General features: G+C 41.7%; 4 protein-coding genes and 1 long non-coding RNA gene across 21 annotated transcripts in view; 1 reads left to right on the forward strand and 4 right to left on the reverse strand.

The window, feature by feature from the left end:
- Positions 1 to 1,080: 1,080 nt before the first annotated feature.
- GPR155 (G protein-coupled receptor 155) lies at positions 1,081 to 45,792 on the reverse strand. Of its 4 annotated transcripts, none has more exons than XM_048869963.2 (16): positions 45,296 to 45,790; positions 36,093 to 36,604; positions 24,712 to 25,111; positions 21,569 to 21,734; positions 19,450 to 19,605; positions 17,530 to 17,613; positions 15,520 to 15,640; positions 13,239 to 13,323; positions 13,062 to 13,152; positions 11,092 to 11,305; positions 10,131 to 10,238; positions 8,419 to 8,552; positions 6,431 to 6,526; positions 5,751 to 5,815; positions 4,840 to 4,977; positions 1,081 to 1,527 (listed from the first exon to the last, which is right to left on the reverse strand). In XM_048869963.2, exons 2-16 carry the CDS (start codon positions 36,556 to 36,558, stop codon positions 1,305 to 1,307), a joined length of 2,547 nt encoding a protein of 848 aa, XP_048725920.1. In that variant the 5' UTR covers positions 36,559 to 36,604; positions 45,296 to 45,790; the 3' UTR covers positions 1,081 to 1,304. The 4 variants fall into 4 exon arrangements, with proteins under 4 accessions (XP_048725920.1, XP_048725921.1, XP_048725922.1 ...); XM_048869964.2 differs by lacking the exon at positions 45,296 to 45,790 and adding an exon at positions 45,031 to 45,282; XM_048869965.2 differs by having other exon boundaries at positions 1,388 to 1,580; positions 45,296 to 45,791.
- On the forward strand, positions 33,071 to 36,639 carry LOC142068548 (uncharacterized). Of its 2 annotated transcripts, XR_012664383.1 has the most exons (3): positions 33,071 to 33,271; positions 33,370 to 33,426; positions 33,712 to 36,639. It is a non-coding gene; the product is annotated as an uncharacterized LOC142068548 (long non-coding RNA). The 2 variants fall into 2 exon arrangements; XR_012664382.1 differs by having other exon boundaries at positions 33,071 to 33,426.
- Positions 45,793 to 47,692: 1,900 nt separating the features above from the next.
- WIPF1 (WAS/WASL interacting protein family member 1) lies at positions 47,693 to 147,158 on the reverse strand. Of its 5 annotated transcripts, none has more exons than XM_048869968.2 (10): positions 146,874 to 147,155; positions 102,770 to 102,885; positions 90,699 to 90,787; positions 89,058 to 89,187; positions 84,735 to 84,890; positions 81,405 to 82,172; positions 78,174 to 78,392; positions 75,730 to 75,843; positions 74,275 to 74,326; positions 47,693 to 48,376 (listed from the first exon to the last, which is right to left on the reverse strand). In XM_048869968.2, the coding sequence occupies exons 3-10, from the start codon at positions 90,747 to 90,749 to the stop codon at positions 48,367 to 48,369; spliced, it is 1,500 nt and encodes a 499-aa protein (XP_048725925.1). In that variant the 5' UTR covers positions 90,750 to 90,787; positions 102,770 to 102,885; positions 146,874 to 147,155; the 3' UTR covers positions 47,693 to 48,366. The 5 variants fall into 5 exon arrangements, with proteins under 5 accessions (XP_048725925.1, XP_048725926.1, XP_074974068.1 ...); XM_048869969.2 differs by lacking the exon at positions 146,874 to 147,155 and adding an exon at positions 123,208 to 123,289; XM_075117967.1 differs by lacking the exon at positions 146,874 to 147,155 and adding an exon at positions 106,262 to 106,369.
- A 17,585-nt stretch (positions 147,159 to 164,743) lies between these two features.
- On the reverse strand, positions 164,744 to 186,726 carry CHRNA1 (cholinergic receptor nicotinic alpha 1 subunit). Of its 3 annotated transcripts, XM_048869309.2 has the most exons (10): positions 186,613 to 186,726; positions 175,662 to 175,840; positions 172,960 to 173,105; positions 172,821 to 172,865; positions 172,227 to 172,336; positions 171,515 to 171,710; positions 170,734 to 170,971; positions 169,229 to 169,452; positions 167,634 to 167,873; positions 164,744 to 165,307 (listed from the first exon to the last, which is right to left on the reverse strand). In XM_048869309.2, the coding sequence occupies exons 2-10, from the start codon at positions 175,699 to 175,701 to the stop codon at positions 165,176 to 165,178; spliced, it is 1,371 nt and encodes a 456-aa protein (XP_048725266.2). In that variant the 5' UTR covers positions 175,702 to 175,840; positions 186,613 to 186,726; the 3' UTR covers positions 164,744 to 165,175. The 3 variants fall into 3 exon arrangements, with proteins under 3 accessions (XP_048725266.2, XP_074974070.1, XP_048725267.1); XM_075117969.1 differs by lacking the exons at positions 175,662 to 175,840; positions 186,613 to 186,726 and adding an exon at positions 180,089 to 180,210; XM_048869310.2 differs by lacking the exons at positions 175,662 to 175,840; positions 186,613 to 186,726 and adding an exon at positions 173,412 to 173,466.
- Positions 186,727 to 201,505: 14,779 nt separating this feature from the next.
- Positions 201,506 to 288,358, reverse strand: part of CHN1 (chimerin 1) — a 158,773-nt gene continuing 71,920 nt past the window's right edge. For 5 of the 7 annotated variants that reach the window (XM_048869584.2, XM_048869585.2, XM_048869586.2 and 2 more), the window contains 8 exons: positions 273,062 to 273,350; positions 237,018 to 237,095; positions 221,464 to 221,548; positions 208,022 to 208,195; positions 207,080 to 207,157; positions 205,775 to 205,912; positions 204,762 to 204,867; positions 201,506 to 202,430 (listed from right to left, as the gene is read on the reverse strand). In XM_048869584.2, coding sequence (XP_048725541.1) covers positions 202,259 to 202,430; positions 204,762 to 204,867; positions 205,775 to 205,912; positions 207,080 to 207,157; positions 208,022 to 208,195; positions 221,464 to 221,548; positions 237,018 to 237,095; positions 273,062 to 273,350 — 1,120 coding nt within the window. In that variant the 3' untranslated portion in view covers positions 201,506 to 202,258. Of the gene's footprint in view, positions 202,431 to 204,761; positions 204,868 to 205,774; positions 205,913 to 207,079; positions 207,158 to 208,021; positions 208,196 to 221,463; positions 221,549 to 237,017; positions 237,096 to 273,061; positions 273,351 to 282,276; positions 282,499 to 288,358 lie in introns of those variants that run through there. The other 2 variants (XM_048869588.2, XM_048869587.2) reach the window with 2 other exon arrangements.

Consider the following 288,358-nt stretch of genomic DNA (forward strand, 5'->3'; position numbering starts at 1 on the left):
GTGAGGGCAGCGCACAGAGGGAGACTGCCCTGGCCCCAGTGCATGCCACTGCCCCCCTGGAGCTGCTCCAGGTAAGCGGTGCTGGGCCGGAGCCCAAACCCCGAACCCCTCCTGCACCCCAAACCCCTGTCCTGATCCCCCTGCTGCACCTCGCACCCTTCCTGCACCCCAACCCCCTGCCCTGAGCCCCCTGCTGCACCTCAACCCCCTGCCCTGAGCCCCCTGCTGCACCTCAACCCCCTGCCCCCTGCCCTGAGCCCCCTCCCGCACTCCTCCCTGCACCCATGCCCTGGGCCCCCTCCCACAGGCCGCATCCCAGCCCTGAGCCCCCTCCCGCAGGGCACATCCCAACCTCACCCCAACCCTCTTCCCTGAGCCCCCTCATACACCCTGCACCCCTCCTCTGCCCCAACCCCTTGCCCTGAGCCCCTTCCTGCGCACTGCACTCCCTCCTGCACTCCAACCCCCTACATTCATGGTCCTGCATGCAATTTCCCCACCCAGATGTGGCCCTCGGGTCAGAAAGTTTGCCCACCCCTGTACTAACACCTAAGAGAAAATCTTTGGAAAACAAACTACTTAAAATTCATTATATTCTGTGATGTTTCTCGGGTTTTGTTTGGTTTGGTTGTTTTTTTAAAAAACATCTCTTTAAGACTTGGTAAACTTGTATAAAACCAGGATCTTTGTTAATTGTTCATCTGCTCATGCCTGAGTTCTAATCCCTTGACATCATGATCATCTTCACAGCAATTAACGTCATTACAAACAGAGGATTTTCTCTTCAAGGGAGGAGTAAGCAGCATAAACTGAGAAGTTAAAATTTGAACACAGAGTTCCTGGTTTTATGCAAGGGTCCTAAGTAACAGGGGCGAATCCTGCTCCCATTAAGTCAAAGGAAAAAACTCCCATTAACTTAAATGGGAGCTCAGGATTTCACCAGGAGAAGGAAATATTCTTAACATAGAATGCTTTAAAGTTTTGTATGCGTCATCAGCAGCTAAGTGCAGTTTTATTGGGGGTGGGGAATCATTTTATATTGCTTATGCTCAAACTGGAAAAATAACTGAACTGTGAGCGTCCTACTTCAGAGATTTTTTCATTAGTGAGCATTCAAAGCAGGCCATTTGCTACACATTTTCTTTTGGTGGAACAAGAACCACCAAATTTCATCAGCATTACAAGTGAGAACACCCAATTCGATAAGTGTCATAAGAAAGAAAATGCTTTAGATTTCAGTGGTGAGGGCAGGTGAGAAGGACAAACTTGCCCTTTGTTGCCTACGCTCTGAATACATGCCCAGTTCAGTGGCTTTCAGTCACTGTGGATCTCTTATGAATAAAACGGTAGTACAAGTACTCATCCTGAAATTCAAATTCATTGGTAATATGCTGGATGACTCCTCCTTTTGCCAGTTTGTCTCCGTACATCAGAGCTTCACCACGGTCAGAAGCAAGGCCAACTTGGATAAGCCAGTTCACCAGCTCACAGCCAAAGAAGATGCCAGTCGAGGTCTTTGCACCACACCTGTATGTCAAAGGAATGATTCACCCATATGTTCTGTAAATCTGCTATCACCACTGCATGATGGGGGAAGGCAAGGAAAAATACAGGGAAAACAAGGAAAGACAGCATGAAAGTTAAAAGTATGTTAGAAGAGAACCTATTAATTCTGTATGTTAAGGGCATGCACATTTCATTACCTTTTCCTAAACGTCTGGATGAAAAGCAAAATGCATGCAAAGTTCTGTTATGCCTGTAAAATAAACTTTATAGAACCTACACAGCAATCCGACTACAACACACGTACACATACAAATTATTGGGTACTTACTTCAAATGTATTCATTAGCATGACCACTTCTGTAACAAAATACCTGATTTAATGAAAGGTAAAATGCCAGAAGCATTAGGTACTTGGGCTGCACTTTAATGCTCACCTTTTCTTCAAGTTTGAATAGTTGTGTATATTGTAGATAAGTCATTTAATGTGCTTATCTTACTGAATCTTTATTTACTAGAGGGAACAACTGAGAACAATATGACACTGATGCAAGATGGAAGTGTTTTGTTTTGTTTGTTTTGACTTAGTGATGAGGCAATACTACTACCTTCTAGTCAGTGTTAGGAAACTATCACTCAGAAATGTATTTGTGGTAATGAATATTTCTGGTTATCTAAAATCTGCTCTATGGAACCTAACTGCAGGATTTCTGAAGTTTGAGCAAACAAAGATGATTAACAGCTACACAAGACAGCAATCACCAAGGAACTTCTTTATATTTTAATTAAAACAAGCAGTAAAAATGAGAGCAAATGTTAGCTTATATTAGTGGAGCAACAAAACAAAGAACCAAAATCATATCAGACACAGTATTATTAAATTAAGGAGAAATTAGATGAATATTTAAATAAGGGATAAAGGGATTGCACACATTTTCTCACAAATGGAAATAAGGTGGGAAAGAAATGCTGCACAGTACATAATATTCAAATATAAAATACAAATATTTGAGATCAGAAATTGATATTTTTTAAATACAGAGACCCAAAATATATGTACAAGCTTATGTTTCACTCTAAGTCTGATTAATTCTCAAAGGAAACAGAAACAATAAAAGCAAAGAAACAGTAGGGGGAATAAAATGCCATGCATCACAAGCCCCGACTTTCCATTGTGCCGGGGGTGCTCAACCCCTGGCTCTGCCCCAGGCCCCACCCCCACTCCACTCCTTCCCTCAAGGCCACCCCTGCTTTCCGCCCCTGCCCTGCATCTTCCAGCCCTGTTCCACCCCCTCCCCTGAGTGTGCTGCGTCCTTGCTCCTCTTCTCTCCCCCCAGAGCCTCCTGCACAATGCAAAACAGCTGATCGCAATGGGCGGGAGGCATGGGCGCTGATCGGCAGGGCCCGCTGGTGGGCAGAAGGCACCGGGGGGAGGGGGAAAACGCTGATGGAGGCTGCCAGTGAGTGCTCAGTACCCACCATTTTTTCCCCATGGGTGCTCCAGCCCCGGAGCACCCACAGAGTCGGTGCCTATACCATGCACCATGTAGGTACAAAGTGCACCCGTCTACTTCGTAAAAATACTTCCTGATGTGCCATGCTTGCTTATGTGGTAGGAAGCCTGCTATGTGAACTGTGTGATGTCTGTACCCTATGTTCACCCCTTTTGCAAGATTATGATAAATTTTGTACAAAATATGCCTTGTGAGGTATCATTTGAAAACTCAATTTGCTGACATTGTCCTGGTAAAATGTGTGTGGCAATATTGTGTGTAAAGTTCTAAGATTCTACTATATGATATTATTAAAACATGTTCCAAATCTGGGGAGCAGTCACAAACCAGTTTCCCAGAGACAAAAAGCTAGCCAATGCCTCAACCAGGTGTCTTTGGCAGGAAAAAAGGTGAGAGTGAAAAGTCTACATCTTGACAAAGAAACAGCCTGGGGTTCCCATACACACAGACTTTCTGTCTCCTGAACCTCATCTGGAAATGATTCTCGAAGAAGAGAAAAAACTACAAGAAGGGAGAGCAGACACCCCAAATGATCTCTCCTTTCTCTTTATCCACAGCATCAACACCACCTGAAGAACAAAGAAAGCAGCACTGGACTGGGGGAGGGATCCTGACTGAAGGGAATTCAGCCAGTAAGACTGCTGAACCATGTAGTGAGACAGACCTTTGCTTTGAATTTACTTTAGCTTAAGGTAAGCATTAGTTGCATTGTACTTTTATTTTCTTGTAACCAATTCTGACACTTATGCCTCATTACTTGTAGTCACTGAAAATCAATCTAATCTAGCTAGCTATAGTTAATAAATTTGTTTCACCTAAACCAGTGTGTTTGGATTGAGTTATTTGGGAAACTCCATTTGGGATAACAGGATTTGTGCATATCATTTTCTATTAATAAAATAACGAACTTTCTATGAGCTTGTATTGTCCAGCAGAGAGCTGGGCAGTACAAGACGTACATTTCTGGGAAACTTTGGGACTGGGAATTTGCTGGTGTTGCTCTGCAGTGTAATTCACAAATGGCTGGCTATAGCACTCATACAATATAGTTGATAATAAGTTACATGCTGGAGGTTGTGTGGGAGCAGACCAGGAGTGACAGCTCTTACAGCAAAGCTGTGTAAAAACCACTCCACATTGGAGAACTGAGGGGACAGAGCTGTTCCTTAGTCCAGATTATACCCTGTGTAATGTCACAGATTGCCTTACTTCATCCTTCTTTAAAGAATTACTGAATCTGAAGCATTCTGATTATAAAGAAAAGGCAGCAATGATTTTTCTACCATGGGTATTTGCAAAACAAGCAGAAGGTTTTTTAAGTTATTCTGCTCCTGCTGCTCTTTCTCCCCCACCTCCCACCTCAAACACAAACTTGAAACCATAATCTTCAGTTTAGGGCATCGATTTGTTTCTGAAAGCTTGTGTGACATCACAAGATGATTATAACTTCAAATGAAAAATCAGCAACAAGAATGAACTTGTAAGGGACAAGGACCTACAAATCCAGAATCACATGAGCAGTCTTTACAGATGTAGCCATAGCAAATGCATGTAAGTACAAGATGCAGGATTAGGCCCCCAAAACTTTTCTCATGCAAATACTTTTAGTCACAAAAAAATGAGGTTTGATGTTTCCACTGAAGACAAGTTACCTGAACAAGCTGCTAAATACTCATCTTTCACACTAATGTATACTGCAATTAGAAGACATTTGCCATGGCTGTAAACACTAATGGAAGTGCTATATTTTTATTCCCAGCTTGTGATCTCTGAACAGCTTACTGCAATTTAAATGAACCTCTGTAAAGGAACAGAGCCCCACCTTCTGTCTTTGACAATGCTTCTGACACAGGCATCTCTGTGATAATGAACAAATTGTTGACATGTCATCCTGATTTCCTCAGGTACAGAAGACTCTGCACGTTCTGCTGCTTCTCTACTACCCCAGAGGAATTCAAACCTGAAAAATAATTAATCAAGAAATCAACAAAGAAACTGGCAATTTAAAAGGAAAGCTGGAAAAATATTACCGAACTCGGGGGAAAATTCTGCATCATTTCTGTCACCAATTCTGTTATAATATAGTGCATACACCAGCTACTCATGATAGAACTTCCTAGCCCATATACTGTTTGCCTTTGAACACTCAAAAGCTTGATTCTAGCTAACACAGAGAGGAGGCAAGGAACTAGGTGTGCCTCCTTGATTCAGAACTGCCTGGACCCTGTGCAATTTAAGGTTGACCGTGGGTGGCAGTCCTCTCCCAAGCTCCAGCCACAACTTAAGTTCTTCCCACAGCTTGGGGCAGTGTGGGACTTAGGAGTCCCAACTCCCCCACGTAAGTGACATATTCAGCTTCCCTGGGTTTGGGGAAGCAGCAGTAGCTTTGGCAGTTTCACTTGTACCAACAGCAATTGCTCATTTGCAAGCTAAGGTTTAAATGCAGTTTCAGCTGAACTTTTACGTCCCACCAGATTTTCAGTTTGGCACCCACTGACTCTGATTAGCCAGCAGCGGTGACATTAAGGCATGGCCAAAAGGGTGCAGCTCACTGCATGTGTCCGTACCAATCTAATACCAAAGAGGCATTCAGGAGCGGCACCTGGAAGGAGCATAGGCAGGAGAGGAGGTAGGAGCAGCGATGGAAGTAGAGGTTTAAAAGACCAATAACATTATTAATAGCTATCCTTAGCATTAAACCTTCCTAGGTAAGTGTTGAAAGATTAGATTTACCTTCTTTTGAATGGCAGAATGATTAAATGTTTATCCAAACCAAATATACCAAAGGATATGAAGCCCTGGGAAAAAAAACCCACAACACAGAAATATCAGTATTATAAACCTAGAAAAGACATTATTTCAGACCCAGGAAAGAAAAGAAAATTAAAATAATCCACTGAATTTAGTGCCATCAGGACTGAATTTTGTGGCCTGGACACTATTTCAAAGAATAAATAGGATTAAGGATCTTTTAAATTTTGGACCCTAAAGAGACAGACAGACACAGGTATGCAATAGGCTGTCAAATAACTTCTCCAGAAAGGGGTTTGGTAAATTTATTCATGTAGAGATCGACATCTCATCTGATATTACAAACACAATGACATCTTTCCAGAGCTATTTGCATGGTAAGACCAGCTAAAATAAAGAGAAGAATAAGCTGATAGCAATTTACTTCTGGAACACTTGCCCATCATACAAAACTTGCAAAAACAGGAGGCAGAGCATGAACAACCTGTGAAGCAGAAAATGGATGAGCGACCTGTTTAAATGAATCACTGCCCCTTTCTAGAAAACTTGATACACCTCACATTTTATCAGCCCTCCACTGAAAGTCTCAGCATGTTCTTTCCTATCACTGCTGATTACCAGCGTCAGCACCCAAGAGAAATACGCAATTTCAAAGGAAATACCTGACCAAAATTAAATACAGCACAAAAGAACTGCAATTCCACGTAGAGCCTTCCAGGTTCTTGGTTGAACAACCACCACAAACAGCTGGACAGATTCTGTTAAAAATATAAATTGTGTTAGAAAATTCTCTCTTCTTCACAGAAGATAACAAAAAACTCATTTATTCTCTTTATGCAATAAGTCACCTAGAACAAAAACAGTCACTGAAAAGTAACCTGCTACATTCCTTGTGAGGTTCAGTAGCTGTAAATGGGACCCACATAGTGTGATCGATTTTAAGGGTAAATGTACCATCAGTGCTGAGGGCCTGATCCTTTAATACCCTAAACAAAGAAGGACCTTGTTCTTCTATGTTAAACTCTATGCATACTTAGGTAATCAATAAGTAGCAAACCTGTCTGAGCCAATATTTCACAAGGCAAACAGCAAACATTCCTACTGAGCTCCACACCAGCATTTTCTACATGGTTTCTTGCTTTTATGGAAGCTCAGCAGCAGCTGAAATGGTGCTGGTATGCACTTCAGCGGAACATAATCTGGAAAAAAATGCTAGCTCATGTGGGCATAAAGGTGAAATCATTTTTGAGTAGCAAGGGGTTCATAGTTCACTTAATAGTTTCTGCAACTAAAAATCTGATAACTGACTTATAGATAAAACTGGGGCCAAAATTTCAGGTACCTTTTTATCTTGCGGGCCACCACAAAAATGTATTTATAATTATTTGAAATGTCTGATATATGATATTTAGAAAAAAAGGAAAACTTGCTTCCAATGACCTAGTTCAGCGGTTCTCAAACTGTGGGTCAGGACCCCAAAGTGGGTTGCGACCCCATTTTAATGGGGTGCCAGGGCTGGTGTTAGACTTGCTGAGGCTCGGGGCTGAAGCCTGAGCCCCACTGCCCAGGGCCAAAGCCAAAGCATAAGCCCCATTGCCCGGGGCAGTGGGGCTCAGGTTATAGGCCCCCCTGAAGCCCAGGGCAGCGGGGTTTGGGCCGGCTCAGGCTTTGGTCCCTCCCTCCTGGGATCGTGCAGTAATTTTTGTTGTCAGAAGGGAGTCACGGTGCAATGAAGTTTGAGAACCACTGATCTAGTTAAAAAGCAGTTTTGCTCTGACTAATAATGGCACTGTGGGGTTCACTGCGTCCTCTTGGTTTCTATATCAATTATACATTTTTTACATGTAAAAATGTATGTTTTTTTGTCAGCCTGACAAACTCTACTTGGGCTCTGAAAGTCAGACTGGGTTGTTTCCTTCTTCTGTATCACCACCAGCAATAGAGTTTCTGCAGGTCAAATCTTGACTTAGTTACACTCCAGCAAGCAGACTGGAGTCTTCAATAGTATCTCACTGGAGTCACTGATTAGCTCTAACTGGAAAGTAGTAAATAAATCTGTTAATGATGCAGCAAAGGAATAGAATCCAGCCCACTGCATGGCTGTGTGGAGTCCACAGTGCTAATATAAATAGCACAAATAGATTTGTCTGTTTTATTTATATAGGTTCTTATACCATGCTCATCACTATTGTATTTGTCATCGCTAAAGGAACTTGGATTCTGAATCCACACAGAGCTGTTCGATAAGAAGGAGCCATTTTTAGGTAGTCCCTCTTCAAAGAACTACTGCACTTTTTAAAAGCTGACTATCGTGTAGTGAAGAAAAATATCCCTGAAAAAAGTCTGATGAACCGGCAGACCAATGAGAATTCAAATTTTGGCCCTCCCCATACTGTTGTCAGCCCTGACTTGTTCCTTGCCATCAGCAGTGTTAACGGTACAGTTAGCACATTTAATTTTGTGACTGTACTCTTCTAACGAGGGACAGAACTGAGATACACACAATTCATTTAATATAGCGCAGACTGAACTGACACTGACCCAGAAAAATGGGGAACTACAAGATTTTTACTGGTCTGCCAATACAGATTTCCTGAAAAAAAGTGTCAAACCACTGATCTAATCAATGTCAGAAATAGGAAATATTTACAGCAAACAGGCCCACAATGAGAAGTAAACACAGCAACACATGTCTAGCCAGTTGTTTGTCTCCACTCTGCAGACGTTGTTCTTCCTGTGCCAATATGCAGTTTTCAGAACTGCAATGACTCTCACACTGATTTGCTGCAAAACATTAACCAGAATTTATAATTAGGCTTTTTAACTTACAGAGTCTGATGATTCTGACCCTGCTAGACAGCTTGTACAACACCCAGTCAAAAGCCACAATCTTACAACAATCCTTTAGAAGCAGTGAGGAAGAGGAAGTATTGGGGAGAGATGGGAGGAGGAAGTGAACAACAGGAATGTCCACACACACAGCTTTCTTCATGTTTGGGATCTACACAGTGCAGTGTCTCTTCCCCATTATTCAGTGCTGAAATGACTGATTTAATCAGTGCTGACACACACTGCAGTCTTGAACAACTCAGGAGTTCCTGGCTCCAAGTCCATGCACGAACTACCCTATTACTACTTCTGAAATTTGCATGTATAATATCAATTTTAATTTCTGTGCTGAGGATGTATGCACAAAAAGGGAAATTCTAATGTTAGCTTTAACTATAAATTTTTCAGACATCTGTCCCAAAGCGGACTGGTTGATTTCTGGTGGAGATGGTTGCGCTCTCTCTAACCAGGAAAACTTTACACAACAAAACCTTTTGCTGCCTAAATTACAGCTCTATACTAGCGCAAAGTTTAGTAGTGGTTATTTAAAAGTTCTCCATACCTGCCACTAGATGGCAAGAAAAGAACTGCACGAAGTAATACGTACTAGACACAAAACAGGGTATGTGTCACTGCAGTTCGGTGTAACAGTGGGAAGCACGATCAACTGCTAAAGTAAAGGTTACATGAGCTTCCATTGTAACCCCATTTTCAATTGCTTATAACTTCCTGTGTGGAAATAGCCCTCACTGAGGAGACCTGCTTAAGTGTTGCAGTGAGAAATGGCTTAGGTTCCAAAGAGTCCGGACCTGTTGAAAGTTACATGTTGTGCATGCAGTACATATGGAATGGAGCTGCCTGTGAAGTGTGCAGCTAAGGAAGGCTGCAGTGTGCACTATCACTTTGCTGGCTACTGAGAAGTAAACATCTGCATGGGCTGGACCAAGGGTTCTTGCAGGGTGCACAAAGTTCATTGTGAACTATTCTTCAACTTCCATGGCTCTTTGGGCCCCCTCAAAACAAATACACTTGGAAGGGAACGTTCCATACGAGGGCAAAATACAATCTACAGGGTTAGATCCAGAGCCCACTGAAATCAATAGAAAGACTTCTATAGACCTTGGATCAGGCCCTTGATGCAAACTCCAACAGTTTAGGACCAGGAATTTATGAACAGATAGAGGTGCCCTATACCTTGAAAGTCCCATCCCCTGTGTGAAGACTAGTGCTGAAAGTTCTGAGGACAAATCCCCTTAAAAGGGTTGCATTCTGTGCAGCTTTCTAAATGGTCTGTTACAAATTAATAGTTCTGGACAATAAGACAGTTGTAGTATTTTTTCTGATGGCAGAGTGTAAACTATAAGAAGTTACATGATGGCAAAAGCTTTCTATTTTAATTAGAAGTTCAGGATGTCCAAGGAGAACAGTTAAATTGATGACATCTCCCAATTTAATTTTTACTGCTATTGTAGCAAAACTAAATTAGTCAGTGCAATAGATGGAATATTATATGGGAATACATTATTCTCGTACCTGTCTCGGTGGGAGGAGTACAGCTATCATTAGAGGTGGCATTTGACACTGGCTCTCCCTCTCCAGAGCAGCATAACTCACCATTTATTGTTTGACATGAACAGCAACCTATTAAAAATATTAAGTATTAAAGGGATAGTTATAGTTTCCCTGATTTACAGTAATGTGATGGGAAAACAAAATTATTCTATAATATTCTAAAAGAAGAACATTTACTGTACATCTGAAAATATACAAATTAGTGTCAAGAAATTAGTGCCAAGTATCAGGGGGTAGCCATGTTAGTCTGTATCCACAAAAACAACAAGGAGTCTGGTGGCACCTTAAAGGCTAACAGATTTATTTGGGCATAAGCTTTCGTGGGCAAAACACCACTTCAGATGCACCAGACTCCTTGTTGTTTTTATACGAATTACTGACTGCCTAAAGGAGAAGGGTGTGACAACTCTCTTCCAGCTTCCATTCAGAGAGGGTCTTTTTCAGACACCTAATATACTAAAAAGTTTTCAAAACACAGCATTACACTATGGGAGCAATGTAGGTGCTCTTGGCTACATAAACAACGTAAGGGAGCACTGGCATAACTAAGCACACTAAATCCAAATGAGGAGGACAAGGAATAGTTTGACTGTTCTGAAAGAGCTGGGTTAGTGGGCAGGGTGCAGATGAAACAGTCAGAGATGCCTGATTAATGAGATCTTTCACATACGCCCACAGTACTAGATATAGTGATAACTAAGAAACCTCCCTTAAATCATCATATTAAAATAACTGAGAGAAAGTGCGCTATTAAGGTTATATTTTCACGCATCACCATAGCAGCTTAGCATTTCGCAAGAACTGACAAAGACAAGCTTTTCCCCTCCTCCCGCTCCCCTTTCCAGCAAGTAGAGGTTAAACTCATGCACAGAATTATGGTTTATCCCCAGCTCCCAGTTTTTTGCACAGCCAGGCACTGTACCTCTTTCTGCAGTGGATTCTGCGAAAGGTGGAGAGCCACTGCTTGACGTCGGATTCTCCTCATTCCCTTCCCTTTCAGAGTTCTCCCTCTGGCCATTATGTGAATATGGGTTCAATATCTCATAGTCAGTCTCCTGTTCATTTCTGTTCATACACAGAAGTGAGATACCTGATATCAGAATGCTGATGAATAGAGTCACTGCTGTGGTAACCATCTGTCAGAGGAAAATCAAGAGAAAAAAATATGCCACCTCAACATAAGAAAATGTAAAAGCTTGTTTTCTGACACATTGAATACCAGTACTTTCTAGAATCCAACCCTCGAGGAGCACCTAAATCTGAACAAACCAAAATGTATTTCTATATGTATGCCACAAGACATAACAGCAGCTAAAAGTCCACTCAGCATGCTTGGCTGAGCTGATCTTCCCAGCCTGGATAACTCACAGAGGGTTCTTTTTCTTTGGCTTTTGTTCTGTAGGAACCCTTCTCTCCAGGCAATGAGAGCTCTCAGCTACTTCCTGTCCTTTCCCCCCATTTCTCCTTCTTCTGTGATTCTTATTCCACGGACAAGTGCACTCTCTTTTCCTCCTTTTGCAGGGCTCCATTTTCCACCCCCTCTCCTTCTGCAAGTCCAATTAGCCTGTCTGACAGATCTGCCATCAACACACAGTATCAATTTGGAGATTGTTAGTACTTGTGACAGGTACCAGATTGACAACCCTGCATACTCACGTCCTCTAGATCCACTGGGAAAGTAAAACCACAAGGGGAGCTCACATTGCCCCAGCTGTGTATGTCATGCCAGAGATGAATGAACAATTTATCAGTAAGAGTGTAGTTCAGACTCCAGGCGCTTTCAGTCCTTCGTTTCTCTGCCAAGACTCCCAACGAGGATGCTAGTTATTGCCACTTGGTGTACTGTTCTAGTAGCGTGGACACCTGTCTATAGGACCTTGATCAAGACCACTGATCAGCCATTAGATGGTAACAACTTTAGCTAACTACCAAGCTAAGCTGGATTCAAACTGGTAACCTAGAACAGTGTTTCCCAAGTGGTGGCTCGCAACCCATCAGAGGGTTGCAGGAAAACTGTAGATGGGTTGCAGACCCAATGCGGAGGGGAAGCCTCAGGATCAGGGGTTTAGAAAGCAAACCTGCCCTGCACCCACTGTGCAGCGGCAGCTCCTGTCCCTTGAGTCAGAGCCCAGTTCCCCCACGCCAAGCATTGAGACGTGACACATGGGGCACGCACTCAAATTTGGCTCGGCCGCCTTTCCCTCATGAAAGAAGGATGGCTGGGCCAAACTTGAGGGACGCTGCAACCCTGTGCAACAGGCAGCAATGCCTGAAGTGGGGAGCCAAGTCCAGTCTCATGGGACAGGAGCCATTGCTACAGGGGGACTATAAGGTGAGCGTGGCTCATTCTATAACTTTACCCCCCTTCTGCATCGGGCTAGAATTAGGGTTGCAGCATTGGGGCAGAGGGTGCCACTGCCCCTTGGCAGGGCAAGGCAGCAGGGGAGGAGAAAGAAGGATGCTGGCCTATGATTTTGTGCCGCCAACGAATTTGGACTCCAGGTGGGTTAAAAAGTAAACAAATCAAAATGCAGTTGGTGGGTTGCCTTAGTAAAAAGTTTGGGAACCACTGACCTAGAGGATGAGGGATTTACTGCCCATCATCACTCCCAGGCTATTCAGTCCCTGCTTTCTTTTTGTCAGTGTTGCCAAAAAGGCTCCCTGTTCAAACAGTCTTTCATAACTGTTTGTTACAGAAAAACATTTTAATACCACAGCCTCCAAGCTGAGTAGTGGCTATTTGATCCCTAGTATTTGCATTGCCAGTACTGTAAACTGTACTTGGAAGAAAGCTCTTTAGTTATATGTAAAGCAAAGAGTGAAAACAAACAGTTTCTCAGTAACATACTGTGAAAGGCAAGTGTCAAAAGGGGTGAAGAGAAACATTCATACCTGATATTTTCCATAAAAAAAAGCTGAGTCAATGCTGTCAGGGTTACGTTCACCAGTTATTAGTAAGATTCCCACTAGAAGTGTTGGGATGCTGCAACAGCAAAATACAAAGTGTGTCAAGAAAATAATTATTTTGCATTTTCCCACTTATTCTGCAGGAAACTTCTGCCGACTTACCCCCATCCAGCTACGATGATAAAGCCAACAGGTATCTTTATTACGTCTCTTTTCTTTAACAGCAGCAAAGTCAGAGAGAGGAAACCTAAGAAAACAATAGAAATGTCTGCTTTATTACTTTTCATTAAAAAAAAAGGCAACAATTGAAGAGTCTAGATACACTACAACTGGTATCCAATATCACACAGCTGGTAAGACTTTCTTTCTAGTGCCTCAATATATTAAGTCAAAAGCTACAAGCTACCATGTTTTTTTCCTAGTTCTTCTATGACAAAATTATACAAAAACTATTACCTTCAAAAGTTACATTCTAAATAGGTATTTAAAATGTTAAATAAACTTGGGCTCACTGTACAGTAAGGTTCCATTTACAAATGGTTTCTAATGGATTAATAAACATTTAGTAGATGTCATATAAGGATGTTAGACATGAGCAGTTTGTTTTTATAGTTGCTCATTAGTAGCAGGTTTTATATCAACGTATTGACCAGTTGAACACTATAACAATTATAGATTCATTATTGATCTATTTTAGATAGCTAAATATGAACATAATCAGAAACTCTGCACTTTTTTACATACGCACAACAGTGTCTTTGAGCTGGACTTCCAAATTCTATTATCAGTCCCTCACAACTCAGGAAGTTAGCAAACTACATACTTCCATATTTATGAAAAAAACTGGATAAGATTTTTAAAAATGGTCAACCAAAGCTGGGGTCCTAAGTCCATAATTAGGTGTCTAAATAAGGGGCCTGATTTTCAACCAGCTACTCCCATTGGGAAATGCCTTGCCTTTATGGGGCTAACTGTATGTGGGTATGAGTGAATGAAATGCAAGTGCAAAGAGGCTGCCCACTTAAAACTGGTCCTGAGACACGTGTGACTGAGTAGTACAGGAGGGGCGAGAGGCCTTTTCAAGCCGGGCTAAAGTTTCCTCACAAGAAACCTTGTCTGTGCCTGTTCATGTTTCCTCATCAAAGGCCAATAAAAAGCTAAAAACCCATAATCTACATGATGTAGGAAAACTCAAATAACCACATGGTCACCCTCACTGTCACGGGGGATCTTGTGTGTTGAGTGGGGCCGTCCCCATTGACCCAATGTGGGGTTGGTACATCCCATCACATGGTCATTGGGACTCCCTGTGGGATCAGGTAATTACAACAAGGAGGGCTCGGGACCCCTGGCGGGGCCAAGCAGACAACAGACTATGGCCCATGGGCCTCCTGGCTGAGGCAGGTAATAGCAGGCTAACAAACAGTCAGTCTGTAGCACCTGGGCAGGGCAGAGCAAACAAGCAGTAGCCACACCTACTGGCAAGCAGGGGGGTGGGGGAAAGGAAAGGAGGGAACCCAGGCAAATTCCCTGTTAAGAGTTTAAGCATGAGCTTCTATCAACATTCCCTGGGTCCTTTCTCCCGCAAGGTGCATTTCAGGCCTCTCCCCAGCCGGCAGCAGCTCGACATGCCAGTCGGGCTCCGCAGTTGGCTGGTCATCCACAGCGTAGTCCAGGTCCACAGATCCCACCGTTTGGAGAGTCATAGGCGTCTCTGCAGGAGCCTGCAGCACACATCCTTCCTCCTCCTCAGCCAGCCCAGACTGAGCTGGGCTGCTTCCTTTTATCTGTCCCTTCCACCTTGAGCATGCGCAGCAGGGGCAAGGCCTCTTGGACCCTGTTGGCCCCGTGCAGGTTTGGTAAATCCCGTCACACTCACATAAGGCTACCCAAGTTTTCCTTCCACCTCTTTTGGTCTGTTTTGTACACTTCCATGCCCCCTCATATGCCTAGTATAACTTCCCCAAAGCTCTGCTATTATACAGCAATCTACCACTGTCTCCATCCCTAAGAACCTACAGAAACCCCCCCCCACATTTTATGACATGTTAAAAGGCTACACCCCACTGTTCACTCTGTGTTTGCTTTTGCCTTTAAGGCATATTCCTGCAATTTGTTCAGTACAAGCAGGCTGCTGCATCTATGCAGAACTGCACTCAAGTCAATGGAGCTCTGCATAGGCACAGCAGTGTATCCACAAGCTACCAATTGCAGGATCAGGGCCTTAGACTGTAAGCTCCCCAGTGCAGGCAGTGTTTCTGTTTGGCAATGACCTACCACTGTACAGAACTGTGCACATTTATAGTATTAAATAAACGATTAACATACAATGTGAGGAAAGATGACTCTCCAGAGTACAATCAATTACTCTCGAACATTAATTGCACACTACAATACTTATTTTTACCACATGAAAGCAGAAGTTATTCACATTCCAACTTACCTGTCCACAAATAAGTACTATAAAGCGAGCTGTATAACAAGATGAACACCAGAATCTTCAGAGTGATGTTTCTCTCTCTAATAATGAAATTCCACATCACCATTCCAATGCAGGCAACAACCTGTGAAAGGAGAGTGAAGCTGCAATCATTTGAATATTGAAATTAAAATATGAGGGGAAAAATAAATAGTGTAGCACAGATACAACAGTTATCAAAAATCCACGGTCTGCAGCCAGACAACTGAATTTTGTTTGAATTTATGAATTCTCAGATATTTAAAAAGGAGTTTTCACAGCATTAAAGCAGTGCAATAGTGCTCTCAAAGTTAAGGCTACGTCACTGACATAAGCATTTGTTTTTCAGGGATTTTCTATTTTTGACAACAAACATACTCTAGAGTTAGAGAAACCTGAAGTAAGAGGGCTCAGAAAACAAATTTTATAAAATGCATTACATACCCTTTTTGTCTGAAGTGTTTTAGGGGCACTGAAAAAAACCTGAGGCTGATTGAGGTTTGGATATCTGGGAGAATTATCGGGTAAATAATTCACACTTGGGGACACAACCTGTCCAAGGATAATCTTAGTAGTGAAGAGGCCCAGATAAATTACTATAATACAAATTTAAGAAAAATAACCTTTACAGTTGAAGTTAACTTGCAGTTATAAAAAAGAAGTGTCTAATTTAAACAAACCATATTTGAAAAGGATGGACTCCATAATAGTCAACGGACCCTCGCTGGTTTTAATATCATGTACTATATATTTCTATCAATATTATACTTATGAAAAAGGTCTGCTGCATATGCACACAACAGGCACCATCATCCTCCCACTGAACTCCATGGGAGTTTTGCAGTTGACTTCCAGGGAAGAAGGTCTTATATGGTCTTTTCTCCCAATGCTAGGCACATGTAACTCACTCCTACTTGTATCAATGGGAATTACAGATGTGTATTGAGAGAACAGTCCCGCAACTACTGTATGAATTTATGCTGCGTGTTTATGATCCTATCTATATGATAGGAAAGAGTAACATTTGCAAAGCATGGGGAAAAAGAAGCACACACACAGATTCCAGTGAGCAAAGGGTGGTTCAGTCTTTTCTCTCAGTACATGTGGCATTCTCATGCAATTTACTCCATTTACGCAAGTCTTGCAGCAGAGAACTTATAAATCCAAATCTTTTCTGTCAAGTCTGGACCTTAAAGCTTCCATGGCTCTTTTCTCAAATACAGGGTTTTGCTCCGGTGTCCTTAGCCAACATTTCCCTCTCACTGTTGCGCCATCTGCTGTGTACCAGATGTCCTCAAGTGGCTGACAGCAACCAAATGAAGATGGCTTCATGTATATGTATATGTGCTTACTGTATATGTAGATTGGGAAGCATTTTGGGATGAAAAGATATATGCTATTTTTAGAGATATGATTATCACCACTTAGAATTACACATATAAAATTGAGAAAAGAATGTATTCCAAATCTGAGCTTTCCCTCTGAATTTCCTCTATTTCTCAGCTTGAGACACAGTTTTATCAGAAAGAAAAGGAGTACTTGTGGCACCTTAGAGACTAACAAATTTATTTGAGCATATACTTTCGTGAGCTACAGCTCACTTCATCGGATGCATTCTGATGAAGTGAGCTGTAGCTCACGAAAGCTTATGCTCAAATAAATTGGTTAGTCTCTAAGGTGCCACAAGTACTCCTTTTCTTTTTGTGACTACAGACTAACCCGGCTGCTACTCTAAAAACAGTTCTATCAGAGAGACTTTAATGTTATAATCATTTATTCCAACAGAATCACAAATGATTGTTCTGTACAGTAAATACTATACAGTCTACTACACAAAATCTGAGGCACAGTAATACTGAAGCTATTTAGAAAGTAATGTGTTAGATCTTTTTTTCCCTTCATCATATATCTATAAAGTAAGCTTTCCACACAGCGATTTCTCAGAAAAAAAAAAAGTTTGTATCTAAAGATTTTTATATTCTACATGGTACTGACCTGAGCAATAAGTAAGTTTGTCGTCAGCATATGAGGAAGCTGTTTATATTTCTTACTCAAAAGAATAACAGTAAGAGACCAGATCTGAAATACACAAAAGAAATAAGAGTTCAATTTAGGACTTTTAAAAATTAAGATGAGCACTCAGGCTTAACATACAGGAATTAAACATCCAACAAGCCACTTCCTTTTGTTTTTAGATAACAAAGCTGGAAGCATCAACTCTATGCCACCAGCTCCCAGTCCCCTTGCCATAGGAGGCATAGCCACAGTGCAGTTCTTCTGTGTGCTTGGGATGGTGTGACTTCTAGGGGACTGCTGTTGCTGGGGCAAGTTAAAGCTGCTCTATCATGTCATATCAAGCTGGAGGCTGCTTGCCCCTCACAAACAAAGGGGTGGAAAAAATGCTGAAGAGCCACCCATGCCTCCTTAGGGGTGCTCAGGCTAGGTGGATCTGGTGCACGCCCTCTCTCACTCTCTCTCTCTCTCTTTTTTTAGTTTAAGACACAGCTTCTACCCATTCCTCTCTTACAATCCCCACAAAGGCTTGTTGATTGCCAAGATGCAAGTCCTAGTTGTGGCTGTCCTTCCATTTCTCCTCAATGTCACAGTCAGTGCCCCACTCTATATTCTTCTGTTTTGTCAACTCTTTCAAGGTTTTGTTGAGATATTTAATGATCCAGGTTAACAATATTCACACTTCTTCAAAAAGGTACCCATGAGCTACATTGAGAAGTTTATCTTCCTACACAAAATTGATAATAAGTAAGGAGAAAAATTTTGCTTATTATGAAGGACTAATTTACATGCATTTTATTTTTAATTCTATTTTTAAACTGCGTGACATTTATCCTTTCCTTTAAATTAATAAAACTTTAGGGAGTATTCAACTGCTTACAACACAAGAATTTAACCAGTTAATCACACCAGTTTCTTTACATTTATCATCACATATTTCATATCTCAACATAAAACTTTCCCGCCTTTTATTAGAAATATCAAAAAGAAGCACTCTGACAAAAGGCATAAAATGCAAATGTAAGTCTGAGATAGCTTCTGGAAAGATGAACTCCAAAGCTAAAAATGGAGTGAAACTCGGAAACTGTGCTGAATGGCCCAGCTTATAAGGCTGTGGGAACCATTCAGCATGGATATTTTAACTTACGTTAAAAAAAACAAACAAACCTATCCATGGCATTGTAATGATGGCAAATGATGCATTCTGGGATGTCACAACCTATTTTATGAACCAGGCAACCAGAGGTTGTTGCCAGGAAAATAATTTCCCAAACATTTTAATGCTAAATAACTTCCATGCTAACTGCTCTCACTAGCCAAGACTGTGGAGGCATTCAGCTCAGAGAAATGCCTCAGCTTTAACTTCTATCTTTGCTACTGCAGTAGCCCCTGCCAGCACCTTTTTTGGATGTAAGAGTGGGGGCCAGTGGGCAAAAATATCCACAGAGATGTGTATAGGCCTAGTATTTAAGCATCTCACAATTTGTAATGTATTTGTCCTCAAAACCCCCCGTCAGAAAGGGAAGTGCAATTATCCTCATTTTTTACTGATAGGAACTCAAGCACAGAGCACCCAAATGGCTTGTCCCAAGTCAACACAGGCAGTTTGTGCAAGAGCAGGGAACTGAACCTGGATCTCCAAAGTCCTTTGCTTAATACCCTTACCACCGGACCATTCCTTTTTTTACAACTACTTCGTTCATGTTAGCTTTACGGTGGACCATTTACCCTACATTGGAGAGCCTCTCTCTCTCTTCTCTCCTCCCCTCTCCTACAAGAGGGAAAGAGTGATGAAATGACAATTTTGTCTTTCAATTACCTGGCTTGCTGTTTGTCACTACCTTACTGCCATTTAATGTGGTTTGGGTATTTCCTTCACCTTACTGTATTATCAATACTTACCAGGGAGACGAGACTGACAATACTTATATCAAAGCTAACATTTTGGATTGCAGATGCCAATGGGTTTGGATCCATAGATGGAATGGTCAATAGCCAAGCAGAAACATACAAGATAGGAGCAGACACAAATGTGCTTATCACCATTCCTGAGGTAATCTGCAAACAGAAATCAAGAGGAGAAAGCGGAGAAGATATCACATTTCTAGTTAAATTATCTGTTTTTAGGAAATATACTATGGGCAAAATTCTACCCTGGTCTTAAATACCATATGGAATTCTACTGAAGTCAATGTATTGCATGGTTAGAAGATCAACCAGAATTTGGGCTATGAATTGTAGGAAATACATCCATTTTTTGCAGACAGTTAAGAAGAAGATGAACATCTTGTAACAAGCGTAATCAAAAACAACATCCGTTTGGGAGCCCTCTCTGCAAATTCTCTACATTAACAGTGCTTTCTCACATGAGTAATCCCAATGACTCCAGTACAGGACTGGGCGAACATACTACAATGCGGAATGTCACAGCTTAGTCTCTCCCTCCAATGCACAGCTTTATATTTTACATTAAACAAATAAAATTTGTTTGTGCAGATGTGCATTTTCTGTCATACAAATTCAAGGATGAAAAGAAGCCTGGATGTGTTTACGTGTTACTTATATTTTGGTTTTCCCTGGCTTCCTCGCTTTTGGAATTCAACAGCAGCGGAGATTCTACACACACCAGCCCTCTGACTAATAAAGGGACATTGCCAAGGTTGGTTAGACACAAAATTAAGCTACAATGCTTTGTTATTGTATCTTTCTTGTATATTTTTGCAAAAAAATCTGTGTAATTCTTCTAAAAAATTATGACAAATGTTTTATTATTTTGCCTAGAAGGAATATTGAAAGAAAATCAAACAGTTACAGATGCACATGTATATAGGGCCAGATTCTGGAACTACGTGAAATGCCACTCCAAAATGCTGCTAAAAAAACAGCATCAATGTGTGCCCATATTCAAGGCAGCAGCAGCTCCACATATTGTCTATTCCCCAGAGTCTCTTTCTCGCAGCATCTCGAATAATTTATATGGGAAGCTGTGGATAGGAGCCACTTGCTGGGTCCGGTAATAAACCTGATGCACCCTGGATACTTGGACTTTCCACCCTGAAGTGTATGCAGAATGCCTGTAAGAATTTGGCTCACTTCATAAAACATCTCTTCTGTTTAAGAGTTATTTGTAATAAATCCAATAGTGAAGTTGGAGCAGTGTCCTCTGGATAAGAAACAAGAACTACATGGTTTTTTATCATAAGGTTTAACCGAAGGGGAGCATAGGCGCCGACTCTGTGGGTGCTCAGGGGCTGGAGCACCCACGGGGAAAAATTAGTGGGTGCTCTGCACCCACCGATAGTCAAGCTCCCAGCCCCGCCTCACCTCCTCCTCTGCCTCCTCCCCTGAGCGCGCTGTGTCCCCACTCCTTTGCCTATCTCCCAGCGCTTGCTGCCACCAAACAGCTGTAGCAAGCTCCGAGAGGGAGCGGGGAGAAGCGGGAACATGGCGCCCTCAAGGGAGGAGGCGAGGAAGAGGTGGGGCTGGGGCAGGGATTTGAGGAAGGGGTTGGAATGGGGGCAGGACAGGGGTGGAGTCGGGATGGGGCCAGGGGTAGAGGGGGGTCAAGCACCCACTTGAGCCAGAAGAAGTCGGCACCTGTAAAGGGGAGAGAGTCACTCAAGGTGGGATTTTCAAAAGTTCATAGCAGTGACCTAATTCAGCTCCCACTGAAGCAAGTGATAAAACTTTCATTGGCTTCAACAGGAACATATAGAATTTTCCTTCTGCTTTAAGTTATTTGAGTCCACATATTTTTCTTAATCTAGGCTCTAGGAATAGGATCTTAGGTTAAAAAAAATCTGTATTATGTGAACACTTGAAACAGAAAGCAGAAAAAAAACTGCATGGTTTAATTGTTAATTTGAATTGTAATTCATATTTTGATCCCTAGAGAGCATAAGAGACCCAGATGTGTCTATATTATGAAAAGCTAACTTTCTCAAAAGTTTGTATTAAAAATATTTTATCAATAAAATTAAAATCAAAATTAGTGCTGAGTTTGCTAATGTCAGGCACATACAATCTCTACTTCCATATTGAACTGGTTTGCAAAGATAGCCACGCCAGGTGCTGCTGGAAAGACTCCATAGAGAAATGCATAGTTTGATAAACTGGTGTGGTTGACTAAGCTGTCATTCTTGTCCAACAATTCCACCATCTCTCTACAGAAAAGTGGCATCATCAGTCTGAAAAGGAAAGAAAAAATGAATACATACTTACTCTCTTAAGTGACATTTCCCTGCATTGCTTTCAGCTTAAAAGGCAAAATTTCAGGCTTCTCTGAACAACAGTATTAAATATACAAAGAAAAGAGGGACCTCACTTTCAGTAACTGCTTCCCTAGGTACAGTGGTATGTATACACAAAATCATGTTCAAATAAATATATAACAGAACTCCAACAGTAAGTTTAGATACCTGCTAACTACTGCAACATGAACTAATACAGACAGAAATAGATTCCAATCACCATATAAATCCTTTAAAACAATTTACTCTGGTTTTCAGGCCAGTCAATTCAAGTTTTATACCAGCACAACCGAGATCAGAATCTGGTCCAGAATCTTGTTTGAGATAACTAATTCAGGAAAAAACAACAAAAAAAAAAACAAACAAAAAAAAAAAAAACTTTCCACATGTCAGGCAGCCAGATGGAGCATCTGAAAAACAATCTAGCTCCTGGCATGATTTTGGAGATACTGTGTCACAGAGGCAAGATATAGTGGGAGTTCTGCTATTTTTAGCATCTTTGTCATCTTCCAAACAGTCCATAGATCAGCAAAATTGCAGTAGGCTCTGAGAAAGCCTACATATACTTTGCTCTGCTATCTGAAGGAAAGATACCATATCGTGACAGCTGCTCCTGGGGGCAATCTGTATTAGAACTGGGGAAACTCCACAGGCTACAGAATAAAGAAGTGGGCAATCACGCATGTTTGAACAGCTTGCTGTAAGAGTCCAGTGGCGAACAAAACAAAGCTACAAATATTCAAGTTAAACAATTCGGGGTATCCTGTCCCTTCTTAAAAAGAACAAGCCAAACAGCAAGCATCTACTGTAAGTGGGAAAATCTTTTGAGTTCTTCTTGCAAAACTGAAACAGCATTCATGGACTACACAGTAAACCTTCCTACTTAGTCACCAAACATCAGAGACAATTTAAAACTGACAAACTCTCAAATAATTTTTTTTATAAGTTGCACTGAGAACTAGAACCTCTTTAGGACAGTGACTCTTTAGGACAATCGCGATCGACTGGTTGACCCTCGAGGATCTCCCAGTCGATCGTGATCTCCAGCAGCAGTGCAATGTGGCTGCAGCTAAGGCAGACTCTCTGCCTACCCCAGCCTCACACCGCTCCCGGAAGTGGCCAATGCAGCCCCGCAGGCGGGGCAGGGGTCTCCCTCTGCTCACTGCTCCTGCCTGCAAGCACCGCCCACACAGCTCCCATTGGCCGGGAGAGCTGTGGGGATGGTGCTTGCAGATAGGGGCAGCATGCAGAGCCATGTGCCCCCTCCCCTCCCCCCGCCCCAGGGACTGCAGGGGCACATTGGCCCCTTCCAGGAGCAGCATGGGGCTGGGGTAGGCAGGGAGCCTGCCATAGCCTTGCTGTACCCACGGCCAACCGAAAGCCACCACACGTAAGTGCACCCCAAACCCCCTCCGACACCTGAACCCCCTCCCAGAGCCGGAACACTGTACCCCCTCCTGCACCCCAACACTGTGCCTCAGCCCAGAGCCTCCTCCTGCACCCAAACTCCCTCTCAGTCTGCACCCTGCACCCCCTCCTGCACACCAACACTCTGACCCAACCCGGAGCCTGCTCCTGCACTCCAAACCCTGCCCCAGGCTCAGCCCAGAGTCCCCTCTCAGACTGCGAACCCCTCTGCCCCAGCCCAGAGCCCGCACGCCCTCCTGAACCCCAACCTCCTGCCCCAGCCCAGTAACAGTGAGTGAGGGTGGGGGAGGGGTGGAGCCCTCGGCGAAGGGGCGGGGTAGATCCTGAATTGCCCTTAGATTCAAAAAGTGATTTGGCCATAAAAAGTTTGGAGACCACTGATTTAGGATATAGGCCTATTTTGTCATAATATGCTGAGCTGCTTTTTGTGCTAAGTCAAAGACCAAAGGTGGTTGCCTCAAGTTAGTCTCCTAACTCCTTGTTAATGTATGTAAATAAAATTTACTTGATTTTCAGAGGTGATGAGCATCCACAAATGCCACCTGAAGTCATTGGTAGTTGCAGGTGCTCACTCACCACCTTTGAAAGTTAGGCAAGTCCCTATCTTTAGGCATCTAGGTTGGGAAATATTAGACACAATTTCCAAGCAAGGGAAAAAAAAAAAAAAAAGGTTTCCCTATTAATGCTGTGTCAAGACAGCATCATTTTTGGATGGGGGGGGGGGGTGAGGGAAGGGAATGGGAGCAAAAAGTCCACACAGATGTATATAGGCCTAGTATTCAACAAAAAATAGCATGAACAATCAATTAGTTTTCTTTCATATTCTTTTCATGTGTCCAATTCACAACTTCACCATCACTGATCTGGGTTATGCATGTTAATTATTTTTACTCTGCCAACATCTAAGCTCTTCTTCATATAAGGTTTATATTTCTTTGACTATATCAGAGCAGTAATACTGTGATGTGAATTGTAGCTTCACAGCAAGAAAGAGTGCACAGTTCATCAATAAGAACATTTATCTTTATTTAGTCCAAGCAATGCGATGGCAGAAGTTAATTCACTGGCAAATTGGCTGAACTTTAAAGGGAAACTATCATCTACTGATACTCAAAATTTAGATTTAAATAAATCATTTTACAGTCTAATGTGAACAGAAGTGGGTTTTAAAAATAATCCAAAATTATTTGGGGAATTTAAACATTGCAGCACAAGAAGTTAAAATGACTCAAAAGCAAATAGGAACAAATAAAACTCACCAGTTTAGTTTCATTGTCTAAGCTAAGCAAAATGCAAAAACTAACCAAGCAGTTTGGAATGAAAAGTAAACTTGTTAAAAATGAGATCTGTTTTAATAATACATTAGTTGTGAGAGATATGGATAAGTATTAGTAATACTGACTGTCCATTTAATGCTTTTCTAAATGTTGCAATATACAAAAAATACTGAAACATGTAAATACAAAAGTAAACACATCAAACTTACAGTTTAGCTGTGATGAGAAGAATCAGTGCAACAAACGCATTCTTCGTCAGTTTTTTTATTTGTCCCACCATGCTGAGTCCAAGGTAAAAGAGTGCTGAGCCAGAAAATGAACTGGCTAGTCCATCAAGGAAGTTTTCAAGATACACTGGTATCTTCTGTCCAAGAATAAAATTTGAGGCAATTCCTATGAAGACCATGAATACTATTGGGTTCTGCAACACTCGAAGAAGCCCGAGTCCCACTATTTTCATTTTGTTGTGCGACATACTGCGATTATCTCGCCCTTTCTGGATTTCACAGAAGATAAACCCAAGAGGGTTTAGCATCATAAGAGATATTGGAGCCACTAAGTAAATGTACTGGAGATATTCTGGGTAAGTGGTTTGATATAAAGCTTCAACTAGAAAACAGGAAATGGAAAGTGATTATTGACAATACTTTAACAAAAATATATGATTTAATATTAAAATGAATGATTGTCTCTCAAATATACAAAAAGATGTTCTTCATACTAACCATATCAGCCTAATTAACAGTTGAATACTTACAACTAGCGCAAGATGACAGTGAAAATATAAAGAAATGCATGGTTAATTGTCATTAGACCATAGATATGCACTGAAAATAATAAAAATGATAGAAGATTAACTAACCCATGTTGCTTTACTATACTATGAATACCCCAAGGGCCAGCTGATAGAACCCTGTTTCAAAATGAATCATTCTAATATTGCTGTACAACAACAAAATAATAATACCATATGCCCTCTATTGTAGATTGTTCAGCATTTCAGATAAAGGAAATTGTTTTTGCAGCACATTCCACAATCATGGGAGAGTCACTGCACATTAATAGCACAGTTTGTGTAAGAGTCCAATTTGCAAATTGTTTTTCTTCTTACAAGTCTTTTAGATCTCTCTGAAATATAACCAGTGTGTATGACAGGTGTAATTCATCATCCTGTATTTATGATCCCTTTATGGCACTCTATATAATAAATTAAAAGAAAAATTAGTGCAGAATAAATAAGCAGTGTTCATGTTCTGGGACTACTCAGGTCAGGAGATGGGATTTAGGCATTTTAGGTTGTTTCCACTGACAACAATTTGGTTTTGTGACCTTGAGTAAACCACTTAGGGCTTCCACTTCAAAGGTACTGAGCACACATAGCTGTCATTGAATTCTAAAGATCAGGCCATTAGCCACTTTGTGACTCACTTTACACATCAATAAAAAGGGTATATGATATATATCCTCACAGGACTGCTGCTAAATTAGTTAAAGGTTCACAAACCCTGTAGCTTTAATAATCCTTCCCACCCCTTTTATTATGTCACGTCTTCAGGGCAGCGTCTGTAGCTTCTATATGCTCTGCAGATGCCTAGCGCACTTCTGGGCACAGTAAAATAACCAGTAAAATACTTTCAGAACCTTGGATGAAAGTAGCGAAATAAGTGCAAGTTATTGGGATATACTGCGCTACCACTGTAGCCATAGTGTAGACACTTCCTACATCGATGTAAGGGTTGTTTCCATCTATGTAGTTACTCCACCTTCCAAAAGGTGGTAGCTACACTGACAGAAGAATTCTTCTGCCAACCTAGCTCTGTCTACAACGGGGGTTAAGTGAACCTAATTTTGACACACAGGGTGTGAAATTTTTCACATCCCTGAGCAATGCAGGTAGGTCAAACTAATTAAGTGTAGACCAGGCCTTAGTAAGCCAAAGCAGGGATAAATTAGAGGTTGGTGCAAACTGACACTTAACTAGGGCCAGGTCTACCCTACAAACTTTTTGCTGGCATAGCTATGTCAGCCACAATGTGATGGGCTATGATTTGTGATGAACACAGCTGTGCCAGTCAAAGTCTATAGTATAGCATAGCAGTATAGCTATCGCAGCAAAGCGCTCCTAATATAGACCTGGCCTAGGACTTGAAAAACCTTTTAGACATCTGCTAATGGAAGGATTAGACCTGCTAGCCAGAAGGAGGGTTGGGAGCTCCAAAAATGAGATCCAGGGACACATCCCCAGTGAGAAGCCCAACCCTGCAATAAGTGGGAGAGGGCTGTCTTTGGCGCCATCTTGTACACCAGCTGCATCATATTTGAAATGCCAGCACCTCCCTGCAGTAGCCAGAAGCTTGCTCTCTCTCTCCCCTCCCTGCAGCGTGTCAGAACTTCTTAGCTGCTGTGAAAGGCAAGAGAGGAGAGGCTCCACTACTTTACATTTCCACCCACCTCCTGCCTGGTTCAAAGGCTGTGAGAAAAAAAATGCCAGCTACTCTTATCTGCCCTCCCCCCTCAGCCTCCCTTGTGAATAGCTCCCTGAGAGTGCCTCCACTGCTGTTCATAAATTTTACGAAGAAGCAGCTGCATAAATTGACAACTCTTGACAATTTCACTACTACCTGCAGCAGCAATGAAAACAATTAGAGGTTTTCTTAATTTGTTCTACTTCTATTTTGCAAACCTATAAGTTACGGGAGCTCTCGGAACAAAGACATTATGTCCTTTTAATCCATTCACATTTGGGAAGTTACCGGCACAACTCTAGCCCTTATATATTTTAAGTAAATTACAATTCCACTTTGCAGACATTAAAGGAATTGGCCCCTCAACTTGCTTGGTAAAGCTTCCCATTTCTAAGAAGCAAGTGGATTTTTTTTTTTTTTTTTGTTTAAAAAGGCCTGTACTACACTCCACAGTTGACAACAGCCATACCAGCAACATTTTGTTTCCCAAGTTATAAAACCATGATGATCCAGTGGTCAGTAATGAACATTCACGGATACTGTGATATAACTTATTCTTATATCTTACCCCTTTCCTAGTGCCTCCCAACAAGTCCAGGAAAGTTACACCTTCTGAAATAAACATTAATCCTTGTTTCTGTTGGCAGCCTTTTTACCTGTGTCCCACCTGAAAAGGCCAACAAAAGACACCCAGCAATTAGCTAGTACTATTTAATGTGCTAGCCAGAAAGGAGTGCTGAGAGAAGCTGAATTAGTACCAAATATGATAGATTAAAATCTATTTGCACATTTCATATTTGATATAAAGTAGAATTAGTTTTGCAAGAAATCTACAAATTACATGAACCCCATCTCTTTAGCCTCAAGGGCACAGCAGACAACTAGCTGTTTGCTAGGCTATCCCTTTGGTTAGGGAAAGCAAATATTATAATATAGGTCAATTAGTATCTCTAAAAGGGACCTCTTCTAATATCAAGAACCAATCCAGAAGGCAGGGGATTGCAAATGTAGGCTGAAAGCTCCCACTTGTGTGGATCTACCTTCAAAGTAGTATTTGGAGAAATTAAGGTACAGAGGAGGGAAGAGTGGGAGCCCCAACCTGACTGCTCAACAGTATTGATTATAATAGTAAAAGACTTTAAAATATGCAAAGGGAATTTCATAAGGGATAGTGACAACCTCCTGTTCAGAGAGGCTAAGTCAGGGGAGGGAGATGTCTGATTTTTATGGACAGACTAGCACCTTCAAGGTCAAAGGATCAGACTATTGCTGAGGAGGGGGGTGAGGCAATATAAAAAAAATAGGATTTTCTGGCTCTAAATGAACACACACCTATAAGACTCATTGTTCAGTCACTGGTAAAACACTTAATTTCTGTTTACAGCTTATTAACTCAGCATACTTAGCATTACTCACAGTACTTATGTAATCAGTAGTGTTAAAAGGGCAAGTTATAAGGACTCCGTTATGCCCTATTTCTATATTTTAATAATGGAAGCCAGAAACCATCTGGATTTGCTAAGTCAACATATTATTAGACTGCAACACCTTTAGAGATTCTTAGTTTTCCTGTCCCAGTTGAATACTGAAAATACCAAAGGCCAGTCTAACAAGGATTTGCTTTCCTGCATCTGCAGTAGAGGGTGCCAATATCACTGCATCAAAGAACATATTCTTACTTGAAAAACGGAGTACTAGTGGCATCCGATGAAGTGAGCTGTAGCTCACGAAAGCTTATGCTCAAATAAATTGGTTAGTCTAATGTGCCACAAGTACTCCTTTTCTTTTTCCGAATACAGACTAACACGGCTGCTACTCTGAAACCTGTCATATTCTTACTTGATTTGCAAGCATTTTAATTGTACGTTCTATTATTAATTCTTCCATATTCATGCAACTTGAAGTTTTAAGGTTTGGTGAAGAGGGAAGCGAGAAATAGGTTCACTAAGACTGTGTGTATGTACTCATTTTGTATGTGTGTGAGTGAATGAATGAATGAATATGAGATGGAGATTCCACAATCTCCCTTGGAAGCCTATTCCTGAGTTAACTACCCTTATAGTTAGAAATGTTTTCCTAATATCTAACCTAAATCTTCCCGGCTGAAGATTAAGCCCATTACTTCTTGTTATACCTGCTGTGGACATAAAGTGATCAATTGTTCTCCATAACAGACAGCCCTTAACATATTTGAAGACTTACCAGGTTCCCCCTCAATCTTTTCTCATGAACATGCCCAGTTTTTTTAGCCTTTCCTCACAGGTCAGATTTTCTTAACCTTTTCTCATTTTTGTTGCTCTGCTCTGGACTCTCCAATTGGTTCAGCCCTAAAATGTAGTGTCTAGAATTGGACATAGCACTCCAGCTGAGGCCTTACAGTACCAAGTAGAGTGGGACAATTACCTTTCATGTCTTACATATGACACTCTTGTTAATATACCCCAGAGATATTAGCCTTTTTAGCAAATACATCACATTGTCATATTCAATTTGTGATCCACTAAAACCCACAGATGCTTTTCAGCAGTACTACCACCTAGCCACTTATTCCCCATTTTTAGTGGTGCATTTGATTTTTCCTTCCTAAGTGAATTACTTTGCACTTGACCTTTATCGAATTTCATTTTGTTGATTTCAGATCAATTCTCCAATTTGTCAAAGTCGTTTGTCCATTTGTCAAATTCTAATACTGTCATCCAAAGTGCTTGCAACTCCTCTCAGCTAGGTGTCATCCACAAATTTCATAAGCACTCACACTACTCCATTATCAAAGTTACTAATGACAATATTGAATAGTTCCAGACCCAGGACTGACTCTGAGAGACCCCACTAGATATGTTCTCCCAATTTGACAGCAAACCATTGATCGCTATTCTTTGAGTATGGTCTTTCAACCAGTTGTGCACCCACCTTACAGTAATTTCATCTAGCCCACATTTCCCTAATTTGCTCATGAGAATGTCATGTGGGACTATGCCAAAAGCCTCACTAAAAATCAAGATTTTTTATATATATACAGACACACACACACACCCAACACATTACTTGCTCTAGATGCCCAAGTCTGACATTCTGTCAGACAGATTCTCCAATTGTGTGCATGCTTGCAAACTGCTCTGTTGTACTCTTGAACCTACTGATATGAAGAATATCTTTTCCTGTGCAAGGAACGTAGACATTTGGTATCTTTGGCTTCTAAGTAAAGAGTGGCAAGACGGATTTCATTTTTAATTTCAAGCTTATTGTAGAGCACCGCAAGGTATCATAAAAAGGCTCTATGAAAATGTAAGTAGTTACCATTAACTTAAAAACATACATTACACTTGTTGCTTTCTTTTAACAGTAAGTTTAAAAAAAAAATCAAACATCTACCATATTATAAATGAGAGTTTAGGTGGCAAAAATAAGTATGTTTGCATAGTGCATTTTGAAAGGACTTTGTATCTAGTCAGCTTCACTGTTTCTTCTGTACAGTCTGTCACTTTTTCCTGTCTGTGTGTGTCTTTCGTACAAAAGCAAGGGAGAAAAAAAACATTTACAAAATAGGAAAATGTGAATTTCCACATTTTTTTTAATTTTTATAACCACAGGTAGCTTTTGATTCATTTTTAAAACTGACCAGAGCTCATGTTGAATGGGTTCTTTTAAGTAGTTGCTATTGGAAAGTGCAGGCATACCAACTCCTTAAAAAAAAACAAAAAAACAACTTCAGCTGTAAGTGCATGGTTTTTAAATTGTGCTTTTTACCTTTTAAGTAAGTGCTGTTTAAATGGCCACAGTTTTTCCTGTTAATTTTAACACCACATTGCAGGTCACTAATTAAACACACACCACACACATAGTATTATTTGTACAATCCAGTTTTCCAGATATGTTTGGGCTGCGATACACAGTAAATAGTTTTGTAAGTGACTAAATGCACATTAGCAAACCAACAACGAAAACAATTATAAAAAGCCTGTCTACCAAAAATTAAGGAGAAGGAGTGGGCTACGTTTTTATATTGTTTGAAATTAAAAATAGGGATGCAATAACAAAAAAGTTGACAGAATAAAAGTTTTATTCTTCAAGGAAATAGGATTTTTTTTTTTAGATCCCTATCAGAAAAGGGATTTCTTGTTACACTCTATGCTGAAGGCATAGAAAAAGTCCCAAGAAGCTCAGATTTGAAATATATGGTCACACACTACCATGGGCTATGCAAAATCCTGTGTACATACAAAGCGACATTTCCCCCACAGAACATATGACAATGCATGCTTGATGATCACATATTAGAACTGAGTCCAAAAGATGCAACTTTCCTCCATCACCTGCTACAGAAATTAAGATGCCAGCATGCCAACAAATAGATAGTTAAATTCTGTTTTGAGCACTTTTAAATCTTCTTGAACAAACTCCCCAATAGATGGAAACATGCACATTAGATGGTTTCCTTATGTTAGGTCAAGAGCTAAAGCCAAGAAGGTACAAGGCAACTCATCCATTGCAGCTCCTGAAATGTTATGAAAATGTACAATTAAGCTGCAACCTCAGAATTTTAAAGTTTGGGGAGACTCGGGTAGCCCGGATTGGAAATCAGCATGTTTTCCAGGCGAGCAGTAAACCCCTAATTAGACACTCATAGTAAGAATTTTATTCCGACTGCAATTTCTGGAAGCATTAAACCGTTCTGAAACAAAAAGAAAACTAACATTATAAATGATGAGTTTCGCAGTCACGCATAACTCTGTGACAGCAGTGCAACAAGCAACACAACTACAGGACAGCAACATCTTATTTTAGTCAAGTCTTCTAGAATTCAGAGTAGCAGCTGTATTAGTCTGTATCCGCAAAAAGAAAAGGAATACCTGTGGCACCTTAGAGACTAACAAATTTATTTGAGCCTAAGTTTTGTGAGCTACAGCGCACTTCATCTAGAATTGTGTGTGAAGTCTGTTGGTTTTCGGGACAGGGGAGGGATGTCAGATCTCTGTAGGAGTTCTGTACTGCAATGTATACTGCTTTACAAATCTTCCACACAGTAAATATTTCTAGTTTTAGGACAGTTTTGCAAGTTTTCCACACAAAGCTAAAAATTTTGACTATTTAAAAAAAAATATTTTAGGGGCGTTTATTGCTCACAACTGTCGTCAGATTGATACCTCTGGAGAATTAAGTACTCTCTTTATGTACAGAAGGAGTACAGCACAAGCAGCAGCAGCAACAAAAAATTCCTCTGACTAACGTGCCTCAACACAGACTTAGCGGACTCGCTCATGTGCGTGACATGGTAGTCCAGTCTATTTATTTCTTGGTTTCTCTGCAGACACTGCCACCATGGATGTGGACATCAGTCCACTGAAAACCAAACTAAGCTCATTATATGTAGACCTCTGAATAGCTAACAGATGGTAGCAACTTCTTGTCCCCATATATCTGGTGTAGATGCACAGTGACAAATTGCAGCTGAAAGACTCTGTATCCTATTCTCTGCTCCCAGCAGGGTGGATAAAAATAATGCTTTAAAAAAAATATATCAGATTTTTTAAATTTAAATCAGATTTTTTTGATAAAATGCTTTTTGAGAAAAAAAACTATCTAAAGATAGTTTTAATTAAGATACATTATAGCTCAAAGAGATCTCATCATGGAATAGGGATTATAAATTCAAATTCTATAGTATGAGACAATGAATTCACATAATGTTTAAGAAAAGTTTTGTAAATGAGTTCCAATAATTCATGGATTATGGACTCAATCTTATGGGGTTCCAGGGTCTTCTGTATAGATTTAGGTTAATCTTTCTATCTACCCAATGTGACTCAGTGCTCAGTCTAAAAGATGCCATCAGGGATGCTTAGTTTTGCGAGTCTCAAACTGTGGATTTGTGTCATCCGAGATAACATGCTTGTTAACAGCAAAAATGTTTTAAATAAATAAATATATAGCGGTGATAAATAACAGACTTCAACCCTATTGTCCCTCTGCAAATTTGTGTAAACGAAGTCAATCCCTTACCTCTCTCTAAAAGCACAAAGTTTCAAAAAGTTCAATGAATAGAAGATTGTTGGGGGAGGAATAGATCTGGACAAGAAGAAGAAGTCTGGAGATAAATGTGAGAAGGGAGGGACAGGCAGTAGAAACAAAAGTGAAACTGTTTGAGCAGCATATTCCAGAAGTCTTGAGGTCTTTCTGAGTGCAGCCTTCGTAGATTTGAGATCTACCAGACCATTCTCTCACTAGAAGGGAAAACCTATAATGGCAGCAGGCCATAAAAGAGACCCAGTTTGGGAATATTTTAATGAAGTTCCTCTACCTGTGGGTAAGACAGGCATGCGTGCAAAATGCAACAGTGCAACAAATAAATGCAAGGCCCGGTTGCCCAAATGAAACAACATTGTGAAAAGTGTTCCTTTTCAGGAGGAAGCTGCATTGAAGATGATGAAAGGAACATATTTGAACATGCAGGATCTTCAGGTTGGTAAACTTTTTTATTTCATACTTCTTTCTTAAGGACTGCCTGTCTTCCTTCTGGACTATTCTTGAATTCTCATGTTTGAGCAAAAAATATAGTTGTTACTCTGTGGTACTATCATTTTCGATGCAGTTGTGATAAAAAAATAAATAGCTGAAATAGGCAGATCTTCCTTTTACAATTTCACCTTTTAAAGTAGTACTGAGTGTCAGTGAATGCAATGAGAAAAACTAAATGAGCAGTATGGTAATAATAATTAAATAACTGCATTGACTTATTTTGTTTAGGAGAATCCATCCCATCATCCAGAAACAATCATATATAAGTTTGTGATAAGAACCAGCAGATTACAAAAAGAGGTAATTGATGGAAAAATTGCCCCGTTTGTTTATGCAACAAACTCCTTTCCATATGATTGAGAACCCACACTTCATTAACATGGTTCAGTCATTAAGACCAGGATACAGTCCACCCAACAAAGCAGATGTCATAGGCAAATTGTTGGATAAACTGTATGAAAGAGAAATTGAGCACTGTGCAAAAAGTCTAGAGGGTAAAATTGTTAACCTGAGTCTTGATGGGTGGAGCAATGTTCACAATGATCCTATTGTATGTGCTTGTGACACAACAGAAGAAGAGAATGTCTTCAGAAACAACTGATATACATCAGGAAATGCACACACAACAGAATACTTACAAGACGTAGCAGTAAAAGCTATAACAAACTGTGAAAAAAAATTAAAATGTCTAGTACGCAGCTTGGTCACAGACACTGCTGCAAATGTACCCAAGATGAGAAGAAATTTAGAAGCGAGTCCCAAGCTAATACCATAAGGTTGCAGTGCTTATTTGATGCACCTCCTAGCCGAAGACTTCAGTGTTCCAGAAATAAAGACTAATGTTGTTGAAATTGCAAGATACTTCTGTAACAACCATTCTGCAGCAGCTGCTCTGAAAAAAGTGGGAGGAACCAAGCTAACTCTCCCACAAGACATGCGATGGAACTCAGTAGTGGACTATTTTCAGCACAATTATCAAGAACTGGCCTAATCTGATGACAGTTTGTGAACAAAATTGTGAAAAAATAGATGGCCCTGTCACAGCCAAAGTTCTCACCATTGGGCTTCAGAGAAACGTTGAACACACCCCAAGTCCCCTGAAGCCTATTTCTGTAGCCTTGAATAAAATGCAGAGAAAAGAGCTGTTTTATTACTGATGCTGTTGAAATTTGGAAGGAACTGAGTGAGGTCTTAAAAAAAGAACTATGCAATGACAGAGTTAAATTACAAGAATTAAAAAAACAAATGGGACAAGCACTATCTCCAGCTCATTTTTTTGCAAATATTCTCAATACTCGTTACCAGGGTCAAACCTTAACTATTGAAGAAGAGGAGTTGGCTATGACATGGACATCCAGCAATCATCCCTCCATAAAGCCAACTATAATAAAGTTCAGAGCTAAGGGTGAAATCATTCAAGAAATATATGTTTGCTGATGATGTTTTAAAGAAAGTCACACCAGTGACCTAGTGGAAGTCACTTAAGCACTTGGATTCGGAGACTGTTGAAGTGATAATCTCACTTTTAACAGCAGTAGCTTCTTCTGATGGTGCAGAAAGAATAGTTTCTTCCTTTGGACTAATTCATTCCAAATTGAGAAATTATTTGGGACCTGAAAAAGCAGGAAAGCTTGTTTTTCTTTTCAGATTACGAACAAACAGGAAAATGAAGGTGAAGACGACTGAGTTAGCTGCAGAAGCTATATTTTAAGTTTTTCATGTTGACCTGGCTGACACAGTCGATTTAATTTTTGTTTTTTTTATAAAAAGTATTTCATTTAACCATTTTAGTTAAAAACAATTTTAACAAAAACAAACCCGATTTTAAAAAGTTGAATGTTTAAATTCAAAAATTCATGCTTGTTTTGTTAAAATATCATATGTTTGCTGTTGAAGAAAAAAATCCAGAATACATAATGTCGGTGTTTTAGTTAAATAAAACAATTTAAAATGTCTGTCTGGTGATGCGCTCCTCCTAATACAGCATGGCAAGAAAATCCTCTAAATATTAATGATTAACCTGTTGAATTGGAGATAGTTCGCCTCCCAATGACCTCATAAATATCTGCTTTGATTACCTTTGGTAAATGAAATAACCAAACAATCATTCATTTTTTGATATAGCTGTAAAACTAATCGGAAAAGTTTTCAAAACAAATTACTTAAAAATGTATAGTGTGAACCTTCTAAAAATGAAACCTACATCTATTTCTGAATTGTGAAGAATATGTATTAAGGTTGTAACAACCAACAAGAATGCACTTTTATGTACAAATCCATGATTAAATTGAGTCTTCCTGACTAGTGATTTATATTACAATTTCAATCAATTTGATTTAAATCAAATCCACCCTGATTCCCAGAGCCATCCAGTCAACACATTTGAAGTCATAAACATGTCTCTGTACAAGTAAACGTATGTTTGTTTGTTGACAACTGTTTTATACAGCCTAAGATTTCAATTCAGCAGAATGTAAAACAGTTCTAATTTAGAAGCACAAGAACACAAGACTGTACAATCACAGCATACACTAAATGCCTAGGACAAGGAAAAATAATGTTAAAAAAATAAAGTTAACAAAAACAAGAGAGCATAAGTGGTTTCTTACCTATAGGATATCCCAGTGCAAAGTCATTGCTTTGTGTAGCAAAAATAGGGAACAGTCCTGCTTTGCCAAATCGACTTTCAGGACTGGCTACCAATAATGTTAAAATGCAGACTAAGAAAAATACAGAAGCTTTGGCAACCAGGATGCTGCAAAGGAAGGACCAGTTCACATTGGAAAAATTAAGTACCACCATGTTTTTGAATAGCAAAGCTGGAAGCGCAAAACAGGAGACAAAATTTCCCAGTCCTTTGGCCTGAGTTGATGTGATGATGTTGGCTCTTCCAGCTATATATCCACAGAGGATGATGCCAAAGCATTGTAGCAGTGCTGGGAAAAGCCTGCTTATTGACATGGAAGGAGAACGGCTGGTAACATTGAATTGGTAGTCCAACTTGCTGGGCAGGGAATGCGACATATTGGCTGAAGAGGAGAGGTTCTTTGCGATAAAGTCTGAGAAAGTATCCATCTTTTCTCACTGCTCGTTTTAAAAACGGAGCATGTGATGTTCTGATCTGTAAAAATAAAAGAATGAAACAGTGTTATTCAACTTCTGAGTGGGAGTGTGTCTCTCTGATTATTTTAAAATGCAGTTCCAAATCCCTCCCACAAGCACTTCTGTCCATCACCCAGCCAGATAATGGCAGCTACTGAGAGGGGGAGAGAGAAAGAAACAAAACTGATAAAATAGAAAACTGTAAAATCATTTGGGTGGATCCCAAATACACATTCTTCCCTCCTTAGCTATTTCTCTCTTCTGCTGATAGTGGCAAGTGCACACAATTCACCAATAGCACAGCTTTACAATTAGTACAAATACTAAAATCCACTTGGGTTTCAACTTTAATTCTAGCATATATGTCAAGTGAAAATTAAATCTAAATGTAACTCAAGAGCTGAAACAATGAAATCTGCTGGCATGGAAAGTGACATGACTTGAGGATTTTCTACTGTAGACTCTGGAATCTAAACATTTATTTAAAATAAATAAAGGCACTTTCAGCTCTTCTGATTTAATGAAAAATAAATCAATCACAAAAGTAAAGCTAAGGCATTTGTCTTGTTGGGCCAGGTCTGAAAACTGGTTTCACTTAACAGGGCCATATCCATAGCCAGTGTACACAACATTGTTTTTAAAAACAAACTTTTAAGTAAGTTATGTTTCATGTACACCAACTGGCAGCATCATTTTAGCTGAAATCATATTTAAGAGCTTTCTTTAAGAAACTGTTTCCTAACGTCATGAAAAGTGAATGTGAGCAGGGCCAGAAAGATGGAAGTTCCATACATACTAAAACTCTAATCAAGTCAGGAGATCCCGTTACAACACCATTAGAAGCTGTAGAGTAAAAAAGAAGCTCACTGTTACAATCCATGCAGTTAGGTCCTATATACGTTACAACTTGTAATGGTGCTGTAACGAGGCTTGGGGAAAAAGGTGCCGTATTTGGGTATGTCACAGGTGGGACTGTTTGGGTGGTACTCCAGGCACCCCTGGCTTAGTCCACAAGTTTTGGCTACCTGCTTGCAGGAGGGTAGTCTGTGCCACAAGCTTGACTTCAGTATCTAAACAGTTAAATAAAAATAAACTCAGAATTTGGCTGTCTGCACCTTTAAATAAATGAACCTCAAAGACAAGCACTTAGTTGCAATGCTTGAAAGCAAGACCCTGAGGTTCTGGGCAAGCAGAGCTCCTGATCTGTCCCACTCTCATCCAGAAGCGCTGCCCTGAGAAAAAGGGGACAAGCCTTTTTAACTGGCGTGCTGGGTCCTGATTGGTCAAAGTCTCCTCCTAGCCATTCTAGGCCACTGGAGGACTAAGTCTTTTTTGTAGCCTGGTCTGGTCATTGAACAGGGGATGTCAGGGCTCCAATGCCTCCAGCAACGAACAGAGAAGGACTGATAGATACTGTCACATGGTCTCATTACTAAATTACAGTTGTAATGTAGATGGGGGAGGGAGTCTGCTTAAAAAAAACCCGTGAGCTTTACCCATGCATGATACCCTCCTGTCAAATCTGAAATCTAAACTATTTCAAACGAGGAGTTACAAGCAGTTTCAGATCCCATGCCTGCTCCGAAGTTCCTCAGTCAATTTTTATTGTTATACAACCATATTTATATAATTTTAAAAGATTCCCCTCCCCCCCATCTCTGATGCTGCTGCATAAGACACCAATCCAAATGGGCAAATGACTGATTCTGCTGAGGAAGCAGTTTAACTGACTCAACACAGAATGCTGTCAAATGCAGAGTGAACAATCTGATTCAGTCTAATCTTATTTGGTTACACCGTTGCTTCTGAATGGTGCGGAGTAACATTGTCAGACAAAATTGTGATTTTTAAGTTGATGTGCTTCTTTCATAATGCCCCCTCTGTGAACCATCTGATTGCTGACTGCATGACCAGAAAAACATGTGGGTGTATGTACCCGTCACACACCTTGATGTTCTGTTCATTTGAAAGAACAAATGACATCATTTGATAAGAAGAATGCAAGTTCTGAATGTAAAAAGAGGGGAAATATTCTTTCAGTTATTCAGATAGTTAAAATGTTTTCCACAACCTTTAAAAATTGGCTAATGGTAACGTGGCTTTTAATGCTATCAAGTGCTGGGCCTCCTGTCCAAGAGCAGGGAAAGCACACTTCAGTTTAATACATATTTTGGAGTGAACTGCTTTCTTTCGTACATTTATGGCATTAAAATGAAGAGTAGTGCCAAGCAGACTAGAAAATAAGAAACTAGCCTCCTCCCTTTTCCCACTGGCTCTATTCTCTGCCTGACCTCTGGGATATTTTGGAGTGGACGGGGCATCTTACCAACTTGCTAATTTAAAACTAAATAAAGAGAGCTCTCTGTATTTCATCACCATTGCCTAAGGATACTCAATAAGATGCTACAATAGAAGAGAGGATGCTACAATAGAGGAGAATTCCTATTCTAATTAAGAATAAATTCCAGTGGCCACAGAAGAAATCATGTCCACTGCTACCACACCAAGCAAAAAAAAAAAGATCAGATCACCATTCTAAGCCAATTATCCTTTCTAACCAACCAGACTTTCTGCATCATTCATCTGGTTAAGAACTTAAGACAAAGTCTTATTTTTATGCTGAGAGGTGATGGTGGCTGCAGGGATCACAGATCTGGTAAGTACCTATGAGGGAGCCATTAGAAAAATGGAACTTTGTTTAGTACTAAAAAACAATGGAAACCACCATTCAAGGAATAGACCAGCCTGGTAAGCCTGGGCCACACTGGCCAAGGGGTTTCCCTGAAGAGTGATAATCACAGAGGCTGGCCAGGAACTGGGGAAGGGCAGCTGGGTGTGAGAGAGAGACAGAATGGAAGCACCAGAACAGAGACCAAAGTAGCCAAGAACATAGCCTAAGCAAACCCTGGGACCATGGCCCTGGGGGAAAAATAACAACCCAGAGAGGGAACATTCTGGGCTGAGTGGTGGCCGAAAGGGGCGTGGAACTCTGAGCAAAGAAACACTCTCTTGTTGTTTGATTCCTCCTATGTTCAAGGAAACAGGACTTTGTACATTCTTGGAAAGCAAACAGGTTTGTATGAAAGACATGCCTGCCTTGATCATCAATTTCTCCTTCCAACTGAAATCACCCGTAGGACTCTGAATTTCATCTAAAGGAGCGGGTAAAAGAGGGTAACATCCCCCCCGTCCCGCCACGATAGAAAAACCGCAGCAGAAAGTGCATTGACACAACACAGGCATTCTTTAATTTAGGTACACAACACAGTGGTAAAGATACCAATTGGTGGTCTACACTAACATTCCCACTGTTACAAGCAATAGTGATGCTGCATTGATGCTGGATTAAGAGTTGGAGATTTTAAGAAAAATGCTAATGTAGACATGGCCACAGAGATTCTGCTTTTTTCCTGTGCCCCATTTCAGACTGAGATGGAGATGACCTTTCTAATTTCTGCAGTTGCTATGGAAACATGGACAACAGAAAGTCACAAATGTGTTACCTACTTTAAAAAAACAAAAAACAATATACAGTTTGTTTCTCCCCTGGTTATAAAGACAGGTTTCAGAGTAGCAGCCATGTTAGTCTGTATTCGCAAAAAAGAAAAGGAGGACTTGTGGCACCTTAGCGACTAACAAGTTTATTTGAGCATAAGCTTTCGTGAGCTACAGCTCACTTCATGGGATGCATTCAGTGGAAAATACAGTGGGGAGATTTATATACATAAAGAACATGAAGACAACCTTCACATCTTGATTACTTTGTGGCAAGTGTGACATATGCACTAGTATCAGTGATAGGAACTCTTCTCCAATTTAACTGCACATTAAAAAGTCAGCCTATTAAATGATTCAAACAAAGCTTTGAAGTTTTTAAAGAAAGTTTTCCTAACCCAATTGAATTATAAAACATTACACCGTTAATCCAGAGCACCAATGTATACGAGTGTTCTTATAGAGAGCTCCTTCCCTGCCCACATTTGTTATATTTTATATCGTACATGCATTTAGAATGCAAGTTCTTTGGGACACAGACTAAATATTTGACAACCTTACCCACCTTGCAGCATTGTGTACATTTACCACATTTGATCAACTGGGATGAAAATAGCCTATTTTAGGTCAACCAGTCCATCCTTATCCCATACAGTACATTTTCCAATGTTGTGTCCACTCTACGCTGTAAATCTCCCAAACAACATGGATTCAGCAGTTCTCTTGAGAGAATGCAACACACTTCACTATCAGTTAGTTTTTCCTGATGATCTAACTAAATTTTACCCCATTACTCCAAGTTATGCCCTTGTAATCAGGTCTACAAACCCCACACTGAGCATAGACAGAGGGGGGGAGAACCACCTCTTCAGCTTGATCACACTCCCACACAGCTGCCAGAGCTACCAATCATGGAGACAGATGCCCACAGCTGCAACTGATAGAGGAAACAAGGCCTCCAGGTAGCCAAGACAGATGGAAGAGGAGGCAAAAAGGCATGGGACAGCAAAGGGCAGACACCAGGCTGCTTTCAGGAAAGTAATCAAGAGAGTGAAGCAGACTGTGAGTCTGCTAGCCTTAATTCGAGGTAAAGGTCCAGGAACTCACATGACTGAAGACAAGCTAAGGAGAGTCAGCCAGGAGAAACTGGGGCCCCTCGAAAGACCACACCAAGAGACTGCTGACACAGGCCTCCATGTATCAACTTCTTGAATTTCTCTTCCTCCCTAGTGTTTTCACCTTTCAACTATTTGGATAGAGAGTACGTCCCCTCTTCAGTTTAACTGATGTTTAGCTCAGCCATACACATTAAGTTCTTAAACTTTCTTCCAGCCCACAGGTTATTTTTCTTGCTCACTCAGAGCTTTCAATATTCTTCTGATGAGAAGGTACCCAGAACTGAACACAATATCTCAGGTATGGTTGCACGAGACCCACATAGAAATTATTACCTCCCTAATACATAGCACAGCTAGTTGTAGCCCAAAGTTACATTGGCTTTTTCACTCCGATATCACATTTCAAACTCAGGTCTAACTTACTGCTCATTCTCACCCCTAAGGCTCTTTCAGCATCGCTGCTTCCCAGTTTTTCCTTTCCAATGAACATCTGTATTTGACTATTTCCCACTAATTTATTAGTGGAGAGCACTTTTCCAAGCTAGTTTTTTAGGTCCCTTTTGCATAGTATAGATTGCAGCACAGAATCAGCGCAATAATAAACTCTCAGCCCTTCCTTCTGCACTCAAACAGTCCCAAGCAGGATACAATTGCATAACCACACCTGAGAAGGGTGTATATTTTGGCTTCTGCAGGTAGTAAACCCTAAATGAACATGAGGCAGAGTTACAGAGGCCAGGCTCTCAGGAGCACTAAAAACTTGGCCTTTTCCCTGGCCTACCCTGGGGCCTTCCTAGCGATAACCTCAGTGTCTGGCTCCTTCACCCAAAGGCTTTGCTCTGATCCACAGCAGCAGCCTGTGTCCCGTGCCTTCCTATATAAGACCCCCATCTACACTAGAACGCTTTCAACAGTAAACCAATTGGTTAAGGGTGCGACTCCTGCCCCTGCCAAAAAAAAAAAAAAACCCAAAAAAACACTTTGATGCCAGCAAAAGCCCTAATGTAGATGTAGTTATACCAGCATAAAAGTGCTCTCGCTGGTGTAGCTTATTTTCCTCAGGGAATTGGTATAAACGATATTGTTGCCAGTATAAGCTGCATCTACAGCTGGGAGGTGGTGGCGGGGGGGTGCCATTATAGTTACACCAGCAAACCTTTTCTAGTGTAGACCTGGCCTAATATACTTATATGGCCCTCTAGTGACATAGATCTGACCGCCTCACAATCTTGAATATATTTATCCTCACAACATCCTTGTGAGGTAGAGAAATATTACTATCCCCATCTTACAGATCAGGAACTGAGGCCAGGCCTATACTTATAAAGCCTTGCTGGCATAGCTATATAGCTACAAGGGTGTATTGTGCTGGCAAACCACTCCTACTGTGGACCCAGCTTATACCAGCAAAACTACGTTTTTGCTCATGTAGCTTAGTCTAGGACCTCCCTCCTCCACTATACCCACTCAAATGACATAAGCTATCTGTGCAAAAGCACAGTTTTACAAGTAGGTAAGTGCAGCTACCCTTTGAGCTTCTCCTAGCACAGCTGTCAGTCACAAATCAAGCCCGACTGGTGTTAACTACACCATCTAAAAAGTTTGTAGTGTAGACCTGGCCTCCCACTTTTTTCCCTTATTCCAGAGAAGGGAGAGGGAGAAGTTAGTCACAGATGCATTTATTCTGGGGGGACTAACGACTAATTCATGACTTTTAGAGACAGTGCTGCCTAGGCTGCCATTTGTGCTAAGGACAGCTGCTAAGCTAGCTCCTCTGCCAGGCAAACATTGTAGCTACTGGTCTCAAGGAGGGATAGCTCAACAACAAGAGGAAGTCTGGTCTAGTAGTAGACTAAAAAGCACCAGAGTATAAGGACCTACTGCATTCTATAACCCCAACTCCAACACTAACTTAGTACCCTATCTGTAAAACTCAGACAATAATACTTACTTAGTTACTTACTTCACATGAGTGGTGGGTGTACTGATTAATATTTGTAAAGCACTAAAACACAAACCAAACTCTCCAGTTGCTAGGAGTTCGAGCAACTCCCAGATCCCTGCTTTGATCAGAGTACTATTTCTTGAACACTCTTCTAAATACTGGCAACTATGCGTAAACCCCAGCACAAGCAGCTGGGTTCCACCTCTCCTGCATGAAGACCCTCTTCACTCTCCCCTCCACTTTTAATGGAAGATAAATTAAGTTTGGAGTTCCACAAAAATTCTTCTTACTGACCCTCCCCAAAATTCTGAGGGGACTTTCTACCAGAAACATGCTGATTTTGTTGAAGAGATTCTGTAAATTGTTAATGGATCCTGAGATCACTTTCACAAAGCAGATCACCTCATTTACAACATGATGCAATATAACAATATCCTGCTGGTGATAAACACATTATAGTTCTGTTGGACAAACTCATTTAAGTGGAAACCTTGACAGAAGGGGCAATATCTCCCATGAAAGAGCTCTGCATCTCAGGTGCTCACATTAGAGGAATAACATACTGAATGGGTTTGTCTGCTTTTAAAATTGTCTAGAGTAATAAAACCACAAAAAGAGGAAGTTAATTGCATCACCTTAGTGCTTTAAATTAACAGATACTGTAGTGGTGAGAAGTGATTGGTACAGATTCCACTCCTGTACACTGCCATTCGGTCTTCTAGCCTCGGGAGAGTAAATGAAGAGTAATGGTGTAACCTTGGGCAAATCACCGAAAAGGGACGCCATTAGTCTGAACTCTAGTCAATTCCAAAAGTAGTTTCAGGTACCAACCCTTCTTCTTTGTTTCCCTCCACACTGTTTAGGGTTTTAAAATATTTCCTATTTTTAATTTTTTCCCCACACTTTTGCTGTGTGAAAGTGCCTAGATTCCACAGAAACAACAACAACTAAGAAAACTGACTACACAAAAGAAGCAGTGAAATGAAGGCCCTGGTCTACATACAAAGTGGCACTGATATAACTAAAAGGCGTGGCTTCCAACTAAGTAAGTTAAATGGGTGTAAATTCGGTGTGTAGAAAAGCCCTAACAATATGAGAAGTGTTGCCAATTGCACAAAGTAAACAAACTGAAAAAGAAAAATATTTCCCCTACTCTCTTTTAGTTATAGTAATGTTATGTTTTATTTGTAGATGTGATCTTTGATGCTACAGTCAGTAAAATATTTTACACACTGAAGTGTGATTTTTAGATTCAACATCCCTTTAAAACAAAAAACCCCTCAGTTTTCCCATTTGTAAAATCAGCTAAGACCTAATCACTCACTCTTATTAAATTCTTTTAAACATACAGTGAAAAGTAAAGCCCTATGATTAGTACTTCATATTTATTTTCTATGAGTGCCTACTATGCTCCTTCTGTGTATGAGTAACCACATTCATGATTGGGAAATGTCTGTGTCTGACAAGTACAAAACGAATTGCAATGTGCTGCGTAACAGAAGACTTGAGGGAAAAGCTGGAAGATGAAAAGGAAGGCTAGGTGGGTTTCCTAATTGTTTAGTTTGGTGGTGTGTTTAAACTAAATCTACTTGAATATATTATAACAGATATACACAGCAGATGCTTCACTTTGTCTACTTTGACAAGTACGAAAATAATTGGTGCAAAAAAAAAAACCCAAACAAACAAACAAGTCAATGCTAAGACTGATGAAAATTGATTTTTTCAGTCAGTGGCAAACTGTACCAGAGGTGTTTACAATCATACTGAAAACACGGTGTAACCAACACTATAGTTTTGGAATGAGCTCATGTTTATCAGTAAGTAAGATGTGTTGTTGGATAGCTTGAAGTGAGTATTAAAGGGTAAATTTACACACACACACACCTGCTAAGCGCCTACTGAAGTCACAGTCGTTAGGGTGTCGCAAACGGTAGGCAGCTAAGCAAAAATTCCCCTTCCCGTGGGCAGGCTGAGCGCCTCCGAGGAGGAGACAGCCCGGGCATCTGCACAGAAGATCTCGCTGCAAACCAGCAGTGAGAGAAGAAACACCCACACCGTGTCCAGCGCAGCCTTACGTAAGGCACAGCCTGGAGCAGGGACCGGCTGACATCCCCCCGGCACACACGCCGTACCGCCCCCAATAACATACAGATTTCAGGAGATCTCCCCGCGACGGTCACAGCCCCAACGCGGGAGCGCACATGCCGGCTCCGGAGCCCCTGAGTGCTGGGGCCCTCTCAGTGCCCGGCCACCGGCCGCTCCCCCAGGCCTTCTCTGCTCTCCGAGGTGCCCTTCGCCGCCTCTGCCTGGCGCAGGACTTGGCCGCCGCAGGCTGGGGCCGGTCTCCAGCTCAGCCCCATGGAGCGGGAGGCGAGGCGCAGCGCTGCCGCCCTGGGTCCCTCGGCAGCTCCCACGCGCGGTAGGGCCCAGCCCCACAGAGGAGGCGCCCGAGTCTAAGTGCCCGCCCTGCGTCGGGTGCAGCCAGGCGCTAGCCCCAGCCGCAGGAGCTGGGCGCGCATCGCCGCTGCTGAGCCGGGAGCGTGGAGGGAGCTAGTCAGTCGCTGACGCGGCGAGGAAGGGCAGGCAGGGGTGGGGAGGCCGGCCCTCAAGATGGCGGCGCTCGGTGGGCTAGTGCCCTTGGGACCCAAGTCTGTGCTAGATGCAGCCGCTTGACCCCGCCCCCTCTCAGGGAGTAGCTTGTGGGGGTGGAGAGCACCGTTCCTTACCCGGGGGCGCACAGCTCCTGTCTCAGATGGGGGTATGTGGCACACTCACCCCTCCAGCTCCTTGGGGTGTGGGTCTATCTCCCCCGTATGCCTGTTGGAGGGAGGGGTTATAGACTTATTCCCCTCTCTCCTTATGAAGGGGCTGCAGAGCTATCCCTTCATCTCCTTACTAATGGGGGGCTTTGGATGTGTCCCCAAGTTTCCTCAGGCTGGGAGTTTATCATGCAGCCCTACTCCTCTTGGAGAGGGAAAGGGAGGCCTCAGACCTTAACCCCGCATTTCCTTGGCGGGGGAGGAGACTATAGATCTGATCCCAAGTCTTGTTCCTGACAAGGGCTATGACAGATCCCCCCACCCCTTCAGAAATCCTGTCTCGAGGAAGGGGAAAGGTGGTCACAGGACCTGCCCTCACCCTCCCCCCCATTCCCTGTGACCTCACAGAGCAGAAAGATGACCTCCCCAAAATGAGCCAGAGTTGCTTTTCATTGTTAGTAGGAACAGAGCTGCTCCCAGCCTCACTCCTTGGGAGGAGAGAAGGGTTGTAGATTCTGGCCCCCTGTTCTCCCTATGCTGAGAAAGACTCCCATCTTTGGGGATTAGTTCTCAACAGCATTTGGAATCTCTTCTTGGGAGCCTGAAAGAGTAGGGCTTGGGCCTTTCTCTGAGAAACTTGCTGTATCACTCCCTTAATATTGTCACTGTTCTGCATGAGCAGGTGAAGCATTTCACATCATGAACCGGATCTCAGGCCCACAAATGTTTGGCTCTGTAAGCCCCCAGATCCTTGTCACAAAGGCTCAGGGGCTATATGCTTATAGAATCTGTGTATATACAGCCATGGATAGGGCCAGTGGGTGCATAAAATTTAGATGCAAGGAGCCTCATCTCTAAAGCTTTAAACACTAACAGCAGGGCATAAAGGTGGAAGCTTTTAATTTGCTATTTTGTTTCTTTTCTAAGTAAACTAGAACTAAAACTAGAAATTAAACATTACCCATGTAATGCTCCACAATAACAGAAAGAGCAAATTATAATAGAATTAAGAGAGAGTAGTCAGGAGGTGATAGTTTTCTATATTTGTTGTAACTTGTTTAGCCTACTAATTTAGTTGGAGGCTGAGTTTCCAAACTGTGTTAATATATAACCTGCAAAGGCTGGCCTTATAATTAACTATGCCTTACTTTATAACTTAAGTTGGGTATTTAGAATCAATAGTCATGATTCTCTTGCTGCTGCAAAGGAGAATCAGACTTTAAGTTGCCTCTTCTTAACCCACTATTGAAGGAAGGAGAAATCAGGTCATGACTTACCCATTTTCCATCAGTCTTGGTGGTGGCTGAGCAGGAAGGAACTAAGTCATGTGTTGCTTCCGCTCTGATCTCACTGCCGTCTGTCTGAAGGGGGGACAACTGTAAAATGCTTTCTTTGTATACCTTCCCTTTCAGTCTCTGTGTGTAGGACCTTCAAAAGCTCAAAGCCCAAAACAGCGTGTTTTCCGTGTTCTGAACACTTGGAGCACACATACCTGTGCCAATAACCCCTCGTAACTGGGACAGTGGAACTTACAGGCAGGGGAATTTTCATAGTTTCTTTAGGAAGTCAATTAAAAAATCAAACCAAACCTGGGGCCTTCAACTAAGTAAACAAGAATCTCACACACAAGAAAAAGACTTAATACAAGCTTTCAGCATGTAGATAAACTGGAAAGAAAAACAACAACAAAAAAAAGAGACTGAGAACCAACAATTGCAGAGGAAAAAGGATGGACAGGTGACAGACAACTTAAAAAGAAACTTTATTTTTTGTCAAACATTCTCTCCCCAAAATGGGTCAATCTTGGCTCTTATACCCCTGAATCTATCAAATCCAAAGGGAAGTTGAAGGGAACAAATAGGATGTTATATTTTAAGAAGGGGTGGGGTGGGGGGAGAAACAACATGAACAGGATACTTAGGGCAAGGATAATGAAAAGGTTTATATAAAAAGAGATATAAAAGCCCTTAACCAAAACAGAAGGGGGCACTGAAGGAACAAAAATGTTTGGAAAAGGGATTGTAGGAAACTTTAAAGGAGCACCGTGTAATCTTTCCCACCTCACTAGTAGCTACTGTAAGGGATTGTCAGAGTGGTGGCGGTAGGGTGACCAGACAGCAAGTGTGAAAAATTGAGACGGGTTGGGGGGTAATAGGAGCCTATATAAGAAAAAGACCCAAAAATCAGGACTGTCCCTATAAAATCGAGACATCTGGTCACCCTAGGTTGGGTGTTCCTGCTTGAGCATGGTAGTCAGATGCACATCCCTAGATCCAGAAAAGTGCTCCTATCCTGATACTTACAATTCTGGTTTTGGGGTATTGTGGGGAACACCATTAAGGGAAGAATGGAGGTAAAAACATTGATAGTAATATAACTTCAATTTTCATATTTTAAAGTTCATTAAGAGATCACAAGTTGGTAAAAAGGTTGAACACAATTCTTCTGTGATGTTCCAGTCTTAAGCACCACTGAAAGAAAAAAGAAAAAAAGATAATCAAGAGAGGAGAAAAGAATAAATGAAATGGGGGGGGAAATCAAATTTCTACTTAGAATACAGAATGTTATGAAAACAAGTATTTTATGATTGTTACCCTTTGAATATCAACTACAGAAAGATAAAGAATAAGGACATACAAGAAATAATTATTTGCACTTATAAAACACCTTTCTTCCTGACTGGACTGAAAACTCTTTACAGACTAAGTGGTATAGTGACAAATGCACCACTTCTAGGATGAAACATGGTAGATATTCTGAGTCAGGAACACCACACAACAGAAAGTGAAAAGTAATTTCTCAATTTGAAACTATAGGAGAGTTTAGGCAGAACATAAACCAGTGGACAGGACACCAGTCTTAGGACCCTTAGTCTTGTGTAAAGTGCTGTGAAATCTCCCATTAAGTACAGTTTGTCCCAGAAGAGCACCTTCAGCAATGTAGGGTTCCATTGCACCATGCTAGGTGACTGGTTCAGTACTGATTTTGAGGACACTGCTTGTCTATCTTTCCTCTGTTCCCAACAGCAGATAATTGTATTGGCCTGTGTCATTGATGCTCCCACACACAGAGCATCTCCAACAGTAGCAGCAGAGTGAAACAGCCTAGGATCACATCAATTTCATTCTGTTCCTTTTTCTAGACTAGTGCTATGTGCATGACCAGCCTGGGGGAGAAAAAACAAAACAGAAAAGGGGAGAAACAGAAATGGAAAGAAGATAAAAAAATGGAGAGGCAGGACAACAAAAAGGAGAAGCTAATGAGAGAACAATAAACTTAGAATAGATGCTCACAAATGGAAAAAAGTGGAAAGGGAATAACAAAACACAAAAAAACCCGCAAAAAAGGTGGCGGGGGGGTGTGTGAGTTAGGTGCACTAGTGGGAACATTGTTTAAGGATCATACTCAAACCCATGCTCCCTAGCCTAGAAACGCCTTGTCTAGACTAGGACTTGAAAGATGTTAGCTAAGCACATGTTAACAACCTCATGTAGACAAGGCAGCATGCCTTTAACATATTAAACTAGTTCTTTAACTCAACTAATTATAGAATACACATTGAGAAAAATAACCACACGGTCCTCAGTACAATACTAATTAAATACTGTACAGATGACCACCGTATCACTGATGTCAATAATGTAGAAGAAAGTACTACGGGACAGAGAATATTGTCATCCCTTTTTTTACTTGAGCTGTTAGCCAAAATTCAGGGTCTAGTGGGTTGCTTCAATCAGGTGGAAAAGTTGATTTGGAGTCAGCTATTTCTCTGATGCATTCCTCTTTATTTACAAAGTCCTGCTTTCCTGAACTCAGTAGGCAAACAGTTTTTTTGCTCACAGTTCCAGGTGCTTTTCCGGTTAGCATTTAGCCCAAAATCTCTCTAGGCTTTTCTCAGGTTCCTAGAGCTTGTTCTGGCTGTCCTTGGCTTTCTGTTGCTTCTTTATTAGTTTCTCCTCCCCCTGACACATGTACACAACTCTATCAATGGATGCCCACACCCATGTGTTTGCTATATCAGGCCCCAGGGGAGCCCGCGTCAGACAACTTTTTATTACAGAAACTGGAGAAGGGGAGAGGCTGTTCTAGATTTAATTGACAAATAGGGCAGAACTAGTTGAGAATTTGAAGGTGGAAGGCACCTTCAGTGAAAGTGATCTTGCAATAATAAGTCCATCATCATGACTTGATCATATTTATAATGTGCAAACAGAATAAAGTCCAGACCAGAAAAATACATTGTATACACACACACAGAGAAATTTAAGAGTACCATATTTCACAAAGGTGAAAACAATTGTGAGCCACATCAGCTCTCAGGAAGAATTTAATCAGGGAAATGTGAATAATTGGGAATTGTTTAAGAACACTTTACTAGATGCTCAAAAATCCACAAACAAGGAATTCTGCTATATTGGTTTAAAAATGAACCTGGTTTAGAGGGGAATTGAACGCATCTATAAAAAATAAACAAATTGAAGAAAGGGGAAGTTGATAGTAATGAATATAAAACAGAAGCTAGGAATTGTAGAAAATTGATAAGGGAAGCAAAGGGAAACAAGGAGGACTCTGTGGCCAACAGAGATAAGGACAATACAAGTTTTTAAAATATATTAGGGACAAAAAAATTTCCTAACAATGGTTTTGTACCAGTACTGGATGAAAATGGTAGAATTATCAATAATAACACAGAAGAGGCAGAAGTATTCAATAAATATTTATGTTCTCTATTTGGGGGGGAAAATAGATGTGGTCATATCATATGATGTGATAGCACTCTCTGTTCCACTACATTGGGACAATATTAAAAAACAGCTACAACACTTAAGCATGTTTAAAATCAGTAGGTCCAGATACCTTTCATCCAAAAGCTTTAGAAGAGCTGGCAAAAGAGCTTGCTGGGCCATTAATGTTGATTTTCAATGTGTCTTGGAACACTTGGGAAGTTCCAGAAAACTGGAAGAAAGGTAATGTGCCCATATTTAAAAAGGGTAAATGAGATGACCTGGGTAACTATAGGTTTGTCAGTAAGACATTGGTCTTAGGCAAGATAATGGAGTAGCTGATACAGGGCTTGATGTGGAAACTAGATGCTGTCAAACTAATATCTTTTTTTAGATGAGATTACAAGTTTAATTGATAAAGATAGTTGTGTTGAGGTAATAGACTTCTGTAAGGCATTTGACATGGTAACAATTTGATTTAAAAACTAGAATGATATAAAATTAACATGGCACACATTAAATGGTTTAAACTCTGGCTAACTGATAGGTCTCAAAATGTAATCATCATTGAATGGGTGTTTCTAGTGGGGTCCAACAGGGATCTGTTCTTGGTCTTACATTAGGCATTGTCATCAATGACCTGGAATAATAATAATAAAAATAAACACTGATAAAGTTTTTGAATGACATAAAAATTGGGTGAGTGGTAAATAATACAGAGGACAGGTCACTACTGGAATTGTTGTGGATACTAATATAGGGTCCTGCCAGACACTGATTTAACCATAAATTCCTTCATTAAATTCAAGTATTTATGTAATTGCTCTAAACATGTTTAAAAGCCTAAATGATAAGCAGTTACTACAGCTATACAACAACAAACGTTTATAAGTAATGATCAAATACTTACAAAGGATGAGACCCAGGGGTGGTCAAACCTATGCTGACTGGCTCCAATTTGGTCAGCCAGGTACTAGTGATGAGCCATTTAAGAGCTCACCCTTTTCTACCCTTTAACAAAAAAGTTATGTGATTGCCAATTACTAACTTTAGCAGTTTAGGGCTAGACCCTGTTCTTAGGCCTGAAGTAGATAAGATTGCTGACTGGGTTCCCTTTTTCCAAGTCTTTTTTTATTTTATTTTTTAAATCTTTACCATACTTCTTCCTAGCTGCTGACCAGTACTTCTTTAGCTGAAGCTTGTGTATAACCAGGTACAGCTCCAAGGTAACATTGGTATGTTAAAGTTACTTCTGACTCAACATGCACAACCCTTCTTTATTGTTCAAACTAGTTGGAACCATCCGGGATAATTAGAGGCCCCTGTTTTCTTATCATCCACATTCTGAGCTCAGCATTTTTACAACTTCTCTCCAGTTAGATTTTTTTTTTTAACTTTAAGCACATTATTTCCAAGGTCTTCCCATGGCTGCTAAAACCCTTTTATTTACCTATCTAATCCTATGGTCACTGTGTGACACAGAGGCCCACTGGTATTTCACTACTCAGCAACTCCTATCAAGCTTGACAAACTCATTACACCTATCACATTGCTGTCATGATATCAATCTATAAAGAATGTTGTATGAGTACCAAATGAAAGCTGGTGACACACTGGCCATTAATATAATTGCAAAATGTATTTATTACACTATATGAGGAATTACTGATATTATGCTTTAAGTCTGTAACCAAACTAAGGGAGAAACAAGTTGTCTTCCAGACAAGAGGGAATATAGTTATCCCCATGTCTCTAATGGGAATTGAGCAAGGTGATGCCAGAGACAGTAGGCAGTTCATTTGCATTGGAGATACACAGGGGCAACAAATTAACATGAGGATGTGAAATCAGCCTGGGAAGACATTGGAGTCTGAATCCCAGGGATTCATCCTGATTCTGGTGTCAGAGACAATAAACTTTGGGGAATATAAGGGGCAGCAAAATGACCTTTGGTTACCCATCACTTAGGGGACAAAGAGGCCAGTGCTCTTTGTATTTTTGCACAGTGGATCCCCTAACATGTGGGTGGGTGACACTGAAAGGCCGATTTAGGTAAGAATCTTATTTTAGCCAAGAATTTTGGTTAGTTAAGTTTTAGTCACTTAGAAGCATGTTATCCTTTAGTTTTATTTTTAACTATTTCTCTCTCTCTGTTACCTTTGCTTAGTATCAGTTGAATTTCTGTTCTTTATTAATAAACTTATGTTTCCTTGCACTGTAAGTTCATCCCAATGCAGTGTGTTGAAATAAAGTGTGAATCCTCAGCTAAGCCAACAGGCGGCTGTGTATCCTGTCTCTTTGGAGACAGCAGACTTGGTCATTTCTGTGGGTGTCCAGTGACAGGGGCTGGATGCTGCAGGGAGATGCTTCTGGAGAGTCTGGGAGCTGAATGCACCAAGGATTAACCTGCAAGGCAAAGTTAGGACTGGTGGAGTCCTGAGGACTCTGTGGGGCTGACTAGCAAACTGGAGTGACAAAGAGTTGTGACTCAGTTTAGCCCCAGCAGTTCCCTTTTATGCTGAGGCAAATGGGTAACAGAGTGACTTTACCACTCTGCACACTGAGAAAGCGTCACACACTGATATAGAGCGATCTGAATTGCTTGGTAAGCTGTGCAAAGCCAACAGTGTATGTTTTAATACTGCTATAAGTAAATATACATCACTAGGAACAAAGAACGTAGGCCATACTTACAGGATGGGGACCTCTATCCTGGGAAGCAGTGACTCTGAAAAAGATCTGGGGGCCGTGGTGGATAATCAGCTGAACATCAGCTCTCAGTACAATGCTGTGGCCAAAAGGACTACTGTGATCCTTGGATGCATAAACAGGGGAAACTCAGTAGGATTAGAGCAGTTATTGTATCTCTGTATTTGGTACTGGCGCAAGGGCTGCTGGAATTGTGTGTCCAGTTCTAGTATCCACGCTTCCAGAAGGATGTTAATAAATTGGAGAGGGTTCACAGAAGAACCAAAAGAATTCTTAGCCAACATGCTTTATAGTAAGATTCAAGGAAATTAATAATTTAGCTTAATAAAGACAACGTTAGTCTGTAAGTACCTACATGGGGAACAAATAGTTGATGATGGGCTCTTCACTCTAGCAGAAAAAGGTATAACACAATCCAATGGCTGGAAGTTGAAGGTATGAAAATTAAGACTGGAAATAAAGTATGTTTTAAAGTGAGAGTAATTAGCGATTTGAACAATCTACCAAAGTTTTTGCTGGATTCTCCATCACTTACAATTTTAAAATCAAGATTGGATGTTTGTCTAAAAAGATCTGCTCCGGGATCTATTTTTGGGAAGTTCTATGGCCTGTGTTACACAGGAGGTTAGACTAGATAATCACAATGGTCCCTTCTGGCCTTGGAATCGATGAACCCACTCTTGTGAGTGCCTCCTGTCAGCTGAGTGTGGTGCTGCAGTTTTCTTTTTCACCTGGTGCCCCCGGTAGGTTGATAACCTCATCAGGTGGATCTTAAGTGGCTCAGCCCTCCGGCTAAGTCACTCAGTCAACAATGGATGAACCCCTTCTAGGCGAACTGTTATAGAGTCCCTGCCCTGTTATAGAGCACTGCCCCCAGGGCTTTCTCCCTTGAAACTCTTTGTTTTCACCAGTTCTCATTGCCCCAGTTCTCCATCCAGGTCACCTCCCAAGTTTAGTGTCCTTTTGGGGTATCAAGGTTCAACACATGGTTGGCCTTCTCTGGGGTCTTCAGTCCTGTCTCTGGGCCCTTTTAAATCTAGCCTTTTTTCTTGGGCTTTTAAATTAGCCATGTCCCCTTTCCAGGGCTTCGGCCTTTCCAGCACTGGTGGCTGGTGGTGGTGGTCTGCCCACTACTCCAGGCCTGCCCACTACTCCAGGCCTGCCCACTACTCCAGGTCTCAACTCAGGGATCCTGCACCAGTGGCCATGTACTGCTTCCCTGAATAGTTGCTGCTGCATTCCCTTCGCTGCTTCCCACTCAGTCCCACCACCTTCACATGTTACCTTAGGCTTATAATCCTTGGGTTGTCTCTGTCCTATCCCTGCTTGAGCACGGTCTCTCCCAGGCTTCCTTGCTTGGAGAGTTTTGCTGTCTCCTAGCCCATCTGGTCCCAGCCAGCAACTGAGCTGCTCAGGCCCTGCAACTCCTTTTATTTGAATCTGCTGCACGCTGATTGGCTGCTTCTCTGCAGTCTTTCTAGGTAGGCCCAGAGGACCCCCCCTTATCTGGGACAGGATAAGGTAGCACCGCAAGGCCTCCAGCAGGGGGCCTCAAAGGGCCAGGTACACCCCTTCATACCACCCCATATAGAAAGAAAAGAAATAATATAACAGGTCATCATCCTGCCCTCTGAGGTATTGCCACACAGGGGCTCTTCCTGTACAGTGGATGAGAAGCTGGATATGAGTCAACAGTGTGCCCTTGTTGCTAAGAAAGCTAATGGCATTTTGGGCTGTATAAGTAGGAGCATTGCCAGCAGATCAAGGGACGTGATCATTCCCCTCTATTCGGCATCAGTGAGGCCACATCTGGGATACTGTGTCCGGTTTTGGGCCCCACACTACAAGAAGGATGTGGAAAAATTAGAAAGAGTCCAGCGGAGGGCAACAAAAATGATTAGGGGGCTGGAGCACATGACTTATGAGGAGAGGCTGAGGGAGCTGGAATTATTTAGTCTGCAGAAGAGAAGAATGAGGGGGGATTTGATAGCTGCTTTCAACTACCTGAAAGGGGGTTCCAAAGAGGATGGATCTAGATTGTTCTCAGTGGTACCATATGACAGAACTAGGAATAATGGTATCAAGTTGCAGTGGGGGAGGTTTAGGTTGGATATTAGGGAAGAACTTTTTCACTAGGAGTGTGGTGAAGTACTGGAATGGGTTACCTAGGGAGGTGGTGGAATCTCCTTCCTAGAGGTTTTTGAGTTCAGGCTTGACAAAGCCCTGGCTGGGATGATTTAGTTGGGTATTGGTCCTGCTTTGAGCAGGGGGTTGGACTAGATAACCTCCTGAGGTCCCTTCTAACCCTGATATTCTATGATTCAATTCCCCCCAAGAAGTCCAGTCACAAATTTAATTAGCTCATTATTTTTTTTAACAAGCATTATCAGCATGGAAACATGTCCTCTGGAATGGTGGTCGAAGCATGAAGAGGCATATGAATGTTTAGCAGATCTGGCACATAAATACCTTGCAACACTGGCTACAAAAGTGCCATGCGAACGCCTGTTCTCACTTTCAGGTGACATTATAATTAAGAAGCAGGCAGCAGTATCTTCTGTAAATGTAAACAAATGTGTTTGTCTTTGCAATTGGCTGAACAAGAAGTAGGACTGAGTGGACTTGTAGGCTCTAAAGTTTTACATTGTTTTGTTTTTGAGTGCAGTTCTGTAATAAAAAAAATCTACATTTGTAAGTTACACTTTCATGATAAAGAGATTGCACTATAGTACTTGTATGAAGTGAACTGAAAAATGCTATTTCTTTTGTTTTTTATAGTGCCAATATTTCTAATAAAAATAATAATATAAAGTAAGCACTGTACACTTTGTATTCTGTGTTGTAATAGAAATCAATATATTTGAAAATGTAGAAAAACTTCCAAAATATTTAATAATTTCAATTGGTGTTCTATTGTTTAACAGTGTGATTAATCGCGATTAATGTTTTTAATTGCGGTTAATTTTTTTGAGTTAATCACATGAGTTAATTGCAATTAATTGACAGCCCTAGTTCTTTCACTTACAATTTTGTGTATGTGGATGGGTGGGTAATATCCCAAGTTTTAAAAAAGCAAAGTGAACTCCCCTCCCCTCCTCAAAATTCTATCATATAGCATCATAGTGAGACCCACCTGGTTCATCAGCAGATCTGAAACCTTTAGATCCACTATACAGACCTCTGCCACTTGAGCCAAAGGAATAACTGATCTGGAGGGGAGTGTGCTGTAATGGTCACAGATATTTCTGCCCATGACACCAAACTTGACTCCCTCTACTTCGTCCCCTCCAATCTGTCCTTGTCCAAATCCTGCTCTTTTCCCCCTCTCCTCCTGGCTCCTTGTCCCAGTCCCCTTCTCTTTGCCTACCGAGTCCCCCAGTCTCCACTACTCAGGCTTCTCATCCCAGATCCAGTCTCCTTACACAACCACTCCTAGTCTCCCTCTCCGGCCCCAAATCCTTTGCCTAGCTGTAAGTCAGGAGTTCCTCCCTCCTGGCTCCTTGTCTGATCTGTCTCTCCCCTTCATCCCACACTGGCTCTCCTACTCCACCTCCCAGGCACACTTCTTCTCTGCACCCTCCTACTCATCCCATTCTCACCAGAAGCCTTGTCCCAATCTTCTCCTTTTCCTCTCCTCACCCCAGGACTGGCTTTTGTCTCCTCTGCATCCAATCAGACAGCTTCCTCCACTCTGCCTGAGCCTGGGGGTAGGGACAAGAGTGTCATCAAGAGCAAAGGAGAGACAAGCTCTTTGTTGTCAGTTCCAGTGCCTGGTCCCACCCCAGCCTGGAGCAGCTATTACAGGGAAGCCCTTTTGAGTCCTGGTAGCTCAGAGCTGGAATGTGTTGAATCATTGTGTGATGAGGACGTAGCATTCATAAGAGAACATCAGAGTTATATTTACCTGCACCCTGTAAAAGTTTGGAGCAATGCTGGAGCGGTCAAAGGCCCTAGAGCTTTTCAAAGAAAGTTTCAAAAACATTTTAATATTGGCAAAACAATGTGTTTTCCCCTAGTCTCATTCTCAGAACTTGCTCAACAGTTTTGGCTGAAATTTAAAAAATAAAAATAAAATTGCAGCCTGAGGCGGACACCCAGCACGGAAAACTCCAGGCAAACAGCTAAAGTTTGAAGTTCTAAGTAGCTGAAAGCAGGGATCTCTAATCACAGGTGAAGGATGAAAATATTGTTTGTGGGGGGGGGTCCGTGCCCAGATCTATCCCAGCCTGGTGCAGAGGGGAGGCCTGGGGTATGGGCCCATCCAGCACTCACCCTGGGCAGTGGCGGCTCTGCTCCTGTCCCCTGGTGCTGGCCTAGGCCTGGCTCCCTGTTCTGGCCCATTGGCTTGCTAGGAGGCAGCTTGAGGAGCCCATCACAGCATCACATAGTGCACATCTGGGTTTCACCAGTGGAGCTGGATTTAGGTTGACTGGAGCCACCTCTAGCCTTAGCTACCTGCTGCCGAATCTGATAGTAGTGTCAGGCAATCTTAATAATAGGCAGTGCAGCTACCCCTGCCTTAAACACCACTGAACATCACAAAATAAGCTCCCAGTAGAATGTGACAATGATTGACCTTTGCAGGAAGACAGGGGTATCACTACTTTTGGAAGGAGATGAGCAGGCAGAGGTAATTATGGTACACACAAATGAATCAGGATGAAATACACCTTGAGTTCTACCAATATAGTAGCAGTGTAATTTCCAGCCAGCTGTTCATTTATTTTAGAACAACATGGAACACTTAGAGACTTATGGATACAACCATTGTTAGCAATTGTAGACACAATTGAAAGAAGAGAATAGCACCTTTTACGTAATCTCCTTTCTCTCTGTTACTTACTCATGAAAAATACTTACTCAAGTGCTTCTTTGTTATTGACAGAACCCCAATGTTCTGTGAAAACTTGTTGAAGTCAATGGGTTTATGCCAGCAGAGAGTTGGGGCTTGTAACTTTAAATCAAAAAGAAGCACTACTATCACGCTGCTTGTTGCTTACAAGAAAAATATAGTGAACAAGACCGGGACCTGTATGCTGTCACTGCTAACTTTACAACGCTGACTGTGGAAATTCCTGTCCAGAAATATTAATGCATGTCACTCTCCAACTGCATGATAGAATAAGCTGGAGTAATTGTAGACAAAATTCTCTTGGATCCATTTTGTAAAAGCAAATGGAATGTAGCAGGGATATGTTTTGATATGAAGTTTCTTTGGTTTCTTCTGTACAGCAACAGATTGATGATGCCACCTGAAATGTCATACCAGGCATTTGTATTAAACATTGAACAACTTCTGGCAAGTGCTTTAAAATGAACAGATTGAAAGACTTCTTGAAATTTCTCTTCATCTCACCAAAATACTACCAATTGCAGGGGGGAATGTGGCAATGGTACACACGTACCAAAAGTAAATGAAGATATTGCATAGGAACTTCTCTATGTGGATGACAATGCTCTTATTGCACATATGCCATATGACATCCAGTTTATCACCTATAGTTTTGCCAAGACAGCTATAAAACTATAGACTTACTACTCAGCTGAAAAAAAACAAAACATAACAGCTAAACTGGAACAACATAACTCATAAGCTTATAAGACCTAGCATCACACCAATGACCTCAAACACAACAAAGTAAATTTGCATCTTCAATTACCTTCTCTTACCTTTGTCAAACATCGTCCTCATTGATCAAGTTACCCATCTGCTTGTCTAGCATTTTACAATAGTACCAGTCATTGTGGTGTCTAAATTGGGTACCAGAACCAAATTGGTATTTTCTGTAGGGAAGATTGGAACATTAAATCTGGAACCATCACAGTATCACACAAAAGCTTGAAGTCCATGTTTACAGCCTATGATAACTTCCACCTTATTTTATATCTGAAACATGGACATATGTTGCTGGATGTAATCGGGTTGTTTGCCCTGGAGAGTCTGAGGCCAAGCCAAGGCTGATTGCAGAATGAGCCGCACCTGAGAGGAATGAAGCACTTTCCTATGAAGAGCAGAAGGAGCCCACAGTAAGGTGGTGGAGGGGCTTTAGTGAGACTACAGAGAGTGATAGAGGCTTCTCAAAGGAATACTCTGAGAGCAGAGAAATTGCTCCAGCAAGGAAGGGGCAAGAGAAGCCTGCTGAGGCAGGAAGGTCTGTCTGAACATGGGAAGTTTGGACTGTACTGGGCGTGGGGGTTGTTTACTTTTGAACTTTAAGGTAATAAATCAGACCCTAAAGAGGGCTGGTAAAACTCTGTGGAGTTTATTTGGGGATCCAAGAAGTGAAACTGAGGTGAGACGCTATGTGCAGGACTACTCTGAGGTCACCAGGGGGTTCTGTGAGGTGGCTGCTTATCAGCACTGGCGTATCAAAGAGAAGAAAAATGTCAAAGTTATAATCTTCAACCTTCCATGTCAAATGATAAGAGACAAATCTTTATGAAATTCTGCAAACCAGAATGGCAGCAATGCTTCTGCAAGGACAGCTTTACTGAAATGGAAACGTCCTCTTCTTGTAAGGCACTAGGCACCAAAAGACAATGTTATACAGGGTGAAATTCACCCCCCTTGCAGAGTATAATGTATAAGGATCCACAGAGAGGTCTCAGTGAAGTCAGTAGCAAAACTCCCAATGATTTCAGTAGGACCAGGATTTGGCCTAAAAGTTTATGAGGGAGACAGACAAAGCGATGCAAAGATATTGTGAAAAAAGCAGCGTGATCATTGGCACAGAGATGACAGCTTCTGGAAAGCTAGCACAGCAAACAAATCAGTCTGACAAGTCAAAGTACAAACCCTAGACTGCCCCTCAATACTGTGTGAACGTGTCAAACTGCAGGGTAAAAAAATGCCAAAAGAAATAGTGGCCCTATCAAGTAGAATTCTAAACTTCACTGTTCTAACATACTGCTTTATGAGTGGTTAATCTAGGGGATTTGTTATTTGAAATTAAAAAGTTTTTGTCTTCCAGTTTTATGTTATGATTTAGAAATAGCTGTATATTTGAGCAGCATTAGTTTATACAGTGTACAGTATATAGACATTGTAGTTATTATACATTGTATATGTTTGCTTTGAATTAGCTGAGGAACCACCACATGATGGAATGAAATGTGAGTTGTGGCTAGTTTCCATGTGAAGCCACTTTCATTCACTTGACTGTATAAAGACAGTTACTGGTATTGTGACTGTCATTTCCTTCCATCACGTCTGCACTCATTTAAGAGTTGTTATCCATAGTCATTGTGAGAAAATTAAATTCATTTTGATTCTATCAAAAGAAAGAAATGGAATGAGATTAGCAGTTGTAACTCCAGTTGTCAAACACTGCTTGCAAGCCCTCTCTGACTTTGCTAAGGAAACTTGCACTCAGATAAGTTGCATAAAATAAACTGTCTTTTTGATAAGAAATCTGCAAGACTTGACTAGCATGCCAGCTGGTGACAAACTGATTCATTTGGAAAACCAAAGCCACTTTTGACACCTACATATCATGAGTTTTTGAATGGTGTATGTTGAAACCTTTTCACTGTTGGTCAGACCTTAATCGAACGATCTCCCCTGCTTATCATGATTCTGTTTGTGAGCACAGTATATCCCTATGGAAACAACAGCAGCTTACAATGTTTCGGAAAGCACGTCTCTCATTTAATGAATTTGTACATGTGCAGTTAAACATTACATTGCAATTACTGTATCTTTTTTTGTGTTGTCTGTTTCGGGTAGAAAACCCCATCAGAGCAGTTCTTTTTGTTGTTCATTTCATCTCCCCCTCCTAATTCCAAATCTTTTGTTCCTCTGTTCCATACACATGCTACCATGTCCCTTGTTCTTCCTGCACTCCTGCGTACATGCTACTGGTACATCCTTCTCCTGTGCTCTTGCACATGCCTTCATGCTTCGTCTTCTCGACTGCTCTGCACATGCTTCACGGTTCCTCTTCCTTCCTCTCCCCCATTGCTTCTCATATTTAATGACTTTGCATTTTATTTTAACCCTTCAAGTTTTTAGAATCATTTGATGTTGTGGGGTAAGTACCCTCATCAGAGGAGTGCTGGTTTGTGGGGGAATTAAAGTAGGGGGTTGGCAGCCCGAGTAACCTAATTGCCCACACCACAGCCCTGACTCCCAGGAGAGCACAGCCTAGTGGCCAGTGTCAGTAAGACTGCCCTCCTCTGTGGGACTGCACGGCCCCATGGCCAGAGTAAAGTGGGCTGCCACTGGGGTGGGTAGCAGTCGGGCCCTCCCTACTCCATCAGGTCCCAACTCAGGGCCCTGTCTGGGGGAGTGGGTGGGGGAAAATCCACCATAGACTCAGCCGGGGTCCTTCCAAAACACACAGAGTATAGCTCTGATTCCATAACCAGATCATTGTCTAGTTCCTCTGGGCTACTTCCTACCCTTTCTTCTGAGACTGGTAGTTTTGAGGCTTCTGTTGTCTCTCCTCTGTTGGTGGTGGTGTGCAGCTGCGGGTTGGCTGGAGACTCGGCTGGCTCCTGTGTCTTGGTGCTCTGGTAGGCTTTTCGCAGGAGACTGCAAACACATGTACTCCCTTCAGCAGCCAGTCCAGAGTGAGCTGAGCTACTCTCTTTTATACCTAGGCCTCCTCACCCACAGAGTGTGGTTTATCCTTGCTGAACCAGTGTGGGTGGGTACACACTGTCACATTTGGGTTGCAAGAGACCTCAAATGGATCACGCGTGCCAGATCTTTGGATCACAGAACTGATTTAATTATTCTTAAAGGTCCTTAAGAGATGGGTATCTGTTTCTAGATCTGAATATTTTCAGTGATGGCAGCCCTCCCTTCTTCCTTTATTCTTTCTGAACAGTGTTTAAATTCTCAACTTCTGTTCTGCTTCTATCAGTTTAGCTATAATAATGGATGTGGGGTTTTTTATTTATATTTTAAAATGCTAATAGTAACCTGCCTTCCCTCTGAATCCGTTCTTGTAACAAAATTATGGAGCTGATTCTCCACTTTGTTACACCAGGTTTAGGTTGGTTGATGGAGTTACACTGACATAAAACTTGTGTGACTGAGTGGAGAATCAGGCCCTGTCTAGATTATACGTGAGTGATTTTACAAGTTGCTGTACCAGCAGGCAAAAGATAGAAAGGTACTGTTGTCACTAACTTTAAATTTTCATAGCTATAGTTCTGCTCAAAGAGGTTAAAAACAAAATATTTTGTGAGTTGGGAATATACCTTAAAATATAAAAATACATTTTGTTCTCACATGAGGTAAAATATTGATCAAAAGTAATTTATAAATGATATAATTTCATAATTTGACTATGACCTTATAGATGTTGTAGGCCCTTATGATTGCAATGCAAAGGTTTATGTGAACAAATCATAAGCGCCACCTAGTGCTCTTTTGGAAAACACCATCTTTGCTTTCTTAAGTAAAGAACATTCTGGGGAAAAAACACAATTTTTGCAGTAATCTGAGATTTAATGCCAAAATTCAGAAAGTCAAGGTGTTGTCAACTGACAACAAGCTAGTAGACACTTTTTTTCTTTGCAAATTGGAATCCAAATTGGTACGGAGCCAACATAATTACAGATCACATTGTAAACCAAGAGGAAACATTCTGAAATGTACCTAAGGAACAAAACCCACAATCCTATTAATGATGCTGGGCGTGCAGACCCCTGAGCCACATGAAGCCTTGTCCCACTGAAGTCCATGGGCATTTTGCCAAGGACTTCAGTGTAGCAAGTATCTCACCAATTTATTTCAATAGGGCTCAGTAAATTGCAGGATTGTAGGGCTTAGAAACTATCTTTTGTTTTTTAAAACTTAAGGGATTCTTAAAAGGTAACTTAATTCCACTGGAGGGAAAATATGAATCCACCTACAAAAAATAAAAAAGATGGAGAAAGAGAAAGGTCTCAAATATATATACTTAAAATAAAAATTGCAATGAGACATAAGCTATCAGTGAAACCAGACTGAGGGAATAGATTTTTTTTTAAATGGGCCAATTTCTGTGCTGAGTTATACCACTGTAAATCTAGAGTAACATTATGGATACAGCAGAATAATTTAATGCAAAAATTGGGCCACTATTTTTTTGAATGTCCTTTTTAGTGACTTACTGCTATAATATGCCATGCTGTTATGCCACTTGCACAATATACTGTGTAAACCTCTTTAATTGCTTGAAACACTGAAATTAGCTGTTTGGTGAATTGTCTCTCCGAGGGCATTTTCAGATGCACACTACTTGTTATCACTACTTGTGATTTCCATCAACTGGAAATTCATATGCAGCATGTACACAGTATGCTCCCAGGAAGGTGGCGGAGAGTATCCAGTCTAGGTAGATATGCTTTTCCTGCTTATTAAACATGAAGCTATACCAGGGGTGGGCAAACTACTGCCTGTGGGCCACATCTGGCCCACCAATTGTTTTACTCCAGCCCTTGAGCTCCTGCTGGAGGATGGGGTCTGGGGCTTGCCCTGCTCTGGCGCTCCAGCTGGGGAGCAGGGTTGGGGCTGCTCCACTTGGCTCCTGGAAGCAGTGGCATGCCCCCCCCCACCATCTCCTGCACATAGGGGCAGCCAGGGGGCTCTCCTCCGCATGCTGCCCCCACTCCAAGCACTGCCCCAGCAGCTCATATTGGCTGGGAATCGCACCCAATGGGAGCTTCAGGGGCGGCACCTGTGGACAGGGCAGCGTGCAGAGCCACCTGGCTGCGCCGCCACGTAGGAGCTGGAGTGGGGACATGCCGCTGCTTCCGGGAGCTGCTTGAGGTAGGCACCATCCGGAGCCTGTACTCCTGAGCCACCTCCCCGTGCTCCCACCCCCTCCTGCCCTCCAAACCCCTCAGTCCGAGCCCAGAGCACCTTCCTGCACCCTAAATACCTCATCCGCAGCCCCACTCCAGAGCCTGCACCCCCAGCCAGAGCCCTCACCCGGTCCCCTGCCCCAATCCCATGCCCTAGCACGGAGCCCCCTCCCACACCCTGAACTCCTCATTTCTGGCCGCCCCTGAGAGCCTACACTCCCAGCCAGAGCCCTCACCCCCCACCCCTGCACCCCAGCCCCAACTTTGTGAGCATTCATGGCCTGCCATACAATTTCTATACCCAGATGTGGCCCTCGGGCCAAAAAGTTTGCTCACCCCTGAGGTGCACATAGGTGTGCACATAGAATATCTGAGTTGGAAGGGACCTCAGGAGGTCATCTAGTCCAACCCCCTGCTCTAAGCAGGACCAATCCCCAATTTTTGCCCCAGATCCCTAAATGGCCCCCTCAAGACTTGAACTCGCAACCCTGGGTTTAGCACGCCAATGCTCAAACCACTGAACTATATACGCAGGCCTCTCATATCGTGTTATATGTACTTGTGTGTCCATACCTGTTCCATCAACTACAGACATTTTAAATAATTTTGAATGTTTTTAATCAATAAAATTATTTTTATAGCCCCCTTTCCCCAAGTTTGTGGGACACTTTGCAGGACAAATAAAAAGAGATGGTCCCTACCCTGAAGAATTTACAGTCTTGTTCAAGATGCACAGGCAGGATGAGGGTCCCAGCAATAAAATGATGTGGTTATTTGGGCACCTGGGCATTATTTTATTTTTAAATATGTAATAATTCACTTGTGGGAGGTAGTAGAGCAAAAATGAGTTTGAAGGAGGAATTTGAATGAAGAAAGGGAGGGGTCAGGCAGGCAGACTCAGGGAAGGTGTTCAATGAAATCAGCCAGAAAGAAGAACAGGGCCACTAGAAAATCTAGGTCATTACAAAACCTAAACCTAATTTCCCCAATACTAATTTCCCCCTCACACCTTCTTGTCAACTGTCTGAAATGGGCCACTCTCATTACCACTTCAAAAGTTATTTTTCCTCCCTTGGTATCCTGCTGTTAAGTAAATTGTCTCATTAGACTGACCTCACACTTGGTAAGACAACTCACATCTTTTCATGTATTTATACCTGCTCCTGTATTTTCCACTCCATACATCCAATGAAGTGGGTTCTAGCCCATGAAAGCTTATGCCCAAATAAATTTGTTTGTCTCTAAGGTGCCACCAGGACTCCTCGGTTTTTTTAGAATCTTATAGATGCACTTGTGTATTCTCAAATAAAACATCTTCCTTGTCTCACTGCTTTCATAGTAATGCAAGTAACTTGCAAGATAGCAGAAGTGAAAGCTTCTATTTTCAGTAAGGCTACAGAAAGATTTCACAAGACTCCAGCAATAAATTGCTGGTTTATAGATTGTATAACAAAACAACACTTTCCACAACCTTTTGACAACTGGCCCAGTGGAAATAAGACTGCACACTAGACACTAATGTGTGCACTGCTTTCACAGCTGCTGTATCTTACATGCAGAGCCACTTCCTTTTACGGAGCTCTTGTCATAGTCTGAACACTTCAGCTACCTCTTCCTCATCCACACATACCCTTCCCTTCTTAGGAAATGGCTTACACATCGATTTTTAATTGCATGTGATGCCTTTGGCCCTCTGCTATCCAAAGAGAAAAACTGCAACACATTAGAAAGTACAAGGAATGCATCATGTTTGACAGATTAATGGTAACTGTTTTTGTGTTTATCAAAAGTTGCACTCTGCAATAAATGGCAAAATATTGGTGCAAACGGGGGTGGGGGGGGGAACTTATCATTTGCACAGTGCTATGTATGTATAAAGGCTCACATTTTCAAATCAGAATGATGCATACAAAACCTTAGATTTCCATAAGAAAATCAGCTTGATAGCTAATTACCTGATGTGTGTATGTATGAGCTGGTATGCTTTGCACACAAATTTGATTTCCGTGCACACACACTTGATTTGACTAATTTCATGCATGAAAACATAGACTGACAGAGTTGCGCTTGTATTATTAGAGGCTGTTTTTGAAAACGGAGTCCCAACAGCTTAAAACATTTGTTCGTAAAAACTACTGCCATCAAATACCAGACGTTCCTATTTTTGAGCACAGGTTAGCCCTGAAAAGCGATGCTCCCTACTTAAAATATAATTCAGTTGCGTGCATGTTGGACCCCTTTCCCAAACCCTGTGTCTGTTTGTTTGTCTTGCTTTAGATTACAGGCTACTTGGGCAGGGATGATGTATTCTTTTCACAGAGCACATTATGAGTGCTAACAGAACTAACTAATACAGGAGAAAGTAACAAGAAATAGTTTAAGATTCAAAATGAGGAAGGCACTCACAGGAACTAGTATCAGCACTTCTGAAATAAAAATGTTACTTGTTTCAGCTGAGGAAGAAAAAAAAAAGAATGATGTAAAGATAGAGAGGGGCATTTAAAGGAAATTAAGTGGTTATAAAAATAAAAGGCAATGATGAAACCAAAACAATATAAGAGCCCAGCAGGCTGAGTTCTGTAGAACTCACTCATGTTATCTTATACTCTGTATACATTATTTAGACAATACTGTGATTACAGGCAATATTTACTATTCTTTATTGTTAAGTTGGCTTCTGCAGAAGAACTTAAAATTAAAAAAAAAATCATTCTCCCACCCTTTGTCTTCTCTCTTTAAATTATCCTCCTTGGGAAAAAGACTATGTTTTAGTTCATCATATTGCACAATGGACCCCATCTCTCAGCTGGGGCCTCTAGGTGCTACTGGAATGCAACTAATATGGTAACCATTATTACAACCTTTCACTGGTTCTCACATTAAGGCTTCCCCTTCTTGTCCTTTTTATGCTCACAGCCAGCCAGGTTACAGCCACACCTCATTCCTGAAGGCTTGCTTCTCAAAATTTGTGAGGAAGCTTCTTCTAGGCTCCAAATCCACTGAATAAACTGCATTAGAAGTTGAAGATTTGACTTCCTTGCTGTCAGAGACATGGTGCAAATGTCATGACTATCCATGTGGTCTGGCAGAGGGTAAATGATAATGTACTGGGAGAAGAGCATTAGTAGGAGTGACTGTGTTACTGTGTGCACTGCTGTTACTGTTACTGTGTTTAGTTTTAGCCCCATCTCACTGACTAAGAAGTTTAGGAGCTGGCAGGCAGATGCTTGGTTGCAGCTGAATAAAGAAAATGGTTGCTGACCTAGTTTTCTGGCCTCTCTTATTTAAAATTCTTACCCAACGACTTTACAGTTGAAAAGTACGAGAGTCAATCAGACTGTGTGCACCATGGATGTAAGCTGTAATATTAACATGAACTCATCTGATCTTAATTAGCTTTTTTCAGTGACAGTGTAGTTTAAGGAACACAAGGCTCCTCTACTTCTCGCCAATCTCCCTTTATAATATTTTATTTAAATTATTCACTTGATTTCCATTTTGAAATCATAATCCCTTCAAGTATTCCAAGTTTCCAAGGAGGGGTTTAACAGCATGTCCTTTGGTCTGGAACTATTTCTTCTATAAATAGTTTGCACCTTGTTTGCACCTTTTTACCAAGGAACTGAGACAAAAGATTTTGATCTAGCACACAAATATTGTTGAAGGTATACAAGTCAAGGAGAGCATTAGCAGCAGCTTCCTATGGGAATGCAATGAAATTTACCGTCTGTATTTTAAACATTTACAAAGTTATCTTTTGTGGCTTCCTTTCCAAGATTATTCTATGCCTGATTTTCTATAGAAGCTGAACTTACACAACTCTTAACTAATTGCAAATAAAAAACCCAGAGAACTGCCCATCATCAAAATGGGTATTTTTAAAGACTATATTCTGCATGTACCCTGAATTTAACAGTTTGGCCATCTCAGAATGCACCATTATACTGATTACATCAATTTCACCATCTGTGGAAAAAATAATAGGTGAGCCCATTGCATTTTTATGATGGTAAATTGAGATGCAGTACTATATGGACTTCTTTCACAAAAGGATCTGATCATCAAAAGAACATTTGTCACAGACATCATCATTGTCAATCATATTTCCTCTCCTTCTCCCTTCTTATAGTGCAAGCTCTTGGGGTCAGGGCTCTCTCGCACTAGGTGTTCGCTACGTAGCACAATGAACCTCCATGTTCAGTTGGGAGCTCTAGGAACTACTGGAATACAAATAATAAACTGTGATAAGGAGACACCATTAACTTGAAATCCAGTCACTTTAAGAACACGGTTAAAATTAGTTTCAGGCATTCAGACACCTGCCAATTTTTGTGGTTCTACTTATTGGCTGCTTTAGGGTTATTGCTGTGAGCTATCCTAACTAGGGTTAAATAATCCTTCTACTTCTGAGGAGAGGTTGAAGGGAGAACGAGACTTGAAGCCCAGCTTGTATTTTCAGACATTGACTAGGGGGTTCTAACCCTATATACTGGCTCCAATTGGACTAAAGTATAGGAAAAGTCTAAAGACCAGGAGTGAGAGCAGAATTGCAAGGAGTGAAAGGACACTTCTTTGGGGAAATGTGGAAGTGCCTGATAGTTTGCATTCCAAAAGGCAAAATATTTGCTTCTCCCTGTTTAGTGGAGACATTTGATGCATAACACTTTCCTCGCGTATACAATTTTGTTTGGCATTACACCTCACTTTAAAATTTGTGTGTGTCTTTCTTAGAACTAAATCCTGAAGTCTTTATTCAGCTATGACTGTAGGATCTGGCCCTAAAATAATACCTACCTATAAGTATAGTATCATAAGATACAATGTAAATTTGTAACATTCATTAACCAAAATTAACAGGCTAATTTAAGTATTAAATTAGTGTATATAAAAATCATTGTAACCAAGCTTGACATCCTTTTAGTCCCACTCTGTGCTGCAAGGAAGTGGCATATACCAATTTGGGAAGAAGTTTTGCAAGTCTTGAGCGAGTGTCCAGGTTAATTATTACACTTCCGCTTCCCTTTAAGATCAGTAGTCAGCTTCCTCTCTCCTGAAGGACCTGATAGTGTTTGTTCCTAAATTAAAGTAAGTCTCCACAATCAATTCATTATCTTAAATAAAAGCAAAAAATTTATTTAACATAGGGCAGAAAATAGAGAAAAAATCACAAACAAAATAAATGTTATTTTTGTTCTGCTCAATGACTAACATTTTATGAAAAGCCCAGTGAGCTTAGCTCCAAGCTCAGCTCTGGATAATTTTGGTTAAGCTTCCCAAAGACTTCACATTTACCAGAATCTTCTCTCAGCACAGCAGGCTGTCAGCTGCACTTGACACATTTCTTTCAGAGAAATGCTTCATTTGTTCTTCAGGAACCATTTTGAGCTCTATTCCTTCCTCTGTTACAGTCTTGTGTGGCTTCGCAAGTCCAGATGTCAAGTGTTGCCTTTAGCACATTTTATATTACTTTACATTACAGGCCTGTCATCAGTGCACCAAGTTAAACAGTATTTCAAACATACTCGATTAGATTCATTATTCTTTTTCTCTGAACACATAGTCTTCATTTCCTCCTCTTTGACTTGCACAGCCATTGCACACACTTGGGAACTAAAAACTTATATAAGCCCGAGCTGCTCCCATTGAACACCTGCAAAACCTCCCCTTTGTCGGCAATTGCTGCAGGTCTAAACACTAATTAAACAGCCTAGAAGATTTCACTTTAGATGCTTTGGAGCCTAAAGGGCTTTCTCACCTCCTCTCTTTTCACTTGAAGAGACATTTTCCTTAGCAGTTTTTCTTTTAATGACTATTTCATGCAAGGTATTCTCATTATTTCCTGGTTGAGTACAGTTTGGAAAACTATACACCCAATGTAATGCCAGAGTAGATTTTGTTCCTACTGGACAGTAAGACATCAACATTCGCCATACTACAATGTGACATTGAAAAAGCACATGTAAGTCTTGTTTTGAACTGTTATAGCAATATTTAGTCCATTTTTTATGTAATCCCATGCACACAAATTCTTCCTTCCTCTTTCTAAGATTCTGTTGCCATAAAGACTATGTCAAGGTTTCTCATTACATAATATTTTGTTTGAATTAAAATTATAAGTTTCCTCATAAGACTCAGAATTCTTGACTCTAAAAGGAGAAAAGTATAGTTTCTAATTGCATTTTTTTGCATAGCAAAATTATAGTACTAAGACACCCAAACCCAAGTGGAAATTAGTTCCCCACACCTTCCTCATAAATAGGATGCAAACTTCACCACAGACATGTAAAACAGTTATTCCTGTGAACAGAAGCTAGTCTAATTTTAGTCCAATTCTTATCTCTAAACAGAGTGGCTAGAATAAAGTCATAAAGCATCAAGAAAGTTACTCCAACAGATATATAGCATGTGGTCTTCATCAAAAAATACTGACTAGAAAATATAAATAAAAATGGCCATCTCACACAGAAAGCTCTGATTTTATTTATCTGGTTGATTTGCATAGAAATGAGTTTCAGTGGTCATCTTTGTCACAATTTGAGTCTCAGGTGATGACATACAGATAGTTTAAGGAGTGCATGTTTAAAATGCCATGCCACCAAAATAAACATACTAAATCCTAAACACTGTCAGTCAGTGGTCCTCTAATACTCTTGCACAGCCCCACTGAAGTTAATTGGATTGTACAAGTATAACAGAAGAGATACATTGGTCCAATGACTGTAAACCTGTGGGGTAAATGCGCTTAATTTCCAAATGCATTAACACCAGAAATTGATTTGGAATTAAGCAAACTTCCATTCATACCCCAATTAAAGGCCTGATCCAGCAGTCTTTTCAAACATTTCACTCCCTTTGAAATTAGTGGATCAAGCATGTTACAAATGCAAACACTTAGCTCAAACATTGTATTATCACTCAATAAGCACTGTTTTGTATTTTACATTAGACATCAAAGCAAAACATCTAAAATGTTTATAAAAAGGCAGTAATTGCTATTTTGACATCAAAAGTTTGTTAAAATATAGTAAGGCACCCTTGGATTAACCAGTTTTGTTTCATGCGTATCTTTTTTAAACATTATGCATAGTGTAATAAATACTGTAATACTGATCTTATTGCAAATATCTACTTGTATACAAAATGATATACTCAATGTTAAAATGATGCACTGTTTTTTGAATATATTTGGTGAATTTTACAATCAAAAGATATACAGTTATTACTATCTGAGGGAAAAATGAATACTTTCATTTCTCAAAGGTGTTTTATGGATGCTTAGCGTATACATATTGAAAAAATTTCTACTCGAAAGTGCTAAGAATCAGACAGTTCCAAACAGATTAGATTTCTTTGCTTCCCTCACTGAAGCCCACATCACAGTTTAAAATTAGATTTACGCTAATTTGTTATGGCTTTGGTTATTATTATAGAGAAATTCTGCTCAGGAAGCGAATTGTGGAGTATTTTGGATGGTGCAGTCAGCTACAGGAATGAAATACAGCATTTTCATTGACACAGCCAAAGTAAAACTGTTTTACTATATGCAGATAAGTTACAAAAATGTATAACATCTGGAGTTGCTCTCAGTTGTTACACTCCATAACTATTCATATTTTATTAAGACTTTGGCAGGGTGATGCATTAAAATATTGTATTCTCAAGTCCATGATGTCATTCCTCAGAAAGCCATAAGTGCTTTAGTTTAAACAGCATGAATACAATCATTTATCCTATAAATATCACTAGGTGTTTTAAATCTTCTTTGGACTTTAGACTCACACAATAGTGAGCCACATACAGACTTTCAATATCCATAGCCCGTATGTTTTTTGTTTTTTTTTAAGTGCCATTCTTACAAGTGATGTTAGTATATTTACTGATCACATGGGCTTGATCCAAAGATACATTTCACAGGGGGAGCTTCTTCTGAAATCTGTGCAAGAAGCTCACATGGCTCTGATCCTGCAGCTCTGCATGTGCGCACGCGCGCTGCTGGGTGGATTTCAGTGTAGGATCAGGTCCGTGGAACACATCTCAGAATTAGGCCCAGAGATATCAAAATGTAAAAATATGTATTTTATCAAATACCATCATAGGTAAAAAAATCCAAACGGGACTTTGTAAACAAACATACTGGAAAGGCAAAGCTGTATTTATCATGTTCAAATCCTACCCTGTTGTCAACAGGATTGCACAGATTGTAAGGCAGGGTGGGCTCTGCCACTGCACAGTCACATAATGGAGAAGGTCCTACTGGACACGTTTCCCTAGGGTTCAATGTTCATTTTGAAGAGTCTCTTCTGCCAACCCACTCCCCTGCAGATATTCAAGTGCTGGGCTCAAAAGTATCATACCGTAACAAAACCTGCAGAGCTGAATCAGGAATCATGTTTTCCACTGCTGGGCGGGGAGAGGCATTTAGCCCAATATATTTCTAACCTGCATGGCTTCTTCCTCTGATTTAATGAGCAACACAGTATGAAACATGTCCATCAGTGAGGACTTCCTGGGGACTCCAATGAGCACATTGAGAGAGTCAGAGATTGGTGGGGAGGTGACAGATAGTTATTCTTCAAAGCTAACTTTCAGAAGTCCAGCTGACAGAGATACATTCATCAGCCACGCTCAAATCCAGAATCAAAGTCCTCCTATGATTTCCAAACGTCTTTTTCCACTTGTTTATATCAGTTTATAAAATGAACTAAACAAACACTCTTTGCTTACGTACAATATTTAAAAGCAGTTCTGCAATTTCACCAATCACCACAATGCCTAAAAAAGGCTTGCTTTCTCCCAATAAGGGAATTTCCTTCAGATCCTCCTGATACCCTCTCAAACAAAAGTTTGGACCCAGGTAGGCCATAGAGCAAGCTCAGAAGGTCAGTACACTCCACCCCTGTTGAACCAGCATGGACAGAAAGTTCCAGAGTTTATGGCTTTCCTAGAAAATGCCCTTCCACTAGATCTCTCCTATTTAAAAGTGAGGGCCATTCACTCAAGCACTCAGTTGATCTCAATTGCCATGCAACACAAGGGAGAAGCACTTTCTCGAGCAGCCAAACCACACAGAGCTTCATTAGTCAAAAACATCTTGAATTATACCCAGAACCAAATGGGAAGCCAATGCAATCTGTGGCACATAGGTGTTAGCAGGCTTCACAGAAGGAGCATATAATTAAGGGGGCTGCTGCATTTTGTACTAGTCGTAGTTTGAGTAGTCTTCAGGTGTAGTCCGACAAAGAGCATTACAGTAATCCAATTTTGAGGGCATGGATAACTGCAGCATGATCCATGTCCAAATGGAAAGGACAAGTAGAGATTAACAACATAAAACTATTACAAAACAAGGCATCAGGGCCATACAGGACACTATTACACTGCTGAATTCTCAATTTTCTCTCTTCTTTTGAGGATTCTCCTTCATGTCATGGCAACCTTTCCCCTGGAGAATGAAGGCAGGAGATAGCCTCTGCTGGAGCCCAGTGCTCGTGGGGTGTCAGAAGATTATGCCATTTAGTTGTCACCCTCAGGGAAGGCTATCTGTAGCATAAACACACGCTTCTGACAGGCTAAACTATGGTCAAAAGAATTTGCGTTGAACTATTAACTTGCAGACTCACATAAAAGTTGGGCAGTAGCATGCAGAAGCGGGATAGGGCGTGGAAGCATGCAAAAAAAGATCCAAGGGAATCTCATCTGTGTGCTGTCCCCATGTGATTAGTTTCCAGACAGACAGCAGTAAATTATTGGAATTTGTAGTTGAAATGTTACAACTACTTCACCCAAAACTAGTCAATGGGCTTATGCCTGCTCTTGTTGAATTCAATGGCAAAACTCCCACCAAGATCACTGGGAACAGGATGGGACACAGTAAGAATATATATATTGTTATATATGGTCCCCAAAATGCCTTTCATGGCAGCCTGCTATATAAGCAAGTAAAATCTACAGTTTTAAGCAACTATGGTTCATAAACTGTACCTTACTTCTCTAACAGATACTCAAATTACCCCTAATCACAAGCCAAAAGTGGAAATAAAGCAGAAGAGGCAACTTTCCAATGACATGGGCATGAGAAGTAATTCAAGAAACATTTAAAAACAGCAGTCACCCTCAGAAGGGCTGGAAACCCACTTCACCTCGGTATAGGCGGGAGCGGTGGGACACCTCTTTCTCTTCGGCCAGAGCCATCTAGAAACAGAAGAAAGAGATGGCTGTGTTCATCATGATATATTCCTTTTACACAGAAACGCATGCCCAAGCTCCTCATGAAACGATATGTGAAGAACTACACATTTTAAGTACCTGTATTATCCATTTTATGAGCAGTTGTGTGTAGTTTATTGGATGATTTATTTACCAAGATAAAAAATATAAATGATGTACAGCATAATTCCTATTAAGTATATATTTAATGCCACAAATGCCTGGAAAGCATGTGGTTTTTCTGCCTTTAGGCTCTTTCCTCCTCTTGAGACACATCTATAACTCTTGTTAGCATTAATAAGAGTTATCACTTCTACAAGGGCATTAAGTCCTACTGTGACTTTAAAACAAATGCAAATTGTAATAAAAAAACTGGTTTCAGAGTAGCAGCCGTGTTAGTCTGTATTCGCAAAAAGAAAAGGAGTACTTGTGGCACCTTAGAGACTAACCAATTTATTTGAGCATAAGCTTTCGTGAGCTACAGCTCACTTCATCGGATGCATTCATGATGAAGTGAGCTGTCGCTCACGAAGGCTTATGCTCAAATAAATTGGTTAGTCTCTAAGGTGCCACAAGTACTCCTTTTCTTTTTAATAAAAACACTGAAGTTCTACAGTTTAAGTGTGATAAAATCTCAAAGCACCATTTCTCTGTAAGAAAATTTTCATCCAAAAACTAAGCAAATTAAATTTGAGAAGGGTATACAGTCCCAGGCCCTCCCCCCATTTAAAAAAAAAGTAACAAGTTTCATAGGACTTGATCCTGAAAACAATCTTTCAGTGTTTCCTGCATGGACAGGGTGCAAGATCAGGCCCTTAGACTTATAAATCTTAAATTATTAAGAGGACATTGGTTTCTCCCATTTTTTTCCCCAGACATTTTACATATTTTCGTGTCTAGAGAGTCTATTCTCAACAACAGAAGAGGGACTTGCACAGGTAACACCTACACTATTTGTATACATGAGAACTCAACCATTAAATTTCTTCAAGTCAACAACAACAAAAATATTGGTAGATCTATTAGGCCCTATTCTGCCCTTCAACACCTTTACAATCCGAATGGGAGTTGTTTTTGCATGTCTGAAGGCAGAATTATGAGTTTTTAGGTTGGATGGTGTGCATAGCCAATAGCTAACAGAAAAGGGATAATGGTAATTAGCAGAGAAATTAGTAAACTCAGTCTACTAAGGGAAAGCAGATACATACAGATGCAAATTGTTCCCAGTTATAAATATACCTATCCTCCACTAATCTGTATAGGTTCTTTCACCAGATCCATCACTAGGCCATCTGAAGGCCTGACTATTATCTTTCAAAATTAACAATATTTGGCAATAAATAAATAAATAAATTAAAAAAAAAAAACCCAACAAAGAAACAACTTACCTCTGCTTTCATTCCTTGCTAGTTTACTGGGGTAACTTTTGTTCATTGGTACATATGGCTCTGGAGGTGGCAGGTCAGATATCGGATGGAAGGAAAATCTGCTTTCCCACTCATCTGGGGAAAAATAAACCATTACAGGAAAATTTAAAAAGTAACAATCCTTAATAGAAGAGTTGCGTAGTACTGATCTTATTACACATTCTGTATTGCAATACCTCCTAGAAGCGCAAGTCATAAACCAGAACCCCACTATGCTAGATGCTATACAAACACAGAACAAAAAGATGGCCCAAATTAGCCCGAATTCAGTTCATCATTCATTGATCGTTTATGTCATTGCACCTGCCTTGTCTTATTGTTTTACAATGCTCCATTAAAAACAAACTAAGAAAAATAATCCAAACAGGAGTCCATTGACGTCCACAGGAATCCTAATACTGTGACTCAGAATGTTGTATGAAGACTCAGTATGTTCCACCCACCTTACGTTCTGTGCAGAAGAACATAGCCCTCAGGGCTGAGATTAGATGCCCCGACCAAGGGGACGGTGGCTTCAAGCCTTGGCATAGATAGGCCTCCAAAGGCTGCCTAAGCTAAATTATGGTATTTACCCCTGGGCTGCCCTACAGGTCATAGCGCTGCCTTGAATCTCTGCAGTGCTGTGTGCTGGGGCCCCTTCTGCCCTTTGCCCCACCCGGGCATGACCCCCATGCTATGGCTTGTAAGGGGTAGTCCTTGAAGGGCAGCCTTATGACTGTCTTTTCACAGTGCCTGTGCTGGGGGGATCCTCCCATAGTCAGCTATGAAGCTTTTAGAGAGAGTCTCTTTACATCACTCTGGCCCTTGTACGCAGTGTAAAGGGCCTGAAGCTGGTGGGAGGATCTCAGTCTAGGTGGTTTCCTGATTCTAGGTCACCTGCTGGTGACATCAATATTGCACCCACTTAGGCATAAAATAAATTTGGCCCTACATATTCTATATTAAATTAATTTTACCTCCTACGATAGAAATGCGTAGTAGGATTCAGGGTGCTGAATTTGCATTACAGGTATTTAGACCTCATTGATGTACAAAGCATCCAAACAACTAGAACCACTACAGCATCCAATAAAATTCAATGTTCAAAGAAAAAAGAAAAATTATCAGACCTGTGAGAAAATGCATAATCAAGGAGAAATGTGCATCTTTTGTAAAAAGTGTGAAGATAAAGCTAAAGGTATCAGTATTTCTTCAACCACTAGAGACCCACGTTTCCCTGTACAACAAAAGAGGGGTCAGATTCCAGTGACATATTAATAGCAAATCAAAATCCTGGAAAAAATAGCCCATGCTCATATTACACTGTCCTGTATCTGAATGCAGATGTTCAAGGGGTAGAATAAGGGCACACAGTCAACTTCGTTTTTTGTCATTTCCAGCACTTTGCAACCGTAACACTCTTGTAATGTAGGTTTTTGTATAATGTCATCCAGCTACGACCTGAGTGAACTTCACCAACAACTGACCACAGGATTGATTATTTTGGGGCCCAGATTTGCATTCCTGAGGCAAGCAAGACGCACCCTGATTTCAATTAGAGTTCTGCTTGTACAGGAACTATGTAGGTTCTGTCCCGTAAAGGCGATTTGCACAGAAAAAAAATGTTTGCATTCAGTTTTGTCTCTTATGATGCATCAAGAAAGCTCAGAAGGATTACTTTATAGTTTTATTTTCTGCTTGCTTTTTATCTTAGAAATATCAGGAATGTCAAGTCTGGTCTTTCCTGATTTTGTTGGGAGACTCAAATGTATATTGTCAGCTCATGCCTTAATTGAAAGGAAAGGACTGATTCATCTTTAATGCACATATATATCCTTTATCCCCACTGTTTAGTGGCCAAAATGGAAAAACTCAAAGTTTTAAGCAGTTTGACTTTGGGTAGAGAGTTTCCTTCTCTACCACTTTTACTTTGTCCCCTGTGATGTCATAATCCCACTACTTCAATCATCCCAAGGGTTTCAGGGCAGAGACGACCTGAATTTTTAACACTGAAAAAAAAAATCCTTCAGGCCTTCTTTATACAGCATAAAGCAGCAAAGAATGGCACACACACATTTCCTCTTTTTAGGTTACCTTTGAATGGTTATTTCTGAGGTCCAGTGCTTGCTAAAGTCCCACTGGCATGCTAGTATGTTCATGTCAGTCCTGTTAACTTTGCACTTCTGTTTTCTGCATTAAAATATTTAGATAACTCCATATGGCAGGCCTTTTTAGACCCAAGTTACACCTGGGACAGTCAGGAATAACTCCGGTGCAAAACTAGGGAGAGCTCAGAATCAGAACCAAAGCATCTGTGAAGTATCTCATTTAACGTTTGTGGGGCCAAACACCGATAGCTTTACTTAAGCAAAGCTTCTGAGTGAGGAGAGAGTAATATGCTGAGTATGTCTGAAAACACAGCTCACCTTCAAATGACGAGTCCTGGAAGCCATTTCTGATTGCTGATGATGGTGCAGGAGGTGGTGGTGGAGGAGCTCCGGAACCAGGTCTGTCAGGAGGAAGTGGAGGCCTTGGTCCACCTCTCTGGTTTTCTAATCCTGCCCTGGAAGGCAGCTGTGGAGTAGCAGGCAATGCCCGTGAAATGCTGCCATTTCTGTTTACAGGAGGAGGAGGTGGAAGGGGTCCTGAATCAAGACGGAAACAAATCAGTAATCTATTGTACCATAAAACCTACCGCTATTCTATCAGCTCTAAGCATTATTGTCTTGCATCGCTCTGAAGGGTGTCAGATAGGACACAAGCTTTGATGGGATCCAAAAGAAATGGGGAGAGTTGTCTGCCTCCTTCAGCCAGAGGGAGGGATAATAGTAATGCAGGGTTTGACACCTCTTTCCTGATCCACCCTCCCCTTGGTGTGGCTGATCTGCACAGAGTGCAGGTTCAAGGGGCATGTTTATACAGAAAAGAGGGTTAAATGTCACCTTTCCACTCCCTTTGCCTCATATATTCTCTGTGCAGGGCTGGTCTCTTCCTTCCATGTTAATGCAGCCCTAAAGATACTCTAACTTATGCTGGCTGCGAATGGTCACAAACAGCTGAAACCACAATGGAGCATCAGGGCAGCACAGAGGGTCCTGGCCATATCCCATTTCCTTCAGCCACACCTTCTTTTAAGGTAAAGGGATGGGAAGTGGTGTAAGAGCTCACTGAACCAAAAGAACATAAGAGCGGCCATACCTGGCCAGACCAATAGTCCACCTAGCCCAGGATCCTGCCTCCAACTGTGGCCAGTACCACAGCTTCAGGGAGAGTGTACTGAACAGGGCAATTTTGGAGTGACCAACCCCTGGCTTCCACTCTTGGCTTCTGAAAATCAGAGCTTTAGGGTCACCCTGATCATCTTGGCTAATAGCCATTGATGGACTTATCCTCCATGAACTTATCTAGTTTTTTCAAATCCAGTTATACATTTGGCCATCACAACATCCCATGGCAATGAGTTTCACAGGTTAATCAAGCATTATGTGAAAAAGTACTTCCTTAAACCAACGGACTATTAATTTCAGTCGGGTGATGCCTGATATTTATATTGTGGGAAAGGGTAAAACACACTTCTCTATTCACTTTTTCCACACCACTCATGATTTTATAAGCCTCTATCGTATCTCCCCTTAGTCATCCCTTTTCTAAGCTGAACAGCCCAAATCTTTTTAGTCTCTCCTCATATGGAAGCCATTCCATACCCTTGATCATCTTTGTTGCCTTTCCCTGAACCTTTTCTAGTTTTACTGTATCCTTTTTGAGATAGGGCAACCAGAACAGGACACTGTATTGAAGGTGTGGGCGCACCATGGCTTTATATAGTAGTATTATAATATTTTTCTGTCATATTTTCTATCTCCTTCCCAATAGCGCCTAACACTCTGTTAGCCTTTTTGACAATCTATGGGGACGCCAAAATCTCTTTCTTGGATGGAAACAGCTAATTTAGAATCTACCATTATATACGTATAGTTGAGATTACTTTTTTCCAATGTGCATTACTTTTCACTTATCAATATTGGGTTTCATCTGCCCCTTTGTTGCTCAGTCATCCAGTTTTGTGAAATCCCTTTGTAGCTCTTCACAGACAGCTTTGGACTGAACTATCCTGAATAATTTTGTATTGTCAGCAAACGTTGGCACTTTACTCTTCACTCCCTTTCCTATACCATGCTGGGTGTTAGGACCAGATTCTGCCAGTGGTATCGTGTAAAGGAGAATTCAGCTCAGTAATGGCAATGTTAAGCAGTGTGGGATCAGTTCTCTCTCTGACACAAGTATTTGCTGCATGCCAGGCTCTGCTGTGGTTGCAGTACATCAATCTGTCTGTAAATTAGAAACAGACCTCACACACAGATTTTAACATTTCCAATGTCGGTATATTTGAGCAACTGTCGCGGTAACATGCCTAGAACCAGCGTGAAATATATTACACATAATGTGGGGCAATTAGGAGAATTTAATTGTGTTGATTAAGTCATTTTTTTATTACAAGTATTCCCTCAGCTCAAAGAAATCTAGTTACATCTATTAAAGATGTATTACAGATACATTTATTAAAAATAAATCAGCAGATATTGTGCCACTATCCAAAAGCAAAAATGTGTCACAAGAAATCCTACGTACTTTGTGGTTTACATTTACTTGCTACTACAGCTTGCAATCCTGGAATGGTGCTCCAGTAGTGAGAGTTTATTCATTTTAGTAACTTTAAGATAATGAGAGAAATTATTCCAACTAAAAACAGCGTAAATATTGGAAGGATATGGATTAAGAAGCAAACACAAGGTCCCCTTCTATTTACTATATTATCAAAGTATATTATGAAATATCACCATGGAAACAATATTATTTTCTGTCTCATTAGAAATCTGCATATGCTAAATGACAAAGTTGATTCATAAATATAATGACACTTGTTATGCTAACGACTGTTGTATACATCTTGTTAAAATAACTTAAATACTACCCTAAGTGTACATGATGTTTAACATGCACAGGGCCTATTTCTGCAAACCTTTACTTGTGAACATTGCCACCGACAAATTGTATTACTCCCGGGAGTAAAGATTACTCATCTAGTTGGACCCACAGATAAAACAAGTTTGTTGCACCAAAGAATATAATGATCAAACATAGTGTTTGTAGTTGCTATTAACTATGATAATAATAATGAATGTGTAAATACTACCTCATAATTACTACTACTACTAAAAATGACTTGAGTGGCACGGTGCTTGAAATCAGCCCAACTGAAGAAAGGTAGTATTACACGAAGTGGCAACTACATGACCCATGTTTCTGCAAAAATAACTTGCAAATCAAACTCAGGTCATGATAGTTAATTCAAGTCTGAATAGCGATTTTTAAAGATGTAACTGATTAAACCAGTCAGTCACACTCTTTCAGTGAAAGGAGGGCTTCAATTTTTAAAACTGATTGGCATTTTGGTCTATAGCTTCAATTTATATGGCAAACAACAGCAAAGCATGTCAATCAATTTAAAGCTACAGCTCATATTACATTCTGAAAAGCATAAAGGAAATTGGTATTGGAGGTAAATTCAGCTATGTCACTGAAACCACGCGAATAACAATTAGTTTAGTCATTACAAGGGGTGGTCTGGAGAGCTGAAAAAATACACACTACCATACCTGATCTGCTAGGTGGATCTCTTACTGGAGGAGGAGGCCGCTCATTTGGAGGGGGAGGAAGAGGGACAGATCGACCTGTCCCAGGCAAGCTGGGAGGTGCAAGAGAACCTAGAGACAGATTCCTTTGTGGAAGACGTGGCATGTCATCATTTCCACTGGAAATGGGTGGAACTGGAGGTGGGCCTGGCCTGCCTGGAGGCAGGGGTGGAGCCTGTGAGACAGTGGATGGCCGAGGCGTGGAAGGAATGGGAGGTTTATTGTTTTGAGGCGGTGGAGGTGGAAAGGAAGGTTCCCGGTTGATGGGTGCCCTGTTTCCTGTTGGAGGTGGTGGCGGCGGCGGCTTGTCATCTGTTGACTTGCCAGGCGCAGGAGGAAGGGGAGGTCTGTTAGAGAAAGAAGGCGAGGAACTTGCAGTCGACTGGCGAATAGATCCTCCGAATCCTGTATTTCTGTTTCCTGGGAAAGATGGAGGGATAGGCCCTGCGTTGGTTTGCCTGTTTACTCCTGGCACAGGAGGGGATACTCTGTTGTGTAAACCTGATGGAATGGGTCTTGGAGTATTTGGCACTGGAGGAGGTCCTGTATCTGGTTTGGAACCAAAATCAGGTCTCGGAGGTGGCATTCGGTTTCTCTGTGGTTCGGGAGCGGTACTTCTTTGCCCCAAAGAAGGCCCTGGAAATCTCCCAGCGGCACTTGGAAGTGAAAAAGGCTTGGCAGATGTTGTTCTTCCTCCTGGTGGCAGCATGGGAGGTCTGTTTCCTCCAGAATCTGGAAACAGAGAAGTAAATACTATTCACATCAGGGTAAAGGGCTAGGCAATAGGCAAGAGAAGGTAAAACACACTGTGAGAATGGGCCAAATTTTCAAGTCGTTACTTGAATGCACTGGGAGTTTTGCACTGGTTGTAAGGACTGACTGAAGTCTTCAGGATTTGTCCAGTGGCGTAGCCAGGCGGAAAAAACAGGGGGAGCTGAGATAAAAAAAGGCACCACCCCCCGGTACTCACCCAGCGGGTCCTTCACGCGCTCCGGTCTTCTGCACTGAAAGACCACCACAATGCTGCTGAAGACTGGAGCGAGTGAAGGACCAGATGCCGAAATGCTGCTGAAGACCTGGAGCGCCGCCGGGTGAGTATCAGGGAGTGGTGCCTTTTTTACCTCCGCTCCCCCTGACCCGCTGCCGAAGATCCGGAGCGCTGCCGAGTGAGTAAAAATTTCAAAGGTGCCGAAGAGTTAAAAAGGTGCCATTTCTGCTCGGGGGGTGGAGCGGCTGCTGCCCCGCCCCCCGCCAGCCACGTGACTGGATTTGTCCCCATAAGGCTACTCAGTAGGTAATTTAAAAGCATTTGTAGCAACAGCCCCAATGTAGCCATTATGTTCTATCACAGCAGGATTGCATAGAAAGGATACTTATGATAGACTAGAGCAGAGGCTCTCATCCTTTCCAAATGACTGTACCCCTTTCAGGAGTCTGATTTGTCTTGCGTACCCTCAAGTTGTACCTCACTTAAAAGCTACTTGCTTACAAAAATCAGACAAAAAATCAGAAAAGTGTCCCAGCACACTGTTACTGAAAAATTGCTTACTTTCTCATTTTTTACCATATAATTATAAAATAAATCAACTGGAATATAAATATTGTACTATACACTGAAATGTAAGTACATACAGCAGTATAAACAAGTCATTATCTGTATGAAATTTTAGTTTGTATTGCCTTCACTAGTGCTTATTATGTAGCCTGTTGTAAAACTAGGCAAAATCTAGATGAGTTGATGTACCCCCTGGAAGACCTCTGCGTACTTCCAGTGGTACACATACCCCTGGTTGAGAACCACTGGACTAGAGCTATTATGGACCATTGCTAATGATATAATAGGATTTATTTTCAGGCTTCCCTGATGCAAACATTAACAGCATAGAGGGAAGAAATTCTCCTTGGAAAAACTGTGAAGAACAATGATTTAGGGTTTTCAACATGTGAGCAGAAGCGTCTTAACTTTCAATCAATATTTGATCACTAGAATTCAGCAAAAGGAAGAGGACTTGAAAGTAATCCAGAAAAAAACTCTCCCATTTCTCCCTTCTTCCAATATCTATTTTTTATGGATTTGCTTGTGTTTCTCTGGAAGAGGAGTTTTGCAATTGAAGAAACACTGGCCTATTATGCCGGGAACCTTTGGATTAAGAAGAGTTCCCAGCACAGGCTAACATAGATAAAACCACCTCTGAAAGTCTGTGTTTGTGTCAACATGTGCTGAAGGATTAAGTTAGATCTATAATGAGCATAGGCCATTAACAGCATCCTAAGTACACATTTAGGTGGAGCCATTATATCCTCTCATGTCAATAATCACTAGGGCCCAACCTTCCTCAACAAGTGGCAAATCCCCAATTTTATAAATCTTGCCCGCCGAAGAATCTGCTTTGTTCCATGGGGCAGCTCCTTTGAAAACCTGTGAAACACAAAAAAGTGTGTATATCCAGCTAATGCATGCATGCTAAACCCAGGGTTGTGAGTTCTATCCTTGAGGGGCCATTTAGGGATCTGGGGCAAAAATTGGGGATTGGTCCTGCTTTGAGCAGGGGGTTGGACTAGATGACCTCCTGAGGTCCCTTCCAACTCTGATATTCTATGATTCTATGCTGCTGCTGACAGCTTGCATTGCAGCCAGATGGGATGTTTGACACATACCTTAACAGGTAAATTATGCCCCCATGGGGTTAAATGGGCTCTCCAGTTTAAGAGGAGGCCAGTTTCTCTAGGGCTTAAGGGAGTTCGAGCTTGGGATCCTCTGGATACTACACTTTGAGGGTGCGCACACACAGAGTAAGGGACTGGATCTGGCCCTTATTACTGTACACCACAGGCGAGGTCTCAATCCCCGAGATTTTTATTTCTCAGTAATACCTTCAGGAGTGGGGGAAGGAAGGAATTTAACTTCTCCCCCACAAATATCCCTATAAAACATAGCACTAAGAATGAAACACACAAAGCCAAATTTAAGTCTGAAACTGTGTTTGTTTTTTTTAACTCCCTTCCTTGTCCCTAGTTACTCAATGGATGACCGTACCTGCTATAGAGACTGAAATACTGAGGCACAAGAGCGAATGCTGGTTTTCCTCAGAGTTTACTGTGTGTGAGAGTTTAAAGTTAACCCCTTAATGATATTTTAGTTGTATTTTGTTTACATATGTTTGGAGGTATTTCCTGAGCCAAAGAACTCTTGCATTATTTTATTACTCTTGTATGAAAGTTTTTGTAAATTTATCGTTTAGAAAGCTTTTAAGATTCTTGACTGAATTCACAGATCTGGGAAATCCTCCTTACCTGTATCTCGATTTGCTGCAGATCTGAGCTTTGGCATTCCTGACTGAAACAGGCCTCCTAAGCCAGGTGGTCCACCTCCGCCATAGCCACCACCGCCACCACCTCCTCCTCCGCCACTTCCTCCACCACTGCCGCCGCCACCAGATCCTTTGGGTTCTGTTGAAACAAAAATCAGAAATTTTAAAACATAGCCAGTATTTTTCATAGCCTCTCCTTCTCCTTGTAGCTGTCTTGGACCACAGGATTATGAAGCAGGCACAAAGCAGAAGTTGGGACTAGAATAGGTTGGGGTGTTGAGAATTCCACGTGGTATTCAGCCACACTTTTAATGTTGGGCTTCCATTTTTCCCCACGCCGTTGGTCCCTAATCCTTCTCCACCTTCCCCAGCTTTATAGGCTTGGTTATAGATGGAAGACCTGTCCTTCCTGGTGGTGGTCTGTCCAATCTGGAGGCTTGGAATTTGCACACACTCAGTCACCAATGGGGTTGCTGCCACAAATACATATTGAACAAAGCCCCTCAAGGGATCAGTGATTTGTTTTTAGATAGTTTTGGGAAGGCCTAGGAATGGATTTTAGCTTGTTTTTCTAACAGGTGGAACAGGTCATAATATAAAAATGCTTCTCTCTACTCTGACCATGACAAATATTGACACAGTAACTGAAATGGCACATGAAAGTATTTTCCTGGTGCTAAATAAAGGCAAGGGACTACTTTAGAGCAGCATGGTGCAATGAGCAGGGCACAGGATGGGGAAATCAGGAGACCTAGGTTCTGTTCCCTGCTCTGTCACTGATACCATGTGAACCTGAGCAAGTCATTTCTCTGCACCTCAGTTTCCACAATTTTTTTAAAAAGGGGAAAATGGTATTTCCCATCTTTTGTAAAGGGTTTTCAGGTCTGTGAATGAGACACACTGTTCAGTAGTCTCTCTCTTAAAGAGAAAAGATGCATTTATGGAGAAATGCTCACTTGCACCCTTCCCCTTTGTTAGGCACACTGGGCCAAATTCAGCTCTGACTCGCTTAGGGTGTAAACCTCTGGAGAGTTCCTGCTATAAGACTAGGAGTACTTGTGGCACCTTAGAGACTAACAAATTTATTTGAGCATAAGCTTTCGTGAGCTACAGCTCACTTCATCGGATGCTATAAGACTTTAATCTTTCATAGTTTACTAACTCATGCAAACAATAAAATAGATCCCATCACCTTTAACATTACTATTTAATCTACCTTTAATCCCCATTGATAGCCTTGCCATGATAGCTCCAATTCAGCAGTGTAGTGAAACATGTGTCTAGCTTTCAGTGGGAATACACACTTGCTTAAAATTAGGCACCCTGCTGAATGCGGCCCTAGATCTGCTTTGCTTGTTTTTTCTGGTTCACTTTTAAGAGATCTCATTCCTTTTAGTGCTTTGGTGTTCTTCAGTCATCTTCCCGTTAAAATCCAGGGTTAAAACATGCTGGGCTAGCTGAGGCTGTATTTCTCTACACCCCACCTTGGAAGTCCGGATTGAGTGCCTGTCAATGTGTTTCCCATCAGCTGATCTGGCTGTGAAATGCCTTCTGTCACCAGACAGTGACCCCATGACCTACTAAAGGGACGGGCTTTTGTTTCCCTTGATCCTCTTTCCTGTTTCTCTCCTACCTTCCCAGAGTCCTTAGGAATGGTGCTTTTCCAGGCTCCTCTGCATCTGCCAAGTGGAGTTCTGATGCATTGCAGCAGCTCAACTGGATGGAGCACCTCTTCCAGCACAGGTAGCCCGTCATGCAACTGAGTTGCTACAGTGCATCAGAACACTATCTAGCAGGTTGAGTCACACAGCATTTCTGTCCCCAGACTGGAAAGAAGTAATGTCTTTTACTGGACCAACTTCTGTCGGTGAGAGAGACAAGCGAACAAGCTACACAGACCTTTCTTCAGATTTGGGACAGATACTCAGAGCATCCCAACAAAATACAAGGTGGAACAGATGCTAACACATATTGTTAGCACATATTTATTCAAGGTGAAGTAGCCTGTTAGCACCTCTGCATGCATAGAACAAAAATGTCTAGCTAGGTAAGTCATAGGAGTCACCTCAGCATGATGCAACTGCACGCATCAGAGCGACACCTCCCAGGTTCGGATTCGGAAGTTTGGCTAAGATTTTGCTTAGAGATACTAAGGTCAATTCATAAATAAGGACTCAACTTGGGCACTATCCCAACACTGCACATATTTTTGTCTTGTTGTGCAGAGACTTTTAGTGCATTACAGAAAGACTGTAATGGGATTTAAAGAGCATTTCCATGCACTTGATCAAAAGTAGAACATTATTAAATAATTCAGGAGATATTTTTAAGATAACTTGTACATAAATATGTAATTGTTTCATATTAAATGTTATCAGACTGATTAGATTTTAAAGCATTGTAACAGGAAGATCAGAGATTCAGGGAAAAGTACATGCTTTTACCAGATATTTTTAGGCAAATTAAATATTTTTCTGGATCTTCTCTTTGGTTTAGTGTTTCCATCCATATAATACAGACACCTAGTCAGAGCCAAAGGGCCAGTGGCACCTGTGGAATGCAGACTGCTTCTACCACCCATCCTGGGTGTATAGAATCATAGAATATCAGGGTTGGAAGGGACCTCAGGAGGTCATCTAGTCCAACCCCCTGCTGAAAGCAGGACCGATCCCCAATTAAATCATCCCAGCCAGGGCTTTGTCAAGCCTGACCTTAAAAACTTCTAAGGAAGGAGATTCCACCACCTCCCTAGGTAACGCATTCCAGTGTTTCACCACCCTCCTAGTGAAAAAGTTTTTCCTAATATCGAAACTAAATCTCCCCCACTGCAACTTGAGACCATTACTCCTTGTTCTGTCATCTGCTATCACTGAGAACAGACTAGAGCCATCCTCTTTGGAACCCCCTTTCAGGTAGTTGAAAGCCGCTATCAAATCCCCCTCATTCTTCTCTTCCGCAGACTAAACATCCCCAGTTCCCTCAGCCTCTCCTCATAACTCACGTGTTCCAGTCCCCTAATCATTTTTGTTGCCCTCCGCTGGACTCTCTCCAATTTTTCCACATTCTTCTTGTAGTGTGGGGCCCAAAACTGGACACTGTACTCCAGATGAGGCCTCACCAATGTCGAAAAGAGGGGGACGATCACGTCCCTCGATCTGCTCACTGTGCCCCTACTTATACATCCCAAAATGCCATTGGCCTTCTTGGCAACAAGGGCACACTGTTGACTCATATCCAGCTTTTCGTCCACTGTAACCCCTAGGTCCTTTTCTGCAGAACTGCTGCCGAGCCATTCGGTCCCTAGTCTGTAGCGGTGCATTGGATTCTTCCGTCCTAAGTGCAGGACTCTGCACTTGTCCTTGTTGAACCTCATCAGATTTCTTTTGGCCCAATCCTCCAATTTGTCTAGGTCCCTCTGTATCCTATCCCTACCCTCCAGCATATCTACCTCTCCTCCCAGTTTAGTGTCATCTGCAAATTTGCTGAGGGTGCAATCCACACCATCCTCCAGATCATTTATGAAGATACTGAACAAAACCAGCCCAAGGACCGACCCTTGGGGCACTCCACTTGATACCGGCTGCCAACTAGACATGGAGCCATTGATCACTACCTGTTGAGCCCGACAATCTAGCCAGCTTTCTATCCACCTTATAGTCCATTCATCTAGCCCATACTTCGTTAACTTGCTGGCAAGGATATTGTGGGAGACTGCGTCAAAAGCTTTGCTAAAGTCAAGGAACAACACGTCCACTGCTTTTCCTTCATCCACAGAGCCAGTTATCTGCATTTATCTGTATACCAGCAGCTCTCATCATCCTGTCCTGACATCAAGATGCAGTTCCTTTTGTAATTATTAAAACAGCCGACCATTTCATATCAGTGGTGGGTGAAGATATTTTTAGATACGGCTTTGAAATTAAGAATATTTTTCTATAGCCATCTAAAGAAGTACTTAAAAAAATCACTGCAGTCTGCCTTTAAAATAAGCATGTACTGCGAAACTCGAAAGGAAGACACTTTTTCCCCCATTCCCCACCACTACACTTAGTTGTGCCAATTACATTTTGCTATAGACTTACCAGACTTAGCACACAAATTAATATACACACTTTATAAACAGTAATGGATATCTCAAGTGATTTAATACATGAATTAATATAGCAAATTATTTGACCATTTTACAATAATTTATTTTGCTTGACCACCCTGCATCTCTTCACCTCTTGATTATAAAAACTACTCTAATTTTGCATATTAACTCATCATTCATTAAATACATTAAAATAAACAGAATTGTACTTACTATCTAGGATAGGGGCACTTCTATCATTAGTAACAGCCTTCTTTAGCTTTTTTCCTTTGCTAATATCAGATAAGAGAGCATTTCGCCCTGCTTGTTCAGACCTGTTTAAGGAAGGCTTTTCGGTATTTGCCTGCAAAATGAAACAATAAATAAAGATATGAAATAAAACTGCAGCAACCTGCTGAAGTAAGGGGAGAAATGGATACCTCTGTTTTTAACCCCAAAGCAGTCAAAATGAGTTTCGTGTCACAGTCTCCTTCTTGCAAACGTGGCACTAAAAGCAGTGAGCCTTGCAAACAAAGATTCTGGTCCCCAAAAATCTACTTCTGTTTCAGCACTCAAGATCCATTGCCACACTACTGGTCTAATTTGAAACAGTCCTCTCTTCCACCCAGCATTCAGAGTCCATGTTTGATACATATGAAGCCAAGATAGATCTGTCTTTTTTAGAAATCTCAATTTAAAAATATAATTGAAAAGATGGAAGAAAATAAAAAGGTTGCTATTTTGGAGAATGAACAAGAGCAAACCATACACACCGCGGACTTGCACAGAAAAATTGAAGTTTTTGAAAAAAAAAATCATACTGAAGTACATCATATCCAAACACTGGATGCCACGGATGGAAATTAAGCATTTGGCTACTGTTTTCTCTTCATTAAAATCTATCTGGAAAATGTTGATCCTCCACTTCAAAAATCACAGGCCTTTCTGATTTCCAGTCAAGGTTTTAAGATTCCCAACCTCAGTTGCATCTGCTTTGTCTTTTCAGAGTGTAACTTTTGCATTACCTCAGCATTCAGAAAGGGTAATGACAAGTTTAGAAAAAGAGAGGAAATGTTTTGTATTGGTATACAAAATAAGAGTTCCAACCTTTCCAGACGTTTCTAAAGCCTCTCATGATTGACGGAAAACACATGTTACTCATTCAGACTCAATTTGTTGCATTAGGTTTCTCCCCTTCTTTGATCCATTTCGTTGCAAAACCGCAGCTGAGAAAAGATCCCAAAACCTAATTTGTTTTGAGATCATTTAATGATCATTGAAATGGTTTCCTGATTTGCCAGCTCAGTAACATGGACGTTTCCCAGGAAGTGGGGACAGCAGAACGCCTCTGCACCCTTTGTGTGGCATAGCTTTCAGCGGCAGCATAAAGGGGAAGTGGGGCAGGGATGGATCAAAGCCACTGGTTCATCGAATAGGACAATCCATTAGCCTAATGGTTCTCAGCCTTCTCCATAGGATGGCCTCATGTTACAACAGAGAAAAAGTCTCACGAACCTCCTCCCATGTAGCTGTAACGATAGAGAAGGTGGTCACAACCTCCTGAAACATGGCCATGATCCCCAGGTTGAGAAACCGTATATTAGACGAACCGACCTGTATGGAGGGAGCAAGGGGATGCAGAGCCAGTGCGGACAGTAATGCAGTCCGTCAGGGGGAAGGAGTAGCAGCACTGATTGTATTCCTGCAAAGCGTACATTCTCCAACCACTGAGGGAATCCCTCACCCGAGTCCGAGATACACGACTGTGCACAAAGGTCCAGAATTTGCCCCTTTAAATATGACCCACATGGTGCACTGTAACAACAAATATTTTACATTTATATTTCATGCGACTACTTCTAAGTTGAAACTTACCAGTGCAAGAGTTGGGGGAGGTGGAGGAGCTGGCGGGGGAGGGACAGGCATGGTCTATCGTGGAACTTTTCCCGATATTGCTATGAAACCTGTCAACAACAATGAGATACAGTAAAGTAACCAATCTATAACCTTTGTATTCACACTTTATCCTGACTGCCGAACCACCTGCTTAGCTAACAGATTTAGCAGCTACATTTTCTGAGCATAAATCAGTGTTAGGAGAATATTTCATATTTTAAACTTTGACAAGAAACAGCTACAAGTATTAGCAGTAGTGACATACATAAACTGGGGGTTCACACAAGAGTTCAGTGGCTTGCAGCTATGATAATTCCAGGTGAGATCAGGTAAAGATGTCTTATTACTGGGCAATACCACCACAATGTATATGCAGTGTGTGAGGATTCAGTTGTGCACTTCCTGTTGATGGCCCTTATTCTGCACTACTCGCTCTGGTGGCAGGCATTTTAGAACGTGCAAGAATAAATAATGCTCAGGCAAAGTTCCCATGGAATCCCATGAGATTTTCTCCTGAGCAAGCACTGCAGGATAAGTCTCAGGGATTGTCACACAGCTAAATCTCCAAGCATCACTTTGAAAAAACACCCATGGCTATTAGAACTTTTAAATTCATACTTAAAAAAGGATGCAGTCCCCTAAGAGCCATTTAAACGATGGAGCTTGCAAGTACTGCTACATCTACAACTTGTATTTTATCAAGGGCTACAGTGAAACACTAGGCTCATGCTCATGCCCATCCCTGACTAAAGGAAACGTTTAGCTTCGCCAGGAAATAGTTGTGCCTCTTCTCTGCTCCCTATTTACCCTACGTGACTGGTATGGGGGAGGGAAAGTATGTTACTTCATTTCTCTTTGGGAGCACCTTACTCCCTGCGGTGTGCCTGGCCAGCTACTCTGGCGGGCCAGTAGTGCCCAGCCACAGCTCCTCTCACTGCCCACCTGCTTCCTCACCGAGGGAGCATCAGGCAAGTAGCCCACTCTCTCCCTCACTCCACTGGAGCTGCAGTCAGTGCTGCCCTTACCTGGCCATGCTGAAGGTGCCTTACTTCCGCACATGGCCGGGTAAGGGGCAGTTTAGCCCAAAGCATTTGGGGATCTGCAAGGATGAAAAGCACCATATTAATGCAAAGTATTATTGTAGCAGAAACCCAGACCTCACAGTACAACGTACTTTAAAAAGAAAAATCTCAGCTTGGTATAGGAACAGACTGAGTGGGTGTGGAAGAGAGCAAGATTTCCTACCAAATACTGTGACAGCAAGTTATCAGCGACAGGCACAAATGACACTTTCATGAATAAACACGGAGGGGGGAAGAGAATTGCACAAAATTGCCCAACTGAGAGAGAATAGACTACCCCTCTGCAGCCTCTCCTAGGCTATGTCTACACTTATGGTGGTGTGCGGAGTATAGGCATTACATGTGTAGCTACATGCTGCAGCGAAAGGCTCCAGAAGCTTCCTCCCTCCTGCCAGAGCCTTTCACTGCAGCGAAGATAGGCTCTCGCAGCAGGCAGGCAGCAGGACACTGCACTGCTAAAAATGGCAGGGCAGAGGTAGGTAGGCACTGCTTGGGTTGTACGAGGTACACACATAGGGGCCCCGGTGTGGAGGGCCCTCTACTCGCCTTAGCTGCGCCTCACCATTTATGCTGATATTTGTACCCTTGCTAGCTGGATGTGCAGTGTCTGTACTCAACACGCCACCGTACGTGTAGATCTACCCCCGAGTGTTTCGGCTTCTGAGGAAAACACACTACAGATTTCCCATCATTCCCGTGATCTGAAATCTCATGCTTGGATAATTCGAAGAGATGGAAGTAAAACGTTCAACCTTGGGTTTTTTGCAGATCTCATTAAGGTGAAAGTATAGGTCAGACTTTAAGAAGCAAAAAAAAAAAGGTTCTGTGCAAGTCCAGTGTTGACAGATGGCATTTTGGAACAGAAGTGCTAGAACTTTTCTATTTGTTTTTTCACAGCTGCATTCAGAAGCATTAGCTTAGAGGTATCCTTAAGATCAATGATTCGCCAACTATGGCTGAAGGTCCCACAGACTGCCAGCAAGTCCTATGGTGCAGAGGGTGGAATGGGAAGACGAAGGGAATTGGTAGTGCAAAGAAAGTGCTACCTCTATAATCAGCTGCTCCTTTCCGGAGAAGCCTAGCCATTGAGTACTAGACAAGGAGGGAGAAGCAGGATGGGGTCAACATGCTGACTGCTGCTGAATGAAGGAAAGACCAAATTCCTGGGCCAGAAGCTGCAGCAGCAGGAAAGAAGAGATCACCACAGATGGGATCATTATACACTTGCCTGCCTCACTGCCATAGGTAAGTGGAGGTAACAAGCACACATTTAAAAGGAAGTGGTTTCTGGAACAGGAAGCTAGTTTGTTATTTAAGATGCCTCCTTTTCCCATATATTTTTCTTTTGCCTGTTCAAATAAACAGGCATTAGAAGAAGGTGCCACTGTCGGTCACTCAAAACATACCTATGCAGAACAGGTAAAAAGTCATGGGAGTGGGCATAAAAGTTACCCTCCAGGCTTCCGAGCTGACAGCAATATTACCCACAGTAGTTATTCAGAGGAATACACAAAGCTTATTTTTTCCACACTTATTTTTGAAGTCTCAAAACAAGACTTGCATAAAACACATTCTACTCACTTCAGCTCTACCTCATGCTAGATAGCATACATGGATTAAAATCAGATTAATGCTAGAAAAGGGAAATTTAATTATCTGAGCTGTTAGTCTGGATTCGAGTCACCACTTTGCAATTCTGTAATATCTCAGAAATGACAAGAAGGTTTAGGTGTGTTAGGAAAAAATCTTGCTTAGAAATAGAGATTTCTATTAGAGAAATAGAGATCTTAAGATGCTAGTGTGTTTCAAAGAGGAAAAACAACTTATTTTCCTAGTTATTTGTAAAGTCATAAAAAGCATTCCAAATACACTTAAAACAAAATCCATGCTACACAGAGGAAAGGAGAGGAGAGGAGAGGAGAGAAGGAATTTACATAGGCTGCAGTTCAAGAAAGCACTTCGGAATGTGCTTAACTTTAAAGATGTGCTTCAGTCCCATTGATGTGTGTAAGTAATTTCATGAAATGGGACCATAATCAATACTGCCTAAAGTCTTCAACAGGGAGAAGAAAGGGGGAGAACACACCACATCTTGAAATCTAACTAACTGGGGGAGAAAATGGAGTTCAAAATGGTTTCAGGCACTACTTTTGCCTTGGAGTCTTTCTCCTAATGTTTGTAGGTTTATATTTTCCTTTAAAAAAAGTTTCTCTCCTGTTGCTCTGTGAGACACAAATGCAAATGAAAGGAGAAGCTGACTAACTTACTGAGTCTACACGCAGCGCTGTCAAACCAAACTGATAGAAATGCTCTTTGATCTTTGTAGTTGTAGGAGTTACCTCTAATATTAGCAGATGAAATATTTCCAGACAGAAGTAGGCGTTAATTGACACTATCCCAGTCAGTTCTGGGCATTTCTTTTCAGAGTTTTGCATATTTCCAACTCTTATGATCATCAAATAAAATTGTGAACAAAATACTATCCATTCCCAATCTTCTTATACTAAAATTCAATATTTAAAATTTGAAATTTAACAGAAGAGCTAATTAAGACATAGGCAGCTTTGTTCTTCAATTTCCTGTTTAAAAAAAAAAAAGTCAACAGGAAAATTAGTTCTGACAGCAAACCACAACCATCCTGTTTCTTAATACAGTCTTTTCATAGCTGCAGTTGCCTGCACAATTACTATGTCATCATACCAAGAGGGGCGGGAGGGAATAGTCATGCTATTCACTTATAAGAAAATCTTAACTCCTTCAACTGAGTTAAATGGGAAATAATTTGTTGTCTTCATGTAAATGCTATGGCAAAAAGCTAACAAAGGCAGTTTGGGTAAGTCATTGCAAATTAATGACACTACATATAAAATGCATGCATCTAGGCAGCTCAAAGATAAAATCAGTGAACATCAGTGGTAAAAGGGAAAGGATAAAATCAGTGATAAAATCAGTGAGAACATCAAGCTGGAACAGAGAGGAAATGATCCCATAGTTGGGACCCTCCTTCCAGATGATGTCATGGTATCCTCTTGAACTGAGGATACCTCTGGGGTGGGGGAAGGAAACCAAGTTAGCAGGAAGACACAGGTAACTGTAATGGGGGATTCAATTATTAGAAAGACAGATAGTTGGGTTTGTGATGACCAGGAGAACCACATGGTGAATTGCCTGCCAGGTGTGGAGGTGGCAGAGCTCTCAAGACATCCAGACAGGTAGATATGCAGAACCGGGGAGGAGCTGGTGGTTGTGGCACATGTGTGTATCAATGACACAGGGAAAGGTAGGAAAGGTGCGCTGAAGACCAAATTTAGGCTGCTAGGTAAGAGATTGAAGTCCAGGACCTCCATTGTAGCATTCTCTAACAGGCTTCCAGTTCCTTGTGCAGAGCCAGTTACACAGGCAGAACTGCTGGGTCTCAATGCGTGAATGAGACGGTGTTCAAAAGGAAGGATTTAGGTTTATTAGGAACAGGGAACCTTTTGGGACAGGAGGAGCCTATAGTGGAAAGATGGGTTCTACCTAAACCAAAATGGAACCAGATTGGTGGCATGTAAAATTAAAAAGGTCATATAGCAGTTTTAAACGAAGGGCTGGGGGAGGCCAACAGGTGCATAGTTTGGACAGACACATCCAATAGGGGACAATTTATTAAAAGGAAAACTCTATATACTAGTAAAGTGAAGAGGATAGAAGTTGACAAAGTACAGGTAGGAGCTGAAGAGAAACTATCAAACAAACGAGTCTCATTCAATCATATAACAAAGGCAAACAACTAAATACTGTCAAATTTTATAAGTGCTTGTTCGCAAATGTAAGAAGTTTAAATACTAAGATGGGTGAGTTTGAGTGCCTGGTATTAAATGAGGATATTGATAAGATAGGTATCATAGAAACTTGGTGGAACAATGGTGATCAATGGGGCATGGTAATACGATGGTACAAAATACATAGGAATGACAGAGTAGGTCATACTGGTGGGGGAGCACACTGTATGTGAAAGAAAGCTTAGAGTCAAATATAATAAAAATCTTAAATGAATCAAACTGTACCGTAGAATCTCTGTGTATAGAAATTCCATGCTTGAATAATAAGAGTATAGCAGTAGGAATATACTACCAATCACCTGACCATGACGTGATAGTGCTCGTGAAATGCTCAGGGAGATTAGAGAGGTCACAAAGGATAGAAAACCCAATAATAATGGGGGATTTCAAATATCCCCATATTGACTGGGCACATGTCACCTCAGGATGGGATGCAGAGATAAACTTTAGAGACATCACTAATGACTGCTTGGAGACGCTAGTCCTGGGACCCACATGCAGAGAGGCAATTCTTAATTTAGTCCTAAGTGGCAACACAGGGTCTGGTCTGAGAGATGAATATAGCTGAACTGCTGAGTAAAAGCGATGACCGTAATTAATTAAATGCAATATCCTTGTAGGGAGGGAAAAATACCAAAAAAACACGCCACAATAGCATTTAACTTCAAAAAGGGGAACTACACAAAAAGGAAGTGGCTAATTAAATGGAAATTAAAAGGAACAGTCCCAAGAGTGAAATGCCTGCAAGCTGCATGGAAACTAATTTAAACCACCATAAAAGAGGTTCAAACTATATGTACACCCCAAACAAAACAAAAACAGCAAGAGGACCAATAAAGTGTCACCATGGCTAAATAACAGAGGAAAAGAGATAGATAGAGACAAAAAGACATCTTTTAAAAATCAGAAGTAAAATCCTACTGAGAACATAAGAACGGCCATACAGGGTTAGACCAAAGGTCCATCTAGTCCAGTAATCCTGTCCTGGAGTGTAGCTAATATAATGCCAATTTTCAAATAAGGCTCCAGAGGTGATCTTGGCAATTACAGCCCAGTAAGCCTAACTTCAATACCAGGCAAACTGGTTGAAACCATAGTAAAGAACAAAATGATCAGACACATATATAAACATGATATTGCAGAAGAGTCAACATGGCTTTTGTAAATGGAGGTCACGCCTCACCATTCTATTACAATTATTTGAGGGTGATGGTAAGCATGTGGATTAGTGTGATGCAGTCGATAAGATGTACTTGGATTTTCAGAAAGCCTTTAACAAGGTCACTCACCAAAGGCTCTCAAGGAATCTAAGCAGTCATGTGATAAGAGGGAAGGTCCTCTTATGGATCAGTAGCTGGTTAAAAAAATAGGATACAAAGGGTAAGAATAAATGGTCATTTCCCCCCACAGTGGAGAGAATAGAGGGGTTCCCCAAGACTGTACTGGGACCAATGCTGTTCAACATATTCATAAATGATCTGGAAAAAGGGATAATCAGTAAGGTGGCAAAGTTTACAGATAATACAAAATTACTCAAGATAGTTATGACCAAAGCAGACTACAAAAAGTTAAAGGGATCTCAAAACTGTGAGATTGGGCAAAAAAATTGAAGATGAAACTCAATGTTGATAAATGCAAAGTACTGCAAATTGGAAAACAGCAGATCCACTATACATACAAAATGATGGGGTCTAAATCAGCTGTTACCACTTAAGAAAGAGATATTGGAGTCCTTGTGGATAGTTCTCAACGTGCAGCAGCTGTCAAAAAACCCCAACAACGTCAGGAACCATTAGGAAAGGGATAGATAATATGACAGAAAATATCATAATGCCAATACATAAATCCATGGTGCGCCTACATGTTGAATACTTTGTCCAGGATATACTGGAACTGGAAAAAGCTCTGAGAAAGGCAACAAAAATGATCAAAGGTATGGAATGGCTTCCAAATGAGGAAAGACTAAAAAGATCAAGGTTGTTCAGCTTAGAAAAAGAGATGACTAAGGGGGATGTACATATGATACAGGTTTTACACCATAAAATCATGAAAGGTGTGGAGAAAGCGAATAAGGAAGTCTTATTTACCCCTTCACTTAACACAAGAACCTGGGACCACCCAATTAAATTAACAGGCTGCGGGTTTAAAACAAACAAAAGAAAGTACATCTTCACAACGCAATATCAACCTGTGGATTGCCAGGGAATGTTGTGAATGCCAAAAGCATAAGTGTGTTCAAAAAAGAATTAGATAAATTCATGAAGGATAGGTCCATCAATGGCTATTAGCCAAGATGGTCAGGAATGCAACCCTATGTTCTGGGTGTCCCTAAACCTCTGACTGCCAGAAGCTGGAACTGGATGATAGAGGATGGATCACTTGATAAATTGCCCTCCTTTATTCATTCTCTCTGAAGCATCTGGCAACGGCCACTGGTAGAAGACAGGATACTGGACTGGACAGACCATTGGTCTGACCCAGCATGGCCCTTCTTATGTTAACTTCTGTTGGTGCAATAATAAATGTACCTACTGTAGTTGCAAACAATGAAGGTGCTTGTAACACTAATGAACAGTGAGACAAAGCACCACATTACAACTCAAAAGGATGAGGGTCTCTGGCTTTGACACTTTAGGACCATAGATCTTTGCAATCCAAGGTTAATTTCTTTGCATTTTATTTCAGGAAAGTACTGTATATTACCGCTATTTTATATATAAAAATTAAAAGGGCCAGTATCTGAGCACACACTGTAATGAATCCTGTGCTGTAGACAAGAGATACAATAACAGGAACCTAATACACACATCTCATCCAAGACTAGAAACCCGGTCCTTAAGCTCCAAAAAAAGGGTCTGTATCTGTGCTAAAAGAAGAATTTTCCATAGCTGACAGGGCAACAGTTGTGAGGCAACCTCACAGATAAATCCAATACATTATGATGACTCCACAATCAATATCATGGGCCATGTGCAAAGTAATAACAGAAATACCCGAGTGCTGTCTCTATGATTGCTGAAAATGTTGCTGGCACCTTTCATCAAGGACTGGAATGATAAGAAGCTACCACAGTATAACTATGCCTTTTAAATATACCTTAGAATATTGATAGACTTTCTCCATTTTCTTTGGGCTTCTCCAACTCTTCCCTTTCTTAAAGCAAAGAAAAACAAAAAAACCCTCCAAACCTGTTGAGGTTTATAATCCATCAGGTTAATGTTACTAATATCAGACAGACCATCCCAGGGATTCCATCACAGATTGGTTTGAGGAATCTGCCTCTGCTGAGACTAAAACTAAAAACTCTCAAATCCAAAAGCATCTACGCTACAAAGTCACCTAGAGGAGGATTAGAACGCAGCATTATATGTTTTCATCCTCTTTCAAGGCATTTATTCCAGTCACTAGGTGGTGATAACAACTAAAAACTGCACTAAAACTCACATATCTTGCACACTAAGGACCAGTGCAGGGAGGCTGTGATCTTAATTTAAGTTATTTTGCAAATTACCAAATGTTACTCCCAAGGGCATTCTGCACCAAAAATTTTAAAATTCTGCACCAAAATCCTTTACAAAAATTCTGAAAATTTTGTTTGTCAAGTAAATGTGGAGGCTCTAGCATGGCATTGGGGAGCACATGCCACTGGCTACACAGAGGTGGGAGATTACTGTGCAGCCCCCTCCTCCCCGCACCCGACACAGACTCAGCAGTGAGGCTGCACCCAACGCCAACACAGCGCAAGGACCTGGCCTGTCCCAGAAACACCCCAGGGCCCTGCTCCTCTGTGTGGGCAGGTAGGCCCAGCAAGGCAGTGTGACATTGCACTCCATATATTTTATGGAAATATGCTAATGAGTGTGAATATAATGTAACTGGAATATGCTTTATGCAAAAGGTCTCTTGTAAGGTATCACTACAAAGCTTATACTCTACTGAATGTGTTCATCCTATTTGTATGAATGTATCATTCTTGTATCTAAAACTAGAAATATGAAGTATTACTCTGAGGTCCTATTGTAATTATGCAAAGTGTGAGCCATTAATGGTGGCTTAGGATCTTGATGGCTCCCATTAACTAGAACAATTGGTTGTAAAAGGCTCTGTTTACTTGTAAGCCTTCCTGTGACTCAGGCCAGAAAGAATGGAGGTTTGGGATCTCACAGGACACGTGACCGTATCACTTGAACTGGAATCCATCTTAAACCTGGTGCTTTTCCATTCAGAAGGAAGGGTGGGAACCCAGAGAGAGAAATTATTCCCGCCATGTGCCAAAGATATAAAAGGGGGTGGAGCAGAACAAAGGGGGCTGCCAGTTATGAGAAATCCCCTAGTTACCACCTGAGCTGGAACTAACAAGAACTGTACCAGGGGAAAGGATCAGGCCCATACTAAGAAGGAGTCTAGTCTGTGAAAGAAGCTTATTGGAACATCTCTGAAGGTGAGATTTACCTCTATTCAGTTTCTTACTGTATTAGGCTTAGACTTGCGTGTTTTGTTCTATTTTCCTTGGTAACTTACTTTGTTCTGTCTGTTATTACTTAAAACCACATAAATCCTACTTTTTATACTTAATAAAATCACTTTTTGTTTATTAATTAACCCAAAGTGATTCATACCTGGGGGAGCAAGCAGCTGTGCATATCTCTCTATCAGTGTTATAGAGGGTGGACAATTTATGAGTTTACACTGTATTTATAGAGAGTAAAATGGATTTATTTGGGGTTTGAATCCCATTGGGAGCTGGGTGTCTGGGTGCTGGAGATAGGTGACTTGCTGAGCAGTTTTTGGTTAAAGTCTGCAGTTTTGGGGGCGTAGACCAAACCTGGGTCTGTGTTGCAGCAGGCTAGCATGTCTGGCTCAACGAGGCAGGGTTCTGGAGTCCCAAGCTGGCAGTGGAAAACGGGCTCAGAGGTAATTCCAGTATGTCAGGTAAGAGTCCCAAGGGGGGGGGGAAGGGGGGGGTCTCTCTGACCAAACCCGTCACAGACAGGATCCAAGTGTGGAGGGGCTTAACATGGGGGGATCCAGGTGTGGGTTGAGAGGGTTCTTTATGGGGCAATCTGGGTACGGGCAACTCAGTGCGGGTCTGGGTGCAGGGGGATCTGGATGCACAGAAGCTTGTTGGAGGTTCTGGGTGCAACAGTAATGGGACTCTTCAAGTGGGTCCAGACGATGGTGGTTGGGGCTCAGCGGGGTCTAGATGCTGGGAGCATGGGGTGGGGATCCAGGTGCAGCTGGTTGGGGCTCGGTAGGGTAGTCCAGGGTGCAGGGGAAGTGGGGCTCATGGGGGGGGGTTTCCTGCATGTGGAAGGGGGTGAAGCTTGGCGGGAGGGTCTGAGTATGAGGGGTCTGGATGCATGGGGTGTGGGTGTATGGGGGAGCAGCTCCCTGTACAGGGATACCTCTCCCTGCAACGGAGGGTGTGTGTGTGTGTGGGGGGGGGGGTTTGCAGAGCTTCCTGCAGCAGGGGGAGAAATCTTGGCATGGGTCTGAACAGGCCCCAGGTGCCATGCAGGGGAAGAGGAAGTCCCATCCTTTCCAGCCCAGCTGTGAATAGCAGCGGAGACAGGCAGAGGGTAGGAGCCACCAGCCGGGTCTTCTCTTCACCAGTCCCGTCCCCTGCCCCACAGTGATTTACCTCTCTGCCGGCTGCCCTGGGAACCTGAAACATACTGCTGAGAAGAGTTGCATGACCACCCTTGTGGCTTCCCTTTGCTTCTCTGTCAGAAAGTCATTTTTTTCTGCGGGGAAGCAAAGAAATTTGCGGGGGACATAAATTCCGCACATGCGCCAAGTTGCAGAATTCCCCCAGGAGTAATTAAATGTGCCTGACTGTTGTGCTAATTAAGTCCACCAGCTATTGGTTAGACAGCCATGATATCATTTCCAACAATAGAATAAAAAACAGTCATGATATGCAGCATGTCATAACAACAACAAAAATCTCATTTAAAAATCTAAAGGTAGAAGTAAGACTTCTCTTATAGACATCACACTCTACAAAGGAAAGCTGCAAGGGAATTAAGTAGAAATGGGCCCGCTGAGACCCTGGATCCCCAAACTTTGGCAATTTCAGATTCTAACTTTGTAGTTCTAAGTTATTTTTAACAAACATCTTATTCTACTAAAACTAAACGGATGACTAGTTGTGTGGGATGGCCAAAGTGAACAACTGGATTGTAAGTCTGTACAAAAGCATGTTGTGTGCATCTAGCCATCCATTTTAACTCACTTTCAGGCCTCTCTCTTAATATGACACATTAAGTCAGAGACAGGCAGACAGAGAGCTAGCTGCGGTTAATCATTTCCTGTATGATTAATTTCCAAACAGAGAAAGAGGAAGGAACAAACAACAAACTGTAGAAAATAATATGGCACTTAAGAGGGGAAAAAAATGAAGTCACCAGTCAAAACCGTTGATTGTCCCTCTCAAGACTTTCCTTATTCTGTGAAAAGGAGCCTAATTTCCAAAGTAGCACTGATTTGGGACTGTTAAAATCCCCAACGGTTTTTGCTAATGACAGAGGAAAGGAACACAAAAAGTGCTGCGTTAGAGGAAAGCGGGTAATATGAGCCACAACTTTGATAATGTCGCTACCTTCAGGCAGAGCAAGCCTCAGAGTTACATCACAATTAAAACACAACTCAGAACTAGAGTGGGTCAGAAAACGGGCTTTCCTCACCATGGATAACGTCCATGCACGTGGGAAAAAAAGATTCATTTTCATCTCAATTTTCCATGGGAAACTGAGATTTGTTCAGCAAAAATTCAACTATAGAAATGCTGCTGTGGTGCTTCATGTCCCCGCTCTCCTCTGTTGACCAGAGACCCTGGTCAAACTCCAGCTCCCACACAATGCATCAGTGACCCTTCCTGGTGAGAGAGCTGCACCATAAAAGTGCATCCTTGAAGATGCAGTCTGGCCAGGGGGCCTGGCATACAGAGGAGAATGGGGACAGCTGCCATGAGGGCAGCATATCCAAATTGAAATATTTCAGCCTTCGGGCCAAAAAAAAAAAAAATTGGTTTGGGGGCAAAATATAAAATAAAATAATCTTCCATGGAAAACATGGCAGCTCAGTAAAGGGAAAGTGATAGTTTACCCTCAATAACTTTGTACTTTTAACAAAGTTTATGTACCTTTAAAAGGAAGGCCTGCGGTCTAGCATTAGTCTGTCCCGCTCCTGCTGCAAGGCATACCAGACTCGTAGTCCGGAAGAACACTGGAGCATTAAAGGCTTTCACAGCAAATTATCCTGGAAAAGAGAGGAGAGGAAAAAAAATATTACTAACCTGCACTACAGGGAAAGCTGGGGAAGGAACAGGAGATGTAGACATTTCGCCTTTAAAAAGGCCTTGTAAAGAACTGGATAGCTACAGAAAGGGAAGTTACCATAGACACAAGAGACACAGGGAAATTCTGGGGAGAAGACAGTTCCAGAAAGGGGAAGTTCATTTATTCTGGGACTTTTGGACTTTATTTGAAAGCAGAGGCAGTTCCCAAAGAGGGGTGGTATTGTCTGGCTGGAGACCTGATCCCAAACACGCCACCGCCTCTGTAAACTTCCAGTATCACTGAAAGGCTAAGGAAGCAGTCTGAGCCAACGAAGTAAGAGAGGGATTGACACTCATACTGAGCATCTGCTTTCATTTCTGGGACCCAACTCAGAGCTCCCCTTCTCTCACCCCTGTGCAGAGAACCAAACAAGGCCTATACATCTATACACTTAAGGCCTCAAAACAGGGCTTAATGTGATTTAAATGGCACACAGGTCTTGTGTAGCCCTTTTGCATGGGAGTGAATTTCACCCTTACAAAACAGAACAATTCAGTACTGACCAGGGTAGCCCATTTCACACAACATTGGAGCTTTTACAGGCATCCAAAAGTAGGGAGTAGGAAAGCAGGCTACTAGAGATCTTTAACAACAGTGTGTGGGGAAGTCTTCGGAAATATGCGAATGCAAAACCAATGTCAGGGTAAGTGTTTTTCCAGACCCAGTCAGACTGCAGAGAGACATGTTCATTTCTTTCAGAGTCACAGCTTAAATTTTGAACATGACAACATTTTAATCCATGTTTTAATCCTTTTCCTCTTGCAAACAGCAGCATGAACTGAGACACTTAGAAACCACAAGTATTTGATGGTTCATGGACAAGCATAAAAAAAGAAAAACAAAACACAATAGGAAATAAAACTCAAAACTTTTGTTCTTGAAAAAAAATGCAAGAATGGGTAGGATGTGTCTACATTCTTATGTGTAGGGCGAGGTAGATTAGATATCTGTTCAAATAATCTAGGCATGCTATGGAGTCCAAACTCACCCTTCCTGGATGTTTATCCTCTAATAAACCCCCTCCCCCCAACAATAAGATAACGTTCAGCTCATACTGGCCCCCGAGCATGATTGCTCTTAAGGCTCCTCTCAGATCTTCTCCTAGAGAATTAGACCCATTTCTTTTATAACTGTTGAGCCAGCAGAACCCAGTGAACTCTTTCTGGTAACACTAACCCTAATTATCCTGCTGAAAAATTCCTTACCCTCTCCAAATCTCTCAAAAATTTCAGTGTACTTAGTAACAAATCACGCACAGGACCCCAGAACAGATCCAATAAAACAAAGTACATTAGTTCAGAAGAAAGTAAAGGCAAAACAAAATTGCATGTAAAGAACCAGTATGAGAGCAGATATGTGCCGAGTGATAGCTGTCATCAACACAGTAACATTTTATTGGTCCACAACAGTTGTTCCCCACCAGCCCGAGGCAACCAAGAATTCCATCGTGGAAATCCAGGAGAGTTGTGTATGTGGAAAATTCCAACTAAGTAAGATTGCCATGGTACCAGAACATTATAATCCAAGTACTTTACAAGTCTGTGATGTGGAAGTCCATATCAATCAATTTTCTGGAGTATGGGGAGACAATGAATTGATATGTAGATAGCTAAAATTGTATTTCATGTTCTAAAGTACAGAGATATACATAGGGCCTGATCCTGCAAAGTGGTAAGCACCCATAACTCCCTGAAAGCAGTGACGTAGGGTCTAATCCAACTCTCAGAGGCAATGGATAGACTCCCATTGACTTTAGTGGCAGTTTGCTCAGGCTCATGGCATGTTTAGGATATTGAAGCTGGGGCTCAAAATGTTTGGGATCAGGTGCGCAAAGATAACTGTGTTGAGTCACTAAATTGTGATTGTGCACACAGATTGTTGATAAGGCATCGAGCTATACATCTGCATGCACAAACACTATACTAAATTAGGGGAATATACTAACCAGCATCCACTACTACTCCTTATTAGTAAAGGTATGTCTTGTGCTCCCTCAGTGCTGGTTGTCTTGCTGGGGAGGAAAGGTGATGGCTGGGGGCCACACTCACAATCTGCTCAAATATAACCTCTGTCCCGTTCAGCACAGCTGGCACCCTGCCTCTTGGGGTTGGGGAGAGCAACCTGCAACACGTGCTGCCAGTTGCATGGAAGGGCTGGGGCCAGATGAAGAACTTCCTGTGACTTTTCCTCTGTGCTCCTGCACACAAGTAGTGATGATTTGGGCTTGTGAACTGATGTCATACTAAGCGAAGACATGTTTTGGGCATATGCCTGCATTTCTCATGCTCCCAGATATCCACAGACTTCAAAAGGCAAAAACTACTAAATATAAATAACTGATAGAAACCAAATACAAGTTTATAAACAATGCAAAATTTCAGTTAAAAATAAAGCTTTACCTATTGAAGTGCAAATTAGTCCAAATTACACTATTAATGTTTGCATGCTGAAAGCTTTTTTTTGTTTGTTTGTTTTTAAATGGCATTTTATCAAGTGCCCTCCTTCCAAAAGAGCCTCTAAAAATAAAGTATGCCCTTGGGTAATTCTCTGGCCCACATTTATTTTTATAGAAGGAGTCAGAGGTCTGTATGTCATAGATGCTTGTGCAAATGTGCATGTAGATTGAATAACTGTATGTGCACAGAGATGAGAGACAATATATCCCTGTGCATGAGCAGTTAAAGTAACTGTGCTTACACATTTTTGCCTGGTTGAACTAAGTCTCTGCCCTCTAAAGTTTAGCCTCATCTGGATTTTACCTTTAATTTTACAGCACATTTTTAAATTTGGAGATGCCACTACAGTTTCAGTAAATATTTTAGAACGTCCAAAAAATTAAACAAATTTTCAGAAGCGGTTTTAAACCTAAAATTAAAGAGAGAGGGAAAAAAGAGGAAGTTCCCACGCAAAAGGCATCTAAAATAAATTGAGGATCTGCTTTAATCAACTAGAGCAGAATTAAGCCTCAAACTGTCCACAGCTGACCCTGCGGTTCTTCGGTACTACGGTTGGAGGTGTGATCACACATACAATGTGAACTGCAATACTAAAAAAACCCCAAACAAACAAGCAAACACCCTGAACAACCCCACAGGGTGACTCAAATGCAAGGGTTTAATCTCAACTCTAAATATCCTGACCTAGATTTTTTGTTTTTGTTTGAAGGGGTTGGTTTTAAAAACTGGACTCTGAACTTTACTAAAATTTAATTTGCTTCGTCACCTAATTCCATAGCAATATCAGCAAATGAGATATAATTTTAAGCCACGAAAAGAAAAAAAAAATCAAGAGTTTACCAGCTATGTTCTTTCACCATCAGCTGGCTTGCCTGACATTTGTCCAGCAGGAACTTCTGCTGTAAGCTTTTTCAGAGAAATGCATGAAGGAAGCAATATGCCGATGATGCTGTTAAAAAAAAATATCCATCAAACAAAAATACAGTTCCAAAATATCAGTAGGTGGCTCTAGCCAAACAAATGGTTCAGCTAACTCCAATTTAAATAGGTCTAGCATCACAACTGTTGTTTTTAAATATTGGTCAAAAATCCATATTACATACATCCAATTTACTTAAAAAAAGTCCAAACAGCTTTTCACTATTAAAATGTAGCTTTTATCCCATGTATTTCATTACCTATATTATCTCATTGTCTTAATAAACATCTGGCAAACAGCTTAATGAATAAAAATAGAAGACCAGATCCTCAGCTGATTTGAATTGGCATAGCTCCATCGAAGTCAATGGACTTACACAGATTTACACTACCTGAGGATCTGGTCCAAAGTCTTCAGTTACAGAAGCTATAATAAAATTACAAGGGCTACCAGTTTAAACTTCAGGGGACAAGTAGATTATTAGCTGGGGTCAGGAGAAATTCTCTCTCCCAGGTATAACACTGAACAGCTGAATGCATTATAGGTTTTTATGCCTTGTTCTGAATATCTGGCACTTGCCACTGTCAGAGGTAGGATTCTGGAGGAGAAAGACTATTCCAGAGTGGCAATATTTTATATGGAGTAATTATATAGGGTGCAATCCCCAAACATACTTAGGTGGCCAAGTCCTGTTTTTAGGCACCACTGTGATCCACAAAATTCCCACTCGGCTGCCATCTTACCCTGTAGGTGCCTAAAGGTGCTCAGTGCCTATATTTTTGCAGTGACATCTCTTTGGTGCCTATGTTTCTGCCCTTAAGCACACGCACTCTGTGTCCCTCTATGACTGAATGCCTGTCTCCTTCCTAAGCTCCACAGTGATTCACAAACCAAGGGAGATGTGTTTGGCCAGCTCGGTTGCATGTGGGGGCGTGTCACAGGCAGGGGCTGCTCTACCAATTTTGCTGCCCCAAGCAGTCACTGCTGAATTGCTGCCGCTGTCGAAAGCCACAGTAGTGGGAAGATCGGCAGAGCTGCTGCCAAATTGCCGCCGTGGGACATGAACTGCTGCCCCAAGCACCTCCTTCGAAAGCTGGTGCCTGGAGCTGACCCTGGTCACAGGGTGTGGCTCCTCTCCCGCTTTCTTCCCCGTGGAAACTGCATGAACTCCAGGAGTTGTGCCTTCACCCTGTCCTTTTTCTTTTAAGTTCCCTCCATCATTTCCACAACAATCCCTGTGCCATAGTCTATTTACAGTGCCAGCAGCACCTTCTGGCCCTTCCCCAGGACCTGAGAGAAACAGAGTTCTCCCTCCCTTGAGCCTCCATGTTACTAAGCTCAACTAGCCCTGTTCCCCTCTTGCTCCCCTCTCGGCACTTCCCTCCTGCCTCTTTATCAACCTGGGGTGGAGGAGGTAATTGGCTCCTTATTCCATCCATCCCTACTGTCTAATTATCCTTGTCAGTTTTCTCAAGGGGAACTGATTAACATCTAAGTGATCAGAGTGCAGGCTCACTGGTTCACTCCCTGCACTGTCAGTCACAGGGTCCACTCTGGCACGTGTGCTCAGAGGATGCCTACTGGATTGGGCCCCCTCAGGTGAGTTCACACAAATGGACAGAGGAGCCAGATAAGCTGCTTTAGTCTAGAGGATAAGGTACTCAGCTAGGACGTGGGAGGCCATTGGTTCAACTCCCCCATCCTTCTGAAGGGAAGAAGAGATTTGAACAGGGATCTGCCATGTCTCAGGTGAGTGCCTTGACCACTGGGCTATTCTAATGTGTGTATCCCTAAATCTCTCCTTCATTTAGATAATTAAATATTAACTGGGCCAGAGAGAGTTAGAATGACTCTATAGCCTAGTGCATGAACACCTAGCTTTCCACCGTTCATGGACTGCAAGCAGAGATAGGCACCTTCCTGCAGCCCCAGTTCAGGCATCTATCTCTGAGTGGGGGCAGGGCTCAGCTCATGCCCCCTCTCCCATTGATTAGCTTAGGTGGCTCCCCAGCTAGCATGCTGGTTTTGTGGATTGCAGTCTAAAGTGCCTCTCTCCCCCCATTCATTGTACAGGAGCCTGAGCACCTAACTCCGGCATTGTCAATCACAGTGTTGTTCCATGATTTTCTAGGCACCTGAAAGTTAGGCTCTGCAAAGCTCAGCATCACAATGGCTAAGTCCCTTTGTGGATCTAGGCCCCAGTCTATAAACCCAGGAAGCATGGGTGTGCCCTCCATGTCTACATGTTGTTCTGCAGACAATGCACGTCAGGTAAAATGAACGGCTTTGTGGGGGCCTGCAGAAGCCCCAGTGGTAGCCCTGTAAAAGCATGCAGTATTGCAGGTGGAATGGCTGAATGGGGGTTCCTCCATACCCTGTGCACTGTGAAGGGTGTGCCACACCAGCCACAAGCCATTGGAACAGATTAGGGATGGGACCACTGGATTTGTGATTACATAGATCCAGTGGCTCTATCCAGAAATTCCTACACAGGAGACTCAGAAGGGTAAGTTTCAGAGTAACAGCCGTGTTAGTCTGTATTCGCAAAAAGAAAAGGAGTACTTGTGGCACCTTAGAGACTAACCAATTTATTTGAGCATAAGCTTTCGTGAGCTACAGCTCACTTCATCGGATGCATACTGTGGAAAGTGTAGAAGATCTTTTTATATACACACAAAGCATGAAAAAATACCTCCAAGTGACTGCTATTCCAGCCTATCTGATGGAATAGCAGCTGGAAGCCCATGGATTCACCTCTAATGCACTGAATAAGGACACTACAGCTTAGGGGCTCTCAACAGTTTTCTTTCTGAGCCCCTCCCACAACATGCTATAAAAACTCCACGGCCCATCTGTGCAACAATAACTGGTTTTCTGCATATAAAAGCCAGGGCTGGCATTAGGGGGTAGCAAACAGGGCAACTGCCTGGGGCCCCATGCCGCAGGTGCCCCCACAAAGCTACATTGCTTAGGCTTTGGCTTCAGCCCTGGGTGGCAGGGCTCAGGGCCCTGGACTTCAGCCTCATGCGCTGGGACTTCAGCTTTGTGCCCGGGGCCCTAGTGAGTCTAATGCTGGCCTTGCTTGGCGGCCCCCCTGAAACCTGTTCGCGGCCCCGCAGAGGACCCCAAACCTCTGGTTTAGCCTTCAGTACTTGCATTTGATATTTTATCCTTATGCAGGTAGTTTAGCCATCAATGCTCGTTTGCTGTTCCCATCACCCAATATTTCCTCCCAGGCCATTCTGGAAAATAACCCTGAGTAATAGAAAACATTCAGTCTTGTATGTAGTATTTCCAGGGCTGCTCTTTGGAAAAAAAGAAATATCACATCATAAGGCACTTGGAAAAGAGAGGTGAACTTTTTAAACACATTTTTCATAAATGTTTTATAAATTGATTCATACAGTAAAGTCTCATTAATGCAAATATACTTTGTTCTTCACTGGCTTAATTTCCACTTAGCTTTTAATAGTGTAAATATGATCAAAATATATTTTATTTCACTCATGGAAGTTCAGATTCAACAAAACTTCAACTTGGCAAGGCTGGGCAAGCCCATAATTATGTATTTTCTGGGTCTTGCTCAAAAATGTAAGTGGGCGGAGCACTGTATTTACTGAATTTGGCCCCAAGAGAGATGAGAGAAGATTAAAATACAGAGACCAGTTTTTAAAATGTGGGCACGTTAATGGGATGGCTGAACTTGGCATTTGGCCAATGAAATTCGCACATAGTTACAGAAATGCTCACTTTAAGTTGACAATTAATGCAGATGCATAAATACCCCAAATTTGGACAGCCTATTAAGCCACCCCCATTTAATCTAACAATTTTACTGTCCCTTTAGAAGTCCCATAATTAAAGTAGGTTTCTAAACACTGCATTTATGAAATAAAAAGACACACCAGAAAGATGTCCCTCCCCTTATTGCTGCAGCAGATAACCAAGTAGAGTCTCTGTTTTCCATCAGTTTTATGCGGTACTTTTAAATTTTTCATTAAACAAGTAATTCCTCTTCAGTTCATAGCAGTGCTAACATTAGGTGGAAGTTAAGTCACACTGTCAACTCGATTTGCCAGATTAAAGCCCCCATTCTGCGTATGGAGAGGAACCGTATTCTATTCCTGCTGTGTGTGTGTGTATATGTGTGTGTGTGTGTCTGAAATCTACAGAATTCCATCATTTTCTTCCAGAAACATTTAGCACATTCACCTATAGATCCACACCAAATTTTTTGAACTTGGGCACCTAAATTTAAACAAACTCATAGTTTTAAGGCACCGCTTTCAAAGGTTTGTCTTGGAGAGAGCTTCAGTACAGTTCTCTTCTGTCACATAATACAGCATTGCTGGCCCAGCAGAGGGATTTATTACAGAACCCAGAACACTTGCAGCATCAGTCAGCCTGCCCATCTGAACCTTTTCACAGCAGATATAAGGTGGTCAGCCAGTTTTAAAATAGATGAGTTGGGTGCCATTGACAAACACATGAGGATAGGCAAGCAGGGGGCCCACATGTTGGGGCATCAAATATACTACTTAAGGCACAGCAAGAACGTCAAGAGAGACTTTCCCATGCTGAGGTTACAGAAGTGCACCTTTACGGCTCCAGTTCATAGCACGGTTCATTTCAGAAATGTTTTATGCAAGCTGCAGAAAACTAAGTATTTGACTAGTGAATGAGGATTGTTGGAAGCTGCAAAGAATGATGAATTATAGACCTCCATGAATTGATAGCCCTACAACATGCTGGGAGGGGATGGTCAACACACAATTCTGCCAGACCAAAGGAGGAAACAAGATCCAGCATCAAGGCTCACCAAGTGTGTAAATTTTGGGTTTATCAGCTTGAGCATCCCACATGATCTCAGCTGCTGGTCTAAAACATGGAAAGAGGTGGTTTCTCAGAAATGCAGGACCCAACTATAAGGATATGTTTATACTGCAGCTGGGGCGAGCATCGTAGCCTAGGCCAATAAACTTGTGCTAACAGGGTTTGAGCTAGCTAGGGTTACCCTATTTGAATATTCAAAAAAGAGGACACTCCATGGGGGGGGGGTATTTGCTCATGCCCCCCAGCCCTGCCCCAACTCCACCCCCTCCCTGCCCCATTGGACCCCACCCGCTGCTGGCTCCCTCACCGCTCGCCTCTTCACCCTCCCCGTCTGCCACTTGCCTCCTTGCCCGCCCGCCCGCCGCCAGCCACTGGCCCCCCCTCGCTCACCTACTCTCCCCCCTCCACCCACTGCTGGCTCACCACTCGCCTCTTCACCCCACCCCAGTCGCCTACTCAGCCATCCTGCCGCAGGTCCCTCTGCCTCCTAGGATCAGGGCAGCCGAGGAACCTCCACGTGCTGCACCCGCCACAAGCACAAGCTCCGTGCCAGAGCTGCGGAGGGGGGCTTGCAGGCGCCGGCAGCGTGCAAAGAGCCCTCCGCCCTGACCCTAAGAGCCAGAGGGACCTGCCAGAGGGCGAGGTGGGGAGTCCCAGTGGTGCTTACCTGGGGCGGCTCCCGGGAAGCATCCGGCAGGTCCCTCTGGTTCCTCCTAGGGTCGGGTTGGGGGGGTGGGGGAGGGCTCTCTACTGGTGCCTGCAAGCTCCACCCCCACAGCTCTGATTGGGCAGGAGGGAGCCGGTGCAGCACACGGAGACCCCCCTCCACCTCTGTGCCTAGGGGCCACCCACACTGCATGCTCCAGCTGGAGGTCGGCACCAGGAGCTGCCCCAGGACTTTGGTGCGCGCGGTGAGGTGAGCGGTCCCAGATATTGGGACAAAAGGCATCCCTGACCGATGTGGCAAAATCCCAGACGTTTTAGATATCTAAAAATTCCTCCCAGACAGTGATTTAAGAACTAAAAAGCCGGACATGTCTAGGAAAATACGGACATATGGTAACCCTAGAGCTAGTACATTAAAAGTAGTGATGTGGTCATTCCAGCTTTGGCTCCTAAGCCTAAGAGGTCAGGTGGACTTCACAGCCCAAGCTTCTGTCTGAGCTGGAACATCCGCATTGCTATTTTTAGCATGCTAGCTTGAGCCCTGCTAGCACAAGTCTGTATACCCAGGCTAAAAGAAAAGGAGTACTCGTGGCACCTTAGAGACTAACAAATTTATTACCCAGGCTAGGAGACTCACTCCCAGCTGCAGCGTAGACACTCTGAAAGGTTCACTAAATCAGTCAATTTCACAAGCTGAGTGAGAAATAAAGTGGAATATATGAAAATTCATTTAGTGCTCCTGAGCACCACTAATTTCTGCATGGTTGAGGAGGCACTTTCATTACAGATTTACTCAGTAATTTTGCACACTCTGAAGGACACAGAATCGCAGCACACATGAATTCACATGTTCTCAGGCATTCAGAATAGCTGAAGGAAGTCCTCCTTTGAGCTAAAGTATCTCAAGTTTGTTCTCAGAGCCCAAAGAGAAGCTCAGTAAAACTTCCAGATGAGAAATTGGGTTTAAAAATAATTGTTCAAGATCAGTGAAATTCATCGGCAGTGGTTGTACAATGGAGAGGGAGCTCCGTCTACTACACATAAGTACAATACACTCTGCTCCAGACAGCAAGCCAGTTAAACTATCTGATGCACACCTTGCTGCAATCCTGAAGGTTTCAACTGCTCAGTCACTGAGGCCAAACATCAACAAACTGACAGAACTGAAGCGATGCCAGGTGTCTGGCAAACACTAAAAACTCTCTGGCAGGTGACGAATTGTATAAAGTTGTATGACAGTTTTATTATTTCTAAGAAATTTGAAATAAAAAATACAATATAAACGTTTTCTTTTCTGAATCTAATCGAATCTTTTCTTTTCTAATCTTCAGTGACATTATTGGCCCGCTGGGAGGATTTGAGGACTGGCCCTAAGGTAACTTGAGTTTGAGCCCCCTAAATTAAGGTCTCTGTCACTTTCGGTGGCATTTCCGGCCACCAGGCACACTGAGCCCTTGTCTCCTGGGGCCTCCTCCAATCATCTATTTATAATTTTGCACATTTTGAAGGAGACAGAACCCTAGCACACATGAAGCCACATGCAAACTCACCTATATATACACACTGTAGTACATTCTATATACCTATATATACACACTGTAGTACATTATATACTCTTAAATGCACATTTCAGTACCTGTGCAAAGTACTTACTATGCTCAAGGAAGAGGTGTTACAAATAGTGAGGGAAACAATTGAATTTCGTGACCAGTGTTTAACATCTCAATCATTACTAACACATTGAAGTTCAACAGCATAAAGAAATATCCCCTCGCAACAAGAGAAAGTGATTTACAGATTGACTGTGGCATGCTTTGTGTTGTAGTCCCTAAACTGGAGGAACTCAAGGAATGGCAGCTAGTCTTCCCTTCAGTTTCCTCTTTATAACGGGAATGGCAAGCAGCAGCGCGGTGTTGGGTCCCAGATTTGCTCAGCACGTTTAAAATGTATAGTTTAAAACCTGTGCAGATTAACTCTGGTTAAACCATGATTGACTGGACAGCATGGACAAAGATAAATTGGGTTTAATTTAAATGGGTTTGGAAATGGAGTTTAGAATATGTGGACTGAAGCCCAGTTCCTCAAATCTCTGAATTAGATACAGGTATAGAAATGAAGATCCACCTCAAACCTGAGCCCCCAAACCTTCAAGTGGGATGGAGGAACCCCAGACCCCCAGACCCATCTCTAGCTTTGTGTCTAGGTCAACTCTATAACTAGCAGGGGGCTTTTGTGGTCCTTTGTTCAGCCATGAAAGCATTATTCTCAAGAGAGCAAATGTTACCCTAACACTGCAGCCCAGGATGGCGATCTTGCAAGAGACAGAAAGACCTTGCAAGATTTGGACTTTGCGATTATTGAATTCGTCAAGGTGCTTTTAATCAACCAGAGTGACTCACAGGCTGTGTCTACATTAGCTTTTCTTTCACCTTCAGATTTCCTGCTATTGCTACCACTAGTGTAGCTTCATTAGTGTAATGTAGGCAAGGTGCTGTTCATCTAATCCTGTTTAGAGCAGCAATGGTGAGAAATTATAGAGGGGAAAAGGACCACAATGGACAAAGCCAGTGGAAGGTGAAAAAGATTCCATCCACTTACACCACAGCACTTCATGCCACCTATGTTCCTCATTAACTTGTTATTCTTTAGGAAGCTCTATTTACAACAAAACAAACTGGTTTTACACAGCCAGAAATTCAGTGTAAATATTAGTTCTTAGTGTCTGGGTCCTGGCTCAGGGCATAGAATTAACTGCTGCCTCTGGCTTGCAATTTCTAGGCCTGCTTTGTTACCTTGCTATGAACATCTGTGTATAGCAGAGACCTAGAGTTAACCCTTTGGGTGCTGGTGATGGATAGTACCTCCATACTCTGTCACAGTGCATAACACAACAAACCCAATGCATCTGATGACTTCAAACTAGGAGAGTCAAATCTTCAGGAGGAACCTAGCAATAACATGTCAGTTACACTTTCTGAAATGTTTTAGCATTGAATATACTATTGTACCATACATTTGAAAGTTCTCATTGCCTTTCTAGTAATATAAAGTTTGCTGTTTCCCCACACTTTAAAAATAAATCCATCAGCTTTCATTAGTAGCTGGAGCAATGTCAAAGTAAGCTGTCAATACAGAGACTCTGAAATTAGCCATACACTGTGAAGTTGGAATAGGACCAGTGTAAGACAATGCATCAGTGTTACTCCTCCCTCAATATAGCACTAAACTTTCCGTTACAGCACACATCGCCACTAATTCGGGAGAAATGCAAGTGTTCTTATAAAAACATTCAGTTTCCTGAACGCACGAGTTTGGACATATTGACAGTATTGACCTGGTATTTCATAATAAATAGCTGCAGCCATACAAACTTACAGATGTGCTCTCTTTTCTAGCTCTTTCCAAGAACTTGTTCATCATCTCTGCCCTTGAGACAGTGACTTTCCTGCCAAGGTAAAGCAGAAAGTCTGCTAAAGGCCTGTGTTCGATGGGTCTTATAAACACAGGCATGCAACATGACCATGGAGAATAAAAATCCCAATCACTGACAAAATCTTAAGTCTTTGCCATTGGATGTTTTTCTAAAAGATCTGCTCTAGGAATTATTTTGGGGATGTTCTCTGGCCTGCGCTACACAGGTGGTCAGACTAGATGATCACAGTGGTACCTTCTGATCTTGGAAACTATGAAGGCATCCCAAATCAAGGGAAAGATGCAGCACTAGAGGGGGGATGGCGCCCTTTTGATAGCAGCGTGGCTCAACAGGGAATCCTACTAAATCCCTGCCACTTTTTCAGCAAAAGGGTGAATTCTGCCACTGATGACACAAAAGGAAGAAATACATAAAATTTCACTTTTGTCCATATTTGTGGATCCCTGGAATAATGCCAAGCTCCCACTAGCACATACTCAAAATGAATTTGAAAACAGACACTTACTGATTGTTGTATTTATTGGTAAAGACCCATGGAAAGAATGCATCACCTTTACATCAAGCTAAGTTAGCCAACCAGCTGTGAATCTGTAGAGAGTTTATAGACACGGCACAATTCGATCATCTAGTCCTCTGACCTCCTGCATATCATAGTCCATTAAACTGCACCTCCATCAAGCCTTCTACCACAGAAGCATTAACTGGAGAAGGTGGTTTTTCTTTGGTAAAAAAGCCCAGTCCAATCTTAAGATTTAGCTTCATAGTACAGCTATAGTTATGGATCCAAATATGCAAACTTGCAAAATAATTGTTTATACAAATTCAGGAGTTAGGACAAGTAGAAATTCATGATGCTTGGTCAAAGCAAGCCCTTCTGTGAGCTCCTGATCTGCTGCTGATACAATCTTACAGCTCTAAGACGCAGTTAACTTTGGAAAAACATACTGTGCATGCCAATTTGCTTGTGGGTCTGGCTCAGGATCTGATACACTTAACCTTGGAACAGCCAGAATTTAAATAATTCCTGTGGCACCAGGAAAGAAAACTGCCACATCAGAAGGATTTCAAACAACCCGCCAACATCGCCATTAATTCTTCCCCAGGAAAATCCTTCCAATTTTTTTTTTTGGTGCAATAAGGAACCTTCTAAAAAGTAATGACTAGTAGGTCACACACACTTTGTTATTTCTGTATCTGAACTTACTGTCACCTTGCACCCCTCTACGCTCCCCCACAAGCTCCCTCTATGCCACCCTACCTAACCCCTCTATCTTTCAAGGACTCGCTGCAACTCTCCCCACCACCTCAGGCTCTATGTACCCCCATGCCACAGATCCCAAGCCTCCCACACATACCAGGGGCTCTGTGTTAAAGAGAATGTTGACATTGCCAAAGTCGAGTGGTTTAACAGGACAAAAGCATGGAACTGGTATCTACAGAGGGCCAAATTATCAGAAGCCCCTGAACTTATACATGCATCTATTTTTGCCACCAGGGAGGAAATGCATTTGCTCACGGCAGTGAGAATTTGTACAGGAAACTCTGGCAGTTGTGCCAAGGGGATGCTCCCCCTTTTCTTTGGGCAAATTGGTGAAGGCACAAAGATGCTGTGTGCGCACCCAGAGGCAATACTTGACTCTAATAAGGAAAGAGCTTGATTTTAGTCCCACATGAATGTAAGTCTGTCAGTGGACTTACACCAGTGTAAAAACCAACATAAGTGAAAGCAGAATCGGACACAACAAGCATGTGCGGGTGGTTATGTTCTGAGGAGACTGAATGGTGCTTCTGCAGTTGCCCCCCTGAAGGAACCAAGACTCAGTGAATAGGTTAATAATAAACAGGCTTTTCTGAAGTTTAATACTATAGAAAAATGCCTGCAAAAGCTGAAACCAACCCCCACGCCCTCCAGCCACCCTGAACAGCCGCTTACAGAAATGATTTGCAGAACTTGAATTCAAACAAGGGGAGGGGACCAAGGCATGTGAGGGAAGTACTGCAAATACCACAACAGGCAAAAGATACTGTTGGCCAACTCAGCAGATGGGGCACATTGCTATAGGCAATGAAACGGCTTTAAAAAAAGATCTGAAAATTGTCTTTTTAAAAATCCAGTGACTCTGGAATAGTGTAGTGAATGCCCTTCCGGGTAGGATAAGGGGATCATTCAGCAGGTTAACAACTTATAAAACTTACCTATATTTTTAGGTCAAACATCCAGACTAACTCCTGCTCCATCTGATGTCCCTGGGTGAACTATACTAATCAAGTGAAATGAACATTGGAAGCTTGCTCTAATCTCGGACTCTAGCCTATTAGGTTCAGATACATATTAGTTACAATGCTATGCATTTTTGTTCACTCATCAGACCCTGTAGGATGGGTCAGCTTCAAGCCATAGCAGTTTGTTCTGTGACAGGTGTGAAGTCACCAGCACAATGCAAGCTGGATTCAGACACAGCAGGAATTGGTGAGTGAATAAGTGTTGTGCTAAACCAAAGGTGGGCAAACTACGGCCCACGGGACCGTCCTGCTTGGTCCTTGAGCTCTCGGCTAGGGAAGCTAGCCCGCGGCACCTCAGCTCACCATGCTGCCAGCACTCTGGGCAGCGGGGCTGCATGCTCCTGCGGGGCAGCAAGGCTGCGAGAGCCATAAGTAGTACACTGTAAGTAGCATATTCCTACGGGGAGCAATTTAATACACTACACCAGCCCTCCACACAGTTTTGGAACCCCGATGTGGCCCTCAGGCCAGAAAGTTTGTCCACCCCTGTGCTAAACACTCCTATTACTCCTTTTTGTGGGGAAAATTCAGCACATTTTTAAATCTGGAATTTCTTAAACATTATTATTACGATTGTCGATTAATCGCAGTTAACTCATACAATTAAAAAAAAAGTAATCACGATTTAAAAAATTATTCACCATTAATCAGTTTTAATTGTATTGTTAAACAATAGAATACCAATTTAAATTTGTTAAATATTTTGTATGTTTTTCTACATTTTCATATATACTGTATTCTGTGTTGTAATTGAAATCAAAGCGTACATTTTTTATTACAAGTATTTGCACTGTAAAAATGATAAAGAAAAGAAATAGTATTTTTCAATTCACCTCATACAAGTACTGTAGTGCAATCTCTTTGTCGTGAAAGTGCAACTTACAAAATGTAGATTTTTTTGTTACATAACTGCACTAAAAACAAAACAAAGTCCACTCAGTTCTACTTCTTGTTCAGCCAATCGCTAAAACAAACAAGTTTGTTTACATTTACAGGAGATAATGCTGCCCTCTTCTTATTTACAATGTCACCAGAAAGTGAGAACAGGCATTCATATGGCACTTTTCTAGCCGGCATTGCAAGGTATTTACATGCCAGATATGCTAAAAGTTTGTATGCCCCTTCTTGCTTCGGCCACCATTCCAGAGGAAATGCTTCCATGCTGATGACGCTTGTTAAAAAAATTAATGTGTTAATTAAATTTGTGACTGAACTACTTGGGGGAGAATTGTATGTCTCCTGCTCTGTTTTACCCACATTCTGCCATATATTTCATGTTATAGCAGTCTTGGATGATGAGCCAGGACATGTCGTTTTAAGAACACTTTCACAGCAGATTTGACAAAATGCAAAGAAGGTACCAATGTGAGATTTCCAAAAATAGCTATAGCACTCGACCCAAGGTTTAAGAATCTGAAGTGCCTTCCAAAATCTGAGAGGGATGAGATGTGGAGCATGTTTTCAGAAGTCTTAAAAGAGCAACACCCCAATGCAGAAACTACAGAACCCGAACCACCAAACAAGAAAATTAACCTTCTGCTGGTGGCTTCTGTCTCAGATAATGAAAATGAACATACGTCGGTCCGCACTACTTTGTTATCGAGCAGAATCCATCATTAGTATGGAAGAATGTCCTCTGGAATGGTGGTTGAAGCATCAGGAACACATGAATCTTTAGCGCATCTGGCACATAAAGATCTTGCAACGCTGGCTAAAACAGTGCCATGAGAACACGTGTTCTCACTTTCAGGTGACATTGTAAACAAGAAGCGGGCAGCATTATCTCCTGAAAATGTAAACAAATTTGTTTGTCTTAGCGATTAGCTGAACAAGAAATAGTACTGAGTGGACTTGCAGGCTCTAAAATTTTACATTGCATTAAAAAATAAAACAGATTTTTGTACATAATTCTACATTTGTAAGTTAAACTTTCATGACAAAGAAATTGCACTATAATACTTGTATTAGGTGAATTGAAAAATACTATTTCTTTTGTTTTTTTTACAGTGCAAATACTTGTAATCAAATATAAATAAAAAGTGAGCACTGTACACTTTGTATTCTGTGTTGTAATTGAAATCAGGATATTTGAAAATGTACAAAACATCCAAAATATTTAAATAAATGGTATTCTATTATTGTTTAATAGTGCGATTAATCACATGATTAATTTTTTTAATCACTTGACAGCCCTAATTATTATTTGCAGGTCACTTCTAAACTACCACAAACTTACAGAGTTGTGTGCTTTCTTCCCTGCAGAATTCAACCAGAACATAGATAGAAACACAAACAAATCAAATTCTCTACTTTACAAGCTAAGGATCAAATAATACCCTTAGACAGATGTAAGAATACCCCTGGCCCCCCTTCATCAACTTCAGTGGAAGATGCATATTTATCTGAGCACAGAATTTGTCCCCATCTGGTTCTATTTTTATATTTTGTTTTAGTTTCTCTCTCCCTCGAGATCCATTTTATATTCTATTCTCTTTTTGCAGCCCTCCTTTTTAATTTGTCTGAAAAATTAATATTCTTTCCCCTTTTCTATATAAGAGACTGACACAGTAGCCTGTTTTATAGAAGAAGTTTCCTGACCCCATTGTTTGCTTTCTGATTGTACTTCTTCTAATTGTTCTGGTCATTTGCCTTCACTCTTGGTGGCAGAATGAAACTTAGGCCTTGACTACATGAGAAAGTTGCAGCTGCTTAACAAAATTCATTTTTAAACTGATTTAAATACCAGCTGCAAACTCCAGTGTGGATCACACTTATTTTGGATTAAGAGTAGCATATTTTGATTTAGTTTACATTAATTCCTAATTGATTTATGCTAAACCACTATTAAACTGAAATAATGTCCAACCAGGGTTTGCACTGTTTTAACTAAATCATTTTAGAGTCACACCTTGAGTTAAACTGGTGCAGCTCTCCATGTAGACAAAACCTAAGCCTCACACTGAGCACAAAAGGAGCATGGCAGCAGCGGTGGGGGGGGGGGGGGGGGACGGACAGGGACACGGACGGACGATGGGGACGGTTGGGAAGACCTCATGATTTAATCACACTCGTATCATATTTAACAAAAAAGCTGCCAGCCACTGATGTGCCCACTACGAAGAACTGCACAGAAATAAGAGTCCCAGCTGATGGAGTCAAGCATACGATCTCTGACTAACAGAACACACACCATGCAAATGTCACTGTTCCTATGGACTGAAAGTTTTATTTTAACATTTTTATTTTAACATTTTCCAGTATTGCCAAGTCCATGCATTCAAAAAGTGAGAGATTGACTTACACACCAGCTTTCTGGGTCTTTTATTTGCCTTTTGATTTTGAGCCTTTAGGCTTCATGTGTCTATCTTTTCTCTGTGACCATGATGGGTAGAATCTTACTTTTTTTTTCTTCTTCCACTGAAAGCTGAAATTCTCAGTATATATATGATTCCAGGAGCTGGGATTTTAACTAAAACAACACAGTCTGAAAATGGAAAATTGGATGGTGTCCCTAGCCTCTGTTTGCCAGAAGCTGGGAATGGACAACAGGGGATGGGTCACTTGATGATTACCTGTTCATTCCCTTTGGGGCACCTGGCACTGGCCACTGTCAGAAGACAGAATCCTGGGCTAGATGGACCTTTGGTCTGACCCATTATGGCCATTCTTATGCTTTACTTTTGTTTACTATTTCCCCTCACAATGTAATATTGGAACAATTAGCTATACGGCAATCCCATGAAACTCATGCATTAGCTATCATGGAGAGATGGTTACTTCTTTATAGTTTATACTGTGACTAAGTTTACATTATATGCCCAATTTTTACCTGTCCTCTTGCTACACCAATCTGCCGTCAATGTCTCTTGTTTAGTCCCCTGTCAGAAGTGGTGATTTTTGAAAGTCTAGTCAGTAACATGACAAGGCATTTGAAAACTAATCAAAGAGTTTTATTTTTTAAAAGAGAGGTTTCCTATCTTTTTGGAGTATGTTATAATTCAAAGAAATTTCATCATTCAGATTATTCTTCCATCCTCAATGAGGAGTAATGCCTTTATTTATTTTTTGCAAGAAGAGGGGTGCTCATTTTAATTTTATTGGTGAACCTCTGAGAAGTACCTGGGTTTTAGAGAGTCCACAGTGTCCTGGTAAAGACTATATACTCCACTGGAGCAGAGATTCTTAATGAGTTTGGGAGCTTGCAAAACTTGAGTTCTGCAGGATCAGGGAAACTCAGCTAGGGCTAAGAGCCTTTTTAACAAAGCGTACAAAACTTCTCAGACCTGAATCGGACAGCTTTTGCTTGCAGCCTCCTGGGTTTATAAACTCTGCAGACCTTGAGAGTTACTCAAGTAAGGATTGACAGAAGCTGGACTTCTGCAGGAGCTTCTGCCTTGCAGAGTTTCAAAGCTCCATGTAGGACCAATGCAAGGAGCTTTCATGTGCTGCTAGGATGAGGAGAGGAGCAGTAGCACAGGAACAGCCATTGTAGGAGGACCTTGTGTTACTATCCAGGGGCAAGTAGGAGGAACAGCCTGGCAAGGGACAGCATGGTCCTCGACATGCTGCTGAATGATTTTATACTCATGGCTAAAACCCGAAAGCTTATGCCCAAATAAATTTGTTAGTCTCTAAGGTGCCACAAGGACTCCTTTTTTTTTTTTTTTTTTTTTTGGTAAGAATGCAGTAACTCAATTAAGAATATGTCTCTATCTTGATTTCAGGATCTCTGCTTAGATTTTTTAGAAGTACTAGTACAACATTCTATTTCCTACCTTTCAGAGGTTTCTTTTATTTTTAACTTTCATGCTGAGTTTTCTGACTTTCAAAGACCTTTTGTTTTTTTAAAATACAATGCTCTAGTAATGTTTAAAATTTTACATATCTTTTGACCGCTTAAAAGAAAAATTTAGTCTGGATTTAAAATTTAGAAAGAAGAAGATCTCATTCTGTCTACTTATTTCCCTGTGTATTCCAGGTGGAACATGAAAGATATTGGTTCAGTTTCATTTTAGACACTTACAGATTTCCAAGCACGGGAAACTCAAAGTAGAGGAAAGATTGAGAAAGAATCTCCATAGGAAATCTAGGGTGGGTGTGGGAAAAGAGCAGAATGGAGAGAAGGGAAAATAAGAATCCTGCACTAAGTGACTAAACAAGAATTTATGTATGTTAAAAGAAAAGGAATTGTAGATTTTCTCCATTTAATATCAAAATTTCTTACACTAGCTGACAATTTGTATCTACCTTTTAAAAAGTACTTTACTGTATTTATTAGCACCTGAACTTTCGTTTTATAAAATCGATTCCTTTGTTCAATATAAAGAATCTAAAAAGACCCCTCCACGACAAAACAAACAAACAAACAAAAACAGATAGTAGGAGTATTTCCACAGTGTAAATCTAATTTAATAAGTTCATATTTTTTTTAAAGAATTCAAGTCTACACCATCCCAATACAGCAAGCCATGCTAAATGCTACTTTTTCATGCTCATAATAGTCTCCATTCCTGTAATAGCTCATGCTTACAAACAGCTACTAACATAAGTTTTCTGCTAAAGCCCTCCTAATCAACTGTTAAAAGGGACCTTTAAAAATGCATATAACACATCTTTAGAGCGGGTAGAAACAGCCATTTCAGAAAGACTAACCTGTTGTTTAATCCGTTGGAAATCACCAAATTCTGAAGTTCCCCTAAATATCTTCTAGCTTGTTTCCTGTAAGAGCTGCATGTGACATCACACTTCCTCACCGCACCTTGTTAAACTTGCCTCAGTTACTTGGCAGAAGCATATGAAGAACTACAAACATACTGTAACCACAATGTCAAGCTGAACAGTTCATACATTTCTGCATAGCCAGAAAGACACCCAGTACATTTCTTTTGGGGGCTGCTTCCAAAGGACTGAATGGATCACTGTATGCTGCTCATTTATATTAATGCTGCACTTAGAATATTATGGTGCTGTTACAATATCATTAGCTGGCTTTTTTTTCCTTAAAGGAAGCATGAATGGCCTCATCAGGCAGTAATTAGGTAGATTTGCTCTAATGCAATAGCACATGGGTATGGGAAATTTCCATCTGAATATATCTGCTCATAGGCTTTTCAGAGTGGTAGTATTTAGGCTTGAAGTATTCATTTCGCATAGAGGCAGTATGTAGTAGAAATTTGTTTTCTGGGAAAATAATTGTCTTCAGTACAGACTAAGACATACACATCATTCCATCAACATAATTTACTTATTTCAAAGGGCTGCTGTAGGAGTAATTATTTAATGCTTATAAAGTGCTTTGAAAATATAGAGCCAAACTCTCCTCTCATTTACAGCAGTCTACATCCAAAGTAACTCCATCTAACGATGGACTTGACAAACAAGCTGGGATAGAACATACAACGGGTACGGGGAGGATGGTGAAAGTCCTGGATATGATTACATGGTTACTCAGTAGTTAGTGTTTTTGAAGTGTGTTTTCAGTCGTGATTTGAAGTCAAGATAGAGACCTAAGAATTGGATTTGAAAGAGCATTTCAGTCCTAAGTGGCACCATGGAAGGAGAGACAGATGTTTTTGAGAGAAAGAGTATCAAAAACTGCCATCACAAAAGGAGCAGAGAAGGCATGGAAAGAGGAGAAACAAAATATTGTTATGCTGGAAGGTGTTAAGAGTGGCCATCAATCACAGACCTGGTAAGAAAAGATAGGTATCCTAAGCATCCTTCATTTAGGCTTAACTAAAGGAATAATTAAGTGTGTCTTTTTTTTTTGTGACAACGGAAACAATAGAAGCCACCACTGAAGGCAAGTTCCAGCATGGCAAGGCCTGAGTAGAAACTAAGCCATGTGGACTAAGGGGTTTCCCTAGAGCCTCACTGCAAATACAGGGGCTAGGGCACTGCTCTGCAGCTGCATGTATCTATGTATGCGAAAGACACCAGAAAGCAAGGAGAAAAAGTGTGCAAACAGAGAGAGAAGCAATGGGAGCATGGCCTAGGAGGAAGTCCAGAGCGTGAGCTTGGGCACAATACTTGCAGAGAAGGCAGACTTGGATTTCTGGATGAGGAAACTGCTTCCTGTTTGTTTCTACTATGTTCAGGGAAACCACACTTTTTGCATTTTTTTGGGGCGGGGGGAGGCTAAATTAACAAGAACTGAAATAGCTGACTCATTGTTTCTGTTAGCAGGAGAAATTGATGCAATCTGACAAGGTCCCAAATATTGGCTAACTGCTCAGGCTAAAAGGGGCAACAATGCAGTGTAGTTTCTTAAAAGATATATTCTGGCTGCCCAAAGAGCTCTGAAACGTGGAAGGAATCATTCATCTAAAAGAGATGATCGACCCCTCCCCAGTTCCACAAAAAGCCATTTCTAGTTCCTTTTGTACGGTCTGTCCTCATGAGGTGGGTGCTATGTCCACATACTTACATAATAAGCCTTTCATCTGAAGACTTCAAAACACTTTACCTCAAATGGGCAAGTATTAAACCCATTTTACTGATGGGAAAAAATTACGTACAGACAACTTGCCTCATGTCGTAAAGTGAGTGACTGGGAAACAGATCTGCCTCCTAACCCTGTGATCTTATCACTAGGAAAATTGCCCAAAACCGGTATCAGTTGTTGTGGTATAAAAGGAGGAGTTCAGAAAGAAACAGATCCATTCTAACTGGGAAAGCAATGCCAATTCAAAACTTAAAAAAATTTGGCCCCTGGATGTTATGTAAACAATCCTCCATGAAAGCGGAGAGAATTATATTTTTCAAGAAGAGGGCACAACTACACCCACAAAAATGTGTGTGCAAGTGTGACTGGAAAATAGGCACCTGTCTGCAAAATGGGTACTTGCGCATGAGATTCCCATTTTAGGTCCACGAGTGCCTGTTTGTGCATGCACCTGCAAGTTCCTGTGGTTGTACTATGCACATGCAGACACCCTTGCTACACCCACAATTGAAAATTTGGGCCCAAATAAAGGGCCTAGTATTACTTATATTGGAAGATGATTTAGCACACTATGAAATGCCTTCATTTAAAATAATCTTTCTCTGTGAGCATGCAGAGACATTCTGCTCTGTATGCTTCAGCACTAGAGGAGTAAGGGGAAATTGAAAAGTTCATGAACTTGCTGTATGTTTGTTCACAACACACTGCTCCATTGTACTCATCTTCAGCTTAAACCGATCCTTTAGAAGTTTTTCAAGAGTAACAGTCACTGCTGACAAGTGGTGATTTTTTTTTAATCACATGAAAAAGGGCTCCATTTATAGTGGCACATTTAACATGGGAACTGCTCGTTAGAGATAGAAAGCTAGATCCTCAGTTGTGCCAGAGCTCTGCTTGGTGCAGCTGGCAGGTGTAGGAGAGGGGACCGCATACATAGCTCTGTACTCCCATCTTCTGGGTAACAGGTTGTCCTCAGCATAACTTAGAGCGGAGGTGGGCAAACGATGGCCCGCGGGTCACATCCGGCCCATGAGCTCCCGGTCGGGGAGGCTAGCCCCTGGCCCCCCCCCCGCTATTCCCCCTTCCCCGCAGCCTCAGCATGCCCTGCCGCCAGCGCTCTGGGCAGTGGGGCTGCGAGCTCCTGCCGGGCAGCATGGGGGTGTGGCTGGTTCTGGCTGGGTGGCACGGCTGCCAGACATGCTGCTCTGAGCGGCATAGTAAGGGGGCAGAGAACGGGGGGGTTGGATAAGGGGCAGGAGGTCCCAGAGGGCAGTCAGGGGATGGGGGCGGTCAGGGGATGGGGGGTTGGATGGGCATGGGATTCCCGGGGGGCCTGTCAGGGGGTGGGGGTGTGGATAGGAGTCGGGGCAGTCAGGGGGCAAGGAACAGTGGGGGTTGGATGGATGGGAGGTTCTGAGGGGGCAGACAGGGGGCGGGGGCCAGGCTGCTTGGGGAGGCACAGCCTTCCCTACCCAGCCCTCCATACAGTTTTGGAACCCCAGTGTGTCCCTCAGGCCAAAAAGTTTGCCCTCCCCTGACCTACAGCAACCTCAGAGCTGCTTTACAATTATGCCTGGCCACAGTTGTTCCCAAGGAGCCATGCCACAGCCACAGATCGGCGTGCAGCAGCACGCCAGCATTACTCTCCCTGTTCTGAGGTGGTGATGGAGCTCTAGCTATGCCACTCCTGTGCCATCAGGGGAATTTACTACACTTCCCATCTAGCTGGATCTGCTGGTTTCTGGGTGCTTTGAGCCACCACTGTAGCCTAAGGATCTATCCTGTTGTCTGTCAGGTCCATCCTCACATCTCCAAAATATGGAAGGAAACATGCATCTGAAGGCCATTAGGCCCATCTCCCACAGACAAACTATTTGTTTCTCCTCTCTCATCATATTGTCCCTCCATGCCAGCAATGTGGAAGCTGTACTCTGGCAGATCTGGGAGTACTGCTGTCCCTCGCAGTGGATTCCCTATGGTTACCCAACACATTATGAGGTGAGCTAATCATTTATAACTAATGCGGTGTGTCCTATGTACACTGTGAAACAAAGTCATCCCTTCCTCTTTTGAGGGCAGGACATAACTAAGTTCCTCGTGGTGCGCACCCATATAACCAAAGAAGGGGTGGTATATGCAGTAACAAGACAGTAAGTTACAGGAAAGGACAGATTTTTACAGTTGGTCCTGATATTTCCCTCACTGATACTACAGTAACTTACAATTGAAAAAGAGACTACCCTTATTAGGAGTGAATCGTGGATGTAGCAAAGAGGACTGTAATACACACCAATGAGAACTGTGGTAGCAATGTCATATTATGATGCTCTGCCACACCAGCACACTTAAGAGGCTGACTGAACCTTTGAGCCAAAGATTTCCGTGCAGCTTATTAGCAAAGGTACCAGTACTGTGTACCATCCATTATAAACACAAGCAGATATGCTACTGTAAGATACTAATACCCGTGGCCGTAGTGACAAGTTATACCAATGTTTCTTGTCCCAGATGGGTTGAGAGTGTAGAATGAAAAATCATAGAATGTTTGAGGTTTCTGACTTGAAAACAAGTGCACCACTAGTTTACGAAAGGACAATGCAATATACACAAAAGGGGAATACTTAGCCCCAGAGTTTACTTGTGGTAAATATGCCAGATCTAGTGCCCGCCTCAGAGAACTGGACCATGCATATTTGTTATGTGGAAATTCACATATACTTAACTAATATGACAGTCTGGATACACACTGATTAGTGAAATATCGTGAGAAATATTTTCTATTTCTAATGTTCCAATCACAGCCATAACTGGTCCTGAACTTTAACAAGCAAGATATAAATGAATGCAGGAACACTACAGTATGTGGAACTGCTAACAGTTAAGTAAAGAACAATATAGAGATATGTGCATAGATATTTCTGAGGAACTTCAGAATATAGTAAGTAGTGTTATATCTTATTTCCACATGATTCATTTCATCCTCTTGTCTGAAGCAATTTGGGATTGAAGTCAGAATTACTGACAGAAAATTGTTTAAATGCTTGCAAAGCCATTTATCTATCTATCTATCTATCTATCTTAAAAGCTATTTCATTTTTAAAATAAAGCATTTTTCCATATAAAAATATTTACAATGATCCTGTGAGGAGGTTCTTAAAAGGACAGCATTTTCATATTGGGGCTAAATAACCTCCTACTTCCATTCTTAATTCAATAGCAACCTTAACAACTTAACATACTGCTTTGCTTTAACACTCAAAGGCCAACATATACACAGATATTTTAAGGACAGGTTCTCTTAACGTTTTTGTGTTTTAATATTCAACAGTAATCTTCCAATATCACAAGAATTGGGACACTAATAGAGAGGTGTTCAAACTTCAAAGCAGGCATATGATAGGCAATATATGCTGAGAGAGTTATGTTCAGGCATGGAAATTGGGACTTCAATAGTTTATAATCCCTGCTGTTTCCATTTCCTCTTGTTCATTATCAGCACAGATGGGGGCTGTAGATTAGTAAACAGTGGGAGTTTGGTATTGGGGTGAACTAGAGCATGTGTGATATAGGGCTAGGTGTCCTGTTGGCATCAATGGTTTGTAGTGAGATTTAAATATTTAATGGATGCCCAAGAGGCTCCTTCACAAATATCAAATGTAAGCACATTTTCCCATTCCTTACATGGTAGAACGATGAGTGAACCGAGTCAAAAAGAACCTGAACTGAACCTTTGAGGGCCAAAAATTTTCAGGTAACTTTCAGGAAAGAAAGTTTTCACTCATCTCTGCTGATATCATTTGGAAGAACTGAAACACCACAAAAACAAAAGACATTGTTCTCATGCCATTTCTGTGAAACTAGGAGTCTTGCATCAAAACCTAATATGGAGAGCTCATAAAAGGTTCAGATAAGCGAATTTTGAATGCTTTTCCAACGTAAACGTCAAGTTCTTTAGAGGTTTGCACCTAAAGTTATAACAGCTAAGAGGCGTATGCAAAGAGGAGACTACATTTTCAAGTTTCCGCCCACTGTTTTAGCTACAGGACGCCCAGTCATATGGCTAAATCTTTGCTTGGTACCATGAAGAGATCGAGAAGCTTGTAAGCTTTCCCACATACTTTAAGTGAGTAATAGTTGCTAAACTGACAAATAGTGCTCTGGAAATGCTACTTGTTTGGCTCGAAAAAAAAGGAAATATCATGAATATCAGTAAACTCCTGAAGAAGTTCTGTACAAGGACCTAGGGGTGACAGTGGACGAGAAGCTGGATATGAGTCAGCAGTGTGCCCTTGTTGCCAAGAAGGCCAATGGCATTCTGGGATGCATAAGTAGGGGCATAGCGAGCAGATCGAGGGACGTGATCGTTCCCCTCTATTCGACATTGGTGAGGCCTCATCTGGAGTACTGTGTCCAGTTTTGGGCCCCACACTTCAAGAAGGATGTGGATAAATTGGAGAGAGTCCAGCGAAGGGCAACAAAAATGATTAGGGGACTGGAACACATGAGTTATGAGGAGAGGCTGAGGGAGCTGGGATTGTTTAGCCTGCAGAAGAGAAGAATGAGGGGGGATTTGGTAGCTGCTTTCAACTACCTGAAAGGGGGTTCCAAAGAGGATGGCTCTAGACTGTTCTCAATGGTAGCAGATGACAGAACGAGGAGTAATGGTCTCAAGTTGCAGTGGGGGAGGTTTAGATTGGATATTAGGAAAAACTTTTTCACTAAGAGGGTGGTGAAACACTGGAATGCGTTACCTAGGGAGGTGGTAGAATCTCCTTCCTTAGAAGTTTTTAAGGTCAGGCTTGACAAAGCCCTGGCTGGGATGATTTAACTGGGATTTGGTCCTGCTTCGAGCAGGGGGTTGGACTAGATGACCTTCTGGGGTCCCTTCCAACCCTTATATTCTATGATTCTATGATTTTTTCGTTATTATGATCCAGTAATCACATTACCTATTGCTGCCAAAAGATCTAGATAGCTGTGGAAATCCTATGTTGGATTAGATGACTCAGAATTTTAGTCTAATCTCAAGAATCAGACAGACAAAGGACTTCTATTATGATTAACTGAATTGGTGGCTGTTCATATCCACATCGTATTTGATTTCTGAGTCTGCAGCATTTCTATAGACAGTACTCCACACCTGAATAGAGAGTTAGTGCTTGGCTACACTTACATGTTATAGCGCTCTAACTTGCTGGCTCAGGGGGGGTGAAAAATCACCCCTGAGTGCAGCAAGTCAGAGTGCTTTAAAGCGCTAGTGTAAACAGGCTCCCAGCACTTAGAGCTAATGCCCTCATGGAGGTGGATTACCAGGAGCGCTGGGAGACCTCTCTCCCAGTGCTCGCGCGCAACCACACTCGCACTTCAAAGCGCTGCTGCTTCCAGTGTAGCCATGCCCTAAGATATGATCCAAAAGACTGGGAGTTAGTGACCCAGCAGCATTTAAAAAAAAATAGTTCTGGTTATTTTTAGTCATTTCCCCCCCCACCCAAAAATTGGCCACTTTTACTACAGACAAATATAGGGCCGTACACTTCTCTCCTTTATTCCAATGCAAATCAGGGGTCTAACTACATTGACTTCATTGTACAGACTAGTATAAAACCCTTGGAAGTGAAATCAGAATTTGTGCCACACTCACCTTCTGGGAAGCATTAGAGTGGAATCCCTCTGACATTTTTCTAGAATATTGGGTTGCTAGTGGCATGTCTGCTAGCTACTTATTCTTCTGCTACATTGCCTTTAGATTGTGGTGATGGTGATGGTAAAAGGAAGAAGTTTAGTACAGCAGCAGCAATTCCTTATTAGCAGACATCATGAGTTCTAAAGATTATTCATACCAGAAACCATATGATGTGATCTCAAGAGTTTCTGTAGCTTGCATACTTGGATGCAGCATTCTTTACAAAATCAGAACTCCCATTGACCTTAGATGAGACCCACCATTCAGCTAGAACAGATTAACATAGTTCTCTTTTCCAAATTCTTGAATCACAAAATATTTTATATTCATTTTAGTCCAGTTTTTTTACTTTAAAAATATGTATTAACAAAGTTATATACATTCTCCCCCATACATGCCCTTAGAATTTGTGCGCTAATGTAACTTTCACAGAGGCAAAGATTTTAAGGCCAGAAGGGATATTACTGATCATCTAGCGCAGTGTTTCCCCAAAAAAAAAAAAAAAAAAGGACTGTGACCCTCTAGTGGGGCAGAAGAAGGTTCTAGGTGGGTCTCAGGCCTGGGGCAAAGGGGAAAGTGGAGAGCAAGCTTACCCCACAGCAGCAGCTTCTCTGCCACTGGGATGGGCCTAGCTGCCCACTCCGGGTGTTGCAACCTGGTTCACAGGGTTGGAGTGCCCCTCAAGAGAAGAAAGAAGATGACAACAGTGGTTGAGGAAGAGAAGGACACTGCCATATGAATTTGTTTCTATCTGAACCCCGCCTGAATTTGGACCCGGGGTGAGTCACACACACACAAATTCCCACTTGTGCTATCACCAGTCGGAACCAGAGAGGACATCTACACTGTAGACACACCCAAACTAGCATGGCTAAAAATTGTAGTGTATGTGCGGCAGTTCAGGCTTCAACAAAATGTGAGTAGGTACCCAGGGTCCCTGGCATGCTTGTACAGCCCGCGCTAAAACCCACACCCGTGTATCTCTCCTAATATCTGCAGCTGTGGATATGCCTACCTGAGCTTCATATCGCACCTCAGATTGCAGCGCGTGTATCGCAGTGTGACCGTCTGCTAACAAAATAGTGACTTGCACCTCTGATGAGTTACGGACAGCATCCTCTGCTCCTTTCTTATGTAAAACTGCTAGCAATTTCACATGAATAGAAGCTTTGGCTGAGTGAGGAATGCAAGATCACAGTCGGTTTCCACTAGCTTTTAAAAAATGATTGCTATTAATTAGCCTTGGAGACTGATGTGATCCATTTTATTCAGAGAGGGCACATACAGAGGGCAGGCTCAAGGCCTATGCATCACTGAAATCCCACTTAAGCCCTAGGGATGTAGCACTGGCTGCATGCATGTAAGTTTCCTCAGATCACCATGCCCAGTGTGCACATGCCCTGTCCTGAAATGGACGTTTGCTTTGGCTGAGGGAGCAGTTTAGACTTATGCAGATTCAGTCGTTGACCACCTCATGCCTTTCAACATGAAAGCTAGCTAGCATCTCTTCTGATGCGGGCACCTGTCCCACTGGAAATAGATGTGAGACAACTCACTCATTCTCTCACCAAAACAGAAGTTGGTCCAACAAGAGATATGAGCTCACCCACCTTGTGTCTCATTTCACGTAGACCATCCAAAAGACATTATATGGCAATGATGTTCAGTTACAATTAACCTGGCTGAGATTCAAACTGCTAATCTAGAAGCAAAAGGCTCACTGCCCATTATCAGTGCTTGGCTCCAAATCCCGCCCCCTTCATCCAATTTTTTAGTGAATTAAACCTGAAAAAGTTTTAGGGGACCACCTCTCTATCTTAACAGAGAAGTGTGTGGAATTTTATCCATTACATAAATAGAAGGAAACAGTTACCAACACTAGACAGGGGCTGTAGTGGGTTGGATAGACTGGGCTCCATACTGAATTTGGCAAGCAGAAGGAGCCCCTTAAAATGCAGCCTAAGAGTGAAAGATAAGGCACTCATCTGGTGTTCTGGCTTCAAGCAATCTGGCACCAATGTCAAGTCAGCAGGAGTTCCGTGGAATAATGCAGCTAAGTGTAAAAGACAGTAAGCATCTGATTATTCAAAGATGAAAAAATAAACAGTAGACGGTTAGGTCCTCAGTGGAGAAAGGAAATATTGAATTTGTGCTTTAGCAGATGGATATATGCTCGAACAATGTTATCTTGGGGTAGTGAGGATCCTTATCACTGTATATTTTGAAAGTAGGCTGTCTGAAGATTTCTGTTAGGTTATTACTTATAGAGTAAAAATATACTACAATCCAATTTCCAAAACTCATCTTAACTAAGATTACTTCCCTCAGGGCTGTACTATACTTGTAAACCTAGAGCATAGAGAATAGAGTATCAGCCAAGGGATAGTGCTAAACATCCCCTCTCCTTTACAAGTTAGGGTGCCCCGGCAGTGGAAAAGGCACTGAGGTGCAAGACTCACAGTTTTTATGGAGGTTCTTTCTATGCCAACCCTCTCTCCCTCATTGTTTGAGTTTTCTAAGGGTCAGATTCCTTAAGGCATAAGAGGCATAGGTACGGTGCTCTTTGGACTGACTGGCAGGTATGCTGTCAGTATTGTGGGCATGCCTCCAATCATTACCACGTGCTACAGGAGATTAGAATGTTACTTCATCCATTTCCCTGTTATTACCAGCAGAGGACTGTGCTAAACCAGCTGTTAGACAGTATGTTTATAGCTACAGGGTTACATATAGGCTTGGCACATTCAATTTAAGTTGGCAATCATCAGTCAATTTTGATTTCACCGGACATACAGAAATATGTGAAAACAATATCCATTCATAGCAGTCCTTGAGTGTAGCCCACGCCCACAAGGATACAGTATCCCAGCTCTGGGGCCACACAGGGAGCCCTTTGCAGTGCTGCTGCCATGGCCCCACTCACTCACAAGCTGTCCCCTGGCAGGAACCATTCAGCAGAAGAATGGCCTCCCCCATGTCCAGCAATTTGTCCTCCTTCAAGTCCTGGCCAGGGGTTTCTGCTCTACCCCACCAGGACCACAGCCTTCCCCATACTTTGAGCTTGCAAAGATCCAGTGCCCCTGGCGCTACAGAGAGTAGTAGGCAGCCCTGGCTGGAAAACTGAAAAAAATTATTAGAATTGATAAAAATCATCAATATTAACAGCTGAATCCACAGAAAAGAAATAAAACTGAATTCTGCCAAGCTTACTTCTGATATGTTAATAACTTAGATTTACATTAACTCTTTGATGCGTTTAGTAATTGTCCAAAGTTATTCTCCCAATTAAGCAAAAGTCCCATGTAGAAGTATTTTTAAAATCAATTGCCATTGTGAATACTAGTTTTGAAGATTCTTGACTGCCTATTTGTGTCTGATGCTCCCAAAGCAAATAGTACCCCCTGTACAACTATGCTTTCAACAACAAAATTCCTCTAATTTTATAGCTTGCATTATGCCATACAGAATCCCTTAGCAACACAAACTTCTGGGAATCAGCACTGAAGGGAGATCTTAGCCAAAAACCAAGTCGTTTCAGTTTAAGAATGGCGTTGTCTTGCACCAATCCAACTGTAAGCAATTCAAATCACCATTGCCTCTCCTAAGAGGAGAATTTATCATCAAGATATTGTGAATTGCCTACAATATTATAGTCTGGGCTCTAACATGCCTTCACACGGACATGCATCAACAGCTTTTTACCCTGCAATGCCCTTGTGAGAGCGCAGATGTTCTACCATGCAATTTCTCATTTTAGATAAATAAAAAAGGAACTTTTCCAGTCATCTTGTGCTGTTTGTCAGTCATGGAACACTTCACATTCTAGTTCCCCATAACAGTGGGGTAGTTTGTCTTCCTCTTCACTTTAGTCAGAATATACAGACACTCACATTCAGGACATGCTAACGAAAGAGAGACCATGTCAAATCTCAGAGGGCCTGACTATGCAGGGTTCTGATTGGGAGTGGTAGGTGGGCTCTACCTATTAACCAGGACACTTCTAGTTATTGCTCTGACCCCATTTTATCTACTTTAGGTGTCTCGGGGGTACAAGGAAGCATGTGGCCTTATATTCTTCACTTTGAAGTGCACCATACTGGGGAATTCAAAAGAGAGAAAATTAAAAAAATTACACTCACCGTTTCAATCAAATTACCTCTTTTAGGGGTTCCTCCAAACCCTCTTGAAACCTCAAAGAGCCCCTTCATTTTCTTCACTTGAGTTACAGTCCCACTTTTAGCAAAGGAGGGCTAAATCCACTCACTTCAGAGAGCATCCATGCTGCTCCTGGAGACCTGACATGCTCCCCCAAATGAAAAGTGACTCAGAACTTGACTCTCCACAAGATAATATGTTGTGATGCCACTAGAATGCCAGCCCAGCCCATCCAAAGAACTTCTAAAATGAGTTTTGCTATAAAACAAAAATAACTCCTTTATTTTCCACCCTACCCAGAGTCACCTGTTTAGAACAAACACCGAGCTTTGATTTGAGAACACAGAAGCAGGGTCCTCAGGGTGGCCATTGCAATGTGGTTTGTGGCTTCTTCTTAGAGAAGCAAAATGCTGGGAGCGGTCTGTTTTCCTTTGTAGCTTTATGGTGTTAGATACAATTTGAGCAATTGTTTGGCACAGCTGCATGTTGTTTTAGCAAATATATTAACACTCTGAGGCCAAACAGTAAGGGTCTTAGGTGTTCTGAGCAAGTATTAGAAGCTACAGACTTCTAGACCAGGTTCTGATGTGCACACTCTCTGAGGCCTTGGGGTGCTTCCCCTCACCTCTCCCTTGATTTCACTATGTGTAAGATCAGAACAGGAATACTTTTATAACCTACCTCACTAGGGTGTTACTATTTGAATTGCCATAGCTCACAATTAGGATCAGAGCAGGGGTGTCAGAAGAAGTGGGGGGGGGACTTCCCCCTTGCCTTAAGGGTGTGCAATCGGGGGGGCGTAGGGCAGAGAGAAGCGAGCAGGGCCTGAGGGGAAACAAACGGTATGGGGTGTGATGAGTGCAGGTGGGGCCTCGGGGGAGAAGGGGCAGAGTGGGGTGCAGGTCCACAGTCCAGGCACTGGTGGACCCCCCTGATTTTAGGGAGCTTCCGGTGCTTCTTGATCAGAGCCCTATTGTACAAACACAGCCTCTGTCCCACAGAGGTTGTATCTAGTCTTAAATTAGATTGTAACAAGTGAGTGTAAGAAACAGAAGGAGCATGAGTGTAACAGCAATAAGAACATGGAGGTATAGACTAGCTATTTTCCCCGCTCTGTGGTTCGAGGTCATTTTAAAGGTTTTGTAATAGGTAGTACAGGTAGCGATGCCCATGGTTAAGGTTGCCTGACGCTTCCCATTATAAGACCCTGTTTTCAGTTGCTTATAACTGGGCCAAACTATTATTTGTGTTGAAATTTTCCATGCTGGGTGACTGCCTCAGGACGATTTTTTTAAAAAGGAATAGTTCATCCAAAGTGGTTCAGCCATTTTCTTGACTTAGTTCTGAAAAAAATACATTGTTTCGCCCACGTTAAAATACTCTTACTATCATTTCACTGAGAGATTCTCGCGCTTCCATGCTTTGGAACAACGGCTTGAAATTTGGCAGGGAGAAGCCACCCTCATGTCAGGGATGTGCTTTTGCTGTCCCTGTGCAAATCAGCCCAAATTATGCTCAGGAGAGACTTGATAGAGTTTGGTAGCTGAAGATTCAGTCTGCATTGAACATACTCCAGCCCAGGACTGCAGGGACTGAGAGACACTTTCCCCTGCAATTGCCATGGGTCACTATGGTGTCACACAGCGACTGAGAGAAGGAAGACTGTCTCTCCCATGCCTCAAAGCTCCCCCTTGGATGGTGCCCAAGCAGTGTGGAACAGGAGGAGGCAGCTAGAATGGAGAAGGGTGAGGAGGTGGACTGGGAGAAAGGGGGACATGGAGTGGAGTCGGGGAGGGTGAAGTGGGACAATAATCACTAGATATACTCCCCGCTCCGAAGCATGAATAGAGCTCAGGATTCCCCAGTCCCACCATTCATTTGCTGTCAGCAACTCTCTGTGAAACCCACTGAGAAAAAAAAGTAGCCTGTATTGTCTCCCTCTAGTGGCTACCCATAAAGAGGATGATAACCTACTATTGTTATCAGTTACCCTGTTAACTCAAGTGGCAGAAGTTGGTGGATCTAAAGGTGAATCAGAATGTTCCACATGATGTTTTTCAGGTTTTTTCTTTTTTTTAAAAGGCAAACACTGTAGGAAATTAGATCCAAACAACTACATTAGAAGAACATTCAGGTCACAAAGTCAAGCACTCAGAAAAGTAAGGAAATACCAGCATTAATGTTGCTTGTGCAATGTGGCTATCAGGATGCCAAAATGATAGTGGTCACAGTGCTCAAGTTGGGAGGATTAGTTAATGTTTGTAAAGTGATTTGAAAGAGACAAGAGCTAAATATTTAATTGTTGACCTTGTCCATACAGATCAAATGCTGATCAGTCCAGTAAATTTGATCAGAAAATACATTTTCACAACAGACTACTACTAGCTTTTGGGGGTTGAGTCTTTTTTTAGCAAAAGGAGGAAGGAGAGAGGGTCATTCTCTTCTCCCACCTCTCTCAAGTATTAAAGAAAGCAGACACCAGATACGAAACCTGCTAGATTTCAGGTTGGGTTACCTACAAAAAGGAAGGATCTTCCTGCACTCATGGGAAGTTCTCATCAGAAGCCACACATCTATTGATTTGAATGAACTGTTCTCTGCGCTAATGGGAGCTGAAAAAGTATCATCTTGAATTCAGCTGAAAACAGGTTATGGATGCCAAGGCCCTGGCTCAGATCTTCAGCTCATGCACATTTCACTCAGTACAAGACCAGAAGGGGGCAAAAAGCTGCTGTAATTTACATCCATCTTCCATGGCTCTAGAAGGCCATTCTAGGAGCTGGGGATTGCCAGGGTCTAGGAATGTCCCAGCCATGGCCCCTTGCCCCAAGCAGGACACCCTTCATCAATGAATAGAGGGCAGTAGTGTAGGAGCCACTACAAAGGCTCTGTGCTACCCAGGGGATTCTCCTAGGCAGGGAAAATCTCAGGTGGCTGGATCTGCTGGCTTTATAGGGCTTAAAGATTTAGTAGTCTGAGTTTCAGAGTAACAGCCGTGTTAGTCTGTATTCGCAAAAAGAAAAGGAGTACTTGTGGCACCTTAGCGACTAACCAATTTATTTGAGCATAAGCTTTCGTGAGTTACAGCTCACTTCATCAGATGCATACTGTGGAAAGTGTAGAAGATCTTTTTATACACACAAAGTATGAAAAAATACCCGAAAGCTTATGCTCAAATAAATTGGTTAGTCTCTAAGGTGCCACAAGTACTCCTTTTCTTTTAGTAGTCTGAGTGTGAAGCCAGAGCACACAGTTCTAAGCTATTAGTGCAGGACCTTTGGTTTAAAAATGGACACCCAACTGAAGTCACATTTCTTTGAAATCCCTTTCCCCTTCAATTGCTACAATTAAACACTTAAGAGAACTGTTACAAAAAACAAAATATTTTTCTGGTTGTTTTGCACATTTGACTGCACTTTGTATGCAGTCATTTCCATGGTCTCCTCTGTCTGTGAGGGTCTGTTAGCCAGCAAAGGGGAAACACCACAAAGCTGGAAAATGTGATTGTATAACACAAGTCAGCAGGGAGACTGAGAGGACATGATCTACAACTAAAATTTTGACTCATTAGATTTCAAGTTGACTGTGTTCCCTTAGTATCAGGGGGTAGCCGTGTTAGTCTATACCCACAAAAACAACAAGGAGTCCAGTGGCACCTTAAAGACTTTATTTGGGCGTAACCTTTCGTGGGCTAAAACCCACTTCATCGGATACAAGTACTGTTCCCTTAGGTATCAGTAATTAGTGGCTGATGTTGGTAAACAGAAGTCTCAGACATATTGAGCATTATAAACATTGGGACTTTAACCAACTTGGATCAGTGAGCCCTGGACGATCTCTCACATGGAGGGATATTTCTCTAGTCAACTATTTCTACTGTACATGTGTCCCATTTGAGGACTCATCTTTTAGAAAAGATTGAATAGTTCAGCTTGCTCTGTCACTGAGAGTGTCTAATCTGCGATACATTTTAGAGCACAAGCCTTTTGGTTTATCACTAACATTGCAGTCTGGCTAAGGGACAATTCAGCTTTATTTATCTGGCAGACTCAGCTGCTAGAGTAACTCTTGACACACAACTCTCCTTACAATATAGCACCACAATACTTTGTCTGATCTTTATAACACTTGTATTGACAATAAAATGACACATTATTATATCATTTCTGTGACTTAAAGGATTTCACAGCTTTCAGTTCATACCTCTGCCCTCTTAAGATTTTGCTATCCATTGCGAGTTAGTCACAAAGTCAAGCTCTTATTATGGAGTATAAAATGGACAAATCTGAACGATGCAAGGTTTTACTGACTTTTTAGCTATGCTTATATAACCTAGTAGAGTTTCACAGATGCTAGCAATTAGCAGATGACCTGCACAAGTTACGTTCTAGGCAAATAATTTTGCCAATGAAACAGGAAAGAAAGTAGAATCCTGCCTCATCACTCAAAAAATGAGCTACTGAAACAAAAGCAACAGAATTAAACACTAAGTTGAAGCTTCTCTCTATGATTCACTTTCTCTCTTCTTGATACAATTCAGCATAACTTATAACCAAAGAGCTGAATGGGCCCTTGTTCAGAGCATTTGGAATTCGAAACAGAGACACAGTTAACTCTGCAGGCTTAATTCCCAAAAGGCTCCCTTGCATATGCTGCTCTGTTTACTTCTAAACAATTTTTACATTAAAAAAAGACTTCTTGAGATTTTTTTTTTTAAAATGCAAGTTTTAAACTCTGATTCTGTGGATGACTTTTAAAAACATTAAAACATAATAATAGAGCATGACAGATGAGTAACCAATATAAGATCAATAAAGTGGACTAACCCCTGCTGTTCACCGATTTATAAAGTTGAGCAGTGGGAGGCGATAGCCTTATGTTGAGAAGCAGTGTAGTTTAGTGAATAATCCACTAGCCTGGGAGTCGAGAGATCTAGGTTGCATTCCCAGTTTTGTCACAAAACTTGCTGTATTACCTTAGGAAAATCACCTCACCTCTCGGTGCTTCTGTATTTCCCCCCCCCCCCACCCCCAATCTCTTTGGAAGGCTTCTCTGTTTAGGAGTCTAAACTATTTGGAGGTAGGGATTGTCTTTCTAGGAATCTGTACAGTGTCTACCACCAGTCCAGTTCCTAGTGGCCACCTTTCCACGTGGCAGCTGGGTCCCTAATAGCAGTCTCAGCAAAGAGAGGCCAAAGATTGAATGGGCACATAAGTTTTACTCCCCTCTCAAGACTAGAAGTTCTCCCCTCCAGGTCAAGGCTGAAGAATATTAGTGGAGAAGTCTGCTCTGCTGCTCCTACATTGTACCTATACAGCTGTCAGAGTACTTTGCATTCCAGGGTGATCTCAATCTCACACCTTTAATCACCATTAAGTTCATCAAAAATATTTGAAAGGAGAGAGACCCCCCGCCCCACCCCTTCAGAAAATGTACGTATAGTGGCATGTGCAACAAGACATTTGAAGCCAGAAGAAAAAATGCTAAGAAAGGCACCTAGGTCTAGTATGCAATTGGCTATTTGTTTAGCCTCTTTTCTTTTCCACAGTACAGAGAACATCCTGTATTTTCTCTATGGCTAGATGCATGTTAAAGTTTGCACTAAACAAAAATAAAACGATGTAATAATGGTGTGGAGGGTGGGTAGTCTTCAAAGGACACAAGCCCTAAGAGGAGCAGGATAGTGTATACACGCTATGGAAAGATTCAAGAAGGCAAGTCTTGTATAAACATCTTAATAAGCCAAAGGAATCTTTGAGTTTATATCAGGAAGGTAATTTAGCTACAAAATTAGGAGTTTTAAATCCAAATTTTAGTTATCTGTAATTAGAACCAAATGCTGAAATACATCCTAGACAGGCATCATAACTTGACACAGTGTTAATAATCCACTTTATAAAACAGGCAGGTCAAGCTATTTGATGTGTTTCCAATTTATCTCCTACTAGAGCTAGGCAAACTTTCTACTACTCTCAACTTCATTACTCTCTCAGATTTGGTTTAACCTGCACCCACAAGAGAGGAGGTTGATATTACCAGATATAATTTTGACACCCTCCAAGTCAGTGGCAGGCAGCCTTCCATGGCAGTTGGATTGGGCCTGGAGAGAGCAGCTCTTTCAGGCCTTTGTATGTCATTCCATTATAGGCATGGGTCTTTAGTCTCCTCATCTTGCAAAACCCCCATGTCGAATGCTCTGTAGCATCCTTTAAAGGTTCAAATCTTAAGACTCAACAGCAGTCGGTTTTTATTCTTCTAGCTTTAAATGCTGCTGAGACCATCTCTATTATTTAATTATCCAACCCCTAACACTGGAGTACTGTGGTCCAGACACTGATTTCATTGTATGTTTTCTTGGAAAAAAAGTATCTAGATGTAGAAAACATGCAAGAACTATCCAGCACTTTGCTAATAATTCCACACAGAAAAAAATCTATTTATTGCTGCTTTCTTGAAATAGTTCTGCAGATTTCGTATGCTGTATCTATCATGCCGCATGCTAGTGGCCAAACTGTATCTCATGTTCAGCCTTAATCTACACAGTGTCAATGTTACAGCTCAGAGCATCAAACTGATATTGCAAGAGGAATGGCTGCTGCAAAAATCCATCAATATTTCATTATTTTTGTTCAACAATATGTGCCCTACAAAGCAGCGTCCTAGACAACTTCGTTAAATTAGGTTTTTTATAATGCATTTCCCTGGGCTATTTGATAACTAGTATAAGTTAGCAACTTGCATGGCTGATTAACTGACAGATGATTCATGATCCTCTTTGAAAGAAGAAACATCAAATAGAAGAATGTGAACACTTTGATATGCGCTTGATGCAATATGATGTATATCTTCAAGACCTATTATTTAAAGCCAGTTCTAGTATTTTCCCTTTAATATTGCCAAGTATAAAAGCTATCCTACCCAAAATAGGAGACTTGTTTGCAACTTATAACAGCAATGCTTATTTGAAATTTCTCTCAAACGTACGGAGACTTATTGAGCAGTTGTGAACCAAGACACAATCACACTCCCCCTTTACAATACATATTACACCAGATCCAGTGCTTAAAAAGTTAAAACTACACCACATGCAGGAATGAAGTCACAAAGGAGAAAGTGTCTAAATTAGTCCTGAGGTGTCAAGTTATCAAGAAGAAGAAAAATCAGTGAGAACACCCACTTTTAATCAGAATGGAAGTTTTACACCATTTCACAGCAGCTCATTGTTAGGCTTTGGATACATGTGTTGCCCATTTCACAAATTCTTTAGACAAGTTTCCCCCCCCCACCCCCCCTTTTTTTTTGGGGGGGGGGAGGCGCAATATCTTTTCTCATTGTTTCCAAACAGTAACTCGAAGGTCCAGATATTCAATTTAGTCAAGACTGAAGTGATTTTTGAGTTGTAATGCAAGGGCACCACTATGATGTAATTGGAGATAGTGTATATGCCTTTAAGGAAGAGCTCTGTTCCTTGGGGAGACTTATGGATTATTGTTTCTGTGTTGCTACTATACCACCAGCCAAAAGGTACAGTCTTTTCTGCTTCCAAGAAAGCATGGCAATTTTTACAAACAGAGAAACAACGTGGTAGATGTAAGAATTTCAGTGAGATAATGGTAAGGGACAATAAAGAAGGGATGTTGCAGTCTGAGGCTGTCTACACTACGAAATTAGGTCGAATTTATAGAAGTCAGTTTTGTAGAAAGTGTTTTTATACAGTTGATTGTGTGTGTCCCCACACAAATGCTCTAAGTGCATTTAGTTGGCGGAGTGCATCCACAGTACTGAGGCAACCATCGACTTCCGGAGCGTAGCACTGTGGGTAGCTATCCCACAGTTCCCGCAGTCTCCGCCGCCCATTGGAATTCTAGGTAGAAATCCCAATGCCTGATGGGGCAAAAACATTTTTGCAGGTGGTTCTGGGTACATATCCTCAGGCTCCCCCTTTCCTTCCTCCCTCCATGAAAGCAACGGCAGGAAATCGTTTCATGCCTTTTTTCCTGGGTTACCTGTGCAGACGCCATACCACAGCAAGCATGGAGCCCGCTCAGCTCACCATCACCGCATGTCTCCTGGGGGCTGGCAGACGCGGTACTGCATTGCTACACAGCAGCAGCTCATTGCCTTTTGGCAGCAGACAGTGCAGTATGACTGGTAGCCATTGTCGCTGTACTCCAGGGTGTTCTTTTAGCTGACCTCGGTGAGGTCGGTCGGAGCGCCTGGGCAAACATGGGAGTGACTCAGCCAGGTCATTTCCCTTTTAAGTTTCGTCTCATGGAGATTCAGTCTTGCCGGCAGTCCTACTACACCATCTTTTAATGAGCAGCCTTCACAAAGAGGCTAGGATAGCACCCACCTGTCATTAGCCCCTCTGGTATCTTACATTTAGGGTCTTATTTTTGTCTTACGTGAGGCTGCAGGGGCTGGGGGGAATGGAAGAGCACAATCTGCCAGAGGTAATGGCTTGCTTCCAATACAGTTCAGATTTTCTTTGGGTCTACACTAAGCGCAGAAGCAACTGTGTAAGTAAGAGGGCTAGAGTCCAGAATCCAGATGCAGCTATGGGATCCTGGTGTGAGTACTTTAGGGGTGAAAAAGGAAGAATAGTCCCTTGGAGTTTTATTCCTACAGGAGACATAAGGATATCTGCTGCCATTCAATGAGTGGTGTGTTACTGTAGAAAGTTACATTTCAGTAGAGGACATTCAAGTTATTAAAGAAATACTGGAGTGCACCAAGATAACTTAAGTGCTTGTAATTCCCATTTCAAGGCAGATGGGATGGTAAATACTGAACGAAAATGTTACGCTGTATCCAGAGCATTACGAAAAGATTTGCAAAACAAACAACAAAAAGCTGCAGAACTGTTGGTTCTCGCCACCTTTAGTTTCAAGTTAGCTATACAGAGTGTGTGCATCTGAAAAGGAATAACTGAGGTATGACCATTTATTATGGTTGTGGTTAGTTGCCAACTGAATCCAAGAATGAGGCCCCTCACTGTGCTAGACTAACTATTCTATGTTTCATAGAGACCCTGCCCCAGAGAGTTTCCACTCTGAAGAGAAGACAGCCAAACAGGTTGCTTTAGTGTGTGTCACATAATATTCCTAGTACATTCGTTTTCACTGATTTTGGAAGAGAGACTGGACAACATAGTAATTTAAGTTGTAACTCAAGGGCCTATGCAAGAGACAGACACACATTAAGGGCCAACATCCCAATGAACTCCATGGGAAGAAGATAACATGGAGCAGAAAAGCAGCAGCAGAGAGAAGTGGGGAAGAGACAAAAGCCTGGCTTACATCTAAAATGTAGGTTGATCTGTCTACATGCTGAGGGATGTGAAAAATTCACACCCCTGAGAGATGTAGTTAAGCTAACCTAAGCCCCGGTATAGGCACTGCTAGGTAGATGGAATAGTTCTTCTGTCAACCTAGCTACCACCTCTCGAGGGGGTTGATTTACTACAGTGACAGACCAACCCCTTTCCTTCCTGTAGGAAGTGTCTACACTACAGGACTATAGCAGTGTAGCTGCATCAGTACCACTGTACTGTAGATATACCCAAAGTACTGGCAGGATAAAAAAAAAAACAGCAGCAGCTGGAGACAGAAAGAATGGAAGAAGAATAACCACAGAGACTGTCAAAAATAGCTAACCATCCTACAAGGGAAAGCGCATACCTACCATTCTTCTGCTGGAGGGTTTTCTGTAAAAAAAAGTTATTTTTCCTGTGTAGCTTTCCTCTGACCCTCTCAGTCTTTCTGTTCCTGCTCTCTTCTCATGTGTTCCCACTGGCCAGACAGGTGGGAGCACATTAGAACAGCCATGTTTTCCGACTTTTCATACACCTTCCCCACGTGTATTAAGAGCACAGAGAATCTGCTTGCGTCTTTCTACTATAAGCCATGGTATATGCTATGCTTAACAAGGCTGTCGCCTGGGGCAGGCCTGCAGGCTGTTGTTTGCCTCAGCTCAGCAATAGCCTTCCATTTCTAGAGAAGATGAAAAAAAAAAAAAAAACACACAAAAATCACCTATCTAGGCAACACCTGAAAGGAGTCTGATGGTCACTTTGGCTCCCTGGTGAATGTCTGATCTCCAAAACCTTCAGACTCTGCCGAGGAAAGATATGGCAAGGGGGGGCAGGAGGTCAGGAGAGAGGCAAGTTGGCAGAGCATCATGGGAGAATCTTGCACATCACTCCTGTATGCCTGGCTCTAGCCAAATGTATTCCCCCTTCTCAAGCAACATTTAAAAATTAAAAAAAGGGATAACAAGAAGTTTCATGCTTTGGAAATCTGAACCTCTCTTACCCAAAGTCACAGGGCCAAATTCTGCTCCAACCTTGGCTCAATTGGTTGTACACAAATGACAAATGCAGAAACAAAAGACAAAACACACTTCAGATTCTGAAGAGAACGTAAACTGATTTAGTGATTTCTGCTTGAGTCTACAAATAAATAAAGCAAGCAAGCCTGAAAAAATAGCTCAGAAAGGTGAATCGCTCCATCAATCTCCATGGGGTATTAACTCTGAAGCCTAATTACACAATTTAAAATACCAGCATATACCATTTAACTACTGATCAAAGCACTTCATAAGATGGGCATCCCTCTTTTTCTTAGATCTGCACAATCTACAGAGACAGCATCTTAGTTTGGTGTCACAAACGGAAGGAGCTTAATGTGTCCCGGCCTCCCCCGATTCCTCCAGTTTGATCTGGCTGCATGGGACTTACAGGGGCAGGAACAGGCATTTTGATGTTAGCTGGAACACATCTACTTAGGGAAGGGCAGAATTATGGCGTTTAAGGAAGGGCAGCATTTGGCCCCACAGCTTACTAACAAAATAGACCAGGGGTCGGCAACCTTTCAGAAGCGGTGTGTCGAATCTTCATTTATTCACTCTAATTTAAAGTTTCACGTGCCTGTAATATATTTTAACGTTTTTAGAAGGTCTCTTTCTATAAGTCTTTAATATAGAACTAAACTATTGTTGTATGTAAAGTAAATAAGGTTTTTAAAATGTTTAAAAAGCTTCATTTAAAATTAAATTAAAATGCAGAGCCCCCAGGAATGGTGGCCAGAACCTGGGCAGCGTGAGTGCCACTGAAAAATCAGCTCTCCCGCCGCCTTTGGCACGTGTGCCATAAGTTGCCTACCCCTGGAATAGACAATCCAACCATGCTCCATCCAGCCGCCCCTCCAAAAATACCCCAACGGCAGCAGTCCAGAAGGTAGAGCACAAGGAAAGGAAAATCAGAAAAGGGTGGCAATAAAAGGGCACACAGTCTATGGAGACGGCTGGGAAGAACGGGAGCTGCTTCAGAATGCAGGGAGCTTATCCAAGGGTTAGACAGACAGGTCTGGAAAACAGAAATAGGCAAGAATTCAGCATCGCAGAAAGACAGGCGCGGTTTCTCTCGCTCGCTCCTTTCACAAGGAAGTCCCCGACTCGCAGCCTGGCCAGGCCAGCCCGCCTCCTTCCGCGGCTCCGCCAGACACGGCTCGGCGGCGTGGTGCTGTGACAGACAGGCAGGGACCTTTCCCCCAGCGCGCAAACTTTGGACGAGCAGCCCAGCTCAAGCGCTTCCCGAAAGGCTGCGCCTCCGGGCCAGAGCCAGCAGGCTGCCCGCCCCGGCCGGCCTGGGAGCGAGGCGGGTCCCCGGTGCCTGGGGGCAGGCACGGGGCGGGAGGCAGCTCCTGGCCCGGGGAAGGGAGCCAGGGGCAAGCGGCGCGAGGCTCTGCGGCGATCCGCGCGGGGGGGCGGGTGATGGACAGGGCTCATTAGCGCGGCTCTGAGCACCCCGAGCACCCCCAGGACTCCGCTGCAGTAAACAAGCCCCGAACCCAGCCGGCAGCTTCCCCTGCTCCCCCTCAGACCCGCACCCGAGCCCTCCGCCGCCTCGGGCAACTCGGCAGCGCCGCGCTCCAGCTGCTGCCCTGTATTTACCCCCGGGGAGGGGGCAAGGAGCGAGGCGCCCCGCGCTGCCAGCCCCACCCAGAGACAACACTCCCTCCCCCGCGTCCCCCTTACCGCACTCCGCCTGGGTCCCTCCGGGCTCCCTACGCCCCGGGCGAGGGAGGCAGCGCCCGCCTCTTAGCCAGCCGCTGTAGCGGCCGGAGCATTTTGGGATGGGAAACTATTTATAGAGCCCGTGAGCGGCTGGGCAGCAGCAGGAAAAGCTCCCGGAGCAGCCAGAGCAGAACCTGCCCAATGAGCCCTCTTTGCTTCTGCACATGTCCCGACTCCGGAGCTGGTCCGAATGAGCATGTGCGACGTGTCTGCACATGCCCATTAGCCGAGTGACGCGCCGGCAGGGCCGATGCCCACCGCCTGCCCTTGGCACGGAGCGGCTCCTCGCAAGCTCCGCTTCCCGGGAAGCCCAGCCCCGTTGTTGCAAGGGCAGGAGCTGGGGACCAGACCCGCAGGAGGAGCGAGCAACGGGGGTTCGAGCCTCGGCTCCGCTGAAGAAATGTTACGGTCTTAAAACTGCTGCCCCTTAACTTTCTAAAAAGGAAGTGTTCTGTGTTTTGGATTCTAAACAGCGGGAGCTGTATTTCCTCCCCTCCATCCTTTAGTATCATCAGCAAGGCACGCCCGTTTTCTGTGATTAAAAACAAACTTCTCCCACAAAACCCCCCATAAAATCCACATTTCCCCGCCATTAAAATGAAACGCTGAATTTCACTTTGCCTAACCCGCCTATCTGGAGGTATCAGTTGAACAGTGTTTTATTAATAGATTTGATTTTTTTAAACTGGCGGCCTGTAAGATCTGGTAGTTACCCAATCTCTCCCCCCTGGGCTCTTAACAGGCTGGTGGTGGCCAGAGGTGACACCCAGTTAAACGCAAGCAATTCTCTCTCAAGGGAGGCAGGGGGTATCCAGGTGACTCTCAGCCCCCGGGCAACCCATGCACCATCAGGAGCTATCCCCCATATAGATAATAAATAGACGGGGTTCACACTTCCTGCCCCTCACTCTTAACCTGCTTGCCAAGGAGCGGCTGTTCTCATTCCAAAGACTGTCTACAAACTGGACAAAGAAGAAATCAGATGAAAGAGGATGCCCTTGCTATAGGCCAAGGGAAAAAAGCAGGTAGTTAATCATTTTTGGAAGAGTATCCATCTTCAGTCGATGCATTATACTTTTCCAGGACAAAGGGTAAACATCCTCTCCATAAAAAGACAAAAAGCAGGGGAATGTAGTAGGAAGAAAGCCTAAGACATTGGTAGTTCGCTCAAGGTCTGCCATGCCAGCTGTCTGTGCAGGGCTGGGGCATCACACAGATGGAACAGGCACACAGCCAAACATCAACCAACATCTCGCAACACCCCTCAGATGAGTTCTCTTATGGAGTGTGTATGAACACAGGCGGTTGCACACCTGCTGGTGTAGGCTGTACTACACCTCTCGTGCCCTACAATGGATCAGGGACAGAAGTTTGAAGGAAAGGCATTACATGCATAGCACATCTCAGAGTGTGCACTCATATAGACCAGGGATGCAAACAGGAGGGTAGGCATTTTCTAAAGGATCTTGTTAAATAAAGGTCACACACACAGAGATGCCAATATAAAAGTGAACTTTCTTCATGACCCCCCCATCACATGATCCAGTCAGCATTCAAAAGTGATTATCCTTGTCCTATGACAGGGGTCAGCATTCACAAACTCCAGGGGTTATATTAAAATCCCATAGAATTTATAGCGACACATTGTATAATTAAGGCATTTTCTGAGGCATATAAAAACCTTTAGCCATATATTTAATTCTCAGAAGTTAAGAGGGATACAGGCCCATTTTGAGGCACTGTACATCATCTTATATCCTCTTTGTTTATAAAAAGAAAAGGAGTACTTGTGGCACCTTAGAGACTAACAAGTTTATTTGAGCACAAAAGCTTATGCTCAAATAAATTTGTTAGTCTCTAAGGTGCCACAAGTACTCCTTTTCTTTTTGTGGATACAGACTAACACGGCTGCTACTCTGAAACCTTTGTTTATAAAGTGTCCTTTCACAGGTAAATAGGGGATTTGGGTAGCGATAGGGGGAGAAAAGTTTGGGAAAAACTGGTATATCTTAGAAGTAACTAGAGAGTGGGCAGGCAGATAAAAAAGAATGAAAAAGCTTATAAGGTGAAGAGTAGCATTCAGCACACTCTTCCAGAAACACTCACTACTCCACCCCAGTAACACCATGCATGGGAGTCAAACAGAGAATGAGAATCAAGAGGAGAAAGCCAGTTATAACCAGGTCACAAGAACAAGCCAACTTATTTCCTGCCATCATAAATGCATAGGAATGGTCAGACTAGATCAGACCAATTGTCTCCAGGAGTGGCACCAGATACTTCAGAGGCAGGTACAAAAAACTCCCCAGTAAGTGGTTACAGGGTAGCCTGCTCCCAGAGAAAGTTTATTCCTAACCCCCAATTGTTAGAGGGAGGTTATGGCCTGAAGCATGAGGGCTTACATCCCTTCCAAATCTCTGTTATTTTTTTAGATTCCCCCCTTGAACTCAGGAAGTACTTCTTATCCAGACAGGATGATCACTTGGTGAATCCTGCTGGGTTCTTGGCCTCAGTGCTATTATGTGGCCATTAGTTCCACTGGCAAAGTGAAAGTGCTACATGCTATCTCAGTCAGTTTAGCATTGCCCTGACCTTCCAGGTAGAATAGCAGCATATCTGAATCAGGGTTGAAAGATAGTTCCAGCCCTCCCAACAGAATGGTCTTTCAACCCCAGGCCTTGCCTGCCTCGGATAGCTTTGAGATCAGGCAGCAGGGGGAGAGTAGTGCAGCTCTGGAGACATGATGCTGCAGGCAGAGAGGCAGGCAGCAGAAAAAAACAAACATAATTAAACAGTGGGAAGGAGATATGTGGGGAGGTCAATTACCCCTCTCCACATGAGGCCTCTGAGCAGGATTTGTCGTCTTACCTCAATTAACTTGTTCATATAGAAATTGCTTTGGCAGGCAAGCAACAGATTCTTCTTCCTTTAACCTAGGCTTCCTCCAGTTTTCTAGAAAGGAAACTTCTGTTAATAATGCCTCATAGCCCAGTGCTGAGTACCTGAATAAAATAGTTCTCAAAACAAAAGTGCTGGTGACGTAGTAGCTTAGCAGGGTTTATCCAGGGCATCGCTTTTTAGCTGTTGTGGGTAGAAGGGTGAGAAGGACTCTCCTTTGTGCGCTACTGTCCCTCTGAGCCCAATACAGAGCTGGCTGTATTTTAAAGAAGCCTTATTGATGGTGCAGGAACAAGCCATCCCGATATGTAGAAAGAATAGCAAAAATGGCAGCTTGGCTTAACAGAGAAATCTTCAGTGAGCTTAAACACAGAAAGGAAGCTTACAAGAAGTGGAAACTCGGACAGATGACTAGGGAGGAGTATAAACATATTGCTCAAGCATGCAGGGGTGTCAGGGCCGGCTCTAGGATTTTTGCTGCCCCAAGCAAAAAAATTTTTGGCCTCCCCCGCTTTTTTTTGTGCCCCCCCCGCCCCCGGCTCCACCCCAACTCCGCCCCTTCCCAAACCCTTCCCCAAATCCCCAGCCCCACCTCCTCCCCGGGCATGCCTCATTCCCCCCGCCCTTTGCTTCCTGTGGCTCCCCACCATGCAATCCCCCGCCCTAGCTCACCTCCACTCCACCTGCTTCCCTGAACATGCCGCCGCTCTGCTTCTCCCCCCTCCCTCTCAGGCGAGAGAGAGGCAGCACGTTCAGGGAAGCAGGTGGAGCGGAGGTGAGCAGGGGAAGTGCAGAAAGTAACGGGGGGGCAGGAGGGGCAGAGGAACAGCTCCCCACCCCAGCTCACCTCCGCTCCACCAGTGCCGCCTTCCCCAAGCACACCGGCTTCTCCCCCTCCCTCCCAGGCTTGCTGCGCCAAACAGCTGTTTTGTGCATGGCAATCCTGGGAGGGAGGGGGCAGAAGCGGAGTAGAGGCGAGCTGGGGCGGCGGGGCACATTTCTAGGGGCGGCAGGGCCGGCGCCGGAATGCCGCCCCTAGGACTGTGCCACCCCAAGCACCTGCTTGTTTTGCTGGTGCCTAGAGCCAGCGCTGAGGGGTGTAATCAGGAAGGCCAAAGCACAATTGGAGTTGCAGCTAGCAAGGGGTGTGAAGGGTAACAAGAAGGGTTTCTACAGCAACAAGAGGGTGGTCAGGGAAAATGTGGGACCCTTACTGAATGGGGGAGGCAACCTAGTGACAGATGATGTGGAAAAAGCTGAAGAACTCAATGCTTTTTTTGCCTCGGTCTTCATAGACAAGGTCAGCTCCCAGACTGCTGCACTGGGCAGCGCAGTATGGGGATGAGATGAGCAGCCCTCAGTGGTGAAAGAACAGGTTAAAGACTATTTAGAAAAGCTGGCCATGCACAAGTCCATGAAGCCAGATCTAATGCATCCCAGGGTGCTGAGGGAGTTGGCTGATGTGATAGCAGAGCCATGGGCCATTATCTTTGAAAACTCATGGCGATTGTGGGAGGTCCCAGATGATTGGAAAAAGGCTAATGTAGTGCCCATCTTTAAAAAAGAGAAGAAGGAGAATCTGGGAAACTACAGACCAGTCAGCCTCACCTCAGTCCCTGGAAAAATCATGGTGGAGAGGAAGGTGATCAGGAACAGTCAACATGGATTCACCAAGGGCAGGTCATGCCTGACAAACCTGGTTGCCTTCTATAATGAGATAACTGGCTCTGTGGATATGGGGAAAGTGGTGGACATGATAGATCTTGACTTTAGCAAAGTTTTGACACCGTATTCTTGCCAGCAAGTTAAAGTATGGATTGGATGAATGGGCTATAAGGTGGATAGAAAAGCTGGCTAGATTGTCAGGCTCAACAGGTAGTGATCAATGGCTCGATGTCTAGTTGGCAGCTGGTATCAAGCAGAGTGCCCCAGGGTCGGTCCTGGGGTTGGTTTTGTTCAACATCTTCGTTAATGATCTGGATGATAGGATGGATTGCACCTTCAGCAAATTTGCAGAGGACACTAAGCTGGGGGGGAGAGGCAGATATGCTGGAGGGTAGGGATAGCATAGGCACCGACTCTGTGGGTGCTGCAGGGCTGGAGCACCCATGGGGAAAAATTAGTGGGTGCTCCACGCCCACTGGCAGCCAAGCTCCCCCCACCCCATTCTCACCTCCTCCTCCCCGGGAGGAACCAAGTCCCTGCTACTCCCCGTTCCAGCACTTCCCGCCTGCTGCCTAACAGCTGTTTGGCGGCATTTAGGAGGAAGCAGGGGGAGTGGGGATGCGGCTCGCTCAGGGGAAGTGTCAGTAAAGAGGCAGGGCAAGGGTGAGGACTTGGGGGAAGGGGGTGGAATTGGGGCAGGGCGAGGGTGCTACAGGGGCTGGGCAATGAGCACCCACAGGGCAGAGGGGAAGTCAGCGTCCATGAGGGATAAGGTCTAGAGTGACCTAGACAAATTAGAGGATTGGGCCAAAAGAAATCTGATGTAGTTCAACAAGGACAAGTGCAGTGTCCTGCACTTAAGACGGAAGAATCCCATGCACTGCTACAGGCTGGAGACCGACTGGCTAAGTAGCAGTTCTGCAGAAATAGACCTGGGGATTACAGTGGACGAGAAGCTGGATAGGAGTCAATAGTGTGCCCTTGTTGCCAAGAAGGCTAATGACATACTGGGCTGCATTAGTAGGAGCATTGCCAGCAGATCGAGGAAGTGATTTATTCCCTTCTATTTGGCACTGGTGAGGCCATATCTGAAGTATTGAGTCTAGTTTTGGTCTCCCCACTACAGAAGGGATGTGGACAAATTGAAGAGAGTTCAGCAGAGGGCAACAAAAATGATTAATGGGCTTGGGCACATGACTTATGAGGAGAGGCTGAGGCAACTGGGCTTATTTAGTCTGCAGAAGAAAAGAGTGAGAGGGGATTTGATAGCAGCCTTCAACTACCTGAAGGGAGGGTTCCAAAGAGGATGGAGCTAGGCTGTTATCACTGGTGGCAGATGACCGAACAAGGAGCAATGGGCTTAAGTTGCAGTGGGAGAGGTCTAGGTTGGATATTAGGAAAAATTATTTCACTAGGAGAGTGGTGAAGCACTGGAATGGGTTACCTCGGAAGGTGGTGGAATCTTCATCCTTAGAGGTTTTTAAGATCCAGCTTGACAAAGCCCTGGCTGGGATGATTTAGTTGGGGTTGGTCCTACTTTGAGCAGGGGGGGTGGACTAGATGGCCTCCTGAGGTCTCTTCCAACCCTAATCTTGTATGATTGTTCCAATATACCTTTGTTCTGAGAATTATTTTCCATTTATGCACATTACATGTACAACAAGCCGTAGACTTCCTTTTTTTAACTGACCTGTCTCATTTGATCCCTGTACAAACCCTGGCCACCTCAGCAACTGCAAATGGTATTATATGAGACTATCACAGGTCCACTCACCACTTGTGACACCTCCTCCTGGCCGCTCTGCAGGTTAGCTCCTTCCAGGTGCTGTGCCCTTCTCTGGCAGTCTCTCTACCCATGATCCTCTCGCACCCTGCAGCCCCTCTTGCTCCAGGAGCTACAGCTTCCTCTTCATGACTTAGCCCTCTGGCCAGGTCACTATGGTCCTCCTCTTACAGGCTATCAAAGTCTTTCAGGGCAAACTGTCCCAGGCAGTCTGCTCTCCACTGCCTGGTCTGTGCTGCTTTCCCAGTGTCTGGTAGGAGAACTGCCCTTTCCCTGCCTAGCTTTGCCAGCCCAAATTCCCTCCCCCTGGAAGAAATTGTAGATGCAGACAACCCTCTAGAGTCCCAAATACACTTCCCTTCACCCAGGGAATATCTGCAGACTAATCTGTAGCCCCCTTTCTGCTCTCAGCTCCTGGGCTTCATACAGGCCACTCCTGTTCCTGACCAGCTGAGCCTCCTCGCTAATTAATTCCTACTCCCTGGGTCCTCCTCCAGGTGCAGCCTGGGCAATCTAGCCACCTAAACCTCTTTAGGCCTTGTGTGGGGTGGACACCTCATCAAAAAGGCATAGCCATGGCTTCTGCCGAAAGACATACAGGGAAATCAGAAATCTGAATACATTCTGGATTCCTCAGGACTATGTATGCCCAAAAGTTCATAGAACTATGAGACCAAAGATTGAGTATTCTGGTTCCTGAACAAACCAGTTATGTCTTACGCTCGTGCTTTCACCAAGAGATTAGTAGTTACCCCAAGACAGTATTGAGGGCTGCACTCTCATGTGGCATGCTGCATTCCTATCAAACCAAAGCAGTATCACCTCACTTAGTGGAATAGTATTGCTATATAATGTTGCAAAGCCCTCAAACACGTTTATAAGCCATTTCTATGCTGTTGTATCATTACACACATAGTGCTCTGCAACGTTTAAACAGAGAAAAGTCTATTTTCCCCATTTATAGTTGGATTAGTTCACACATGAAGAACATTATCCATATTACAAAGCTCACAAGTGAAAAAAGCAGATACGTGTTTACAGCCATTCGGGGTTCACAAACACAAGGACCGCTAAAGAGGGTCACAAATCCACATGAGGCTCCTGAGTACCAGATTTTGCATTTGGGTCACTGAGTTAGCTCAAAGCAGTTTAAAACTGATGTAGGTAAATTGTTCCCTATGGACTGTCCATGTGAGGGAACTCATGAGATGTTTATTCCACAATGTGTATGGAGTAAATTACATCAAGATACTTTTTTTCAGATCAACTCATTTGAGACTCTGGTGAAAATCTTGTTCCCAGCACCCAGCCTAAGTACTTGGGCTGGAGGAAATGTGAATCCACAGGGAGAGGGAATGGGAAAGAATTCACCCTCTTATGCAGCTCTGAAGCCACTATCCCAGGTTCACAAGGCTTGAGTAGCCTACATAGACAGCCCTTGTGCACTTCTCTGCATGGTCAGTGTCTGGTCAATCCAAACAGTCGCAAATTTCATTAGCCTGTCCCAGTTTCACCATATGCCCACCCCTCAGACACACTGCGTGTACCTATGAATATAGCCTCACCCACAAAGCCGGGCTCTATGGTGTGCCTGCTCTAAGTGGGCTCCACAAAACCTCCCCCTACCATCAGCAGATCTGCACTGATTCTGATGCATGTAACGCCCTCCATACCTATGAAAGGGGGACAGGAAAGGAGGCTACATGAATAATGAGTGTAAGACTAAGATCCAATCTGTTTCGTCACATGACATGTGACAGATTATGTCTGTCCATGTCTATATCAAACTACAAACTTCATTTTGTTTTGTGAATGCCCTTTTGAGTACATGCTGCTCTGTGCCTTCAATGTTGCCTTTTTACCTCCATCTTAGACTAGGATTCCAGGAGGACTTAGCAGATGACTCACAATGCAGAGCAATCAAGTGTCATTAACCTGGAGGGTCTCCCATTCAAATTAATGACAGGTTTCAGAGGAACAGCCGTGTTAGTCTGTATTCGCAAAAAGAAAAGGAGTACTTGTGGCACCTTAGAGACTAACCAATTTATTTGAGCATGAGCTCATGCTCAAATAAATTGGTTAGTCTCTAAGGTGCCACAAGTACTCCTTTTCTTCATTCAAATTAAGGCACCCTAGGACAATAAGCTTGCTGCTGCTCAAAGGAACCAGTTCTCCCAGATAGACTTGTAACCAAGAAATGGAGCAGCTAATGAGAGACTTGATGCTACTGAGGCGAGTCATCTGGAGTGGTGTGAGGGGGACTGAAAATGTATAAAAAGAAGGCTCTCTCCCTGGCTGTTTTGAGAGAAGACTAGAACTGTAAGGCGAGCAGCAGGAGGAGGAGGAGGAGGAGGAGGAGGTGGAGGTGGAGGTGGAGGTGGAGGTGGTCTGGGACTCTTGAATGTACAGACCAAAACCCAAAGGGCTGTAGAAGTAGTGAAGACATTGCAGGGTTTTGTGTGCAGGTGTTTGTTATTTTGCCATAGATCTGCATATCTCCTGTGCTTTGTCTAGGAGTAAAGTGTGATTGGTTTAGAAATTCCTTTGCAAAATCTGTGTGTTCCTTTCTCTCTTTGGGACTGGCAGTGAAAGCAAAGTAACCCAGAGGGTCCACAGGTTTGGTGGGAAGGCTTGGAAGAGCTGGTTCTAGTTTTGGAGTCTGGATAGTTGGACTGTGGAGTCCTTATCTCTCAGAAAGGGAGTGCTAGCCAGAATATCTGCATCCCTAGAGGCCCAGAGCCAGAAACTGTTCCTAGACTCTATCCATCCCCAACTGCCTAAGAGCACATGGGTCCAGTGAATGAATCCAAGTACAGCAACCTGGTGAGTGTCCACCATGGGGAACTCCTCCAGGGTTGTAACACCAGGCACAAATGTGGAGGATGGCTAGCTGTCTCAAAGCATATATTTAGGGTGTCAGGATCGCAGTGAGTTACTGAGCACTGCTCAGATTCCTACACAAATCTATGTGTTGATGATACATGTGTGGCTATCTGGTGATCAAAAATTACTCAGACCTGGGTCTTGCTATCTTAAATTCTGGACCAATATCAAAAGCAGTGCTAATGCGAGAGACCAACGACAGCTGTGAAGTCTGATATTGTAAAGATCACCACATCTGAAAACAAATTCTTTAGTGGTGAAATTCCCCGCCAGGCAGAGAACCAGCTCAATGCTTATGCACCACATACGTCCCTCTTAAAGTCCCATTATCTCCCTCCACTCCCCACCCCCCATCCTTAAATCCAGTATTTTCTCCATTTAATTTCAGTACGTCTCTGTGGCTCCTTTTAAATGTGGAAACAGAAACTGCTTACTCAGCAACATCATGAGACTCAGATTGCCTCTCAGGCAACCACAGCAAAGGAACAAATAGAATCTTAAGCTTTGGGGGAATGCTGAGAATGTTTAGGACACTAATATTCAAAACCAATGTATTGCACTGTGTTCAGATTATCAAGTGACACCTGTCTTTTAATGTCTAATGTTTAATAGCTCATGACCTGACAGAGCCAGAACCACTTTGGCAGGACCTGGACAAATGCTTTCAGGACCAGTAAGCTTTTCCAATCACTGGTCCCGGGTGAGTGCTCAGAAGGAAATATTTCCAACCTTTGGCATATCTGAGCTCATAATCAGGCTTTTAGAGTAGGCTGCTGTTGTTTCCCTGCTCATTCTGCCATATCCACTTCAACTCAGCTGCATGTCACATGGCTGAGGTACAACTGGCTGAGGAAGTTAAATAAGGCTGTCAAATTTAGCTTATTTGCACTGTGAATATTAAGAGCAGCAGCCCATTCTGATTGCTGCTTCCAGGCACAAGCAGCACTGGAAATGATCCTCTGGAACTCTTTAATGGCCTTTTTAAGATGCAGACTTTAAAAAACCCCTCAAGTTAATGGGTCAGGTCCCTTGGACAGAGTAATTGCTGAAGAAGAAGACACATTCAGGATGGCTGGAAATTTCTGGGGGCAAAATATCCAAGAAAGCACCATTAGAAATCAATCTAAGTGCATAGGGGAAAGAGGTAGTGGCCAATATGGTTAAAAGAGCCTTTGAAAGTAGAAAAAGAATCATACCAAAAATAAGGTAGACTAGAAAAGTGACAAGGGGATGCTGAATTAAGGACGTGTGATAAATAAAGTGGGGGGATAGCTCCCTTTGATGGACACCCAGCCAGCCAGTTGGCTGTAAAACTCCTTTTGGTAGCTGTTCTTTACTTGCTTTACCTGTAAAGGGTTAAAAAGTCCCCCAGGTAGAGAAGAAGAAAAAAAAAGTGGGCATCTGACCAAAAGAGCCAATAGGAAGGTAGAACTTTTTAAAATTGGGAAAGAAACTTTCCCTTTGTCTGTTGTTCTCTGGGCGGCAGGGGTGAAACAGCAATGCAGTAAGCAGCTTTAAACCAGGTATAATTATAGATTATCAATTCAGACCTCAAACCTACTTATCTGAAGCCTCAGATATGTAAGTAAAATTAGGGAATGTCTAGAAAGACACGATTAGGGTTATTTCTTTTATTCTTTATTGGCTCGTGGATTCCTCGGTGCTCACCCCAGATGCTTTTGTTTTCTTGTAACCTTTAAGCTGAACCCCCAAAAAAGCTATTTTGGGTGCTTGATTTTTGGAATTGCTCTTTTAAAATCTAGCAAAAGCCTAAGTTCCAGATGTATTTTCTTTCTTTTTATTTTTAATAAAATTTACCTTTTTTAAGAACAGGATTCGATTTTTGGTGTCCTAACAGATTTGTTCATATGCTGTTTGACTAGCTGGTGGCAACAGCTAATTTCCTTTGTTTTCTTTCTCAGCTCTTCCCTGGAGGAGAGAGGGGGGTGAAAGGACTTGAGGGTACCCCCCAGGAAGGAATTCCCAAGTGCTCCTTCCTGGGTTCAAAGGGTTTTTTGGTTTTTTTTTTTTTGCATTTGGGTGGTGGCAGTGTTTACCAAGCCAAGGTCAGAGAAAAGCTGTAATCTTAGGAGTTTAATACAAGCCTGGAGTGGCCAGTATTAATTTTTAGAATCCTTGCAGGCCCTCACCTTCTGTACTTGGAGTGACAGAGTGGGGATTCAGCCTTGACAATATGGAAGAGTAACGTCAAAAGCACATGAAGGAGTACTACAAGCAAAGGATTAAAGGGAACAATAACAGTTTAATAAGCAAGAGGATGAAAATGAAAAGTGCAGGTCAGTTACTTACAGTACTCCTCACTGTGCAAATGGCACCTTCTTACTCAGAAGATCGGCACTCTTGTTAGTCTGGAGAGTCAGATAAAACAGTTACCGATTTTTCTTTACCTGTTGTTTGAGATGTGTTGCACTGTAGGGTGTCTGCACCTTGTGCTCAGTTGTTGGAGAGTTTCCTCTCAGCAGTACCCGTTGGGGCAGCATGAGTGACTCATGCCACTACTTCCCCTTTGTATTCAGGACTAGGATTAGGAAGTAATGGGAATAAAATCCCTTCCCTCTGAATGACATGGGAACATCCTCTATGGCCCCCAGGAGGAGAAGAGCCTAGAGCTCCTGAAGTAGCACTCTCCCAAGAGAGGGGTCTCTGTAGAGGGATGGGGCAATGGGGGGATAGAAGTAAGTTGAAGGGTATGTCCCAGCTCCACTGTGCTTAAGACCCACAGATCCATGGTGATGGAGGTCCAAGCACTCAGGAAGCGGGATAGTCAGTTGGCAAAAATTGGAGTGGGGAAAGATGGTACTTTGGTGAGTGGTAAACTGCTCTCAACCAACAGGTGAAAAATGATAGTTTGAAGGAACTAGTTTGCCTAGAAGAACTGACAGCTGTAGGAGAGGAGGACGACAGTCTTGTAACTTCTGCTCCTCTTTTTAGATAAGTCCAAGGTATGCAGCAAGAAGGGCTGAAACAGCTGGGACTGTTGTGGGTAGAATGATTTTCTTTTGCAGCTGATGTATAAATCCTAAGATGGTCGCCCTGGAAACCTTAACACTATGAAGGGTCTCATTTGTCTTATTGGGAAAGAACCAGGGGCCTTCAAATGAGAGGTCTTGAATCATTTGTTGCCTCCCAGGGAAGACCTGACAACTGCAGCCAAGATGAACACTGCACAGTGATGGCAGAAGCCAGAGCTTGAGCCCATAAAGTCCACCACATCCAAGCTCGCTTGCAGTGCTGTTTTGGCAACAAATTTGCTCTCATCTACCATAGCAGTGAACTCCTTCTTTGCCTGATCAGGGCGCTTGGCTTTGAACTTCAGGATATTATCCCACAGACTTAAATCCTATCAACCCAGCAGAGTCAGCTGGTTCATGATCACAAGCTGTAAACTCCCTGCTCACGAAAGCTCATGCTCAAATAAATTGGTTAGTCTCTAAGGTGCCACAAGTACTCCTTTTCTTTTTGCGAATACAGACTAACACGGCTGTTCCTCTGAAGCCTTCCTGCTGAATAAGTCTGTTTTTTTTTGCTTTTTTGGGGGGTCCTGTCTCTTTTTTTCATTAGCAGCAGCAACTACCAGGGAGCCTGAGGAGCATGGTTATAGAAGTGCTCAAATCCCTGTGAAGGGACATAATATCTTTTCTCCACCTTTTAGCAGTGGGAGGCAATGGGCAGGCACCCCGCTGGGCTGCTGGGCATGCTCAGGTCAGGATACATATCATCCAACCTCAGAGGCTGATGAGGAGTCTACTTCCTCAGACCATGGTGGAGATGGCCCCTTTGTACCAGGGAGACTAGCTCAGAGCCCATCACTGCCTCTTTGGGTGTACAAACTGGACACTTTCCTATAGCCTCAATATCCTCTAGAGACTTTTGGGGGAACAAAGTATAACTCATTCCTAGCAAGGCGCATCTTAAGAGAATTGGGGTGCCCCCTTCTTTGGTTAGAGTTAGAAGAACGTATTTAATCTAAAATGGAAAAAGAATAGATCCCTCAACAGGCGCGTAACCAATGGCTGGCACTGCTTGCTTCTGAGACAGGGCTACCTGGCTGTGGCAGCTTTGAATTGCCACACCCCACCCTGGGTTAGTCTGTGACTATAAACTGAGCTCTGTGCCCTGCGTCTGCCAACAGAAGCAAACCCGTGGGCAGTGGTACAAGCCACCAAGGGAGGATGTGGAATCACTAATACCAGCTGTGATGATTTGGCACTGCTTGTCATAATTTATTAATATTGTGTGGGGTTTTTGTGATGTCTGCTGCATGCATATATTGTGGTAATTCAGTTACAGGATTGTCAGGAAATGCACCCAGGAAGGGGAAGGTGAACCCTGATGTATATTTCTCAGCACACATTTGTGAGACAATGCAAGAGCTATTTGTTTTGATGCTCTGGTGCAACCTCCTGCTGGTTTGCCAGACAGGTTTCCCCCAGGAATAAATCGGTGTCTGTGAAGGGGTCAAAAGACTCAAGAGACACACACTCCCTCAAAGCAAGAGCCAGCCTTTTGAGACTGAGAACCTACAGCCTGCTGTGGGAGAGTCTGGGAGAAGTTAGACATGCTGGGGTCCCCATCAAGAGGATGGCTTGATTCAAGGTCACATAGATGTGTAGACCTTTTGCTATATTAAAATCCTCCTTTTTTTTTAGGTTTAATGCATTGTTCCTACTGCTAAGAACAAACAATGTTTTAAGAAGGCTGTCTGGTCACTGTTTTCACTGCTGGTCACAAGCTCTCAAAGGGAAGAACGCTGCAGGTACCCAATCTAGTCAGACCTGCTGGATAAGCACTGGACTAGATAGACTGGCTGCTCGACTACAGTACCCTGTGTACTTTGCCTGAGACCTGTGAAGACATACTCAGTGACCACAGAGAGGTCAGAAGTACAGCTAGCCCTATTACCATGCCACCAGAGACCTCACCTTGATACTTAACTCTCAGGGGTGGTTTACAGGGCTAAGAGACTCAATGGTACCACGGAGTGGGAGAATGACAAGATGTGACTTGGGAGTTTCCCTTCCTTCTCAAATAATTTCAATAGGGAAGAGCAGGTAGTGAAAACTCTTGGTGGAGAATTGCAAATAGCAGGACTCTAGTCTGGACAGCAAGCTTATTTAGTTGTGTTTTGGGGCTGTAGCTCACCAAAACAACAGTCAGCCAGAAAACACTGAGCATACAGTTTGGCACTGGGGCAGCAGAACTGAGTGGGGGCTAGTGAGGGAAACATTGTGGGGGGTGATGCAATATTTCCTCTGTACTTGGGAGGGCACAAGACAGGGCAGCGTGGTCCTGCTCCTCCTCTGGCCCAGGCCGCTCACTGGCAGGGAGAGGTAGTCCCTGGAGGTGGGGGTGCAGCTGGGCTGGGCTTGGAAGGGACAGCTAGGCTGAGCTGAGTCATTTTGGGAATGGGGGAGGCCTGTTTCCCCTCCAGGGCAGAAGCCTCTGCCAGTTGTATAAAAGCAGCAGCCAGCATGGGAAGCTAGATGGGCGGTTGCTCTGGGACAGGGAGTGTGGACACCATTCTGCGGCAGGTGCCTGAGTGTGCTGCTTCCTAGGCTGGCTGTGCACCTCCAAGGTCAAGGTGAGTGTTTACCCCTTTCTCTCCCCGCCCCCTGTCACTGCCAGAACCCGAGCTCCCTCTGCGCAGCACCCTCCTCCGCTCAGACCCCATACCCAAACCTCGCCCTCCCCCTTCGGGTTGAGCTTCCACCACCTCTTGTTTGGCAGAGATTTACATATTAAAGCAGGGAGGAATTTAGTCCACAGTATATTGCAAATGTCTATACCGTGCAAACACACAATATAACTCTTGCAGAGCAATAGAACATTCAGAGTTGTTTTGTTAAAGTTGCAGCAAATTCTTCAGCACCATTAAGATAGCAATACTACCTGCCTGGGCCGTTGTCTTGAATGAATAGTAATTAATATCAGTCCTTTCCCCTTCATTTCTATTCATTATTCAGGAGAAATAGGCTGCAGAGGGAGAATTTCAAGCCTAATAGTGTATCACCAAAACTAGTGAACAGATGCTTGTTGCCGACATCAGTTCAATGTTGAGTAAAAAAATCCCTACAATAGGAATCAGAGTAACAGCCGTGTTAGTCTGTATTCGCAAAAAGAAAAGGAGTACTTGTGGCACCTTAGAGACTAACCAATTTATTTGAGCATGAGCTTTCGTGAGTCGCTCACGAAAGCTCATGCTCAAATAAATTGGTTAGTCTCTAAGGTGCCACAAGTACTCCTTTTCTTTCTACAATAGGAAATATTTCGGAAATGGCTCACACTCACTAAAGCAGCAGTACTCAGTCTTACCACAGGATGGAGCTGCTGTCTAACTTATCTGAGTAGTAGCACGTTTGCTCTGGTTTATTATTGTTATTCAAAATGGTGTATTTTTATTTCACCATTTTGTCACTTAATATTATATTAAAGTCTCCTCCGAGATACATTTTACAAAGAAACATCTTCAGGCTGTATATAGAGATACTGAGCAGTCTAATGTGACTTAGTCTCCAGTGTTCTCAAGCTCGCTTCAGTGAGAAGCACGAGTCCTCTGTCTATCCAGAGACCAAGTACGATCAGCATAGTGGCAAAGCAAGTTCCCATGCCAATTTGCCTTATTCCTGATCTAGTAGGAACAGGGGTAGAATGATAATTCGGTCCAAGGGTTTTCCCATATCACAAGCCTTGAGCAAATGAACTAATAATGACAGCATTGGTGATTTTAGTAGTACATCACACACGTCTTGCTTCTTTAACGTTAACTTTGTAAATGGCCTGCTTGAGTATTTTTCCCTTAGAAAACATATTTAAGGGAGAATAACATTTCACAAAAATACAATGCTGGGATTAAGCACGAGGAGAAAAAGGAGGCTGCATAGCACCTTGACATCCTGCTGCAGCTCGGCAATTTACTAGCTGGCCCTATCTCCTTTTTTAGCACCAGGACTACAAGGGGAAGCAAAATCATGGCCTGATTCCCCTCCCAGGATCATGCTCACCCCCCAAAATTACAAAGCTGGGCCTGTACACAGGCCAAACAACAGCCACCATATGCTAATGAATAAGTTACTACACAATTGATCTAGATTTCAACCAGCGACCTAAAGCTGAGAGGTTCTGTAGCCCAGTGCCATGGGCTAACCTGCTCCCATTCTCCACAGTGAAGTATTGTTCTTATTGTGGCAACACAGCTGTGTGGAAACATCAAAACACATGCTGTGACTACCTGATCCAAAAAGAAACTGGATTTCCTTCCCCTGTGTGCACACTCCTTTTGTGTTAGTTTCAGAGAATATCCAAGTTAACATATTAAAGGCAGGAATGGCACAACATTTTAGGCCAACATTAGAGCATATTCATTGAGAGCAAATGTTGATTTCAGAAATATAAGTATCCACAATCTGCTTCTAAGAATGGCTCTCATACAGTAAAGGAACAGAAACAATTCCATGTTACCCCTGGGTGTGTCAACACAGCTGGAATTTTGAATATAGGGAACAATCTACAGGCCAAGAATTAATTGGAGAAATCACAGACACAAAGGGGCTACATGCACATAAGTTACCTCCTCAGCATGACTACATCTTGGAGTACATTGACACTTATAGCTGGGGGTGGGGGTGATTTCCAGATGGAGGAAATTTACACTAGCTCTGATCGAGATAGTGTGCTAAAACCAGCACATAGCCGTAGCAGTGCATATGGCAGGAGGGGTTAGCCTTGAGTACATGCCTGTTGCCTTGGACGGGTACATACTTCTCTCGCACTGCCCCAGCCACCCAGTATTTTTAATGTATTCAGTCAATCAGAGCTAGTGCGGGTATGTCGCCTCGAGCTGGGAATCACACCCGCAACTCGAAGTAAAGATACACTCTTAGAAAGAAGGCTGAGGTTGGAAGGGGGGAGTGAGTATGCAGGGGGACAGGAGATCTGGGACCAAGGAATAGGTCTTACTACACCTAGTTTCTCAGGAAACTCTATGGTGGGGCAAGGGAAGGAATCCTTGACACCAGCCCGTGAGCAGCCTCTCCACACCCATTATTTCAGCCAAAAGTGGCCACGCCCTGGTGGTTTAGTTTAAAGTGGTTTAGAATCACCACTTTAAACACTGACCTGGCTCCTGGTGTGCTTCCAACAGCTTCCTTTTGTGCAGGCTATTTGGGACAGGCACAGAGACCTGCTCTGTGAACACTGGGTGCACATTACCTCTGCACAGTTGCTCTACCTGTGAAACTTCCTGCACGTGGCTCCTTGAGGACTTGGCAGCAAGGAGATCTTGTGCGGATCACCTGTACTGAGCTGGATTCCACCTACAACACCTGAAAGGAAAGTTGCCCCCTTCTTGCTGAGCCAAGCAGAGTTTCCAGGGGCAGAAGCACTTTTCACACAGTCACCTGTAGTTGAAAGTCACACTTAAGAATGGAATTTTAGAGCCCTCTGCTGGTGGCACCTCTCTTGCTAATGGAAGGGTCATTTGTGACATGGCCAATACAGAAACCACATATCAGAGATTTAAAACCAGCTTGAAAGCTAAGTTTAGATAATGATCTAAAGCACAGATAAAACATGAAGTGAAGAATCCTATTATCAGTTAGACTTTATTGACATGGGCTGCAGCTGGGGCACAATCTGGCCCTTAATATGTTTCAAAGTTAAACATTCTATTTATACATTAATGTTTTTTAAGATTGTTAAAAAGGGTCAGAACCTGGTTTACAGCCATTTCCATAGCCATTTCCATAGCATTTTCACATTGTCAGTGGCACAGATCTTTTTCTTTTGACAAAAGAGACATCACCAGGAAGTGGCTCAGAAATGCCAAGTGTGGAAAAATCATTTTAATTTTTCCTTTATTTGTTCCCCATGGGAAGTGATTCTTAGCTGTGCAACCTTCAGACAGCTGGGAAGAACACAACAGGTAGAACAATGAAATGTATTCAATAAAAGCCTACGAAGTGAATAAAGATGTGCTAACCCTGGCCAGGGATAGTACACCTTTTAGATTTAATGTTCATCCTTCTTGATTTAATTCAATAAGACGACCAGCAAACACGGCCAATGTTCCAATAATGCAAACCAGCATGAAGATACCAAGGAGAAGATGGTCAATTACCATTGCAACAAACTTCCATTCTTCTGCAGCCTGGACATGAAAGAAAGAGGAGACAGTTAGAACCTCCCGAGAGCTATATTCCTTACAAGGCAGGATATGGAAGTGTGGGCAATTACTGTCTTGTGCAAAGGAAAGCTTTTCTCTGGCTTCTAATATTATTATGGAAAAATATTCACTTTCTTTGAAGTGACAAGTTAGTGGTCTGCGATGCCTATGCTAGCCGGACTCACAAATTCAAATTAAGGGATGATTCAACCTTCCTTTCAACAGCGGCCTTAAGAACTGAGGTCCTGTGTGATCTACAGTGGTTAAAAGATCATATTGCTCATTTTGTAAGAGCAGAGATTTGCCGTGGTGTTTTCAGCCAAGACTCTTGAACACCCACCCTCTTCCCACACACCACTCTGCCGTGTGCGGACAGCTGCCAAAGTGGGCATTTCAGAGCACTGCAAACATTTGGCCACAGGCTTACTCCTGATTATGGGGACTTATAAATATCAAAGCTAGCCTGGGTTTTAATTTAAATAAAGAAGATTTTCAAAGCGCCTTCCAATTGGCTTTTAATGGAACACGTGCTCCTAAATCCCTCAGGCTCTTTTGAAAATCAACCTCAATACCCTTTAGACTGCAAAATGAGCCTTAAAAGTGTATGCCAATTGTGAGTGTTCAAAACCAGTCACCATTTTTCCTAAAGGTTTTAGGTTATTCATGGTCCCCATTTTGTCCACCCAGCAACCTTCGGGACACAACACCCTTTTCTATAGGCCCCTGGATTTTTGTGGGGAGCCAAACTCAGTTCAGAGTTGTGGGGGACAATGGTGCCCAAGCTGGCTTTGCCAGTACAAGAACCTCCAAGCTACTTGCTCAGAGCTGGGGCTTTTGCTAAGCAACTTCTGTGGGGAGACAAGCAGTGTGAGTGAGCACAGAGTAGTGTGCCAAGCATGGGAGTGGGCACATAGGAATCATACAGTCTAATACTGCCTATGACAATGACTCTCTGTAACCTAAGGCTTTTCCAACCTTTCTGCCTGAGTTTCCCCATCTGTAAAACTGACTATTAGATTTACCTAGTTCCCAGTGGGACTGTGATAATCACTTACTATTTTCAAGTACTTCATAAGTGCTACATTTCACCAGAATGGCTACAACCCCTGGCTTGGTTTTGCAATTTGCCTTGGAAACCTTTTGTAAATGTTAGAAATGATGCACAGACCACACAGACAGCTGAGCTCCACTTCAAAAGGCTGGCAATGACTCAAAGAGCCTTCTTTACAAATGAGGTGCAAATCTTCAAAAGAGCTGAGGTCGGGCCTCCCTTTTTTCAGGTGCAGTTTTCACCCACAAAATGAACTCAGATGCAAACTGGAGTATTTGACTGAACCTCTAACTATCTCAGCTGAGCCAGCATTTCCGTTGCAGTCGAACATTCAGGTGAGAATTTTGTGCTTTTTTTTTCATATTGTGGCCCAAAATGAATTAGTTAAATTGGGGGTGCCCAAAATAATTCTCTCATCAACAAGCCCCAAGCTCAAGCTGCTGCCGCCACCCATCCAGAAACATCTGCATCTCAGTGGTGCTTTTTGTATATAATTGAGAAGTCTCTGGGATCCTTCAAAATGATAAGTGCTGTATTAGTATTAAAGTTAACCTCCAAATATTAGAAACGACTCAGGACAGAAGTATATAACCAGGCGTTATAACTACGGGTTTTAGCACATATACTTAACTTTCTACAGAAGAGGGGCAAAGCTAGCTTTTCCTGGGAAATGCTGTCTAAGCCTTCATTTCGGTGGTACAGTAGAAAAGGCCAGTGTGTTCTAAAAGATGCTTATTATGTGCCCCCCTATAGGAATTATTTGGAGCACTGAGTCCACAAAATCAAAGCTTACCAAAATTGGAATTAACATTTGCATATCACATGTAAGATCTGAGGTGGTGAAATCAAAATGTTTCTGTTAGCATAGAGTTTTGTTAAGGTTTATTTCCCAGCTTTGAGTGTACTGCAAACTGCCTATTATATTAGGAAAATGTCCTGCATGAAATACATTAGGAATCTGTTTGGGAATATTGTTAATTTCCTTGAAACCATTCTAATTATCCGTACTCACTCCTCTCTGAGTTCATGTACTACACTTGGAAAATCTTAGTGCATAATTTTTTTCAAAGACTCAATTGTCATCTGTAACTTTTATTTATCATTCTTTACAGATTGCATCAGAGAATAACAGGGCTCTTTGATACAGCAGAAACTATGTTTGGGGTGTACTTGTGAGAAATGGAAAGATTTATTATTCCCAGAAAATAAAGTGTCTTATTTTAAAAGCGAAGGATGAATCACACATAAAAAATGCCTTACATTACTGGATTCTTGGTCTGATTTCATGGTTTCAGCAATGTATTTGATTCCCTCTATGGCACTTTTCACATCTGGGTTTTTGGTAAGTGGGGAGTGGAAGTTGACGGCAGCAGGACATGGTTTTCCAGAGATTTCCGAAATATCAATGTCTTCTGTAAAAATCCTTCTCTCTTGTTTATCCCTGGATGGTCGTTTCATTGTTGAAAAAAACATAACATTTGGGATTGTGTCAATAAAGATCTGAAAAAAGAAATTGTATTAGTTTAGGGAGATTGTCTTACTGATGTGGCATTACAACAAACAAAAGCAGGTACAACATTCTAAACTACCAAATAATCTCCTCTACTGGATTTGCTAGAAATTCCCTGTTTGAAAGTATGTCACAGCCCAAGCCTTAGTCACACTTTACTTGTCCTGTATAAATCTGATGCTCTGGAGCTTACTGAATCATACACAAGCCTCTCACACATTTTCAAGAAACAATTTCTTGCTGCTATATAAAATGTATACTGATTTAACAGGATCCAAACATAACCAGAGTATAACACCCAGGACCAGAACCTCAACTGGCATAAATTGGCGTAACTCGACTGACTTTAATGGAGCTATGCTGATACACACCAAATGAGGATCTGGCCCACACTGTCTAGAAGTGTTGCAGAGAAATCCTTTTGGCCTGCTTTTGCTTGTCCCTTCTTCTTGTTGGCTATCCTGTTTCACTTACATAAACACAGATTTTCACTACCTTCTTTAAATCAGTGGAGGTTTTTCTTCCTGATCACACAGCATGTACAGACATGGCCTTTTAAAATTCCTCAATTTCTGCAGGGGATTTTCTGCCTTGCAGGGATTTGATAAAATAATATTTTTTAAAGTTCCATTAAAAAAAAAAAGACAATTTCTACTGCAACACAGGAGCAATTTTAAAGATATAGGTCTGTATGTGGTAGGTCTGGCCTACATAATTTAATGCCAGTTCATGCAAGCTGGGTAATGGAAAGACTAGCAGAAGTGGCCACAGATGGTCTGGGTTCCCCTGGTGGAGACATACCCACAACTTTGCCATGAGTCTTGGTAAGGTCTGGTGGCCATCATTTAAGTTGGAGAGGAAGATTTCCCTCCCTTCCCAACAGCTGTGGAATAAAGCTGTTTCATAGGAGAGTAGGGAATGGGCTGAGGAGTTGTCATGGGAGCCCCAGTTGAGCTCCACTCTGTGAATCCACAATGAACACCTGGGCAGGCAGCTGGCTGATGGAGTTGGCCACTTGCTGGGCCAGGAGTCATGCAGCCTGATAATCTGTCAGTTCCCATAAACAGCTATATAAGCAACCTACCTAATTCCTTCTCTGTCTACAGCTGCCACTTTGTTTTGCCTCATCTGCCTCCAGGTGTTGGCTTTTCCCTCTGATAGTCTACCCAACAACAGGCAATTTTGCTACTTAAAGGAGTGATTTTGCAGCCCAGCCAGGGAGCCCTGAGATTTATCTGGATTAGGAAATTCCTCCCAACATCTTGAGATTTTTAACACATAAACCTCAGAGTGAAATATTTAAGGCTCTGCTCAAGCAGAGAAATTCACAAATACTCCTTCTCACCTTCCTCACCCACTGTGGCATAATATGGGTACTTGGGGAGCGATGGTGGGTGTTGATTACAATGACGGTAATGATGATTGATGCTATGACAAACACCATGGTAAATAACATGTATTTGCCTATCAAGGGCACTGCACTTGAAGTAGAAGGAATCAGCTCCACAATGACCAGAAGGAACACAGTCAAAGACAGCAAAACAGAAATGCTCAGAGTCATCTTCTCACCTGCCACACAGAACAAAACAACAACACTGCCATTAATGTGGTACAGTGCAGAGGGTGTTAATCAGGGAGAGAAATAGAGTGTGATTTCATGGGTGATTGGTTGTTGGTACATTTTGGATACTTGAATGTATACCTATACATCAGGACTACTTTTATATCTCCCTGCATCACAAGAAGCAGCAAACCTGGCTAGTCATTCATGTTCTTCTGCCACTGTGGAGGGATCAAATTAGGATCAAGCCCCCAGCATCAAGTTGGAGTTTTCCGGGACAAAACTGGGACTGGGGACAGGCTGAAGGTACTGACAACTCACTTGCTATGAGCATGAGTATGTGCTGCAGGAGTTAAGTGAGTAAACTCAGCCTCTAATCAGGGCTTGCGCCTTTGGGTTGATTTCCTCAGCTCCATTGGGTGGCTTTGTTTTTTGGTCTGGATAAATGGCAGCCTCACCGGGGGCTGATTGAATGGACAAGAGAGCACACGGCCTTAGAGCTCAGTCGGTATTTGAGACTTCCTTTAGGACTAAGGTTGCCAATTTGGTTGGACGTATTCCTGGAAGTTTCATCACATGACATAATCTTTAATTAAAGATTAATCTTTAATTACTAGACACTCCAGGACAATCCTGGAGGGTTGGCAACCCTATTTAGAACTAAGGATGACAAAACTGAACCACAAAGCACAATGAACATTCATTTTGTTCTGTTCAGTCCAGTGGCAAGCATTTTTTTAAAAAAAGCTCCTGATAAGACCTTACATAAAAGGAAATTGAAGGAAAAAAACAACCAAGGATAAGGGACAAAATCCTGGCATGGATTAAAAACAAATTAAGCACCAGGAAATGGTTGCAGTGAATAGGTGCTTTTCTCAGATTAGAGAGCACAGAAAGAGCCCAGGGCTGCTTAATATATTTATTCATGCCATCACAGAAGCTAATGGCTAAAACAATCCCCTACCCAAACATGCTATATCAGGGTTTCCAGTGTCACCCTTTGATTGTTTATTAACATATTCAATACATTAATTTCAAAGGCACAAAACCAATCAGCTGAACCTTGCTCCCAGTGAAACTGAATGAATGATTTACCACTGATTTCCAAGGGAGCTGGGTCAGGCCTATATAATAGCAGTTTTAGAGTTTAAACTGTTTCTCAGCTAGGTTTATAGCATCCATCACTTTAGGGGCTGATCCTGACAGGTCCCATTGACTTAATTGTTAGTTATTGCTCTTTCCTTTGAGGAATCAGGAGTTTATTACAGTAATGTAATAAATGCACATACCTGAATCAGTGGGCAGATAAAACACTAACCCAGTTAAAAACGAGAAGAGCAGACAGGGAATGATGACATTGACAATGAAGTAGAGAGGCAAGCGCTGCATAAGGAAGTGGTAGGTAATATCCAGATATGGGGTGTCAGGGCAGCAGGCATAGTAAACGAAGTGCTTCCAGCTCCGGTAATCTTTCATCACCCACTCGCCGCTCTCCATAAAGTTGCTCATATCTGGGCGATCACTCTCCTGACAGTATAAATAGTATATTTCAATATTAGAGCTAGTGACCAATAAATTATAGAAAATGAGAGAGAGGGAGAAAGAGAGACAAACAATGTATATGATTGAGGGAACTCTTTGTTCCAGGAGTGAGATCCTGATACATGTGTAATCACAATCTAGTGGCTGTATCCTAATACTAAGCCTTAATACTACTACAGCTAACAAAGAGTCGCCATAGCCGTACTGAAGTCAATGGAACTGTGCCAATTTGAGGAGTCGGCTCTCTGAGTTTTAGCCATGCTGTTGACAATGAAGTTTATGCACTAAATGTGTGCAGAATAGCTCTAGAAGACCGGTAGTGCTGAATACTGCTGGTAGTACACTCTATATTTTGGCATCAGTAATTAATAATTTCAGTAATTTAGTACCTGTTTATTTTTCAATCAGAGCAGTTTACAATTAACATTTAAACCTGAGACTTTAAAAAAAAGAAAGAAAAAAGGTGTGTGAAAAAAGAATTCAGGTTAAAATATTCAATGTCTACTGGTTTAAAAAGTTGATTCATACCGGATTTATGATAACCACTGTACCATCATACGTCCAAGTGCCCAACTTCATACTGCAGTTCTGCTGGTCAAATGGAAAGTGTGTGACTATAATTTCACAGTAACTTTTAAAAATTGCTGGTGGTGTCCAGATGATCTTGCCTGTATGTTCTAAAAGAACTTTGGTGAATTGATCAATAGCAAACTCACCATCTGCACTGCAAAAGGAAGAGGAAATTAACAGTGACATGGATAGCATAACTGACATACATATAATACAGTATCTATCTGAAGGAAACTTGGAAAGGGTATATATACTGGGTAAAGGGGTTGCTCTGAAGTAACTGCGTGGAGAATTTGGCTCATTGAATATAAAACCTATGGGTCAAATTCAGATCTGAAATACCAGGGTGTAACTCCCCTGTCATTAGGTTATGAGGAGGCGTGCGTGCCAAGAATTTGGTCTTGATGTTCAAAAGATGGACAGGTTTTCTGTCCTGCACTGGATTTACTATAACTGTCTCAGACCCTGTTTTAGACGTTCTCTCTCCCGATCTTTTCCATTTACTAATCCAAGTGACGCTCGGCTAGCCATTCAGACACATATGAAGTGTTCAAATAGGTATTGAAAAAACACCAGGCTGATCATTGGTCCCCTTCCTCTACTTCAGATTCTGTATTTTTTTGTTATATGAGGCTCTATGCAGAGTTTTTGTACCATTAGCACTACTTACTTGTTATAAAGAACAAGATCGGGATGCCAGATTATCTCAGATGGGATACGAATTTTTTTCAGCCCACCATATTCTTCTGGATTCCATTTTAGGTTGACATCCGTCCATTGCTATAAAAAGAATTTTAACTAGTGGAAATCTGTTATTGGTATTGCTGGAACTAAATAAAATATTTCCAAGATCTACTGACTGTCATACCGTTGATACATGTAGATAGGCACAAAAGTACTGTATGTGTCCTTCTACCAATGCTGCTTTCTTATATATGTTCAAACAATACATGATGATTACCTCAATAATCTAAAATAACTGTAACACAAATCTGCTGTTTGAAACAATATCAGAGAAGGACATCTTGTCAAATGCAAAGTGTCTTTTTTCAGGAGCTCCATGTTGTTCAATGGAACTTCAAGGTTCCAGGACTGTATAAAGAAATCATCAATCAGTTCTGCCATCTGCCTACGCTGCTTCAGGAAACCATAACAGAAAATGTTGTACGTGTAATATTTATGTCTGGAGAGTAGCACATTCCTGATTAGGTCCAGGGCATTGGTTTGCTTTGGAATAGCAAGAATAATGAGATTCAGAGGTTACCTGTTTCAGGCGTACATTGGTTGTTACAATCTGATTTACTTCATCCTTCAAAAAACAAACAGAAAGTTTAGGGAAAAAGCTTATTCAGAAGAAATGTTTGATGAGGTCATATAAATAAACATCATCACTCATACTGTACCACATTAATAAGCTGAATAAGCTGCAGCCCAACTGTGACTATAACAGCCTCACGATGATCTTCCACTGGGCGCACTACTTTGTTGTAGTTCTTGAATAAATCTTCAACTAGACGAGTTTCATGTTCAGAGCACAGGATGAGACCAGCTACAGAACAGCAAATATGTCATCCGTAAGACAGTGATAGAGTATATTGCAATCTTGGTAAGGACATCCTGCAAATATTACTGATACAAAGTCATGTGCCAGTTCAGTGAGGGACTCTAACCATAACAAAGCTTATTTACTATTTCATTGCTTCTTTTTATTTGTAGACCATGTCTTAGGCTGTTTCATAGTCATCAGGGATGATAACCAATTCTGATTCTGAGTAATATTTGCTTGCAAGAGTAAGTATCATTCAAAACACATACAGTTTCATCCAGGAGACCAACAAACATCAAGAACTCCCACCATCAAAATTGGAATCAGGCTTCATGAAACTCCTAAAACCTATCTCACCCTGCATTTTTGGATAGTTAGGCAAACTGAAGACTCATTGCCAGGCATTTCTTGCATCTTTTTTCTTGGATCCACATTCTTGTCCTTGCCCATAACACTGGAGGTTTAAAGAATATGCACAAATAATGTTGGTATGTTTAGCTAAAAGTGCCACCTTGTGGCTTGTTGGTTGTTTTTTATTTATGTAAGCTTATGCTAAGCTTTGAATGCTGGGAATTGTTGGGAGTGATTCTCAGCATGGCTGTGTGGTTAAGAAGACATTAACGCTATGTTCCTGCAATCTGCTCCCTGTGTACATCTGTTGACTGATCCAGCTTCATCTTGTTTTATATCTGAATTTCAAGTGCAACAGCATGCAAGTCAGTCATTTCAAATCCACATGGAAAAGGAAACAGGCTTTCCCTCTTAATTAAAAGGCTCGTGTGACTTCAGACAAGATAGACCTAACACTTTATCTTTATTTAATGTTGATTCCATTTCCTCTTCCCATATCTTGCTCACTCATGCTTTCAGTGAGCAGACATATACAGAAAAAAATCTGCTTTAGAAATTATTTTGATCAGTCGCATACCCTCATGATGAGTTCCCATTTCATTTTTGAGAGAGCCACAAGGGAACGGTCATCTTGCAGTCTTATTCCTACATACTTTCATCTTTTCTTTAGAAAGTGGTTGTGTACATCTGCTTCAGGTCACAGTGAAAGCGAACAGTTGGTATGTAAAAATGGCCCTTGCAGATTTTGCATAATGTGGAAACCCAAATCCTCACAAGTTGGGAGAGGGATAACATACAATGCTAAAGCCCTTTGCTACATCTAGAAGCTGCTATCAACTTGACATTTTCAATAACAATGTATTTTTACAAGTCAGTTCATTCTCTTCACACTGGCAGAGTACACATAATAAAACTACTTGTGAAAATAGGTGGGGTGTGTCATGTGATTGAGAAAGCGTTAAATTAAATTCCACTACCCACAAGGGACCATACTGCAGCCTGGCTAATGCAGTGTTACAAGGGCACAACATGTTTCCTTGTACTCAGTATCAAAGGTAGCAGCATAGAAGGCGAAGCTGGCTCTGCAGAGCCGCCTGTTTTGCTCCCAGTGATCTTTTCATCCAGCAACAGGAATGGACTGTGATGGGAGCAGATTTAGGTCAGAGGTTAGCACTTCTGAAAATCCTTTTTCTGAGCTCAGACTCTTGAACAGGTTCTTAGGGCAAAATCTTGGCTCATTTAAGTCCATTGGAGTGTTGCCATTGACTAAAGTGGGGCCAGGATTTCGCTCGGTTTCTAATTGATTTACTCTCAGGTCTTTAAGATAGTTGAGCTGGGAATCTGAGGATCCAGCTGTAATCTGCTCCTGGGTCTCAGCTGCTTTGTACTGTATGAAATACTTTTCTCCAAATGGATCAGATTTACTGAAATGACACAACTCTTGCTATTAAGATGCTTGGATGGCAAAACACGGAAGTTTACATCACATTCTGCTGCAGACAAACAGCTCCTGTTTCCACTGACAGGAAGGGCAGTATTGGGTGTCATGTTTCAGACGGTATGTTATGATCACAGAGTCATATTTAGGTCAAGAGTTACACTGGTTTCTATTAATCCAATTAACAAAATCCTTCCTACAGTTCTATTCTAATAGGTCTTGGTAGGAATATAGCAATTTTTTTAATTTGGTGAAAAATATTTAAGATTACAAAATACTTAATCTCTTAGGGGACAGTTTAATTGGAATAATTAATAGGTCCCAGCACAACACATGCAGCTGCCAATCAATTCAGTATCCTTATCAGTATTCCCCACAAATAAATGAAAATGTTTGTTACAGTATATTGCATTTCAAGCCATATTTGCTAAAAATCCCCAAAGATTTCAAAGTCTTTTTTGTTCTGTGCTAAAACATGGCACATGGCAGAAAAAAAGCAGCAAATGTAGCGGGGAGAAAGCAGCTCGACTTTTGAACTCAGTGCATACTGTGATTAAATCATCTGAATATTTCTCCACTTGTTCAGTCTTCAAATGTGAATAAACTGATATCATTGCACTTAGAAGCCAGTATTTTATTAATTTCGTATGTCATCCTTGCAAGTTCATAAAGCTTTATTAACACAGTTCACGTTATACACAAGGAGCAGTGGGCAACACATTAAGCAATGAACCAAACCAAAAATGAACCAACTGTTGCAATGAGCTTACCTGAGCAAAAGAAGAGGAGGGGTGTGTAGCGGAACTTCATTGTGTGGCCTTTTGTCTCTGCTAGACACACAGACTAGCGGGGACCTCAAAGTCTTCACAGTCTCGCACTGAGGAGGGTTCTGCTGCTTCCTGATACACAGCTTGGAAAATGTGACTGCTGAGCTATTGTTTTACACCACCTGCTTATGGGAATGACAGCTGAGAGTGCAGGAACAGCAACATGCTATATTTGCCCAGTCAAACATCTTCTCTGGTTTACAGTGGGATATTTTTTTCTAAGCATAACACATTCCATGGTAAAAGGAAGATTGTTTGTAGAGTAACTTAGCGTCCAAGTAAGGATTAACTAGAATACTCCCAATCTAAAAAAACCCTCAGCTGCACATAATCTTTTTTGACCTGAGTGGTTAGCTGAATTTGGGGTCTTGTCAGTTTCAGCTAGGAGGAGAAATTGGTGCTGGAGTCAGATATTCTTTGATGCAATCCTATTTACAAAGAATGTTCAAGGACACAGGATTTTGTACAAAGTAGGAATCAAACAACAGGAGACAGTTTCCTTGTTTCATATTCTCTGTGTGTATATAAAGTCTGCTGCAGTTTCCACGGTAAACATCTGATGAAGTGAGCTGTGGCTCACGAAAGCTCATGCTCAAATAAATTGGTTAGTCTCTAAGGTGCCACAAGTACTCCTTTTCTTTTTGCGAATACAGACTAACACGGCTGTTCCTCTGAAACCTTTCCTTGCTCAGTATTTCAAGATTCTTTTTCCAGCCAGCATTCTACCAAAAAGTTCTCACTTAGCTTTCTCCCAGGCTACAAGCACATCTCTGGTGCTTACTTTTGCCTTCTTGCTTGTTTCTGTGGTGTTTCTCACTGCATCTGATCTCACACAGAGCTCCACCAAAACAATACCCAGCTGTGTGTGTTTGCATTCAGCCTCAGTGAAAGCCCTCTGTCCACATAGCTCAGGTGCTGACTGGCCTTGTGTTTGGCCTGTGTTTTGGCTGGTGGCTCCTATTGTTTTAGCTCTCTTACTCCAAAAGAAGCTTAACTGCGGATTTTTTCCTCAATGGAAGGGGTTTTTTTACCTCTCTCCTCTGAAGCATCAGGGGTGGTCATGACTGGAGATGGGACACAGGGCAGGGCAGGCCAGGGCTCTGAGGTGGCACCGAGTATTCTCACTCAGGTGCTTGGCTGGCTGCTCTGATTCACATGCTCAGGGTACCTAACTCATTGCCATATGTTGGTTCAGGAAGGAATTTCCCCCAGCTCAGATTGGCAGTGTGTGGATGTGGGTCTCTTACCAGGATTATTTGTGAATATCTCACTTAATCATTTCCCTGACATTGCAGGGCCCTCAGACACCCAGTTCCTTCTATTATCTGCCTGTGGCACATGGTAGTCTAGTCTCTTATGGGTCTCATTTCCTTTGGTCTCATTTCCATTGTTGGATTTAATGTGTAGGTACTGGGTGGTAATGGTGGACTGTGACATACAGGAAGTCAAACCTGATGATCTTGTGGTCCCTTTTGGTCTTAAACTCTATGCCTCTATGATTATTAACTGCTTCTTCCAAATGAAAGGTGGCCATTATACCCACCATCTTCAGCCAAGTTTCACCCAACCCCCAGCGTAACACTGCACAAAGATACAAATTCATGATGATATCACTGGAATCTTAACCACGCAGCTTCAGAGATGCACATTTTGTCTGTCCCAGCATTCCTTGCATATCCAAGCTAGGAATGGCAGGTTCAGTCCCAAACAGAGGCAGTCAAAAAATTACCATCGTCTTATGCCTATTATAGGTCTGGGATAACATAAGGTTCAACCATTCCAAAAAGCCTAGCTATACTATTGTGTTCTGTTTGGAATCAGCCAGACATGGAATGTGTAAGTGGCGCAGAAAATTTGTGCACTCAGCATGGCTTACTTTTCATGCAGCTGTGTAGACCTCAAAACAGAGTCCTTATTTCTGGAGCAAACTGCTGTACGTGGGATAGCTAGCTATAACTTACTGGTTGAAAGTCAGAGGTCCACATCTGAAGGATGTTGCAAGAGTAGTTTTCTCAAAAAAGACCTATAGGGACCCACAGCCTGAATGGAAGGGGGGTGGAGTTTAGCTGGCAGAGTGTCTGGATTCAAAAAATTCCCCTCCAGAAGCTCAGGCCAGCTGAACTCTGAATTTTAAATATGCACTGACAGAAATGAAAGTTGTTTGTTGTTAACAATGTAGCATGACTAGTTATTGTCTTGGCGAAACTAAACAGACAGGAGTGAAAAGAGCAGTGGTGGGAATTTATCTGGATTTACAGAGATGCAATACAACACCTGGTTTCCATAGTTTGCTAAGAAAACCGTTTTCAGCTTCAAAGCCTCAAGATGCTTTACAAAAATCATTTGCTAATAGAAGACAGCTAAATCCTGCTCTGACTTATTTCCACCTAACCTCAGCCTTTTGGTCTCTGAGACATTGGTCCCTCAGCACTGCCTCCCCAATCTCAGATGGAGCCATGGCCTAGGATGCTTTAACCACGCAAGTGAATAGAATGGAGTGATGGGTCCCATCCAGGCAGGCTATAAAGAAAATTTTAACTCAATATTGTCTGAATTTAGGATTTTACATTTTTATCTGAATTTGTGAATAATAGCAGGCCTGAGTTCAAAACCCCCACAATGAACTGATGGTATTGAAGGTAAATCTTCACTGCAGAAGGGCGCCAGCATAATGTAAACAATCAGTTTACAAGTTAAACTGGTTTCAGCCTGATTATTAAATGTTTCTGGTGGAATGCTGGAGAACACGGACTTTGACTTAGAAAACATTAAAAATTCATACGCACACTTGCAGGTAGTCACTTCCTGAACTATAGTGGGAGATGGTGGAGAAGAAATGGTACAGAAAGACGAAGCGAAATGGCAGCTTCATCTATGTCATTTGTTGACATGAGAACCAGAAATGAAATAAAAAAAGGAATAAAGATAATTTCAAACAGGGCAGGGAAAAGGGGTGGGTAGGTTTCTTTGTCTCCAAACCACTTCTATTACATGGTTTAACTCAGGCTATTTAATTCACATGGATCTGCAGTGCAATCCATCATTTAAGAGACGGGGGGTGGGGGTGGGGGTGGGTATTCAGTGCATGTGTTTGTGTATAAAAGCATTAAGCCAGTGTAACTGGCTATACCGTCACGAGAATGAAGGGGGATAAGAGCTGAGAAATAAATAATAGAAGCTTGTTTACTTCATATATAATTGTAAACCAAGAACACCTTAACCGTGTTTAATTCAGTTTGATATGCGAAAAATGGCATTGTTGGTGACAGTAGATTATGGCGCTATCTGATAACAGAAGGCAGATTGTTTGAAAAGTAATTTGTACATTTGCCATGCGTTTGATACCAGATTGCCCCTAGTTATATACAGTACGGCATACATTTTCTGCTGGAAACCATCACACTCTAGTCTGGCAACTCAATAATATCACCAGCAGGTGGCAACAGATGGTTAGAAAAGATGCAATGGGCACATCAACAGTATTTAAGAGATAACTATCGCAAACAATCACCAGGAAAACCAAAACAGAGGAAATACATATTTTCAACAGGAGACGCAGCCAAAGAATTAACAACCTTGAGATCCCATCGGAATGCACTTTTCACATTCCTTCCAATGTATTTTTAAGAACAGCACAAGGACTAAACATTAATTCAGTGGTCCCTAAACTGTGGGGTGGGACCCCTAGGGGGCTGCAAAGGAACATTCCAGTGGGCCCACTAGGGCCTGGACCAGTCCCCATGGGGGGTGGGGAGGGAGTGCCACCCAGCCCTGCTCTGCCCCCAGCTCCACTTTGGCCTCACCTCCTGCCCCAGCCACAGCTCTGGCCCAGCTTCTGGCCGTGGCCCCCAGCTCCTGGCCCTGTTCTTAGCTGAGGCCCCAGCTGCAGCGCTGGCTCCGCTCCTGACTGCGGCCCTGTTCCCAGCCCCAGCTCTAGAGCGTGGTTCCTGGGGGACGACGGACCAGATAAGGGGGGATGCAGACAAAAATATTTGGGGATGACTGCATTAATTCACACAAATGCCTATTTTAGTGCAATATTATGGGCTAATTCAATTAGCCAACATCAGGAAATTCAAAAGTTGGAGTTTTCATACCAGACATGGCTCAGCCCTCTTGTGTAAAACTATGTAGAATCAAAAGTCTGCCCCCTTTCTGGAGTTTTGATTATTAATAAAGAAATTAACAATGAGATACCAAATTCATCTCAAGCCATCTTCTTAGACTCGGCTGCTTCTAGGGTTCCTATTTCAGGACTAGGGTTTAACTCTGGTGCTAGCTGAATTGCACCCAGGGTTAGACCCTAGTTGGGTTGGGGGGAAAAGTTGGCAAAACCCCAGTTTGTAAGGGTTGCTCTCGCTTGCACCTACCTCCAGTTCCCAAGGGAGAATTCTGGCATGGCAGTACTCCAGCTGTTTCCCCAGCCATGCTTCCTACTTTGAAGAGTGAAAAGGGATTACAGCTAGCTACAACAGTGCTTTTCCCTCTTGGAAATTCTCCTGCATTGAGGGAATCCTCAGGTAGCCTGCTTTGCACTGTTGGATCCAGTCTTCTCTCTCAAGGTAGCTAGGCCCATCTCCCTTATATCTGTACGGACTAATGAGCCACCTGCATCAGAGAGTTAGTAAAACACACTTAAGACTTTCCCAGCAGGTCAATCCATGAAAACAGAGTTCATTGTTTCAGCTGCTAGCTTGATACAGACGGCTATTGATTTTTCTGTGGTAAGACATGTACCAGGTAGAGCATTTATGACTCACTATTATGACTGAGAAAGGTAAATCCAATCCTAGCTGGCATTCATGAAACTCCATATTTGAAATCAGAAATCATTCAGCACTGCACTCATGGGAGGGCTGCCCAATAGACGCCCATTCTAACAGACAAGTGCACCATGTTGGATCACACAGTCCTGGCTAATTCATTGTAAAAGGCATCCAAACTGCTCTGGGATTTTAAGGATACTTTGGCCACTATGGTGACCTGGTGCAGGCCTAGTGTGTATCTAAACATTTCCCCATTGGTTTTGGCTAGATCCACTGCCCAGGCCCTTTCAGCATCAGTAGAATTGCCAGAGCAGCTTGTTTTGAGCTTTTTGTATAACAGGCAGGCAATATGTTCCTCTTTACATAGATGGATGAGATTTGCAAGGCACAAAAGTATGGCCATAGAAAATTAAATTTCCCACACAGCATGGGCTAAGTGGTTAAAGCTTGAAATCTGGCCATGTAGGTTCTATTGCCACTGTTTGAGTTCTGTAGTTTCCGCATTGGAGTGTTGCTCTTTTAAGACTTTTGAAAGCATGCTCCACACCTCATCCCCCTCAGATTTTGGAAGGCGCTTCAGATTTTTAAACCTTGGGTTGAGTGCTGTAGTTATCTTTGGAAATCTCACATTCGTATCTTCTTTTCGTTTTGTCAAATCTGCAGTGAAAGTGTTCTTAAAATGAACAACATGTGCGAGGTCATCAAATATATGGCAGAATGCAGGTAAAACAGAGCAGGGGACATACAATTCTCCCCCAAGGAGTTCAGTCACAAATTTAATTAACGCATTATTTTTTTAACAAGCGTTATCAGCATGGAAGCATGTCCTCTGGAATGGTGGCCAAAACATGAAGGGACATAAGAATGTTTAGCATATCTGGCATGTAAATACCTTGCAATGCCGGCTACAAAAGTGCCATGCAAATGCCTGTTCTCATTTTCTGGTGACATTGTAAATAAGAAGAGGGCAGCATTATCTTCTGTAAATGTAAACAAACTTGTTTGCTTTGCGATTGGCTGAAGAAGAAGTAGGATTGAGTGGACTTGTAGGCTCTGAAGTTTTACTTTGTTTTGTTTTTGAGCGCAGCTATGTAACAAAAAAAATCTACATTTGTAAATTGCACTTTCATGACAAAGAGATTGCACTACACTACTTGTATGAGGTGAATTGAAAAATACTATTTCTTTTGTTCATCATTTTTACAGTGCAAATATTTGTAATAAAAAAATATACACTTTAATTTCAATTGCAACACAGAATACTATATATGAAAATGTAGAAAAACATGCAAAATATTTAATAAATTTCAATTGTTAGTCTCTTGTTTAACAGTGTGAATAAAACTGCGCTTAATTACAATTAATTTTTTTTAATCGCGATTAATTTTTTTGAGTTTATTGTGTGAGTTAACTGCCATTAATTGACAGCCCTAACTACAACCCCTTTTTCAACATCATGGCTACCAAAACCAAAACTAATAACAGGTCTTAACTCACTGGCATGTCAAGCGCTACATGACTTATTCCACAAATAATCTGAGCTACGGATTTGAAAACTCAAACATACATCGGGAGGTTGTCTGCCTCCAGTGAAATGCTCTCATCAAAGTAAAAGATAGACTTGTTAAATCACTGTGCATCACATCTGGAATAAGAGAGCACTGGGCAACCAAAATAAACATACATAACCTTGGAAATACTTTTGTAACTCTGATAGATCCCCAGAACAGCTAGCTATACAGTACTGGCTCTTTTACTACTGGATTCATTTGCAGAGATTAGGTTATTTCATCTTTTAAAAATATATTTTGAAAATATACAAGATGGCGCTTAGGGTTAGAACTAGCTCCATCTTTTTCTTCACACACGGTAGGTCTTCTCTTTAAGCCCTTGCTTATTGAATTAAATGATCTAACAATGACCTCTGCAAAGTGTCTGAACCAAGGGCGCTGGAACGAGGAGGGCCAAGGCACTCCTATTTTTTGAAAGTGGATGGGCCTGGACCTGTCCACTTTTCACCACAGACCTCCCCACCCCTCCTCTTCCCCCCCGAGGTCCTGCTCCCCTGGCCAGGCTGGAAGCTGGACCCCAGACGGGGAGCCTGGGCAGCATGGGGCGCTGTGCCACAGACCCTCCACCTGTCCAGGGTTGGGGGACAAAGAGCAGCCCCCGGCCCATGTCACCGCCACTGGGCCCCCCACCCAGAGCAGGTGGAAGGTCTGTGCCCCGAGTCCCCACAGCTATCTGGCCACACAGCTCTTTCCATGGCCAGGCTGCAGCTCCGAGGCCCCATCCCCATGCCAGGAGAAGGGCACGGGGCAGGGATACAGGCTGGGGGCTGCTCTCAGCCCCCCATCCCAGGCAGCAGGAGGGTCCACGGCTCCCAGACCGGTCTGACTTCTGGCTTGGCCAGGGATGGGACTGGGGCAGAAGGTGTGGAGCAGGGCCATGGAGGGGGAGGGAGCAGGGGCCCCTGGGTCCCCCCCCCACACTTTTGGGAAGGCTCTGCCACCCCTGGTCTGAACCTCACCTCACCTAAGGCTACAACCTTTGCCATTTAATAGTCAACATTCACCTCACTGTGCTATCTGAGATACCACAGTATTTCTCTCTGGTCAGAACAGGAAATACTGTAAATGTATTTTACAGTCCCAGGAACTGATTTCATCTCTCCATGTGACAAACTATATTTGAATTTCTCAGCACACAATTCATTAGTGCCTGGCTTCACACCAAAGCATGTGTTTTTCCTGCTTATTTCAGGAACTTTACCAATATGGGCTCAACATTCTGCTGGTAACGAGTGGTAAATATGGACTTTTTAATGGTAGTAGAGTACGATCACCCAGCGCATTCTGAACTGTTTTTGTGGTTTAACCAGATTGTAAGATCCTTGCAGCAAAGATCATGTCTTCTTATATAACATCGAACAAATTGCTGCTGATCCATAACTAATAAAAACCCAAAGACAGGCCCACAAGCTCCTTATTATGGAATTAAAAAACAGTTTTAGAAGTGCACTTTGCAGATGGGGATAAGGTACTGTGATGCTCCCGGTCCCCATAACGATCACTATGAATGCAGAGGGAAGCAGTGCTTAATTTGTAATGAGAGAGGTGCCGAGGCTTAAGCAATATTTTTTACTTTCATAACTGACACAGCAAGCCCAGAGATACTGGGGCTGCGGACTGCCAAACCTAGAGGTTCCTGAGCTCAGAACCTGGCAAGCCCTGGTACAAATGAAGCACTGGAGGCAAGACTTGGTGGTTGTGTTGTGTGTGAAGCACACCCTAGTGGTAATTTTCCTTATTTTTATGAGTTTGTGGCTTGTGTTTTCTTGTAACATTAACATTTATTGCCCCGTTTTCTAATACCTGGGTTTTGGCATGGGAAGAAGGTGGCTCTGTGGTGTTGCAGCAACCTTAAATCTACCTTACACACATGTTCTCACAGCTAAATTCCCTCAGTTGAAGACGGTTATTGGGAATAGATTAGTAGATATAGCCATAATATAGTCATTTGATGAGATGCGACTCACTACTGCATCACCTCCTGCTGGCTGTTCTGGGGATTAGCTCTATTAGCCAGTGTGCCTTCTTCTGGTGATGTCTTGCCATCGTCACTTCTGCTCCTGGACCTGTGTCATTTCAAGGATCATGCCGTCTTCTTCAGGACACAGTTCTCCGGCTGTGCCACACTCTGCACTCCTGACTTCCGGGGGAACTGCAGTCTGCTGTCCAGCCACTTCCCTCAGCCCATTGTCTGGCCATTTCCTCAGTGGTGAGTGGGGGGAACCTGGGACCACCCACTACTCTGGGTCTTGGCCCAGGGACCCCGTAGATGGTAGCCACATGCTGCGTCCCCTCCAACCTCACAGTCTATTTCCCTGGCCACTTCCCTGCAGCCCCCACACCTTCTCCGCCCTTATCTCAGGGCCTCAGCATGCCAGTCTTAGCAGTCAGCCAGGAGCTCACTCTTACTCCCCTGATCCTGCCCATCACTCTGTCCAAGGTGCTAGCTTTCTTCTACCTGCAAGGCAGCCAGTTCTCCCTCCTTAAGCTCCTGTGAGCAACTGAAACTGCTCTGCCCTGCAGCTCTTATATGGACCAGCCCTGCCTTGATTGGATGGTCCTCACAGCCCCTCTCTAATTGGCTGCCTCCTACACAACTTCCCTAGGGTTCTATTAACCCCTTATGGGCCAGTGTGAGGCAGATGCCCCATCACAGGCCAATAAGGCAATATAAGTGAAAGATAAGTCAGCATCAAAACAAAGAGCAGAGGCTTTTTATCGTTTTAAAATGACTAATGCATTTTTTCAGATATTTGTCTCATCTTCCTGGCAGATATGGAGTGTTTCAGTGAAAATTAACACTCAGGAATTTAATATGTAACACCTCTTCTCTCAGGGGCTTCTATATAGCCTGCTTTTCCAGAACAATGGACTCAGTGATCTAAAAGGTCTTTACTATCTCTATTTTCTATTATTATGATAATTTGTCTGAATGTGTTAAAAATTTTTTGGAATTAATTCTCCATTTAGGAAAAATTATTACAATGTAATCTGGACAGTTATTGGACATAAAGAACCTTTTTAGGGAATATCTTGAAGGATCCCTCTTTCCTTTCTCCCCACAAAACTCCCATCACATTGTGATGTCCCTCCTTTTAATGAGGAGGGATGGCTGCAGCTCCCTTTGGATCACATATCCAGGGCGAAAAATCGGGATGGGGGCAATAAGGTCCTACAGAAGACAAAGCCCCTAATATCGGGACAGTCCCAATAAAATCAGGACATCTGGTTACCCTATTTGGATCCCAGCAGCGCTGGATAGGACATCTACCAGAGAAGATCACTACAGAGTGGTGTGGAGAACATTCTCTCCCATCCTTTGCTATTTTGGGGATTTTTGAAGGGATGGTAAAAGCACAAGAGCACATCCATTTAGGTCCTGTCTAACACACAAAGTGGAACTGCTTCAACCAGAGTGATTTTAAACCAATTTAGTTACATTGCGGAACTTTGTGTGTGGACACCCTCACTGATTTAAATCAGTTTACACTGGTATGTTAACAAGGGAAGTTGAATCTATATCAATTAGATTTAAATTGATGTAAGTGTACCCACACAAGGGGCTGCCCTGGTTTAACTAAACCAATGCAAGTTTGTGTGTAGGCAAGCCCTTATATCATGAGACAACTATGAGAGAGGTCAAATCCTACAGTTAATCAAACCCTAACATAGTAATCCTGAGAGGGTTTCACATAAGATTAACCACTAAGGAGATTGTTGCAATAAGTTATTTTTTTTAAATTTGGTTAGATTTTATTTTGTAATAAAATTATAGTAAAAATGCTAGAAATCATCATGAGCAGTGATGGTTGCTTGTAGAAGATTATGCAAAGGGGACAATTGTGTACATGAAAAGAGTGGAGAGAGAAGATGGAATATTTGCAAGAGGTTTCAGCTAACTGTAAGCAGATATTTGAAGGTAATACTTGCATTTTAAATGTGCATTTAAACATCCAACAGCATAAAGACCCCACATGAATGGCCTCTTTTGGACCTCAGTTACAGTATAATAAACATACCCATAAGAAGTAGCTTTATGTATTTGTAAAGTGGCATTTGTTGATGAAAGAAGCAAAGTATTTCCCCCCTCAATGTATTTACCACTTAATTCATCATACTGAAAAGAGTCTATGACTCTAGAGCAAGAGCAACCTTTGGGATAAAGATTTGAGATAGGCCCCCTATTGGAACTATTTGCAACAATGAGAGACATGGCTGTAGATGTCAGCTGTCCTCACAAAGTGCAGGGTGGCTATTTCTTCCATTTCATACCAGTGCCACCATCATCAATTTTGAACAATCATTTTAGTGGACAGGTTGTCCCCTAAAGATGGAAAACACACCTTGGTTAAAACAACAGGTTTTTTTTCCTCTCACCAGGTCACAGAGCAGAGAAAAGAGATTAAGACCCCTAAGCTAAGGAAAATACAGGCTGCTGATAAAAACACTCACACATAAGAATGGAACATCTAATAAACCACCCCAAGCCTCCCACATGAGCAGTTATGTTCCCAGCTTCTCCAGTGAGTCATTTACATTACAGATGATGTCACTCACCTTTGTGTAACTCCAGTGACCGCGATAAAGGAGATCAGAATCAGGCCCTGAGTTTTCCACACCTCTTTTCCCAATGAGGACCTATGGAAGACCCACTAATGTCTAGCCAAGGTCAGGGTGCAATTTAAAGCTAATCAACAGCTTTTTAAACTGGTTGGCAGAAGTAGTTGATTTTTCCCGCTCCCTATTATCAAGGGAGTGGATTACTCATTCACATGCCAAGTGATACTTGAGTTTGCTGACATGGCCTCCTTTAGAGGTGGACTTTGTATCAAAGTAGAGTTCTTTGAAAAGAGCTGACTTTAAAAAGCACCTCTACAGCTTCTGCAAACCAGTTTTTCACAATCTAAACCCCATACCTGCAAACTTTCTGTTACCATGATAATGTTTATTGTAACAACATTGAAAACAATGTCTTTCCCCCGAAATACAACATGCAGCTGACATGTAAGGAACAGCAAAGCTTCATGCTGCCGGAAGAGCACTACTTCCTACAGCTCTGCAGGAGGGGTGAAGGGATTTGAAAACTATAGCTTATCTCACTTAGAAAATGCAGCCTGTTTGAAACATTATTCTTTAATGTATGTTTTATGATGGTCTTGCACTAGGTTCATGGGTTGACTTTAATTCTTTGTTTGCTGATCCTCACTGAGTTTGCTGCATTGAATCAGAGGAGTATTAGGGGTACCTAAAAGACTCAGCAGCAATCTCTGTGGTAGTGTTGGTGTCCTACCCAAAAACAGAGAAACTTGCCGTGGGCTGGGTGAATGTCCATGTGGAAGTAGGCATCCTTCATGTCGAGTCACAAACCAGGCTCGCCGCTGGAGGGATGGGATAATTGATGCCAGCGTCACCATACAGAATTTTGGACTTTCTGATGTTCAGCACACAAAGATCGAGAATGAGGCAATGCCCTCCCTCTTTCTTCAGGATGAGGGAGTATGGGGAGTAGAAGCCTCATCCCATGTAGTGATGTGGGACATGGTCCTTGTCCCCCTTGAGGAGGACAGTGTCTGCTTCTTGTTGGAGAATGTGTTGATGGAAAGAGTCCCCAAGGGGGACCTGGGTGGGGGGAAAAGGGGGCTGATGTGGCAGGAATGACAGAAATTCTATGGAGTATCCATGGTGGATGATCTCTAGTACCCAACTGTTCATTGAGATCTTGCCCCAGTTGTGGGCGACTGGGGAAAGACGGTCCCCAAAGACAATATGGGGCGGTGTGGGTGGCATTGGGGGAGGTTTGGCTGCTTCTGGAAAAGGGTCGAGGAGATGGTTGTGGCAGATGCAGGGAAGTGAGGTCATTGAGAGCGGTGCCATCTTCATGGAGCCTCCTGCTGGTGTTGGTAGTAGGCTGGGTAGGGACTGTGTGGGTGCAGATAGAATGGCTACCTCTCTTATCTGCATTGCAGGGCGGAGGTATATATTCTGAGGGACTATAATGTGTCTCAAGTCCTTCAACAAGTGAAGGGATTTGTCCATCTTGCCATAGGACCTCATCAAAGGGGAGGTCCTCTATCATATTTTGGACTTCCCTGGGGAAGCTGGATGACTGGAGCCATGAGTCCCAGCGCATGACGACCTCTGTTGTGCACGCATGAGCGAAGACATGTCAGCTGTATCCACAGCCGCCTGGAGGCCCACCTTGGTGACCAGGCACCCCTCATCTACCGGTGCCTGAAACTGCTGTTGTTGGTCCGGTGACAGCTTGTCCCTGAACGCTGCTAGTCTAGTGTAGTTATTAAAATCATACTTAGCTAGCAGAGTCTGACAGTTCGCGATTTGGAAGGAACTGTAGGGCTGCCAAGGAATATACTTTCCTCCCTAACAGGTTCATATGCTTCGCTGTCCTGTCCAAAGGGGTCGACTTCTGTGAGTGCTGGTGTGCCTGGTCTGCAGCTGCTTGGATGACAAGAGAGCTGGATGAGGAGCTGGAGGAGAAAAAAATAAAATCCACCCCCTTATCAGGTACAAAATACCTCCTCTCTGCCCGGTTATGTGTGGGGGCACAGGAGGCAGGGGAGTGCCACACTGCCTATGCTGGTTGGAGAACGGCCTTGTTAATAGGCAGTGCCACCCTGGAGGGCCCTTGAGCTTGGAGAATGTCTAGGAGCTTATTGTGCTGGGCCTGAACCTCCTCCAGAGGAATCCCCAGTCCACTGGAGCAAGTCCTGGTATTGACGGTGGTCATCGGGCAGAGAGTGCGAGACGGAAATAAGCACCTCATCTGGCAAAGAGGAAGCAACTGTGGTGACTGCCAGTGATGGCTGCTGTACGGGGGGGGTCCGATGGTCCCAGATCCAACTGTGCACACGGTCGCATAGCTTCCTCCATTAAAAAAGTATGGAGGCAGAGCTCCCAAGCTTCCCAGGTTTGGGGCGGGAAGGACTTGCAAATGGAGCAGTGAGCTGTGATGTGAGCCTCACTGAGGCAATGAAGGCGCCTCTGCTGCTTGTCACTGCATGGGCAGGAGACACAGTTTTTAAATCCCAGAATCTGGGGCATAGTCCCCATGTGGGTGGGGGGGAGTAGTCCTCAAATGAGGAAAGAACTTTGCTAACTCAACTATCTACTCTAAAACTACTATCTATAACTATATACAACTATCTAGAGCAAGTGAACAGTAGTCACTCTCTTAGGCTACGTCTACACTAGAACTTTCGTTGGTAAAACTTTTGTCTGTGTGAAAACAACACCCCCCGAGCGACATAAGTTTCACCAACAAAAGTGCCAGTGTGGACCATACTATGTCAGTGGGAGACGCGCTCCTGATGACATAGCTACTACTGCTTGTTGGGGCTGGCTTAATTGTGTCGACGGCAGAGCTCTCTCTCATCGACATAGAGCGGCTACATAGGAGACTTACAGCTGTGCTGCTGTAAGGTCTGTAGTGTAAACGTAGCCTTAGTAAAAACTAAGAGCACACAGAAACAAGGGTTCTGACTCAGGCGAAGCAGCGGTAAGAGGGAACTGGAGAGGTGGCGATCCGCACTGCCCATTATACTCTCGTCTGCGAGCATGAGGGACCCACTATGCACATGCGGGACAATAGACACTGCTAAGAAACACTTCCAGACTCAGGTGCTTGGCGCACATGCACATCCACATGTGGAATACCAAATAGGGACCATCACTTGAAGAAGAATCTACATTACATGAATTATATTGCACAGTATAGCTCATATAATAATGTTGGCAGATAAGTCTGTAGCCAAAGTAGTTAAACAGGGAAGGGGGCAGGTGCACAAAAATGATGAAAGCCCTTCTTTACAGAACAGACACAGCAGAAAAGCAACAACCAACAATGTATGAATGTGTTAATACTTTGCTATATTCTTTCGGGTTTAGTGAAGGGATCCTTAAAGTGAGCTTCATGATAGTGCATTATGGTAACGAATACTCTTACAATCTGGATAACCAAAATGGCCTTGGACAATCCTATTTGGGTAACTGGCACTTCTACTAAATTATAAAACTTCAGATACACACACAACAAAAACTCAAAATCAAAATCCCAGAAACCATAAGGAGGGGAAAAAAAGAGCTCACTTAATAGTTAAAAAGTAAATCCTTCTTGGCTGCCAAGTGTATTTTTCAAAAACAATCCCCAGTTGCCTCAGGGAAAGCATGAATCAAAGGATCCCAAAAGCTTGAAAACCATTTGCTTCAATCCATGGAGATAAAGTAGATATACCGGTATTCCGAAAATAAAGACCTGACTAACACAGTGATCTAGAGAATATGAGAGGGAGTTGAATCTATCTTTGAGACAAAATACACGTGAGTAATACAAAAGGATAGAGAAATTAAACAGAGTCCTTAAATTCCTTGAGCAGTGTACTGGTATCTCTCCTGAGAGAAACAAATTAGGAGATTCAGTTCTGTAAAAGTAGAATCAGTAATATTGATTGGAGCAGTTTATGGATCTCTTGTCAGAATACTTGTATCAAGAAGAGTGAGTTACAGTATGGGGTCTATGTCAATGTTGTCCACATAAAACAAGGGAGGGGTTGAGATGCCATAGGTAGGAAATAAAGCAGACTTTATAAGAACTCTGGAGAGCAGTCTAATTTGAGTTCTTCTGTGATTGGAAGCAAACTGAGACTTGATTTGTGCTTACTGAGCAGCAGTGTTAACTGCTTAACAGTTAAAATCTTGTTCTAGTTTTAACTTTAATCATAAACCAAAGTGAATCAGATTTAGTAATTAGAATCTTACATAATGCAAAGAAACATATCCAGGTATGCTATGTGTAAGAGCGGTGCATATCAAAACAAGCTCAGCTCCTGCTGTTACAAAGATCTCCAGTATTTACAGAAGAGTGACTAGAGATCTTAATGTGCGCATAGCTAGGATCCATGGTGCACAGGGGTACAGTCCTCCTTTATGAACCTCCCAAATCCTGCCCTCATTCTGCTGCTGTGGCCATGGAAGACAAGTCAGGATTTGCCCCACAAGGTGCAGATCAGGTGAGTATGAAGCGCTAATTTTACATCATCTAAACCCCAATAAGCATACTTTAAAGACTTGAGTTTGATTAAAAATTAAATAAACAAACCCTGGAGCATTCAGTGTGCGTACAATGAAGATCACTTGGAGGTTTTCTGTCATTACAACAGAAAGCACCGTAAGAAGCTTATTGTTAGCCTGGTCATACACAAATTTTCCTTTTTGTGGTGGTAGTTGTTACATTCCTGCAACTATAGCATATTACCTAAGCATAATGAACTCCTCTTCATACCTGTTTGCTTAGCAATCATTGTAATCCGCAACATATTTCCTACCCTCATTCTCTTGTATTACATAAGCTTTCCAGGTCTGATGTGCAGTTGCTAAGCAGTAATTTTGCATGACTTAAAAAACCCAAATATTGCAAGGCTCACTAGATGATTTTTGTTGTTACAATATATCTGTAACAAAAACATTTCAGAATGTTCATCAGCGTGCAAAAACTAGGTCAGCACCCCAGAGAATATATGCTTTTTAGGAGCTTTTACTTGGTCCTCTGCCGTTTTAAAAAGAAAAAAAATTGGTATACCACTCAAACGTAAATAATAGGGTTCCCTCCTACCAATGAATTGCAGGGGTAAGCAGAAGTTCACTTTATTGTCTCAGAAGGGTGGTTGTCTTTTTTCTCTCTTACTGAACTATCTGGTTGTTGCAGCCTCCAGTTTTCAACAATGCACATTAGCACTTAATATGACTGCCGCTAGCTTGGTTTGATAGCACAACCACCACAACTTCAAGACAACAAAAATCATGACTCTTTTGATCCGCAGGTGAAGAAGTGGTGTGATACTGAAGCAATTTTCTTAATCTCTAGCGAGGAGGGGTTTGATTGCATTCCTCTCCAGCACTGTTTAACAGCTGACGCAGAAGAACCACAGTGGCTTTAGAAGAGTCTGTCTCTACCTTCCCAGATAGCAGATATACTCATCATTCAAATAAACTGATAGAGGAATGATTGTCTTGCGGTGAAAGCACTGGATTAGGATACAAGATATCTAGGTTGACGTCCCAGCTCTGTCATAGGTTTCCTACTAGACCTTGGGAAGCAACAATTTTCTTGTGCCTCAGTTCTCCCATCTATAAAATGGGGATAATATCCCCACCACAGTGGTGTTGTGAGGAAATATAGGTGGTACTGAGAAACGCTAGTGATCGGGGTATATCGGTATCTATAGATCTAAACAGTACTGACTAACTTCATACCAGAATATACATATTTACTAGTATTATTGATACCATGAATGCTGCCAACATATAGAGTCACAAGATCATAGATGATAAAACGAAGGAAAGATACTCACACATGTGGCACAAGAACCTAAATGGAACAGAGTATTAGCTCATCCTGCCTGCAAATTCAGGCACATCGCTCACTGTACCTATTCCAGTATTTGGTCCAATCTAGATCTAAATGGCTCAAGCAACATCGCTGTCACTATTTCCTTTGAGAGATTATTTTGTAGTTTATTACACCTCACAGCCAAGAAGTTTATTCTGATAACTTAAAATGTCCCTTTTTTTCCATTTCATGCTATCACTACTAATTATGCACCCAAATCCTCCCCTAAACAATTCCTCCCCAAACTTTTCTGATATTTTCTCTTTATTTTTCCCTGTTAGAGACAGATTTCAAAAAGACATTCAGTGTCTTAGCTATTTTTGAGTCATTAATTTCATCCTCTTTCTCTGCCCCTATTAATGGACTTACTTTCCCTTAGTACTAATCCTACACACCCCTTTGGTTACAATGAACTTATTCGGCTTCTTTTCCCTTATATTTTCCCCACAAATTGGACTGAGCAGTCTTTCTTGGTTTCGCTTTTCCCATCTCCAGAACTGGCTTCTTTTTTAAACTCAGATCTTTCAGCAATCCCTCATGAAGCCCACGTCTTTCAAAACCTGACCTGCAGTCCCATACATTTTTCCAGGCTTGTACTTCTCTTAGGCAGGCACAGTCAGTCATGCTGAATTATGTCACCTTAATGTAGTGGTTTTCGGATGTGGACAATCACTTTACTTGTAGGGTTTGAAATCCAAACACAGGTCACTAGGGATTAAAAGTCAATCAAATATTTTAACAGTTGTGCTAGTCCCTCAAAGCTCCTTTCCCGATTACTAACGCAAATTAGGGCCCAACCAGCTGAAGGTAAGGTACAGCTTTGTAAATGAAATGCTACAAGTATATTTCAAGCACTGAAAAGCAAGTCAGTAACCACCTAATGTACATTTAATACATTGTGACAAAACTTAATGAAAAATAATCACTTTACTGAAATGATTTTAATTAGCTTTATTATTTAAAAGAGGAAAATCATTTCACATTAATGGATGAAGCATGTAAAATTAAATAGACTAAATTCACATATTTCACTGTAGATGACTGAACATTCCAGAATGTGCTTTCCACTCTGGTGTCCAGGTAACTACATGTTTATCAGAAACATTCTGACAGTCTTAATTATGCAGACTCCACAGTCCTGAGATTATTTGTTGCTTAACATATTCAGAGGTTTTATCATCAATATTTGGTGTGTATTTTCGTCTATCTAGAGTCACGTTTTGAGACTGAGGGAAAATAGTGTGTGTTTATTACAGGAGAGAAACAGATACATGGACTAGAAGTCCATATGTATACTAGTTGCAGAGTAAATCTTAATTACTCATTAGCTAGCTCTAAAGAGGGATGCATACACAAAGGAAATTAAGTAGCACGCCGAACCCTGCTCCCCTCTTAGAAGCTGATGGCAGTTTAACTTCTTTCTCTTCCTGGGCCAGTCATCCCAAGGCTGCCCATGACTATGAGTGGCTTTCTAAAGTTGGTTGTGGGCCATTAGGAGGAGCTACAGACTGTGATACGCTGGGCTAATTTTACAGCTGCATGTGGCTTTTTGAGGGAATATGCATCAGTTTCTAAAGACTGAACACTTCCCAGTCTAGATAATTCCTATCAATGCAAGGAGGGATGGCGTTTCCAGCACCAGCAACGAACAGGAATGTGCCCAGGGCAAGTTCAATAGCAGCTAACATGAAACCCCCCTTGCTCATTGGCTGTTGGTTATTGAGAGTCCAACCAATGTCTGAGATTTTGGGTTTGTTTTCTCCAACTTATTTTGGGGCCAATCCAGTTTTCTTCTGAGCAACTGGCAATGTTGCTCTAGATGTGCCAGTGCTTCTAAAGGCTGATACGAAAAGTGAGGCATACAATCATTATTGTCAACAGCACCAATCTGTTCGCACACTTGGACCGGATAAGTGGTGTACTTCATATTGGAGAAAGCATGGATAGACAAAGGCTAATAAAATTATCCACATTACTCCTGTTTAGCATGCAGTTCCTGCAATACGCTTTGAACAGATGGATTTTGCACAGACAGGAATTCAGAACAAAAGTTCTTTCACTGTGTGTTCTTTGGACAATCCACTAAAATCTACTCTGCCAAAGGATGCAAAGGGTATATCTACACTGCACATGAAAGTGTGATTGTAGCATGGGTAGGCATGTGTGCACTAGCTTTAATTTAGCTAATGTGAGTTACGATAGTAATGATACGGAGTACTTGTGGCACCTTAGAGACTAACAAATTTATTTGAGCATAAGCTTTCGTGAGCTACAGCTCACTTCATCGGATGCATTCAGTCTTTTCAGCCCGTGCACGTTGGCGGAAGCACTCTATGTAGAAGTCCAGTCTGTGGTTTCGACCTTCAGGAGGAGTCCACCCAGAATCCTTCTTTTTGTAGTCTTGGTAGGAAGGTCTCTGTGGATTAATATGTTGTTCAGAGGTGTGTTGGAAATATTCCTTGAGTCAGAGACATCAAAAATAGGATTCTAGGTCACCACAGAACTGTATCATGTTTGTGGGGGTGGAGGGGCAGAAGGAGAGGCCCCGAGATAGGACAGATTCTTCTGCTGGGCGAAGAGTATAGTTGGATAGATTAACAATATTGCTGGATGGGTTAAGGGAACCACTGTTATGGCCCCTTGTGGCATGTAGTAGTTTAGTGTCCTTTTTCTTTTGTAGAGAAGCAAAGTGTGTGTTGTAAATGGCTTATCTAGTTTTTGTAAAGTCCAGCCACAAGGAAGTTTGTGTGGAAGGTTGGTTTTTTTATGAGAGTATCCAGTTTAGAGAGCTCATGCTTAATCTTTCCCTGTTTGCTGTAGAGAATGTTGATCAGGTGGTTCCACAATTTCTTTGAGAGCGTGTGGCACAAGCAGTCAGCATAGTCTGTGTGGTATGTAGATTGTAATGGATTTTTTACCTTCAGTCCTTTTGGTATGATGTCCATCTGTTTGCATTTGGAAAGGAAGATGATGTCTGTCTGTATCTTTAGGAGTTTTTTCATGAAGTTGATAGATTTTCACTCCATACGGCTAAATTCGGTGCCTTGCATAATGACAGGTTTCAGAGCAGCAGCCGTGTTAGTCTGTATTCGCAAAAAGAAAAGGAGTACTTGTGGCACCTTAGAGACTAACCAATTTATTTGAGCATAAGCTTTAGTGAGCTACAGCTACACTTCACGAAAGCTCATGCTCAAATAAATTTGTTGGTCTCTAAGGTGCCACAAGTACTCCTGTTCTTTTTGCGAATACAGACTAACACGGCTGCTACTCTGAAACCTGTCAGATAGTAATGATGTAGACATAGTGGCATGGGCTTCAGCCCAAGCTAGCCACTCAAGTACAGTCTGTTGTGGAACCAGGGTCCCAGTTGCTAGCCTGTACCATGTACACTACCTGTGTTGGCTAGATTAAAGCTCGCCTGGGTATACCGATCCGTGCTACAGTCACACCTTCACATGCAGTGTCAACATACCCAAAGTGTCATTACAACAGGATTGCCAGGGCACAGGGAAGTCCCAGAGATGACCCCTTATCTGGCCACATTATGCCGGCTGCTGAGAACTGGTCGTACGTGACTCTCTATACCAGCTCTAGAACACTGGAGGATGTCCCTACAAAGGGGCACTGCTCTCATGGCTGTCTGTGCTGGCTTTGAGGGCGTTATGCATTGGCAGCGTGGTGAAAAGCAATCCAGATGCAGGGAAGAATCTGAGATAACGTATCTACAAGCGTAGCAGTTCAAACAACGCAAGGACTCATAAAAGTTGGCAAACATTATTAAAAAAAAAGATCATGGACCTAAAGATGATTTAGGAGTACAACACTGGGAGGGCAATGCACCAAAGACCTGAGAACTGGAATATTCAGAAGATGGTGAGGCGCTGTTAGACCAGTGTGGTGTAACAGCAGATAGTGTATTAGGTCATTTACACAGGGGAGAAAGCACATGGGACCATTAGAGTAGCACAGTATACATCCAGCAGAGGGCGTAGGAGCTGTTAGAGCAATGCAGTGTATTCCAAAAGCAGCAGAGGGGATACGGGGCCATCAGAGCAGCCGTGTATGAACACGCAAAAGGGCGCCTGAGGCTGTTACTGCAGCGCTGTATGAACCCAGCAGCGAGTGCTAGGACAGATAAGATGAGCACAGGCATATCTTTGAGCCTTTTATCTTAACTTTAGCAATATTATCCGCAGAGCTCCAGTCCTAAAAATAAAAGTACTGGACAGCTGTTCTGGCTTCCCAAAAAAGTGCCGGAAAGGTGCATACTTTTTATTGCACACCAGTAGCCTGAGCCATAAGGGAAGGCGACCATGATGAAACTCACGGTGAAGAGCAGCATCCCGGCCAGGCTGGCCAGGCTCTCAGTCCAGAGCAGCAGGTCCCACTGGTATTGGCACACCAGGATCAGTTAGGCAAATCACACCACCACCAGGACACATATGCTCAGGAAGCTCTTTGCATCAGCAGGTGCCCAGCAGGCAGCAGAAGACCCAGGTCCTGGCCTTGGGCATCCCAGGATCCACACTGCCTGTCTTGGGCAGCTGGCACAGCAATAGCTCTGAGTGCAGCAGCCTGTTCTGCACCTGGCATGCCCCAAACAGGAGCCAACCAGCCTCTGCTGGGATGCAGCCTGCTGGTTCTCCCCCTCCCACTACTCTGCCGGTCTGGGGGCGCCAGTGGATAAGGTCCTGTCTGGCCAGCAACGCAAGCTGTGTACTTGATTGCCTGGGAGAGGAGTTGGAGCCCGGTGCTTCCAGAACGCCACATCCTGCTGGTGCTGGGCCCAACCAGCTCTAACCCAGCAGCACACTCCGCTGAGCAGGAAGTGAGCCACCACACCAGGCCAGTCCCCACTTCCTGAAGCCTCTGGGAAGAGGTGGCTGCTCGCTCATTCCTTTGCCACGGCCCGGCTGCCACAGCACAGAAGAGACTGAACCATTGATGTAGGCAGGGGCGGGAAGTGGTCACACTTTACCACCACGGCGCGGAGGTTTGGCGGGCCGGGAGCATTAGCAGTGCTCAAGTCCTTCCTAAGAAAGGAATACCGGAGAAGCAGCGGGCCAGCGCATTGCTGCATGGTTCTTTGTGAGCCAGGGATTGTTGCTCAACCCCATCCAGGAACTAAAATCAGGAAACGGGTAATTACTGCAGACCCTGGGACAAGAGAAGGCCCCACTCCTGGTGAACTGCACATACTTGTTCAAGAGACTCAGGAGACAAAGACGGAGCTTGTGGCAGAAAGAGCCAAGCTGAAGCGAGTGGGGGCCCTCATTCTGATCCAGCTGAGAGGAACCTTTGCCCATGGGGAGCAAACCCAGCTGAAGGGCTGGAGCCTGCCAGGATCTCCACATGGAGGATGGGGGTGTTTTGGTTAGGTCAGACCCTCTGCTTAATCACCAGAGCTGAAGCCCCACTCCCTGGGCTGAAGGGGGCAGGTCCCTGATGGGGGTGGGATCAGCAATGCAATCACCTAATACTGCGCCGGGCACTGGCTGCCTGTCGAGGGGCACATGGGCCAGGAGCCTGCCCAGCTATTCGTCAGACCCCACCAGTGCAGGAGTTCACCTGAGCCTGCCATATGGCACCTGGCCCTGCTCTTGCCTGCCTAGCAACCCTGGTGACGGGTGGCTGAGGAAGTGCTCTAGGTATGTTTCTCTGGTTAGGGCAACTCTAGGCTTTATCTCTGTGCTTGAGGCCTCCAGGTCTCCCTTCTGTGACTTAGCTGGGGGTCTCTGACCAATGAGATGTAGCCTAGAGCTTAGTCTCCTAGTTTACCCCAAAGCTTGGAGCCAAGGCTGGGGTCCTACTATGTGGTGCTCTAGTCCTCATGCCATGCCCCGGCCCCTGGAGTAACAGCTATAGTCCCAAGTTTCCTGGGAGCAAGGGCCATGAGCAGCCACCTTAAGCACCCAGCTATGGACCAGCAGCCCAGCCCCACCCTTTCCCAGAGCAGTCAGCTGCAGGAACAAGTAACTCAACCACAGCCCTCCACCCAATCCAAGATGAGGAGCAAGCAGAGATCTTTCAGCTGTGACAGGTTTGCCTGTACTGCTTGTATTCACTTACAGCTGTGCAAATGAGCGTAAAATCTGCTGTGTAGCTCAGTAGGCCAAGTGAGTTGCATGCCCCAGGGGCCCTTGGCATTCTCCAGCTGCTACCAACAGGCTCCCTATATGGAACCCTCCCATCCCCCTCTATTTCAGGGTCTCCCTGCAACCATGGGCAGTGTGTGCACCACCATTTCAATTTCCCCCCAAACCAGCCTTCGCCATGATCTTTCCTTCAGGGCCAGGGCCTCAGGGTGCCCCCCACTTCCCACCTTCGCCTTCATGGCAGGGTCTCTGTGTGCCCTCCTTTCCACCCCCCTCCAGCTCCATCACTCCATGGGGCCCACTTTCTTCCTCCCCATTTCCATTTCCCCACTCTGGATCCCTGCCCCCCACCTCTGCCCATCTAGTTTCCAGTATTGCCAACTTCAAGACAACACAAATCATGACCAAACCCCCCAAAATCATGATGGGCCTAAAAAAGACTATACTGTGTCGTTTGGTCTGTCTTTTGACATCCCATATGTGTGTGGGGGCAATCCCAAATTCATTGGGTAAGGTGATTTTGGCCCCCACCACAGGAGTTCTCATCTCCACATCTGCCTGTTCTCTGCTCAGCAATTAATCCTGTACCCCCACCTCCCGTCCCCTCATCAACCTGCTGCATCTGCCCAGCCCACCTGCTGCCATCCGTTCAGTCCCCCAGCCTCACCTCTGCTTCTGCTGGGTTCTTAACACACACCCAGGCCTGGAGGGCTGCAGTGGGGCCTCCTCTCCCCACACGAGCCTAGGGAGGCAGCTCCAGGGGTTTTTAACCCCTTCTGTCCCTTCCCTGGCTGCGGGTGCAGTGAGGGAGGGGGGAGGAGAAGACCTGGCCCTTCTATTGCTCATGGGGGTGGGGACGGGAGAGCGGAGCTGCCCTGGGCTGCTGGCCTCTTTCTGTTCCCCTGCACCTGTTGTGAGAATGGCTTCAGGTTGTTGAGGGGATGGGAGCTTCCTGCAGCAGCCGTGATTGGTTGCTTTGTCCTAGGAGGCGGGCAAGGAGGGTGGGCAGTCAATCCGAAGGCTCACATCTGCTAGCTAACTGGAGCTTCTTGTGTCGTTGCCAGACTGGCTCCAGCCCCGACTGACGAATGTCTGTCACAAGAGAAAAAAATCCCATGAGTTGGCAACATGGAGTCCCCCGCAACCACACTCCCTCGGTCCCTGCTTCCCTCATCACACCCTACCCCCCACAGTCCACTTTCCCCCACACGTTCCCCATTGATTCCCTACTTCCCCCATCATGATCACTTAGACCCCCCCAGTCCTCTGTGAGTTCCTTCTTCCTCCTCCACGCCCCCTGGTCCCTGCTCCTTCCACCACCACTGCCCAACCCTTTAGTTCCCAACCTTCTACCCCCCCTTACCCCACTGAGTCACTCATTCCCCTTTCCCCACGTCCCCTCTTCCCTCGCTATAAACATTCCAGGTAAAGAGCTCTCCTTTTTATTTCTTCTTTTTTTGTTGGATTCCAGGCTACAGGGAATGTCTCTAGGCAGCAGATTAAGCTGCTGCCCCGATACATGGAGGCAGCAGCATGGGGCAACAGAGAGATTGCTCTGTCTGCAGCACCAGGCAGTTTGGGCCTCCTGCTTTTCCTGTGAATCAGGCTTTTCTGGTGTTCTGATTTGTACCAAAATAAATAGTATTGTGCCCGCTGATGCCTAGAACATTCCCTGCAATTTTGAAATTGATTGATTGCAGTGTTCCAAAGTTATCTTTTTACAGCCTGAGAAATGCCACTGAGTTGAGCATCAGACCTTGCTTCGCTTGCTCCATAAATGCAAATCAGAATGGTAACATTTTACATGCAGCGTGCAGTCACTTTGCACTTGTGTAAAGTTTACACATGTGCAAGGCAATGGAGAATCAGGTCCAATATATTTTAGGAGGTAAAGACCTGGTATAGTCATATTGCACGTGGACAAATCTGGTCTGCCATTCTTGGTGACAAGAGTGAGTCAGAAACCTTAACATGAAAAAATTTGGTTTGTTTATTTGTTTTAAGGGCTGTGAGTACAACAGTACAGAAAATTCCAACAATGCCAAACAAAATTCATTGGAGTACCAGTCTTATAGAAATTGTGAAAGCTGAGAAAATAGTGCTTGCTGGTTTACTAAAACTTAATGGTATGACTTTTGGTGTTAACTTGCTTAGAGATATGCAGTCAGACTCTACACCGTTGGATGGAATAATATTGCTTTGTCACACTCAGGAGCATTTCTAGAGAATAAAATGCGAATACACGAAGTGACTATATCACTGGGACTGCTGAAAGGTTGATAAGAAGCAATTTGTATGCATTGCTCTGTCCGAGATCATTTTTGGTCACTTCCCCTTCATATGGAGGAGATGGAGAGAGCGGGGTGTGTGTGTGTGTGTGTGAAGGAAGGACAGAAGTGTCGGGGTCAATGTTGAACAATTTAAGCCTGAAGCAAATATAGTTTGGTATATCTGTAAATAAGTAGTGGATTCACCTATTCTGGCCACCTTTATTTGTGTAACTGTAAATTGCAATGCCGGCCTGTATACAGGCAAATAACTAAATTTTTTGAAAAAATTCATAGAAAGTTAGTTATTAATAGTACTGGAGGCTTTGCAGTACTTCATTAGTTTTTGTTTTTGTTGTTTAAGAGGTGCTGATGAGCTCTTGAAAAATGTTCTGGATGCTGATTAAAGAATGTTGCTAATAAAATAATCATGAGAATTTGATGGGAACCTTAACAAGTGTCAGACTCCAAGCTATTTAGATTGGGAATGTCCTGCCAAAAAAATAACAGAACTATAAATTGTCTCTTTTCAGTCAAAGGTCATTCAATATATTCTGAGTGCCAAAATGCCACACATAATTCAAATAGCTCAACCAGAAATGAGTTGAGATTTTATTTTGTGAATATAAATATGAAAACAAAGGCATTGAAAATATTTTAATTAATTAAAAAAACACAGCACAATGTGAGATTTCTAATAGCAAAATTTAATAAATTAATATATGCATGCCAGATAAAAATACAAAATTACAATTGAAATAACAATAAAGGAAACATTGTACACTGTTGCAGATTTTACTGCAACCACGATAAAAGGCATGAAGAATTACTTAAAGTGACAAAGTACACATTTTGTTTCTGTTAAAAACAAATTACTACATGATAAAAGAACTGAGACAAACCAGGAAGAAATCACCCAAGAAAGTGGGAAAAGAATGATAGGAAATATCAGCATATAGGCAGAAGTCCCATTTCACAGAAATCATTCTTTTTTAGTATCAGAAACCAATTACGTAGAACATAAAAGCAAATTCACAATAGGTTTACACTGAGAAACATGCTAAATTACAATCACAAACTATCCAGAATGAAGATGCTTATAAAAGATGCTGCACCAGTTCTCTTGTTTCTTTTGCAGAAAGTTCTTCACCAAAGCAGGGAGAACAGGGAGCCAATCATGCAACAGAGCTTTAGATTTTTGTTTTAAACATGATAAACACCCAGGATTACTAGTACTGGAAAATGTGTTAACCTTTTTTCAACATCAGCTGAATGGCACTACAGAAGCGACACAGAGTTCCTTCATTTTTATCCTGTATACATCAAAAGCTCTAGCAAATATGGAATTCAGCAACAAGAGCCAGTTAAATTACATTAAAATATTCCTTCCTCCACAGAATATTGTTGTTTCCTTTTTTAGAAAGAACAAAACAAAACATTCAAAATAAAATGTCTTCATTTTTTATGAGCATCTCCACCACAAGTCTCTGGTAACGGATATCATTCAGTGCAGCCATTGCATCTAGTTCTGGTGCTCGCATAAGGGTTGGTCCAAAAACAATGCCAAGATTCTCTGCATTCATGAGATTCTCCTTTTCATGAAGGGTTACCCTGTAAAGGAGGACAATATTAAACACAAGGCATCTCATACCAAATATTGGTTGGTGACACGGTGCACATAGACATGTGTCTGAAAACCCCTGGGCAGAAGGGAGGAGCAAAACGTGCATTCTTTGCCTTTCCCAAAAACCTGTGGAGAGACTTCTTCACAGGCCCTGTGCAACAGGAACCACACTGAGGCGTTCTGGGGAGTATCTAGGGATTAGGTGAGTATATGCACTGTGTGGTGTAGTTAGTTGTATGTTTTCTGATCCACCATTCTTCCTTCCTGCACAGACTATTGGTGCTTCTAGCAGGCATAATCTGGGTTTAGGGTATGTTGCTACAAATCAGAACATGGGTGCACAGTAATGCTACTTTTGCCATTTATAAATGTGTTGAGGGCCATTAAGGCAGGGAGGGAAAACTTAGTTTAAAGATCCTCTTTACAGGATTGTAATAAGATTACCAATTTAAAACTCACCACAAGTGTAGTGTTCCCACTTACAGGATAGGGGAAACCTGATTGGACTCACCAGGCTCAAACTGTTTCTCTCATGCATTTTATTATATTCACATCTGAATTCATTTGATGTATACACTGCAAACTAACCATGACATAAAGTGGTCAACTGGACTATACGGGGTCTCCCACAGGCACAAGCCATGCAAATTACATCCCTGGCACAAACAAGAGCAGGAGCACCTGAACAGGGACTCACCCTGGGGCTGCTTTAAAATCCATCAGGGCCGCAGTGGAGCCTCATTTGCAGAGGCCATCTAACAAAGGTGCTAAGTCAGGGCTTTGGCAGGCCTACTCCACCCCTCCTTGGCTGCATCAGGCAGCTCTTGGGTCCTAACAGAGTGGGGTTATAAACTGCTAGTGCAGCTTTGCCACCACTTGTAGCACCTTCCTATTGCTGGTTATCTGGAACGTAGGTTCCACCAGTGCCTGTTCCAAAGCGCACCATCTGCTAATATATTATCTTTGAGTGGACCGCAGCATGTAATTTACCACATATGCACACAGAGCAGAATATATAGAGTATTCTCAGACAGTATATAGTTAAGAAGTACAGAGACACCGAATAAATGTCTCCGCAAATTCTGTTTACTGGCATAATAATAGTAAACAAAATGCTGTCTAGAGACACTAAACTTCTGCTTTGGTTTATGGCAGTTAATTGCCTTTCTCAATAAAACAAATTCAGATTTATAAATGAGTTTGTTCACAGACTAAACAAAGGACTTAATATACACTACTGCTTTACCATGAAACAAATCTCCATAAGGATTCTTGTAAATGACTAAATATCCATTTGTAGGAAGTTTGTGGGTTATAAAAACATGTAAATTCTGCACTATCTAATCTCCTGTGATGAATAAAATCCCTTCAGGCATATACAATAGTTGTCAGAATTTGATGTCCTCTTTTTTTTGACATATTATTCTGGTATTTCCAAAACTCTGCTTCCTAGTTTATGACTCCAAATAAAGGAGCAACAGCTAATTAGCTGAATTTTGCAAAAAGCCAATGAGCTAGCTGCATTACAAGTACTAAAATTTGCTTAACTACTTTGCTGCTGGGCTTCCATTCCTAAGTCTGAACTAATACATTCATTTGAAGTTCCACTGAAATAAGTGGACACTGACATATCTGGTCCAGAACATGCAGCAGCCCTGGGGTTGCATTTTGCTAGACATACTCAGCAGACTCAACAAATCCTACAGTGGAACTGTGTTTTCACTAAAAAGGCTTAAAATGAAGCTATTTATAAGGCAAGAAATGATTACTCATGACAATAGGTACATGCTGACAATAGGTACATGTTACAAACAAAATGGGCAGAGTAGCTAATATGCCAATTCCATTTTTTACTCTGTGGTTTTGTATATACTTTGACTACAGAAGGGGAATAGTTTTTTGCCTTGTAGATATTTGCAGTACCTAAAAGTAGAATAAACATTAGTTAGGTATATTATTACTATTATTATTATTTGCATCAAAATTGTGGTTTTTTTATTGGTCTAGTCCTTAAGGCCTATGGAGAGTGCAGAAGGTGGGAGAAAGCACAATGTTTGTGTGTCTGTTTTAGTGTATTCTAATACTCTATTCTTTTAAGACATATTTAAGTTTGTTTGTTCATTCTGCTATAACAAATGACACTGGAGAGACTGTAGTGCTGTGTTAAATTTATAAAAACAACTCAGAATTTGCTTTATAGAAACCCGTACAAGGCCCCAAATACATCTTGTGGGGCTTACACAGACTTATGTAGAGACTGCGGATTGGCCTTTGTTTCAGAGGAATTCATCTAATTTCTTTTAAAATAAACAACATACCTCTTTAAATGTGCCATGAGATACCTTAAGGTTTCACAGTGTGCAGGTGGCAGTAGTTTCAATGCTTCATGAAGTGTTTCCAACTGTTCATCAGGATCCATGGTTTCTGAAACAGAAACATTTAAATATCAGTGCAGACAATGCCAGACTTCAAGCAGAGAAGTAGACACACGGTAGGTTTGGGGAGTGACAGGTCTGAAAGGAATCCTCATGACTGAATCTGCCTGTTTATCTCCCGATTATGTCAATGAGCTTTGGTTTAGCTTTAATCAATTTTAATCCTTTTTCTGGGAGGTCTCTTCTGGAATGACTCTGTTGTGACAGTTTCCATGGCCTCCCCAATGCACTGTCAAGAACAGTGTTAGAGGAGAAGAGCTGTGATGAGTTGTGACGTGAATTCCTGTCCACTAGGAACTGGACTGAGTCCACCAAGACATTCCTCATAGGTACTGATAAAGTTGTCAAGATAGTAATTACTACTGACTTGGACTAGTTTTGCACAAGTGACCTAGAGGTGAAATTCTGGGCCTACTCAAGTCTACTCGAGTTTTGCCATTGACTTCAATGGGTCTGAGATTTCATCCCTAGGGGTCCTTTATCTCATTACCAATCACTCTCATAAATTACCTCATTCCCAGTAAAATAAAATGAAGGGTACTTTGAATTATGACATTGTCAGATAAATAGGATCATTCAACACTTGGTGACAGGAAAAGGGGTTACTCATCCTGCACAGTAACTGTGGTTCTTCATATGTACTATGAGAACATATCTTTCCAGTATGCATAGTGAAAAGGAAACGTTTGAGAAAAATGGAGGAGAAACTGAAAAAAAGATCACTTAGTACAACATTCTTATAATCTATGGCACATACTCAGAGTCCTGCTTTCATCTCAATTTATAGCACTCATGTGAAGAGCTTAAGCAGTACTTAATTAATAACACGTTAAAAAACAAAACAGAGAGAGAAAAAGGGACAAAGAAAAACAGGAAAAATGTTATTTTATACTTACTTGCAGAATCTATAAATTTTGGGTAGGCATCGTATGTGATAAGTGGAATTGGCAAATCCCTGAAGTACAATTTAAGTGCACCAGTGATAATATTGATATCTTCATACATATTCACAGAAATATCTGCTTTTTCCCCATCTGTGTATAGAAAGCAGCTGACATTAATGTTTTACAAATATAAATAGATCTAGACTAATATTCAGTGGAAAAATCTAGGCTGTTTAGCAATTATTAAGATCAGCACAGCCACAGATTCTGCAGTATGTAAACTAACCAATAAAACCTGTTCTTTGACTGTGAATTTCACTGTTTCAGGATAAAGCCTAAAGCCTTTTGTACAGAGACAAGTCCTTTTTTCATCTAAGATTAACAAAAAAATGTTATGCAGAAACCCATGTGACTGTTTTAATGGTGACTGTCTGTGTTGTAAAAATGTGTTGCAGATCAACTATATTTGAACATATCACTTTGCCAAAAACACATTTGTCAGCACTGAATGGGAAATGAGGAATGTTTGCAAAAAGAAAAATGTTTTTAGTACTTAGTCGCTAGGACAGGCATGTGCTCACCCTCTCAGAGCAGTGGTGCTATTTATTCTTGAGTTCAATGGGCACTAGGCCAGGGCCTGAATTTGTCCAGCACCTCAAGCCCAGCTAGGACCACACAGAAGGCAGGTGTTATTTGAGCTCTCTTTGTGTAGCCCCAGTAGCCTTGAGAGGCAAAGAGGGATGGAATTTTTGGCTCAGTAAAAAAACATATGGGGAGGGAACACATCTCCCCACCCCTGATTGCTACTGTGGGGTATTGAGGGTGGGAACTCCTTATTTCTTTCATTGCCTTTGGTGGAAGAGGAAGGATGTTTAGCCCATGAGTTCCTTATTATTTTGGAGTTATCATTCAGGGAGAGGGCTTCGAGTTGCACTGCTCCTTTAAGGTTCTTCTCCAGCTGACTCATGATCCCACCGAGAGAGGAGCCTGGGGGTTCACTCTAAATCAGGACAATAACTGAGAATGTTCACTACTTCCCTATCCCAATGACATCATTGCCAAGAGCCAAACTGTCATAGTCAGGCTGTGGAGAGACAAACTCTGCCGAAGGGAAAAGGGCAGCTTTTGGCAACCCAGGCCAAAATGAGATTTGTGTGTTTGTCCAGGTGGGGTACCCCTCCACTCAGCATAATGACCAGCCTCTGCATCTGCAGAGCCCAACAGGCAGATGGAGCCTGCGCTGAGGCACCCCTAGGGCTGAACAGAACCCTTCAAATGTGCTGGCATAAAAGTTGCAGTAGATACAAAAGCAAATACCTCTGTCAAATGCCATTTTGACATCTTCAATTAGGTCACTAAAGCCTGAAACTCTGTATAGTCCTTCAGAATTAAGACCTGTTAGGAGAGAACATTTTCACTTGATTAAAATTAGTATTAACTTTGCATCTCCCTTAAAACTGGCTTGTTCCTGCCCAGGTTCTTCATTTAAGGTAATGAGGCAACAAGGTTAGTTAGGTTTCAAAAGCTTTACCAGGTTTTTCATTTGGAATACAATTTCACCCCCATCCTTTTAACCCTGACCCTTGCATCAACTGCATTGTTAGGCTCAGCTCCCAATCATTTTATGTAGTCATGTTTATGATAATGATTCCAAGAAGTGAAAAAACAGATTAGCCCAATTACAAGCTAATTCTTTTTAATCAGCTAATTGAGATTAGCATATTAGATGTACAGTAAATATTTTAGAAGCAAACCATATATTCTAGTAAAGAATATTAAATGTGGGCTGGGAGAACTATGAAGATGAAATATGTAAATATTGGCTACTCTAGTTTTTACTGTGTTAATCTTTCTGATTAAAATACCATGGGAAGTATAGGAGGCGGAAGATGCACATGTACATCAATGAGATAGGAGATCATCCAAGACTGGAATTTAGCAAGCATGAAGCTATGTCAAAACAGTACTGTATGCTGTGCATTATAAAACACGCATTACATCTGTCCATTTCTTGTGCATTAATTAGAGGAGTCCTTATAAGACTAAGTAATTTCAGCAGAGCTTTTAAAAAAATCAGATATTTGTGAACCAACAAATAACACCAAGTATGATATGAACTGTGTAGAATAATTGGCAGTCATAAAATACCCTGTTTGAAACTGTTTTGAGCAACCATAAATTCAGCGAAAACCCAAATGACCCAGATCAATCTAAAGGGATTATCATTAAAGCAACCAAAGTCCATTAATGATGTCTTACCTCTAGATTCAATTTCTCTAATACACATGTCTACTACCATTGGCCTTTTAGTGATGTGTGCTTTTACTAGCGTCGTAAGGTCACAGCTGTACACTTTTTTGACATGCTTCAGATCTGGCTTGCAGTCATTTGGGACCATTTTGGAACACTGCTTGTGAACATTTAAACCACAATCTGGGAGAAAAAATGAAAAAACAATTAACCCAACGTTGGGTGAAAATGTGCTGTAATGTTAATATAATAAAGTATGTATTACTTCTACAGGGGTCTGATCCTGCAGACCTCATTCCTGTAAGGACTGCTCCTGTGAGTAAGCTGAAAAGGACTGGTGCAGATTTTAAAGAACACTTACTAGCTGAATACATTCCATTCTAAGATGCAAAAACAGACGTTTCCTCTACTACAGGATTTAACAGAAATCAACCGATTGAAAATCAAATGGTCCAAGTCCTTAATTCTCTATCAAATTGCATAGGTTTGTACAGTAATTTCAACAGAACCCTATTGGTTTAATCCCCATTACATTCTGTAGGACTTTTCCATAGGGGAAGAGATCTATTACTCTGTAATGTTTTTCTCTTCCTATATTTTATATGTGACTATCTCATGATCTAATACCCTCCCCGTATCTTTATATTTATTTTAGGCTAAGTCTACACTACAAACCACTTTTGGCGGCATGTAGTGTATGTATAGCTACATGCTGCAGCCAAAAGCACACTGCATCTGTGGTGTGTAGCTACACGTGGCAGTGAAAGGCCCTGGCAGATGGCCTTTCCTTCCAGCAGTGAAAGGCTCTGGCAGTGGGGAGAAGCTGAAACAAGGCTGAGCCTTTCCCTGCTGCTTACTCCCTTCCAGAGGAAGGGCTTCAGCAGTGCGGGAGCTGGCAGAGACTTTCACTGCTGCTGGAGCCTTTCCTTATAGCAGGGAATGGCTCCAGCAGAGGGGAGTTGCTGGAGTCTTCCCCTGCATAGGAGAAAGGCTCCAGCTGTTGAGATCTGTCAGCCTTTTCTCACCCTTCCACCCCACCCCCACTCCGTCCACTGTTGGAGTCTTTCCCTGCAAAGGAGAAGGGGACCAGTAATGAGAGGTAACGGGACACTACACAGCTAAAAATAGCAGTGGTGCTGGGAAGGCATGGCTTGGCCCAGTAGAGGATGTCTAGGTACGTACTCTGGGTTTATACCCACATCCTTCAGGTGTGTCTTGACTGGCTTAATCCACGTTTCACTGTCTATGCTGCTGTTTATACTTGTACTATGAGAGCTATGCGTGTATGTGCACTACACACTGCCAAAAGAATCCTGCAGGGTAGACACACCCTTAGGGATAGATTGTGACATTTACTCTTAACCCTGAGCAGGGTAGGGGAGGAGGTATTACTTCCATTGCTGTTTCATAGACTGGGTTTTTGAAAGAGAAAGCCCAGAAAACTGGCAATCCAAATAATTCTATTTAAATTCAAATGAATTTGGGAAGAATGTCATAAAATCATAGAATCATAGAATATCAGAGTTGGAAGGGGCCTCTGGAGGTCATCTAGTCCAACCCCCTGCCCAGAGCAGGACCAATCCCAATTTATTTAAAGAACAGTTCCACAGTTTTATTGTAAACATTTTACAAATGAAGGTTTGGTTCATTTTAGAGTACAATTTAATTGAAATCAGATATGCAGAAAAAACATTCATTCTGTACAAAAATGGGCCAAGCATAACTATGAACACTAATGCTCCATATGTAGGAAAAAAGCGGGGAAACCAGCAATAATACAACAAGAAAGCATAGTGAAGACGGGCTGAGCAATGCAGTTCCTTTTAAGTTAATAGAATGTTCATATCCATGATTTGAATCCATAAGTCTTGTGCAATGATGTATGAGCAGCATTTTGCCTTGTCTGAAGCCCAACCTAGTTCCTTCTGACTTCACTGGGAGTTTCATCAGGTCTCTGCTGTCTTGCAGTAGGGACCCCTGTCTTGCAAGATGCTGAGTATCTTGAACTTTCATCGGTAACTGGCAATACAAATGTCACCCAGAGCCCAATCCTACAAAGTGACATGCTGAACTGCCACAGCAAAACAGCACAGAGCCTAGAGTGTACACTCTCTTAGGCCTTAATCCAGCAAAGATTTCCGGTGTGCTTAACTTTTCTACCATGAGTAGTCCCATTGATTTCAATTATTCATTGATCTCAAGGGGACTACTCATAGAATTAAAGTTAAACGCATGTAAGAGTTTGGAGGATTGGGGCCATGGTGAAGATTTACAGTATCCCTTCCCTTCCCTCTGCCCCTCCCAATATCTAGTGTCTATAGAGGAGTCACCTTTGTATCTGATTATCACTGATTTTGTTGATATTTTAATTTACAGTAAATAGTCCACATATGATGTGGCTCTCTTTTATACAACAGCAAAAGCCAATGTTTGTATCTTAGTTTAATTCCAACTCAGTCGATCATGTGCTATTACAAAAAGCACTTTGTTTTCTTAATAGGGTTGTAAAGCTAAAGAGTTTTGTCACTTAGAATTTATTGTAAAGTGCTCAATCTCTTGGTAACAATAAAAGTTCAACATGTCACATTCAATCAGTCAAAATTTATGAACCCTGTTCCAGATAAAATGACTGCTTACAATTCTATTTCACTCTTTAAGTGTAAGAATAGTTCCCTTCCATGAAGAAAAGAAAGTGATCTTGTAATTAAGGGACAGGATGAGGAGCCAGGAATTCTGGGTTCTGCACCTACTAATGCCACAAACTTCCTGGGTGACCCTAGGCGAATAACGTAGAGTACAGCCTCCTCCTACACAGCAGACCCTGATCTAGCAGAACTGGCACCAGTGGGGCGGGATCAGAAGACTTGTGCAAGGAGGGTGGCCCACTGCACGCTGCAGAGTTCAGTTCTGTTGGCTTCCCTCCACCCTAACACATGGTGGGGGTTGGAAAAATTACTGGGGGTGAGGGCAGTAGATTACTCAGATCCACCAGCCACCCTCTTTCCTGGAGAGGGAACAGACCCTCTACAGAGATTGTTGTGCTTCTGAGACTTCATAGTGTTTGTGGCACAGCACCACTCTATGGCAGGAGGTTAGGAGCCTAACCCTTCCTCATTCAGGCTGTGAAGAACTCCAGAGCAGAGCCTGGCCCCTTGCTTGCTTTTAGGATTTGGTCCTTAATCATCCTGTGTCTCAATTTCTCCCCCTGTAAAACGGAGGGACAAGGAATTTGGGCAGAGGAGGACAAGAGACTGATCGGATGAGGAGCTGTGTGAGAGGGTACTAGATTGTCTGGGCAAGGGTATTGGCACTGAGATGAGAAGCCTAAGGAGTAGAGACAGGGAGTGGCTAGGTGACGAGAATGGGACTGGGAAAAGGAGACAGGGATGAGGAAAAGACTGGGGAAGGACAAGTTGGAGGGGATGGGGCCCAAGGGGTAAAGTCTGGATGTACCCTTGTGCATTTGCATTATGACAACAGTCTTTAATTACATGATCACATACTGTTTTTTCCAAACGAGCGCTATCTCATTCAGTGCATATGATGGACCTGCTCTGAGGATGAATCATCAGGGTTGTCTAATGAAGGCTGTTGTCTGTAGGACCTCGGCTTCATTTGTTGCAGAAGATGGAAGGTGGGTAGTGAATGAGGGAGGGGATTGCAGAAAGAGAAAGGACAGTCTCCTGGTTAAGGCAGTTGAATGCTCCCGTGAAGAACTGGATTCTACCCCTGCCTCTGCCACAGAATTCCTGTATGGTGCTAGGCAAGTGACTTCAACCAGACTTTTCACAGGTGGTCACTAGTTGCATGCTCCTTATCTGATGGTTGCCCAACTTGAGACTCTGGGCTCTGATTTCCAGAAGTGCTGCGCTCTCTCAGATACAACTGAAATCAATGGGAATTTTGCTTTGAACATATGAAGTGCTATATAATGCTAAATACTCTGAAAAATATCAGATCCTAGATGTTTCAAATCAGGTACCCAAAATTAGTGAACACTTTTGACCTTAATCTCTTTGTGCCTCGGCTCCCTGTCTGTACAATGGGGATAATACCACCGCCTCATTTCACAGGGGTATTTAAAAATAAATTCATTAAATGTTTGTGAAGCATTCAGATACTATAGTGAAAATCACAGTGGAAAGCCCATGAAGAAATTAAAAATTCAGTCTTCAGAGCAGACATGAATAATGTGTAGCAAGTAAGGCCTGGGGCCACACATTGAGCAACTACGAGAAAACAAAATACAAAACAGCCATTTATTAAGTGAGCACCATCCATTCTGTGCCCAGAATGAGGCAAAGGTCTTGGGGGAAAAAAACAGTATGTGATTATGTAATTAAAGACTATGATAATGAAAACACACAAGGGGGCTGAATTAAGAGTGTACTTGCAACCTTAATTCTGGCATGTCATGCCTTTTGAGTGATTGACTTTGCAATCTTTATAATGTTTTTAATACAGCTTTTGTATGCATAATTATCATATGTACTAAAATTGCTGCAAGAGCCATTCATTACAGCATACTGCAAGTACTTTATCTTTAAAGATTTAAATATTAAACAGGGAGCAAAACATTTTCAGAAACAATGTTTAAACTCTTAAAGGTCTGTTTCAACTGAGGTGTGAGCAAGTTGAAAGGCTAACCCTCATTTATGGAATTGGGTTGGTCTTGTGAGCACACATCTACCCACACTGATGGGAGAGTAGATATCTTAGAGCTACACTATTGTGAGAACAAGGATAATTCATTTTTAAGTATATAAGAATGAAAAACATGTATTTACAAATGTCCTATGCTTGAATTAAAACAATCTTTACATTTTCCATGGTCATCTTAAGGATATTTGCATTCAACAAAGTGCTATTTTATTAAAATGTTTCGCTTGCAGGGACATTTCAAGCTAAAAATCATATTTCTAAAAAAACAAATGTAATTACCTGTGTTACTGCTAATCCTTTTGGGGTCTGCTTCAAAGCCCAATTAAGTCAATGAAAAGATTCCCATTGATTTGAAGGGGCTTTGGATCAGGTCTCATTAACACCAGAAATGTTTAAAAATCAACATTGCTTTTCCATCTTTATGCTTTGTACACTTCATTGGTTCTCATACATCAGAACACTGCTGCAAGGGTTATAAACACTCCTGAGGAATATATCATGCTTTAAGAGAGGTTTATAAAAGGCAGAGCACATTTCTATTACCATTATTATTATGCTTTGCAGGCTTTAAAAAAAAAAGCTATGTTTTTGGTCCTTATCTGAGACTGAAGTCCTGTGACAACTCAAAATTAATATTTTTGTAAGATTTAAATGCATAGTTTAAAACAAGAATAATGTTGTTGCTTTTTAAATAAAGTTGAAACATAGCCATTTTGTTATGCTTTTGTCATGGGGACGGTCGTTTCTCTGAGTTCACAATACTCTGTGGAAGCAGAATGGTATTGTTTTAGTCAGAAGGCTTTCATTTTCAGGATCTGATGAGAGTTTAACTTGGTGCTGGTTACACACCAATATAAGAATGATTATCTGTTTGCTTATTCAAGCAAGGTAAAAAGTGCATGAGTAACATGACAGGCTGCTTTCCAACAGAGTACTACAAAATCCCAGAGCAATCCATTGTTCAAACTTTCTACAGTAGCGATATTCAGCCTAAATTTGGGAAGCTGGAACACAGGGTATTGTAAGATAAATTGTCGGTTTTTTTTGTTTGTTTCTTTTTCAAATCCCAGAGCGTAGCACATCTGCTTTGCAACATCTTAGAATCCTGACATTTTCGGAGGGCCAGAACTGAATCCTGAGTGGTATCAAGCACTCACTACTTCCACTGGCTTCAAATGCTCAGCACCTCTACGGATCAGGCTCTAAAATCCATTTGCCATACTCATACAAGTAGTCCCGCTGATTTCAATTGGGCTACTTGCATGAATAAGATTAGCAGGCTTCAGACCCAAGAGTTTGTTTTATTTCATGCTTACGTCCAATTTCTACTCTCAGTTACAATGAAGTAAATCCTGAGTAACTCAGTTTACTTCAGTGGATTAAATGCTGATTTACACCAAATAAAGGGTCTGATCCAACTCCTGTGGCGGTACATCAGTGTCTTTTCATTGACTTCCATGGGAGTTGGGTCAGGCCCTAAAAGAAAAATGTGACCCTTATTTGTTAAAACCACACAAATTACATAAAGTAACATATCGCCCAGTAAAGTCCAGAATAAAGGAAAGATTTAAGAGACTATGGGTGAAATCTAGGCCCTGCAGAGGTCAGTAGCAAAACTCTCATTGACTTCAGTAAGGTCATTGTATAAGTGGATCATTTCATTGGCTGGATTTGTAGTTGAGTATAGGTTTCTTTTGTATGTTATCATCAAGCTGCAGCCATCCTTCACCAAAAAGTACATTTAGAAATTCATGAGCAGGTAGACAAGTTTACAAATTTCGGAATAAAACAGACTTTATAGATGTTGTTTTTGAAAAAGTTTCAGGTAAGCTATACTATTTTTAATAGCATATTGATTTTACTCTAAGAGTTTGGATAGGCTGTGGCATTACACGTATGAGAAATGAGCCTGACATAGCCAATGCTTTCCTAGGAAGCCCAGAAAAAGATTGCACAATTTTTCTGAAGCAACTAATATTGACTTTAGTCCATTGAGCTGAAAGAAGAAATAATGTGATCATATTAATGCATGAGCAGAGCCCAAAAATATATGCATATTAATACTGCCCTATGAGTGCCCATTACAAATATTTGCTGAGAATAAAATACGCATAGCTGTCACTTTTTGCTATGCTGTTGATTTGATTTAGTCCGTTTTAGATTTCCTTTTGCTTACTGGTAAATGTGGCTGCTGAGCATGCTCTATTGAAATTATATCACATGTAGTATACTTTATAAATTACAGTAACTCCTCACTTAATCTTGTAGTTATGTTCCTGAAAAATGCAACTTTAAGTGCAACGATGTTAAACGAATCCAATTTTCCCATACGATTTAATGTAAATGCGGGGGGTTAGGTTCCAAGGAAATTTTTTTGGGGCAAACAAAAGGCATTATATACTGTACAGTACTGTGGTTGGGACGTGCCCCTGGCTTACCTCACATAGGCACAGCCTGCTGAAGACAATGAGACAAGCAAGGATGCTAGGAAGCACCTTGTGCAGTAGCAGCGGCAGCTTCCCCCCAGAAGAACAGGCGCTGACTTTGCTGGGGGATGCTCCAGGCCCGCCTCTTCCCACCCCCACTCCACCTCCTCCCCGGAGCACGCCGCATCCCCGCTCCTCCCACTTCCTGGGACTTTCTGAGAGGGAAGGGGAGGAGCGGAGAAGTGGCGCTTCCCTGCTCCTCTCCCTCCCTCCCAGCACTTCCACTTGTTAAAATTCTACCCACGGACTGCACAGAAAGTTAGGGATCAATTCCACTCCTTCTCTTAGAAATTTTGTGTGCTATTTAGGTTAAAATGATATTTCTCTTAATTTCACCACATTATTCTCACTTACATTTTTAATCCCTGCAGCCTGTTTTTGTTCTCCCTCCTTGGGGCTGGATTGTGAGTAGCTCTGGCACAGGTGTACAGTAGGAGAGGAGGAACTAAGGCCTCCCCCTGTTCTGACACTGGCATGCCATAAATTCTGAGCAGAATTTCAGTTCCAGAGCTCAGAGACTCCTCCAGAATTACTTCCCCAGAGGCACTTGGCACCCCAGATGTAGCAGGGAGAGGGGGAATTAGGTAGAACCACAGCTCTGTCCCTTCCTGTTATCAGCTATGCTGGGGAGTACATGTCCCTAATGAAGATCTATGCTGAAATGGCATGATCTTGACTTTGGTGTTTACAGCCGGTGAGTACCTGTGGATGGTATCATATCACCTCCTGAGAACTGTACTTTGGCAAAGGGGTGCCTATTTAGGGTCCGATTCTGACATGAAATAAATCCATAATCTACAATTAATAACATTGCAGTGGACATCATATGATGCCACTTCTGCCTGCACCTAATGGCCACCTGACTTCCTTCTTAAAAGACATGGATATTTCCAATTTGAACTGGTAATAAATTGCATGGCACAATAGAATTCCATCAAAAAAGGTACATTATTTGTATAATGTCATGTATAACATGCAAAGGGAACACTAATTAGTTCCTACAACAGTGCTGGGAGGGTGGGGGAGGAGCAGAGATGCGGCACTTTCCTGCTCCTCCCCCACCCTCCCAGCATTTCCCTGCTGCCAAACAGATGTTTGGTGATGAGGGAAGCACTGGGAGGGAGGGGGAGGAGGCGGAGAAGAGGAACTTGTGCAATGCTCCCTTGTAAAGTCGCTGCTCTTCCACAGAATCCTACGTGCAGTGGACAAAGCAGGCAGCCAAACGACGTTATAAGGGAGCATTGTACAACTTTAAATGAGCATGTTTCCTAATGGAGCAGTGATGTAACTTTGAAACAACATTAAGCAGGAGGACGTTAAGTGAGCAGTTACTGTATATTTATAAATTAAGCTGAAAGACATTTATGTATTCTGTCTTTCTGAGGGGATGGTTTAAGGTACTGAAAGGTAGATTTAAATTTTCCTCTAAGAGTTCTAAGAGATTCTCCAGACATTTATAACTGCAAAGTGGTGTGGGAAAGGGGCAGGAGGCCTGGGTTCTATTCTTGGGCCTGGCATTAAATCACTGTGTTACCTTGGGCAAGTCACTTAAGACTTGTTCCTCAGTTTCCCCATTTGACATAAGGGGATAATACCACTACCCACCTTTGTAAAGCACTTTGAGATCTGCAGGTGAGGAGTGCTACGTAAGAGCTAACTATTAGTATTGCTTTAATGAGGGTGAACAGATGTAAAGGAATTTGCCCCAATACATCATTCATCAAATAGTAGCTTTCCTTTTACGGCAGTTAAATTCTCTTTTCTTTACTTCAAAAATTAAAGTTTACTCTCTCTGTAGCGCGCATAATCATTTACCATTCTTTAGTTTTATGGGCACTGATAATTAGCATTACTCGTAAATGCTATGATACCCAAAGCAAACACCATTTGTTGACATACTGTATTGATCTTAGTGTAACTACTGACCTGGGCTGCTCTTCTAAGTGGCACCAGGACAAAAACAGGTCTCAAGCATACATGATATGCTCCCAAACTGCTTTCCCTACTCCATGGTTCTCTGGTAATGAGCAGACTGTCTATTCTGCCAGAAAACCACCTCCCACCTGTGATGGCTTCAGACCACGAATGGTATCTGCATGAGTCTTTCTTTGCTCATGTTCCTTCCTCCTGCTGTCCTTTAATGCTGATAGCCTGTGCTCTTAAGTGTTAAGTGTATAGTGCAGGAGCAAAAGCAATGTGCTGCTAGATGAATCTACCCTTGATTTCATGTATTATAGGCTTGTGGGAGAGGGGGGAGGTAGAGAGGAAAAAACAAAACCAAGACAGACAGAAGTTGCTTGTGCACCCAGGAGAAAGTAGAGGGAGAAAGAAGAGGGACTTGGCTGTGTCTTTAAGGCACAGTTCTGAGTTGGTGGAGGAATGGAGGCTTAACTGGACATAAAACTGAGTCTTAACTTTGGAAATAAAAATATCATCTTGTTTCAAGAAGTGCAGAGGAGCAACAGATTAATCATGAAACCTCATCAGTCAAAATGGCAGCCACCTGCTCTTCACAATGCTCTCTCACAGGTTTTTTGGTTTATGTGAGACAAGTTCCTACTGGACCACTGTTCACGTCACAAAAACCACCAGCACCACCACCTTCCCTATTTGGCAGTCTCAGCAGAGAGGTACTGACACTGCGATTACCCCTGGACCTCATGCAGGAGGATGACTATAATCATTCTTCTTTCCCTGCCAATCAACACAAGGGGTAGGGACAAACTGCCTTGGAGAGATAATTATACTGTATATGGGGCAAAGAACATAGATGTTAACCAGGCTCTGTTCTGGCTGGAGATGCTGAGTTGTAATAAAGAATGAATAAGTACAGTTCTAGTTGCTATGACATATTAGCTAGCTGGTATAGCATAATATGTATTGTTGGTACTATCCTGGTTCTAGTTCCCCCCCCCCCAAGTATTGCTTGTGCTCTTATGCCATAAATTAATCTATATGCCAATGGCAACAATCTCCTTACGTCCATTTTTCTTTCCGCCTCCTGCTTTCTGAAATGGGTGACTTTTATCCTTATAAAGGGAATCCAGGAATGCCCTGCATTTTTATTCCTATGTCTCTTGCTAAGAGCAAGACTCAAAATGATTGAGTGTGTTCCCTGCAGTATTCATTTACAGCCGTAATAAGTATCGCTTTTGTACAGCTAATAGATTCAGCTTATGATCTGTAATTGTTTGCTTTAAAAAAGCAAACTGAGTAAAAAGTACAGAATATTATAATAAGCATAGTTTTGTTCCTAAAGCATTTTCAATAAAATTATCACACCGATCACAAGTCAGACTTTCTGGAGTTTCCTGGAGTGACACAGAGCCCAGTTTGAATGTTAGCAGGCTGCATCCTGCTCAATCCTCTAATTTTTAATGTGGACTTCTACTCAGAAAAGTGATGGGTGTCCTGGGGTTCATCGTTTATGGTCTCTCGATTTCCATAGCAAAGGTGTTCAGTTCAGAAGAACAAACAATTTCACAGGGAAAATTAAGCCCTCATTTATACCTGCGGTACCCACATTCTTTCATTTATGCCCTCAGTTACACCAGTGCAGCCTCTCAATTGCACAGTTCTAGCTCACTGGAACAAGTAAACAATCTTTTGATGATGCAGAAGAAGGAATAGAATCCAGCTCACTCGCTCTTAGCTCTGTTGGTTCAGGAGAGTGAAACAGCATTAAAAAGCCGCACAAGTTATTTTTCTTCATTCAGTAAGCAAGATGCAACTTTGAACACACACGTGGAGCAGATCTACTGAGTTTAGAAGGTGGCATTTTTTACATAGCCACTTTTCAGAAGAGAACCACATTTAAAGAATTGAACTTTTTCATGGAATGTTAAGTAATCTTTCCCTACCCTTCCACCAGACACATTCAACATCACTGCTGGAGCTGTTAATGGTTCCCATTTCCTTCACATAACACCTCTGTCTTTGAGGGTCCATTTCTTGGCCACCATCCATTCTGCTGAAAATGACAGAATTTGGCCTCCATTCAGAACTTATTTGTCCTGGTGAGGGGGTTTGTCGTTTATTAACACGTGGCACTTTCTCTCTTCCACCCACCAGGGGCTGAGTACAAGCGGTTGGCTAGGGGGTTGAGAGAACAAGGATAATTATGTGAAGCCTGTGAGTATCTTACCACCGGCACATCCTGTCATTCCTCAGATAAGGTATGACAGCCATCATAAAGATTATGATCACCAGCTAAGTGGCCTTGAGCAGTCACGAAGTGTAGTAATCTCTTGGTGGGCTTTATCTTGTAGTGTACTTTATTGATAGCATGAAATGGAATTACAAATAAAAAAAAATCGCTGTATTTATTGGGTGTTATTGATATGGGTATGACAACTTTAGACAAACAGAAAAGTCCAGTTATGTCTGAAATTCTAAAGCCATCCAGTTCACATTTGTTCCTTTCTTATTACAGTCACCCTTGTACAGAGCCAAAAAGAGAAAAAGAGAAAGCACTGTAGTTATTTCCCACTTCCATAATACAAGCTAAGAAAAGGAAACCAGTAGGATCTTTTGGAGAAAAATCTGCATTAAAATATAAAATAAGAAAACAATGTTGTCTAGAATAGTTATAAATAAAAATAGTAAAAAGAAAAGTACTGTCAGTTTAATTATAAAACCTATCTTTTTTGCGCATTCCACAAAAGTGTGCAACTACTCTGAAAAGTGACACTGTAGACTTTCTATTTATTGTCTTTATTGAACTTCCAGATCAATGCTACTTAATGTAAACTAAAAAGCCCGTTATTTTTCCTAACTGCCAGCATTGCAAATTCAACATGAGATCAGAAACAGAGAGCTGTGTATTTTCTGGCTCATGTATCATCAACTATAAAAAGTCTACTCTGAAAATTTAGCTGACATCTCTCTTGCTGATGCATGAAGCAGAATAAAATCAAGCTCCCTTTCACAGAGTTGCATTGGCTGTGCAGATTTAACAAGAGTAAAATGTGGCAAAACATTAATTTAATTAGTAGAGTATGTAGCTAGAACTCTGAATAAACATGTGGTAGGACTACGGAGTAAGGAAGTGCCATTTTCACAGAATATAACTGCACAGAAATGTTCTTTCATTTGTTTCAGTTATTTCTATAACTAATAAGCTAAAAAATTTTATGAACTATAGAGATTCTGTTGACAAAAAAATCTGCATCAATGACACAATAAAAAACATTACACATCAAACATTTCTTGTGAAATATTTCAAGATTTTTCAGTCATAGCTTTTCTATAAACTTATTTGTTTATGTTAAAATTTCTACCATTTTGCATTGATGCTATAAAAATCCTATTATTTGCTTAAGACAAGATTTCAGAAATCTTTAGACAGGGAAAAAATTCTTAAATTAGCTTGAAAATTCAGTTTCCAGGGCAACAAATGCAGCTTTTCATACATCAACATTTCTTCATACTACTTTTATAAAATTAGTTACAGGAAAATCATAAGGCACATTTTAAATAAAGCAACTTGTTTTTCCAATTACTTTGATCTTTTTCTCCTAAAGTTGATTTCTCTCCCTTTTCAGAGGCTATCAATAATATTGCTGAATTATTTTACCCAAGTTCTTTAGCTAGAACAGAAAGACTAACTCCCCAAATGCATGCAGTATCTGTCTGTCCAGGCATTTATAACATAGCCTCTAAGTGCTTTTATAGATTTATGTATACACCCATTTTAATCATCTTTATTTCTCTTCTTCTCAATCCATTAATTTATTTTTTCAAATTAGAGAGAGCATCTGTGTGTAGTCGTTAGAGCACACACACAAACAAGACAGAGTCTGGACGACTGGGTTCTGTACCAAGCTCCCTTTCTAACTCAATAGGCAACTTCTGGCAAGTCACTTTACTGCTCTGCGACTCAGTTTATCCATCTGTAAAATGAATCTAAATATCTATCTCACAGAGGTGTTGTGAGGTTTGATTATTGTCTACAAGCTTCATTAAGATCCTCAATAAGTTTCTCATACACACCCACCCCACACACAGACTCATCCATTACAAAGTAAATACAACAACTCATTCAAGCTACTTCTCCTACATGCTGAAAGAAAGGAAAGATAGATTATTATTTCCATCTCTGACTGTTGGAAGGCTTTTAGATAGTAAGGTTCAACGGTCAATAGAAGCACCTGATACAATGATCACTGAAATGAAAGGGCATCTTTCCAGTGATTTTAACAGGAGGATCAGACTCTAGGTGCACAATTTATTAAGAAATAGATAGTATGTCTAAGGCTTTACAGCAGCAGGATTGTCTTAAGAAGCAAAGAATGAACCAGTTACCTGCACATTTTACTCCCTGAGCAATGAGGCCCCACATAAAGTTGGCACAGTATTCACACCAGTGTGGACCCCTGAACGTGTGAACCTAGAAAACAGTAGCAGAAAGAGAGATTAGATTATTTCACAGGTATAATATTAATGAGCATAAATGAGCCACGGTTCCCTTTTTACTAAGGTAATAGTTGCGTTCATTTCCCTTCATTCTGGTTTGGGGCTTACCCCTGAAGGAAAAGATGACACAATCTAAGAGAAAGATTTAACTGCCAAGATTCTTATAGCATGGAAAAAGGTGAGCTTTCTATCCCGACGGCCATCCTGAACAAAGGAGTCCAGTCCTTAGGAAATGGCTTTGCTTAACATGAACAGATCTATAGGGTCAAGTGATGGAATCCTCAGCCCCACCTGACCTAGAGAGGTGCAGCTGGGCTAGGCTCACTAAGCCAGGATATGTAAACCAGCAGACAGCCAGTTTCCTGTGCCTCTCCTACCCTGACCACCACCAAGGGTGGGATTTCAGCACTGTGCATTAGTGCTGTAAATGGAACTAAACAGCAACTGCTTTCCAACACAGAGAAGAGTATGTAAGAGACCTGGGGTCCCCTCATTTGGGATTCATGCTGCCTGTCCCCTACATATGGTCTTGCATACTGCAGGGCTTGTGCCTAAATCAGAAAGAGCCCTGCTAGGCAAATGTATTGGTCCAACATATACTCCTGGGGGAATTCTGTGCCAAAAATTAAAACTTCTGCAACAAAAAATTTAAAATTCTGTGCACAATATTTTAAAATTCTCCAAATTTTATTTGTCAAAATAACACAATATAATCACACCAGTTTTAATTATTTTTGGTCATTTATTTCAAAATACTTGTCAGCAAGTATGTCTGTAACAATACATACAACAAAAAAGATTCAGGACATTTTTTTTGACAAATAGATTTCTTACTAGGCATATTAATATAGAACGCTGAGTAATAATTCATTTAAACTAAAATACAGAACCGTATTTTCCGCACCCATCAGAAGCAGTGCAAAGGCTTGGGGGAATCAGGGGTAACAGAGGAGCTGAGGGAGAGGGAAGTAGATTGCTGGGAAGGAGCCTGGGTGTGAACTTGGAGGGTTGTTGTATATGGGTGGAAAAAGTATGGAACAGGTTTTTTTGGGAGGCTGGGAGGAATTGTTAGGGAGCTTCCCCCATGCAGATCCTGGCTGACCCCTAGCCTCTCCCATTCAGCAGGCACATCTGCCCCTGTCCCCATGTGTTCCTGCACCCCCATGTGTCCTTGCACCCTCGTCCACATGTGTCCCTTCACCCCCCACTCAGACACCCACTCCCCCATCCCCATTTGGCGCTGCCCCCTCCCCCATCTCCATGTGGCTCTGTACCCCCTCCCCCATCGCCATGTGTCTCCATGCCCCCACTCAGCAACTCCCCTTTCCCTATGTAGCTCTGCACCCCATCCCCATGTGACCCTGAACCTCCTTCCCCCCTGTGGCCCTGTGCCTCCACTCCCATTCAGCCCCTGCCCTAATCTGTCCTCCCCCACTAGCCCTTACGAGCCCATCTGACCCCCCAGCAGTCCCACACTGTCTGTCTCCCCAAATCCCCTGTCTCCTGACCTGGCCTGACAGGCACTGTGAAGAAGGCAGGCTCGTTCTCTTCCCTAGCTGGCTGGGAGCAGCTCCTGTGTTCTATCACCACAGCACCCCCCTGGTGGGCAAAAGGTGGAACTGCAGAAGTTATTTTCTGCAGGGAGCTGCTGCTGTTCTTGCACCACAGCGTCCTCTGGTGGTCAAAAGGCAGAACTGCAGCAACATTTCAGCAGAAGCTTTTTTCTGCACAAACAATAAAAATATGCACAGCTCATTAATTATGCACATGCGCAGTAGCACAGAATTCCCTCAGGAGTAAACACAGAAATGCTGAATACATAGTCAGAGATTCCTTGATTTAGTATAAAGGATTAGCCTTTTTTCAGAACAATGTTACATATTGAAAACCTGCATGCATGAATTTAGTAAGCAGAAAATGAACAGGAATCCACTTAAGCAAGAACAAATTCAAAGCTAAGGAGGAAGCTAATGCTAGTCTCAGTCCAGGCTCGCCTGCTTGTTACAGTCCTTCAGCCACAATGAGCTGCCTCTGATTTATTCTGGTAGGCTTCCTGCTTAGAAAACCACAAGATTCTTAACAGAAAAAAATCATTATTTTGTTAACCAATGTAAAGGACTTTGAGTGGTTACTTGTAATAGATGGTGAACATAAATGAAATCAGTAACTGATGATCACAAAGTAATGAAATTCATAGTCAAGAATATTTTAGCCTTAACTCATTCAGTTCTTCTTAGATATTGACAAGGGGTCATCTTGCGCAAATATATGCAATACCTAATCATAAGTGGGTGTATCAAAGAGAAAGGTGAACCTTTTTCAAACTTGGGGTAAGTTAATAATCTAAATTCTTACAGTATTTAGTGGATATAAATAATGGATCTGAAGTGGCCTGATTTTCAGAGGTGTTGAGCATCCAATCCACAGCTCCACTGACTCCAGTGGGGCAGGAATAGGTCAAAATGACACTTATCTTACACAAAATGAGTATTCAGAGCAGTTCATGGAAATTTAGGTAAACATTTGGGTTTCATTAAGGTGTCCATAAACCGTTAGAAATCGGTACCAATAAAGAAAAAGATGTAACTGCTATATGACAGGTGTTTAGGTAAATCTAAGAGCCAGTCTGGAAACTTACTCCTGAATGTCATTGTGATTTTTATATAGAGTCAGGCTTTTAATGCTATAACAATCAGGTTTTGATGGTATTTTCTTTGGTATTTTTAAACCATAGGGGTATTTGTAACTATATTAGGGTTAGACTGTGAAACCAGTACTCATATTTAGCAATACCGTACACCATGAGTAGTTCCACTGAAGTCAATGGGCTGCTTGTGAAGTATCACTGTCCAGCCTTGATATGTAACTAAAAACATATTAAAAATATTGTTGACACTGTGTAGTCCATCCCACTAACCTCTTGCCTGGCTGACCCTCAGCATCTGCTTCCTCTATTCCTGCCCCTGTGCTGTCAAACACCTCTGGAGGAAGTCCTTTGGATTTCCTCCACTACTGGCACAAATTCATTCTCTCTTTCCTTAACTCTACGATGTAATTTGCCAGGGAACCGTACTTTGCCACCCTTGCTGAATTCCACTCCATGGCCTCCCTCTTGAAACTCTACCTCATAGACTCATAGATATTAAAGTCAGAAGGGACCATTATGATCATCTAGTCTGACCTCCTGAACAATGCAGGCCACAGATTCTCACCCACCCACTCCTGCAATAAATCTCTCACCTATGTCTGAGATATTGAAGTCCTCAAATCATGGTTTAAAGACTTCAAGGTGCAGAGACTCCTCCAACAAGTGACCCGTGCCCCATTCTACAGAGGAAGGTGAAAAACACCCAGGGCCTCTGCCAATCTGCCCTGGTGGAAAATTCCTTCTCGAACCAAATATGGCGATCAGCTGAACCCTGAGCATGTGGGCAAGATTCATGAGCCAGATACCCAAGAAAGAATTCTCTGTAGTAACTCAGATCCCCCCAATCTAACATCCCATCACAGGGCACTGGGCCTATTTACCATGAATAGTTAAAGATCAATTAATTGCCAAAATCATGTTATCCCATCATACCATCTCCTCCATAAACTTACTGAGTTTAATCTTGAAGCCAGATAGATCTTTTGCCCCCACTGCTTCCCTTGGAAGGCTATTCCAGAACTTCACTCCTCTGATGGTTAGAAACCTTCATCTAATTTCAAATCTAAACTTCTCAATGGCCAGTTTATATCCATTTGTTGTGTCCACATTGGTACTGAGCTTAAATAATTCCTCTCCCTCTCCAGTATTTATCCCTCTGATATATTTATAGAGAGCAATCATATCTCCCCTCAACCTTCTTTTGGTTAGGCTAAACAAGCCAAGCTCCTCGAGTCTCCTTTCATAAGACAGGTTTTCCTCGAATCATCCTAGTAGCCCTTCTCTGTACCTGTTCCAGTTTGAAATCATCCTTCTTAAATTTGGGAGACCAGAACTGCACACAGTATTCCAGATGAGGTCTCACCAGTGCCTCGTATAACGGTACTAAAACCTCCTTATCTCCACTGGAAATATCTCTCCTGATGCATCCCAAGACCGCATTAGCTTTTTTCACGGCCATATCACATTGGCGGCTCATAGTCATCCTGTAATCAACCAATACTCCAAGGTCCTTCTCCTCCTCTGTTACTTCCATTTGATGCGTCCCCAGCTTATAACTAAAATTCTTGTTATTAATCCCTAAATGCATGACCTTACGCTTCTCACTATTAAATTTCATCCTATTACTATTACTTCAGTTTACAAGGTCATCCAGATCCTCCTGTATGATTTCCCAGTCCTTCTCTAAATTGGCAGTACCTCCCAGCTTTGTATCATCCGCAAACTTTATTTGCTCACTCCCACTTTTTGTGCCGAGGTCATTAATAAAAAGATTAAATAAGATTGGTCCCAAAACCGATCCCTGAGGAACTCCACTGGTAACCTCCCTCCAGTCTGACAGTTCACCTTTCAGTATGACCTACTTTAATCTCCCTTTTAACCAATTCCTTATCCATCTTTCAATTTTCATACTGATCCCCATCTTTTCCAATTTAACTAATAATTCCCTATGTGGCACTGTTTCAAACGCCTTACTGAAATCTAGGTAAATTAGATCCACTGTGTTTCCTTTGTCTAAAAAATCTGTTACTTTCTCAAAGAAGGAGATCAGGTTGGTTTGGCATTATCTACCTTTTGTAAAACCATGTTGTATTTTGTCCCATTTACCATGGACCTCAATGTCCTTAACTACTTTCTCCTTCAAAAATTTTTCCAAGACCGTGCATACTACAGATGTCAAACTAACAGGCCTGTAGTTACCCGGATCACTTTTTTTTCCTTTCTTAAAAATAGGAACTATGTTAGCAATTCTCCAGTCATACGGCATGACCCCTAAATTTACAGATACATTAAAAATTCTTGCTAATGGGCTTGCAATTTCATGTGCCAATTCCGTTAATATTCTTGGATGAAGATTATCTGGGCCCCCCGATTTAGTCCCATTAAGCTGTTCGAGTTTCGCTTCTATCTAAGATATGGTAATATCATCCAGGCTGTGTCCAAATCCTGCCACCACTTTTTGGATAACATTTCTAAAAAATGAGGCTCTTTCTATTCACACAGTTGAATGTGAATGTTGAATACTGTAATCTATTAATCTCGGATTCTCGAATAGTAGTATTCCAGAAATCCTAATTTAAGTTATACCTTTTTTCCCCCGTATAAAAAGCAACCGCCATATGCAGATTTTACTGCCTTAAAAGATGTGAAAGCAGAATTGCCAATTTGTGGCTTCACACTCCAAAAATTTTTTATTTTTGTCTTGCTTTTTCCATGATCTTTCATCTAGGAACTTCTTGGAAGAGAGGGCACAACCAATTTATCAAGATCTATTTTTAAATTTATAAATTTAAGGCTAATGTATAAAATTTGAAAGAAAAACTTAACTGACGAGTTTTAAAAGAACAAACCTGCCTGAAAAGCACACTAAATTTGACCACAGATCCCTCCCCAAAGCCTGAGAAAATAGGAGAGCCTCATATCATGGCTTAAAGTACAACAGACTATCTCTGTCAGATCAAAGAGGAAAACAAGTTTCAGAGTTGAGTGTCCTCCATTAGTATTTAAATGTTTAACTCTAGGCACTTTTATTCTGAGTTCTCCACAGTATAAATGGGGTACATTAGACAGACAAAACTACTGTGACAGGACATGGACAGACAGCTTGTTTCTGAGGTTTGTAGAATTCTTAATTCTTTTACTGGAAGCCATTTTTCTATACGTAGGAAAAAACTGCTGCACTCCAGTGATTTATAATCATATCAATTTTTGTACGGTATTTAATTAGTTTAATTAGAGTGTTAGGTAGTGCTTATATGTCCAAGGTCAGACATTTAAAGAGTCCCAATAAATAATTTCACTGAGGGCTCTGACGACAGCATATACCACAAGCATGACATCCTCAGGCAGGTCTCACTTGCAGTGATATCTGAGGCCTTGGTAAAATAGGTCAGTAAAATAGGACATACCAGCCATAAGAGTTAGCTATTTATATCTTTCTGGGATCCATCTTTCTGCATATTATCTTTTGCCTTTTGAAATTATTAGGCTGCTCTTAGGATAGCTTGACTGTAATCTGAGAGACAAGAATGACACAGCATATAAATAAAATTCATAATCACTAATGGGATAAAACAGGTAGACTTATGTTACACTCAAAATTAAACAAATTAAGAAACTCTAGCTTTCTTATTTTACCTAGCAAATTCTTCTAGCAGTTATTCTAACAAACATTTAGAAAAAACGAGAGAGTTAATGAAAGAATGCAATAAAAATGCTTCAGAAATGTGATGTGAAAGAAAAAGAATAATTTGGAGAGGCTCATCAAAGCCAGCAATGAGAAGAATGGTGGGTTGGATGTGACAAGTGAGGTATGTATAGTTTACCACTGAAGCACACAAACCATAGTCCTAATGACTGTGCCTTGAGATAAAAAAAGTCTTCACGATTTATAAGCTAAAGCCAGTATCCACTATGCCAGCCCCTGAGGGCATCAGCTTTTTTTTCTTCTGTGTTAGATGACACCCACACCTTTTATATGGCAATGTAGTCTATTGTATGTAGATCTCATTTAGGTGTCAGTCAGAATAACAGATTCTGACTAATCCATATATTTAGCAAATATGTCATGCACTAATTAAAAAAATAAGAACACAGAACAACACTGCAAGGCTACCTCCTGGGGTTCATAAGCTAAGTGGGCTGAGGCCTGGCCAGTGGTTGGAAGGAAATCTGGTGTTGCAGGAAATTTCCTGGTGTTGCAGGAAATAGTGTTGGGGGCTGAATAAGTGACACTTTTTGTGTGTCAGTATTGAACTGATAAAGTAATGTGGTATTCAGGAAGTTCTGTTCTGCAGGAGATGCTGTCTTTCAGGCAAGGCATAAAACGGAGTTCCTAATAATTTGTAGTCATTAAACATCCTATGATACTTTTGGCAAGACTAAGGGCTTGTCTACACAGGGGTTTAGTTTGCATCTGCAAATGTTAGTCCACACTAGTGTGTTGTGCACTAACTGGCCTGCAAGGACCCTGCTGACATGCACTAAAAGTTCCCTAGTGTGCATTAATGCAATTAGGTCCTACTACACTAACGTGCACTAGGGAACTTTTAGTATGTGCCAGATGGGACCCCACAACCAGTTAGGGTGCTACATGCTAGTGCAGGCTAAAATTTACACCCCTCTGGTGCAGACTAAAGCCCTGCTTAGGCAAACCCTAGGGCATTATTAGCTCAGAGGTCCCAGCTGAATTCCAATTTCAGCAGCTAAATTCTGCCTGCTTAAATTCCCCAAGCAGTTAAAATTGGATACAATATTTCTCTGTTTTTTTATATGTAAATGTATTCTACAGCATTTTAAAGTATGTCAGCTTGAATGATTAACTCAACTTGTAGTATGCTCACTGCCACAGTGGATTTTACCAAGCACTGGAATAAATGTGCCACTCAAGCAGCCATAATTTCTATAAGAAAAGTACTCTATATCCATATCTGGTCTGACAGTGAAGTCACACAGATGCAAAGGGTGAAGGAAACAGATGCCAACAAGAAATTAATCAACTCAAATATTAGTTTGGCCAATATTCCTATATAATCTTTAAAATAATGCTTTGTTGTTAAAAACAAAGAGAAGTTAAAAGACCACCAAGGCCACACAGTGAATCAGTGGAAGAAGTGTGATTAATATACAGTATAGTTGCTTTCATTTGAAGATATAATAGAAGTGAAGGCTATGGTATACTCTCTTTTAAAAGTGCGCTGACTGTACTTGTATCAACAATGGTGTTAACTTCCTAGAGCTAGTCTTGAATTGTGCCAACAACTTTGTTCAGCACTTCTTGAGAGGAAGGGACATTCTGCACTGAGTGCACCATCATTCAGAGAGTCGAGTATAAATAGGACCTTTATCAGGAAAGAGCTCATTGTCTTGAATGTTGAGCAGGCGAACATTCCTCCAGGTCCTCACTCATACCAAGCCAGGAGCGCTGTCAAGTCTTTTTACTTCCTGCTTTGTGCTGATCATGTCAGCAGGAATGTGAACAACTGGGAATTATACTGAAGTAGTGTGCTATAGCAGGACCAATTCATGAGGCAGAAGAAGAGAGAGAGAGGAAGTCTAATTTTTTGCAAATTCAACAAAAATGATGACATTTCTTTGAGCAATGGAATAACGGATTTTTCTTTAAATTGATATTTAGAATCTAAATCACATGCCCATTTTAACAGAGGGTCCACATCACTTGATACAGTGTCCATGTAAAATACAATAGTTAGAAACTGGAGTTGAAAACCAAATAGAGTTCTTAGATTTAAAGCTATGGAGTAAAAGAAATGTAAAATATTCCTCGGAAAGGGCAGATGATAAAGGGACTTCACTTTGCTATGTGCTACAGCTAATTTGGAGAAAAGCAACTGATAAGAAGTTATGACACACTATGTATGCTCCTTGAGGCAAATGCCTTGACTGCCTCATTACAGCCTTTCTAAACTTCACCATATAAGTGAGTGAGTCAGCTCCAGGGGCCATGCACGTGCAAGGGCATGAGATCTAGAAAGAGAGATGTATAAAACTACTTGTGTCTGTGTACAGTAGTTTGAGTAAAACAAGGATTTGAAGAAAATGCTATTTTATTTTTTAAACAAAGGAGGAAAGCTTGAAACTGAGGACTGGCATGTCCTTTGGAAAAGCTAGGGCAAATGTACCAGTAATTGAATACTTTTGTTGGAGAGAATGCACCAAAAATTTAATACCATGAAGGTTTAGGCGTCTTACAGTCTATTATTAGTTTTAAAAGCAGAGATACAGAATCTCTGAAAGCTTCCTTGAAGCCTTGAGGAACTTTTAAAAAGTTTTCTTCACTCTGGATTTATGGGAAGAAGAGCTTTTTTTCACCTTTGAATGATTTTTAAAGTTCTAAATGTCTAGAAGAAACCTCAAATTTCTCAGGGTTCTCTTATCTCTGAGAATGTGTAAAGAGACAGACTATGTTTTTTTAAAACTAGAGAGACACTCAGTTTATCAGAACGTTAATTTGCATGTACTGACTCCTTTAAAGATATTCTGAAATAATTTCAGAAGCATAGATCCAGATCCACAGTTGTTGTAAATCAGTATAGCTCTATTTACTTCAGTGGAACCAGGCCAAATTACACCAACTCAGGATCTGGCCCACAGTTTCCAAACAATCAGATATGAAACCATATACATTACTATGAGAAGCTATGAAAAAAATGCATCCAATGAACATTTGAAGGGTCTGCCACATGGTTGTTTGTTTGTTTTTTCTCCCCTGGAACATACATGCTGTGCTTCATCTTTCAGCTCAAAAAGTCTTAAACCAGGTCTACACTAGATATTTTTGCCAGGATGATAATGTCAGGACAGTGATACTTCACTACATTCTTATACCAACAGAAAGCCCGAGCATGGATGCAGTTATACTGACAAACAAGTGCTTTTGCCAGTGTAGCTTATTTTGTTCAGGGGACTGATATAACCTATACTGGCAAAAGCTCTCTTTTGCTGGTATAAGCTGTCTCTTCACTAGAGGGGGTCTGTTGGTATAGCTTTATGATCAAACCCTTTCTAACACAGAACTGCCCTCACTTCAATCTCCACTTGTGTAACACTTTTAAGGCCATATTTTGCCTTCAGTGTCACAGTGCAAGTCCTTTTCCTTCAGTGTAATGGAGAACAGTATTTTGCCCTTCAATGTGGAGTTCTCAAGGATGGTGTTATGATGACACAAATATTAGATACATGCTAGGGAACCACAAAAAGAGGGTTAATCAGCATCTCTGCCGACAAATTAAATGGAAAAATGTGTCTCAATGGAACAAAGTTTTGGTTTTAAAGAGATTAAGTTTGCATGTGCATCAGTAATTTACCATTGTAGTCTTTCAACCAGTAGTACAAGCATGTTAAATTAACCAGTCATGCTCTGACAGACACTAAGTAGCATAGCAACAAAAACAACAGCATGGCAATTGCAAATGCTGCACAAAGAAGTTAGATAAATGTTCTTCTGGAAACATATTTCCTTTTTATCCATCACAAAATAAGTAAGATGACATCCTAGAGAAAAAACACAGGAAAATGTATATACTGTAACAAACAATTCCAACCCTGCTTCGACAGACATGAACACCTCCTTGCTTCAGTGAAGCAGTACAGGACTAATCTAGGTAGAAAAGTATTTCTGCACCTTGAAATATGGACATTTATGAAATATCTGCAGAGTTCCTCTCCTAGCAAGATTCACATTCCGCAAGACTCAAGATGCTGGTGGTATACCCACAAACAAGTCAAGGGAGATCAAAATTATCAATTCCCCAAGGCCTGTGAATCATACAATCCAGAGAAGGAAAAGACCTCCTAGATTATCTAGCCCAACTCCCTAACACTGTAAAATTGTTCCCTACAGTATATTTGCTAGTGTTTTGTCCAGTCTTGTTTTAAATCTGCAAAGTGATGGGGCTTCCACTACACCCCCTTGGGAGATTATTCCACAGGCTTAATACATCTCCCTGACAGGAAGGTTTTCCTGCCGTTCATCTTAAAATCTTATACTTTCCTCCCATATCTCCTGATTATATTCCCTTTTTATAACCCTAAATAATCTCTCCTTCCTCTGCCTTGGTGTTTATGTCCTTCAACAATTATTACAAATTATCATTCTTCCCCAACCTCAATGGAAACAGCACGTTCAGGGTGATACCAATATTACCATGACAAAGTATGGGCTGGGGAGAAGAAAGAGAGGGAAAAGCTCTATATCACTATAGCATTTTAGGAATGGAGGTGGTTCAACTGAGGGGAAATGTGGAGTGATTCTCAGGGCTGTGGAAGCAAGCAGACATTCCCATGGAAAGAAGTTGCATATTCTGCCAAACTTAATACATTCAGTCTGAAAAGAATGTTTCACATTTCTTTATTGCACATGCTCAGGGACCCAAGATTAGCCTCATGTCCCTCACTCCGGGCATGGCTCTATAAATCACTTCTCTGATCTGGTCTTCAAAATTTGGTTTGGAATAAGTATGTGGCTGTGAGATCATATTGTCCAGGAGCATAATCCAATTTCTACTCCCACTGTCCCAACACTGGTTTGTAGTCTGATTCTGCAGCCAGTTCACGTCCTTGGTCTTAATCTTAACATTATTCAATGGATAAGGTCTCAGCTACGTTAGAAACTTCATCTCCAGCTACAAACTACCAAGACAGTTGTGGTCTCCTGGGACAACACAGTTTACAGAAACTAGAAGAGAACACATAACAGGCAGACACAAAGCATTAGTAGTTGAGTAGTAGACTTTTGATTTGTTTAATCTCCTCCTGAGGTTCATTCCACAGCTGAGGTATCCAACTGTGGAATGAACCTCAGGAGAAGATTAGACAAATCAAAAGTCTGACCACTTTAGGAAATGCTGCAAAACTTTCCTATTTGACAAAGTTTTTCTACCATAACCAGAACAACATCTGCAGCTTCAACTATTTCTCTCTCCCCTGCTTCAAAAAACAAAGAAAAAACAAACACTCAGAACAGACCTGTCTTTAGCCCCAAAAGGGAAGACACTCATTCTATGGTACTGAGTTGCAGCACAAAACTGATAAGCAGATTTCAGTAGTTGTTGAGTCATGCCCATAATGGGAACTAAATCTAAATATAGAGAGGCTTTGATATGGTTGATGGCTGGTTGGAATCATAAAGATGATTCAACAGATGGCCCTGGTTTGTTTTGACAATTGAAATATTATACAGTATGCTGGACTACACAAGTGGGATAAATGGACTGAAAGTAAAATGCACCAAATAATCAATACGGCCAGATGTAGTTTAAGCCACATTTATCATATCGGTTCACTTTCAAGTCTCGCTATTTAATTACTGTTAAATAAAATGTCATTTTAAACAAATTCCTTGTAATTGCTATGTTTGGAATTACTTATTTTGCTTTTAATAATAAAGTTTATGTAAAAACACAGAAAAGCAGATGTGCTTATATTTTATCCATATAAATATATTTAATATTTACCTCTTACCCTGGAGGTTATATATTAAAAACTCACTCTGGCTTGCCATTTGTAAGTTGTCATCCCTCTTTTTTACTTATGGAGAGAAATTAAATAGAATTCAGTCACAGTGAATTTGCATTTGAGACGTGTAAACATCACATCATAACTGTACAACCTATAGAATATTATAGTATTTGCAAAATGGTGATCATTAACTGTGCTAGCATAGTCCTACTTGCAGAGCTCAGAATCATCCACAGCCAATCAGGCCGCCCACTTAGGGCAGAAGATAGCTTTGGGATGATAACTGGACTGTCAGTTGGCTTAAACAATACTGCGGGTCCAAAAACAGTTATGGCAACACAGAGTTGAACTCTAATATTTTAACCCCTTTTTCTAATTCCATATCAAACAAATTTGGAGTTAGCAGATTTATTGGTGACAACTCTGGATGATTTGAAGGAGACAGTTGTTGTGTTTGGGATATAGTCCTATCACCACTGGTATTTACAATTTCTTCACCTCATTATTCAATAAAAGACTATTTCTGCTACTGCATTACAATATTTCTAAGTATTTTAAAGTTTGCTAGAGGCAGCAGCCAAGTCTTCTGCCATTTTGCATGTATCCAGTAGTCAGCAGAAGAATGCAATAAGCGTCCACACTGCTTTCCAAAGTGATGGCCATGGTTGTAATAGCACATGCAACAAAAATAATTCTCCATTTCCTCTCCCCCAACTGTGCTAGTGAGACACTTACCTCAAGTGCTTGGTGAGACAGTCTAATAAATACAATAAATTAATAACACCTCAGATATGTATACCTGCCTTTTACCCCAAAGGAATCAAAAGCATGTTACTGAATGCACCTACACTGCACTCTGCAGCAGTTCAGACAGGATGCAAAGAAGCCTACCATTTTCAAGTGTAAGATACAGAAGGAATCTAGGGGAAAAAACATGACATTCCCAGGTTGAAAGTCTTCCAGGACACCTCTTATCCTTGTGAAAAGTGATGTGACAAGGTATAGCATCAACCTAGAAAGGGTTAAGAGATCCCTGCATATCACATGGCTGGCAAGGAAGAGAAAGCTGAAAAGTGTGTGTCCTCTCTTCCCCTGGTTGGTGGATGCAAAGCAAAAGGCCTGCGGGGACTACATCCAGCTTGGTCCATTGAGTTGCTTTATTTTGTGTTCAAACAATAAATCGTGCCCTGAGGCAAGGGCTTTAACAGTCACTTGGGCAGGGTGTTTGCTTCCTTTCCTGAGCTGGTAAAACAGCCTACCACCCTGCGAGTGACCTGAGATATTTAGTTAGTGATTTAAAATGACTATATCTATACTTTTAGGATGACAATCTGACTGTCAGACTGAGCAACAATTGGGAGGGTTTATAGTTTAAAAAAAGAAAAAAATTTGGGATTTTTAAAGCCATTGTAAATGGAGGTAACAGCCAGATTTTAAGCCTACCATTCAGGACAACATCCCTTTAACAGGTAAATATACCGTCATATGCCCTCTGGCACACAAGCTTCTGTTCTTGTGAAGAATAAGTGGATTTTAAAAAAATTATTTAACAACAGGTATCTGTTTAGACTGACTTCATTTTAATGGCTTGGTGGAAGAAATGGCATACTTTTAATAGGTGTATTTTTCTAACAGGTATACATTTAAGGGAAGAGCAGTACACAAATGATGATGATAATAATAATATTGATGGTGGAAAGTTTGTGCAGCATTTACTCCTTAAGATCAAGCAGTATGTTTAAGCAGCTAGCATAACAAATTAAAATTTACAAGGACAGTGCTATAGAAAAGAATCTATTTCAGAAAAGAAGTAGACTAACAAGAATCAGACCAACAGAATATTTTCAGAACAGAACAGAAATATATGCTATTTCATACAGCAGCTAAGAAAGAAAGCAGTAATTAAACAAAATTAAACATAAAAAGTATTTTATATATATGGGTATTCATGGGATATCAGTATCTATTAGCACTTATGATTATCCTCAAAATCTAAGGCAAAGGTCTCAGTTGCAAGGCAAGATTTTAAATCACCTGTACTACTCAGGTTCTTGCAGAAGTATACTGTGGATTTAATTGACAGCCAGCAGGATTATTCTTTGTCAAATTTTCATATTAAATGCTAATTTTCTATGTTTATATAATATTTTGTATACATTTTTCAAATTTATATTTATTGGCGGAGTCCTCTCCAGAAAAACATTGTGATCATAAAGGTTTCCAATTTTAGTGATGGTATGAACATGAGAGCTAGAAGCCATATTAAAAACAAAAAAAATCAAATGAGGAGTGTCTGACTACTTGAACTGTAAGTAAAAGTAAAATATCAGATGGGAATTGAAACAGAAAATAAGCGAATGTCATCAGATTTCTCACTAAAATAGTCAAGATTCCCCTCCCCTCCCCTAACATTTTAAACAATCTGTAGGGGAAAAAACAACAACAACAAAATCTGCATTCTAGGCACTCAGTGTCAAGTCGATATAATCACTCAGTTCACTTATACAGTTTTGCATATATAGACTGCCTATTGTGCGATGAATTTGGCTGCAAAAAGCTGAATTTCTAAGACTTTAAATGATAGTTACAACAACCATATACACAGAGTACATGCATTGTCATGCGTATCTCTTAATGGATGAAAGAGGAATGTATTTATAAAAACACATTGGAACAATAATTAGAAGCTACACAGAAGTAAAAGCAAATGACATTAAACTGAAGAGTAGGTGCTAGTGTCAGCAGCTTCCATAGTCCCCTGGTAAGCCACACTCCTTTCATCAGAGTCAGTTCATTAACACAAGAGAAAAGCCAGAAACTAAGGGAAATGCAGACCATCTGCTCAATCCAGATGCAACAGAACATGCTTCTTATATCCAATGCTATTATACCAGCAACGAACAGAGATACGATCTGTTTAATCCTCTAATCAAAGATTTAACAAAGGTGTTTTGACATCTTTGTTTCACAAATAAAAATTAAACTGAAATACTGATAACTGAAAGATAACTTTCTCACTGTATCTCACTGCTAACTTTTCTCTCTCTATATATAGAAACAGTTTTAATTAACATAGATACCCCAGATACAATAAGTAGGATCACAACAATTAAATGTATTTAAGCATTCCACAATTTTTTTGCTGCTAATTTATGTTTTCAAATGTCTAATTGCTTTAACTAGCAAGAATATTTTAGCTGATGTGTTTAAGTTTTTAAAAAGCCACATTGCATATATTTACTTGCATTCTTGAAGCTATTCTAGAACTAAAAAAACATTTTCTGTAGTTATAAGTTGAAAAAAGTAGGATAATTCTTACCTTGAAATTGTGAACCTTTTCATATTTTGGAATATGTTCATTTTCTTTCAGAGTTGCTCTTCTGACAAGTGATGTCAACTGTGAATAAGCAAAGAGTTTAAGAGGTTGCCAAATTGTCACAGATGACTTCTGAGAACCCAGTTTCATTCCCAAGGCTGCTATCAATAAATCTTGTTGACGGCTCTCTTGTTTTGAGTCGTGAAGTGCAGATCTATTAGCTTTTTGCCCTGACCAAGACTCTTTGGATGGCATTTTAGAATTGACAGGAAATAAAAATAAAAAGCTGTATTGATCTGTGCTCTCTGGAGATCAATCTGAGTTCAAAAAACAGAAACAAACATTTCAGAAACCTAAACTGATCTGGAGAAAGACATGTTCATAGTGATAATGATGCACTTCTTATAAAAAGGCTGACGTAACTAGGCAGATTCTTCTTGCTTCTGTTTTTAAAGGGCTCTAATATGAAAAATTTAAAGGTCTGGATACCAATAAAATTGAAGTTACTATTAATGTAAGAAAGCCAAGTGTCTCTTCATCCATTTAAAAAACATGTTATTTAGTCAAATAATGCATTTCTAAAAGCTCTCATTCCTACTCAATATACTGATGCCCATTTTGAATGAAAGATGCTCACATACTGCATATAATCAGTTTCTAGCAACAGACACTCTGCTAACCTCAGTCTAGCAAGGAGGGGGTGGCAGTGTGGGCTTTAGCAGTCAGGGATGGATTAGACTGGTCACATTACGAAGGCAGATAGCCAATGAAAAAACAGCAAAGGTATTTAAGTACTGTATTCCTAACTCACTCACTCTCCCTCCTCCCGTGTAAGACTTACTTGCTGGCTCAAGGAAAAATATCAGCAGGAAGATAATGAGCAATGAATGAGTCATGCATCATTACAAAATGGCATCTTTTTGCCATTTAAAAGCTGAGGAGATGGTAATACATTCTCATGCTTAAAAATACTGTGAAAAGATAACCCAGGAGAGACTAAGGAAACAGCTCTATGTTTTGCTAACTATAAAGTGATGCTGGCAACTGGAACCAAACTGTATTAATGCTGAGCATAGCAGTCAGTGCAGATTGTTTTTCATTTATAATGACACTATTCTTGTCTTTGTTACATGTGTTTAACAAACTAATTCTACTGAGTGGAAGTGTCAGCTTTTTCTTCTCTCCAGTGGAGATCTCAGCACTTACAATGTACCCCACCAAGATCTCACCTCTTTAAATCATCTTTTCCACCCAAAGATCTGGGGATTAGACTTGCTGTTGCCCTGCACATTGCTATGTAGTTGTGCATGTCAGCACAAAATGAGTGCAAAGTGGGTGTAAAATGCTACCAGGTCAGAAGGAAAGCATTTCACACGCATTTAGCATTTACATTTCCAAATTACAAGAATGCTAAGGGCACTGGAGGATCTGCTACGGTTGAGGCCCTGCATGCACAGACTTGACCAACTAGCCAGGGTGCCATCCCCATTTACTCTTCCTCCTCCATCTAACTCCAACACCACAAGCACTCCACGCTCTGCAGTAGGGGAGAGAGATGACCAGCTTTTGTACTCACCAGTCTATGTGTGATGCCTAAGACAAACAGGGATGTGAAGGCTGATGGGCAGAAGCTGTGTGGAGCCAATTGATGGGAGCTTTGAGAATCAAGCTGCTTGAGCAGGATTTTCTGATTTTCCTGCTTGGCCAATATCTCCTGCCAGGTTTGTAAAATATCCTGAACCTCAAATCCAGGCTGGTTTAGATGCCATACAGATGCTTTGCCCAATGCTACTGCTAGGACATTGCTTCTGAATAGCCATAAGCCAGCATGTTGGCTACAGGCTGCAGTTGTAATGCAGTGGCCACATAAGCAGTTCAGTTCAACTCCGACATGGGATTGGTTAGCCAGACTCTGAATACTGCTGCCTAAATTTCTTATTGGGATCTGTTCCTTCCATTACTCTATTGAAAAATAACTGTCCAACTGCTGCCAGGATCTATGGGTTTTAACCACTCCTCTCTGCAGCAGTATCTGGCCTTAGTTTTAACATACTTAATATGAATCAGTGTCCATTTCTTGTGCTCTCTTATCTCTGTCCTGGTTTGTAGAGCCACACATAATGGAATGGATGTGGTGGGGAGGGGATGGTCCCAGGCAAGTAGCAGTGGTCGGGAAAGGTTACCACAGCACATATGTGGAAGCAGGTGGGGAAGGAGATGCTCTCACAGGTGAGGTGGAAGCTGCATGGGCCATACAACTCACACACTTCTTCAGGGTGCTGAAATTCTAGGGCTTATCCCAGCCACAAATTTCTGGCTATGATGACACATCACAATTCCACCCCTAACCCGCCATAGCTGGCAGCATTCACTATTAAATAATAAGGTAAATCCACAACAGTGGTGTACATCTGTTCCAAAGGGCTCCCAGCGACAGCCAGCTCAGCAAAGGAGAGACTGGTCCTGGGAACCAAAGATCCGTCTCAGATGACACTGTAGAATACTAATGCCAGTAGGCCAGCCAACTAGCCCCCAACTTCCTCTTCACTTCACTCACCCCTTAAAAAAAATAAAATCACAGACACTGCTCTGAAGATGCACTGAACTAGCAAGAAAATAATATATTTTCCAGTTCCATTACTAGAAGAAATAAGCCAGCCATTCTTTAATGGTAAATTTGCACTCAGACAACATACAACGGTTAGTTCTTATAACACTATAAATAAATTATTTTACTTAACAAGTAATATAAATCATTCTGATTTTTCCTTTTCATCCTTTGGCAAAGTCTGACATACTTTTTTCTTAGTTGTCAATTTCCTTTTTCCTATTTCTAAAAGACTAAAGTGTAACTGAAAATAAATCAGAGTCACATTAGTAGAAAATGATGTCTGGATCCTAGAAAATTAAATCTAGAGAACACCAATAAAAAGGTAAACAAAACCACGCAACAAGGAAAGGTCACCCTCTCACTGCTGTAATTATGAAAAAGGTTTGTAATCTGAAAAGTAGCTTTAAGATAAAGTAGTGTTAGAATTAAAATGCATTGTTAGAAAAATCTACCTACAACTGGTTATTAGTCTTGCATAAAGTCGCTTCACATTGTTTACCGCAAGGTATTTTCTGATGATTAAACATACATACACACACACACACACACACACACAGAGATACAAATACTGCTGATACCTTATACCTGTATTTTTTATATTGTATATGATGTAATTTTTGCATCCAATCAAACTATGTTAAACAAAGTTGCAAAGTCAAGCATTAAAAAATTAGGGAAAATAGTATGTGATCATGAAATTAAAGACTCCTATGTATATGCACAAGAGGTCAAAATTAAGATTGCACAGGAAACCTTATTTCTGGCAGTTCCTAACTGAATACTTGGCTTTGCAACCTTAATGTTCTTTTATTGCAGGTTTTTTTATGTTATTTCCTACTTTAAAAAAAACTGAAAAAACAAAACTTCCATTATGCGAAGCCATATTGACCCACAGCTTGGGGCATTAGCAGGATTCAGACCTATAGACCTCTACCACACGAGCTAACAGACTGAGTAACTATTAGTAGGCTTCAGAGTGGTAGCCATGTTAGTCTGTATCAGCAAAAACAATGAGGAGTCTTTGTGGCACCTTAGAAACTAACACATTTATTTGGGCAAAATCTTTTGTGGGCTAGAACCCACTTCATCAGATGCATGGAGTAGGAAATACAGGAGCAGGTATAAATACATGAAAAGATGTGAATTGCCTTACCAAGTGTCAGAGTAGCAGCCGTGTTAGTCTGTATCCGCAAAAAGAAAAGGAGCACTTGTGGCACCTTGGAGACAAACAAATTTATTTGAGCATAAGCTTTCGTGAGCTACAGCTCACTTCATCGGCATGCATCCGATGAAGTGAGCTGTAGCTCATGAAAGCTTATGCTCAAATAAATTTGTTAGTCTCTAAGGTGCCACAAGTACTCCTTTTCTTCTTACCAAGTGTGAGGTTAGTCTGACTTTGCAACGTTGTTTAACATAGGTTAGACTAACCTCATACTTCGTAAGGCAATTCACATCTTTTCATGTATTTATACCTGCTCCTGTATTTTACACTCCATGCATCTGATGAAGTGGGTTCTAGCCCACAAAAGCTTATGCCCAAATAAATTTGTTAGTCTCTAAGGTGCCACAAGGACTCCTCGCTGTTTTTATTAGTAGGCTGTTATCCTCTATGTGGACCAGCCACTAGAGTGAATAGATGAGATACACTCTTTACCAGTGGGCTTTATAGGTATTTGCTGTAGGGAAGTGTTGTTTAGTGGCTAAGGATCCTACTACTCCTGTGCCCTTAGCCTGTTTGTCCCCTCTTCTCCTAGCCACCCCACCCCAGCTCCTGCCCTGTCTTCCCCTCTGTTCCTACTCTCTCTGCTACCCCTCAGCCTCCTGCCTCCCTCTCCTCCTTTCTGCCCCTCCACCCATTGGCTCTTGCCCTCCCTCTGCTCCCATCCACCCCATAGCTCCTGCACCCCTCTCCCACCTCCCACAGCTCCTGCCACACTCCCCTCTGCTTCTACCCTACCTCCCATCCTCTGGCTCCCTCCATCAGTGTGGCCCCTTCTTTGCTCCTAAAACCATGACCTCTTATCACAGTGCATTTCTTACCAACATACAAGGATCGTTGTGCTCTTTTTTCTTTTATTTGTGAAGTCCTTTGTACTGTTGCAGTATTAGCTACTCTGGTTTTTCTTGTGACCTGGTTTTTCTAAATAAGATTTAATTAGGCTATATACACTTATTTTTGCTAGTCTCAGAACCAGTGAGATCTTATTTTACTATGTATCATCTACAGAAATGTTTTGTACAGTGTTCCGTTGCTTACAATGCACTCTAATGTGTCCCTTTCCGAGCAACAGTCACGTTATAAAGCTTAACTCAGTCACCACATAATAAAATAGGTATCATACATGATATTTTTCTAAAATGGTAAGCCAACACATTCAGTGTGTATTAAATAATAAAATAAAACTACTCAATGGGAAATTATGATAATAGACCATTCCAGATGCATAGATAAGCTCTCTAAAATCAGAAAATGCCAAAGTCAAGCTCATGTGGGCAACCTTTCCTCTCGCTCCTTGTGCATGTTCATTATAATAGAGTGTTCAGTATTAGGACCACCTGGGTCCTCTTTAAAATACAATATCATACTATTTCTTACAACCTTAGATATACATTTGTTATATCTTTCAGTTTTTGTCATTCTCACAGGTATTTTTACTCTTGTAATGATTCAATATACTTTTATTGATTTAGACTTTGTATATAATAAATTCTCTGTACTCTAAGGAATGTATTTTAATAATAGTCAGCAGCTATATTATATACATTTTCTTTACAATCAGCAGCACAGCCTCCCTTACACATATGTCAGGGAATGAGATTTTAAAAGAAACCTGATTTGCTATGCACTTAGCCACCTTCTAGTGTTCTCACTAAATAGCTAAGTTAGACATGCACATATGTGCAGAAAATCTTTCCTTGCCTGCACACTTTATGAGTGTATTTTATGGCTCAGTACACAATTTTCAAAGGGTAATAAATCGGTCAAATTACTAAACCAAGCCCCAATTTTCTCTTGTACAATACTAGGCATTTTTCCTTACTGAAGGCTATCTCCAAATCTCATTTTCCAAGGCATTTCAGCTATAGGCTTGTTCCAAAATGGTCACAAAGTTTTGACTGTTTGGGATTTGTGACCAGTTTATTTTTTTTCACCAACCTTGAATGTGATTTTTTTTTTGAACTCAGGATTTCCAGACAGTTTACCTACAGATAAGAGATGATGCACAGAAAATCTCAGCCTGTAAAGTGGCATATTTAGAAAATTATGAGCAACTAAAAACAGGAGATTAGAATGGAAAGCATCATGAAACCCGAACTACCAAGATTGGGGTTGTCATTTGTCCTGCTATAATATCACATCTGAACACAGCTCCAACACAGAATGTTGCTTTACAAAAATAAACACTGTCCCAACCTCTCATATCAATATGTAATATCTCTAAATACAATGCATTTCTGCAGAAAGATATCTTCAAGAAAAATAAAATATTTCCACAGTTATACTGTGTAACTGCTGCATCCACACTCTGAAGATATTGAAACATATTTATTCTGTCTGTAACTCTGATTGAGTTTACAGCTACTCAGAGATGAATTTGCTTTTACAGCTGGCTAAAAAATGAAAATCTATTATTGAGACAAATTTTGGAATGCCAGATATTTTCATTTTGAAATGATCCAGATGGACCCATTGTTACTTTTTAAAAGATTTATTGTGAAATTTGTTTTCCATTTTTTTGTAAATTTCTATCAAAAATGTTATTGAAATGGTTAACATTTTTCATGTCAAAAATGTAGATAATCATTTACATTTTGACGTTTTCCATATTTTTTTTGATAAAATCGAAAAAACATGCAACTTTTCATGAAATTTTTGATAATGTCAACAATGTTCCACAAAAAACTTTGTTTTTTTAAAAATAGGCCATTTAAAATAAAAAACATTAAAAACCATTCATCCAGCTCTATTTGTGCTGTAAAATTCAACCTTAATTCTATCTTTCACATGTAATCCTTTAATTGAAAAAATAATTAATAAACCCAAAACTCAGCTAAAAATAGGAGATAAGCCATTAAAATTTGTTGTGCAGTTACTGTGCATAAAGCATGAATTGTGTTTTGTATTACTATTTTATGCATTACAGCTGGAGAATATTAATGTTATAATTTTGTAAGAATTTTATATTCATGATAGTATAAAAGATGGTAAGATTTAGAAATATGAAATATTATGCTATAAGTTTTACTTGAACACAGTTCTCATACACAAATAAACACACTTCTAAAATCAAAAAGATCTTCACACATAATATTTATATTAAAAAGGTGTTATTCTGCGAACTTAGTTTTACAACCCTCCAATCACTGTAGCTGACTTCAGTCTTGGGACAGCCTGGTATATTAGCTTTGGTTTATTTTGTTACTACAAACATGATTTGTTTTAAGTTTACTTAGATGCAAGTTATCAAAACTGGCCTTTATAAATAAAATAAAAAATAAAATAAAAAAGTAGAAAGTGCAGACTGTCAAAAACAGTCCACGGTGACTGTTTATCTCTATTACTAACTCTAAGCCAAAAATAGCTAATATTTTCTGTGCTGGAGAACAACAGAATCATAGAAATGAAGGGCTGGAAGGGACTCAAGAAGTCATCAAGTCCAGCCCCCTACGCTGAGGCAGGACCAAGTACACCTGATACTATACTGAACAGTAAATGATACTGAGAAGTATTCCCCTATGCACAATACTGCAAACAATTTTATTCCTGTATCATTATATTACATGATACATTAGAAGCAAGTACTACAAATACATTAGAAGCAAGACGAGGACTAAGGACAGAATAGGCCGCTTGCTCAGTGAGGACAGAATAGGCCCATTACTCAATGAGGGGGGAAATATAACAGGAAATGTGGAAATGGCAGAAGTGCTAAATGACGTTTTTGTTTCACCAAAAAATTTAGTAGCGATTGGAAGTCTAACATAGTGAATCCCAGTGAAAATGAGGTAGGATCTGAGGCTAAAATAGGGAAATAATGAGTTAAAAATTACTTAGACAAGTTAGATGTCTTCAAGTTGGCAGGGCCTGATGAAATGCATCCTAGAAAACACAAGGAGCTGACTGAGGCGCTATCTAAGCCATTAGCGATTATGTTAAAAAACTCATGGAAGATGGGAGAGATTCCAAAGGCCTGGAAGAGGACAAATATAGTGCCAACCCATAAAAAGGGAATATGGACAACTGGGGAATTACAGACCAGTCAGCTTAACATCTGTACCCAGAAAGATAATGGAACAAATAATTAAGCAATCAATTTGCAAACACCTAGAAGATAAAATGACAAATAACAGTTGGCATGGATTTGTCAAGAACAAATCATGTCAAACCAACCAAATAGCTTTCTTTGACAGAGTGACAAGCCTCTGGTGGTTGTGGGGAAGCAGTAGATGTGCTATATCTTTACTTTAGTAAGGCTTTTGATACTGTTTTGCAAGACCTTCTCATAAACAAACTAGGGAAATATAGCCTAGATGGAACTACTATAATGTGGGTGCATAACTGGTTGAAAAATCATTCCCAGAGAGTAGTTATCAGTGATTCACAGTCAAGCTGGAAGGGCATATCAAGTGGGGTTCATCGGGGACTGGTTCTGGATCCGGTTCTGTTTAATATCTTCATCAATATATTAGATAACGGCATAGAGAGTACACTTATAAAGTTTGCAGACAATACGAAGCTGAGAAGGATTTCAAGTGCTTTGGAAGATCAGATTAAAATTGAAAATGATCTGGACAAACTCGAGAAATGGTCTGAAGTAAATAGGATAAAATTCAATAAGGACAAATGCAAAGTACTCCACGTAGGAAGGAACAATCAGTAGCATACATACAAAATGGGAAATGACTTCCTAGGAAGGAGTACTGCGGAAAGAGATTTGGGGGTTATAGTGGATCACAAACTAAATATGAGTCAACAGTATAATGCTGTTGCAAAAAAAAAGAAAAAAAAAGAACATCATTCTGAGATATATTAGCAGGAGTGTTGTAAGCAAGACACAAAAAGTAATTTTTCCATTCTACTCTGCGCTGATAAGGCCCTCAAGTAGAAGTAGAGTACTGTGTCTAGTTCTGGGTACCACATTTCAGGGAAGATGTGGACAAATTGGAGAAAGTCCAGAGGAAAGCAACAAAAATGATTAAAGGTCTAGAATTGGGTTTGTTTAGTCTGCAGAAGAGAAGATGGAGGGGACACATGATAACAGTTTTCAAGTGGATAAAAGTTTCTTACAAGGAGCAGGGAGAAAACTGTTCTTGTTACATCTGAGGCTAGGACAAGAAGCAATGTAGCAAAGGAGATTTGGGCTGGACAGTAGAAAAAACTTCTAACTGTCAGGGTAGTTAAATACTGGAACAAATTGCCTAGGGAGATTATGGAATCTCTGTCATTGTCTAACCTGTTCTTAAAAACCTCCAAACATCTTTCAGAAATGGTCTAGTTATTACTACTCCTGCCTTGAGTGCAGGGGAATGGACTAGATGACCTCTTGAGGTCCCTTCTAGTCCTTCACTCCTATGATTCTACTATTTTCAATTTAGAAGAAATTCAACTTTATTTTTAAGTACAAATGCATGATTGAGCAAAGCAAGATACTTTTTCAACTGCCAAACTAAAATGCATGACCCCATTAACTTCAATGGAGTTACTCAGCATTTAATGAAGTCAGAAACTGGCCCACTGAATCTTTAGAAACAGAGGCAGGGGGAATTCTAGGGATTTCCTTCAAGTTTTTTTTTTCCAAGTGTAAGTATTTCCAAAGAACTTTATGGAAAAGGTTTAGAATGAACGTAGCTGCCATTTCAGTGCTAAATCCCACACTGCAATGGCTTAGTTTTGAAAGTAATTGCCACAACTTTATTCATACTGAATAACCAAGACACTGTGCAACACTTGACACTATCCTGGCAATAAATCTTCTGCGGAAGCCCAACACAGAATACTCCTATGCCCTTGAGTGGGGCAGCACTGCAGGCCCGTTCCCCTACTGAGGGCCCAGTGTTCTCCAACACCATGTTCCATGCACCAGGAGATTGGCACCTCCACTGAGTGACTGACCCTCTTTGTCTTACATGAAACTGGTCTAACCCACTGATGTCCCCTGTGTCCCTAGAAAATAGCCTTAACTCACAGGTTACTCCCGTAATGGGATGCCTCCCCCACGATGGGTGTATTTAATTAGTTAAATCGTCTACTCCAGTCTTTCCCTTATAGGCAACGACTACCAATCCAGAGGCACAAAGCAAGCTGTGACAGCAGAACAAAGGCAGAGTTGTTACCAAGCTGGATGTGAGTAAGACAAGATAAATCACAAACACTCATCATAGTAAAAGGATAGTCAGGAAGTTAAATTAAGACCGTCACCTCACTCTTAACTCATACTGCTATGAGGAGAGAAGTGCAGCAATGAGTTAAAACTAAAACATAAGTCTGTACACTTAGTTTCTTCACTTCTGACCGCTCAAAAATCACTATCACTTACTCGGGCACAGAGGGGGATCAAATGGGGGAAAATGCCAGCCAACCACAGCAAATAAGTGCAGGAGGGAGGGGCAGAGGAATATGGAGCATGACAGACATACTCTCTCCCTTCCCTTCAGATAGCAAAAACCACTCTGTGTGAAAGCCACGTAGCTAGGGCTCAGTGGATTTTTTTTGAGGGACACACTTTTGCCAGTTGTTGGGGGAGCAAAGTTGGGTGCATCAAGGGGGCATTGTCCTCTGCAAAATGGTGGAATTTTCCAGAGGAAAACCCCTCAGAATTAATGCTGCCTCTTGCAACATTCATTTTCAATCAATAACTTCTACAGCGCCCCCAGCAGGAGCTTGATCCTGGAAGATGCTGAGCACAGGATGAATATTAATCATGGAGCAGGTCCTCAAGGAATCAATCCTGAAGTACTTACATGAGAGGAAAGTGATCAGAAACAGTCAGCATGGATTCACCAAGGGAAGGTCATGCCTGACTAATCTAATCGCCTTTTATGATGAGATTACTGGTTCTGTGGATGAAGGGAAAGCAGTGGATGTATTGTTTCTTGACTTTAGCAAAGCTTTTGACATGGTCTCCCACAGTATTCTTGTCAGCAAGTTAAAGTACGGGCTGGATGAATGCACTATAAGGTGGGTAGAAAGTTGGCTAGATTGTCGGGCTCAACGGGTAGTGATCAATGGCTCCATGTCTAGTTGGCAGCCGGTGTCAAGTGGAGCGGCCCAGGGGTCAGTCCTGGGGCCAGTTTTGTTCAACATCTTCATAAATGATCTGGAGGATGGTGTGGATTGCACTCTCAGCAAATTTGCGGATGATACTAAACTGGGAGGAGTGGTTGACACGCTGGAGGGCAGGGATAGGATACAGAGGGACCTAGACAAATTGGAGGATTGGGCCAAAAGAAATCTGATGAGGTTCAATAAGGATAAGTGCAGGGTCCTGCACTTAGGACGGAAGAACCCAATGTACAGCTACAGACTAGGGACCGAATGGCTAGGCAGCAGTTCTGCGGAAAAGGACCTAGGGGTGACAGTGGACGAGAAGCTGGATATGAGTCAGCAGTGTGCCCTTGTTGCCAAGAAGGCCAATGGCATTTTGGGATGTATAAGTAGGGGCATAGCGAGCAGATCGAGGGACGTGATCGTCCCCCTCTATTCGACATTGGTGAGGCCTCATCTGGAGTACTGTGTCCAGTTTTGGGCCCCACACTACAAGAAGGATGTGGATAAATTGGAGAGAGTCCAGCGAAGGGCAACAAAAATGATTAGGGGTCTGGAACACATGACTTATGAGGAGAGGCTGAGGGAACTGGGATTGTTTAGTCTGCAGAAGAGAAGAATGAGAGGGGATTTGATAGCTGCTTTCAACTACCAGAGGTGGTTCCAGAGAGGATGGTTCTAGACTATTCTCAGTGGTAGAGGAGGACAGGACAAGGAGTAATGGTCTCAAGTTGCAGTGGGGGAGGTTTAGGTTGGATATTAGGAAAAACTTCTTCACTCGGAGGGTGGTGAAACACTGGAATGCATTACCTAGGGAGGTGGTAGAATCTCCTTCCTTAGAAGTTTTTAAGGTCAGGCTTGACAAAGCCCTGGCTGGGATGATTTAATTGGGGATTGGTCCTGCTTTGAGCAGGGGGTTGGACTAGATGACCTCCTGAGGTCCCTTCCAACCCTGATATTCTATGATTCTATGACTAAGGCAATATGGGGACTGAAGCACATCACAACACAGCACCCATGGCCTCCCTCCCACATTAGAAGGCAGTAGCAGAGTGATAGGGACGATATGCTTCAGTGGGGCTACTCACATACTTCAAATTAAGCACATGCTAATGTACTTTGCTGGATCAGGGTTAAGGTTCTCAGCACCTTGCAGGACAGAGCCCTAGAAGAGGACATTGTGCAACTACCAATTAGTTCAGTCACAGCCAACATGGCCAGCAGTCGAGCCAGAGATTGGCAGAGTACATGGAGGTCTTTGGTTCACGTGGATACCCTTCGGAACTACAGATGTTAAAAGAACGGGACAGGCTCTCCCTAAACATAACTACTCTACCTGGGCCTCCCGGCCACACCAGGGTTGCAGTGCCAGGGCAGAGGGTGCTGCGGTGTGTGGTCAGTGCCACCTCGACAGAGCAAGGCAGCGGCAGCGCTGGTCAAAGATTTTGGGCTCCTCCCATGAGTTTGGGTCTTAGGTATGTGCCCAGTTTGTCGATGTGTTAAGCCAGCTCCGGCCACATCTCCAGTTGTTTTTTTTTAAATGAGTTCCAGGATATGACAGCAATATTCACTATAGAGCAGACTACTTTTCCTTAATACAGTCACGTTTTTAGGAAGATAATACAAAATCAATATTGTTGTTGCATCGTTACAGAATTTAAAAAATAGTAAATAGTTAATTTACTATTAAATAAAAATAGTGTGTGTGTAGTTTCTCTACACACACACACACTCTCATTCACTCACTCAGTATATGTAATAGTGGGTCTAACCCCCCTCCCCAAAAAAGACAAAATGCAGTTGGTGGGTCGCTACAGCAAAAAGTTTGGGAATCACTGGGATAAGGCATCTTTTCCAATCCTTCAGTTATTCTCATGGCTCTTCTCTTCTCTGATTCATCTCCAATTTAACAACATCCTTCTTGAATGGGGACACCAGAACTGGACACAGTATTCCAGTAGCAGTTGCACAAATGCCAAATGCAGAGGTGATAGAACCTCCTTACTCCCATTCAGTATTCCCCTGTTTACACACCCAATGATTGCACAGTGTTGCACAGATGACCACAGTGTTGCACTGGGATCCCATGTATCCAGTATAAGCCCCCAAATCTTTTGCAGACCGACCACTTCACAGATGACATTGTGATATTCTGTAAGTATGGCCTACATTGTTTGCCCATGGATGTCTGATCTTACATTTGGCTGTACTGAAACACATATTGTTTGCTTGAACCCAGGTTACCAAGCGACAGTGAATTTACAGCCACTTGCACCCAAAGCATGACACTTTTCACTGCTCCATGAATCTAGTGATCTGAGACACCAGTCACTTGAATAACTAAGTAATTAAACAGTCTTTAGAAATAGGTATATAAGCATCCCCTTAAACACCACTTAACTAAAATACATAGCCTACAAAATGGAGCAGCACTTCAATTTCTTGGGTGAATAACCAAGGGTCCTATATTTCTTCTTCATAATCTGGAATGGCTGATATAGGGAAGAAGCACATATTTTCTATGCACTTCAGAGCCCAGATTCTTATACCGTGGTGATCACCATAGTACCTGAGCACCTTCTAGTAAGTAGCGTATTAAGCAGTGTTTGTTCTCTCATCCTCTTCCGCATACACGTTTAAAGCTAGAGAAGGCAAGGTCAAAGAACTACACCTTGCACTTGGAGCAGAAAGTGGTGATGTTTGTGACGGCCTTAGCTTTGAAGGAGGGTCCACGGGGTTCATTTCAGTCTTGGAATGGCCTGTGAGAAAGCTGTCTCCAGCACAGATGAGCATTACCGAGTTGACTTCACCCATAGTAGAACATGGCTAGGCAGGCATTGAGCTAGGACAGTTGCTTACTGCACAAATTTGCTTGTTTCACTATTACTTCATCCACCCTTTCCCACACACATGTATTTCATTCACCTTGTCACAAACCAGGACTATGAGATGTCTGGGTCAGGGACTGTCTTTTTACTTCATGCCTGTACAGTGCCTAGCACAATGGGCTCCTGATTGAGGCATTGAGGTGCTAGTATAATACAAATGGTAAATAACTACCACCTACAGATACTATTCTGGAAAGTTCTTGCCTGGGGCAACAGCATCCTGAAAGGAGTCACGGAAGCCATGTGACCCTAATTAACTGCCTTGACTAAGCACATTGGCACTTCCTCTACCCTCACTTTCCATTTTGTCAACTTATTCTCTTTTTTTCAGCTAATGGCATTACATTTATCTATCGTTTTCTTTTATTTCCTTCTCCTGCCCCTCTGCCTTCTCCTGTCTGTGGGGATCTGCATCACTGTGATCAAGAGACAACTGACATTTATTTCACAAAAATTTCTTGGACTATGATTCCTCATGGCAAATTTTATCCCAGAATGTACTTTTAAGCCATTTACAAAGCCCACAGCACAACATGCTCTAGCTTAGGGATAACAGACATAATCTAATGAAAAGCAGAAACTGCATTAACAGTAATCTTTCATCAAATGTCCATTATCAGTAATATACCACATTCGATAATCAAAGAAAATCAGGGCTATAAAACAAATATTCAAATTCCACCCTAGTTAGTACTAAAATTCCACCTTATTTAGTACTAAAAACCTTAGAGGAAAATTATGATTTATTTCTGGAATGTCCCACAATATGCTAAACAATTTCCAAATATAAAAGAAGGCACAATTCCTGCACCTTGGAAGAGTTTACACAGATCCTTTTGTCATATATGGTTCCTTTTGTCAAGAACCCCAATAATTCTCAAATATTTACAAGTAGTAAAATTTCTGATAGTGACAAATTTTTATGGAAAAATTATTAATTTACAACACTGTTCTTTATCTGATCTACTCCAGAGCCATGTTCTCATAAGCAGTTTTTACATGAAAACCCTACATATTTTTTAATTAAAGAAATTAAATTTGGGGATAATAATTGTTTGGTCCACAGAGCTCTCTTTGATTTGAGTTAATTTGCAGTATTCATGGAATAGGAGGCTCAGAGCTGGATATAATGTGTGCAGGCATTATGCACGTTTCTTTTTATCTCTTGTTAATATTTTCTTACCTCATGCATAATATTTCACATCCACATCAGTCTTCTCATGGCAGTCTGCATTCTGCCCCTTATATTAGCCTTTTTTTGTTCTGTATAATAATTCAATCTAGAATGATTCAATACACTTTGTAATTGAAAACTGCAGCTCATTAATTTCTAAACATTCTTTGTATTTCATGCTACACCTGTTCTTTTGGCACAGCCAGTATTCTGAATTCATCCATATCCTCCGGAGTAAGCTATGTTGCTAAGATACATGTGTTGTCACAGTTTTCCCCTCCAACATACTTTCAGTTCGTGATCATACTTGTTTAGCATAATTAAGACTGAAAAGTGCTAACCCCTCTAATCCTTGCTAAAATAATCCTGGATATAACCCCAGTAATCAAGATGAGTTTATAGTTTTAAAATACTTTTATTACAATTTTTTTTTGAGTTGTAACGTTTTCAGGTAACATTTTTGCAGATCATAATGTGATTTCATTGTCATTCTGAAGTCCCTTGTTGATCATCCAACACTGAAAAGAGCTCGGAACTATGGTGGTCCAAAGTGTTTATCAGCACTTCCCCAGGCCCTGATCCTGCATTTCCTGAGTGCAGGATTCTGCATGGGTGCAGCTGCGCCTGCACTCAGTGAATTGCTAGATCAAGCTCAAGATTGACTTTCAGACAAGGCTAGAGCGCAGAATCAAAAAAAGGGATCAGATTCTGCTCAAGCATCAAATCCTATTTGCCTTAATGTTCTCGGTTACACTCATGTAACTCAGGAATTACAACTGACTTTAACCATGTTATTTCTGATTTAAATCTGGAGTAAATGAGATAAGAGTTTGATTCAAAATCTCCAGCAGTGGAACTACATTCTAAAGAAGTCTCAGAAATCAAGCCCTTAGGTTATCTATAACTCACTAAGAGGTATAAACATGTGCCCAAACTGAGCTCAGAAAGCGCATGTCTACACTTACCGTGGATTGATGCTGTGTCGAGTGATCCACCAGGGGTAGATTTAGTGGGTCTAGTGAAGAAGACCCACTAAATCAACAGCTTATCACTCTCCCGTCAATTCCGGTACTCCACAGGAATGAGAAGCATAAGATAAGTCGATGGCAGAGTTTCTCCCGTTGACCCAGCGCAGTGTAGAAACCGCAATAAGTCAACCTAAGCTTTGTTGAATCCAGCTACGTTATTCATGTACCTGGAGTTGCGTAACTTAGGTTGACTTAACCCCTTAGTGTAGACCTGCCCAGAGACTATTCAGGTACTGAACATTAGGCATGTAACTCAGGAATTACAACTGACTTTAACCATGTTATTTCTGATTTAAATCTGGAGTAAATGAGATAAGAGTTTGATTCAAAATCTCCAGCAGTGGAACTACATTCTAAAGAAGTCTCAGAAATCAAGCCCTTAGGTTATCTATAACTCACTAAGAGGTATAAACATGTGCCCAACATGTGTCTCTCGTTAAATATAGGCCCTACCTCAGATACAAGAAGAAAATGGAAAGATAAAAGAGGGGGAGGAATGAAGAGAATTACTAATTGCAGGGAGCTTCCACACGACCACAGTGAAATACAATATTTATCATAGTGTTAAAATTGTAAAGTATGGAAAATAAAGCAGAGACAAAACAAAGAAAGTTTCTCCCTTACAAAGAAAATTAGAAAATAAATGAAAAGATGAAAAATCCTTCTCAGGCCTGTAACTTCTAATGGGAGTCAGGTTTTATTACACTGTTCAGATGCTTTTTGTTCTCTTCTAGTTGCTGCTCCCACAAAATAACCTTGCTGGCTTTGGTAACTGGTGCTTTGGAAACTTTGGTGGTTTCTTGGTTTCGAACTAGATTAGCAGGCACTAGTGAGTCCAAAAGTAGAGCAACTAATATCCTAGACTTACAAAACCAGTCAGTCTATGTCCTATTTGAATGGTTCAATTCCTCTCCACTCCCATATATATTAGTCTTCTTTCCCATTTACTACCGCTTTGTCTCCCGTGTTACTCTATTAAATTTTCCTGCCATGTGAGTGTTTATGTGAGAGGGCAGCAAACTCACCTAGGTTTCTGGTTGAAGTTATGGCCACTAGGAATTCCCACTCCAAGAGTCAGCAATTCCAGGGATGAAGAAACTATCATCTCAAAAGGGGAAAAAACAGCAATTCTGAAACAAATTTAAATAGCTTCTTCATTTTAAAACTGTATCATTCTGAAAATGGGCTGCCACCAACCCATTTCTCCATCAGAGGTTTGTGCTAAATTAGGGTACATATATTGTTGTTTGGCTTAGGAAAAAAGTCAGTGTGCAGCCAGAGTGGATCGTTTCTATCTGAATGGTGTTTTTTGTTTATTTTTTTTTATATTCATTGGCACAAGTCTTTCTTGAAACATGACTTTCAGATGAAGCCCAGGAAACCTACCACTCGTAGGCTCCTACTGGCAGTACAAAAATCTGGCATTTCATTTGGAATTTGAGGTAAAACATCTCTGGAAAGAATATTTTGTTCTTCTGAACACCAAGACACATTGATGTTAAAAATCCATGCTTAAAAAAATTTCATTTTTACAACTCATCTATTAGGATTAAACTAAATACTGAACCAACAGATGTGTTTTCTTCTGCTTATTCAGCCAAGTTATTTTCCCTTTTTATCTTATCCAGGCTCTTTTTAATTATCATTTTTCCAGACTAGAAGTAAAAACAAAAACCACCCACAAAACCCCACTCTTCTCTTGTTTTAATACTGCTAATATCAATCAACATTTTAAGTGGTTGAAACTACATAAAATAGATAAGCTTATTATTGTTTTGATTCTCAGCTTTAAAAGTAGCTTAAGAGAATTAACCCATAGCCCCAACATAAGTTATTCAGTAGCTGCTAGCATACCAACTTGCTGAGCAAAGCATCTGTCTTAAAATCTTCTGTTTATTGCAAAGGTGGTTGTCAGTTCAGAGGTCTTTTGTCAGTTTCAAAGCACCAAGCTGCAGGTTTGAATGCTAACAGCATTTGGAATTTGAAGTGAATTTGAATGAAAAGCTGTCATTTAGGATCTGAAAAATTTCAGCTCCATGAAAAATACAAATATACATGATGTTACTTTCAATTTTCATGCATTTGTATTGAACAAATTGCTACTTTAAGCTGATTCTGAGTCACAACAATGTTTGAATGCAAATGTACCTCACTTCCATATTGGCTTTGGTAACTGCTTCATGATAACTTTTTCTGCACTGTAAAATCACCCAAAACACTCCTCACCCAATAACATTTGAGACGTGATATAATCCATTATTAAACACTTCCCAACCATGTTTAAATTTAGTATAGAACAGACAATATAACCTTTCATCTCCATATTCATCTGCTCTTGCCTAGGAAAGAGAAAAGCTGCTTGGCTCTTTAAATGCTACTACCCCTGATTCACACACTGAAAACTAAGAACATACACCCAGTAATAAAGTTTAATGTGGGACATTATACTCGGCAATAAACACCCAAATCCTATAGACATACCAGTTTCTTATTCTGTGCTTTGATGCAATATCCATCTAACAATTGATATAACTATCATTAACTGAATGCAGTATACAAGAATATCTAGTATAATTTGATCATCTGGGCCTTGATCCTGCAAATATGTTAGCTTGTGGTTAACTTTATGCACATGGCTAGCCCCACTAAAAGCCAGGAATACCGATGCTGAGGGGTCAGTGCTAAAATAACTCAGGTAAGCGTCAGATCGGTCAATCTGACAGTTCCTACAGCGCTCACAAACATTAGGAGATGCACATCGGGGAACATTAAAAGCTGCACAGCTCTAAATAATTGGCGCTAATATCTTTAAAAAGAGGATAGGTTTGTAAGAGTTTATAACTTTCTAATTCTAACTGAAATTTTTGAAAAGTCTGGTATCCTTGCAGTGGCTGAGGACTAAGTGTGACAAGTGTGCAGTAATGAAAGCAAGCATTTCTGTCTATCTAGGTAACTACATTGCTCTCCTGATTTTATTCAAACTCAAAAGAAAATTTTCAACTATGAGCTTACACTAAGCATTGAGAATTTAATTTTAAAAGGATTAGTTGTGACAATTCAGAAGGAATAAAAATAGGGGTCAGAACAGGATGGCTATTACAGCTTTAAACAGGGGGTATATAATAGCTCCAGTTTTCATTTACACCCCAATACAGCTAAAAAATTCATTTAATCATTTCTGTCCAGATCTCTAACAAATGTGATAGCTTTATTTTCTTTCTGCTGTCACTTCTACCCAAGTATTTTACTCGCCACAGGTCTGCAAGGTTGGGGTGACCACTGGACAATTATAGTTGGACAATTATAATTGCAGCAGATGTGCTTGCTTACCATGGATTGAAAGGTATAGGATGACAGACTGATTTTGAGCTCTACATAAAAGCCTGATGATGTGGATACCTATGCAGGATGATTTAAATATAACTGGTATAAAATATGCTATTCGTTTAGATTGGAAAACATTTGCACACCCTATGCAGGAAGGAGAAAATGGTTGAGAGCTTTGTGTATAGAAAGGGATAGCCTATTAAGGTGGTAAAACATATGTATGAGGAATCTCTCACTGTACAGCTAAAGAAGGGTCTGATGTTAATCCTTAAAACACAAAGTATTAGAATCTTGGGCTTTGGTTCATGACTGTTTCAGAGTGAAAAGGGCCATGAACATCACCACTTCCTGCAGTCCCTAGGTTTTCCTTGGGAGTCTCATATACAAGTACTGACCTGACCTGACTCTGCTTAGTTTATGAGATTAGATACACTCATAACGCCAGGTGATTATCACCAGCTGTGCAGTGTTACATTATAAAATCAAAGTAAGGTAAGAAAAATTTGTAAATAACAAAATTATCCCTTTACAGTTCTCCTAATTCAAAAAGTCCAGCCTGTTTCCTGTAGAAGTGATTAGTAATAGAAAATAATTAGAACAAGACAGATGGAAGAAGGAGGGCAAAACAAAAACAACATATACAGCCCAGGAAACAGCCTGACAAGTGATGGAATTGACAGTCAGCAAACCAGCGACAGAGCACCACAATTTGAGAGTATTTTATGTAAGCAGGCCTACTGCACAAGTAAAAAGTACCATTAAACGCCACCTTTAGAAACAATGACCAAGAGACCCACTTTATCCTAGGTATGACTATTGGAAGGATAGTGTCACAAATCGCAATATACTGCTCTTAAAATCCCCTCACCATTTCCTCAAATAACCAAGGAGAGCCTTCTGAAATGATTTCCCCTGAAGATCCCTCTTTGTAACCAGTGATTAAAATGGAAGATGAGCTCTTGTATACAGCTTATAAAGATAAAACAACATTGCATTATGGAGTGATGAGCCTCCTGAGCATCCTGTAGGATCTTCTCTCCTTCACATCTCAGGAGATCCACAGGAGGGATCTGATCTCTTCACTCACCAGCATAGTTCTCACTCAAGACTCTGCCATCTCTGTGCCCTCCTCCACTTCTCTGCGTTTTTGCAGTGATAAAAATTCCCCTCACAGACTACATGCAATTTGTCCTTTGGTGGAGACGTCAGGGTGAACTATGCTTGGAAGAGAAATCTGATCCCTTTTTTGGGGCATGCTTGGGTCTGCAGGATGGGTATCAGGAAACTCATCTCTCCATAGCAGATAGCTATATTATCTTATAAACTGTACACCGGAGCTGATTTTCCAGGCCAGCTATTATATGGGGTAATTAATCTTTCTCCTTGCCTTGTCCTGCTGCACCATGAGCTTATCCTAAGCATCGTTCTCTGTACCACTCTGTTCCAGGAAGCCTCTTCATATCTCTGAGCAAGTCACAGGGTAGGGATGTTCTGATCCCTCATTCTCTTTCCACAGACCCAATAATTTTGGGAGGGCCTCAAGAGCAGTTCAGTGGTAAAGCAGGACAAGACAGGAGAAAAAAACAACAGTTCTTTCCCTGCTCCACCTGACACTTAATTTTCTGTACTTCATCACAGAGGAATTAGGCTAGCGTGAGCCACAGAATTTGGTCCGTTCAAGAAGGTAGGGAAGTGCTAATGACTCCCTCCTTGCCTTCTCCTGCAGTGAATACCTGTTCCTCAGCTCTTCCTCCAAACGCTCTTTGCTCGGAGCTCCTTGGAGCCTCCGCCAAAAGTTTACTCTCACTAATGTGCCCAAAGTCCCACTCCCCCATATACGCACCTATAGCTATGAGAGCTCGTTATGGCCCACACCTACCCCAAGACCCACAGGGGAAGAAAAACAACAAGCTCCCACCATTTGTCAGGATTGTGGTGACACGACAACCCTCCTAAGGCTCATTAGGGGTTGATGCACTTACCTCGGTGGAGCCCTACTTCTGTGCACTTCCCGAGATTCACAGGGGATGTGCACCTCTCCTAAGGTCTTAGCAGACGTGCGCTAGTGAGGCGATCCTCTTCTGGCATCAGGAAATAAGACGGAAGCCCCCCACCAACCTTCCTTCATTTCCCATCCCTATGCTGTGACTACTTAAAAAAATGAAGGAAATTTCCAAGGTCAAGTTTAGATTGCAATGGTTTGAATGCTCAAGTTTAAAAAACAAAACCAAACAACCCTCCACCCCGAACCTACAATATTAGGAACCCTAGAAATGGCTGTACTTTACAAGTAAGGCACTCAACCTACCTTAGATCTCTGTGCCCATACTAAATTATTTGACAAACATAAAAAGGAATAATATCTTATTTCATCTAACAGATTCATTTGAATAGTGACCACAGAAGCAGAATTCTCCAATCTTAATTTTACAGCAATGGGGCTGCTTTACAGTCTTAACAGTCATTCACAGTACTCATACAGAAATATTCCAAATTCCTGAACCAAAAAGAAAAAGGGTATATCGAAGGCAACCATTCTCCAGTCTTTGCTGAGGGCCTGATTCTGTGAACCAAGGAGAACATTCAGCACCTGACAGGTTGGGCCCTGTGATTCCAAATGGCAGTCAATTATCCAAGTATAATTAGACAGAGCTAAAGCACCTCTGTAGATTAACCTAATTTGCCCAGCAGTATTAGAGCACTTAAGTGATAAGAGCAAAAGTCAGTGTGGTGAGACATCATCTCCTTAAGTGTCAGAGACATGTATATATGAGACAAATAATTAAATTACTGCTCTGTGGTGTACATTATTAATAGTACACCTACAAGGAAGGGAAGATGGTACACTGGCTTCTCTACAGGGACACAGTATTATGAAACAAAGGTGCCTTGTGTTAGAAATACAATTGTAACTGGGCATTTCCTAGATTTTTAATATCTTGTGTAATGTATGTATGTATTTTTAACTCATGTTCTTGATAGGCAGTAATGCAGGTGAATCCCTGATAGGTGCCAGCAACTTTAACTTCACCTTCGTGACATTATTGTGTGAGCATTACATTAACATTCTTTGGACACGCAAACTCTTTCATAGGACCTGAGGGGTTAATTGGAATCAGCTGGGTGACAGTCTTTTAGTACACATCCTCTTAAATAAAATGCAGGAATAAACAGTGGCCAGCTGAGAACCTAATTTGAGTTAGCAAGGATAAAAGGAAAGAAAGAATTCAGATTGGAAGCAGCAGAAATACTGAGGAAGCAGGGAACTGAGATGTAGTCCACAGTTGGAGACTGGCTAGAGTGTGACTAACTGATCCTTTCTGAGCAAGACACATTGGAATTTCAAGGCTAGATCTTCTGCAGAGCATGGATTATTGTAAGAAAAATATCTTTACATTTAATTTGGGAGTTTTGGCTCCTAAAGCAAGAACAGTTTGTATGGTCTTTTTATGTATCTGCTTTACTACAACCACAGAATGAAAGTAATGTAAGGTGTCAATTGCTCTAAGTTAATATGAATGGAAAATACCTCTCTCAGCAATCTATAGAAAATATTTCTTGCATATTACTTTAAAGTGTTCTTTATATTCCGCATGTCCTCACACTGGAAACTAACTTATTATTCCACTCACCCACTTTTACCAGGCCTTAAATAATAATAAAACACTCTTAATGGCTGCTTGTACGCTTAAGTAATTATTAGTGATCTTGTTTCAGAATGAATGGTACCATCCCTTTAAGTGTAATCCCTCCCACAGTGCATGCTAGAGGGAAGAGAGGAAGGAGATAAAAGATAAGGAGGATGTGGCAGCCCAAATGCACTGAAGTGGACTGTGCAGGAGCAGCTACCTAAAAAAAAGGGTCTCTTTTCAGTGTGAGGGACATTCTTGGTATTGACAAGGCTGTGTGGTCTTGGACGCCTCTGTTAGAAGCAGCACTAGGCACAAAATAAATAGATTGACTTTTTACCTTCCACAGAGTTATGTTTTATTTATAAATTATACTAAATGTACAGAATGATTGTTATAGACATCTATCCAGGGACTTGTGAGGGAACATTTGTGAGAAAAGAGTTGACAATCTCATCAAGTTAACCCACAGGATTCTTCAGCACTCAATGTCTTTATAAATATTTGAAAGGAAAGCATTTACCATTGAAGGACAGTTGCATTTTTAATGGTACTTTTTTGTTGATAGGGGTGTGCGTAAAGAGGCTTTAACGCCACACCCCACTATCCTCCCATGAACGCTACCTGGTAAGACTGAAGCAGTGATGGTAGAAAGAAAGTATTTCAAACAAATTGTAACAGCTAGACCTTGCCACTGCCCTTGATTGTTAAAGTGGTGTGCTGTCTCAGCCCCTACTGGGCGTATCACTGCTTCTGGACACTCAAACAACAAGTACCCAAGAATGTCTTCATCCATCTATGGACCTACTAGGGTGACCAGACATCCCGATAAAAATCCCAATTTTTAGTTCTTTGTCCTGAGTCCCGACCAATGCACGGTCAGGACGCCATTTGTCCCGATATTGTGGCTTTGGCCGCTCTGGCTGTTCTTTTCTGCTTTGGTAACTCCGGTCTGGCTGCCCCCCCCTTTTCTTTTTTGCTTCCCCCATGTGTCCCGATATTTTGTTTGTTTCATCTAGTCACCCTAGGACCTACGCAAGGTGGTCTATGCTTTCATTGGCTCCAGGGCAAATGACTGCAATACAATCTGATTGGGATCAACTTGAAGGCCATCTGGAAACTACAACTAGTCTAACGTGCTGTGTCTGCTAAGCAAGACTGACCAACAAGGATACATCATGCTCTTCATTGACTCCAATTCAGATTCCAGATCAGTTTCAAGTTTCTGGTCCTTAGCTTTAAAGCTCTCAATGATAAAGGGTTAAATATTGTCAGGGACCACCTCTCCCCCCCATATTCTGCCACAGAAATTTTGACCAAAGTGTGAAATTCTCACAGGCAGAATGTTCTTTCAGTAAAGGACTATTACATAAAACACTACCACTGAAGATCTGCCTGAGCCTGACCTTTGCCATGTAAGGCGCTCTGGAAGCTCTTTAAGCAGACTTTTCCTCAACACCAGGGGGGCATAAGGACTCAGGTATATTTCTCAATATCATCACCTGAGATGGCAGCCTAAATTAGGGAAGCTAGGTCTACCTTTGGACATATATAACTGTGATCTTAACATTGTTATGGCTCCTGGATACAATGGTGATGGGTTTATTAGAAATGCATATAGAGATTTACACTACCTCCAGGCTCTTAGTACTAACTAGACTCAGGAGCTAGCATGAGGAGCTTGTTTTCAATTAAGGCATATTGGGAACATCATAAAGATTCACTGTTCTAGATCTCTTTGATCAGCATTGCATTCAGAATCAGACCCAATTTATCGTCATGGAAAGGTAAGAATGGCTGTTACTATTATCAGTATTAAAAAAAATAACAAAAATATTGTTGTTGGAGAATTGCTTCTCCAAGACTTTACTTAACTCTTTCCATCTCAGGCAATATGTTGGCACGAGGGACTAGAAGGTCCTTGTTCACAGCCAGTGCAATTACTTTTATTGTAACTTTTCTTGCAGAAGTGTAAGTCATTTCTTATGTAAATAACAATGACTATTAAATTTAATTTGCATCGATCTTAACATACAATTAATCTGCAACTATTTAAAGTAGGCACTTCATTCTGAGAGACAGAGGATATGTAGCAGCACAGCTCAACCTTAGATAGACTTCACTTTTGTAATATTTTAAAATGCCAATATTTTAGTGAAGTAAAAAAAATATAATGTTAATTTAAATCAGTGCCAGATAATTGACAATGACCTTGACAAACAGGTAAATAAGTATCTATATATTTATTAATTCAATAGAGCTGTCATCTTACATGAAGTATTTAACCGAATCAATTGATCTGCTTGCAGGCCACTAACTCTACTGTGACAATTACCTTCTGAAGGAGGAGGATTTGCAATGATTTGTCAACTATTCAAGGAGTGAAGTGCAGAAACAGCTCTGGCTCTGGGATATTGGGAACTATTGCCATTTCTGCATTAGGCCACTTCAGGTGGAACACACTTTCAACGGAGTCTTTAGGCTTGTCTCCCTAACTCAAAGGACCATAATGGCAGCATAACTTTGCTTTCTGAACAGCCTACAGATTATTTGAAGAACTATCTTTGTATTTTTAGCTGCTGTGCTGAAATGGTATGTTAAGAGCATTCAGCCATGTCAAGCCCACTCCCTTTTTCAATTCTCAAACCCACCAGTTAATGCTCTAACTTTATTAATTCTGTCAAAGGTCATGAAAGTAAAAAATCAGTAAACTAAAACAGTTTTGATTTTCTATTTACACTTGTATATGACAAGCAGTCAAAGGCCTTCAAGTAACCAGTGACACACATAACAAGTGGTCAATTAGAGTCTCATGCTTTTCCCATTAAAAACTAATCTTAAGTCACACAACAATATAGTTATAGATCCCTTACAGCACCCAATGCTTCTGCTCATCATGATGGTTTGTGTTTTGCAATCCTCATCCAAAGACTGCATAGTTTGTCAACTTTGCATCTTTCATGGTCTTTAAATCTTTCTCCTTTGCTAAAGCCAGCTATTAAGGCTCTCCCATCAACCACAATAATTTTTTTAAATTCACCCAAATACACAAATTTCTACTGCTATAAATTAAAGTTAATTTCCATAGAGACATCTCATGTATCCTTGGATTCCCAAACACTGACACTTACCGAATTTACTACTAGGCTTAGGACTCTAATATTTTATTTTGATGTTTATGGGGTGCTTTGTATCCTCTGCGCTTTTATGATAGAATGTAAAATTACAACCCCAGCCAAGCCTGTGTGTCCTTGTGCTCTGTTTGTTCTTCTCCAGAAATTATTTTTACACATCACCATTTGTCTCACTTATGATGACAGGCAGGCCTGTATCACAAAGCCTGTATTATACCCTGATCAGAATGTCCACAGAGTCTGCAGGTGTGTAGCATATGATTTGGGTACAAGCTCATTTAGGGGGAAGGATAGCTCAGTGGTTTGAGCATTGGCCTACTAAACCCAGGCTTGTGAGTTCAATCCTTGAGGGGGCCATTTGGGGATTGGTCCTACTTTGAGCAGGGGGTTGGACTAGATGACCTCCTAAGGTCCCTTCCAACCCTGATATTCTATGATTCATCCCTACTTTAGACAGAGAAGCTTTTTCCTCCCTTGTGCCATGGAGAAAACATAAGACTTTATCCCCAAGAGGTGAAAAATTAGGGAGAAGCTATGAAGCTGCAGGATAAGGCTTATGAAGATGCACATTCGTAAAATACAGAGCCCTTCAGAAATTATTTTCTCCTCCATCTACTGGAATAATTCCCTTTAGTGAATATTATTACAAGCACCATTCAGATAATAAAACAGCATCTTCTGTCATGTTTAACTTTCTACAATTTTCTTTGCATCTGCTGTTAGACTTGTCCCATTCCAGTTGGCTTATATATTTCAATTTGAGCAACAGGGATTTAATACTTCCCTTTCTATCACTGAAGACAAAGAAAAACTTCTCAATCTATGTATAAACGCACGACAGAATGAGTATAGAGTTGCTTTATATGGAGGTTAAATCATTCTAATCATCATTTATATTAATGTAAACAATGGAGAAATATCATTTTTTTAATTAGGGCTGTTGACTAATCACAGTTTTAATTGTACTGTTAAACAATAGAATACCAACTGAAATTTATTAAATATTTTTGGATGTTTTTCTACATTTTCAAATATATTGATTTCAATTACAACACAGAATACAAAGTGTACATTAAAAACAACAAGGAGTCCTTGTGGCACCTTAGAGACTAACAAATTTATTTGGGTCTTTAAGGTGCCATAAGGACTCTTCCTTATTTTTGCTGATACAGACTAACATGGCTACCACTCGGAAAAGTGTACAGTGCTCACTTTATATTATTATTTGTATTACAAATATTTCCACTGTAAAAATGATAAAAGAAATAGTATTTTTCAATTCACCTAATACAAGTACTGTAGTGCAATCTCTTTATCATGAAAGTTGAACTTACAAATGTAAAATTATGTACAAAAAATAACTGCATTCAAAAACAAAATAATGCAAAACTTCAGAGCCTACAAGTGCACTCAGTCCTACTTCTTGTTCAGCCAATTGCTAAGACAAACAAGTTTGTTTGCATTTATGGGAGATAAAGCTGCCCACTTCTTATTTACAGAATCACCAGAAAGTGAGAACAGGCGTTCGCATAGGACTTTTGTAGCTGGCATTGCAAGGTATTTATGTGCCAGATATGTTAAACATTCGTATACCCCTTCATGCTTTGGACACCATTTCAGAGGACATGATTCCATACTGATGACGCTCATTAAAAAAACAATACATTAATTAAATTTGTGACTGAACTCCTTGGGGGAGAATTGCATGTCTCCAGCTCTGTTTTACATGCATTCTGCGATATATTTCATGTTATAGTAGTCTCGAATGACGACTCAGCATGCTGTTCATTTAAAGAACACGTTTGCTGCAGATGTGACAAAATGCAAATAAAGTACCAATGTGAGACTTCTAAATATAGCTATAGCACTCGACCCAAGATTTAAGAATCTGAAGTGGGACGAGGGACAAGGTGTTGAGCATGCTTTCAGATGTCTTAAAAGAGTAGTACTCTAATGTGAAAACTACAGAACCCAAACTATCAAAAAAGAAAATCAACCTTCTGCTGGTGGCATCTGACTCAGATGATGAATACGAACATGCATCAGTCCGCACTGCTTTGGATGGTTATCGAGCAGAACCCGTCATCAGCATGGACGCATGTCCTCTGGAATGGTGGTAGAAGCATGAAGGGACGTATGAATCTTTAGTGCATCTGGCATGTAAATATCTTCCGAGGCCAGCTACAACAGTGACATGTGAACGCCTATTCTCAATTTCAGGTGACATTGTGAACAAGAAGCAGGCAGCATTATCTCCTGGAAATGTAAACAAATGTGTATGTCTGAGCGATTGGCTGAGCAAGGAATAGGACTGAGTGGACTTGTGGGCTCTGAAGTTTTGCATTGTTTTGTTTTTGAATACAGTTATTTTTTGTACATAATTCTACATTTGTAAGTTCAACTTTCATGATAAAGAGATTGCACTACAGTAGTTGTATTAGGTGAATTGAAAAATACTATTTCTTTTATCATTTTTACAGTGGAAATATTTGTAATACAAATAATAATATAAAGTGAGCACTGTACACTTTGTATTCTGTGTTGTAATTGAAATCAATATATTTTAAAATGTAGAAAACATCCAAAATATTTAAATAAATGGTATTCTATTATTGTTTAATCACAATTAGTTTTTTAGTTGGTTGACATCCCTATTTTTTTTAATAAATACAGCCATTAAACAAACAGTGACAAATATCAGCATATCATAAAAAAAACCAGTGTATTAACTTTTGTACAGTACCGTATTTTTAAGGGGCTCTGGAAGTTTCTAATGCAGACAATAAATGTTTAGTTTGCTGGAGAAGGCTAGGGTCTGCAGCTTAACTGCGGATACAACTACTTTGTATTGTGCGCTATCACTATCCATAAAATATCTTTATATAGCAGAAACAAGGTGGGCGAGGCAATATCTTTTATTGGACCAACTTCTGTTGGTGAAAGAGACAAGCTTTCGAGCTACACAGAGCTCTTCTTCAGGTCGGGAATAGGTACTATCTGCTCAATCTTGTATTTAGCTGTAACACTCTCAGTACCTTTCCCAAACAGAAGGTGGTCTAATAAAAGATATTACCTCACCAACCTTGTCTTGCTAATATCCTGGGACCGACAGGGCTATAACAACAATGTATGTTATATAGCAGGCAATTTTTTAAAAAGGCAAGGAAATATTTCCTATTATCCAGTGTTTGGGGTCACTTTCTGCTAAGCATTTCTGAAACACATATAATATTTTACACAAGTGACACAGCATAACGTGTTGCATGAAGACACTAGTGGGGTCTATATTGACCATGTGAACCAAAAACCGTTCAAATGCTCACCTTGTTAGCTGAGGTGTGACTCTGATGGGGCTGGGAGGATGCTGGAGCAGGCCTAAGGGTATAGCGCGGGCATGGCCTACACACCCACCCTCAAGTTTGTAGTATCTGGGGCCATGGGTGCCAGTTGAAGTCCACACTAGAATAACCCTGCTGGGTAACTTGGGGCGTTACTCCAGTTTGGTAATAGTTATAAATGAAATTGCAGCCTCTGCATTTATCCATGCTATGGAGTGTGCGTCTCACTAGTTACATCTACACTGCAAAATACACCTCCATGGCAGAGTGTGTCAGAGCCAGGTCAACTGACTAGGGCTCAGTCCAGTGATGGGGAAGGGTATCAGGGTATATTTACCTGCAATAAATGCTTGCGGGGCTCAGGCTGCAGGGCTATAACACTGCAGTGTAGATGTCAGGGTCGGGCTGGAGCCCAGGCTTTGGAACCCTTCCCCCAAATGGGGTGCTGGACTCTGGGACTCTTCTCTCTCGCAGGGTCCCAGAACCTGGGCTCCAGCCAGCTGACATGGGCCAGCCATTGGTGTTGTATTGCAATGTAGACACACCCTCAGAGCCCAGGCTCCAGTGCAAGTGGGAACATCTACACTGCTATTTTTAGTCTTGTAGCACAAGCCCAAGTCAGTTGCCCCTGGCTCTGAGTCTCGCTGCTGTGATTATTATTATTTTTTTGGCAATATAGACTGACCCATTGTTTCTATGCCCACATCAATAAGGTTCCAAAACAAATAATGAGACCAGACTCATAAAAACTGGGCTTCGGGCCAATCCAGACTGTTAGCCAAACTTGCCTTGTCTCCAAACTGTATGCTTATAACTTCCAAACAAAGGGTGTGGGATGTGGCAATTACATGAGCTCTCTAAGGCTTTTCATCTAAAATTTCAATTTGAGAGAACTACTCAATAGTTCTTGATCTATTTTGTGAGAAAACACATGTACATTTTTATTGATGGAAGTCTGATTTGACAGCATCCATCTAAGAAAAAACAAACAGTGTCCTTCCGTAATAACCTCCTCTACCATCCTTACACTGTACAAACTTTTCCGGCAGTGCAGAAAATGTTATGACACTAAACAACAAAATTCTATTACCTCTTCACAAAATGACAGTACTCTCTTTGAATAGTAGTGAGTACGTGAAGTATGATAAATGTGATAAGAGTTGAATTTACCAAAAAAACCACACAACCACCACCTCCCCCCATGATCTGATGATTTCCAGAACTTCTGTTCAAGGTTTTGCCTTAAATCAAACCCTTGTAGGATGAAAGAAATGCCAGTGCAGAAAGCCCACTCAAGACCCTCCAACACGATGTAAGCCCTTGTTAGGTGGTGTAAGTGGTGTGGAGGACCTTCTGGCAGCCTTCTGCACCTGACTGAACTTTACCTGTAATTAACAGGTGACATTTTCTACTAATATTTTACATCCTCCACTGTTAGGATCTATAGAATTCAGTACTAACAGCCTGATCTTGTGAGGTTCTGAGTCCCCTTAAGTCCCCTCTGAGTTCATTGGGAGTGGAAAAAGCTTCTTAAGTACTGAAGAAAAAGCATATAAGGACATTTAGACAGTCTATGCCAGTGGTTCTCAAACTTTTTTTTTCGCAGACCACTTGAAAATTGCAGAGTCTTGGCAGACCACTTAATGATCTTTCCAAATGTTGTTTGTACCGTTAGCTAACTACTGTGAAGTGCTTTGGAGAAAAGCGCTATATAAAAAAGCCTTAATATTAAAGTTATTTTGTTCTACAAATAAAAGCACACAACTCTTATTTTAATGTCAGTAGTCTTATCTTTCTAATGCAACGGATGTGCCCTCTCTCCCCCCGCCGTGGCGGCCCCTGAGCTGAGGCTGGGGAGGAGGGAGGTCTCTCCCTCTCTCCCCCTCCACAGCAGCCACAGAGCTGAGGCTGGGAAGCAGGGCTGTCTCTCCCCAGCAGCTGCAGCCCTGGAGCTGGGGAAAGTCGCCTCTTTTTCTGGCCGCTGCAGCCCTGCACGTCCCAAATTCCTCTCACCCCCTCTTCTCACCCCACTGCCCCTTCCTCCCAAGGCCACAACCTCACCTTACATGTGCATCTTTTCCAGGGTCTAGACACCTAATTAGTGGAGCCACGCCTGCACGGCTCCACTAATTAGGTGGGTGGCCCTTCATTCTCTTGTGTATGACCACCCACACGCGCACCTTAGAGGGAACTATCTGTGGACCACCTGAATGGAGCTCGTGGACCACAATTTGAGAACCTCTGGTCTATGCTATTAAAAAAAGGTATTTTACTTACAGCTGTCATTTATAGGGGCAAACCAATATTTCAAAATGTTGACCCAACCTATTGATTTGAAACAGTTTTCTTGTTCCCAATAAATGAAGAAGTCTGTAAATAAGATAAACCTATTTTTAATGGAATAGGCTTCATTTGGGACTAGAGATAAATTCTGGAGACATGTTCAAATGCATATTGTTTCTCATACACATTGGTGAGTCAACTTTGGCAGTCAGAGATGGTCACACCGTACTACTTTCACAGTGCTTTTCAACTGTAGGTCGCATCAAGCACTTTACAAAATTGGATAAGCATTAGTATCAATTTTATAAATGGGGAATCATAGAATCATAGAATATCAGGGTTGGAAGGGACCCCTGAAGGTCATCTAGTCCAACCCCCTGCTCGAAGCAGGACCAATTCCCAGTTAAATCATCCCAGCCAGGGCTTTGTCAAGCCTGACCTTAAAAACCTCTAAGGAAGGAGATTCTACCACCTCCCTAGGTAACGCATTCCAGTGTTTCACCACCCTCTTAGTGAAAAAGTTTTTCCTAATATCCAATCTAAACCTCCCCCACTGCAACTTGAGACCATTACTCCTCGTTCTGTCATCTGCTACCATTGAGAACAGTCTAGAGCCATCCTCTTTGGAACCCCCTTTCAGGTAGTTGAAAGCAGCTATCAAATCCCCCCTCATTCTTCTCTTCTGCAGGCTAAACAATCCCAGCTCCCTCAGCCTCTCCTCATAAGTCATGTGTTCCAGACCCCTAATCATTTTTGTTGCCCTTCGCTGGACTCTCTCCAATTTATCCACATCCTTCTTGTAGTGTGGGGCCCAAAACTGGACACAGTACTCCAGATGAGGCCTCACCAATGTCGAATAGAGGGGAACGATCACGTCCCTTGATCTGCTCGCTATGCCCCTACTTATACATCCCAAAATCCCATTGGCCTTCTTGGCAACAAGGGCACACTGCTGACTCATATCCAGCTTCTCGTCCACTGTCACCCCTAGGTCCTTTTCCGCAGAACTGCTGCCTAGCCATTCGGTCCCTAGTCTGTAGCGGTGCATTGGATTCTTCCATCCTAAGTGCAGGACCCTGCACTTATCCTTATTGAACCTCATCAGATTTCTTTTGGCCCAATCCTCCAATTTGTCTAGGTCTTTCTGTATCCTATCCCTCCCCTCCAGCGTATCTACCACTCCTCCCAGTTTAGTATCATCCGCAAATTTGCTGAGAGTGCAATCCACACCATCCTCCAGATCATTTATGAAGATATTGAACAAAACCGGCCCCAGGACCGACCCTTGGGGCACAGCACTTGATACCGGCTGCCAACTAGATATGGAGCCATTGATCACTACCCGTTGAGCCCGACAATCTAGCCAGCTTTCTACCCACCTTATAGTGCATTCATCCAGCCCATACTTCCTTAACTTGCTGACAAGAATACTGTGGGAGACCGTGTCAAAAGCTTTGCTAAAGTCAAGAAACAATACATCCACTGCTTTCCCTTCATCCACAGAACCAGTCATCTCATCATAAAAGGCGATTAGATTAGTCAGGCATGACCTTCCCTTGGTGAATCCAGGCTGGCTGTTCCTGATCACTTTCCTCTCATGCAAGTGCTTCAGGATTGATTCTTTGAGGACCTGCTCCATGATTTTTCCAGGGACTGAGGTGAGGCTGACTGGCCTGTAGTTCCCTGGATCCTCCTTCTTCCCTTTTTTAAAGATTGGCACTACATTAGCCTTTTTCCAGTCATCCGGGACTTCCCCCGTTCGCCACGAGTTTTGAAAGATAATGGCCAATGGCTCTGCAATCACAGCCGCCAATTCCTTCAGCACTCTCGGATGCAACTCGTCCGGCCCCATGGACTTGTGCACGTTCCAGCTTTTCTAAATAGTCCCTAACCACCTCTATCTCCACAGAGGGCTGGCCATCTCTTCCCCATTCTGTGATGCCCAGCGCAGCAGTCTGGGAGCTGACCTTGTTAGTGAAAACAGAGGCAAAAAAAGCATTGAGTACATTAGCTTTTTCCACATCCTCTGTCACTAGGTTGTCTCCCTCATTCAGTAAGGGGCCCACACTTTCCTTGGCTTTCTTCTTGTTGCCAACATACCTGAAGAAACCCTTCTTGTTACTCTTGACATCTCTTGCTAGCTGCAGCTCCAGGTGCGATTTGGCCCTCCTGATATCATTCCTACATGCCCGAGCAATATTTTTATACTCTTCCCTGGTCATATGTCCAACCTTCCACTTCTTGTAAGCTTCTTTTTTATGTTTAAGATCCGCTAGGATTTCACCATTAAGCCAAGCTGGTCGCCTGCCATATTTACTATTTTTTCGACTCATCGGGATGGTTTGTCCCTGTAACCTCAACAGGGATTCCTTGAAATACAGCCAGCTCTCCTGGACTCCTTTCCCCTTCAAGTTAGTCCCCCAGGGGATCCTGGCCATCCGTTCCCTGAGGGAGTCGAAGTCTGCTTTCCTGAAGTCCAGGGTCCGTATCCTGCTGCTTACCTTTCTTCCCTGCGTCAGGATCCTGAACTCAACCAACTCATGGTCACTGCCTCCCAGATTCCCATCCACTTTTGCTTCCCCCACTAATTCTACCCGGTTTGTGAGCAGCAGGTCAAGAAAAGAAAAGGAGGGAAACGGAGGCACAGAATGGTTAAGTGATTTGCTCAACATCAGACAACAAGTCAATGGCACCAGGGAACAGAACCCAGGTAAATTAGACCTATACCACTGCTAGTTTCAGGCAAGAAATCAGGTGATTAAAATGGACAGCTAGAATCAATATATTTTCCAATATATTGAGGGCAATGAAAATGATTAGGGGGTTGGGGCACATGACTTATGAGGAGAGGCTGAGGGAACTGGGCTTATTTAGTCTGCAGAAGAGAAGAGTTTGATAGCAATTTGATAGAAATTTGATAGCAGCCTTCAACTACCTGAAGGAGGGGTTCCGAAGAGGATGGATCTAGACTGTTCTCAGTGGTAGCAGATGACAACAAGGAATAATGGTCCCAAGTTGCAGTGTGGGAGGTCTAGGTTGGATATTAGGAAACACTATTTCACTAGGAGTGTGGTGAAGCACTGAAATGGGTTACCTAGGAAGGTGGTGGAATCTCCATCCTTAGAGCTTTTAAGGTCTGGCTTGACACAGCCCTGGCTGGAATGATTTAGTTGGTGTTGGTCCTGCTTTGAGCAGGGGGCTGGACTAGATGACCTCCTGAGGTCTCTTCCAACCCTAATCTTCTATGATTCTACGATTTACTACATTAAAAAAGTTCAATCACAACAGCGTAGACACAAAATGTCAATACATGTAAGGATTACAAGAAATGTGTTCCTTATCTCTGATTGGGAAGATGAATATGTAATCAGACCTAAACGTAGTATTTTCTTTTGTGATTTACAGTAATTTGCAAAATACGCTTAGTAACATTGAAACAGGAGAGCCTAGAGCGCATATTACATATGCATGAATATATAGATATTTTAAGTAATATTTTTAAACACACACTTAAGAAAGATTGCCATTTATGGGCTTTTTAATAAACAGATGCAATCAATTTTTCCTCTAGTTATTTATTTTAACAAACTATCATTATTTTAAAAATGTATTAATATGAATTTAAAAACAAGTTTCATATCTGTCGTGTTAACAAAGCTATATGGCAACTGTTTTTGGGGTCTTCTACATTACATTAAAGATGTTCTGCAAGAGTACAAAGTCTGAAATTTATCCTGCATTTGGTTCTAAATTTATTTATTTATTTTAAAGCCCTCCCCCACCCCACAAATGCAGTTAGTTCTCAGTTGATAATGCAACTCTCTGAAGAGAGATATCCTTCTTCATAAGCCTGGTTGAGGCCAAAAATAGTTCTGTCAGTTCATGACAGGCTGAACTTAGGTCATGTGAAATGTTTTAACATTTTATCTTGTTAATGAACAGACTTATTTATAAAGTGGACAACTTTACTATCATTGTATGGGGAATGCTGAATAGATTATGGAATACATTTCTGTATTAAAGGGCAATTGTCTTTTTGCACAGTAATTAAGTTTAAATATCTTTAGCCGTTCTGGAATATCAGAGGATTGACATTTGTAATAGCAATAATTTCTTTTAAAAAAACAAAGAACCTTATGATAAAAGTTTATGAATCAGAGGCATTTGCAATATGCAAAAAATTTCCATTTGAAAACTTGGAAAGATTAGTAAAACATCTTAACATATAACTTACTATTAATCAAAAATATCTGATGTAACCATTTAGATTAAACACCTATAAACATATTTAATATTCTTCAGTGGAGTTGAGTTAAAAGTATAAAATAAAAGTCTAATAAAAAAAAAGTGTGTTTTGACAGTTGCTTACCCTTTTCTCTGCTACCTCATCTTCTCCTGTAGATTCTTTGCCATCATATGTATCTCTCAGGGTTGGCATATGTTTTTTGTGTGCTGGCTCTCTGTTTAAGGTTGTATATCCTATGTGTTCATAAATTGGATTTATTGTCATCTTGGCAATATATTCTGCTGCCTTGGTTTCAATATAAAGAGTAATCAATCCATCTGTCACCAGGTCATGGATGGACTCAAAACGTTTCTCCCCAACAAAGTGTTTTCCATCGTAGTAGAGTCTGAAGTTCCTGGTTTGATTTCCAAATCTGCCTCAATGAAATGGGAAAGTATACACATAGATATATATTTATTTTTAAAAGAAAGATTAAGCAAGTGATGCCTTGCAAACAATAAAAATACCCTATCATTTAAATCTGTGACTATGCTGTGTATGGTCTGAACGAGGAGGAATATAAAATTAAACTACTGTACACAAGGGTAGAACAACAACAACTGTGGATAGACAGCCAAACTAATGCCTGCCCTAGAACGAGCTATTTGTTCTCTTATCCTGTTTGGACACATCATTATCCTGTGGAAAAAATGAAAAATACTTCACACTCTGTTTAAGGGATTTCTTTAGTACGGCGCCTCTATAGTCTATTGCTTGCCTCTCTGATATGAAAAGTTCTCATAACAGAGTCCTCTATTACAGTAGACCAATACAGAGATTTGATGCAGTGTTAGACCTCTGTACTCCTGTCTTTTTGTAGGAAGAGGCCATTCAGGGTACAGTTTAGCTTTAGTGCCAACAATTACACTGAAGTCAAACTGCTGCCAGAATCTGAGCAGTGGAGGACAGAATGGCACAAGGGCAAGCTTTCTTTATTGCTGGCCAAATGCCAAGGACTAACTCCTCAAGCTTTTTACAAAAGGCCCTCTGTGCTATGCTTCAAGCAAACCTTTGTAATATACAGGATATTTAAGCCATAATCTGATGCTAGTAATTCTGCAGCCTGGTTTGAATAGCATTTTGATGTAACCTTTTAATAACCATAAATGAGTGTGTTGACTCCACCTGACTTCAAGCACCTTTTCAAAAATCTTACTGAAAGCCTGGAACAATTTGCTTTCTGAAGCCATCTGCACATGCGTGAACAGACATCAGTGTGTGCACTTGGTAACTGCCAATGCTTGTCTTGCAAAGAGCATGGAAGCAAGAAGCTGCTTTCATCACTGACTCCAGTGTCACTCCTTGGCCAGACAGCAGTAGGTGCTGCTGTTCAGGGTATTAGACTTCGTTATGATATCTAACTGGCCAAATCAATCATAAAAACAAAATACCCCGTCATTAAGATTTCATTTCTGAAATGAAAGCTGCATATTGCTGTTAAAAAAACAAACAAACAGAAAACAGAAGTGCTCTACAAAAGTATGCCTTTTGAAGGGAGCCTACCTAAACAGATGAAAGCACAAAATTGTGTGACTAGTATTAGGTTGAAACATAGGTATTCTTCAAAAGAAGTAATTAATGTTCTTGAAAAGGTATGTATTTTAATAACAGAACGTAGGTAAAATAATTGATTCTCAATTAAAATTAAGCATTCTGGTTTTCAATTTAAACTGGAAAAAAAGATAAACCAACACAAACTGTAAATTCAAGAACTGTGTTTTAAAAATAAAAGTTAAGGTTCTTTTCAAGGAGCTTTTAGGGGAGTTCACATCCTGTTCACTAATAAGATGGGATATGAAACATGTATACAAATTAGTGGGTGGAGTATACACAAGATGAATCAAATGTTTCTGTTTACATTTCCGTATAATAAAGGAAGAAGAGTTCACAGAGCAAAACTGAAAGGCAAGAAATTAAAAAACGATAAAGGGTAACATTTTTACACAACACAACATTATCCTGTAGAACTCATTGCTACAAGGCATTACTGAGGGCAAGTACTTAGCCATTTATACAGATAATGAGAACAGCCACAGTTACATAAAAATGGAAATGAAAACCTTTTAGGGATATAAAGTATCAAGCTTCAAGTCATATGCCAACCAATATCTGACAGGCCTTAGGAAGAAATTTCTTCTGTGGGAAGATTATTCCATTACTGAGTTTCTTCCTTCTTTCTCTAGTGCACTGATAGTAGTCACTGTCAGAGGCAGGATACTGATCTACAGCATCCATTGGACTTGTCTGGAAATTCCAATGTTCAATTGTTTATCGTTATTTGTTTTGCAACAGAGTTTAGGGGCACCATTCCAGAATCAGAGCTCCCGTGTACTAAGTACTGTACAAACTCAGTCTAAAAAACTATTCCTACCCCAGAGAGCTCACAACCTAGCTTGTGACAAAATGCAACAGGTGAATGATTCAAACTGAGATAACACGCAATTACAGCATCTCACCACATATTTTGGTAAGTAGGGGGGTCAGTTTCTCCATAATACATGTATATATTTAGGGCAATGCACTGGCTTTTTCATTAACTTGTTTTTACTGTGCCAATGAAGAGTTTTGAAAGATTTTATGAAAGGCAAAACAATAGAGACACAGCCAGACTCCTGCACTGAAGACAGGCTCTGCACCTTATTTGTTAAATTATTGCTGAGCACAGTGGTAGTTACTCCCAGACCTGATCATGAGATTAATTCCATCGGTGAAATCCTGAATATCCTCACCTCCCAGTGCCGTGAACAGGAGATAAGAATGCTCAGCACATTGGAGCTCTTGTGGGTAACCATCACACACTCCCATTAAAGTCAATGGAAATAACACACACAGCATATCCTTTATGATTTTAGGCTTTTCCAGGAAAGGAAGTCAGAACTGAGTAAGTTTCAGATATATTCAGGACCCTGAGAATAAAGAGCCGTAGAGGCTAATAAACAAAAAGATTGATTTTTATAAAGAAGTGAACAGTTAAGAACAGTGAAGAGCTGTTCAAATCTGTAAAATATGCTCCTATAGAACTTAAGAATACCTGGGTCACAGAATTCTATACAAGCTGAAGGTCACTTATCAAACTTCTTGGCTTTCTAGCAATGAAAGGATCAGGAGAGGATTAATCTAAACAGGAGAAGATAAAGGCTCAGACAAGCTTCTCGGGGCCTGTCATTACTAAGTATATTTGAAGATTGGCAATATTCTTCAGATGTTAATACAAAGTTCGGACAAACACAACAGTAAAATACAGAGGAAGGATGGAAGGACAAACTTTAGGGGTCTGATCTTCTTCCCATCAAAAACAATAAGAGCAGGATCAAGTCCCATGTACATTGATCCACAACATAGTGTTTTTGTGCCTGTTAAAGGTGCTGCACACAACATACCTGACACACAACTCAAAAATAAGGAAATGGAAAGTTAAGGTCCCTAACAGTACATATCCTCTACCCCTTCACCCAGAGATCTTCATCTTACCACTAGCACAACCACTAGACAATGGTTCATAATCTTAATTCTGCATCAGCAGTGATGCCAGCTTTTCAGCATCCACTTCCGCAAACTGACCTCTCTCTCATACACAACACAAACAGACCAGACTTCCCCCCTGTTCAGTCTTTGGCACAGTTCTAGGGAACCACACGCTTTCTCTCTGAAAAGCTGTATTTCTCCAGGTACCTAATCAGTTTCAGGTGCATGCTCCTAACCCAGGAGTGCTCTCATAAGCAAGGTACTTGATAAATGGACCTCATGTGTGGTTCTGAAATTCAATCAGCAACACACTAATTTGGAAAAGATACCTGAAATAAACTGTTTTTTCTGCAACAGGTGAAAGTTAAATAGCTTCCCCCTACATTCCAATCCAGCCTATTTCTCTGCTATTCCTTCTTTACAGTATGCAGTTGGGGAGATGTATTTTTTCAAGGTAGTACTAGTAAGGAGAAAAGAGCGTCTGATTCTTTACATGGTTATTATTATTACTGTCTAGAAGGCATTTCTCTCTCTTCAACAATTCCAGGTTTTGTTTCCGTCTGCCCTTTTAAAATCTCTTTATTATTCCATAATATTACTATTCTGATGAATTACAACATGTATCTTATGGGTGCAGCTGCAAGCTCTCTCCACTAAAAAAAAATTGTGTTTCAATCCTTTCGACCTTGTTTTACCTACACAGATATCTTGGTTTCAATTTTTCCATCAGGTCATATTTTTTGGTATTTTTACCTTATCTATAACATTACTATACCTTGTTCATTTCTGCATGACCACTGAACTAAGTAGGTCACAAATTTTATGTTTGAACTTCCTGACATTCTCCTTCTAAAGGGAGGCTTTAGCAACAGCTGTTTTTTGTTTAATAAACAGAAAACAAGACATATACAATGTACACTCTCTTTCAGTTAACAGTGGAACACTGGAAGCTTTGCCAAGAAAGAGAATAAAAAATGGACTTTGCATGTCATCATAACATTCTTAGTGTATCTATTGCACATTTGTTTGCAAGTAGCTGACCTAAAGATAAAAGACTTTTTTAATTCAAAGTTGCTTGAAAGGCGATTGCCCACTGGCAGCCAAACGGGCTAGACAGAGCAGAGAGAATAACACAATCTGGGAAAGTAGATTAAAGTGTAGCGGCAATAGTGGCCAGAAATAAAGGAGTGAAGAGACCAATTAGGTCCCTTATCCCTAAAAAGATGTAATGCAGACTCTCAGCTACCTGCTCTTTATGCAGCAGTCACTGGTGAAACATAGGGAGGATGTTTAATGACTGCAAAACCATCTAGATTTTCGAGAACATTCTTATCCTCTATGCATATGGATTTTAAAAGTACAAATGCAACAGTGTGAAACCAATTGTACAACATACCGCCATTCATCCACCTCTGTAATATGCTTCACTGCCCCAACTTAATATAATTTGCTGTTTAAAAAATGTACCTATGCACTGCTTTAAGCACATGCACTTGTGTGTTCACAAAATACCTATAATTACAAACCAGCATCCAGAGTTAGTGCCACCACTGTCACCCATCCCCCTCACCATCTCTAACTCTCCTAATTCAGAGCATCTGGGAAAACATACAGGATTTGTAGTGTGCGCTGAAGGTTAGCAAACTTGGACTCAGTCTCATCAGGATAGGCAACAAAGTCCACAGCTGATGACCCTTCACTGAAAATGAAGGGACCCTTCACTGCCTCCTAGCAGCCCTCCCAGCTGAATCTGAAGACTGTACACTTTAGTGTGTCAGCAGCTGATCTCAATTGCTGTAGCAGGAATCAAGAGCAGAGGCAGTACCTAACTGATACTACATATGATGAGTGCTTTACAAATACATGTAATAAAAAGAACAACAAACAATGGAAGTACATTATGTTTTGTTTTATCTTTAACTGAGTTTCCTTGATTTTTCTCACTTGTCACCTTATACAAATGTTAGAGCCAATTTATTAGGCAAAAATTGTGTTATTAATGTGTAGTAGTATTTTCCTTAACATTGTTCCTAGTTGCTAATAGATACTCTGAAAATAATATGACTGGCTTTAAAATTAGTATCTTATGGAGATGAAAAGTTTACTAACTCTGACTTCACTATGTTACTCCTGTTTTATGCCCTTATAACTTCATTGTTTTCATTGGCTTTACACGAACAGGAGTAACAGTGGTGAATCAGAGTCAATAATATGCAAAGTCCCAGTATGCTTTCTATATATCAGAGAGATTTGTTAAGGTGAAATTAAAGTAGTAGGTGCAGATCAATGAGCTGAGAACATTACCTTTCAGGAGATGCAGACTTTAAAAATCCCTCAAATGTTAAAACACAGAAAGCCAAGAGTTAAGATTGCAGTTCTCAAGCAAATCTTAGCAAAGTTATTTGGGTTGAACTTCCTCAGTTTTTAATACAGTCATAAGAGGGAAGCTTACTCCTATGCCCCCTTGGGAAAGTCCCACCAGAGACCTAATGCTAGGGTAGGAGCTGTCAGGAGCAGAGGGGTCCAGGTGAATGGTTAGCTCTGACTCAGGAGCAGTTACAGAACACACTAATTATTCACAAAAAGAAATACCGGAAACCTACTGACCGCTATTCCTACCTGCATGCCTCCAGCTTTCACCCTGACCACACCACACGATCCATCGTCTACAGCCAAGCTCTGCGATACAACCGCATTTGCTCCAACCCCTCAGACAGAGACAAACACCTACAAGATCTCTGTCAAGCTTTCTTACAACTACAATACCCACCTGCAGAAGTAAAGAAACAGATTGATAGAGCCAGAAGAGTTCCCAGAAGTTACCTACTACAGGACAGGCCTAACAAAGAAAACAACAGAACGCCACTAGCGGTCACCTTCAGCCCCCAACTAAAACCCCTCCAACGCATTATTAAGGATCTACAACCTATCCTAAAGGATGACCCAACACTCTCACAAGTCTTGGGAGACAGGCCAGTCCTTGCCTACAGACAGCCCCGCAACCTGAAGCAAATACTCACCAACAACCACATACCACACAACAGAACCACTAACCCAGGAACTTATCCTTGCAACAAAGCCCGTTGCCAATTGTGCCCACATATCTATTCAGGGGACACCATCACAGGGCCTAATAACATCAGCCACACTATCAGAGGCTCGTTCACCTGCACATCCACCAATGTGATATATGCCATCATGTGCCAGCAATGCCCCTCTGCCATGTACATTGGTCAAACTGGACAGTCTCTACGTAAAAGAATAAATGGACACAAATCAGATGTCAAGAATTATAACATTCATAAACCAGTCGGAGAACACTTCAATCTCTCTGGTCACGCAATCACAGACATGAAGGTCGCTATCTTAAAACAAAAAAACTTCAAATCCAGACTCCAGCGAGAAACTGCTGAATTGGAATTCATTTGCAAATTGGATACTATTAATTTAGGCTTAAATAGAGACTGGGAGTGGCTAAGTCATTATGCAAGGTAGCCTGTTTCTTCTTGTTTTTTCCTACCCCCCCCCCCCCAGATGTTCTAGTTTAACTTGGATTTAAACTTGGAGAGTGGTCAGTTTAGATGAGCTATTACCAGCAAGAGAGTGAGTTTGTGTGTGTATGGGGGTGGGGGGGATGTGAGAAAACCTTGATCTATGCAGGAAATAGCCCTACTTGATTATGTAAAGAGTTGTCACTTTGGATGGGCTAGCACCAGCAGGAGAGTGAATTTGTGTGGGGGGTGGAGGGTGAGAAAACCTGGATTTGTGCTGGAAATGGCCCACCTGTTGATCACTTTAGATAAGCTATTACCAGCAGGACAGTGGGGTGGGAGGAGGTATTGTTTCATATTCTCTGTGTGTATATAAAGTCTGCTGCAGTTTCCACGGTAAACATCTGATGAAGTGAGCTGTAGCTCACGAAAGCTCATGCTCAAATAAATTGGTTAGTCTCTAAGGTGCCACAAGTACTCCTTTTCTTTTTGCGAATACAGACTAACACGGCTGTTCCTCTGAAACTAATTATTCACCGCTTTCTCTGTTTGGTGACCCTCATGGTTAATTGGGTGGTGAAGGTAGAGGAGCACTAGTTCCCCTCTCCTGAACATACCCCACGGAAAGGAAGGGCTAATGCCTCACCTGGACTTGGCAGCGCCTGAGTGGTCAGGTTACACTTTGTGGTCTATTGCCACTGGGGAAAGGGCTTGAAGCCTTACATTTTTCTTAAAGGAAAGCTTAGGTCTCCAGCAGTCCTCTGATGCCCTATAGTAACATACCTGGAGCAGAAATTTTCTAGAAATGTTATTAAATAAAATATCAATTTTTGAAAATTCAAATTAATCAACTAAATTTTGGTTCTGGGAAAAACAGCTCATCTGGGGATATCTAGTAAAACTTGTTTTACCTTCTGATTTTTTGTTAAGGGTCAAAAAGTTGGAATTATGCTTTAACCCTTCTATAATGAGGGTATCGTGATTTAGGAACCTAGTGTCCACCAATTTTCAACATTTGCATAAAGATTCTACCTTAATCTCAGGTCTAGCCTTCTAATTTTGAGTCCTATATGAACTGTTTTTTTTCCTGGTAAATTGTAGGAGGGTGGGGGCAAAATCAGGTTTGAAATGGAAACTTCATCAGAATCATCATCATAGAGAGATGACCATCATTCTATAGCATTCTGTAAAAATATGGTCCACATTGCACCTTTGTTTTCACTAATGTGTGTGATTCCCATTGGTTTCATTTAAGCAGTTTTCATACCATAATTATAATCCATCTCTTTGCTTGCATAGTTTTCTCATACTAAAAACAACTTGTTCTTAAATTAGTTCCCTATACCCACATAAATATTTAAATTGTGAATGTAAGAAAACATATGGCTTGAACGGACAGTATTAAGATATAAAAGACAAGAAATTTCCATACCTAATACCTCTTTTGTATCATTTAAAACTGGGGAAAACAATTTTAAAAGTGTAATTTGCTTTTCACTATTTATGTTTCACTTAGTCTTTCTTTTTCTACCAGGATGACACAAATTGTTTAAGTAGGTTTTTTTGAATAGGCTATTTCACTTGCATTTAGGTTGCAAACATTGGAGTCAAATGTTTGGTTAAAAGCTCCCACTGGATTAAAAATCATCATGTAAAGATTTCCATGAGTCTTAAATTTTGTTAAAGTTGTTTTTACCAAACTCAGTTGTTAAGACAAAATTGAGACTGCAGCTTCGCTAAAGACCAATTACAGACTACCATTGCATTTTATGGTTACTTTTTCCAACACAAGTTTGGCCTCTGAAATTCCTGCAGCCTGAACTCATTTCTTTGGTAAACAGTATACCACACAATACAATTTACTGATCATGCTGTCTTGATTTTGTTCTCCATAAAGTTTCACTGCTTGACTACCATAATAGTTAATAAACAATAGCAACACACATTTGTTAAAACTGATTACCGATTTTTAAAAAAGGGAATTAATAGCAAGTAAAGCCTTCTTATTGCAAGAAGTAATGGAATTAACAAAATATTAGTATTTATATTAACCAGGGGAGGTTAGGGATATCTAAAAGTGAGCAAACTACTGGTACGTATAGATGAACAGAGAGTCAAGTAGCTTGGCAGGTAAAAGACAGACAAACAAAAAAACCCAACCATTTTAAGATTCAAAACCTGCCATGAGGTGCTTTTACTGATATTTGCTTTAGTATTGATGGTGCACAAAGCCAAAAACTTTTGTGAATTAGACTTATAATGCTTGGCTAGTGGCTAAAATGACAGAAGGGTTTAGGCTATGGCTGAGTAATAGAGTAATAATAATGACAGAGTAGTACTTACATAGCTCTTTTCATTCAGAGATCTCAAAGTGCTTTGCCTCCATTTTACAGATGAAGAAAATGAATTAAGTGGTTTGCCAATGGTTACATTGCAGGCCAGTTTCAGAGTACGGAGTAGCAATCAACTCCCAGTCCAGTGTCCCATGAGCTGCAGTACGCTGCCCCCATTAGACCACTAGCATCTGCTGCTATTCTTGTAGTTACTTTTGAATAAGGGTGGTAAAATGCTTCCGGTTCTGTAGTCTAGATGAAATTTAAAACCAAGGTTCTAATTATTTGTAGTCATTAGAACTCCTATGATATTTCTTATGAGAGATGAGGTGTATGCCCTCAAGTTCTGGCTAAATTCTAATTCTAAATTCCAAAGTCATCCTGTAGTTTTAACTGAAAAAGAAATTCTTATTTTTCTGTCCTGACAATGTTTAACATCGCTGTGTGCTGTCTGAAAGCTGCGGCTTTCCTTACAAGACATGGCCACATTTCAGTGATTTATGAGGTGAAAGCTACACATAGTAGTTTGTATATACTGGTGAGCACGTTGGATGAAAGGTGCCATGTTTTATATACATATGTCAGCTGTTATTTACTAAAATATTACTGTTTGAAACAGTCTAGAGTCTTTCCCACTGTTCCCCTAGAATTACAAAACCTAGTAGGAGTTAAAAAAGAAAAAGTTCTGTACTATGAAGTTTTTTGAATACATTTTGCTTTAAATTACTAACGAAACATAATAATTATAGTACTCCGGGGAACGTATCTTAGTAGGTCAAAACAGGTGATATGCTCATAATCAAAACAGAAACTGCTGTTTTTATGTACCTCCATCTTAACTTCTCTTGACCATGGTTACATAATTGCAGAGGAATAGTTTAGACCACAAATAGGAATTACTGTTCTGTGGTGCTCCACCATCTATAAAAAATTAATTCTCTTAGTGTGATGCCTGATCTGCCATTAAAATGCTTGCTGAATTAACAAATGGGAGAGAACAGATGATAAACAGTCATTATAAAGTAATATGCCCATTAAAATGACCTATGCTACCAGTGATTTTCATTTTATTAGGACTCAGTGAAACAGAATAAATTTAAAAGATTTCATCCAACTGGCATCCTAAATGTGTGTCCCGTATAGGTGGCACATATACACACACAAATATTTGTTACCAAATGTATTAAACACCATTTGGTAGTTTATGAATGTTAAAAGAAATGTCCCTGATTCTCCTCTCACTAGCACTGGCATAAAGCTGGAGTAATGCCATTTAACTCAATTGAATTAGCTTAAGTATAAAACAGGTATCAGTGAGGGGGAAATTTGGCACTAATACATTTACTATTTACAGTGCTTTATGTGCTTGAATAATTAAAAGTGTGTTTGATAAAAACAACTATGAGATAAAACAACAATATGGAACCCGTTCTTTTCCGGGGGGGGGGGGGGGAAGCTTTAAAAGGCCAAGGTATTTATCGCTGAATGATTTTTTTTAATGCATAAGTAATAAGCTTTAAAAATGGTTCCTCAAATGCATATTTATAAAGCAGCCCATTTGCTAAGGCAGACAGTAGAAGAGAGCAACTAAAGGACTGGCTGGAAGATGTGTGTCTAAATTGCAGCCCTCAAGATACGAGGTGGGGGAGGGAGCAACATTACTGGTGGGGGCCAGAAAGGAATTAGACCAGTGGCCTTCTTCAAGAAGAGAACACAACATAGAATATGGGTAACGCTTCTTCTGACACTTGAGCTACTGGATTTTTATGTTTGTTTATTATTTAAATTACAGTAGTGCCTACAGGCCTCAACCAAGATCAGGGCCCCATTGTGCTAGGCATTGTATAAACACAGTGAAATACAGGTCCTGCCCCAAAGAGATTTGGATGGGATTTTGAAAGGGGCCTAAGAAAGTTAGGTGACCAACTCCCACTAACTCCTTTCGGTCTCTTTTCCAAATTCCAGTTTACCACATGAAATAGACAAGACAGACAAAGAAAGGAAATATTGTTACCCCCATTTTATAGATGGAGAACTGAGGCACAGAGAAATTAATTGACTTGCCCAAAGTAAGACAGGAAGTCTGTCAGAGCCAGAAAATGAAGGAAGATCTCTTGAGTTCCAGTCCAGTGCCTTGACCACAAGACCATCCTCCCTTGCTGTGGAATGAGTTACAGTAGATAATTGTAGTACAGTAGTGACTGTAGTGAAACATGAACTATGTGCTCAGCAAGAAGCTTTGACATACGCTAGACACACTGAACCCAGTCTTGGACATTGGTTATCTAGAAAACAAAACCTACCAAAGCAATGAACACATCTCCAGAAAGTGCTGAAGTTATAATAGTAGGAAAAAGTCTGCAATTTACAAAACAGCCAAGGATAAATTTGAAGCTCTAGCCAAAAGAAAACAGAACTGACAACAACAACAGATGGGAAGAAGAGGGAAGGAGAATAGGAACACGGCAAGAAGACATGAACCATAAGGAAAAAAAGCATTCCAGTCTGTGGGAGGCCCCAAGTAGCCAGTTAATTACTCATTAAGGTTAGGAGAGGATTATCATCATTGCATGCACTTATAATGAGCCCATCTCAGTAGTACCCAGATGCATTTACATAAGATAGATCAAGTACAAAACAACCATTTCCCCCAAATCTTGAACATACAGGCCAAAACCTGAAATAACCCCCAATTTACTTCCATAACAGTGCCAGAAATGGGGGCTCTACAGCAGAATTTAATGGAAACCTGGAACAAAGAGATAAGTTGTACAAAGCATTCTTCTATGGGCCAGGTTTAAGCACAGAAATATTTCCAGTAGGAGCAAACTCCAGAGGATACGACCTACCCCAGACAAAAGCTCCTATGAGCTCACTCCTGGGATAGTCATCCAAAGCATTCCTGCCAGCCAATACAAGCAGTGGGTGGAAAACAGGTATGGGGAAGAGGAGAGAGAGAGGAGGGCATTTTCTGAGACAACTGGAACCCAGGCAAAGAACTGTTTTGAAGACAAGAATCTCATTGCATTTCATCTGGCAGCAAATTGGCAGTAAGCGCACAGAGCAAGGCGTAGGTGTAACATACTCTCAGCAATCTAAATGGCAGACAGCTGCAATTTGCATCAGTTGGAGCTTCCAAGTAGCATTCAAGGCTCCAAGCAGAGCGCACTGAAGAAGTATCTCCTGGAGATAAGAAAGAAGCGATATTGCCATCTGAGAGGTAATGACGCAGTCATGCAGCCAGCAAAAGGTGGAAAGTAGGTTTCTGGTCACTGTTAGTGTCAGTGAATCCAGGATCGGTCAGAAGTCTGCATTTATTTTAGGGCTGTCAAGCGATTAAAAAAATTAATCATGATTAATCGCGCAATAAAAAAATTAATCGTGATTAATTGCGCTGTTAAACAATAATAGAATACCATTTATTTTAATATTTTGGATGTTTTCTACATTTTAAAATATATTGATTTCAATTACAACACAGAATACAAAGTGTACAGTGCTCACTTTATATTATTATTTGTATTATAAATATTTCCACTGTAAAAATGATAAAAGAAATAGTATTTTTCAATTCACCTAATACAAGTACTGTAGTGCAATCTCTTTATCATGGAAGTTGAACTTACAAATGTAGAATTATGCACAAAAAAAAACCTGCACTCAGAAATAAAATAATGTAAAACTTTAGAGCCTACAAGTCCACTCAGTCCTACTTCTTGTTCAGCCAATCACTCAAACAAATAAGTTTGTTTACATTTGCAGGAGATAATGCTGCCCGCTTCTTCTTTACAATGTCATCTGAAAGTGAGAACACACTTTTTCAGGGCATTTTTGTAGTGGGCATTGCAAGATATTTACGTGCCAGATACACTAAAGATTCATATGTCCCTTCATGCTTCAACCACCCTTCCAGAGGGCATGCGTCCATGCCGATGATGGGTTCTGCTTGATAATGATCCAAAGCAGTGCAGACTGATGCATATTCATTTTCATCATCTGAGTCAGATGCGACCAGCAGAAGGTTGATTTTCTTTTTTGGTGGTTCAGTTCTGTAGTTTCTACATCAGACTGTTGCTCTTTTATAACTTCTGAAAGCATGCTCCACATCTCATACCTCTAGGATTTTTGAAGGGACTTCAGATTCTTAAACCTTGGGTCAAGTACTGTAGCTATCTTTAAAAATCTTACATTGGTACCTTCTTTGTGTTCTGTCAAATCTGCAGTGAGAGTTCTTAAAACGAACACTTGCTGGGTCATCATCCGAGTTTGATATAACAAGAAATATATGGCAGAATGCAGGTAAAACAGAACAGGAGACATACAATTCTCCCCCAAGAAATTCAGTCACAAATTTAATTAACATATTATTTTTTTAATGAGCGTCATCAGTATGGAGGCATATCCTCTGGAATGGTGGCCGAAGCATGAAGGGGCATACGAATGTTTAGCATATCTGGTACATAAATACCCTGCAATGTCAGCTACAAAAATGCCATGCGAAAGCCTGTTCTCACTTTCAGATGACATTGTAAATAAGAAGCAGGCAGCATTATGTCCCGTAAATGTAAACAAACTTGTTTGTCCTAGCGATTGGCTGAGCAAGAAGTAGGACTGAGTGGACTTGTAGGCTCTAAAGTTTTACATGGTTCTGGTTTTTGAGTGCAGTTATAGAATGAAAAAAATCTACAATTGTAAGTTATACTTTCACGATAAAGAGATCGCACTTCAGTACTTGTATGAGGTGAATTGAAAAATACTATTTCATCATCATTTTTACAGTGCAAATATTTGTAATAAAAATAATATAAAGTGACATTGTACACTTTGTATTCTGTGTTGTAATTGATATCAATATATTTGAAAAATGTAGTAAAACATCAAAAATATTTAGTGCATTTCAATCTATATTCTATTGTTTAACAGTGCAAATAAAAGTGTGATTAATCATGATTAATTTTTTTAATCGCGATTAACTTTTTTGAATTAATCACATGAGTTAGCTGTGATTAATCGACAGCCCTAATTTATTTAGATTTATGCAAACATAACAAGCATCTAGCCCTGGATTTATGCACCCTTGACAAATATGTAAAATACAACCCTAATTTTAGTAATCCAGTCATTTTAACTCAACCCACATTACAACAGCCAACCATGAAATACAGGAGCAACTAGAGATTTCTAGGCCAGCTTATCTGAAAAATGTAAAATGCACTGTAACAGAACTGCAAGAGCCTTTAGGGAACAGAACAAAACCAAGGGAGTAAGAGGAGGTGGCAAACACAAGATGAGGCCCCAACAAGGTTAGTGTTTATAAAACTGTTGAGCATACAAGCACCACGGTTAGTTAATAAAGCACTCAAATAGGCATGCACCAGGAACAGAGAGAACTCTTTATTCAGAGGGCCCTACCATGCCACAGACCACCAAAAGGAGGCTGAGCACAGCAACACACGGCATGGCTTGGCACAGCTGAGTGCAGTTGTCTCACTAAACAGAGAGAAACATGAAACCATCCCCTCCTTCAAACCCCTCCTCAATCACATATTTGCTGTGATACCTACAAGAAATGAACAATCAATCATGGCCTAGTAGAGAAGAGAATAGGCCATGCAGAAAAAATATAGATGCTTGAAATCACATGGGTATCTATCTAAGGAAATTCCTAGATATCCATGGATTGGGCCAGAGATATTCTACCTCAGGGGTGGGAAAACTATGGCCTGTGGGCCACAACTGGCCCATCAGACATTTTAATCCTGCCCTCGAGCTCCAGCCGGGGAGTGGGGTCGGGGGCTTGCCTGGCTCCCCGTGGCTCCTGGAAGCAGCGACATGTCCCCCCTCCAGCTCCTACACTTAAGGGCAGCCATGGGGATTCACACGCTGCCTCTGCCCCAAGCACCAGCCCTGCAGCTCCCATTGGTCAGGAACTCCGAACCTCTTTGCTCCATTCCCAGCCTGCAGTTCCCTCCTGCATCCCAAACCCCTCATCCCTGGCTCTACCCCAGGCTTGCACCTCCAGCCGGAGCCCTCACCCCCTCCCGCATCCCAACCCCTTGCCCCAGTCTGGAGCTCCCTCCCACATCCCGAAC

The sequence above is a fragment of the Caretta caretta genome, chromosome 11, assembly GCF_965140235.1.
Source record: "Caretta caretta isolate rCarCar2 chromosome 11, rCarCar1.hap1, whole genome shotgun sequence".
NCBI lineage: Eukaryota > Metazoa > Chordata > Testudines > Cheloniidae > Caretta > Caretta caretta.

Bases quoted from the DNA above. Each gene is read 5' to 3' on its own strand.
- WIPF1 (XM_048869970.2), bottom strand. From the start codon at position 90,749: ATGCCTGTCCCTCCCCCGCCAGCTCCTCCACCTCCCCCAACTCTTGCA. The intron at 89,188-90,698 runs GTAAGTTTCAAC...TTCATTTTGCAG, and splicing joins CTCCCCCAACTCTTGCACTG to GCAAATACCGAAAAGCCTTC. The intron at 82,173-84,734 runs GTAAGGAGGATT...CTCTGTTTCCAG, and splicing joins TGCAGCAAATCGAGATACAG to ATTCTGGAGGAAACAGACCT.
- GPR155 (XM_048869963.2), bottom strand. From the start codon at position 36,558: ATGGATACTTTCTCAGACTTTATCGCAAAGAACCTCTCCTCTTCAGCC. The intron at 13,153-13,238 runs GTAAGTCGGCAG...TTGCTGTTGCAG, and splicing joins ATCATCGTAGCTGGATGGGG to CATCCCAACACTTCTAGTGG. The intron at 4,978-5,750 runs GTAAATCTAATC...ATTATTTTTCAG, and splicing joins ATTCTGCCATTCAAAAGAAG to GTTTGAATTCCTCTGGGGTA.
- CHRNA1 (XM_075117969.1), bottom strand. From the start codon at position 180,146: ATGGCTGGGGAAACAGCTGGAGTACTGCCATGCCAGAATTCTCCCTTG. The intron at 170,972-171,514 runs GTATGAATCAAC...TTATACTGTCAG, and splicing joins CAGTGGTTATCATAAATCCG to GAGAGTGATCGCCCAGATAT. The intron at 165,308-167,633 runs GTAAGGCATTTT...TTTCATGTCCAG, and splicing joins CAGACCAAGAATCCAGTAAT to GCTGCAGAAGAATGGAAGTT.